The sequence below is a fragment of the Daphnia carinata genome, chromosome 1 (assembly GCF_022539665.2).
Source record: "Daphnia carinata strain CSIRO-1 chromosome 1, CSIRO_AGI_Dcar_HiC_V3, whole genome shotgun sequence".
Lineage (NCBI taxonomy): Eukaryota > Metazoa > Arthropoda > Branchiopoda > Diplostraca > Daphniidae > Daphnia > Daphnia carinata.
Genome location: NC_081331.1, coordinates 10,297,612 through 10,528,042, shown reverse-complemented (window position 1 = coordinate 10,528,042; position 230,431 = coordinate 10,297,612). Strand labels below are relative to the sequence as shown.

At 41.1% G+C, this 230,431-nt stretch overlaps 28 protein-coding genes, 6 long non-coding RNA genes and 2 other non-coding genes across 53 annotated transcripts; 15 read left to right on the top strand and 21 right to left on the bottom strand.

Moving 5' to 3' along the window:
* Positions 1-6,416: 6,416 nt before the first annotated feature.
* On the bottom strand, positions 6,417-13,371 carry LOC130692756 (uncharacterized). Its single transcript, XM_057515843.2, has 8 exons — positions 13,023-13,371; positions 12,205-12,336; positions 12,038-12,108; positions 9,426-9,487; positions 9,215-9,288; positions 8,995-9,131; positions 8,333-8,732; positions 6,417-7,454 (listed from the first exon to the last, which is right to left on the bottom strand). Exons 1-8 carry the CDS (start codon positions 13,096-13,098, stop codon positions 7,363-7,365), a joined length of 1,044 nt encoding a protein of 347 aa, XP_057371826.1. The 5' UTR covers positions 13,099-13,371; the 3' UTR covers positions 6,417-7,362.
* Positions 13,372-15,019: 1,648 nt separating this feature from the next.
* On the bottom strand, positions 15,020-16,429 carry LOC130693073 (nuclear envelope phosphatase-regulatory subunit 1-like). The gene is made up of 4 exons (XM_057516209.2): positions 16,307-16,429; positions 16,141-16,212; positions 15,944-16,078; positions 15,020-15,883 (listed from the first exon to the last, which is right to left on the bottom strand). Exons 1-4 carry the CDS (start codon positions 16,332-16,334, stop codon positions 15,741-15,743), a joined length of 378 nt encoding a protein of 125 aa, XP_057372192.1. The 5' UTR covers positions 16,335-16,429; the 3' UTR covers positions 15,020-15,740.
* A 107-nt stretch (positions 16,430-16,536) lies between these two features.
* LOC130692459 (uncharacterized) lies at positions 16,537-19,374 on the bottom strand. The gene is made up of 3 exons (XM_057515577.2): positions 17,652-19,374; positions 17,202-17,579; positions 16,537-17,140 (listed from the first exon to the last, which is right to left on the bottom strand). Exons 1-3 carry the CDS (start codon positions 19,118-19,120, stop codon positions 16,627-16,629), a joined length of 2,361 nt encoding a protein of 786 aa, XP_057371560.1. The 5' UTR covers positions 19,121-19,374; the 3' UTR covers positions 16,537-16,626.
* Positions 19,375-20,436: 1,062 nt separating this feature from the next.
* Positions 20,437-36,626, bottom strand: LOC130693153 (chromodomain-helicase-DNA-binding protein 7-like). The gene is given in 19 exon segments (XM_057516280.2): positions 20,437-25,613; positions 25,687-26,056; positions 26,128-26,514; positions 26,713-26,800; positions 27,000-27,241; positions 27,303-27,783; positions 27,855-28,106; positions 28,178-28,466; positions 28,526-29,878; positions 29,939-30,672; positions 30,734-31,146; positions 31,223-31,830; positions 31,902-32,169; positions 32,239-34,084; positions 34,167-34,809; positions 34,886-35,033; positions 35,035-35,171; positions 35,442-35,742; positions 36,421-36,626. Coding segments are annotated over 18 exon segments (13,638 nt in total). The 5' UTR covers positions 35,644-35,742; positions 36,421-36,626.
* Positions 26,587-26,666, bottom strand: LOC130696945 (small nucleolar RNA U6-53/MBII-28). The gene has a single exon (XR_009002760.1). It is a non-coding gene; the product is annotated as a small nucleolar RNA U6-53/MBII-28 (small nucleolar RNA).
* A 261-nt stretch (positions 36,627-36,887) lies between the features above and the next one.
* On the bottom strand, positions 36,888-39,072 carry LOC130692642 (la protein homolog). Of its 2 annotated transcripts, none has more exons than XM_057515776.2 (7): positions 38,921-39,072; positions 38,556-38,846; positions 38,132-38,491; positions 37,926-38,068; positions 37,809-37,872; positions 37,520-37,753; positions 36,888-37,451 (listed from the first exon to the last, which is right to left on the bottom strand). In XM_057515776.2, the coding sequence occupies exons 2-7, from the start codon at positions 38,793-38,795 to the stop codon at positions 37,158-37,160; spliced, it is 1,335 nt and encodes a 444-aa protein (XP_057371759.1). In that variant the 5' UTR covers positions 38,796-38,846; positions 38,921-39,072; the 3' UTR covers positions 36,888-37,157. The 2 variants fall into 2 exon arrangements, with proteins under 2 accessions (XP_057371759.1, XP_057371769.1); XM_057515786.2 differs by having other exon boundaries at positions 37,520-37,744; positions 38,921-39,065.
* A 720-nt stretch (positions 39,073-39,792) lies between these two features.
* LOC130692628 (alkylglycerol monooxygenase-like) lies at positions 39,793-42,879 on the top strand. Its single transcript, XM_057515762.2, has 12 exons — positions 39,793-39,932; positions 40,002-40,046; positions 40,169-40,293; positions 40,362-40,513; positions 40,614-40,642; positions 40,710-40,784; positions 40,854-41,016; positions 41,077-41,228; positions 41,292-41,426; positions 41,487-41,600; positions 41,671-42,442; positions 42,499-42,879. Exons 1-11 carry the CDS (start codon positions 39,846-39,848, stop codon positions 41,956-41,958), a joined length of 1,365 nt encoding a protein of 454 aa, XP_057371745.1. The 5' UTR covers positions 39,793-39,845; the 3' UTR covers positions 41,959-42,442; positions 42,499-42,879.
* Positions 42,880-43,220: 341 nt separating this feature from the next.
* Positions 43,221-43,896, bottom strand: LOC130693134 (ATPase inhibitor mai-2, mitochondrial-like). The gene is made up of 3 exons (XM_057516260.2): positions 43,727-43,896; positions 43,535-43,640; positions 43,221-43,466 (listed from the first exon to the last, which is right to left on the bottom strand). The coding sequence occupies exons 1-3, from the start codon at positions 43,783-43,785 to the stop codon at positions 43,326-43,328; spliced, it is 306 nt and encodes a 101-aa protein (XP_057372243.1). The 5' UTR covers positions 43,786-43,896; the 3' UTR covers positions 43,221-43,325.
* Positions 43,897-44,097: 201 nt separating this feature from the next.
* LOC130692855 (26S proteasome non-ATPase regulatory subunit 14) lies at positions 44,098-45,538 on the top strand. Its single transcript, XM_057515939.2, has 6 exons — positions 44,098-44,323; positions 44,389-44,538; positions 44,596-44,812; positions 44,868-44,980; positions 45,051-45,251; positions 45,317-45,538. The coding sequence occupies exons 1-6, from the start codon at positions 44,231-44,233 to the stop codon at positions 45,476-45,478; spliced, it is 936 nt and encodes a 311-aa protein (XP_057371922.1). The 5' UTR covers positions 44,098-44,230; the 3' UTR covers positions 45,479-45,538.
* A 1,759-nt stretch (positions 45,539-47,297) lies between these two features.
* Positions 47,298-50,643, top strand: LOC130692548 (uncharacterized). 2 transcript variants are annotated; one of them, XM_057515690.1, is made up of 4 exons: positions 47,298-47,887; positions 48,516-49,169; positions 49,881-50,166; positions 50,232-50,643. In XM_057515690.1, the coding sequence occupies exons 1-4, from the start codon at positions 47,298-47,300 to the stop codon at positions 50,295-50,297; spliced, it is 1,596 nt and encodes a 531-aa protein (XP_057371673.1). In that variant the 3' UTR covers positions 50,298-50,643. The 2 variants fall into 2 exon arrangements, with proteins under 2 accessions (XP_057371673.1, XP_057371681.1); XM_057515698.2 differs by lacking the exons at positions 49,881-50,166; positions 50,232-50,643 and adding an exon at positions 49,270-49,871.
* A 2,524-nt stretch (positions 50,644-53,167) lies between these two features.
* LOC130692452 (zygotic DNA replication licensing factor mcm3-like) lies at positions 53,168-57,211 on the bottom strand. The gene is made up of 12 exons (XM_057515565.2): positions 57,020-57,211; positions 56,820-56,932; positions 56,552-56,760; positions 56,349-56,479; positions 56,028-56,127; positions 55,810-55,948; positions 55,412-55,749; positions 55,133-55,314; positions 54,573-54,698; positions 54,174-54,497; positions 53,798-54,106; positions 53,168-53,738 (listed from the first exon to the last, which is right to left on the bottom strand). The coding sequence occupies exons 1-12, from the start codon at positions 57,089-57,091 to the stop codon at positions 53,274-53,276; spliced, it is 2,508 nt and encodes an 835-aa protein (XP_057371548.1). The 5' UTR covers positions 57,092-57,211; the 3' UTR covers positions 53,168-53,273.
* A 1,492-nt stretch (positions 57,212-58,703) lies between these two features.
* LOC130693225 (protein argonaute-2-like) lies at positions 58,704-65,927 on the bottom strand. The gene is made up of 15 exons (XM_057516357.2): positions 65,639-65,927; positions 63,810-64,230; positions 63,508-63,734; positions 63,098-63,442; positions 62,820-63,016; positions 62,525-62,748; positions 62,213-62,460; positions 62,021-62,149; positions 61,773-61,939; positions 61,510-61,694; positions 61,336-61,429; positions 61,015-61,251; positions 60,733-60,932; positions 60,620-60,661; positions 58,704-60,553 (listed from the first exon to the last, which is right to left on the bottom strand). The coding sequence occupies exons 1-15, from the start codon at positions 65,697-65,699 to the stop codon at positions 60,445-60,447; spliced, it is 2,886 nt and encodes a 961-aa protein (XP_057372340.1). The 5' UTR covers positions 65,700-65,927; the 3' UTR covers positions 58,704-60,444.
* On the top strand, positions 64,736-67,780 carry LOC130693004 (uncharacterized). The gene is made up of 4 exons (XM_057516112.2): positions 64,736-65,110; positions 65,172-65,551; positions 67,261-67,414; positions 67,482-67,780. Exons 2-4 carry the CDS (start codon positions 65,437-65,439, stop codon positions 67,723-67,725), a joined length of 513 nt encoding a protein of 170 aa, XP_057372095.1. The 5' UTR covers positions 64,736-65,110; positions 65,172-65,436; the 3' UTR covers positions 67,726-67,780.
* Positions 67,781-69,567: 1,787 nt separating this feature from the next.
* Positions 69,568-71,655, top strand: LOC130692685 (abhydrolase domain-containing protein 2-like). Its single transcript, XM_057515802.2, is given in 9 exon segments — positions 69,568-69,708; positions 69,772-69,944; positions 70,013-70,188; positions 70,257-70,432; positions 70,434-70,612; positions 70,678-70,872; positions 70,949-71,103; positions 71,182-71,275; positions 71,339-71,655. Coding segments are annotated over 9 exon segments (1,263 nt in total). The 5' UTR covers positions 69,568-69,660; the 3' UTR covers positions 71,406-71,655.
* An 814-nt stretch (positions 71,656-72,469) lies between these two features.
* Positions 72,470-73,575, top strand: LOC130692941 (probable thiopurine S-methyltransferase). Its single transcript, XM_057516038.2, has 5 exons — positions 72,470-72,729; positions 72,817-72,940; positions 73,012-73,139; positions 73,212-73,342; positions 73,400-73,575. The coding sequence occupies exons 1-5, from the start codon at positions 72,557-72,559 to the stop codon at positions 73,540-73,542; spliced, it is 699 nt and encodes a 232-aa protein (XP_057372021.1). The 5' UTR covers positions 72,470-72,556; the 3' UTR covers positions 73,543-73,575.
* Positions 73,576-76,543: 2,968 nt separating this feature from the next.
* LOC130692402 (plectin-like) lies at positions 76,544-80,607 on the bottom strand. Of its 3 annotated transcripts, none has more exons than XM_057515503.2 (6): positions 80,399-80,607; positions 79,987-80,085; positions 77,111-79,916; positions 76,989-77,047; positions 76,803-76,920; positions 76,544-76,740 (listed from the first exon to the last, which is right to left on the bottom strand). In XM_057515503.2, the coding sequence occupies exons 1-6, from the start codon at positions 80,431-80,433 to the stop codon at positions 76,663-76,665; spliced, it is 3,195 nt and encodes a 1,064-aa protein (XP_057371486.1). In that variant the 5' UTR covers positions 80,434-80,607; the 3' UTR covers positions 76,544-76,662. The 3 variants fall into 3 exon arrangements, with proteins under 3 accessions (XP_057371486.1, XP_059351797.1, XP_059351798.1); XM_059495814.1 differs by having other exon boundaries at positions 77,117-79,916; XM_059495815.1 differs by lacking the exon at positions 79,987-80,085.
* A 96-nt stretch (positions 80,608-80,703) lies between these two features.
* On the bottom strand, positions 80,704-83,487 carry LOC130693114 (tumor protein D54-like). The gene is made up of 3 exons (XM_057516237.2): positions 83,376-83,487; positions 82,083-82,245; positions 80,704-82,023 (listed from the first exon to the last, which is right to left on the bottom strand). The coding sequence occupies exons 1-3, from the start codon at positions 83,393-83,395 to the stop codon at positions 81,850-81,852; spliced, it is 357 nt and encodes a 118-aa protein (XP_057372220.1). The 5' UTR covers positions 83,396-83,487; the 3' UTR covers positions 80,704-81,849.
* Positions 83,488-83,938: 451 nt separating this feature from the next.
* LOC130692633 (C-type lectin domain family 4 member F-like) lies at positions 83,939-134,487 on the bottom strand. Its single transcript, XM_057515767.2, has 10 exons — positions 133,947-134,487; positions 133,738-133,874; positions 133,454-133,588; positions 133,255-133,354; positions 133,131-133,190; positions 132,973-133,052; positions 132,800-132,908; positions 132,554-132,692; positions 84,360-84,430; positions 83,939-84,001 (listed from the first exon to the last, which is right to left on the bottom strand). The coding sequence occupies exons 1-9, from the start codon at positions 134,485-134,487 to the stop codon at positions 84,382-84,384; spliced, it is 1,350 nt and encodes a 449-aa protein (XP_057371750.1). The 3' UTR covers positions 83,939-84,001; positions 84,360-84,381.
* On the bottom strand, positions 85,372-88,667 carry LOC130692470 (F-box/WD repeat-containing protein 5-like). Its single transcript, XM_057515589.2, has 14 exons — positions 88,411-88,667; positions 88,219-88,339; positions 87,995-88,152; positions 87,750-87,923; positions 87,360-87,683; positions 87,188-87,299; positions 87,048-87,126; positions 86,747-86,955; positions 86,556-86,685; positions 86,376-86,489; positions 86,183-86,303; positions 86,012-86,103; positions 85,838-85,942; positions 85,372-85,770 (listed from the first exon to the last, which is right to left on the bottom strand). The coding sequence occupies exons 1-14, from the start codon at positions 88,486-88,488 to the stop codon at positions 85,626-85,628; spliced, it is 1,962 nt and encodes a 653-aa protein (XP_057371572.1). The 5' UTR covers positions 88,489-88,667; the 3' UTR covers positions 85,372-85,625.
* On the bottom strand, positions 88,917-88,988 carry Trnam-cau (transfer RNA methionine (anticodon CAU)). Its single transcript has one exon. It is a non-coding gene; the product is annotated as a tRNA-Met (tRNA).
* LOC130693308 (uncharacterized) lies at positions 89,427-90,167 on the top strand. Its single transcript, XR_009001656.1, has 3 exons — positions 89,427-89,651; positions 89,747-89,810; positions 90,106-90,167. It is a non-coding gene; the product is annotated as an uncharacterized LOC130693308 (long non-coding RNA).
* Positions 95,016-100,126, top strand: LOC130692491 (transcription factor GATA-4-like). 3 transcript variants are annotated; one of them, XM_059495837.1, is made up of 8 exons: positions 95,016-95,358; positions 95,429-95,550; positions 95,613-95,894; positions 95,960-96,100; positions 98,195-98,367; positions 98,537-98,701; positions 98,770-99,121; positions 99,531-100,126. In XM_059495837.1, the coding sequence occupies exons 1-8, from the start codon at positions 95,162-95,164 to the stop codon at positions 99,980-99,982; spliced, it is 1,884 nt and encodes a 627-aa protein (XP_059351820.1). In that variant the 5' UTR covers positions 95,016-95,161; the 3' UTR covers positions 99,983-100,126. The 3 variants fall into 3 exon arrangements, with proteins under 3 accessions (XP_059351820.1, XP_059351812.1, XP_057371589.1); XM_059495829.1 differs by having other exon boundaries at positions 95,018-95,358; positions 95,426-95,550; positions 98,198-98,367; positions 99,531-100,124; XM_057515606.2 differs by having other exon boundaries at positions 95,020-95,358; positions 95,426-95,550; positions 99,531-100,123.
* On the top strand, positions 102,034-115,951 carry LOC130692409 (box A-binding factor-like). 4 transcript variants are annotated; one of them, XM_059495822.1, is made up of 11 exons: positions 102,034-102,424; positions 102,977-103,745; positions 104,180-104,426; positions 104,653-105,214; positions 105,273-105,529; positions 106,459-106,712; positions 106,787-106,921; positions 113,236-113,335; positions 113,445-113,621; positions 113,766-114,042; positions 115,072-115,951. In XM_059495822.1, the coding sequence occupies exons 2-11, from the start codon at positions 102,978-102,980 to the stop codon at positions 115,196-115,198; spliced, it is 2,904 nt and encodes a 967-aa protein (XP_059351805.1). In that variant the 5' UTR covers positions 102,034-102,424; position 102,977; the 3' UTR covers positions 115,199-115,951. The 4 variants fall into 4 exon arrangements, with proteins under 4 accessions (XP_059351805.1, XP_057371516.1, XP_057371509.1 ...); XM_057515533.2 differs by having other exon boundaries at positions 102,035-102,424; positions 105,273-105,556; positions 113,445-113,603; XM_057515526.2 differs by having other exon boundaries at positions 102,035-102,424; positions 105,273-105,556; positions 113,445-113,603; positions 113,763-114,042.
* LOC130692507 (transcription factor GATA-4-like) lies at positions 121,013-128,679 on the top strand. Its single transcript, XM_057515621.2, has 5 exons — positions 121,013-121,785; positions 122,012-122,188; positions 126,776-126,948; positions 127,428-127,866; positions 127,965-128,679. Exons 1-5 carry the CDS (start codon positions 121,062-121,064, stop codon positions 128,315-128,317), a joined length of 1,866 nt encoding a protein of 621 aa, XP_057371604.1. The 5' UTR covers positions 121,013-121,061; the 3' UTR covers positions 128,318-128,679.
* On the top strand, positions 129,883-131,371 carry LOC130692932 (estradiol 17-beta-dehydrogenase 8-like). The gene is made up of 7 exons (XM_057516026.1): positions 129,883-130,017; positions 130,156-130,278; positions 130,340-130,380; positions 130,462-130,617; positions 130,720-130,901; positions 130,973-131,100; positions 131,169-131,371. The coding sequence occupies exons 1-7, from the start codon at positions 129,969-129,971 to the stop codon at positions 131,258-131,260; spliced, it is 771 nt and encodes a 256-aa protein (XP_057372009.1). The 5' UTR covers positions 129,883-129,968; the 3' UTR covers positions 131,261-131,371.
* Positions 132,929-134,551, top strand: LOC130693288 (uncharacterized). Of its 2 annotated transcripts, XR_009421334.1 has the most exons (6): positions 132,930-133,364; positions 133,463-133,535; positions 133,774-133,890; positions 133,955-134,177; positions 134,239-134,333; positions 134,412-134,551. It is a non-coding gene; the product is annotated as an uncharacterized LOC130693288 (long non-coding RNA). The 2 variants fall into 2 exon arrangements; XR_009001652.2 differs by having other exon boundaries at positions 132,929-133,364; positions 133,463-133,890.
* Positions 134,552-136,683: 2,132 nt separating this feature from the next.
* Positions 136,684-137,144, top strand: LOC130693399 (uncharacterized). Its single transcript, XR_009001683.2, has 3 exons — positions 136,684-136,763; positions 136,835-136,982; positions 137,047-137,144. It is a non-coding gene; the product is annotated as an uncharacterized LOC130693399 (long non-coding RNA).
* Positions 137,145-139,949: 2,805 nt separating this feature from the next.
* Positions 139,950-141,670, bottom strand: LOC130693314 (uncharacterized). 2 transcript variants are annotated; one of them, XR_009001660.2, is made up of 8 exons: positions 141,574-141,670; positions 141,449-141,520; positions 141,251-141,390; positions 140,998-141,180; positions 140,844-140,935; positions 140,529-140,711; positions 140,371-140,457; positions 139,950-140,302 (listed from the first exon to the last, which is right to left on the bottom strand). It is a non-coding gene; the product is annotated as an uncharacterized LOC130693314 (long non-coding RNA). The 2 variants fall into 2 exon arrangements; XR_009001657.2 differs by having other exon boundaries at positions 139,950-140,457.
* A 339-nt stretch (positions 141,671-142,009) lies between these two features.
* Positions 142,010-143,338, top strand: LOC130692873 (ubiquinol-cytochrome-c reductase complex assembly factor 1-like). The gene is made up of 6 exons (XM_057515961.2): positions 142,010-142,103; positions 142,166-142,407; positions 142,479-142,551; positions 142,620-142,786; positions 142,849-143,120; positions 143,229-143,338. Coding segments are annotated over exons 1-6 (840 nt in total). The 5' UTR covers positions 142,010-142,018; the 3' UTR covers positions 143,230-143,338.
* On the bottom strand, positions 142,636-144,844 carry LOC130692735 (adenosine deaminase-like). Of its 2 annotated transcripts, XM_059494923.1 has the most exons (8): positions 144,728-144,844; positions 144,608-144,669; positions 144,403-144,528; positions 143,932-144,329; positions 143,753-143,865; positions 143,400-143,699; positions 143,229-143,338; positions 142,636-143,120 (listed from the first exon to the last, which is right to left on the bottom strand). In XM_059494923.1, exons 1-7 carry the CDS (start codon positions 144,743-144,745, stop codon positions 143,240-143,242), a joined length of 1,116 nt encoding a protein of 371 aa, XP_059350906.1. In that variant the 5' UTR covers positions 144,746-144,844; the 3' UTR covers positions 142,636-143,120; positions 143,229-143,239. The 2 variants fall into 2 exon arrangements, with proteins under 2 accessions (XP_059350906.1, XP_057371806.1); XM_057515823.2 differs by lacking the exon at positions 142,636-143,120 and having other exon boundaries at positions 143,144-143,338.
* Positions 144,845-145,461: 617 nt separating this feature from the next.
* On the top strand, positions 145,462-146,315 carry LOC130692979 (receptor-binding cancer antigen expressed on SiSo cells-like). The gene is made up of 2 exons (XM_057516075.2): positions 145,462-145,857; positions 145,917-146,315. Exons 1-2 carry the CDS (start codon positions 145,558-145,560, stop codon positions 146,184-146,186), a joined length of 570 nt encoding a protein of 189 aa, XP_057372058.1. The 5' UTR covers positions 145,462-145,557; the 3' UTR covers positions 146,187-146,315.
* On the bottom strand, positions 146,255-148,992 carry LOC130693242 (probable chitinase 2). The gene is made up of 9 exons (XM_057516369.2): positions 148,690-148,992; positions 148,252-148,455; positions 148,021-148,180; positions 147,863-147,962; positions 147,643-147,802; positions 147,448-147,521; positions 147,040-147,225; positions 146,824-146,958; positions 146,255-146,748 (listed from the first exon to the last, which is right to left on the bottom strand). Exons 1-9 carry the CDS (start codon positions 148,757-148,759, stop codon positions 146,368-146,370), a joined length of 1,470 nt encoding a protein of 489 aa, XP_057372352.1. The 5' UTR covers positions 148,760-148,992; the 3' UTR covers positions 146,255-146,367.
* Positions 148,993-151,248: 2,256 nt separating this feature from the next.
* On the bottom strand, positions 151,249-203,224 carry LOC130692319 (tensin-3-like). Of its 2 annotated transcripts, XM_057515406.2 has the most exons (25): positions 202,903-203,224; positions 199,945-200,180; positions 185,471-185,582; positions 185,192-185,229; positions 176,804-176,932; positions 172,716-172,763; positions 172,313-172,522; positions 171,936-172,108; positions 170,564-170,722; positions 170,169-170,301; positions 169,796-170,045; positions 168,303-168,416; positions 168,071-168,175; positions 164,469-165,202; positions 162,654-163,501; positions 156,196-156,553; positions 155,319-155,627; positions 154,090-154,608; positions 153,641-153,852; positions 153,189-153,293; positions 152,593-152,774; positions 152,298-152,519; positions 151,878-152,217; positions 151,705-151,806; positions 151,249-151,628 (listed from the first exon to the last, which is right to left on the bottom strand). In XM_057515406.2, exons 2-25 carry the CDS (start codon positions 200,032-200,034, stop codon positions 151,463-151,465), a joined length of 5,658 nt encoding a protein of 1,885 aa, XP_057371389.1. In that variant the 5' UTR covers positions 200,035-200,180; positions 202,903-203,224; the 3' UTR covers positions 151,249-151,462. The 2 variants fall into 2 exon arrangements, with proteins under 2 accessions (XP_057371389.1, XP_057371398.1); XM_057515415.2 differs by lacking the exons at positions 185,192-185,229; positions 185,471-185,582; positions 199,945-200,180; positions 202,903-203,224 and adding an exon at positions 177,863-178,006.
* Positions 203,225-203,736: 512 nt separating this feature from the next.
* On the bottom strand, positions 203,737-208,058 carry LOC130693296 (uncharacterized). The gene is made up of 6 exons (XR_009001654.2): positions 207,861-208,058; positions 206,548-207,208; positions 206,129-206,413; positions 205,932-206,067; positions 204,501-204,716; positions 203,737-204,143 (listed from the first exon to the last, which is right to left on the bottom strand). It is a non-coding gene; the product is annotated as an uncharacterized LOC130693296 (long non-coding RNA).
* A 1,105-nt stretch (positions 208,059-209,163) lies between these two features.
* Positions 209,164-221,744, bottom strand: LOC132088561 (uncharacterized). Its single transcript, XR_009422046.1, has 2 exons — positions 221,711-221,744; positions 209,164-210,061 (listed from the first exon to the last, which is right to left on the bottom strand). It is a non-coding gene; the product is annotated as an uncharacterized LOC132088561 (long non-coding RNA).
* Positions 210,945-220,836, bottom strand: LOC130693197 (protein abrupt-like). Of its 5 annotated transcripts, none has more exons than XM_059497478.1 (8): positions 220,549-220,836; positions 217,321-217,534; positions 216,288-216,980; positions 215,157-215,354; positions 213,473-214,526; positions 213,150-213,386; positions 212,902-213,032; positions 210,945-212,815 (listed from the first exon to the last, which is right to left on the bottom strand). In XM_059497478.1, the coding sequence occupies exons 3-8, from the start codon at positions 216,978-216,980 to the stop codon at positions 212,183-212,185; spliced, it is 2,946 nt and encodes a 981-aa protein (XP_059353461.1). In that variant the 5' UTR covers positions 217,321-217,534; positions 220,549-220,836; the 3' UTR covers positions 210,945-212,182. The 5 variants fall into 5 exon arrangements, with proteins under 5 accessions (XP_059353461.1, XP_057372305.1, XP_059353459.1 ...); XM_057516322.2 differs by lacking the exon at positions 220,549-220,836 and adding an exon at positions 218,906-219,061; XM_059497476.1 differs by lacking the exon at positions 220,549-220,836 and adding an exon at positions 217,851-218,119.
* Positions 221,745-230,431: the final 8,687 nt, after the last annotated feature.

Below are 230,431 nucleotides of genomic sequence, written 5' to 3'. Positions count from 1 at the left end.
GCTGAATGCATTAAAAGCTGACAGCCGTTATGTGCAATTCAATTGAGTAAAGTGCCTCTATATAGATATATAAATGATGGGAGGATACACAAAGCTGATGTATTTCAATCAATCAAACATTTTTCGTGTTTTTATGGAACGCATAATTTATCACGGGTTTGCGAGCTCACGATTTTCCTTCACCAACGTCATTTCTGTGATATACACTCGTGAACGCATGTATTTTATCTTGTTGTCGTACGTCTATAGGCCTCTATGCATAATCCCTCGCTGTCCTGAATACATCAACTGGCCACAGTCCTTTCCAATACGACTATATTTACAGAACGCGTCTAAGCCGTACTTAGAAACCCGCATTTTCGAATGACGTAAATCTCGGTTTTGTAAATTTTAGGAATCCCACAGATGTGTACGTAAAAAAACGTAAATCGTAATTTCTACAAATGTTTATTCAACCCACTTCTATAGGCTATTTATTAGGAATGTCGCTGACGAGCAGAATGTTTATGCAACACGTAAAACAAAAAATTGTGCGTTCCATGTTGATTTTCTTCAGTCTGGGAGAGACACAGAAGAAAAACGAAACGTAGACTACATAAGGATGGTCTTTGAGGAAGGCCGAATAGAGCAAACGCGAATTGTCGGCGACGAAAGCCTCTTAAAGCTCACTCTCGCTGTGTCGATGCAAGAAGAAAAGAAGAAAACTGGTAGCACAAGGAGAGAACAGGATGCTGAGAGGAAAAAAAGGGATATAGATACAGATAGATATTATTAATATCTTATATAATGACAAACAGCTGCCTAGAGGCCACGTAACAATAGACTCGGGATGAAAGAAGAGGGCGATTGTTGATCTATCTGCGCTACAGACAACCTTAAGGGAAACAAGGATACGATGCACAGAAAGTGCATCCTATAGTATAGTGCACTTGCCAGTTGAAAATATTTACTTTTTCTGCTTGTTTTCTTTCCCCTTACAGCCACATTTCAAATGCTGTACGTATATCCGTTGTTTTATTTTTGGGTTCTGGTTTCCCATGTGCCGCCGGGCCACCCAGCTCAAATTGCACTCAATTATTGAAACGTTAACTCTTTGGATTTTCACTGCAATTTTGGTTGCTAGCTATTTTGTGTATCGGTAATCGCGTTTTTTGTCTAACAATGAACATTTCCCCTTTTTCCTACGTAGTGTACAACAACGCATTGCGATATCGATCCAATGCGCACGAAAGGGAATGATATAAATACGAAATAGCATCTGAAAATTGGTCCCCACCCCCCACCACGTCTCGCATTTTCATTGCGACATTAAATTTTTAAAGGCAATTTTTTTTAGGGCGATAGTCATGACAACATCATCTGGCAACACATAAACGGCAGCAAAAAATAGACTGAAAAAGTACGGACTAGTTTCTCATTCTTCAATTTTTAAAGAGCTACATGGCACAGTGTTGACATTGATTCTATACGTGCATTTACCCAATGAGATTTCTTTTCTTTTGTGCCTTCACATGTAAAAGAAACAACGTCTAAACGCAGACAGAAAACTACAGCAATGTCCATACACGCAGTGTAGACTAAATAATAATAATAAAAGACTTTTTATTCTCCCACTGAGGTCAAATGACCATCGTGGGACGAACAAAACGAAAGACTCTTTTTGATTTCTTCTTCCATTCAATTCGTTTTTTTATTTATACCAAGAGGATAAAAACTCTCCTTCGTCAAGGAGATCGGAGCAAGTTTCTACTTCTTTCCCCCTGCTATATTGATAGTGACGAGAGTCATCGAAAAAAAAAGGAAAGCTCCCAATGAAAAAGAAGTGGGACTAGCGTCCAAATAAACTTTTCACATCATCTAATGGCTTCCCCTTGCAATCGACCATAGACTCCAGTTACTCTTTTAGAACATTTGCTTTCTCTTTCGTTTCTGGACTTTTTCCTATTTACCCACCCATCAAATTACAAACTAAAGAATAAAAATTGTATCACAGTTTCCAACCTTTCTGCAAAATAAAAAGGGCTAGAAAAAGGGCACATGCACATGTTTGATGAGTCCCTAGGAGGCCAATCAACGCTAGCACAATCTGCGCGTTCAGTACTTTGTTACATAAAAATGAGGTGAGCAAAAGAAAGCATTGAAACATACAAAAAAAAAAGAGTCTGATTAAGAAAGAAAGAAATACGAAACAATCTGTTCATCAAGTTCATTACGAGAACGATGGATAGACGTGCAATCGCGCGCTCCTTTCAGTCCCTCAACGCATCTACATTTTCCGTTTGTGAGAACTTGGCACGTTGATATCACAAGGAAATGATGGAGGAAAAAAAATATATAGCATTATTTTACGCTACCCTCAAGAAAACGCCAAGTCAAGGAAGACATAGATGTACCACACGAGCGGGAAAGTGCTCGAGTATAAAACGGTGGACATATAGGGGTTACATCCGTGCGGATCTATGTAAGGGATACATCGCTGTCGATGACATCTGTAATACTCACACGGTTTCAAGTGCAAATTGAATGTTTGGCAATACGTTGAGAACGACACAAAATAGCGAAGTGGTGTATATCCCAGACAAAAAAGAGTTTGTTTGGACTGCACCGATATAGAAAAGAGGCAAAGATTTTCTGGCTTGGTTGACAAGAAAACAAAACAAAAATCAATGAAAAAAAAAAAAAAAAAGAAGCGGAAAAAACTCTTCCGTCCAGCACTGCTGCAATCCAGGGATTTTTACAAAGGGCTTCTTTCTCTTTTTTTTTTTTTTCTACGGAGCGTTACGTACAATACACCCGGTCCGAATTTTTTTTTTTTCCTCTTGGCATGCCAACACGATCTCCCGAGAGTCGGAAGTCTTGACAAGTGAGTGTAGCTGTATAGTTGAAAAGATGAGTGTTAAGCAGAAAGAGAAAAATGGGATACAAGCTGTCGCCAAAACGCATTTGTACGTCATCAACGAGACTATACAATTGCTTTCCTGGCAATCTAATAAAAAGCCTGAATTTTTTTTTTCCATCCATTTCAAAACTCTATAGAGAGTTAAACAGAAAAGAAATCAAAACAACTAAGTTAAGTTGGAAAAATCAAGAAACGCAGCACACATCGAGCGTTAAAAAGAATAGCAAGGAAACATTCGTGACTAGTCCTAACTGCAGGCACTTTGTAGGGTGTGCACGTTCCGTGCCGACGAGGACCGTATTATAGGGTCGGGATTACGTTGCTAAACGGGCCTCAAACTTTAAGCGAGACGATGCTGACTGCCTGAATTGGGTCAATTAATGGCGCAGACGAAGGGGAGCAAAATCAGATTGTGATATATAGCAACAAGTTTTTTGGTGGCTACCTACGCGCACAGCTCTAATAGCTATTTGCTTTACAAGTTTAAGGCTGTTGCAACATGCACCACTTTTCCCTTTAACGATATAATCTTTCGTGCTTTACATCGCATCGACCAGTGCTTCATATAAACCTGCAACTAACTCATGTTTACAACAAGAAAATATACACAACGAAACAGCCAGTGTACGTAGGCTTTGAAATAAAGTTTTCATGGCTACAAAAAAGTCATTGCCATTTTCACTGCCTTAATGGAAGACGCCGTAATGCTCGTCCTGGTACAGTCACGGATCAAGAGATGGAAAAGAAACTGTCGTTTCCTCTAAATCATATAAGACATGGAACACAACTTAATGCAATATCCAATGCTAAAGTTTCTGGTGGTTACAACTGGCTCCCCTCGTTTCAGAGTTTCCATCACCGTTACGAGTTCATCATAAGACTCATCTAACTTTTTTTTTTGGGAGGGGCGTATCTTATATCATTTACCTCCGTATTGATTTTAAAAACATGGCTCTGCAATTCTACATGTTTGTTTGTTTTGTTTTGCTGGGCAGTTGTTTAATGTTAGAGATATCGAAACAAAAAAAAAAAAAAGACTTACCTTTTCTCCTTAAGACGTGGGCAGATTTCTTTACACAGATGTCACTTTCAGAAGAACAGTTTAAATAACGTTCCTGGAAATACAAAAAACTGGTTTCGTTCACGTCGATGAAAAAACTTGTGGGATGTTGTGTAGGATGTTGCTGCGACTGTGAGACTAGCGACACTGAACGTCTAATAAAAACTGAGCAAGTGTTGCAACGTAGAAAAATGAGGAAGGGTATGAAAAGCTATATCGTACCCTACCTGCTTCTTTTTTATATTCGAACCTTTTTATCATTAGGTTACCATACCCCTAGAACAAAGACATTTGAAGGTCAGAATTTTTTCGAAAAAAAAAAAAAAAAGATCTGGACAATTCGACGGATATTCTTCCGCACTAATGATACAGTAAACGGGCTAGGAAAGGTTTGTTAGCGTTTTCGAACGTCAACGCCAAGAGAGAGACGTAAATAAAACGCGTTACGTATTCCATATTCAAGTGTAGAGACGTACCGCATCAAAAGCGGATGCCAGTCCAACCGAAAAAATAAACAACAAAGAATAAATAAATAAAATGACTTGAGTACCACAGCAATAAGCTTTTCGCGGTCTGAAACATCTGATTTTTTTTTTTAAAGAAAAAAAAAAAATAGGCGCGCATTTTTGAAGAGGCACAGAGAAAAACCAACAGCTTCCCTTTCCACTTCGCATCCCGTCGCCTTCCGCGCGCGTCGTCTTGCGCGGATGAGCAACTACGATGGGGCCTATATACATCAGTATATTTATATTCTACGTCGACTTAATGCACATACGTGTGATTAAGTGAACCCTTCCCTTTTTTTTTTTCGACATGGAAAATAGCTTTATGGATTTTTCTTTTCCCTCCTATTGCTGTTTTCCGCTGCTCGTGAATTGCTCTCCAACTGTCGTTGGAATAACGACACGCTTCGAAACTGCGGTAGCAGCTGGAGGAAATCAGCAAATGCGCGACGATGGCCTCAGGTGAAGAAATAAAACGGGAGAAATAAGTAGATTTCTTTTTTTTTTAACAAACATACTTTATGTTTCTCTGATGAATGATTGTGGCGTTTTTCGTTCCATACGTAACATGTGAAGAATAAAAAATGAGGGGGGGGGACTGTTTGACTTTGGCGCAAACTTTTAGAGCAGCAAAGGAAGGAGAAAATCGCGGTCGAATGAAATATGGCATTCGATTGGGCGACAGCTCTTGGAATATACTGTACGAGACATCAACTTTACTCGCACTTCTTCGAGAGCTCTTTTGGTCCTCTATTGTCATCGTAGTTTCTACTTTGCGAAAGAAAAAACAGATGAAAAATTCAGCTTTTTTTTTTTTTACTCAGCGGATCATCTATTCAACAGAATCGATTTTTGTCCCCTCATCCGCCATTGAATCGTGAAATCATTCCGGTTTGCAAACCGTCATCTCCGTCCATCCTTTCTACACAAGGCGGGGGTTCACAGGAAACGCCACTAAAGCTCGACTGGACAATCAAATTTGACAATTCTCATTTTAATGCAGTTTGAGAAGATTCAATTTGACTACTCGGTTCGATGTTAAATCGATACAACTTTTACCACGTCCTATTCCCCCATCTCATTTTTACAAAAAAATCCCTAGCTATAAAATTAAAAAGAAAAATTATATTATCCAAGAAAAAGTACAAAATGAATTATCGATATTCATTGTTTTTTAGAGCCTCTTCTATGCAAAAGAGCCATGATATCATATCTACCAAAGAGGATATAGGTATACGTGTAAACTACACTAGATATATAGGGATCTATAACGACAAGACAGCCAAAAAGAATTTACGATCTGGTTGGGATATCATTTTATCACTATTATTAGAAGAATGGATGTTTTTTTTTTCTTTCTATCCTATCTCCCTCTGTGCAATGTAAGTAACTACCATATTAGATGGCCCCAGCGCCGAAACAATGGCGGCCATGACAGGTCATTGTCGCAGCGCGTTGTTCGCTCTTTTTCGTGAGAACAATAGATAGATTCAATTTTTTTTTTTTGCTCCGCTTACAGCAAACGATATCGTATGCCGGAAGAAGACGAAACAGGGTAAAAAAAAAAAAAAAAAAAAAAAAAGAAAAGAATTCTACATTCCTTTCTCTTTTATAGATCTGTTGTTCCTCTCATTTCAATAGCCCGTTCAAAGTCGTTCGTCTTTGTGTGAGAGATAGTTTAGAAAAAAAAAAAAAAAAAAAAAAAAAAAGACTGGTGGTAAAACGTTCTTGTCACGGTGTTAAGACCCTACTGGAAAACAAATGACGATCCCCCCCCCCCTCCCCCCAAAAAAATCGCATTTTTTTTTTCTTTCACGTCTATAAAGGGCCACTAGCAATATACTAGCCTGTCTTGTATAATCAAAACAACGGGAGGCTAAGCGAACGAACAAGCGGCATAAACAGAAAGGAAACAAGAAGACGGATGGAAAAACGGAGATAAATGTAGCCACGCCTAGAGCGCAACGCTTGCGTGTATTATTACAAACTCTCTCAATTTCACAGTAGCAGCAAAGAGCCATCAGCCCAAAGTCCCCCCCCCCCCCGCCCCCGTTATCTTGCGAGACTGGCCGTACAATATTAATGGTGGTACACAGCCGATTACAAATGACATACATTACAATTATATATAATATATATGAGTTTTTGTGTTGAGCCCAAACGTTCAACCGTTTTTAATGATTTGGATTTGATCGTCATCATTGCAAGTACTTTGTTGTGAATGTATAGACAAAGAGGCAAATACAGAGCGTTTACAGGGAGAGCGGGTATTATTATGCAGCAATCGGGAATTTTTCTCGCATTAGAAAAACATTGATACAGTAGTTCAACGAAATGACAATTGGATTGGTGAAGAACGGCAGGGAGATACGTATTTTTTTTTTTAAAGGTAAGAGAGCGAATGTAAAAATTTCGATTCTTTAATTGAACTATCGAATAAGCCATCGTCCTGAAAAGCTAACTGGGGGTACTCGATAAATCGGGGCAAAAAAAAAAGATACTTTAGATATTATGTAGGTGTATGTATATCTTTGGCGACGGAGGTAAAAAAAAAAAAAAAAAAAAAAAAAAAGTTAATGCAAATTTTGCATTAAAGGAAAAAAAAATTTACGAATAATAGAAACACGTGACCCGAACAAGCACTAAAACAAACTAAAATAAAAGATTGAAAACGAGTATCGATGGGATCACCATGGCTCCGTTCCAACATAAGTGAAATACATACAAACATTTTTTTTTTTTATCTCAACCCCCTCCTTTTTTTTTTTTTTTTTTTTTTTTTTTTTTGCTTTTCGTGTACGGCAGGCTGACTCATTCAGCCCGAAAAAAAATCAAGGAAAAAAAAAACGAAAAAAAAAAAAATATTATGGGCGAAGATGCCAGTCGAGGACGACGTCGCGTCAACTGAGTAGAGCGGCACTCAAGCCGACAACAAAGAGCCATAATTCCACGAGGAGCAGGATGGGCCGGGCGGCGCTGGAACCTCCTTGGCCTGCGAGTAAACCGACGTACACAAATATTCGCAATTGATATTAGACACATATATAAATACATACACATCTCCCTTCGATCGAAAAAGAAAAAAAAAATCATCATCATCATCATTGTATAAAATATGAGCTACGTGTGCGTCATATCCGGAGACTATTCGATCGCTGCCACACGGAAAAGAAATGGAAGGAAATGAGGCAACGTCTATGTATCAAGCCCACATCGTTCGGTACAACTACATTGCCATCCGCGCAATTGCAAACACGCACAACAATAGCGCCAATCTCAAAAGGCGTCGAGAAAGTGGGGAACCGCGCAAAAAATAAAAATAAATAAACAAATCAGCAGCTGTATAATATTCACGAAAATAACAGCAAATGAAAAAGGAGCTTCCATTACACTTGAAGAAGTGTAGCTGCGCGTTTGATTTTTCTTATTCAGCTAAAACCCTGAAATGTGTACAGCCCCCGCAATTGTGGAAAAAAAAGAAAAAAACCTACGGCACGGTCGGATAGATCTCACGTTTTTTTTTTCTTTCCTATTCAATCAAGCTACGCACTACCGTCTTTTCCGCGTAACGTCTATACATCAGCAACGGCAGATTTCATTTGACGACGGTACGAATCAGATTACTCGTCAGTTCGGCCTTCTAGACGGCAATGGCAGCATCATCGATCAAACAGTTTGAAATCCTTTCTATATACACCCGATTCCCTTCTTACATTTGGAAAATGATCCGCCGAGTAGGTGGAGCCATCGCAGTAGGAAAAAAATGGACAAGAAAAAAGAAATGTCTGCCTTCGATTTTCTTGACTCAGTTTCGCAAAAAAAAAACAAAAAAAAAACGAGAAACAACTTTGTTATTTGAAATGATCCTACCTTTGCTGGCCGCTGAGAATGAGTAGGAATCGCGGCTGTGCTGAGACGAGGCCATAGAGGCGGAGACTTGATGTTGCTGGCCGGAGGAGTTCACCGGTGACATGCTGGAAGATGAAGAGGTTGATGACACCCGTGAGCGTTGCACCTGCTGTTGGAGTTGAACGGTCAACGCTGACGTTGTTGTGACATTGGTCGATGCAACTCGCTGGTAGACCGTTTCGTTGAGAACGATGGCCCGACAGGCCACGTTCAGAAATTTTCTTTCCAGCTGCCTGGCCGATGGCCAGATGCTCAATTCAGATTCGGCCGACCACAATTCCAGCCCGCTTCCGTTAGTACTCTTCTTGTCCGCCAACAGGGTAGACTCCATGACGTAGCGCGATTCTACTTTGTTGACCGTCTGAAATACATTTCCATACAGATTCGAGATAAAAGCACATTTAACCATAACTCGTTTTTTTTTTAAATTGTTTGACTTTGATTTTTTTTTTGTTTTCTGCTTTGCGGTAAAGCGCATCAATTTGCTTAACGAGCTCATTAACTACATCGTTGGGTTTTACTAGCCAACTTATGTTTGTCGTCATCGCAACTGAAAGACTGAACGAGTTGAGACCCATCAAATAAAAAAAACTACCAAAACAATCGAAATTTAAGTGGCGTACCTCTTGACTATCAACGAACCAAGAAAGAATCGGTTTAGGTCTCGATTTGCGAAATGAACAGGTGAAACGCAGTTGGTTGCCCGGCTTCAAATCGTTGGTAGGATGGCCCACCATTAGCGGTCCATCGCTGTAGATATCTGAAAACATTGGCAACGATAGACGTTTGAACAGATAAATAAATAATCAAATCAAATATGCTGATCTGAAAATTTCTTTTTACCGTAGACAGTGAGATTGTCTTCGCGGTAGTCGGTATTGAAATGAGGCCCCTCGGTCGATACTTCGCACTTGTATCTACGTCATCCATTTTTCAATTGAATTAGCATACATTTTCGTTTGCCGACTTGTGAGCAGTTGGAATATTCAACCAATTTCAAATGTAAAGTGAATCTACCGGCCGTGCGAATCGCACCGCACAGTTAGGACATTACCTGCCTTCAGCTTCGCGGGTCACGGCTTTTAAGTGAACTTTTCCTATTTCCTGCTCGTCGTACTGCTCCCGTGCAAATTAAAAAGGAAAAAATAAATGCAAATAAGTAAATAAATAAGAATTATGGCACTTCAACTAGGGAAATTCGTACACGTAAAACACGGGCGAGACAAAAACGAGAAATGGTGCAGAAGAATCGATCGTGATCACAGCAGATGATGCCGCCCATTGATGTTATGGGACGCGACATCTGCGAGATCCGCCCATCAGATTACCATAGACGACAAGTGCAACCACAACAAAAACACCCGAGAGCAAACGAAAAAAACAAAAAAAAAAGGGGGGAACCGAATGAGACAGCACCACTCGGCAACAAATGCAAGACTTGGTGGTGTGCGTTATTAAACGAGAAAAACAAAAAGTGAAATAAATAGCACCGCACTTATTGCAAGACTGTGCCACAAGACAGTCTGCTATTTCGCGAAAGAATAAACATTAAATGTCATCGATACGCGCATCCAAACATTAAACATCCCCCCTTTTTTGTGTGTGTTATTCAATGACTACCTAGCAGCCATAAGGACGCACAGCGGTACCTATGGAATCCAATTTTTACGGATGTTAGATCCTCTCAAATCGTAAACACATAGAAAAATATTAACAATGTCAGAAAGTCGAGAACGACAAAGAAAAAAACAGAGTAGACCTCATACGGTATATATATATATATATATACAAATAGATAACCGATGCGTAAAAACGTAGACGTCATGTTTGTCTAAAGTAAAAGCTGCTGGCGGTACACTATTGTAGAGAGCGAGACTATCTGGATCCTTAGACATACATGTACATTTCGATGAAACGAGTGCGTCTGCAGTGCTGCCCTTTTTTTTCGTACGGCGTTTTAAGGTAAGTACACATTGTGGATGTTTATAGGATTTCGAGGGGCTGCTAAACTTGGTTGTAACTATTGAACGAAAAAAAAAAAAGGAAAGGCAAAAAAATAGGCCGTCAGCCTGCCATCATCGATATGCGCCGTCGCCAATCACTTGAATATAACCTGTCTGACGTTATCTACCAGCCACCAGCAAGCTACGATTTTTACAGGAAAAAAAAATTGGAGAGAAAACAAACAACAAGAACAACATATAAAGAAAAAACCAATCTGATCGTTTCGAATGTCCTCAATCGAATTGAACGATTGAAGAAAACTACTCCAAGACAACAATTTACAACAGTTTGATCATTGTTTTCCGAGTGGGAGGTAAAGTGTAGAGGATGCAGGATAGAAAAATGATTATTATAACATACGCGCATTTGCGTATTGAATAGCACATTTGAATGATTCGCATTCGAATTCAAGTTTGCCTGCAAAAATGGAACGAAGAGAGAAGTTGGATAATGAACCTCACTTCTCTCTCTAACTAGACGAAATCTCTAGTCGTCGTAGTGAAGGAAAATGTAACTTAGTTCAAGTCAAAGTGAAATGCAATCGCCCGTGTAGACTTCAAGACCATTATTTGGCATACGTTTAGCGTAGAGCGTAGCGAGAAAAGCAGAGCAATCGGGGCAAAACGTCTTTCCATCCAAACAAAAGAAAATCAATTCAAAAATTGGGATGTAAACCTTTTGGTTTAAAAATAATTGGCAGTAGCATTTCTTTCAAAAAACAAAATCATTTCCAATTGTTTATCTATAATCTGCATTTTTTTTTTTTCCTTTTTGTTCGTTCCCGGAAGACACCCGAAAATGTAAATTGCGCAACTGCGTAGCCTCGCATGTCGTTATTACCCCCGTGTGACGTCACATCAGTGTTAAGGTTTCCTGCCATAAGACCAACTTAATGAAGCTGGACTAATTGTGCCAGCCTAAAGTAAGTAGACGTAGGGCCATTTCTGTAAAGGGCGCCCGCACTTTCGACGGATGAAGGGAAACGAAAGTTTGCATTGATGAATAATGGGCGAGAAACGTCACAGCGTTCAACTCTCTAGACACATACCCCCTTCCCCTCGCCCCTTGCACTTATTTGCCCCTTCCGTACACGTAAATAAGCCAACCGTGACAGAACATCTACCTATTTTTCGTATTTGCAATCCCTCTTCTCCCGAAGGTATGCAAATCAGCAACTGCTCCATGAGGCTACTTATACAAGCTGGTCTGAAACGCATAACGGTCCGCACTTAATCGCTGCTACGCAGAGCAAGTATATAAATAGACTCGCAAACGATGTAGCAGATACGCCAAGTATGTGTGTATGTTCGGGGACTTGCTAAAGTAATAGGTACTCGACTATTTACTATGGCTGACTACATACTAGACACACACACAGACACGCCCTGTCCCCCCCCTTCCCCTTTCCCTTTTGCTATAGTCAGCAGGCCGACGTATTAGGAACTCTACTCTCGGATGTAATTAAACATGCTTTACAAAAGAAGATCAGTCAATAAGGAAACTTTAGAGATGGCCGCAACTCTGTGCAAACACACAACCGACAAGACGTGCAGGGAACTCTGATTGCGCTCATTTTCAAACAGCGCAAAGCAACAAAATCCACGACAAGATGGCGAGAGTTTTATAACGTCTAGTGGAAAAATAAAAAAAAGATTCACTCACGTGTACGCTGAAATTCGACCAAGGGAATACTCTGAACTGTGGCGTTTCCTTAGGCACGTAACCGAAAAATTCTACGAAAAAAAAAAAAAATTCAATTCAATACATTTTTGTTGTTGAAATATGTATGCTTCGCATGTGTTATTATTATAATCTATTTGTGTACGTACCGTGAGATCCCTTGTACCATTTGACTGAATATAAGGAATCGCCGTCCAGGTCGTAGAGGCAACGGAGCACGGCGTCAGATCCCCGTTGTACGTGACTAGGTACAATCATCTGCGTGATGACCAGAGCGTCACCTGCGTTCAACAGCCACACCATGTTTTAGCACGCGAGTAGGCACAGCAATGCAATAAAAAAAATTGAAAATAAAAGAAAGCATAACCCAAAAAAATATATAAAAAATTTTTTAAAAAAGGAAAGCCTTTGGTCATTGCTTATTCGATAAAACTTACATATCGATCTGATATAAACCAATTATTTTTTTTTCAGTTCATTGCTGAACTTCTTGGTCACGGATAAATTGAACAGAGCATTTCAATAAATCATTCTCAGGGGCCAGGGTACTATAACTAGACATAATAGCGACAGGTCTATCCACTCGACATCGAAATGGTTAGAATTGATTAAAAGGAAAAATTTTGAAAAAAAGAAAATGCTGTACAAAAGGCTTGTATAAAAAGCAACTGAATAAGGTAAAAGGATTCAAAACTTTTTTTCTCCCCAATCAGGATATACCATTTCTTTGGATAAAAGTTAGCGATCGATGGATTCTTTGATTTTTACTTTGTAGTGACTTATTAAAATTTCCAAAGGGTTATCGAAGAAAAGGATGACAGTTGCGAGAAAATGAAATCCCCAAAAATTTGAAGCTTGAATGATTGAAAAATATCTCCCCGAAAAAAAAAAGGTGGGGTGAAAAGAGACAGAACATTTCCCCCTTCTAAAAAGTTATAGACATGGGTGATTGAAATGTTGAACTTACATTTGTAGCTGGCGTAGAGAATGACGGAAGAGACTGCGATGAAGACGGACGAAGGACACGAGATTTTCCTCTTCATTTTTATTTTCTATGCGTGTTTAAACTTTGATACTTCCTTCACTTGTGCACAATATGAGCTTCTTTTTTTTTTCTCTTTTGCGCGTGTCGCTCTCCACTTCGTTTCCTCCCCTTCACACCAAGCGGTGCCGTGTGCGTGATGTCGGTCGATCAATTCGCGCCGCGGCCTTTATACGATTCCCTCCCTCCGAAGCTCAGCATCCCGCGCCTTCGGCAGCGTTTTTTTTCTTTTTTCACGGAAGAGAAATCACTCTCTCTCTCTCTCTCTCTCTCTCTCTCTCTCAACGCACACTCACACAGATACACAAGGGCAAGAAATCAGTACGGCTATTGTATCCAAACAGGAGAAGCAGCACCACTAGAACGTCGCCTGAACACGGGCTAAATAGAAGAAGGAAAAAAAAAAAAAAAAAAAGATGGAGAAGAAAAGAAGAGAAATCAAACGAAAGTTGATGTGTGTGCATTGTCGTCGCCCGTCGTGTGTACGGCCGGCGTCTTGCGATTGAGTGCCCTCCGTCTCCCTTTTCTCTCCAAATAGTTTTCTGAAGAGCTCGGCGCCAGTTGAAGTGGGTTGGCGACAAGCGCTCTAGTCACATATAACAAACACGCCCAATAACGAACCGAAGCTAACACACTTCTCATCATCCGAGTAGGGATGATGGTGCAAACTCTGGAAGTTTTCTTTTTCTTGTTTCTATCATCTTGGCGGAAAAAAAAGGGGATAAAAAAAAAGAAATACAAGACAACAAACAAACAAAGCAAGTAGCGGGGGGGATAATATTAACAACGTTGCCACTCATGGTATGGAATGTTGCACAAGTGGATTCGATGATGGAAACGTCGGAGAGACCGGATCCATTCCACGGATGTAATTGGAGGGGTTACTGATTTTACAAACAGAACAACAAAAACAGAAATTGATGAAAATGATATTGGGTACGTTGCTGTAACAGCAAAAGTATAAAAGAAAGGAAACATTAACGATAGGGAAAACACAATAACCTGCATGCAAACAAGTAATCGCTCCTTGCACGCGTCTTACATACCTTTCCCGGCACATTAGTTTTCAGTCTTTTTTTTTTTTTTTTTTTTACGAAATATTCATTGGAACATTGAATTGGATCCCCGAGTCCCGCCCGCTTCGAAGTAATTACATCTGTGGAGTCGCCAATTCGTAAAAGAACCAGAAGCAAAGTCAAACTAACTTTTTTGTGTGTCTTTGAAAAATGGGGGGGAAAAAGGACGTCATTCGCACAACAATGTAATAAGGCCTAAAATGAGGAAAACTCCTTTTTTTCTCCCTGTGGCCCAAACACAAAACAAACTTTTCCCACAGCGAATACAATCAATTCACTTCTCTCCCGAAAACCCGTGCACACACACACATACAGATTTTAAAAGAAAAGGGTGCGGGACCAAAGACACATACAAAAAAAAGTGCACGACATGAAAGGAGCTAAGGGGCGAAAAAAAAAAAAATAAACAAAAATGAAGAAGAAAAGAAAACATAATAATTTTTTTTTTCCCGTATAAGTTGAGCAGTCGAGTTTTTCAAGCAAGTAAACCAATACAACTAGCAAACAGAAAAAGGATTTCCATCCAGTTCTCTTTTTTTTCCCTCCTCTTCTTATCTTTATTTTTGTCGTTTTCGCTTGTTATTGTGGAGGACATAGAAGGACATGTTTCCATCAGCGGAAGCGATCAACGGAAACAATACCCAATAGGAACCGCTCGCAAGCTACCACGCTAGCTCTTTATCTCTACAGCTCGTTGGGCACACAAAGAAAGGGCAGTCGAGGGAGTAAAGGAACACTTGAGCTCGAGTCTCTTTCTTTCTGCCTCACACATTTATTTCCAGTTCTTCAGTTGATCGATTCAAATTGCATTTGCGTCCTTGTTTTTTTTTCTTTAAAAAAAAGGAAGAGGAAAGACCCATGTCGCGCCTTTCCTGTTTCTTACGCGATACTACGTTATTTCCATCCCGACGGCACGACAAGGAATAAAAAGAAAGCTTGTTGATTAGATTGAACACGCGATCCGCTCGCAGACGAATATGACATACTCATCCCCTGCATTAAACTTGCATGAGTAAACTTTTCCTTTTGGAGGCTGATGAAACATGTCTTTTTTTTTTACAACGATCAATGCCAACCGAACGCCCAATAGAATTCGATTAAAGTGTGTAAACGATTTTTTTTTTGTCTTTTTTTTTTGATGATGCAGGATAAGCGCGGTTTAGCATCCAAAGTGGATGTATCATTAATAACAGGTTTTTGTTACCTTACATTTGATAGTTTGGGTGAATGACGAAAATGAGTCCAAAAATGTCGCTCACGAAGACAAGCTATATAACTCCTTTCGGCGAAGCTTTCACATGCCACACTACGAGAACGTTTCCAGCGGAACTGAAAAACTCATGGAAAGCAACGAGAGATACCCTTACCATTCTGTTGCGTGTGCATGGTGGGCAGCTAGTGTTGGGAACGCGGAAAGACGCATGCGTGAAGGCTCTCATCCAAAAGCTGGAAATAAAACATGGTCTAGCAGTTGCAACTTGTGAAGTAATAGCTGGTGAGGGATGTTTTCTATTCTCTCCCAATTTACAAAATAAGGAACAATTAGTCATGTACGATGATAATCACATCATGATGAAGGTCTCGGCTTTAGGATCAGCTTGCCTGTGTCATCACAAGACATGTTGAAATCAGTCAATACTTGTCTGGCCCTTGAGGCTACTATTGAAGGGGCAACTACTCGTTTGTGGATCCCAGTCACAAATAAGAACACTTCGAAGATTCACGTGTTAAAATGTGTTCCACTTTAATCCTAAATTATGTAACACTTACCTAGCAGTAGTGAGGCAATGGTGAAGAAGAGGTGATTGTACAGGGAATACAGGAAAGAAACTTGCATAGTTTCAGGATCCACAAGCCACTGCCAGGCTCCAACAGCTGTGCAGATAGAAATAAATGCCAACAAAACTACAAAGATAGAAACAGTGAGGCTTACATTTTTAAGTGATTAAAACTAAATAAAATTATACCTCTCCATCTTATTGTGGAAGGTTGTATGGATTGTATTACTTCGGTGAGACGCCTTTCAAAGGCTTTCAAATCTAGTGCATCAAAGAAGTTATAACTATCATTTATGGGCTTTAATTAGAGACCATGCTATGCAGCAGAATGAGACAAATTTTTACTCTAATTCACCTTCGCACGCCGTCTGTTCTAAACTCATTTTCAATTTTAAATAACAAAATTCACTATATATTATTGCACTTTAGTTGAGACGGGAAAGACAAGAAGTTTTATCCACTGAAAGAGAAGCAAGGTGAGAAGCAGACGACTTTTCAATTTTTCAACAAGGCAATTCCGCGCAACCCATAATAGAATCGATTGCTGTTTCCATATATTTCCTTCCAAGGTGACATTCAAATAAATTTTCTTTGTTGTAATTAAACAAATTTATTGCTCTTAAAAAAAAATCAGGGATTTAGCCGAAAATGACATCGATTATTTACACAGTGCCGTCAACATGCGCCCGATTCAATCAGTTGAGGTGAGCTCGCCACGGGTGCATCTGCGACAATAGTTGCATCTGACAAAATTTGAGGAAGTGGACTTTGCGACAATACAGGAGTTGTGACCTTTGGTGGAGGTGACCCAGGTGGAGGGGGAGGGGGTGGTAGGAGATCAAAAACTGGATCAAAATCGTTTTCAACAATCTTCTCCTTTTTGGCCTTTTTCATCTTCTTCTTGGGTAATGTCTCAGCAAGAGGTGTCACCTGAACGACAGGTGGTGGTGGAGACCGTATATGTTCGTCCTCATCTTCGGACGAAGTTCCATAACCAGGGCGAACGCTGTCTGCAAATATGACAGTTTTTTTCTGGTTGCCGCTTTCTTCATCCAACAGGCTAATGCGAGGCATTACCAATATTCCCTTTCCAGGTTCCTTGAGCTCCACCGGTGGTGGTTTTGGACGCTTTCCTCTTTTCACCACTTTATTCTTTTCCTCCTTGGCTTCAAGGGAAGGCGAATCACCACTATCAGACAGATGGTGAAAATAAAGCAAAGTCTGATACAGTTGTATGATACGATTGTTACCCAGACTGAAGAATGTTGGATGTTTCAAACAGCAACAGTTTTTCCTCCAATGCCTCGAGCACAGTTTCATCTGCAACTTCTAGATTACTAGCCACAGCTTCTAGATTTTTGAGCTCCTTATCCCAGTCCTTTTTCACTTCCCCATCAGGCTTTGCAAGGTCCTCTGTTTGGGTACCAGGATTTTTTTCTTCATTATTCTCCGTCCGAACTTCTTCTGGTGTTGTATTTTCTTTCTTCGGAGGAATGATTCGTACCAATGGCTGATAGAGTACGCTCTGGAGGTGTGGGGGAATGTAGGGTGCAGCGGGAAGCGCTCTGTTACGACAATGCAAAATCCAGGGTCCGAGAGGAGCAGCCTTTGGTCCAAAGCCTCTTGCCCTAAATAGGAATCAAACCATTGGTGAAACTCCGATGAAAATAATCAAACGCGAGTTTAAATAGAAATTTTACCGTTTAACTGGACTGGTTGACATGCCATACGAATCGAAGGTCCATGAGAAATGTTCGACAGCTGATTCAGGGGATGGCATAATTGTTGTTATTGGCACCTCAGAATCAACTTTGATCCCCAATTCGAGTTCCAATCGTTCGTCCAAAGAAATTCTTTTCGCGTCTAATGTCATTAGGTCTGTTGTTTCCATTGCGGCCATATCACTGCATTCTTTGTTTTTTCCCCAATCTTCCATGTTAGCGTGGATATTTGAGGTACGTGGATCTCTTCTTTGAGAGGGTGAAGTACCTCTTCCCTCGTCTCGGGAGGACTGATAACGTGATGATCGCCACTCTTCATCCCAGTCGGGACTAGGTGCGCAGCGTTTTCTGTCTCCATTGTCGTTATTCTCTATCCACGAGCTTTTATTTTCAAGGTGTCGATCGAATTGCATTGGTGATTGACTGGGCTCGAGCTTTACCGCATGTCCGACTTGTAGCGTGTCCTTATGATCTTCCAGGCTTGGGTTAGGGGAACTGGATTGTTTAACTTGAATTTCTTTTCCCTCATGAATTGTTTCTTTTTTGTCATGATTCCGGCTGAAGAAAGCAGAAGATTCGTCTGACATATCCTTCGTTTCATAACCAAAAACAGTCCGCTTTTCACAGGAGTTTTCCAGGCTTGGCATGAAATCAGAATATTCTTTTTGAAAGTCTTTAGTTTCGAGCTTTAGCGGATCCAAAGCAACCTCTTTTTTCACATTCGTTTGTGAGGAAACGAGACTTGTTAGGAAGTCATCATCTTCAAAGAAAGGCAATTCAACTTTGTTGATTTTTACTTTTGAAATAAGCTTCGTGTTTAATAGGTGAGCTGGTGGTTTTGGGAGGAAATCCATGTTGTAATCTCCGTGGTCTCGAAAGTCTGACTCCTCTTCCGAATCAGTTTCCCATTGAGTAGCAAAAGAAACAGGTGGATTTTCAGAATCTTCTGTAACCTTGCCCACAAAAAGTTCCTTGCTTGCATACCACTTCCTGTATCTTCCCAAAAATTCTCGGTTTTGACAGGATGCTGAGTTGCTGTTCATAATAACATGCATAGTCCTCTTAGAGTCTTCATCAGCAGCATCAAAAATTTCTTTTCTAGACTGGTATACTCCTTTAACAAAGTGAGGGTTCTCACAGTACGAAATTTGTGGTTCTGTTTTGGTATACCGTATTATGTGAGAAGGAAAACTGATTTCTTCTCCATCATCTCGTTCAACAATATAGGTATACTTAAGATTTCCATGATGATTTGACGGTTTCTGCATGTAATTGTCAGGATTTAAGTTTTTACTTATTTTGTCCCGTTCAATGAATGCAGGCAATGTCTTCTGTGGTTGTTCTGGTTTCAAAATGGGTTTTGAAGGGGAAGAGCCTTCATTTTCTTCAAAATTTTCTCGCTTCCTCCTTAAATTAAGATTTAGGGGAATTATCATATCCATTTCCATTCTTTAAATATGAAGAGGTATTTGAACGAAGTTTTAGGCGGTAAAGATCGACGCAGGAAACACTGATGTTTGAACAGTAGCTTACACACCGGAGGTGAACGTTTAGCGGTTAGGTTTAAATGTTTTAATTTTGGTTTTAATTCACCATTCTAACAACTCGTACATTATCAAAATAAACAACAGCCTATCTGACCACGCAAACAAAAAACCGTGAGGATTTAGGAGCCAAAAAAAAGGAAATTTGACAGAGGAACCACGGCAAAAGACATCTATGAGAGAATATTAAAAGCTCGTGTTGGCTATTTCAAGGGATTGGATAAGTTGGAAATCAATAATAATAAATGCCCTTCCCGACTACCTGCACAATCGAGGATCCTGAGTTTCGGAAGGCGATCGACCAATTTGTAGGACGTAGGAACGAATTTGCAAGAAAATAGACCGTACATTGCCTACTTTTATAGTGTTTTTTATGGTATCTCTATACTTCTGCACACTTTAGCCGTGCGTCGTATTATACTGGTGGTTTAATTGTGCAATTGAATGTCCTGCCTAATCCCAAACAAAATAAATAACTCATTCGAATAACAACTGCAAAATACGCCAGGTATCTAAATTAAAACATAAAAGACGTTTGCTTTAAATTACGTTTACTTAATCCTTTTGTTCTCGCGGCACACACAGACACGTAAAGACACAAGTTCAAGTAAATTAGTAGACCGACAGCCGGCGAATGAATCAGGAAATAAATCGCCAGTATGAAAAGCGATTTATTTGTCAAATATCAAGTCATGGGGAAAAAATCACGAGCAACTGAATGTAAGGGAATACGGGACAGGGATACAGAGAGACAGATGGGAGGGGTTGGAGTTGGACAGTGTTCATTTTTCACGTTATCGTAAAAATTGGGATTCTACAACGGGAAAAAAGATAAAGAAGAGGTAATGTTCAGATGGAAGGTCAAGACGAGAAAAATAAATCTAGGGGAGGATTTTATTTATTATTCGGCCAGATGATACCAGAGAAAAAATATTTACAAAAAACCTTCAGACAATTCACGACAAGGTATTCTTTTTGAAATGATATAAATACGTCTAAGAAAATCAGAAAAAAGGGATAGTGTGGCCGAGTTTTTTTTTTTCAGTTTTTTTTTCCCTTTAGTTGTCGCCATTTTACGGTCGCTCGGATCAGCTAAATGAATGAGATTAACTGGTGTCCACACATACACAAAAAAAAACAGAGAATCAGATTAAGCAGCAGCACGATGTGTAGCACAATTTCCATCAGATATTTTTTTTCTATTTTTATTTTTAAAAAGGTTATTCATCCAGTTTGAGCTTATTGGGACTCTTCTTATGCCCTTTACTGTCATCATCGGCAGCGTGACGGCTCCTCCGCTCGCGCTCCACCGGCTCGCCTCCTCCTCCTCCACCGCGAGTCCTAGCCGGTGTCAAGTCCAATCCGTGAGAGCTCCGTTCCGATTTGGAGCTCCTTTCCTTGGAGGTACCTTCATGGCGATCACTGCGATCACTACGATCACGTTCAGTACGCTCGGCTCGCTCACGACGGGAAGAAGACGAATTCCGGTGGGCGTCAGACGAAGTGCCACCTCCTCCCGAGGCAGAGGCCGTTGTTTTTGTAGAAGTCGAACCGGGTTCATTAGCCATGGTCGTTGTTAGACCGTTCATGAAACCCTGGGCACCAAGATTAGAAAAAGCTGTTGATAACGGTATGCCTGCTGGCAAAGAGAACGGATTTAGACCACCCAATCCCAGATGGCCGTAAAGCATACTGGGGTTAGGGAAAAGGAAAGGAAGTGAGGCTGCAGCTGCTGCTGCGGCATTCGCATTGGCATTGGCGCTGGCACTGGACGACGACGTAGCCGGTTTTTTGCCTTTTTCTTCACGTCGCGATGTCGAAGATGATTTCGTCGTTGTATTGGTGGTTGACGCGCTGGGTGCGCTGCTACTCGGCATGTCGGGCATGAACCCAGCCAGGTTGGAAAACAGGTGTTGCATGCTGCCCATGTTCCCCATGGCACCCATGTTACCCAATGCGCCAAAGCTGCCAAGTCCTCCTAGAGACCCCAGGCCAGGAAATCCCCCGAACATATTAAGGGCGTTTTTGGGATCCAAACCGGCCAGCGGATTGTTCTTCGGATCGAGTGAGGCGCCAAAGAGGGCGGCCGTCTTCGGGTCTAAGGCACCAAACATCTTCGGATCAAAAGCAGCCAACAGAGGATTCTTCGGGTCTGCTCCCAGGTGGTGGAGAGATGAAAGGAAATTGGGATTGAGGCCGGCGAAATTGGCCAAATTCAGTCCCGATGTCGAAGCGGAGGCACCAGACGATGTGCTGGGCATGGCCGAGGTCGTTGCACCGCCACCACTGTTGTTACCAGTTCCTCCTCTTCCGCTGGAACCCGTGCCAGCCGTTGGATTTAGGTTACTCACGCGACTCGTGCCCCGCTTTCTATCATTGGCGCTGGGAGTAGAATTAGACGTCGGTGTGGATGCAAGGTTGACAACAGGTGCGTTTGCGGCCAACGGGATGGACGGCGACCCGGTGACGCGGCGCTGTAGATCTCCAGGCAAGTTGCCCTTCTCTTTGACGAGGTCTGACCATTTGGGATCCACGTCAAACATTGGATTAGCAAGCAACCATTGGGCCAGATTGCGCAAGTGAGGCGCTTTGTTACCCGTGATCTTTTTGCCAGTGAGTCGGTTGATGACGCTCACGTTCTCGTCTCCGCTCAAGCGGTTCCAGTCAAGCAGAGCCGGGTCGATTCGCGGCTTCCGGCGTCTCTTAGAGTCCAGAAGGTCGGCGTCGGGGCTGGCAGGCCGTTCGGGTGTAATGCCTTGTTGGTCGGCTAACCACTTGGACACCTTGAGTTCGTGCGGTGGCGTGTGGCTGTAGGCGTCGAGTTTCTGCAGCAAAAAGTCGGGCAATTTGTTGATGCCGGTTGTTGAAGCCAAGTCACTCACTGCGGTGGCGACGGCACTACTGGAATTATTTCTCAGCGGCTCTATGGAGATCCTAGGAGCTTCGGTACCACTGGTTCGTCCGGGGGTCGACGGACTGGCAGAAACACCCGGCAGGCGGCTCAGGCCAGCAAGCAAAGCTTCAGCCTGATTTTTGCCTATTTTGTCTTCTTTGTCCTTCTCCTTGCTGCACGGCATGATGGTAATGCCGGATGAACGAGGGAAACTTAAACCTAAAGGATCAGCCGATGTCGATGGTTTTGCAGTGCGTGGCGAAGCAAACAGAGCTCCAATGCCACCTTGTCCTTTAGCAGCCGACAAACCTTTGACAATGTCATCCAATTTGCGCCGCTTCTGGTTCTTTTCGCCACCGGGTGGAGGCATCATTTCATCGGATTTGCGTTTGCGATCCTCTCGTTCTTCTCGTTCGCCATTAACTTCCGATGCTCGCGATTTACTTAAACCACCAGAAAGATCCATCGGCGCGGAAGAGTTTTCAGATCCTTTCACCGTAACGGACACTGAAATGGATGGTGGCAAACCCAAAGCAGCCATAGAATTGGCAATCACTTGAGCTGCCGCTGCATTGTTCTGTGCTTGGGCAGCTTGCATTACTTGAGCTTGGGCCTGTGCGGCTTGGGCCAGCATCAGTTCAAGAGTATGGGCAGAAAGAGCTTGCGCCTGCGCCTGGGCTTGGGCCTGTGCCTGAACCTGGGCTTGGGACTGAGCCGATCTGGAAGAAGAGGATGATCCGTGTTGATGAGCAGGTGGTGGTAGATTGGAGCGTTGCTTAGAACGAAGAGAGACAGACGTTTCGGAAGGTGTACTCCGGTCGTCATCCCGTTCATCCATCAGCATAGGCTTGCCAGTTAATTGTTGAGTCAAACTTCGCTGCATCGAATGATTCAAACTGAGAAGTGCACGCAGTTTTGCACGTTCTTGTTCCACATCCATATTAACGTTTCTTTGGCCACGACCTCTACCACGACCTCGACCACGTCCGCGTCCTCCTCTTCGAGATGATGGTAACATACCCAGGCCATAATCACCGGATCTATCAAGACCGGAATTCATCATCATGATGTCTGAAGCGTCTGATAGAGACATGGCCGATACAGATGGCGCTGGTGTCGGCGGATCGCGAACAGCAACGGTAGCTACCACTGGAGGTGGTGGAGGCGTAGCGGCCTGGTCTGGCGTTAGGCTCTCCATTTCGACGACACCGTTCGCGAACACGCTAAAATCACGACCCACAGGCCATTCATTTTTCTCGACAGCGTGAACGATGTGTTGTAATCTGGCTTCGACGGCTCGGTCCTTTGGCCAGCGGATTGGATTTTGGTACGTTTGCGCCAATATTTGCAAAACTGCCGGGTCTCCGTTAGCCAGCAATTCAGGATCAAGAAGCAAACCCTGGCGCGCCATGGCTTCATCCATCTGTGCCAAACTAGCAAGCGGAGGTGGAACAAATTCCTTTTCCTTGGCTTTTCCCTTAGCCTCCCTCTCTCGAACATTTCTCTTTTCAATTTTTACTTCGATGATTTCGGCGTCAGGGCTAGGTGCACGTTCTTCCTCCTTTTTGACAGGATTCAATTTTGTGATTTTCTCTTGTACTTCTTTCGGCATTTCTTCAATTATTTCTTCGACTTTCATCCTGCTTTCTGATTCACTGACAGTAGGTTCACTTGTGTCGACATCATCCTTAGCTTTCTTGTCCTTGGATTTGGATTCATTTTCCTTGGCTTCTGCCTTCTTTTCTTGGATTTTGGATTCCTCTTCTGAATCTGATGGTTTTTCGGGACTTTTCGGATTCTTGTCTTCATCGTTACCATGAATTTTCTCATTAGAGTCAGCAGACTCTTTTGGTTGGCTGTTCGATTTTTCTGTTTCATCCGCTGGAATTTTTTCTTCAGCTTTACTGATATCCATTTCCTCCGTTTCTTCTACATCAGGAGATTCTTTCTCTTTGTTACCATCGTTCACTGTAGCCGCGGAAGGCTTTTCCTTTACCACTTCCTTCGTCCCCTCCGATGCAGTATCAGTTACATCCTTTGCAGGTATATCGACTTCCATTGCTTCTTCTGATTTTTCATCAGCAGGATTTACGGAAATCTCATTGTCAGTTTTGTCGTCTTTCTTTTTAGGAGAATGGTTGGCTTTTTCACTAGAATCTTTCTCGATTTCATTAACATCTTCGTCCATTTTTTCAGCGGAATCTTCCGAAGGTGGTTCTCCAGATTTCGATGCATTCTTTTCGTCTGTTTTTACCACGAGTGCGTCGGAATCTCCTCCCGAAGTCAATTCGTCTTCATTGGTCTTTGCCGCATTGGAGTGGTCTTCCTTTTCTTTTTTGGGACCTTCATCGTCAATCTTGAATTCCTCGTTGTCCGTGATTTTCTGCTTTTCACTCGGGGTGTCAGATGCCTCTACAGCAGCTTCACTCTCTTTGATATCAGGCAATTTAACTTCACCGTCTTCCTCTCGTTGTTTAGAAAGGTCCGTGGTCGCCTCTGATTTAGCTTCTTTCGAGTCCTTTTCAGTATTTTCTTCTGTTTCCGCGGCTGACTTTGAATCTCTTTCTTTTTCAGTCTTTTCTTCTTCCTTTTCTTCAAGCCGTTCACTTTTGACCTTAGTAGGAGACGCCTCATTTTTTAATTTCTTGCGAGGGATGTCATCTTCGTTTTTAATCTTTTTGGATCGCAGGGATTCGTCGTCGTCTTTGATCTTTGCTGGTGACAGTTCTACTATTTCGTCATTTTCAGGCAAATTTTCCACCCGATCGCGTTCTTTCTTCTCAAGAGGATAGATCAACGGCTCTCCGGCGTAATGGCGACGCAAAATTTCACGGTAACCGAGCTCGGGGTCGTGGACGTAGTAAAAATCTGTTCTGCCAAGCCCATGCCGAGATGCGCCCATCAACAGGTCGCGATCGTGTTTGCCGCAGATCCACCAATCGGGCAAGTCGAGCGACGGCTGGCACAGCTTCAGCCTTTCATCCAGGTCGCGGTGGGTAAGGACTTCTTCGCGGATCTTGCAGAGAAGTTCCAAACGTTCCAGGCAGCGTCTAGCCCGCTCTTCGCTGATTGGCTCGACTGTGGCTTGAGCAACCTCCTCTTCTTCCGACAATTTCCGACCGCAAGCCTTCTTGCACATGGCACAGAAAGCCCTTAAGTATTCCGTCAGCGTTTCGTCGTACTTGCGTTCCAGACGCGAGATGGCTCGGAATTTCGTCCAGTCGTAGCGGCCCAGCTTCTTGTTGTATTCGACGCCAAAGTTGGAAATGGTGCGGAAAAAATCACCCTCTTCGCGCCGGGTCCAGCGTCTTTGTTGCAGTTCGATCTTTTGCTTCTCTCGTTCCCGAACGATCGTTTCGATCTTTTCGCGCCTCTCCAAACGCTTGGCCTTTTGAGCCATTTTCATTTCCTCCTTCTTGAAATTGCGCTGGTAGGAGGTGATCAGGCGACGGAGTCGAGTGTTTAACTCGGACGCCGGAGGGAACTGGAATTTGTCACCAGGAGCTACAGGTAAAAAAAAAAATAAATAATTATGGTCCAAAATTTAAAGGCACTTCTCACTCCTATCAAAACTTACCGGATGTAGCCGGCATGATTGCAGCAACCTTTGACGTATTGTTTGCCGCTGCTCCTTGTGTTTTCGTTGTAGTTGTACTGCTGCTATCATCATCAATGTCTTCGTCATCATCAGGTGCTTTGTCAAGTTCATCACCATTAGCCTCGAGAGAAGCCATTTCTGACAATAGTTCTTGCTTGTCCGGTGGTCCACAACGAACTAAAAAGCAAAGAGTTGGATCCAGTCGCATTACCGCATAGCGTTCGTAGCCGTGTTTGTAGGTTCCGACCAGTAGCGACACATCAGCTTGAGAATCCCACCACGGGGTGGGAGGCTGATCGCAGAAAGGTGGTTGAATCGGCAATGCTGTAGATGCGACGCCAGCATTTACCTAGTCCAAATCGAATAAATTATTTTTTAAATCAACGAATTGTTTACAAAGTAAGTAAAAAAAAAACTTACCTGAGCTTCCGAGTCACGAATAATCTCTTGCTTAATGTAGTAAAGCATCCGTATACGCAAGAGAACTTTATTGGCGTGTCTTGTTACATGGCGGCGGTATCCAGCGTCAAGATTTTGCTCAGGGTCGTATTTTTCGTCGCGCGTCCATTCTGCACCTTCAACCAAAGGTGCATTGGGAGCTGAAGTCGGAGTGGCTGCAGCAGCTGATCCTTTACTAGCTCTTTTCGATTCTTTCTTGTTTTTGCGACCTCCACGTTGGATAGGCGCCGCCAGTCCGCTGTGGTTACGATCAACGCGAGTCTCGCCGCTATCCGTAGGCGCAATCAAATCCCAAATGAAGCTTTTCATTTTCTCGTCACCCCGGAAATTCAAGAGGCAGTAGACCATCTAAGAATAAAAATAACTTGTTTTAATCCCTGTCGGCTAAATAACAGCATTGCTGTTAAATGATAATTTTATATCCATCAGTCTAGTGAAATTCTCAACTCACAGGGCGCCTAAAGCGCCCTCTGTATTAGCATGGCAACTCATCACATGGATAATTATATTACTATACTTTTTAACCGAATCAATATGGGGACTCACCATCATACGAGCGCAGTCTTCAACATCAGACTCACGCCAGCCTTTACGGAACTGCCCATGGGCCATAATTTCACGCCATCTGCCCCATCTGAATATCCAAAATGAAGGATTAATACTAGTGAACATGTACGGAAAAAATTACATTCATTAAGACTATTTAAAAATCAGAAAGTGTTATATCAATCATAGAGTTCCTAAAGAAATCTCCGAATTAGCATGAAAGTCATCAGCAAAATCAAGGTTACACTCTTTAGCATCGAGAAAGCAAAAATCGATAAAAAACGTACCCAAAGGTCATGAGACCCTTCTCCACTTTGAAGCATTCGGTCTTGGTCCAAGCACCATATTCGACTTCACCATCTTCTGGTGCAAAGTCTTCATCGTAATTGCCACGTCGTGACCTACGGAGCGATCGCCGGCTGCGATCTTTCCGTCCAGCGACTTTAGAACGCGTCGAGGGCGCTCCGGGCTCTTCGTCGCTATTACTGGTCGTTTCCAAATCGCTAACTCCCTCCAAGACAGCTTCATCCTGTAACAACGAAAACCATTGTAAAGCAATGTAATTATATTCTTTTTTTTTTCTTCCATACCTGGCCGTAGCGTTTAATCTGAGTGCGTCTCCGGGGCTCACTCAGCACCAAAAGTTCCTCCTGGCCATTGGTCAATATAGATTCAGTGTCGATTTCGGCACGCTTAGCCCATTTCTTCCAGAAATCAGGATCGTCAATGTCGATATCGGTTCGATCTGAGGCGGAAGCGAAGGTGGCTTTGGAAAACTGAGAGCCCTTTTCGCTTTCCAAGGTGATGATTTGTGTACGACGCTGAAGAATTTGATCGATGTCTTCTTCACAAAATTTATCGCCAGCGTTGTCATCCTCCATCAAAGCACCGTAAGCTCCCTTTTTCAAGAGGTCTTCGATTTCTTTTTTGGACAATGGTTGTTTGCCACTTCCACCATAATCTTTGCCTCCCTGAGACGTATTCATGCTCTGCAAAACGGCCTTGTCCAGACCGAGCTTGAGCGACGCTTTGTCGAACATTTCGCGTTCGTAAGTATTTCTCGTGAGAAGTCTAAAAATAATTACAACGGTAAGTGATGCCAAATCCCTTAAACAAATAATAAAATTTTCTTCTAATATTACCTGTAAATTTTGACCATTTTCTGTTGGCCAATACGATGGCAACGAGCTTGAGCTTGGAGATCGTTTTGCGGATTCCAATCACTGTCATAAATAATGACCGTGTCGGCAGCCGTCAAGTTGATACCCAAGCCACCAGCTTTGGTGCAAAGCAGGAAGACGAAACGATCCGAATCAGGCTTGCAGAAACGATCGATAGCAGCCTGACGCATGTTGCCGCGAATCCGTCCGTCGAGACGTTCGTACGGGTATTTCCTATAAAAAGAAAATAACAAGTTTGCATCATGGTTGTTTAAAAAGAATAAAAGTGGGTTACTGCGGAATACCTGTAGATCAAATAGTCCTCCAAAATGTCGAGACAGCGGACCATTTGCGAGAAAATGAGTACGCGATGTCCGTTCGACTTCAGTTTAGGAAGCAACTTGTCAACAAGCACCAGTTTACCCGACGACTGAATCAAGGCTTTGTGATGAAGGTCGGGATCGGAAGTGTGCGATACTTTCATTTCGTACTGAATTTGCTCTTCGGCTCCGTTCAATAAGTAAGGGTGGATACAACACTTACGCAGTTCCATCATCGTGTTCATTAAGTTGGGAACGTTAGCGTTTGTCGTACCTAGATCGTTACTAGAGTTAGCGAGAAACGAACAAATATTTCTTGTAAGCTTTCTGTACCTTTGGTCAAGAAGGAGAAATTGGGCTCCAAGATTCCTCTGTAATACTACTTTTGCATGTTCGTCAATTCGACTTCGACGATCGTTTCCTCTTTGGGAGCGAGCGACTTCTCGACATCCTCTTTGAGACGACGGAGCATCATTGGCTTGAGCAATGCCTGAAGCTTTTGCACTTGATCATCTGATTTGAGGTCACCGAAATCTCGGATAAAATCTTCGCTGCTCTGGAACTGAGCGGGCTCGAGGAAGTTCAGCAGAGAATACAACTCGCTGATGTTGTTTTGTAGCGGAGTACCGGAAAGAAGGACGCGGTGCTCCAGTTGGAGGAGTCGCAAGCCCTCGAGGAGCTTGCAGTTCTTGTTCTTGAGACGATGGGCCTCGTCGATAACGCACAAGCGCCACGGGACTTCGCGCAGCTCCATGCAATCCGAAATAATCATTTCGAACGTGGTGATCAGCACATTAAACTTGTAAATGTCCTTGATTTGATTCCCTTTACTGTCTTTGAAGAAGAACTCGTACTCCTGCAACATGGTACGGCTGGGATTCGAACCGTGATAGACAATGATATTCAAATTCGTCCATGTTTCAAATTCACGTTGCCAGTTAGGAATGGTAGATAGCGGGGCGATGACCAGAAATGGACCGCGAATACCAAGTCGATGGACCGATTCTACGAAAGCCAGTGACTGAATAGTTTTACCTAATCCCATTTCGTCAGCTAAGATACAGTTGCGGCCATTGAACCAGGAGAATGACAACCAGTTTAAGCCCTCTAACTGGTATTCGCGTAAAGTGTTGCCGTTAAGATAGACAGGAGATTCATCTAGCTTCTTCCATTCGCTAGGGCGCGGTTTCTTTCTTCCCTTGCCAAACAAATCTTTTTCTTTGCCTGGATACTTGTTTATGATTTCGTAATGTTTAATTTTTGCAGGATCAACATCTTCTTCCAGCTCCCACGTTGAGTCTTCGTATGGAAGAGATTTCCATTTGACCAAATAATTACGAGTAACCTTATTGGTAGCGGCGTCTGTGTGCTCAGCTTTGTCGAGTACTCTGTCAACTTCTATATAGTCTGGATTGAAAAGGTCTTCCTCAAGAAATTCAAACATATTGGCCGATTGAGCTTTCTTTTGATGGAATCGCTTGAGTTTTTGGGGAATACGTTTGTCTCCACGCACCAGTTCTTCTTCGGTCCTCCATTCGCAATGAAGGTATGAAAAATTCTTGTATTTCACGTAATACTCCTCCACTTCGATGGTTCGAGCTGGTTTTTTGTTTTTCTTGGGCTTCGTCTCTTCTTTAACAGGTTCCACTTTTGTGCCACACGAGGTTTCAAGTTCCGAATTGTTAACTGAAAAATAGAATAATAAGTTAATCAATAAAATTGACAACAAGCAATATGCGCAATTACCTTTAGTTTCTTCTTTAATGGCTTCGTTTGATTCGACACTTTCTTTTGTCGCTGCAGAATCATTTTCCAGCTGGTGTTTTTCTTCAACCTCTTTACCTTGAACTTCTGTGTTTTGATCCTCTTCCATAGGTGTCTCCTTTTCTTCTCCTTGGAATTCTTGATTTTCAGCACCCTTTTCGTTATTGACCTTTTCTTCTTTAACAGCCATTTCCGTTTCTTCCGCAGCACATTTGTCTTCGATTTCCTCATTTGTTTTATCTTTATCATTCGCATCACCTACGTCACCACTTATTCCCACTTTAGCAGCGCCTTCTTCTTTCATGTTTTCGCTTTCCTTATGCTCCTTGTCATTTTCTTCAACATTTACTTTATCTTCTTCTACTTCTTTTTTTGTTTCACCGTCATCTTCATCCTCTTCATCATCAGATGATACAATTTCTCTTGTCCCTTTGCGTACTGCTAAAATATGTTGAACAACCATGGTGTTCTCATCAGTAGTGTTGACGTAAACAAAATTTGGCTTAATTCCACTTTCTGATTGATCCACTTCCACCGGCACTTCCACTTCTGCGGGTACAGTGACAGCCGTGTCAACAGCAGCAGCTGCTGATGGCGAACAAGAATTCTCGGTAGCAGTGGTAGCTGCCAGTGCTGCTGCTGCAGCGGCAGCTTCTTGTTCTTCGTCAGACAGGCTTCTTAATTCGGCCAGATCAAGGTCGTCGATATACTTCTTCCTGCAAGCGAGAAGCGCATGAATGAAATCTGAAAATGTCAGTGTCATTATTAAATTTTTACCTGTTAGTATTACGGCCGGATCTTCTTTTGAGAGTCGAATTTTCATCATCAGGCAATGGCGATGGAGGCGGAGTAACTTCTAGGTCGCTGTTCTTGTCTTCATCATCACACAATGGACGCTTTTTCTTTTTCGAAAAGCTAATAGAAGTTTTAGAGGGCTTCTTCTTCGTAGGTGATGCAGATTTCACTTTCGGCTTTTTCTTTTTCGCCGAACTCATTATCGGCGCAGCATCGCTTAACGCCGCTGCAGAATCATCGGCACTAGCCGATTCAACGGCTAGAGGTAAATCACCAACTGCAACACTTGTATCGAAAGTACTGGTATCTGCTCCACTGTCCAGTTCTGTGCAGGTTTCTCCTTTCTTTGATTTCTTTTTGGAAATTCGTATCCGCTTAGGTTTTGGAGGTTTAACCTATAAAAGAAAAGAGTAAGGTAACAGTTTAATATTTGCTCAACTGGCAACACGGTTAAATGAATTATAAAGGTACCTCGTCATTTGTGTCGGCTCCAGCAGAAGACAAGGCTTCACCATCAATCCAGGAATCGGCTTCCTTCTTGGCTTTGGATTTGCCGGCTTTTGCAGCAGATTTCGGCTTTTTCGTGCGTGGCCTTTTGCCAGTTGGCGTTTCTGTTGCAATTTCAGTATCCTCTTGATTTTGTTCAACTTCAGGAATTTCTTTAATGGATTCCGCTGGTTTCACTTCTATTGCCTCAGCTTCAGCGATTTCAGGCTCAACCATAGGCGGTGGAATCGGCTCTGGAACAGTAGCCGACGCGGCTGCGGCCATCAGGGTCTCCTCAAGATCCATGCACGACTCTTCAATTCCCATTGCTTCCATGACAGGGGGAATCTCATCTTGAGTTACAGACTCCTCTTCTTCCGATGCCACCGCGGGGGCCTCTACTTCATTCGAAGGTGCACTAACAGGAGATGTAAGTGCAGGCGATTGCTGGTACATCTGCGCTGGTGGCGCCAAAGGTAAGGGTGAAGTAGGCATAAGCGGCGACGACACAGCTGCTTGCTCGCCTGGAGAATCTGGGTTCATGCTGACACTCAAGATCGTGCTTTCTATGCTGTCCATAATTCCGCCATCAGCTAAATAGTTATTCCAACATTTATTTTTTTAAAATTGTTTTTAAGAAAATTTGATAAAAAAAATTTCCAACCTGACGACGGTGCGCTGGGACCAGCAGCTTTGCTTTTGGGTGTTTTTGGAGTTTTTGGAGTTTTGGGCGGCTTTGGTTCCTTCTCTTTGGCTGCCTTCTTTTTAGGTTCTCTTTTCTTCTTGCCTTTCCCACTAGCTCCTGGTTCATCATCCATACCAGTTGGGAAGTCATAAACTTGTGAATTGGGTGGGCCCATGTGTGGTGGCCCCATAACCATTCCTGCGCCTGCTCCAGAGGGAGTACCCATCGGATAGTTTTGTCCCTGAGCCTAAAACGTAAGCCAAGGAAAAATTATGCCTCAAAAATTCCAGATAAACCACATCATGATAAGATGTACCTGAGGCATGTAAGGAGTTGACGCCGGTCCTCCCATGAAGGGCTGGGGTACAGGCATTCCTCCGCCCCAGCCTTGTCGCTGAAGCGTTGACATGCGTTCATGTAGCTCTGCAATTTGCTGTTGAGTCTGCGGATTAGACGGCAATGTATACAGGTGCTGCAACTGCTGCTGCAAATGCTGCATCTCGCCCTGAGGATTCATTCTCGGACCTGGATAACCAGCTACACCATGTCCAGCAGACTGGGTCTCGTGGAACTGCTGACCCGAATGTTGTTGGACCTGGGATTGATGTTGCTGGTGCTGTTGGTGCTGAGGTGCCATGTATCCCATGGCGGTCGACGAATTGAAATTGCTAGTTCCTGGTAATCCAGCTTCTCGCTGATGCATGGAACCCATCGCAATAGACCCAGCTCCCTGATGGGGTGGAATTGAATGTAGTTGCGAAGATTGTTGCTGTTGAGCAGGCATTCCTGTATGCTGATGAGAGCCATTCGACTGTTGCTGCATACTTGGTGCAACCTGGTGGTTCTGCTGATTACTAGAAGGTGGCTGTCCAGCGTGATGCTGCTGCGGCTGAGGAGGCACTGGTGTTGGTGGCTGAGGTTGTGGACCTGCCACACCGACTGCCGACTGTGTTCCAGCCATTCCCAACCCCGGCAAATGATGGCTTGGTGCAGCATGTTGCTGTTGCTGTTGCTGATGGTGAGGTTGCAACTGGGATCCCGAATGTTGAGGTATCGTGGATTGATTGGGTATAATTCCACCTGGATGGTGCGGTACCATGCCTGGTTGCGGTGTTACTTGTTGTTGGCTCTGCTGTCCTTGGTGATGCTGTGATCCGGGAAAACGTTGCACCATCGCAGACTGAGATGTTTGCGATGCTGGCAATCCAGGGTGCTGCTGAAGTCCAGGATGCTGCTGTATTCCGGGGTGCTGCTGAATACCTGGATGCGACTGGATTCCAGCATGCTGTTGAATTCCCGGATGCTGTTGGATACTCGAATGTGGCTGAAGTCCTGGATGTTGCTGGAAACCTGGATGTTGTTGTCCGTGGCTTGAAACTTGAGGTGCGGGAACATTTGAAGATCCATGTGGTTGATGTTGATCCATCGAATCGTGCATTGACTGCTCGTGCTTTTCAATCAAATTTTTGGCAGATCTGGACACGTCGTTTGCTGGCGATTCTGGAAAATGATTCTTTTCAGAAGTAGCCGTTCCTGGTTGGGCCACAGGGCTTGGTGGTGGTAGCAGACGAGGGGAAGGAGGAACTAGACCGGATACGTTACTTGGCGGCCTAGGGGGCTGCGCAGGAGACGGTGCCAAAGGAGTGCGAGGAGGAGCAGGCGAACCTGGCATAGCATTTCTATTCGGACTAGCTCCAGCGTTGTTCATTTGCGTTGATGAATTACCAACCATTGGCTTGGGTGGAGAGCTTGCCATGTTACTTCCTGTGGGACCGACCATTTGTTCAAGCTGCTGAAGACTTGATGGTCCTGCCGAATGCATATGTGGAATTTGTTGTTGTTGTTGCTGCTGCTGTTGCTGCTGCTGCTGTTGTTGATGCTGGTGCTGTTGTTGCAGATGAGGTTGGTGCAGCTGATGTTGAGACGTTGAATGTTGTTGATGTGGTTGCTGCTGAGCATGATGGCCGAGACCAGAATGCTGCGCCTGGTTCATATAAGGTGTCGACATAGAGACAGTCGGTTGTGCGGTTGGACCAGCTGGGTGTCCTAATGGAGGTAGAGGCGAACTTACAGCTCCGGGCATAGGTGAAGTATGCGGAGGCCGTGGAGACGCTTGCGGTCGCGGAGACATTTGCGGTGACATCTGGGGAGGGAATGGAGCCCTGTTTGACAAAACGAAGGGAAATTGAAAAAGAAAGTTAATGTCAATACAATTAAGACACTGCCATTTCAGACGTAACATACCTGTAATGCGGCGTACTATGCAGCTGAGAAGGAGCAGTCTGCTGCTGCTGTTGTTGTTGTTGCTGTTGATAAACGGAGGGCACTTCCTGCTGCGGCTGTTGAGTCGTGTGCGGCTGTGCAGTCGATTCAGGCATAAAATGTTGTGCAGTCATTGGGTACGGAGCTTGCATCGAATAAGGATAAGGTTTAGGCCCGCCCTGTGGCTGCTGTGGTTGAGGCTGCTGTTGTTGATGAAGCTGCTGTTGTTGATGTTGTTGGTGGGTTGATGCCATTGCGTTTTCTGCAGCATAGGCAGATCGGATAGGAGGAGCAGAACCATAGGCTCCGCTCATCGCTACTGGAGCGCCCTGTGCATGCGGGTACTGAGGGTGCATTGAGGCTGCCGATGCCGTACCATAGTTTGGGGGAATGTTTTTGGCGGCTGCAGTAGCAGATGCTGCTGTCGAGGGCCCATTGATACCGGCCCCATAAGATTGTTGGTGCTGAGACGTTTGTTGTTGTTGACCACTGAGACGCATAGGTGCTTGATGAGGATAGTGAGGCTGGGCATGCTGCTGTTGTTGGGCGTGCTGCGGATGGAGGGGACGGTAGCTGCCGTGACCCATGGCTGAATACTGGGCGGGAGGATTCATGGAAGGATAGCCTGGAGGGAAATAGCGCAAATAAAAGAAAATTATGCAAACTGACAAAGTATATTGTGAACAATCTAATATTCTTACCCTGCCATCCCGACATGCTTGCCGCGTTCTGATGCATCGCACTAGAATACTGCTCGGCGCCATGCTGCATCGGATACATTCGGCTGTCGCCTACGTGAGGCTGGCCACTGTACATGGAATAGGTCGACTGTTGGCCGGCCATTCGAGGGACCTACGGCTTGCTGAGCATATGAAGAGTAGCCCAGTTGGGTAGGACCCGCTGTTCCTGGACCGGGACCTGGTCCTGCGTATGGCAATGGACCTTGGGGCACCTGGCCATATTGTAAAGTTGAACCAGAGCCATAACCTAAAAATTACAGAATTAGTAGTTACATTTCTATGACAGACGACGAAAATAAAGACAAGACATAAAACAATGTCATGCAAACCAAGGAACACCACACCAGAACTCATCTTGAAGAACATAAAATTTTAAAAAATATTCGAAGCTGTTTAAAACAAGGTCTCCTAACAACAAGCAGACTTTTGAGACAAATGTCATTCACGACCAGAATAAAGTGTCACAAACAACACGTAGACAAAATGAACAACAAGATGAGTTAACGGTGGAGCACACCTGAAGGAGGTGGATAACTCCCATAATATGAATGCCCTCCTGTAGCCCGAACTCCATGTGACTGACCTTGGCCTTGGTTATTTGATGTGGGGTATTGGGACTGTTCCGCTCCTGGTCCAGTCCCTCCCAGCTCAGCCAATCCATCAAGCATACTGCTACCTAACGAAGGTAGGTCGTCACTAAATAAGTCGTAGCCCTCCATGGCTCTGCTCTGCTCTACTCTTCAACTCCAATCCATGATACAGAGTTACACTTGCACTTGCGCAAATAAATAATTCTTACAGCATAAATAACAGTTAACCTGTGAAATAAATATAAAGTTAGTTGACAAGTAGTTCTCGTCAAGATAGAAATTGGAATACACTAGAAGCTATATAACCTAGTTAATTAGCTAGTCTATGCCATAAATTGACACAATGCCATAAGCAGTTCTCATCAAGTGACATTGCAGGGGAAAAGCCATACGCTTATGCTAATCAGAATGAGACACATAAGAGCTACAACCTTTCCCTTGCTTTGCCCTTGCACGCTTCTTCGCACTAACCGTCTCGATGCATATTCGGTTAACGTTTATTGTCATGAAAAAGCTAGAATTTTCGTAAGTGAGGTAGATGCTAAAAAAGGTTTAAGGGGAAAAGCTACCAAGAATGGCGTACAGAATGTTCAGTGAGTCAAATTTGTCAGATACGAGTAATGAACGGCAACTGAAAAATCTGAAGGAGGGCTGATGAAGAAAAGAGAGCAGACTTCAACCTAGCAGCATTTGCTTCTAGTGCGGGTCAAACCCGGTTTTACAAGTGCGGCCATTCGTCCTGTCTACTACACACCACAAAAATTAAGGCATATGTACAAGACATGTTCCCATTATAGTACACATCTATAAGAAAAAACCCACGCGGGCCTTTTCCCAATTCACTGGCTCTTTTTTCCCCAAAAGATTCGTCTTGAACCAAGAGGCCGAATCAATGCAAAACAATACCTGATAGTTTCATATCATTCCTTCTAACGTTTTTCAAGTCCAATGTATAATCTTCCAGTTAATTCACAGGCACAAGAATGGACACAAAACACTAAAAAATGTTAACACTCGCAAATTTCTGCTTCTTAAAACTTTTTTGGACCAAAATGCGAGGAAGCAAAATTTTTCTGGCTTTCCCTTCCCCTTTTTTCCCTTGTCACCGCTTGGGCTACTAGAAGCTGTCTTGCTATTGGATGGCGGATCCGGCCAATCCTCGAGAATCTTCTTTAGTTCTCTTCTTACGACTCCCGCGCCATCTTATCGGCAATGACCGCCAACTTTCTTAATGGGTAAGTACCCGTATGTAAGACAAACACATTGTAAAATGTCAAAAATTCCATTCGTAATTTTTCTTCTTCGTCAACTTAAATATAATATTTATGATTCATTTATCCAATTGTCAAAGTAACTTCAAAAGTTTCAAAAAATTTTCTGTTAAGATTATATTGTTTGCTTTCAAGCATCATATGAAGCATTTGTATTTTCTCGTTTTTCATTCTCATTCACACGATGTAGTCAACAAAAAAATCAAAATCAGTCAAGATATCTTGAGAAATGATTGCCGTAGAAAGAATTTAATGAAAAAGGGATGACTCTTGATAAGAAAAAAAAATCAAAACAAATTCAAGTAAAAAACAAAAAAAAAGGATAACATTGGGATCGGAATAGTTCCATGAAATTAGATATTGAGGTATCACTCAGTCGTCGCGACTCCTTTTTGATGATCCCTCTCCATGAGCTCCGCTTAGTGAACCTTCTCGTTTTCGGTCCTTACCCTTATAGCCTCCTCCACGACCACCTCTTCCACCACGACCACGGCCACGTCCCCGTCCACCTCGTCCGCGGAAACCACCTCGACCCATGTTCGCTCGATTATTTACATTGTCTTCTGCTTTTTTCAAATAGGTCTCTTCTTCTTCACCTTCCAAAACGCTCACTTCTACAGATGCGTCGTTGATAGAAATCTTCTTGTTTTCTAGTTTGTCCAAAACCTTTGGATGTCAATGAAAATCTTACATTCTTGAACCATTAACGTACGATCCTAAACTGTTTTGCGTACCATCTTTCCGTCGTTTTCCCCACGAAGTCGTACAAAGGCAGTGTTGTCAGGAGTGATTTCTACGTGAGCAATGTCAGCTGGATAAGTACTAAAGCCTTGCTTAATTGCATCGCGGTCGATACCGGATGGGAGGTTAACTAGTTTTAAAACTGTGCCACGAGACAAAACAATTTTCTCTTTTTCCTCTGTGACCTTTTCATCAGGTTTAGTGGCACTCCCATTTTCCTGTGTGATCTTTAAATTTAGACTCATTATTTCTAACATTCATTTATGATGAATAGAAACATACTTTTTTCTCCTTCCGTTTTCGTCGGTCCTCGTATTCCTGCTCCTTTTCTTTTTCCCATTCAACACTGAGGACATAAATATAAATATGGGGTAACTAGACTTCTAAAATGTTTCATACCTCCATTGCCGTTGAAGAGTGTAATCATTATACTTAACAGACTCAAGTGACATAAACTTTGAAGCTTCTTCTTTTGTAGCAAAAGTAGCAGTGACAGATCCTTTGAACTTTGTAGATTCATCCTTTGTCTTGAAGTAACGCATCTGGGAACATTAAAAAACACATTTTAAATTTTCGCAAAGAAGGTAAAACTAAAGAATACAAACTTTGATATTCAAAACTGTTGGGAAGCTTTTGAAAAAGTCCAGAAGCTTATCAATTGACATTCCTTCCTTAGGGAAACCTTTACAATAGATTGTGCGGGCCTTAACTTGAGCCAGATAGTCTGCTGTTTCTTCGGGAATAGGTTTGTTCTTTGACCTGCGGATCTTAGATGCAGATTCATCAACTTCCATTAAACCAGAATCAGATTTCTTCAAAGCACTAAAGATAACTTTAGGGCTCATTGTCAGCTGGGACAGACGGGCAAATTTAAGCATGGTCGCAATCGGGATCCAGCCATCATTAACTCCAATTTGTTCTTTCAGGAACTTATCCCTTGGAAGATTGAAGTCTCCAAAATAGTACTAAAAATAAAGTACATTAAGAATATTATTCTAATTCTCAGAAAAAGAATAGAGTTTCTGTTACTTCAACTTGGCGAATAATTTTATTATCTAGCTCAGTAGTTTCAGCTGTGCTGGTAATCATATCCCCATTTGTCGCATCACCTTCAGTTTTTACATTAATTGGTTTATCTGAGATGTCCTCTGCCCTCTCTTCGTTTGGTTCGGTCTTCACATTAATTTCTTGAGAATCAAGTTTGGTATTCTCCTCCTTTGGTTCGGTTTTGATAACTACTTCCGAACTTTCCTGTTTTACTGTAGCCATTTCACAACCTTTTAATGCGGGATTTTCTTCAGTAGAGAGGAATTTTGCAAGCTGTAAAAACAGTTTGTATTATATAGCTTCTTAATAGTAAAAAGGTTCACACTAGGGAATAATTTCGTACTTACCCTAACAACCACGTGTGTCCGTATAGAGTGCGGGTCAAAAAAGAACGAGAGAGGAAAGAAACCGGCACCAAACTGTACTTGTACTTCGTGCAACTTCGTGCTCTCAAAAGATGGCTCTTTCCGCTCCAAGCGAGCAATCCAAGAACTTTTCGAAAGGAAAATGATCGATATTTTAGTAAACAAACAAAATCAAATCAAAGCTGAAACTAAAAAAAAAAAAAAAAACGACGACAACAACAACAAAAACAAGTTGAACGGCAAAATATTTATATTTTTCGTATTAAAATGATTGCTTGAGGAATAAGACAAACAATAATCCGTTGAAAATAGGAAAACGATTGCACTTACATGAAAGCTCACGAAGCGCTAAGATAACAATAAAACTCGGTGAATACTGGGTAGTGATCTTGAACCGTAATTATTTTGACAGCTAATTGAAAATTTACTATTAGATGTTTTTTTTGCCTTAGGCCTCCCTTTTGCCACTGTCATGTGGCACATCAATCCGACAATCCAAATTCGAATTACGATAACCACGTTCGTCGAGAGTTACGAAAAGTTGCACTTTCTTTTGGGGTTACTCTTGAATTTCAAATGGGATTGTTAGAACAGAATCTAATGCAAGAATTATGAGCAAATGTAACACGAAACAAAAAGCTGCGGTCCCCACGACAAACGAGCGGATCCTGACTACTACTACGGAATGTTTTTTTTTCGATCGTACCTAGAAAAAGATGGCTTCAAAACGTAAATAATGGCCAATGTACTCGGCAACCAGACTGACACTGGGATTGAACTTTGAGTTCTATGTCGTATCTCTCAAATTGCTGATAAAAAAACAAGCGCTAGTATCTTAACACTTGTTTGATCGTATTGGTATTAAAACGAGATTTTTAGAAGGGCTAGATTTATTCTGTCAAACGCCATGACGGTAGATATAGTGTCTATGGACACTATTACGTCTGGAATCGAAGGCTTAGGCCACCTTTTCTATGTAGTTAATCCTTTTAAGGTGAGCACGGTTGACTGTAGGAAATTTAAACCAAAATTGTTGACTATAATTCTTTTTTCTCACATGTAGACAAGTTTTCGTACGACGGATGAGGTTCCTCATTATGTCAGTCGGGCAAGTCTCTTATTCAAATACTTCTTTTTTTTTCTTGCAGAACGAAATGGAAAAAACAAAAGGAAAATCTTGCTAAAATACAAAAAATATTTTAAATTAATAATTTACACGTGATCTTTTAGGCTTCTTCGTGGTTTATTGTGTTAATCATTATCGAACGAATTCTTCTGCGCAAAAAAGGCAAGGCACCTCCTATCAATGACTGCATCACTTCTATGGCATGCGGATTGTTTATGGAGATAAATCAGTGAAATATATTACGAAATTAGAACAAATTAAGTTATATAATAAAATTTATGATTTTTATACCAATAGCATCGCTTTTCGTGGTGCAGAAACAGCTGCGTATGTTTACATCTATGAGAATTACCGCCTTTATGAGCTTCCTTGGGATTCTTTATGGACCTGGCTTGCTTGTGCAGTAGGAATGGATTTGGGTTATTACTGGGCTCATCGTGCAACTCACGGTATAAAACTATGAAGGGTATTCAAATTATTTTGATAGATGAGTCCAATCGTTTTTGTTCAATAATATGATTACTTTTTAAAATTATATGGTGAGAATAGAGGTGAACTTATTCTGGTCACAGCATCAGGTGCCTGAACTTCTTGAAAATATTAATGCAAAATCCTCGTAATGTTTAATAAATGACAATCTCTCAGGTCCACCACAGCTCGGAGGAATACAATCTGACGACCGCGCTTAGACAAGGTGTTTGGCAGGGATTTACTACCATGGTAGGCCTAGGATAGGCACAAAGATTAAATTATTTAAAGTCAATTCTTACTGTCTTCTTTCGATTCCAGTTTTACTACCTGCCAATGGCATTCTTCATCCCCCCGAGTCAATTTTTCGTTCACTCCCAATTCAATCTTCTATTTCAATTTTGGATTCACACAGAGGTTATTGATAACCTTGGTCCGCTCGAATGGGTTTTAAATACTCCATCCCACCATCGGGTGCATCACGGTAATTTAAAAGTGCTGTAACGGTAAGTCATTGGATTATTTTGGTTTTTTTCCTATTCAGGATCCACTCGTTATTGCGTGGATAAAAATTACGCTGGTGTGCTCATAATCTGGGATCGCATGTTTGGGACATTTGAGGCCGAGCGAAGAGATGAACCTTTAGTTTATGGACTGATTGAGCAAGTGGACTCTTTCAATCCATTTTATCTAGAGGTAACAAATTATATCTTATTCTTTTTTTTCTGTCACACAGAAACCTAATTACCTATATGTTAGTTCTTTTACCTTCGTAAAGTCTTTGAAAAGATGCAATCTATGTCAACAGTAACCGACAAGTTTAAAGCCATCTTTTACGGTCCCGGATGGGTTCCCGGGTCTCCTAAGCTCGGCCATTACGACCAGCTTCCTGAAGTATTCTAAACGCAGTAAAAAATGAATTGAAAACGAATTTAACATTTGCACATTTTCTAGACGATTATAAGGGAGAAATTTTCTCACCCGCTTACCCCGCACGACCAAATCTACGCGGCAATTCATTTTCTGTTGTTGAGTGAGGGTTATCGTGCGATGGCAACTCATTATGAAGTAGGCTAAACAAGATTTAAGGCATGGTATTCGAAAGATGGTTTTAAAAAAAAATCATACCTTGTCTCAGGAATTTGACGGATGGCTATTGTACGGATGCTGCGCCTATGTTATTGTCTCGTTAATCAGCATTGGACTGCTCTTCAATCGAAATTCTTGGTTTCCGTGGATTGAAATGATTCGCTGTTTGGTTTTCCTTGCCTACCAGCTGCATTTTGAGCTATTCCTAACGGAAACCATTGGGATGAATTTAATCATGAACGGCATTAGGCTTTTTTACCTATATTCTGCACTGCAATGCAAAATTGAGTGCGTTCGCCAATTTAGAGACAACATGCAAAAAGACAAAATTAAATAAGCTCCCAAACACTGTCCTTGCAACTAAAAATATAGCGAAGAAATACATTATATCGAAGCAGCGTTAACGTGTAGGATTAATCCTATTTTTGATCTTTGATCCCGAGAGCAACTGTTCATGTACCAATTATGACTGTGGCGATTCTGAAACAAAAACCGGATTAGAAGTTGTTTTACCAGTTTACAAAATTGGTCGAAACAAACCTGTTCTAGTTCATTACCTGGTGAATACGTAAGGGAGGATCCTGAGTTTTACCATTCGAAAGTTTTGTCATAACCAGTTTTCCACAAAATCCCGCTATAATATTGATGTATTAGATCGACTTCTTTTCTAGCTCTTGCTATGACAACAATGTAATTCTCTTCTTTACGAGGTTGATGTATCCTGCTTACAAACGTTGTCACAGCGAATACACAGCCATAAGATGGGCATAATTTCAGCTGGCGTTGAGCAATATTTTGCTTCACTTAGTTACTTTTTCAAGGTTAGATACTATTTCCGGCAAGATTAATTCCTTTAAATTAGCGTTACCTTTCCTAGGAGTTCGATGGCTTGTTCTTCTGCGCTGCCGGTGCCTACATCGTCCTCCTTTTAGTCAGCGCTAGACTTCGTTACAACCAAAGCTCCTGGTTCCCATGGATCGAAATGATTCGCTGCTTGACGTTTCTTGGCTATCAACTTCATTTTAGAACATTTAGCAAGGAATCAGGTGGCGTCAGCCTTTTCATGAATAGCTTTCGACTACTTCACTTATATTCCGCTGTTAAATGCCAACTAAATTGTGTGGGCCAGTTAAGAAAATGTACGCAGAAAGGAAAAGTTAAGTAATACCTCTGGAAATGTATTGGCCGCGATGCTGTAGCAACGCTCAACACAAAAGCGACCATGAAGTATTTGGAAATAAACCCTCTTTAACGATAAGTTTAAATTTTCGTCCTTTGAAAGGTTCAAGTTTGGTACACTACTTGAAAGCCATTCAAGACTTTGCTTAAACAGAACACTTATTCAGGCAATTGATTTTTAACTGTTGATCATATTTGATTACGAGCAATAACTTTTCTGAGCTCCTTTAAATGAAAAAATACAATGTTGAGGATTTCTTGTGAATAACTTTAGACTGTGGTACTAGAATTGTTAAAATTATAATTTAAAGATAAGATTTGTTTTCTTATAGTTTAATTTCTGCATGTTTTTCTTTTAAAATACTTTTTGAATCTACAAATTACAATGTTCACTTGAAGGTAAACAACAAACTGTGTAACTTCACTGTAAACTAGATTGTATTTTGTGATATACATGAAAGGCTACCCAACTTCAAAATCTTTCTGCATTGAAGACATTGACTTACGTCTATCATGTGCATTGGCTTACGCTTTCTTTTTTTGTTCCAACTCTGCAATCCTCTGTTGGTGGGTAGTAATGGCATCCTGGTGTTCCTTTACACGGTTCTGATGAAACAAGATCTCTTCATCAAGATGATCTTTAAGTTTTTTCAGTTGTTCTGCTTGCTGTTATACATTTATCATAAACACACATTACCAGATAATCTGATGCAATAGGACTAACTGAAACCCACCATTTTACGGAAGTAACGCTCCTCATCAGCTGCTTCTTTTTTACCGAATGTCCCTCCTGCCTCTCTAATAGCACCAGCTCCACCATCTTGGCTGTAAGCTAAACGACTAAGAACATGAAAACAGGACAACGAAATTGTTTATTTTTGAACTTCGGCAAAGATAAAACTATGTATTAGGAAATACGAACGTACCTCATAATTGGGATATTACGAGAAAATCTCAGAGCAAAAACAGATTTAGTCAACGCCATTTTGTGTTGTAACTAGTACACTTGAGATTTTAGTTAACTAGTTAAGCTTATTTGTTTCAACGTCAAATAAACGGCAGGGACGTCGCTTTGCTTTAAATCCTTTGACGTTGAATTTTTGGATCTTGTCCAACGTCGCAATCTCTGTGTAACTTACCTTTTTCAAAATAATACATGAATAATATTAATGATTCCAAAGCTTTTTGCAATATTAGTATATTTTTGCACGACAAAATTGTGTTTTACTTTTATAGAATCTTGCAATTTTAAAGTGGTAAGAGAGTTAATTGCGGCAACGTAGCACTGTAAAGTTAGTGGAAATCTAAATTGTGCGGAGCGTGAATTGGCTCTTTGACGGGAAGATTGTTTTTTACCGGTCATTATAACCAACGAGCAATTTCATTTGTTCTTATATCAACACATTATTGGAACTTAAGTCTGATAGAATATGGATCGTCTTTTACGGCTCGGTGGCCCAATGTCTGGCCTAGGACAATCTGCTCCGCCAACTGATGCACCGGTGGTTGATACAGCCGAGCAGGTAATAACAGCTAGCGACATATCTAATAGGCCCTTGTTTATTTTATTTAATGTAATTTTTTGCAGGTTTATATTTCTTCCCTGGCTTTGCTGAAAATGCTTAAACATGGCCGAGCTGGTGTCCCTATGGAAGTTATGGGCCTTATGCTTGGAGAATTTGTTGACGATTATACAGTCAGGGTGATTGATGTTTTCGCCATGCCCCAATCAGGAACGGTACAACAATAGTGATTGTTTTTGTGTTTACTTTTTTAAATATGTTTTGTTCCATAGGGTGTTAGTGTGGAAGCTGTAGATCCAGTCTTTCAGGCTAAAATGTTGGATATGCTCAGGCAAACTGGTCGACCTGAAATGGTAGTTGGATGGTACCATTCCCATCCTGGATTTGGTTGTTGGTTATCTGGAGTAGATATCAACACACAACAGAGCTTTGAGGCCTTGTCTGAGCGAGCAGTGGCTGTTGTTGTTGATCCAATTCAGAGTGTAAAAGGTATTCTGTAATCAACAGGAAAGAGCAAGAGTAGAAATTCATGTTTTGTTCCCAGGCAAGGTTGTGATTGATGCATTCAGGCTGATCAATCCCAACATGATGGTACTAGGTCAAGAACCTCGTCAAACAACATCAAATCTTGGACATTTACAGAAACCATCAATTCAAGTGTGTTGGTTGTATTGCACGAAACATTTCGTAAAAGAAATCTTTGAAAATTTTTTGTTTATTTCTTCAGGCCTTGATTCACGGACTAAACCGTCACTACTATTCGATCAGCATTAACTACAGAAAGAATGAACTTGAACAAAAAATGTTGTGGAATTTGCACAAAAAATCCTGGACTGAGGGATTGTCGCTAGCCGAGTACGAACAGCACTGCAAAATGAACGAACAGAGTGTCCGCAGCATGCTCGAGCTAGCGAAAACCTATAATAAAGTAAATATCAGAACATACTATACCTGATTGGCAATTTGATTCTTACAGTAACTTTGTTTCACAAGGCGTTGGAAGAAGAAGAAAAGATGACACCTGAGCAACTTGCAGTCAAGAACGTTGGCCGTCAAGACCCGAAGCGCCATCTAGAAGAGGAAGTTGATGTGTTAATGACATCTAATATTGTCCAGTGTTTGGGAGCTATGTTGTCTACGGTGGCCTTCCGATAATCACTGATACACTCTTCTCATACACACACGGATCCAATGAATACAAAATTCTCAAAAATTGTGAAATTGTAGACTCATTGTTTGTGGCTGTCAACGTCGTTGCATTTGGGCCGTGAAGAAAATTGTCGCAGACTTTTTTTTAGGATGTCTTTAACGAATGTCCGTTTCCATAGCATCCAGAAGCTTCTTCTGTCCATTTTTTTTTTCTTGTGGATGTCTGGCCTATGAAAAAGCAATTAAATAAAATTAAACCATTAAATATACCATTCACAGTGAAAAACATAGATGACTAGGAATAGTTCTATTTTACCCTGTTCGCAATACAGAACCCACAAGAGCTATGAGATAGTCGAGGAGCGATCCGTTTGGGTGCGTGCGCAGGCTATAACAATGTTGCTATAAGAAATATACATACAATGCAGTTAGATCGGTAGAGATGTCTTACCTGGATCGATGATAAGGAAAATCAACGAAAATTTTGGAAAAATAACGAAAAAAACAAAAGTGGAAAACCGAACGCAACTAGTGGCCCAATCTTTCTGTTTACTGGTCATTAAAGCGCCGTCGCTGCGATACATCCAAGTCCCGCATTCTTCATCCCCTTTTCTTGTTATAGGCACTTGCTAGTCTAGTACGTGAATTCAGTTTGGGATCGGACGTCATTCAGAGGAGAGCTAGGCGTCGCACGCCTCGCGACGCCCCATCGTCAGCTTGCGATGATCATCACGTAGTGCATCCGTTTGCTCCAGCGTAACCTTCCGACCAGAAACTATTGACTGCAGACTTTGTTATTATCTGTGCATCCATTGATTAAGACTGTGGTACTGGACTTGTATCATCATTCCAAAAACTTTGGAACGTGCACACAGGTAAAACAGTAGGCATAGAAACGGGATATAAACAAAAGAATCAGCCATCGATTTTCGATGTCCTGTCTAGCCGATTCGCCTAAGTGGACAACACGTGGACAGTGTACATTTGAATCTCTTAGCATTAGGATTGACACAACTGTCAAGTGCAAAAGAAAAGAAACAAACAAAAGGAAAAGCGAAGGACAACGCATGTTTCAGTTGTTGGCAAGGCAACGATGGAAGCATTTATGTGTGTCGCACAGCATGATCTAAACTGGGACAGAGCGTTGGGAAAGACACAGTACAGTGCTAGAATAGGGGGTTATCCAAAAAAAGAAAGAAACTCGTGAGAAGTTGCCCTAACATCTGTCGAGGAAGAAAAACGCCATCCATCACGACTTGAAGTCTTTAGAGCAGAACGGGAATAAGAGTTTTCCTTCCCGGGGTTATATTTATAGCAACATAAAGACCACACTGGATGGTTGTTTGCTTCCGTGACCTTATTTTTTGTTTTAACAATCTTCTATTTCATGTTTGACATCCAATTGCAAAAGCCTATATAAAATGCAGCTATCAACATCGAAATGTCTAAACGGTTTTCCGCCAGATAGCTTCAAGTCAGGGCCATTCAAAATTGCATTACCCACTTTAGAGCTCAAGAATAGTAGCGGCTCAACGCGTTCGTTTGCTTATTGGTTGCACTGTAAAATCAATGAAGATGCATGAGGAAAGTTATGTGAGCGGATCATGCTATCTAAAACTCGTCCGTAATGGCTATATATATATATATATATAATCAAAATGCATGGCATTATACCACTGACGAGCTTTTCATTTTCCTTAGAACTATTGGCCGCCCAAATCCTCACAACGGAGAAAACTTTCTACTTTCAACTATAATGCCATCAACGTCATAGAATCTAACGATGGAACCAAGGTTAATGTGAAAGAAACGCTAGGCTGTTTTCATGGCAGACACTCGCTTACCGGATGTGGTTCCGGTCAAAGGACTGGCTACAGGAAAGGAAGAAGTGCTAGACAACGTTACGAACGAGCAAAGCTGTGAAAGTGATTCGTTAGCTGATCGATCTACAATGCCCGATTGGCACATCACCGTTCTTAATCAGGATACTTCATCAGACAATCCTATAGTGCAAATATGGTCTAGTAACGATTCAAATCAGTCGGATACTTCTCTAGTAAAACTGGCGCCGGAAGAAATTTGCTCCCGGCTGGGGCAGATTGAACAACTCACAAGTCGAAGCGCTAGCCAACTCTCGGATTCCGGCATCGATTCTCAGCTGGCGAGTCCCACCGTGATAGACAACAAGTTGCACGAACAATCCTTCGTATTGGACCTGTCGGCGAATCACTTAACTGTGCCAAGCCGGATGAAACTAGGAAGTCTGCGCAGCAGTCTGGAGAAGCATCAGCCAAACTTGAAAGAAGATAAACCCTCCATCGTTGAAAATAGCGTGCACGGCACTGGAGAGCAAAAAAGCGATCAGTCACAAGTTAATTCTACATCAACGTCATCCAAATTCCTACCTCAGAAAAGGTCAGACTAAATTCTAGACGTATCCATGTTTCTAGAAAAAGCTTTTAACTACAGTATGTAAGGGCGGACTTTCATTTATGCCATTAAAAACAGCATGGCGTGCATCGTGCTGAGGGTTAGTTCCAGCCAAAAATCAATATTTTCCTTATGAATGCGTGATGAGGGCGACTAGAAACGCCGACGGTAACGCTGATGGCTGATACGTGTTAGACGTAGATTAGAGAGAGCAATAGTGCCATGCACAATAATAATAATGACAATGCGAAGTGGCTTAATGTTTGATTTGTATGGAAATGCGTTCCTTACCCCGCTTTCAAATTATAGCAGCTAATTGTTGGGTAGCTTTCATCCTTTCGGCTGCATCATTGTTAAACTGCAAGATGGATTCCCAGTGAATTCCAAGGATGGCTGAGCGGCTTTGTTTCGTGAACTGCTTGTTTTCTTCTCTGTGCTAGACGTATATTTTCTAAAAATAAAAAAGGCGCTCATCCGCACTACTTTTTACGTTCCAAAGGAAATGTAAAAAGTCAAGGCAACCACGAGGGGACCATCAATTTTCCATTTGACCCCAATTTGCTGTGTGGTTTCACGATAACAAAAAGAATCTTTATGTGATTATTTACTACAGGCACCACCGAAATTTTTTGCCTGTGGATTACAGCTTGGATGGTTGGCCACGATCAGAACATTTCCAAAAGATTCGATCGTTGCCTAGTGAGTGTGAACAACAGATGGAGGTGGAAGAGACTAACAATTCGGCGGCCAGCTGGTCCGATTCAACTGGAACTCTGATTACAACGGTCGGTCGTAAACAAAAAACATCTTCACCCAAGATCTGCGTTCAAAAGGATGTCTATCAGCAGCCCAACATTGATCGGGGTTTCGACGAACACTCGTCCATGATCAGCGAACACAGCTGCAGTTACGATTCGCAAGAATCATCACATTTTCTAGCCGATCACGAACTTGGATATTCACATTCACGCAATCCCAGTTTCGGCTCGGTTCGTAGTGAGTCCTGCATAGAGAACGTCGATTCACGATCGGACGGCTCAGCCAACAAACCTTCTTCACATCTTCATTCGGGAATGTTGTCCAGAAGCTCATCTCGATCGACTTTTCTTTCCGTTCCATCTAAAGTTCCTAATAGCCTCTGGCTGTCTTCAACTTCCGATCATCTGCACCAACCCGATAATAACAAGGTCATGGAACGCCAACTGTCAGCTAATTCACATTTGGGATCCACGTCGTCGCTGATGGCATCACACTTCAGCCTATCAAAGTATGCAATCACATAATTAGTATTGTTTTTTTTTTGTTACTGCTTGAGGGGATTTCAAAACCCCGATACATAACACGTCATTGATCATTCACGTCTGCAGGGAAGTATTTTCCTGGGTGCAAGACGGAAATCCGGCTCTTGTTTTTATCAAATAGCTGCAGAAAGCGCCGTCACGTCAATTATGAAAAACGTCTATGACAGGCGTGAATGCCACGCCTAAACGTCAGATGACACTGTTTCGGCGTAAAAGAGAAATCCTCCAGGACTAAAACAAGATTGCATACTCTAGTCATCCGATCCCATTGTAAAGCATCGTCTTGACCTACATACAGGAATAATTGGTGTACATGGATTGTATAGGCTGGAAATGGAAGGATGGGTTTCTTTGGCTTTGATCTTACCACGACGCTTTTGTAAATGCGTATTCTGTTGTACAAGTAGCAATGTGGAGTAGTTTCACGTTATCCAATTACGATCCAATTTCCATGCGCCCTCTAGCGATTTGCTCAGTATACAAGGCAGATATCCCTTAATTTGGAATCCTTGACTTATAAATGAACATTTACGCAGAAGACCAAAGAAAAGAAATAGCGAACATTCCCTTTATGTCTACGAGCCTTTCTGCGAATTCCAGAGCTTCCATTTATGTGAATAGTATACCTTCATATGTGCAGAATGTAAAATAATTGATCATTATTTCGGAACAACCAGTCCATACCTGAGGCTGTGCCTGAACGAAGGCGGAATCAACGACGCGCTGCTGTTGAGCCTTGCTGGAGACGAAATGAACCACCCTGCCGTACTGGACATGTTCGGTGATCCTTATTGCGACGCAGCATCCGCCGTTCAGTTATCGCTTACCCAACGGCTCGCTTTTCCTCAGCTGGTAGAGAATGATCTGGAAGCCGATAAGCAAAATCATCGGTATCAACAACGAAACGAGCTCCCGAGAGAGGAGAGTAGCCTCAATTTCTTCGCCAAAATCATCACCTTCCTGGTTAGAAATAATATATTTTAAAAAGAATAAAGGAATTGATGCTAACAGAACATACTTCGTGACAGGTTCTTGTGTTCGTTATCGTCCTCGTAGTAGGTGTTCTCGTCAAAATATCGCACACACCTCGATAGCCGATGGAATCTCATCTTTTTTTAACTGTTAAAAAATTTAATTAAAACGTTGTAAGTGCAACGGCTGACGTGTATAATTGAGTTATTTTAATTTTTGTATACTCAAAACTGTTTGCGTAGGATATACGTTTCTAAATATGAATTTTTCCCCAACGTTGTTTTGCCGCGTGGGGGGGAACTGCTGTTTCCAGTCAACGTGACGTCAATTCACTTCTTCGGCTTTCACGGGTTTAATTCAATTTTGCCGAGCGACGGGAGCCAGTGCGTTCATTCGCTGCTGATAAACGGCGTCGTAAGAACGATTTATGCACCGTTCTTGTACTTAAAATACAGTTGATTTCTTGATTCTCTCTTTAATTATGCGATGCTATCCACCGCGAATCATTTCGTCTTGGACTATTCGATGGCCAAGGCCATGTTATTGCACGAGAAACTGGAACAGGACACGCAAACGCGTGACTTTTGCACGAAACATCTGACTTGTTTCCCTTGGTCTCGTATAACAGATCGATACAGCGGCTACATGGGTGACTGCACTCAGGGACTTAGCGAGAGACGATAGGAAACAGCTGCCGCAAAATCCTAATCCCGAAAAAAACGCAAGGGCGTGACTTTACTTTTGAATAGTAAGACAACCCATAAAGATATTTTCTATAAATGCATACAAGAAGGTTACCTTTAGTGAAAGACTGCTGGTCTATACTTATGGGGAAGTAAGAATTGTGTACCTTCGTAACTTTAAAAAAGTTATCGCCATCTTTATTTCACTGGTAAAATTTACTGATGAGCCAAAATAACTGGAGATTTAAGTTAAAGAAGGGACAACCTGCAGGACGTAAATGTAGATAATTAGTAAAGTACAAGTTCAAAATACCTTCTAATAAAATTATCTTACATATTGCACACGACGAGAATAATTTCCATAATAATACGACAACTAGCTAATATTTTTATCTTAAGGAAATGCTTTTTAAAATTACCTTTGACGGCTGCCTTGAAAAGTTCGTCGGCTGGCCATTGTTGTTCCCAAGAAACCAAGTGATCGACGTTGTCCATCCGGTTGCAAGAATTCAAGGAAATGGAGCCATTGCTTTTCCAGTTAATGGATATCAAATTTGTTTGCTGCCACAAACAGCAGCTGGGCTGTGACTTGGCTAAGTGGTGTAGACGGTTGACCTGAGTACATGGAGGATCTCTTCGAGTATCTTAAGGCGAAATGTCTGGGATACTAATCTTTCCCGCCTTCGCATACTGCATCAAGAAAGCAAATGTGGTACTTCTGGCTGCTAATATAGTAGCGTGACTGTCCGAATACTGATCACCTCAAAGCAAACTTGAACATCATAGTTTTCTATTCGTAAATTCATTTAAGTTAAAGCATTTTCTTCACTGTCGGTCGAATCCTACAACCTTACTGCGTCACTGTCACTCAGGCCGTTAGCTGGAAAGGAAAAATCCATCAAACTAGAGCCTTATCTGACATATTATCTCGTCATCTAACACCGACACTTTTGTTTTACGTCGTGCAGCTTGAAATTAATCTCCGTTGACATTGACAGAAACACCGTAAACCAAGTCACAATGTTGGAAATCACTATCTACATCTCTCTTCCCTGGTTTGTTTCCACCAGTTTTTGTCCATACCATCAGACGAATTTCCATTAAAATCACATTTCAGAGCCCTTTAAAGGCACAGTTGGATAGCATTTACGTCGTCAACCTAATGGCGACCTAAGTAATACCAAGGTGAAACAAATTGGAGTGCCTTTATACCAGTTTTTCTGGCCACAGCTTTCCAGGTGATGTGCGTTAGCTTCTCAGTCGTTTGACGATACAGCACACTACATTTTAGCTCGACAATAACTAGTTTTGTGTTAAGACCTAACTGAGCAATACGTCGTATTAAACTGTGGAAATTGATGGGGACTCGCTTGTCGCACCGGCACTTCAACAGGTCAGCTCAGGTTAAATGGGAACCAAGCAGACGACAACACAAGTTTTCTTCCATGCTTTTCCTTTGTTTCAATTCTTTATTTCTTTTAGTTTTGTTTTTAACATCATAAGCTGTACGTAAAAAATATTTATCAATTTAAAGGCAGTATTTGTACTATGCATTAGATATAGATAGAAAAAGTTACAACTTAAGTTAACCGATAGTTAAGTTAATCGAGCTCGAGTTATGTTTCCATTTCAGCGGTTCAGAATTATCTCAGAATTATCACAATCATAAAATATTTTCACCTTTCCATGAAGTTCAATAAGTTATATTGGTCGTCATTACACTGATGCTTGATGCCATATCGTAACAACCTGCAGCTGATGACTCTGGTGTAGTCTGCGTCATAGATATATGTGGACACGCCAATAAGCTGCTGAACTGTAAACGTGGATTACCTTGGGGAAAACAAAGTATTAACCTGGTAAAATCGAATAGCATCCGGAATTTAGTATTGGCTCATACGTTTTATAGCCAGTGTTTTGATGGAGATCTTTGCGAGATCAGAGAACAAGGGAAATAGAGAAGGCCACCAGAGACGCCACGGCCTAGTTTTGGTTCTATTACCATTGCTCGGAGCACGAGGGACCAAATTATTTGGACAGCTCCAGTGACCATGGTGAAATGAAAATTCCTAGAAAATCGAATTACTGGATTGGTGCACCATTGCTGTGCTTAAAAACGTGTTGGCTGAAAAAGCTTGCTATCTTTACAAGTTCCAAATCAAATAAGTGAATAGTGTTCTCTTTCATGAATTTAAATAATTTCTTTGAAGTTTGTAAAAGTTGCCCAAATCATTTTACCAAAATCAACGTTTAAATTTGTGCTGTCGTTTAAAACCCATCTAATACTAGATCTAGTAAACTACTTTTCTTTGCATTTTCAATTTTATTATTGAAGTTGGACCGAGAGAAAAGTAGTGCATACGGGAAGACGTTAAGAATTACGCCGATACAAAGTTCTTAAAAAAATAATACGAATTAGATAAGGAAAATGATGTCGTCGGCTACCATGATCTGATTAGCATCCGTCATTCGTTCGAAGGCTGCTCGAATTTCATGGGATTGGAACGGCTGACCTGCATGTTGTTCAACCAGGTAGTCGCGGAAACGACTTGAAGGCAGTGACTGGGCACGTGATTCACGGAATAGTTGAGTCAATGACTTCTTGAACAAATTGAAACGCTCATCCGTAATGGAGGCGGGTGTATCGTCTTCATCGATAGTGTCCATTGGGACGGAGTCTGTACCTAAACTAGACATTTGAGAAGTAGTCAAATCTTGCGTTCCCCTTTTCGGACGTTTGGTCGTAGAGCCACTAGCTGTGGTCGGCTGGCTAGTGGTGGTATCAAATTCGTAAGGATCATCTGGAGTGGTTCGAGTTCGCTTTCTTTTTTGAGAATCGGCTGCAGATGTCATCGTTTCATTGGCACTATCTTCTGCTTCCTGAAATCGGCAATTTCTTGTCAGAAAGAACTAAGATCAGATGGCCGTTAAAGTTTTACCTCTTCGTCCTCGGTATCGCCTTCATCTTCTCCTTCGCCGTCGTCATTCTTCTTCTTCTTTCGCTGTTTCTCTAGCACTCGCTTAAAGTATGCGAATTGGACGAGTTCAATTGCCGAATGCGCGTCATCAGCGTCAATGACTTTAGATAGACGTGCACGGGCGTGGGCCGTCGAAAGACGGATCAGCGTTTCGAGGGCACGAGCAGTTACCGGCTGGGTGCGCGCTACGTCGGGGTTTTCAACTTCGTGAGAACGGAGTCGCGAATATTCTTCGGCAATGGCGTCAGCTGCTTCTTGCGACAATGTCGGCTGGACTCATGAAAAGAAATGGCATGGGAACTCGGCCAAATGTTGGTACTTGAAATAATGAACTAACCTTTAGTGCTCGCGCGACGTGGATGTACTTCTTCATAAACTGCATACTAACGATTTTGTCCGTTTTGGAACGACTAGAGCCGTGCAAAAGGGCATCATATTTCTCATAAAGCGGCGTCTCTTGGACGGTGGCTTCGTTTTCATCCGGATTGTTGGTCGAGAGCATGTCCAAGTTCATGGCAAGCGGGAGCGGATCTCCATCTTGCTCGTGAGAAGCTCGGTAACGATGCATCCGAACTACGTGGTCGGCAATACGACGGTCTTGTTCGACATCAACCAGATCCAGTACGATAAACAGCAAATCGAAACGAGACAAGAGCGAATCCTGGATAAACCAATCCACAAATTAGATTTGGTTAGTTAGATTTCCATTAGCTGTAAGAAAAATTGTAATAAGTACCTGCAATCCAATATTTTCCATCGGTGTCTTGTACTGATCATAGCGGCCGTAAACTGGGTTGGCAGCAGCAAGAACAGAACAACGAGCATTTAAACGAGCATGGATGCCAGCTTTGGCGATGGTAACCTAATAAAAAAGACAATTTATAATGATGGTTGGTGATAAAACGAACGGGGTCAAACATAAAATAAAGACAGGAGAGCCAGTCGATGGACAAACGAACTATTTTGTATGGTTAACAACCACCTACTTATATCGATTTCTATAAATGTTTTAGCACAAAAGAAAAACAAATTTAAGGTGTTAGGCATTTTCGGCATTTGGTATAGAAAAGTTAATGGAAATAAACTAATAAGATCGCAGTGCAAAATTCGTCCGACATACAGGAATTATTTGTTTGCTGGAGGAACTTACGAGACACACGTCAAATTGCTGGGAAACAAATAGTAAATACTAAAGTTACGCTGTGATGATCATTAAACGCATAAAATATCTAGGCAACTACAGACAAAAATGATGTCAAGGTCAGACGAGTCATGTCGTAATCGTAAAATATTTACCGATCCTTGTTCCATGACTTCGTGGATGGCTGTACGATCGATGTCAGACATTTTGTCGAACTCGTCGATGCAAACAACGCCGCGATCAGCTAAAACCATGGCTCCGGCTTCCAATCGTCGCTCACCCGACTCGGGATCTGTGGTAACGGCTGCCGTTAAACCAACGCCAGACGAACCTCGGCCTTGAAAAAAATAATGATACTTTGTAATTAACCAACTGCATACCAGTAGAATCAATATAATGGGACCATTGGAAAGCAGCCAGTTGTAAGATGATACCTGTTGTGGCGACGGCTCTGGGCGCCGTAAAGAGGACGTAGCGAAGAAGTTGTGATTTGGCTACACTAGGATCGCCAATTAGTAGAATGTTGATATCACCACGGAGGCGTGTACCGTTTGGCAAGACCTTCTCAAGACCACCAAGCAGCATGCAAAGAAGAGCTCGTTTAATGTACTCGTGTCCGTGGATCGATGGCGCCAATGATTTCGCCAAGAGTTGGAAGACGTCGACAGATTTCATGCGAGAAAACTTTTTACATTTGCGAACATCATCACTAGTGATCAAGATTGATGCTTCTTTGCTCAAAGGTACAATGTTGCAGGCCAGTAGAATTGTCCTTAAAAGAAAAAGGCGAAACTTAAAACCAATCCTGCAGGAAAAAAAATATATATGTTACTTGAAAGCTCCAGAAGTGTATCCTCCTTGTTTTCCTGGTAACGATCTAAAGGTACCGATAACCTGGATACGATCGCCAGGTTTGCACCGATCAACCAAGTCATTATCACAAATAATGTCTACAGCTCGAGGTAGTTGCCCTTTGTGCGAAAGTCGTAAAGAAGTGTTAGCGTGTAACATGAACAGTGGCAACAAATAATAAAATAAAAACTGTTATACCAGCAGGCGCTTTTTCTGGCATTTCCTGGATCGTCAGAGTTTGATGATCTCTGTACGACGATAGACCGTACTCTGTTTCCAGTAAGTTACCATCTTCATCCTAAATATTAAAAAAGAAAGGTTGTATTTAGTTTCTTTATGGCTATTCTTTTTTATTATATCACTTCGTATTTTTCGTATTATATTAATTATAGAACAACGATACTTAACCGACAACCAAAAATTTACTTTGCAACATTTGATATACATCTTCTATAGCCCTGACTTTCACCGACATTCTTCCAGAAAAAACTTCTATATATCAAAAAGCAATATGAATACCTTTGTTGGGTAAACAGCGCTTGATGGAAAAGCATCGAAACTTGTCAGATCGGTGTAACGTCGTTCGATAGTTTTCTTTGTTGCTGGGCAATAGTGCACACTGCGGACGATTTTCGGTCGAACCAGAGAACCTAATTTTGAAAGAAGTGTTTAATCATACATTTTTATGAAACACACAAAAGGGAGCCAGGACGGGTTCATACATTTAGTGACAATGCCTTCTACACAGACTAAATTTCCAATAAAACGAGAGGTGAGAGTTCTTGGGGTGACATGTTTAGCTCCAAAGCTTCCTTCAAAGCCAATAAAGAATTCTTCATGCTCTTTGATATAGCTGGAATCAATGCCTCCAACAAACTCTCTAAGAGCTCTTTGGAATGCCAATTGCTCCTCAAAAGCATTGGTGAGCAGCCTAGAATAAAAAATGTTACATAATAATCTTTTCCCTTTTGAGTGCAATATTTTTCTTACCTATTAGCTCTCACAGCATTTACACGACGGAGATCATTGATGTTAACTATTAATCTAGTTTGTTTGTTGCTCACCATATCCTTCACTAGCTGTGTGTAAATTCCATCACGGTTCTGTGAGAGATAATTATGTTAAAATAGCAAAAAGTCGAAGAGAGAAAGAAATTCTTTAGAGGTGTTTTTAAGACCAATAGATCTTACATAGTCATCAAGGAATTCAGCGTATTCACGCTGGGTGTCTCGAATCCGCTGGTCAACGTCTCCTGCCGCCATCGTAGAAAATTAGTAGCAAGAGGCACTTAAGAAGGGATAAAATAACTAAATCAAAAGAAAATTTCTTAAAATCTGAACGTGAAAATGTTCGCCAATGTGGGCAACTGCGAGCAAGCAGACAACAGCTACACAATGAAACTGAAACATCAAATCCCGCCAAAATAGTATACTGGACTAACGCCATCTGCTAGTGGCAGCATTAAATGACGTGCCTAAACTGGTACTTATTGGCGCGCTATTTAAAAACCCTTTTCACGCTTTAGTTTGACGGAAAGGAGCTGACAATTACGTTTGGGAGTAAACAGGCTAATACGCCCAAGTGTATTATAGACGATACAGTTTTCCCCCTTGCGATGAAACAAATGGGTAAATTATGCAAGGTTGGGACGTGGACGCATGATTTTTACGACAGATAGATGGATAGGGAGAAAAAGTAGAGCTATTTTCTGAGGACTACATGATAACATTATTCTCACTGATGATTGACCCCAACATTGACAGCGCAAATGATTCCATTTTCTGTGGTTATGTCTATAAAAGCGGAGAAGTCTTCCATTATCTTTCTATTTGTTTAGATCCAATTCCAGGCGCAACAAATATTCTGTGTTTTCAACTGAGATTGATCCGAAGAGCTGGGAAAACAAGAACGAGAGACGATCGTTCCTTACCCGAAAAAAAGATATGCCCAAAAAGAGATGTGTTCGTTAAATGTTATTCATCGAAATCAAACTATTACGTCTATATTTTTTTCTATATTTTTTCTTAACTGCAAGCTAAGAGGAGGCAAAGGATAAGATGATGGAAGTAAAAGCTGACTGGAACTTTCAGAACGGGACGTGAATGGGATCACTAAACTTTGTTTTTGTTTCTTGTTGTTTTTTTCTTTTCTTTTTGGATTCCTATCTGACTTGGAATGTCGGTGCACGAAAACAGAAACACCAGGAAAGCAATCCGGATTCTACCCAGTATTAATAGCTCACATTATTTAGAAACTTTTGAACGGATTCAGTTGAGAAAATTTGGGCAGAAGAGCTTGTCTTTGTTTTAAGGGTTTTGAACACTTAGTTTCTTTCCCCTCTTTGAATCCCACATTTTTTGTTTTTAAACAAAGGGAAAAAAAAATATCCCGTACTGAAATGAAATCAAAAGACCTACCGGAAACTGATAATAAGGAGGAACAACATAGAAAAACAGAGATGGGCAAAAAAAAAAAAAAAAAAAAAAAAAAAAAAAAAAAAATTTTTGTAGAAGGAAAAAGGGTCACCATGCGCAACATAAAACAGAAAAAACATGAAAAATACACTCACGCACATACATACATGTTGGAGGTAAATGGCGAGGAGGGAATATGATGCAGTAGAGGTAAAATTAAACCCAAAATCATATTTTTTTTTTCAAAAGCCGAATTGTCGGAGGGATCGGGAACGTGAGCGGAGGAAAGATTTTCTTTTTTTAGGAGAGGGGGACAAGGACGGGTAGAGATAATTAGAGAAAAAAAACTATTGTCGTCGAAAGAAATGGATCAGATATGTCAATGGTATTCTGACTCGTCTAAAATTGAATTCCTTCAGGTTTCACTAATTAGCAAATAGTAGCCGAGAGAACAATTCGGCACGTTTTTCTTTTGTTTATAAAGCAGCTACAGGTACACGAGGAACATAACTCAGTGACAAAGAGCGGCAGGCGACAAAGGAGAGAAACCAAAGCCAAACTATAGTGTGTGTGAGAGACAGAAGGAACAAGATAGACGCAGAGAAAGGGAAGAAAAGAAAGAATTGATATTTCTCACGTTTGCAGAGAAACGATATGGCTATTAAACGCTCGCAGGAATTCCTCCCTACCCTCCAAAATAGAAAAAAAAAATGTAAGAACAACGCACACAACTAAATGCTACAAAACGCTTTTCCACGATCCAGTCAAACAAAAACCAAGACATGTTATGAAAAGATATTCTTTAAAAAAAAAAAAGGAAGAGAAGGTCAAACTTTGATTGGGGTCGAGGAGTAGTATTACACTGCCAACTAACTTCTTCGGGCTGACGCGAAACGCCGAATAGGTGGGTGAATATTTTTTTTTTGTCCTCGAAATATTGTTTTGAAAAATTTGCGTCAACTCACGTTCTAAGAGCTGCCCTAATGTGGTGGGACCGCTCGCACTCCACAACACATACGCCATTCACACTTGCAATCACGCATTTTTTTTTTTATTATTATTTTTTTTTTTTTAGGAAAGTAGTCGATGTCGGTGTGAGAAGAACTATTATTGGGGAATAACGATATTTTTGTCATGGCAAAATGGCTTTCTTTGCAGATTGTAAATGCGCGTACTATTCTTTCTCTCCCTACTTTCCGTTTTGCTCGCTTTATCTTTTACATTTTGAATGGAGGATGAAAGACGTTTGTAGCGCGGAAGAGGGGATCGGCGATTTTTTTCCCACCAAATTTGATTAGAAGTGCATCAAAGAACAAACGTATGCGGAGGGTTCTCTATCCAAGATAATTTTTTAAGGATTAGGTTTGAATTTACGTGCACCAGTTCAAATACAGATGTCATTTCAGTTCCCGAGAAACGAAACAGATGCTTTAACACCAAGAGGTGGAAGGACAGCTTGGAGCGTTCTTAAAAAGAAAGTGATTGATAAACAAACAGATCGGTAACGAAGAAAATGTCAATTAAATTTTGTCTTGTCTCTTAAGTAGCTACGATAGGTCAGGATTAAGGAAATGCTAATTGATTACGATTCTATGTTTGCTTGGTCCGTACTACATCCACACGCTGGGAGGGAAATGCAATTGTCCATTCGAAAGCTACTAAACGAAGTCCGTTTTCGCTTGATGCCCTAATCCTTTCTCACACGTCTTTTCTTTTTTTTGTTTTTCGTTTTCTTCGTTTTTGCGACCATCAACACGAATGTGCTCGCATCGATGGATTTTCTTTGAAGGATTTTAGGTGTTCCGAAAATCCAGACGGCAAATAGATAGTTTTGAAGAGCAAAGTTTAGATTAAAAACCCCACCGAAATGCTTCGACTTTTGCTATAAGGGTGAAAAATACATGAAAGACTTGACGGCCGTGGACATTTTGTTTTGTGACGGGGATGGCTCTGTTAATGGGATGTGAAATGCTCCTCCTTGCACGCAAGATTCAGGGATGTGGTGGCGGTGGCGATGACATGAAAATAGGTGTCAGATATTGTGCTCACAAGCTGACCTTCCAAAATAGCTAGAGAAAACAGCGTCAAGTCACGTGGAAATATTACAAACCATTTCTGCTCCATTCTCATCCGATCCAATTTACACGCGATGACCAAACGGCAACTTACTGGGAAGGAGGGTGAATTTGATGATAGTGCTTTTAAGCAAAGTACATGACTTTCTTGGTATCGGCGTGAACAGTGATAGCGCGAGCCATGGCGCCAGGCGTGCGGTCCTCGCTGCTTCCGCTTTGATGCGAACCTTCTCCACTATTGGATGGAAATCGAATTAGAATCAACACGTTTTGGAAACCAACGATTAGAAGAATTATTTACCTGGTGTAACTCTTAATGCAATCCTGTAGTGATCCTTCCCCACTGTAAACGGGAATAAAAGTTAATCGAGATTAATACGTTCACTGTTTGCCGACCACACTTGACAAAATTACCTGTCGTGTTCCTTCTCCACTAAGTGGTATCTAGCGCGGAAAGCCACAAGGTGGGCGTAATAAGCCGGCGCCGGAATGGAGACGGAACGAGTACAGCGGACGTAAGTGTGGCACAGTTGGTAAGTCAAACACTGCAGTTCGTCAGCGTCGAAGTGATTGTCGTCCCACAGAACGTGGTAGTGGCTCGGACGGCTAGTGCCCTATAAGAAATTAAAATAAAGCATTGATCTATGTTATAATCAAACAATATAGTTGTGAATGAGATTGGAATCCTCGATTTACCTGAATGCCTTGATGCGAGCACAAGTAAAAGTCGAACTCGGTGGGATGTGTGATGCCCGCATCGACGGTGGTACCGGCGGGAATGTTTCCAGACTTGCCCGACTGCTCTTTCTTGTCGGCGCAGAAAAGTCTTGTGTGATGGCGCTTTTGAACAACGATAAAGGTGATACCCGGTTTGTAGTCCGGTTCCAATTTGATGCATGCCTCGCGGATGGCGGTTAACTCGTGTTGCAAAACCTGGGAATTAAATTGTTAATTTTTTAAATTTTGCGACTTGCAAACTCGACTGGTCAAATACTTCTAATTAGCAGAACAACTTACGGTGCTAAACTGGCCTTCACTGGCGCCATCGCGGTACATAATAATTCGGTTTGGCTTGAAACGTGTTGTTTTGTAGAACAGAATCAGAAGTTCTCTGCAATAATTAGAAACAAAAATTTGTTAGCCATTCACATTACTTCATGGAACGTATGATGAAGGAAAAGCTTTTCTTACCGAACCATAGCACTGAGTTCTTGAATGACTTCTTGGCGGTGCTGCTGGACGCGAACGGTTGCGGCGTAGCGCGAAGGATGAGCGTCCATCGAGCCGACAACAGCTGCGATCGAGGGTTTCTTGTTGTCACCAGCCGGCGGATGAGTTATATCGGCTCCGAGGAAAATAACTGGTTCATTGAACACCTATGAATAAACAGGAGAAAAAATCACACATTAGAAACCAAGAACATCCGACATCAAGCACGTATTGTGATTTATTACCTTCGGACGAATAGTAGGAACGAGGATACTGTTGACACCGCCAAGTTTAACATTGATCTTCAGACATAAATTGGACAGAGTTTGAGGCGACGTTTTGTTGACATTTTTTGCTTGGACACACTGTGTGGCCATTCCCAGGACTGTGTCTCCCACACGTTTGACTTCGGCTGTTGATCAATGAAAATTAAAGAATGCGTTTTATTATTTCAAGCCAAAGAACTGAAACAGATTGATGGAACTGATCGTACCATAGACGGGAGTTTTGCCGGGTAGAACAACACACACCAGTTGGAGACCTTGGAAGGTTGACTTGAGGTAGCGGAACATGGGCTCCACTTGATCGGGACCGGTGGCATACTTGCAGAAGCACGGTTGACCTAAAAATTCAAATTTGATCACCAATGGACACTAGACAAAGGAAACATTTTTGTTGTTCTTACCAATAATGGGCATGCCGGCGTCATTGCTTATCTTTTGCAATTGCTGGGTGAAATTTCTCAGCGCGTCTTCACGCACTGTTCTTTGAGGGGCGAAACAGGCGATGGCCCAGACACGAATCTCGACACCGGTGAAGAATTGCTTGCCACGCATATCCCAGACACCTTGATTGGGCAGTGCCTGTTGCTTGGTTCTTCCCCCATATTGTAGTTTGGGTGGGGGAAGCACGCGACCACGCACTTCCATCATGCTAACGAAGAGATAATGACGCGATGAGAACCCCGACACGAATGAACATGGTAAAAATCATTTACCTATTGGATATGGTCAGGCCAAATTCTTGGACGTAGGGATCGTTATTAAAGTCAGCCTTTCGTATTAGGTTATTGATTTCACGCTCGCGGTCGGGGGCCGATCGGGCAGTAGCTTTGATCATAGTCGATGTTTGCATGTCCGTTAGTTTCTTTATGCACCGCTGCCCAGCAACAATGTTGCAAACTTCCAATGGCAAGTAAGTATGTTTGTGCTCTTGTCCAACCTAATAAAAATATCAGGAAAATCGAGCTGATGCATTTAACCGCAACAAGTTACACTAAAAGTTAGACAAACCTGCAGGCAGGGCAGATGCGGGTAGCGCAGTTTCATTTTGTACTTGTCCAAGAAATATTTAGCCACTGTGCATTCGACAGTCTGGCCATTTTCCAACTGCAGTGGGAAGGACTGCATTTGAGCCGGACGACGTGTGACGTTGCATACACGGTATTTTCGTCTCATTGTTCCACAATGAGTGATTTCGATTTTCAAGCCTGTGATGATTTAAAAACAGTGGTTTAATAAAAAGGTACCTACCAAACTAGTTTTAGGCGACAACCCACCAGCGAACCCACCTTTGATCTCTTTGGTGAATTTTACTCGCTGAGAATCCGTCAATGGTTTCCTCTGCTCGTTAACATCGCGAATGTCTAAGACCTCGCACATAAATTCAATCACTGGTTGTGACTTGTAAAAAGCCGTAGCCGAAACGTCAATATTTAGCATCATCTTCCATTGTGAAGGGCGGACAGACTGGTGGAAACCGAACCAGACTTCGCGACCGCCACCCAGAGGATGGTAGTAGCCATCAGGTGATGAGAAGAAACTCCGGCCAACCGGAGTGTAAGTCATAGAAGGTAAATGGCGCATAACCACGTCGAGAGCCAAAATGGCATCCATTGGAATCGTACGAATGCGACCTACAGGGAAATCACATAACATTGTAATTATTCATACGCAAAGAACGAGCACGTAGTTGACATGCCTTCCAAGGCTTCCTCGAGGGCATAGAGGGACACTTTGGCCAGCCATTTAATAGCAACATGGAACACACGATCTTTTCCTTCGCCAGGCAGCGTAACGTCCAACTCGACTCGTTCATTGCCAATTGGCAGAGGATCTCGAGTATACAAGTTGCTGCGACCATCAAAGACGGGTTTCAGTGCTCCAAAAATTTTGCTGTAGGCGTGCACCATAGTCTCAATAATCTCCCTGTAAATCACGAATTCATTACTAACAATGTTACTTTACAGTGAACAACACTAACACCCCCTGGCTAATTCTCACCGATTGACTTTTCTCGGGCACTTGTCTGGTTGAATGCTGATATCATAGTGGTGAATGTAGCCTCTTGGCATCGATATTTGAAAATGGTTGGCTCGAAGCATGATGGGTCTACCCTCACGACCAAGATTGGGACGACGGGGACAAACAAACATAGGAAGTTCTGGTGCCGCAGCTTGCGGCGTGGCCGAAGCCATTGGTGGTGGTTGCTGTGTTGGAGGCATCATAGGTGGGACCGGGGCCATAGGGGCCATGGGAGTCATTAAAGCAGTACCTCCTCCACTTCCACTACCGCCACTCACTCCACTCAAACTTGTCCCACAATTACTGCTGGTGCTGCTGCTACTGCTGTTGCTTCCACTTCCAATACCTCCACTGGATACAAGTGACTGGGCTCCAACACCTGAAGGGCCAAGTGCTCCTGCTGCAAAGGGAAAAGAAATTTTTAGAATATGTATATGGCAACAAACACTCAAATATATAATAACATAAAACGGTATCAACTTTTAAGCTCATTGTCCTCTACTACTAACTCCATGGTTATATTTCACTCAATGATGCAACTCACAAAAACTGAGAGATATGAAGCTTTCTGTCACAATTGCCAAGATTATGATCCGACTTACTAGTAGATTACGTTCAACGATCGTTTCCAACCCCCCAGTAAACGTTTTTAATCTCAAGTAAACTAAACGTATGGAAGTGGACTGAAGCATATTATCGACGCTCACACGCCCTTGCCATTCCCTGTGTTAGTCATCCAGCACTGTCGTATACGGAAGGAATGCAAAATCAAGGTTAAAAAACATTTTAATGAAACCTTAGCGAACAACAACAAACGATTCTTCAGATAATAATTGTATGAAAATTTTAATCACTGTGCCTGTAGGGCGGTCGTCTAAATCATATTCGGAATCGAGGGCAACTTACGCTGGCCAACAGGGTACATAATACGTCCACACGATTCCACATCGACAAGTTTGGCGCCGTTTAAAAAAAATTAACGTTTGACAAGAGCGAAAATCACCAAGGAACAACAACTTCTTGTATAGATGGATAGAATAATAAGTTATTGAAGCAAAACACCAAAGAAACGAGGCACACAACGACGCACGGAAGTTGTGGCTCAAAACCCCACAAAGGCCCGTCCGTTTCCCTTCCTTCCTTTTTTTTAACCAAGATGGCGGCGCGACCAGACGCAGGGAAAAATCCCTCAGCAGTAGAAAAACAAAGCGGCAACAAGCAAAGCAACGTCGTTTTTAAAGAATAAGAATTTTTATCTCTTTAAAATTACTTGTTTGCAGGTGACAACTGATCAAAATTAATCAACTAAAAATGTTTCAAAACTTAAAATTTACTCAGCAGATTCGACGCATAGTTTTAGCTTCGTGGTAGAAGCTTCAATGACAGAAGGAGAGTGGGAAAATGCCAAAAATCCAGGACACCTTTCTCAACAACAAACCAATCGAGTTTCTTTATGAAGCAAATTTTTCTATACAAGTTCCTAGAAAATTCAGTCGATTGCTAACAGCCTAGAGCGCGTCGTGCTACTGTTGTCAGTGCCCGAGTACACTAAAACCATTGAATTCTCCCGATTGAACAAGACATCACAAGTTTCACAACATACGGCATGTACGGAGCAATGGAGAATCTTGTTTTAGTCCATGTCATCTCTTGGACAGTTTTGCTCACCCAGTTGCTATTCACTACTTCACTGGCAACCACCACACTTCAAAGCTTGGCAGGTAAACAAACCAAAAGACTTGGCAGACTAAGAAAAGTTTTGGCGAAAGGGTAGAATAAAAGACATATAAGTAAAAGCCAAAACTTACTGCCATTGACATATTTATCCATAAGAATGTGAGTGTTGTTGAGAGTACAAGCGACCCCCATTTTGCTTAACTCTAAGACGCACCACTCGACTACCCTTGTAAAATGTGTTGTGTGCGAGATATCCCCCGCCGACTAATGCGCAGTTGCGCCCTGCCGTATACCAAAAAATCGCACGCACGACGACCGGGAAAAAAAACTGCGCGATAGACACCCACTGCTTGGTTCGAGATATCAGTCCCACAATCTCTTATGGCACAAAACAAACACACACACACACACTAGAAAGAAAGATTTCTTTCTCTTCTTTTCTATTTGTTTTTTTTTTCTACTAATGAGAGGAACGCCTGAGCTACGACCACGCACTGTCGAGTCAGCCTAGAGACAATTCTTCTTCTTTTACCACTTGTCTGTCGGACAAAAATGGAGGAGGGGGACTTTTTGACCCTTCGGATTTTTTTTTATTATTATTAATATTTCGCCCTCTTTCTTTTTTACATTGGGGGGGTGGAGTACTCCAACTTTAACCCTGTTCTTCCACCCCCAATTTAGTTACACGCCTGCAGCCAATGGAGAAACAATCCTCCTCCCCATTAGAGAAGTATTTTTTTTTTCCATTTATTTTTAAGCCATTCCCTTGAGTTAAAAAGTACCTTATCAGATTCTTGGCATCCCATTTAATGTCATTTGACATTGAGGTTGTCGTAGTGTGGTCGTAATGAAACCCTTGGAGGTTGGATGACGTTATTGCATTTCTAGTGAACGCTGGTTGCCTGGTTGGTACTTTGACGTTAGTCGTGTTGTCATTTTTCTTTGGCTGTACAACCAAAAAGCAACACATGGTTTGTGGTTTGCAAGATGAGCCCGTTGTTGCAATGTGGCTGATTACTTTCGCCACCTAGTGCCTGGTTATTTATTGTTTTCCAAATCACCAATAGATGGCGAGACCGCTTTGCGTTTTTCCTATTCTATCGATTTTGCTTTTTCAATTATCGAAGACATCGAACAATCGTAGCGAACCGATCTACATTTCTAGGAAATTGCTCTTCTGCAACCAGATACCTCTATCGTGGTGCCCAAAAATATTGACTGAAAAGACAAATTAGGAGTTCATCGCTGATTACCAAGAAAGCTAATGAGATAGATCGATGCGTGGCAAGTATCATAGTTAAAGAGGTAACAAGATACATTCAAACGCAGTTCTCTCGAGGGATTTACTTACCCGAAAGTTACAGTTGGCGATAACAGCACGAAATTGAATCAATGAAAGCGGGGCTTTCAGCCAAGAATCAACAAAAAATGAACCTTATCTTAGCTCTTTAGTACGCATGACGTAAAGGCAGCTTCCTCCTGTTTTTTTAGAAGTTCGTCTATTCAGATGAAGACTTCTTGGCATAGGTAAGAACCGACGTTCTGGAGCTTATCATTTATACACCAAATACGAGAAGATGACAGCCAAGATTTAGGGATCATCTGTTGTATACATACAGCTGACCAAAATGGGAGGCAAAAAAGCAGAATGAGAGAAGTCGTCTAGTACACACGGCAAGAGCTGGGTCAATATCTGGTCGAGCTAAATGAAAAATAATCGCGCCAATTTTTATTTCTCATCTATTATTTACAGACGGTCCAATGCGATGTTACGCTTGCACGTCCACCTCAGAGAGCAGTCCATGTGAAACGGATCCAGCGACTCTACCTCATGGAATATTAGATACTTGCGCGCGGGATGCGTGCACGATTGTAAGAGTGGAAGAATGGCCGTCTCAACGTGTCAAGTACGTAATCGATATCATTGTTGAAGTAACAAGAATTTTATCTGTACTTTCAATAAAAAAAACGAAGGAGCTTCTATCGAGGATGCGACGGGAGGACTAAAGTCTTTGAGCGGAACAACTGCCAGATCGAAAAGGATGAACGGACTTGCTTTACGGCGTGCGTGGGTGACTTGTGTAACCTCGGTGACGGTCTCGTAGCCGACAACATTGTTCATTCAGCATCGATTCCAGCTGGATCTGGCTGGGCATTTATCGCAACAACTGCTGCTGCCGTCGTCACATTCTCAACTATCTTATTATCTGCTCTCTAAGTTGGCAAAGGACGTCGTACTACTGACAAATCAATACAGCCAACTTTGTTCCCGGTTCCTGATAAATGATTGCGGCGTCAGATCCTCTTGGTAAAATAGGTGCTGATAATGCGTTCCATTGAGGCCGGTTGAGGTGCCTCAGTGACTACGGCTATCAGAGATGAGAAACGAAGTAAATACTATCAATATCTATTGAAAATAAAAGTTGGGATGAACGAAATATTAATGGAAACATTTCTACCTAGTTTTCTTAAGTTTGTCAGATAAACTTGGTTTGATAAAAGTACTCGTGGATGGTGTTACGACTTTTAAACGATAACATAGAAGACTTTCGTCTCCTAAGTCGATATTCGCTAACTAGGTTCACGATATCGAGCAGTGCTATTGAACTTGTGGCAGCATGGACTTCTATCTATGATTCTGCAATCAACTTCCTTTTAGACACATTACAATGGCAACAAACAAACCGCTGTACCCAGATGGTGGCTGCTCTTAAATGAAAAAAAAAGAAATGGTTATAAACCTAAGCTAGTCAAGTGCTGGCTGGTCACTGGGAAAATAAACAACGAAAACGAGATTCGACTAGTGGGAAGGAGTGTGTATAGACTACGGAGCCATGTTTATACGGTAACAGTACTCCAATCACCTGAGTTGTTTGGAATGCATTATGTTTTGCTTGTGTTCCATGGAAACAAGAGTTCATACAAATGAATCATTAACTCCTGCTAATTCTGGTCAAAATGAATAGCAAACCAATACTGGAAGCACAATAAAAAAAAAGGAGGAAGCAGCCGATATATCGAACACTGGTATAAGGGAAACGAGCCACAACTACATACATATTCAGCAATATCCCCGTTGCCGGGTGTGTGTGTGTCTGTGTGTGTGAAGAAGGCCTTCGTCAGCTCGCAGTGTCGATGACCTTTACCGAAGAGTCCAAATGAGACGAAGCCCTTTGGATCTCCGTTATGGAATCTAAGGGTACTTGTTCACATACACTCCTTTTTCATCAGTCTACGACTTGCTTGGATAGTTCTGCACAAATTCATCTTCTGAAATGATCGCCATATGGTACAAACTGATAGCACATGTTCGAAAACGTTTTGCTTGAGAAGATATTTAGATTTATTGGGAACATATCTTATTAGTAGTTTTAAATGGTTAAATATTAGATGAACTGTTGCTCGTGTGTCAGACGCACCCAGTATTGTGAGTTTCAAGAGTCTGAAGAACGAAACCTTGAACTCGTCAAGCGAACAACCAAGCAAGCATGCTTGCGGCTAGGTGCATGCTGGTTTGCATGGCCTTTTTCTTTCTAAGGCACTTCCGCATCTCCACACCTTATTAGAGAGCTTTGAAGGACGTTACGTTGTCATCTCGGAGATTCAGTTCAAGAAACTTGTTTAAATTTAAAAAAATCGGAATTGGTCCTAATAAGTTGATATGTCATTTGTATGATTCTTGGAGGTTAATCGCACGTAAGATACATATACAAGAATTGACCTTTCTGGGTGTGATGATGTCACAAATGCCAGGCAAAGATCTGTCAACCCATATTGAATCATTAAGACTGTCAAAGTAAACATTAATAGAACCCTAAGCAACTGCCAGCCTGAAACCTCCCTACAGAATCGAAGACTTCGCCTTGTCGTAATTTTCCTTCCGTAACGTTCGGTTTATTTTTGTATTTATTTACCGGTGCTAGTTCACCGCAGGAAATTATTACTTCAACATTTTTTTAATCCAACGGTACCATTTTTTAGCACAGCAGCGTAGGTTTGGCCAAAAGTTTTTCCCGCTAGATGACGATAGCGCTGCTTCTGTTATCAAGGTTATAGTCGGCGGCTCGGGTGGGTTTGTTGTTAGGAGACGTTAAAAATCGTGAACACATAGTCGTGTTGGGAGTTGCTCTTGGTCTTCTTGGGAAGGCGGTGAATGAGGGGAGTAACGAGAGGAATACGTTTTCAACAACGTTTAGCTACAGTAAGGTATGAAAACGATATCAGCATGGACTGCAAGAATTTTTTACGAAGTTTATCTTTTCAGGAAAATTTTATCATCGTCATGAGTCCGTTCATCGTGGCTTTTATCGCGTTTATTTTGTTATTCATTTTCCGAATCCTAAATATTGCGAGCCAGCCAAGAAAACCTGAGATTCTGTGCAAAGATGAGAAATTTGCTGCTTTGCTGAAGGAAGCTGCACCAGAACTAGAGCAAGCGTAAGTTTCCCTAGTTGAAGCGTTGTGCATTTAATTTCCCCGAAACTGACAAAAATGTCTTCATTTAGATATATACCAACACGTATATGGGGTTTTAGTGGCCACATTCAAACTGTCATGCACAGTTTGATTGGAAGAATGAAATGTCCTTGGCCAATTGGGGAGAGGGTGTCCCTTCTCTTGGATGATGGAGCTACATTAACCTATGATGTTTACCAGCCCCTATCTGTCCATTCATCTGGAGGTAGTTGGAGTCTTAGTACAAATTATGTTATTATTCACCACTTTAATATAATTTCATTTTTCAAACAGAGGATGTTACTTTAGTATTATGTCCTGGCATTTGCAACTCAAGTGAGTCAATTTATATACGCACATTTGTACACCATGCACAGAGGAAAGGCTACAGATGTGTAGCTATCAATCACATCGGAGCAATGAAAACCATCAAATTGACTTCCCATCGTATTTTCAGTTATGGTTGTACCAAAGGATTTCCATGAAATGGTTATCAACTTGCAGGAGAACTACGCACACACAAGGATGGTTCTAGTAGGTTTTAGTATGGGTGCCAACATTGTTACAAAGTATATGGGCGAGAAACGACCAGATATGCCAAAAAATATCATGGGGGGAATCTCAGTTTGTCAGGGTTACGACGCGCTCGGGTATGGAGATAACGCAACTTTTTTTTTTCATCCTATCATTCTTGACTTTGACTTTTGTCCCACAGTGCCATGCAGCATATGTTGCTATGGTCCAACTTCCGAAGATTTTACTTGTACATCATGACCGAAAATATGAAGCGTGTTCTAATGGCCCATCAGCAAATTGTTTTGACCGAAGACGTAAAAGCTCGTTATCAGCTTTGCGAACGAAGCATTTTGTCAGCTGCAACACTACCGGAGTTCGACGATGCTTATACTCGGTACAATGTTGAAAATTCAAAAGTCAATCAGTGATAGAAATGTAATTTAACATAAGATCTGTTATTTGTTTAACAGCCGTGTAGCTGGATACGAATCAATTAACGAGCTCTACGAACAAACTAGCTGTTGTCTGTACCTGGAAAATATAACAATTCCTCTCGTATTTATCAACGCACAAGATGACCCTATTATACCCGAACCTTTGCTTACGTGGCCTAAGCAATATGCCGGTTAGTAAAAAAATCGAAAAATTCGCACCGCAAAATTGTAAGGTAAATTTTAATCTTTGCTCTTATTTTTCTATTTAGAAAGCCGCGATAGGTCCGCCTTCATTTTGACGACGCATGGAGGCCATTTGGGTTTTTATGAAGGTGGATTGCTCAAACCCAGTCCTGTTACCTGGTTAGTTCATAAACCCGTTCCCGTTTTCTCGTTAAAGTTTGCTCATTAATTATTGCTTTTCAGGTTGGATCGCACAGCTGTCGGAATAGCCGACGCAATCCTACGTGATACGCACAGCAAGTCGCTCTAAATACGAAATATATAATTATTATTATCAATAATGGCAACAATACTATCTGAAAGCAATCCTCTAATGAAAAGATTTGTTAAGGGAATCCACGTTGTTACTTTATGTAATACATTTGCATGTATTGTAATAGGAGAATGTAACGCTGTTCTCGAACAGTTATAATGAAAAGTGCCGTGCGTATGTCTTAATATAAAGGCTTTTTGCGGTATATTGTTCAATATTTGGTTCGAGCAAATCGTCGGTCGATGAAGACCTGGATTTATTTTTTGAAACTAAAACATGAGAATTTACATTATCGGAAACCAACTTCGATATCACCGCACAACACTTGCTTATCGCTGTAGGGGACCAAAAAGGGAACAGTCGGAGTACCAAAGGTATGAATGTTTTGAAATGTTGACTGTTATAGATTAGTTGCCCTACATGACGTCGCCTTAAACCCAACAATTTCGACTCCACTCTCGCCGTGCATTTTTTGTAAAGCTTGGTAAATCAATAGTTGGCAAAATAAAAATTAAAAAAAATATAGAATTAAAAACATTCGAACTGTGCAAAGAGATAATGTTAAGAAAATGACATAGTCAAACAGAAAACTGTAAGTGACAGCATTTTCGGAGAAAAACAAACCGTTCCAAAACTCAAACAACCCTTTCCTCCTCTTCACATTAAAAAAAATATTCCAATCGGTCTAGTTCAATCATAGGGTACAAAATATGACTTAAAATGCACATGCAGAGCTGCTCAAAGTGAAGAACAGGTTTGGCGTTTGAGAATAAAAGAGCTTAAAGCTAAACACAAGATGGTAGCCTTAACAAAACATTGCTTGAAAACAGGCAAAAAGAGGTAGTCTATGCTAAAAAATGTCATCTGTAGCTAGGGATTTTTAAGTAAGAATCCCTCCCTGGCGCAAAAGCTGTTTCTATAATTGCAAAGAAAATATGATCGTCGATGATCATATTTTAACACGAGCACGATCGTGCTCCTATACTCGTACTTTATGAATTAACGTTGAATGGCAGCGTGAGTAAATTTCAAGAATGTGACAAACGGGAGCATGACTCGTGAGATAGTCGTCGGCTTCTGCTATTTTAGAATCAGACGTGGTTCGTTGAAAACGAATTTACAAGCCATTTACGATTACTATTCGAAAGATGGAGGAGCGTGTCGAGTATTGGTCCAAGAGATGGCAAGCAGAGGATTCACCTTGGCATAAATCTGACGTAAATAGATTTCTTGTGAGTTTTTTTTATCGCGTTCAACAAATTAAAGAGGGAAAATTGCGGATATTTGTCCCTTTGTGTGGCAAAAGCCATGATTTAAAATGGCAAGTAAACTTTTGCTTCCTCTATCTTCAGCCTGTAATATTTGCTTAATTCATTTTTACGTTTTGCAAACCTATTTTCTGTTCTAGGATCTATGATCAAGGACATGAAGTGGTCGGATTAGATGGAGTAGAGAAACCAATTTTGGAGTTCTTTCAAGAACAGGGAATAACCTACACAAAAGGGAGTGAGGGAGCCCTGCAATTCTACATTGTAAGTAAGCTGTAAGTAATCACTTACCATTACAAGGCTGGAGCTTGATGTGTTCTAAATCTTGTATGTAGAGTGATGATGGACGTCTAAAAATCTATCATTCAGATTTATTTGCTTTGGACACATCTGTCTGTGGCAAGTTTGATGGAATCTGGGATCGTGGATCTCTGGTTGCACTTTTACCTGAAGACAGAGTTCGGTTTGTAACTTTGTGCAGTTTTTCTTGGAATTTTGATTTTCACAGCAATGTTCTATTTTGTTTAACACAAAGTTATGCAAAGTTATTGAAGAGCCTGTTGAACGAAAATTTCGCCTATTTGCTTGACACCATGCAATATGATCAATCACAATATCCAGGGCCTCCTCTCAGTGTGTCTGTAGAAGAAGTAACTAAACTGTTTGGTAAGTTAAGCAGTATATTTCAGCAGTCTAATATGAAAATCATTGTTTCTTTTGTAGAGGACAGGTGTGACGTGGAAACGCTATTAACCGTTGACACAAACGCTGACCCTACATCGGCTACTTCGTACAAAATTCGCTTTAACCTAGACGAATGCTATGAGATAATTTTGTTGCTCAAACCTAAAGCTACTTCGTTGTAAACGAGTTGCTGAAACCAAAGAGCTATTTTTTGTAAACGAGTTTTTGTATGTGAAAATTTAGTTGTCCAATATACAATTGGAAGAAGCAGTATTAAAAAATGTGTACTTATTGTCCATTAGCTGCCAATTTCAAGAAACAGTACAGAAGGCTTATCATACATTTGCTGGTAAGTTTTTCAAAATATAAACTTTCATTATTGAATGTTCTTTACCAGATGTATTTACAAATCACTTACCAGTTATTCATTATACATTCAGAAAATGTAGTTCATTAAACAGTTTACCAAGTTACCAACTTTACTTTCTTTTACTTTGCAACTTATAAAATATTGCAAATCAAGTTTCAGACATGTAATCAGTTGTATTTTCCAATATTGATAGTACATTACAATATTTACAAAGGCATCAATGACAAAGAAGCATGAAGCTTGATAGTTCTGGATGAATTCTACCCGGTGATGTATCTTTAAATCAACAAAACCACGGTTGAATTCACCGATAAATACCAAGGAACTGTTAAGAAACTACACTTGCAATAAAAAAAAAACGTAGAAGAGTACTCGATGAAGATGAAATTGAATACAGCAACCGGACGAGTGTGGGTTCTAGTCATACGAATAAATTAAAAATATAACTAAAACCGAACTCGCCGACTGACGCACGCTCAAGCTGTCCACTTCCATGTGCATCCAAATGGGCCAATTTTGGAGCGATGCTTCTCTGATGTTGCTTTGTCGAAGGAAGCCCGTAGAATAAAGTTCGGGAACCACTCGACTACCCTACACAGACTACACACACCCCCCTCCAAAAGGGGTCAAAAGAGGGTAAAACGGCCGGAACAAGTTCACGAGCTCAGGCAAGTTAGAGAGCTCGCACAGGATTGGCCCAAACGTCCACACGTGTACGACCCCATTCCAGGTCAACGACAGTTAACGGGACTCGGAAGAAACGGAGGGAGGTCATAAAAAGAAAGTTTAATGCATACCAAAAGAAATAAGGTCAAACCATACTCGACGGTTGGATATTTTTTCAGCGACATCTGGAAGAAATTCAAATTCAAACTAAACTGAAGGAATGTAAGATCCATTCACCAAGGGCGAACGTACCCAGTGACTAACAATTATATGAATCAAACTGAGTCAGGTTCTCCCCTGTTGCCTGTCTCGAATCCACACATTTTATAAACATTTTCCATATTTCTAAATAATTAAAAATCCACGACGCACCAGCGGCTGAATCCCGTGGTGCTATGCAACCGAAAATTCAAGCTGTAAGTCTAGCACATCAACCACTAGACTCAGCACTGGGGGGCTGTGTGTAGGACAATAGAAATAAATTAAAGAGACGAACGAGCATCGGTATCTAGTAACTACGACTGTGATAGAAATAGACAATTGAATCGATTAATGAGACCGACAATTCAATCAACCACAAGCGGTAGTTCCTAAATCCCGTTACTCTATGTTGAAGATGAGATGTGTAATATAAATGTCGCTGAACACAACTCCACTAGTTGCCTTGCTGATCTAGCTTTATGAACTTAAAAACCTCATACAGCTAGACCACCAAAGAAACAAGCAAATATGAATAAAACATACCGTTTCAAATTTCGAAAGAAAATCACCGGAGTAAGGAGAGTCGACGTCGTGGACGAGTGTCAGATCTAGTCACGAACTCTTAACTTGAGGAACGTTTCCAACGCGACTAACGATCCTCACTCATCGACGAAATCCACCATAGCTGTAAACTAAGAAACGGGAGAAAAATGAGCTCACAATTGACAGTTCGAATGCAAGAATTGAATTGACTTGATGAGTGCAGCGACGAGCTTCTTTATGGGGAGCTTCTCCACACCTTCTCTCAGCCTCCCTTACCCTTGTTCTCTCCCTCAACGCCGCCGGTGGGGGACTAGGATTTTGTCTCGAGGTCGAGCGAGGTTAAAATTTCTCATCCCACACCTTAATGGTGTCTACCTTTTCGACTGCAACTTCCATTCCTCAATCTCCAATCAACCTTGATCAACCAATTGAAACAAGCAATTTAGTCGGGCAGAGACTGCGCAGTCGAAAATGTTGGGGAACAGAGACGACATCTTGGTTTTGTCTCCCTAGCAGAAAACAAAATGGAGGAAAACAAAAGACGATCAAAGTTCTGCGCTTATAAAACCTACCCAAAGCCTCAAGGGAGGACGGTGATTTTTATTTTTGGAATTTGACGATGCGAATTTTCACTCCCACTTGACTTTTAAGTACGTCTACCGTTTTAAAGAAAAGATGGCAATGACCTCTCATGACCTTCTAAATTATTTTCCCCATTGCTGCAGGCCAATGGCCTCCAATCAATTTAGGTACTTCGAAATTTAAATCTAGTCATGCGGTCTAGATTTCAACATTACGTTCCAACAGAAAAAATTGTAAACTTCAAACCCAGCCTAACTTGACTTGCTTCGTCAGGCGACGTCACTCAAACGTTTCGACATGGAGGGTAAGTGCAAAAAGGCCAATTGAAAAACCAAACCCCCGAAAATGATAATGATGATTGTAACTGTTGCGATAAGATTCAGTAATCATATAAGTTTTAAAATATATATACTTACAGTAGGGTGAAAACGAAAACGTGACGCCTTCTTTCATTCAGGCCGGATAAATTAATTGCAAAACTTAGTGAAGTGGTTGAAACATGTGACAAAAGAAAGACAGTAGGATACAAAATCAGCCATTCATTTTGATTTTGTAAATAAGCAATCAGCATTCTATTCTCTTTACATGGCGCGACGCGCGTTGCGCCGAGGTCACACGGCTGTCAAGGGTAAAATGGCCACTCAAAGGACAGGGTGGTGATGCCTTTGTTCGAATCTTACCCTACCCTCAACAATCGGAGGAATTTCCGGTAAAAAAGCACGTTCGAAATGGCTCCACGCCATCTAACGTTGATCGAAGCAGTTTGGCAATAAAATTCAAACCAAGACAAAAATTCTATTTCAAACAAGACAATCGTGTATTTTTTTTATTAATTTTTTTCCTTTTCACTTAAGATGACATATCTGTTTTTAAAATATGAACTACACACTAAATGGAGTTTTGTTCGGGAAACTGATCATCGATTTATCGAAGAGAGAATTTATATGGCCACTCGATCCTCTATTTGTGTGGGATCTGATAAAGCATCTTCGTCCGGCTGGAAATTATCTATGTTCTCCTATTGTACATAAAAAAAAAATTTTAAACGCGTCAATTAACTGAATACCCAATATATGTTACATGAGATCCCAAGTATGCGCTCAGACGCTTTGTTAACTTGGAGAAGGTAGACGACTGTGTTTCATCACTAGACGGAATGTCTTCCTTTGACCGGCTGGCTTTAGGTTGTTGTTCCAATCTGTACACAAAAACATGGTAAGAAAATGTTTATAAACATAAAACAAAATTCGATGATAAACGTCTTACGTTGCATCAGCGACAGGTAGAATATTGAGTCCTCCACTTTGTTTTCTAGGTTCGTTTTCCTGAATCCAAACCAAACCAATTAATGGCGATCACCTACATGTTGAATCTAAATTAAGATTTACCGTTACAGAACCTTCTTCGTGATGAGGTTTCTCGATGTGAAGTTTCTCCATGATGGTGTGCCTCAAATCGTGTATGGCATCACCTAACTTGTGAACAACTCCAGCACTCGTCTCTTTAGCTTGGCCCATCTTTTCTTGAGTCTTTTCTCCCATTTGAGCCGATCTGTCTTTGATAGCTTCGCCAGTTTGGTCGTACTTTTCTGAAGCTTTGTCTCGAGCCTGTTGAGCAGTTTCCTCTGCTGACTCTTTTGTGCCAGTTAACCATTCTTTTGCTTTCTCATAGACAGGATCAACGTAAGCTTTGCCTTGTTCAGCTGCTCCCGATATCTTATCCTTCGCTTGCTGACCAGTGCTGGACACCGATTCTTGTGCTCGTCGTGCAGCATCTGCAGCTGAATCACGAGCCTGTTGGGCCGTTTCTTTTGCTTGTTCTCCACTTCCAGAAACCCAATGTTTAGCTCGTTCCAAAAGCGATTCCGCATTTTCCTTTCCACGTTGTGCAGCATCTTGACTTTGTTCCTTCACCTGGTGGGCTGTATCGCCAACAGTTCCAGCTGCCTCTTGTGCTTTTTCTTTTGCCTGTTCTCCGCTTCCAACAACCCAATCCTTGGCCCGTTTCAAGAAAGAACCAACTTCCTCTGCACCTCTGCTTCCTGTCTCCTCTGTTGCTCCCTTCAAGTTCCAGACCGTGTCCATAGCCATCTGATTAGCTTGTTGAGCCTTTCTCATGGCTTCTGTACCAGCATCAGAAGCCCCTTCTTTCGTTCGTTGGTATAGAGTTTCAATATGTTCTTTACCTGGAGCTACCACCTTCTGCACTCCTTCTTGCATTTTTCGGCTTGCTCGCTCACCAGCGTCTTGAACTTGTTCGGCTGTATCCGATGCTTTTTCTCCAGCTTGATGAGCAGTGTCTTTGATTTGCTCCCCAGTTCCAGAGATCCATTCTTTAGCTCTTTGCAAAATCGATCCCGCCTGTTCTGTTCCTCTGTTGCCAATGTCTTCGGCTGTTTCTCTCGTTTGACGAACTGCCCCCGACGCTGAATCTCTTGCTTGTTGGGCCGTATCAGAAATGGATTCGCCGGCCTCATGTGCTTTCTCTTTCGCCTGTTCACCACTTCCTGATAACCATTCTTTGGCTTTATCAACCAAAGATCCTGTTTGCTCCTGTGCTCCTCTTGCGAGCTCTTCGGCCTGTTCTTTAGTGTCCCGGGCAGTTCCACTGGCGGTATCTTTTGCTTGCTGGGCCATATCTTGAGCCTGATGTCCCGTTCCTGTTACCCATTCCTTGGCCCGTTGGAACACGGATCCAGCTTGCTCAGCTCCTTGTTCTCCAACATTTTGAGCTCCTTCTTTTCCTCGATGTGCAGCATCCGAAATTGATTCTTTAGCTTGCTGGGCCGTATCAGACATGGATTCTCCAGTATCTTGAGCTTGGCTTTTAACCTCATCGCTCGTTCCAGATAGCCAATCTTTTGCCCTCTCCACAAAGGATCCTGATTGCTCCTCGGCTTGTTTGGCCGCCTCTTCTGCTTTCTCTCTAGCTTGCTGGGCACTCTCTGACGCCGTATCTTTAGCTTGTTGTGCCATATCTTGAGCCTGCTGGCTTGTACCCGTTACCCATTCCTTGGCTCGTTGCAAGATAGATCCAGCTTGCTCTTTTCCTTGGCCAGCAGCTTCTTCTGCTTGTTGTTTAGCTCGCTGGGCCTGTTCTTGAGCTTGATCGCCCGTTTGATAAACTAAATTCTTTGCACGATCGTAGGCTGATTCAACAGCCTCGCCGGCCCTATTTCCAGCATCTTGAAATCCTTCTTTAACTTGTCTGGCCGCTCGAGAGGCAGCCTCTTGAGCCTGATGAGCAGTGTCTAGCGTGGCTTCCTTTGCGCGCTGGGCAGCATCCATAGTAGCATCTCTTCCTTGTTCGAAAGTGGAAGGCTCTTTCATTTGTTCCACCTTTTCAGCTCCTTCGTGAGCGCTGCCTGCCACCCATTCTTTAGCCCGCTGGAAGAATGATCCGCCTTCTTGTTGTCCTTGTTGTGCAGCTTCTTCCGCTTGTTGTTTGACTTGCTGTGCTTGTTCCTGCGCCTGGTCAGCATTTTGCGAAACTAAATTCTTTGCCCGTTCATAAGCTGACCCCAAGGTATCGCTGGCTTGGCTACCCACGTTCTGAATTCCTTCTTGAACACGATGAGCCGCTCCGGACGCAGCATCTCGAGCTTGTTGGGCAGATTCGATCGTTGCATCTCTTGCGCGTTGTGCGGTATCCATGGTAGCCTCTCTAGCGCGTTGGGCGGCATCCATGGTAGCCTCTCTGGCGCGTTGGGCGGCATCCATCGTTGCATCTTTAGCGCGTTGGGCAGAATCAACCGTGGCATCTTTAGCTTGCTGTAAAGTCGACTTATCAGGTTGTTGTGGCATTTGCTGTTGGACTTGTTCGGCCGTTTCATGCGTCGTTCCAGTTATCCAATCTTTAGCTCGATGTAATAAAGATTCTGGCTTTTCAGCTATTTCTTCGGGTTGTTCGCCAGCGCCAACGGCTCTCTTGATCCGTTCCGCTGTATCGGATGCTGATTCTTTAACTTGGCCGTAAAGCGATTCTTGTGGAGGTTTAATTTCGTGTTTCTCCTCTGGCATACGGTCACTGATGCTACTCTTGACTGTGGCCGCTGTTTCTTTTAAGGCTCTTTCTACCCGTTCAACCATTTCGGCTGCCGATTCTTTCGCTTTTTCCAGGAACGAGCCAGATGGAGGTGATGGACTGTGAATGTCGGTGGCGAATGATCTTTCCTTTGCTTCTTGTTCTTGTGACCTTTTAATTGAAAAAAAAATGTAAATGATTAAACTGATTTGCCTAAACGTCGTTAATCGTTCCCACTTACTTCTCGTCGGCGGTTAGAGGCGGTTCAATCGCGGCAGCCGCCAGGAGACACAAACAAAGGACTAGCGCAACATCGATACGACGTCGCCTTTTAATTCGACTAAAAGAATTAAAAAAAATGAAAATTGAATCGCCATTGGGCTAACTATTTTACATGCGTTTAATTCCTGGACGGCAGCCATGATTACGAACCGCTTTGATTTACATTTTAACATCGATTTTTTTAACACACATTGAGTAAAATGGGAACGTGCCAATTTCACGCGCACTGAACAAAGCACCGGATAAAACAAGGCATTGATATCATATCGATCAGTCTACTTTAGCGTATGAAAAAAAGAAAATAACATCTATGCACAAAAGATAGGGAAAAAAAAAAAAAGATTGAAAAGGGCCAAACGAAAAAAACTTACACCAAGATATCGATGAGATCCACTACGTCAGCCATGGTCCTGATATTGCGCGTTCTTCTTTCTCGCTTAGATGAGTTTCCTTTGACGTTCTTGTCTGTTCACTTGTCGATAGATCGCTGAAAGACTGAGAATAAAGCGTGTAACGTTCGAGAGGCCTTATATATACCCTTCGACAATCATCGACGTTGGTAGATCGATGTTCACTGTGAGACATGCATTTCAAAATAAAAAAAAAAAAAGGAAAAAGGAGAGGAAAAAACCAAAAATAAAACGTTGCTTCCGACGACATTGAGATTTCCGTGGAATCATTAAGCTAAACGTTGTATTTCCAGTGAGAGAAAAACGAGCAATGATTTTTTTTTGTTGTTGTAGAGGAAGAAAAAGATCGAATAGATAAACCTGCCGACAGAAAGAATTTCGACATAACGAAACGATGGAAAAACACTTATTAGATCAGATGACAATTTCTTTTTTAGGACTCCGCGCTTCCCAAAGCTAAACAATAATAGAAAATTGCAAAAAAAAAAAAAAAAAAAAAAAAAAAAAAAAAAAAAATGTTAAGAAATAAGTTTTAATAACAAATCGAACCACTGGAGAGCTGGGAAATTTCATTGAGATGGATACGAAGAGTTTCATTTCAATCAAGAAATATTGATGCCCATATTTTCTGCGAAGACTTTAACAGAGAGGGAGAGAAAAAAAAATTTAACATGGAAAAACCAATGAATAATCGAGGGGTGCCATCGAAGGGATTCGTCAGGGGAGGCAAAGATGGCGGGTGGTTGCGTGATTAAACAATGTGAATGATGGAAAGAGGTTAAGTGGGTAGGGAGAAAAGAAATAAACGAGTGCAAATCAACAAAGTCGTGTTCGGCCATCACAGTTTCTTCTCTCTCGTTCTTTCAATCACCAGTTTTCACGGTGAACGACGTGTGCAAGAGAGGTGACAGATATAGGATTGAACACTAACACACTCGTTAAAAAAAAAAATCGAGAGGAAATCAAGGGGAGGTAACACACCTGGACATCCCTAAATTCACATTCACCACTTAGGCGTAACTAGCTTATTACTTTTCGTTTTTCTTTAGCTTCCCTTATGCTGCTACTAATGAAGTTGGCAGTTACTTCACTTGGTTTTTCTGATGTAGAAAGAAACTGTCTTATTAGATCCCTCTAAAGTTATCCCAACGGTTGCGGATACATTAAAAAGAATAGCTCCTTTTTTTTTACCTCGAAAAAATAATAAACGCACGCAAAGAATAATAATAATGAAATAAGGAAAAGTGAGAAAGAAATTGATTACGGTAAAGACTTTAATGAAGTTGGGAATTGACAAACTGTTTTTGTTTTTGCTCTTTTTTCAACTAAAAGAGATCAAACATAATCAGTTTCTCGATCGAGGATGAATATCCCATTTGTGTTCTTCTTTCTTTTTTTTTTGTTTTTTTAGTTTAGGCCACTGGCTTTTCCGATTGGGTTGGTGTAGTGGTCGGAGTAGCAGTCGACGATGAGCCCGAGACAGCCAAACCGCTAGAGAGATTGGCAGCTTCTCTCTGCGCCTCGGCTTCCTTGAGAGCTTCATCGAGCTCGTGAGACGAGCTGGAACGTGACGTGACCACCTTAGACTAATAGACGGAGAACAGTAACGAATTTTGTTTCTTTTGTTAATTTTTTATCAAATTACCTTGACATTAGTGTAGACTGAGCCGACTCTTTCTTCCATGGAACGGAAAGTGTCGGAGTTCTTAACTGCTCCTATTTTGGCGGATAGTCCTCCAGTGATACCACCAAGGAAAGTTGTCGTTTTTTCGGCTGTCGTCTTCAGCGCAGTTTCCGTTTTTTGGTACCTAAAGAATTTTAATTTTTAGTTCATGACAAAACCTTTCGTCGTTTCACACATACACACACAACATAATAATAATAGCAAAAGAGAAAATCAAATCGACGGGGCTTTAGTTGCCCAGTTGTTTGTGCATAGACGCATAAAACCCCAAGACTCAAGCTGGACTCGGTTGAGTAGATCGATCGCAATCAGCCCGGTGTATGAGCCAGAAAAGGAGAAAAAAAAAGAGTATATGAATAACAGCAACAACAACCACAATAAGAAAGGAGGAAAAGATCTAAGTTAATAAAAAGTGCAGCTATTTTTTTTTTTTGTTGTTCTATCCAAGATCGGTCAATACACAACGTACAGGATCTGGTAGACGAACAAAAAAAAAATGGAAATAAAAAAAATAATAATGAAAAAAGAGAAAACGTAAAGAATAAATGGCAAAGGATATGAGAGACGGAGAGAGCTGAGAAACTGTATTAACGTTTCTTTCTGAGCGAGAGTGAACGGGCGCAGATAGGGGGAGGGGTTTGCGAGGACGGACGGAAATCAATACGAATAGTCAAGCACGTCGAGTCGATACTTTTCAAGGAGGAGGAAGTAGGAGAAAGAGGAGGGCGGGGTGCACGAACGACGAGCTTTGCAACTCTGGGAAAGACTCGAGCGTATAGGGGTAGGATGACGTGGAGGCGGAAGAGGGAGGGGGGCACAAATCCCCCCTCTCCTACCACCACTCTTCTGCCTCCTCTTCTTTCCGTTTCTCTTGTGCCCAGATTGCCCTTTACCCCTATAAGCCTTTCGACAGTCTGGATATCAAAGAATGGGCATTTTAAATGGCCTAGACAGATTCAGACATTTATGTTTTTGATAACCTCTTTGTTGGAACAACTGCTTTCTTGATGATTTTCTGTTTTGCTAAACGCGCTACAAAGATTCAATACAAATGTTGTCAGCAAACGTCTGTGTGATTTTAAAAATCCGGCTTTAGAGCGCCACCAGGAAAGAATATCGCTTTTGAGTAATAAGGCACCTTTCAATCCAATTATACCCCAAATAAGAGAACAAGTTGCCCCTACACTAATCGGTCTACTAAAAGTACTTGACGAAGAGAGGGGGCGGTTGGAGAGAGAAAAGACACCAACTTACATTTCACGAGCGGCGTCCATGATTGCGATCAATACAACAAGTAACAAATAAATTCGATGACACTTGATAAGATATGTATGCGGATAAAAGGGTCGGAATGGAAGTGCTTTCAACTTTTTCCTCTCCTACCAATCCAAGTCGAACAAGACGACTTGAAACCAGCGACACTTCGACACGGAGAGAGAGAGGCAAACTCGCACCGATGGCAGGGAGACGAGCTCCTTTTTGCTCCTTCCCGTTTTCCCTCTTTTTGGCCTTTTTCTTTCCTTAACGAATGGATTCCGATGAAAAGACGCCCAGCGACGACGCCGATCGATGGACACGCGCAAGGCTATTTTACCGCACCGCTCGCGCAACCACTCACGCTCTCTCTCCCCAGCTGGCAATTAAAAGCCCGCCTTCCTTGTGGTTTACTTCTACACATAACTACACACAGAACTAGGGTACCGTATCGAGCCAGCTGTTTGGTTCTCAACATTTTCTTGAAAAAAAAAAGAGACTTAATTCGACTAAATTCGTATGCAAGTGAAAATAAAGACCCACTAAGCAAGAAGCGACATACTTACAAGGGAGCACTAGAAATCGCCTTGGAAACCTCCTCCACCTTTTCCTCAATTGTTTGGAAGCTGACAAAAACCAAAAAACAAGCAGTCAAAACAACTACTGATACTTAAGGAATGCAAAACCAAGTACGAAAATATAAGCTACATTTAAACAACAGCTTAAAGTTCTTTACTGGTTCATTGTTAATACTTTTAAAACTTGACAATATAACCTTTAAGACATGAGAACTGGTTGATAAATAAGTTGTCTTCAATTCTTAATTTTGTTATTGCTTACGTTTAACCTTATGCTGTTGTTCTACAATTAAAACAAATAACAAACTTGAACGGCCAGTGCAATAACTACACAGTAATATTTATACATAAAAGAAGAAAAATAAATTCTTAAAACCCTGATGGGTGTTGGGTTCTTTGTACTTACGTGGAAGTCTCCTTGACATTTCTCAATCCCTGCGAAATGTCATTGGAAAATTCTCCCCAGGCAGTGATACCAAGTTTCCGTTTGAGTTCTGAAGATTTCCTGAGTTTTGAAGTCAAGACCTGGCGCATGGTTTGAATTTCATACTCCACCTGAAACGTAGTTTCTTTATAACCATAGGCAATTCGGTAAAGTAACAGAAAAATAGTACCTCAGCCAATTCTTTTCTCCATTCTTCCTTTTTCATTTCTTGTTCTTCGATGGATAAATTCATGAACGATTGCGACATGGGAAATTCTCCCATACCATCAGACACGTCAGGTGTTTTGGGTTCATCTTGAAATTTATTTGAATTCGACGCTGTAGCAATTTGGAAAATGATAGATTAATATACAGATAATGTGTAGAAGTAAAAACTACTAAGAGCTATTTTACCAGAAGTGTTCATGTTGCGGAGGTAAATTTCTTCGACTTTCGTGTAGCGATTTCAAGGTAAAACCGGAAAAGCAGAAGCACTTTATGACGAAAACAGCATATGTGACGTGTCGTCTTTCCCCACAGAGGGCGCAAAAAACTTTTGTACTTGCACCGGCTTCCTTGTGCGTGTTTGCCGCTTATCCTAAATTTCAATATTGTTAGCTGCAAAGCAAAAAGTTATTACTTATTCATTCCACATTCCGCAGAAAATGGAAGCTGAATGTGCTTTTTTTTTTTTTTTAGAATTTGTAAAGCTAAATTATGCTGATTACTAAGTTTTTCGCATGAACAAAGAACATTTGTTCGAAAATAGGACAGAAACTGCGTAGACAACTATGGCAGATGCGAATCCTAATGTCTGTACCCGTTTCATTTATGAGTCAGCTTGTCATTTCTTTGTTTCGCTAGTCACCTATTCCTCTAGTCATCCAAAATAGGGTGCGGTTCTACTTGGGTGAAATCATTCTGCTATCAGCATATACCTATTGGGTGTGGTAGTGCTTATAATAAGACCATTTTTGTCGAGACCAGCGAATAAGACAGTAAAAAATAAATATTATTATTATGTTGCTCCATCCTTTGTTTTACTTTCTCTTGAGCTGACTCAAAACGAACACACACTATGCCAAAGGGATCACACATAAACAGCAACAAAAAAGTGTCATTTTGCCAATAAATGCCTCAATTACAGGCAACGCAGAAATCATATCTGAGCAATCGAGAACGAATAGTTCTTTCCATCGAATTTTCATTGCCGTGTCGTTGAGTATATTTGAATTTTTAAAATGCATTCTAACTCAAGCGTGAAGACCTTTGGCGAAATTCCATACCAACGGGCAAGTTCACCAAAGGCAGGTTAAGTTGGCGGGCTCGATGACGGGAACGCCAAATCTTTAGGGTGTAGTCATCAGAAGCAGTGATCAAAATTTCGGGATCTCTACTCGAATCATAAGCAAAATAATCTTGGCATTAAATCTGAAATTCATTTCTAAATCGATACAAACCTAGGGTTAAATGAAACGGCATTTACGACATCCTGATGCGGAAATTTGGCCAAAACGACGCCGTAATGCCGATCCCATATATACGCATATTTGTCCTCCGCACCGCTTACCATGTAAACAAAAAATAATTAGATTAGAAGTAATCAGGAAATAAGAAACTTTTCTTTTGTCAACCTTGCTACATAATTATTGCTGACGTCCAAAAAAATGAAGAAACATTCATCATTAGGTGTGAAAGACCGATGGGCCCGTAATAATGATCCGACCTATGAGGAAGAAATGTGAAACCGTACTAGTTCCCGTTGCCCCATCATTTGCTTGTCTAAGTGCCATTGGTTTTATTACCTGTTTTAATGTGACTAGATCAATTACATGTATGTCGATCTCTTGTGCGATGGGCGGGGGTTGGAGAGGATTCTCTATAGTGCATCCTTGAGGCCATGGCCGGACGTTGACGTATAAATATCTGAGAAGGATATCAACAAATACAGAAATTTTGCTATGATCGGGACGAAATTTGCGAATCCCGTAATCATACCTGTGGTCAGGAGATAAAGACATTCCAATGATATGGCCATTTAAATCAATGACGTGGTCAATTGGATCAAACCGATCGGTGACAGCATCATAATCTTGCCAAACGGGTTCGCGTCTAGTTTAGGGTGAAAAACGTATTTGAACTATTCAAATTTTTCAAATACGACTGAAACCGAATTACGGAGGGATTCCTAGAGCTAAGGACTCTTCCAATGCTTGCCGTTCTTGCCTCTGAATAGCCACTCGTTCGGCCAAACTCGGGCCGACATCGATCCGATTGCAAAATGTAAACGGAGATATTCGTTTTAAACCTGAAAGGGAAACAAACAAATGGATTACTGAAGGACAGAAGCCGGGAGATTACAATAAGACCTATTTGATGTGGGGTATAAGTCCGCGAACCCATGGTGAAAATCAAGAATTTTTCACGAGGATCCAGTACGTCGTCTGAATCATCGTCGGTAGCTTCTGACTCTGCGCGTTGGGAACGAGCTTCGGCACCGGAGCAGGCTAATGGGGAATTTGATCTGGTTGATTCCTCCTCGTCATCGCTTTTAGATTCCTCCTTTGTTTCATGATCCCTGTTTCGCATTTTGGAAGTATTACACAGTAAAGTTGAAACGACGAATTGATTTGCTTCATTTCATGTAAATTTGTTTGGTTATGTTTCTACCTGGTGGCAGCAACATTCGGAGTATCTCGTCGCCAAGACTGAAAATCGCCTGAGTTGGTTGGCCATAAGGTTCCTTCAGCTATACCACACGCAACAGAGAGTTGATTTATGATAACTGGAAACGTAAAACGTCGTCGTACTTGGATTATGGAAAAAGACATCTTCCTCTTTACGTGAACTGTTGTCTGTAGTCTTGGTTTCAGCTGTTGGAAGATCGGGATGCGAAATGGGATTTCCCGTCTCATGACAACTCTGTTAAGCAAAAAATTTAGTTATGCCAAATCGTATAACAAGCCATTCAAGAAGGAATACTTTATCTGAGGAGCAATCGTCAGACGTATTCGATGGTGTCGGGGAAGAAGATGTCGGCTGTCGTTGAGGTAAAGAACGACAGTTTGCCACCGTAATTGAGCGGATAGACGAAGCACTTCTATTATAAAACTTGAACATTCGGTTCATAATGGAAGTGAATTCAGAGTCTGATTCTTGCGACGCTCGATTCAACCACACAACTGACGTGCTTACGAGATGGGCAAGCCAGCGCAAATCACCGGACAATAGGTAATTATCATTGTACCATGTACCAAAAAAATCATATGGCTTGTTTGACATCCGGCATTGAATCACAAAGTCTTCCTGTGGGGATAACAGCAGAAAATGTTAAAGCATATTACCTATGTTTATTATTCGTAATAAATTTACTTCGAGATTAAAAACTGCGATCTCTCCTGTATTGGAGTGATTTCCGAAGTGAACTCCCGAAACCAAGAGTAATGTATCTGATTCATTAAATTGACTAAACTGAGTATTTTTCCAGCTGTACACTTTCATATCGTAATAGTGCTTGATTCTTGCTGGATAACCAGCATCCCAAAGCTAAAAAAAAAAAGTTTTGCATAGTTTTAGAATCCCACGAAATGCATACAAATGATGATTTAAGTTTTTACCATCACATAACCATCTTTAGAGCAGGTGGCAAAATACTTCCCATTGTGCGAAAAACTGACATGAAGCACTTGATGGGTATGGCCCTTCAAAACTTCTGTTTCTAATATTGGTGTATGTTGCCATAGTCTTGAGTATTCGTTAAACCATGATGTTTGGCCTAAATCAAATACAGCACATTGCTAAGGAATGAAGAAGTTTGAAGAGAATATTTATTAGTAGATACCAGGAGCTATTCCAATTGTTGGATTTACATTCCAGTCTCTTTTCAAGAGAGATTTCCATAATAGTTCATCCCTTGATACTCTGTACCAGGTTTGAGACACACTTGAGAGATTCAGAATGTCCTTGAAATTTAGAAAAGAAGTATTGGTCAAACTGATTGTAATTAATATGGAAGATAAGACAAATTTAATGCCTCTGCTTTGAGGTATCGAAAAATCTGCATTAAAACATGATCAGGCAGGTGACATGTCGGAGAATTTTTCGAGTTCATCTTAGTTTAAAATTAGGTTTTCTGCAGTCATTAACACAGACGTAATAAGCGCCTAGTTACGTCCCATTTATTCCAGAAACACATATTAATCCAAGTGAAAAGCTCTCCTTTTCGATAAACTGAGATGGCGAATCTTTTACAGTTTAACGGTACAGGTCTACGGAAGATTACTATAAAAACAGAACGAAAACAAACAAAACCTTTTAATGTGTGTACTAAGGGTTCATGAAGCTGCCAATAGGTGCAAGTTATGTCGCTTTCTTCTGAAACAATCGTAAAATGCAAAAAATTTCTTTAAAAGCATTTATTTTAGGTCAATCTATGGTTGACTTTGCAAAAATTGTCAGTCATATCAAGCAAATGTTCGCCAGGATGTAGGTTAACTGATACATTGCCAAATAATCAATGGCAAAAAAATAAAATAATCTTAGCAGAGCGTGGTTTCGATCCACGGACCTCTGGGTTATGGGCCCAGCACGCTTCCGCTGCGCCACTCTGCTTTGCTGTTATTCGTTAAACTACTACGGTAGTTATACGGGTTTTTTGCCAATATACGTTCGAAATTCTCTTCCACCGCTCTTGTCGCCAACACATAGTAAGTGATATTTTGCCGCCTTGGTTTGATGAGAATAGTTTTATTTGCCTCTAAGCCTCTTAAACAAAATAATTTTCTCGCCGACGTGTGTACGTTGCCTCAACCAAGAGGTCAAGTCACTAGCTAGCAATGGTCAGTTCATAGGTCACGGCTCCGACTGTGACTGAATATCGGGCGACGTCGAGTCTAAACTCTGTTTTCTGACTTATGATTTTTAAAAGACGCATGACGATGAACACCACAAAAATTTTTAGGAAATAAGTTCGGTAATTGTAGACGCTCAAACCAGTGTATTCTAAGCTGGACGCAAAAACTCTCCTTCAACCTTGAATGATCTAGCTACATATGTAGGAGGACGTTTTACCACATATTAGTGTTGATCCAGTTGTGAGTCTCCTGTGACACGGCTTGTGCTTTCTGATTGTTTTACTTTTACTTTTTGGGTGTATTCGTGTATGTACAGACGAATAATGCTGGCCGGAAGACGGAGGAGGCGGAATCGGCTCTATAAGCACACTTATACATCCTAGACAGAAAAAAAAGAGAGGAATAGCACCATCGTTATCTTGTATGTGAACTTTTTTCGAGGAAGAACAAAAAAGATAACGATGGACGGTCGTCGCCAGACTTTTTATCTCAACTATATTTTCTTTTCTTCGCTAGTCAGGTAAAGTTCAGTTCACTTGGTCGCAATGAACTTGACAATGGGACGTCTTCGTTGTTATTGGTATATTTCATAATAGCATTTTCACAGTAAAAAGATATTGTTACAGAAATACATAGTATTATGACTCAAGGTTGAACCAAGGCTATGATGAATGTTTTTAATTCAAAAACTAAGCTTCTCTGTCTGCTGTTTTGAGTCATCAGCGAGAGGGGAGGCGGTCCGTTTTCAATGTTTTGACACATATTTAAGAGAAAAAGGGAAAACAAAGGAAAGGCACACAGCCAACAACCCTGACGCGAGTTGAAAAAAAGAGAGGAAGGAACATTTTTTTTTTCTTCTTCTTCTTTGCTATCAGCAATACACAGACGGACCAATTTTTATGTTCTTCATACTTCTTCGGGGCGGTTGGAAGAGGCGGAGGCCGCAGGAAGGCTGTGTAGAGAGAGCCGGACCTAATCGCTAAGCAAACTCGCACATGGTGCTGCGTCTTCTCTTCCCCTCAAAAAGAAAAATTAAATAGCAAGAAAATTCGAATAAGTAAAAAAAAAAATAAATGTATACTAAAGATACGCTGCTGCACCAGTATATATAAAAAATAAAGAGAAAAACGAGGGGGTTGTAAATCATCGAGCCTCTGGTACCCAAGCTTCCAACATCACATACAAGAGATGAGGGTAAAAGAAGAAAAAAAAAGGGTCATGTCTCACTCCTTTTTCTTTCTGTGGAGGGTCATGAAAAAGAAACGAAATAGAAGAGGTCATCATTGACTTTTTCGCGCATTGACACCATCAACCAGGGGTATATATATATATTCGACTTTTTTTTCTTCTTCTTTTATGTGTATAGGTCTACAGAATTTGATTTATGTATAGTATATAGACTTGCAAAAAGAAATTAAATAGAGCTCGTGCGCTCGGCATCTTTTGTTGTTATTGGATACTTCAGGTGTGATGACACACCTGTTCTACGCGCGTTAAATGTTTGCCCTATTATACTGACCCTTTCTTTAGTCTTCTATTCTTTTATGTGCTGGGTATTGGTTTCCCTAAAAAGCCGCCCTCAACTCAATTGTCCGCGGCAGCAACACACCCACAACATGGGAGGTCGTTGATGATCATCGCACGCGTTCGGACTGACAGCACCCGGTGCACGCACATGGACACATCATCATCATCCACCTGCGAGACAAATCATTGGCCATTCTTCCATTTTTTCACTGGTCTCGTTGGGTATTCCCTTGTTGGTTGTCCAGCATGTGCAAAAGAAAAATCAATGTATAAACTTGTTGTATGGGCCATTGTTTCGTGGACATTCCAGCTGTGCAAAAGGACACACACATAAATGTTGACGACGCATTTGGTAGGGAAAAGGAAGAACGGGCGTTGACGCAGGGTCTGATGTCATGCCCGCAAACACTTGTTTTCGCTCTCGTTTGTTTTTTAGCAAATGAGTAGAAAGCCTTTATTTTTAAATGTCACTGACAAAAAGAGTTTTCCGTTTGCTGCTTTACGATTCTCTTCGTGCGTCATTGAGTGTGTCATCAGTTCCGGCTTTGAGGCATCTTCTATTACCTAACGACGAATTAAACAAAAAATTAGATCATGTCTACTTTGATTAGGAAACGCAAAACGATCGTTCAATTGCGTCAGTAATTAGTTTGAATGTTATCCTCTATTCCGTGAATGATACCAGTTGGATGTGTAAAACGGCATGGATGCAGGAAGTCTACGTTCCAGAGTTGCACGTAGCCAATGACTTTTGGTGGTGCAATCCGATCTCTCTTTTACAGTGTTTGGCGAAAGAAAAAAAAATTTATGCATAACATGGAAGTGCTCAACATCGACGAAATTTCTCCGAAAAATATTTGGAAAAGTTAAATAAATAAAAATAAATTCAGCGCATTAATTTTTATATTTTTTTCGACTAAAGTATTGGGTTACTTTCAACTCGTGACCTTTAAACAAGACGATGTCTCACGAATTCTCGTCTATACTATTCGGAATAAATTTGAATATTCTGCATCAACAAGCAATCCTTGATGTTTGAACAAAAAAAAAATCGAATATTCATCCGTGCTACCACAAATTTACATTTGTGCTGAACCACTTCATTTTAAATTTCATCAATTCGTGCTGGATGATGTGGGACATGTGTAAATTCGATGCACTGCGCGTCACTATAAGAAACACGGTCTTTTGCAGAAACAGTGAATATTGTGCGGGATTGATTTTCAGCATGACCCTTTGACATCGTACAGCTTCTTTTTTGTCTACAGATGTGAAAGGGAGTTGCGTGTTCTAGCGCAGTGAACACATGCATAAAGAATTAACGCGTACTTCGTTAGTGTTATTTATACTTCATTATGGGCCGCTTCGGGTTTTGAAAATGAAAAAATAAAGATGATGAACATTGAAGCTTATTGTATTCGATTTTTTATTTTTTTGAAGCCTCAACTACTACAGGATATTCACTGGTTGTGGGAGGAGGGAAGGAAGGGGGAGTCCCTTAGCAAAGCAAATGGTTCAACGAGATAAAAACTGGGAGGCTAGCACACACACAGACGAAAGAAAAGCAAAAAGAGAAAATTTTTCAAAATAAGAAAAACATCTAGTAAAAAGAAAATGAGAGCTGGACCGAGTCTCTTTCCCCTGTGTGTCGCCCATATATACACAAGCAGCCAGCGCAAAATCAAGCAAACACGCACAGCGTCCGGCCCGTCTGAAAAGGGGGGCGGGTTCGCTTGAAAACACAGTTTTTATTTTATTTTTTAGACTAGCAGCATCCATAGGAAATGTTTCAAAAGACAAAACACACATCGTTTTAATGCTTGTTATTGAGTAACTATAAACAATGTGGTACAAAATAGTGACACACGTAATCTCTTTAACTATAGAAAAGTATTAGAGCAATCGCTATTCCTTTAATCACTGACAGCCCCATCGGGATTATTACAATGCGCAACATTGTTATATAAAAATGGAGGGGGAAATCCTTTCGATCGGTCAGTTCAAATGACCCGCATTATTTTTAAGCTTAAACACCTCGGCCTTCGCACCGTCGAATCAAGAAGGTTGTAGAACAATGACATAATTGTATCTTGCTAATAAAAGATTAAAGCATACGATGTCAAGCTGGACGTTACGGCCTACATTCGTGATGCGGAAGGCGCAAAGGAAAAAAAGGTACTAGGTCAAGTTGAAGAAGAACAAACAGGTACGCCCACCACCACGGTGTGTGTAGGATGCTGCTTTCACTCTCTTCCCGTTCGGGAACATCCGGACGGGTCTTCTTGACTTTTCTCGGATATCCGCCCTGCACCACCCCCTCTTTCTTCGCTCATTTAGCTAACACAGCTCCTTTTCTATATGTACTAAAACCGTGACGATGAACAGCGCGTGCCGTATATATTCTGTTTCAAAAAAAAAATAATTGTTCAAATAGAAGACTTGGATGGCCGGTGTTGACTCACTCTCTCTCGTAATAGGAAAGGACGAGAACAAAAAAAAAAAAGAAAATTAAATAAAAGAGAAGAAAGTGTATAACTTGCTGAAAAGCTCAAGTGCCTATAGTAAATATATGCACAGTTGTTCAGTTGTGCGCGTGTTGAACTTGACTGATTAACCCGATCAAACTGCGCATTTTTAATGCAAAAAGACCATGAGAATCGAAAGATTCTCTTTTAAATCATAAAGCAGAGAAGAGTTGATCATTTAAATCTTTTTTTCTTTTCTTTTTAATTTTTGTTATCAGCGTAAGATAACAATCTGACCAATCGGCGACGAGGACTGCCACTTATTATACCCCCCGAACCCTCGCCAGCATCCGTCGTTGGTTTCTTTTATGTCTCTGTGAGTGCTTCAATGAATTCCGCCACTGTTCAAATATTTGCATGTACGCTGCGATGATGAGGACCCTATTCTCGTAAGTGTGTAAAAAAGATAATCGTTATCTCGACCAATTTTCATTTTTTTTTTTTTCCTTTTTTTCTTCCTCCCGTCATTAGGGAATTTTTTTTTTATGTTTCTCGCTTCTTGGGACGATACAAAATGTGCTACTGGATTTTCCCTTCTATTCTCAACCTTCTAGCATTTTTAGATCATCAAGATATTGGAATTCTCGGCGGGAAGAAAAGCCATCGTCATTGGATTTCTTCTCAGCCAGTCTTACAGCATCTTCAGTTATGTTTTTAATGTCCTTTAGTTTTTTTAGGTATGGGGTCATCGTTGTTTCATTACGGGCGGATTGATGTCTTACGCAATCGTAATATCAGTTCGTGTAGTTGACCACCGTATCCTAAAAATGCAACTGCCTTTTTCATTTGTCTTCCAGACTGGGACAATGGCCGCTCGTTGACTGGCACAAACTTAAGACATTAAAAAGAAAAAAAGGGAGAAACAAAAACGCCCCATTACAGGACGACATTGTTTTGACACATGGCCATTTCTTTTATTTTTTTGTGTGTATCATAAACGTATGTGTATATATATTTTTTTGTGGGGGAACATCTCCATCCTCTTGGTGCAGTTGAAGAAACCGCCCAGAGATAAGACGTTTAGAGTTCGACAAACTAATTTACACACAAGCGAAGAAGTGCATAAATCTGAGTTTAATTTCCCTTAACTTGTGAGAAGTGATAATTTTAAATGTAATAAAATTTTAATAATACCAAAAAATGTTATTTTTAGGAGGAGGAAACGGATTAAACTTCATTGCGGACGACGTTTACACGCCGAGAATACCTTGTGTAATAACAGCGTCGAATTGCGGTAAAGTGGTCGTAAGGGTAAAACGAAACACAAAAGGAAATGAAATAAAAATCTGTACGAATACTGAATGCCTATTTAACAAAAAAAAAAAAATGTTCCCTGTGCGTTCAGCGGCTGCGTATGTGGTGAACCCTAACTTCACGGATGGGATTTTTGCGGTGATAGCGGCGGGAAACTGATCCAACCGAATTCACTTTCCTCCAAAAAAAAAAAAAAGTCGAAGGAAATCTTTTTAGAAATAAACATGAAATTAAGGGAGAAGAAAATAACACGAAAAAAGGAGGGGACTGTGTGGAACGAGCATTGCTGGATGTCAGTGGTGCTCAGCCGTGGATGAGCCGAAGCCACGCCTTCAGCCCCTCCTGTGCCCTCCGAATCGGCCGAGGAGGGAGGGCCACAGCAGCAAAATGGGCGATGGGATCCATGTTCGATGTATCATGGCGCATGCCGACAATCCAGTTCTTCACTCTGTCGCCTGTCTCTCAAGTCGACGCATGTGCACATCTTGATTCCTGTTAGATAACATTTTTTTTTTCTAAAAAAATAAAAACGGTGGTGAAATTCACAAGTTAACAATCGCTTCATCATCCAATTTCATTTTGTCCTTCATCTTCTTGTAATCGTCTGACCAAGTTTTAAAAAAAAATGTTTGGAGGTTTACCAACTCCGACTGAAACCGAAGCTCCAGATACTGTCTTGACGGCCGGTCCGGTCAGTTCTTCGGCCAGTGTTGACTACCATCATCATCATCACGATCATCCAGATTGTGACGGAAGTCCTGGTAGTCAGGACGATCACAACGGTCATCTGACAACATCGCAATCTGCGCACATTACGCTCAGGTGAGTCTGCCACTTTGACAATATCAATTTTAATAAATCCAATCTGATTGTGATGTGCAATCAACAGCAGCAGCAGTTACTACAGCAACAGTTCAGGATCAACAGGTGGTAGTCTCAATAATTCAGGGCCTGTCGGCTCACCTGTGCTCTACTACGACGGACCATCAAACAATCATCACTGGATGGCTCAGGGTACGTCCGGTGTTTTCGATTTCATCGTTGATTGTTCGATATTTTAAAAAATGATTAAACAGGTTCGATGGATCATCACCAGAATCAACAGCAGTCAAACTATGGCGGAGTTATGAGTCGTTACAATAGCGTGGTCAGCTCTGTGCCATCGACGCCGACGTCGCCTCGAAACAGCACGACAGCAGGAAGTGGTTCAGCAACTGCTACTACTCGCCTTCCGCCTTACGCCGCAACGTACGGTGACTACGGAGCTGCGGCGGCGGCCGCAGCGGCCGCAGCTGCTGCTGCAGCCGCCGCTGCCGGATGGCCTAACGTTCCCTCTTCTCCTCCATTCGATTCAAGCAGTAAGTTCAACTAAACAATAAAATTTCTAAATAAATATTTAAATATTTTTTTTTTTATTTTAAAGATCTCGGTGGAAGTTCGACCAGCGCATGGACCGGCAATGGAAATCGGGGCGGACCGGGTAACAACAACCGTCACCATCTTTCGCATCAATACGGAGGCAGTCCAGCGTCGATGATGCTCAGCTCTTATTGCACCATGAATAGTAAGTCACACCTTTTTATTAACAACTTATCACTGTTTAATGATTGCAAATTCATCGACCCACATGTTTCTATTCTTTTTCGTGGGCGGGATGGACAAAAAGGGATGGCATGTATTAAAAAAAAAAGAAATGGTCTTGTTTGATGGAACAAAAAAAGGAAAAAACCTTATTGTGTACAGTTTGTATATCGGCGCGGTATCCCCGAGGTATTGTCAACACGCCGCGTTAGAAAAAAAAAGGCCAAACAAGTTTTGTGTGTAGTGGAGAGCAAGGGGGGGGGGGCGGCCAAGACGCGAGCAAGGCAAAGCGTAAAAAATATATATTAAAAGAGAAAGAAGTTTAGAAGGGGGGGGGGGGGTCCCAACAGTTGACTCAGCGCACCTGTGCCAATCTTATAGTATCCCAGTCTGTAGCATTACATGCCCAGAGCCTATCTCTAGCAGGTCATTCGAGGTCAGAAAAAGGACAAGAAAAATAGACGGCCAGTCAACGGAGTTTTTGGACATCGATGTGTTCGGCCTCTTTTGAGATCGAGTCAACAGTATCACTAGGCTGTTCTCCCCCCTCTTCTGTTCAGCTGGAACACAAACCACGACCTCAAACACGCTGTAGATCCATGTTTGCTGATCAATTTCGCAGAAACAAACTTTCCCCGTCCAGGCCAGCAGAGGGGTCCCCCCTCTTGTCGTCCTTCTCGTCGCTGACTCGTTATTTTTTCCGCGAAACACCCAAATCCAATAGACTCAGCTTCTTTTTTTAATATTTCATCTCGCAAGCGAAATTCATGTCCAGCATCCATTTTGTATTTTATTTTAAAAGGGCAGGGCTCTCCGCGTGTGTTGCTACCGTATTTGCTGACACCCAGTCGAGAAATTGACGTCGACTTGGGGCGTGATAGAGGTCAGCGTTCATTTTTTTTTTTTTTGCGCGTCCAGAAAAAAACAAAATTAGAAAAATTTAAAAAAAGATAAGGTTTACAAAATTAAGCGATGCCGCGGAGCGCCCATTCTATAGGAGTTACCATGTGAACTGTTCGACATCATATATTCTTTTTCAAATGACATTTCCCCCAAGCTAATTTAGTTCTGCTTTGGCTTGTTTGTATTGGGAAAAAAGGGAAATAATAACGAAACACTCTGAAAAAAAAAAGATTCATGTTAGAAAATAAGAAGCGCGCAATCCCGGGGCTTTACATCCATAGCTGTCGGTGCAGGGGGCTTCGAATTACCACACAGTTGGAGAAAAAGGTCACGCAAAGCGCATCGCTTAGGTTATCAGCATCACAGAAAAAAAAAGCGCTGTGTGATTTAATGATCTAACGCTTCTCCTACTTAAATGATGTCTTCCATTTTTCTAAAGTTTAAAAAAAATCGAATGGCAAGAAAAAATGTAAATTCGAGATCCCGCTCCATTTTGTCAACTCAAAGAAACAAGAACCCCTCGTCATATCCTACAGTTTTTTTTTTAACTAGTTAAAAGATGACATGTAAAATGTTCATTTTTGATTTAACTTGGCCAAAAAACAAATATTCATTTTAAAGAAGAGCGTAGTTTCGGTCTACGGACCTTTGGGTTATGGGCCCAGCACGCTTCCGCTGCGCCTAAAGGGAATTCCGTGCATGTTTTAAGATATAAAGATTTAAAACAAAAATTAAATTTATGTAAGAATAACGAGGTGTAACATCGACTTGCCAAGTGTAGAGATTCTTATTTCTTCTTAGCTGTATGTAACAATTTGTAATTTGGGAGGAAAAGTCGTAAATTGTCTTGTTCTTACCGATGCACACACGCAGCAGCCGGGCGCGAGTTACAAATGTGTGAGCCGTCCACAAAAAAAAAGGGGGAGGAGACTTGGATACTAGCAGCAGGTTCAAGTGTTAACTTCTTTGCTCATATTACCGCACACTCGTGTGTAAAGAAGAGTTCCTCTTGGTCCATTTACCACTTTCTTTTGGGGAGGTTAAATCTCGATTTTCAGCGTTAGAATGTTAGTTAACATGAGAAATAACGAACCCCCCTTTTTCCTCTTTAACTTTAATCCCCCCCCCCAAATGTAATACTAATATTTAATTTCTTTTCATCTTCTTTTACCAGCAGACGAAGACTACGAGCAGGTGGACGGCCGAGAATGCGTCAACTGCGGATCAATTTCGACGCCGTTGTGGCGTCGCGACGGCACCGGTCATTACTTGTGCAACGCTTGCGGACTGTACCACAAGATGAACAACGGAACTCAGCGTCCTCTCATCAAGCAAACGCGCCGCTTGGTAATTATTTAATAACTCGTAATAATCGTAATTGCACTCAATAAGAACTTCAACCTTGTTTTATCTGATTGTTGCATTAGCAGCAAAACAAAAGCTTATCTTTACAGCTAATTCGACGCATAACGATAAATTTCTTCACCTTTTTTTTTGTGTGTTATTCCCATTGCAGTCGACTACGCGACGTCTGGGTTTGCGGTGCGCCAATTGTGCGACGACGACAACGTCTCTGTGGCGCCGTAACAATCAGGGAGAAACCGTTTGCAATGCTTGCGGTCTCTATTTCAAATTGCACGGAGTCAACCGGCCTTTGGCCATGAAGAAGGACAACATCCAGGTAGAAATAATTGCAAAATTCATTAGAGGTCAATGAATTAAAATAATATATTTTTTTAAAACTTACAGACCCGCAAACGCAAGCGAAAGGGAGACACCACACCTGTCAGCAAAGTTGCATTGGGTGCCGTTCCGACATCTTCAGGCAGTTCGGCTGGCCATTCCGGACATCACAATCATTTGAATCAGCATCACCATATGAATCACAATCAATCGCAGCAACAGCAATCGTTACCTAGTCTTTCGAATCATTTGAATCCGGGCTCTCCGAACTCGTTCGGAGCTCCGATTTCCATGATGATGGGCAATGGCAACAGCAAGTTAGTTTACCAGCATCATCATCATCACCAGGACCCTGTCAACAGCATGAGTCCCATTCACCACAGCGACTTGATCAAAACCGAACATTCAGTTCTAAATGGTAAATAGGAAGTGAATCATTTTTTTTTTAATTTCATATGTTGGTGGTAGACGCGTGTGTTGTAACGATGACCTCTGCAATGGTCCTTTGGCAATCCTCCAATTTCGCCGGGTTTGTTTGTTCGGAGTTCGGATTCAATCCTAGCGGGATTTGCTTGATGGTGATTGGCGGATCCATTTCGTAGAAATTGATAAGCCCGAGTGGTCTCAAATTGCATCTCTATTTTTTTTTTGGGTCCAAATGTTTTCATTACAAGTCCCTCCTCTAAAGAATTTTCAATTGGTTGGGAAATAGCTAACGTTTATTTTCAAAACTACCGGGTTCCAAATATTCACATTTCATTTTCACAGTTTTTTTTTTTTAATTCGATGTTTATTAAATCAAATCTTTTTTTTGTGGTTTATGATAGATGGCGATTGCTTGTCGCCGGAGAACACGTCGCCGTACGTTAGCGGCAATGCCAGTCCGGTAGAATCACACCACCATCATCAACAGCAATTACATCAACAGTGTTACGATCTACCACCGATGGCGGCCATGAATATGACTGTCCAGCAACATCAGCAGCCCGGTTGCAGTAGCAGCGGTGGAGCTGGACATTACAGCAGTAATAATTCGCCCGTTTCATCATCGTATCCGGGCTCGGTCAGTCCCAACAACAACATCATCTCATCTCAAAATGGTGGCGTCGCCGGTGCAAATGGCGGTTTGAATAATAATGATTTCGGAGCTTTTTCCTCCTATTATTCAACGGCCAATAGCCAACAACAACATTATTATGGCAATGTGATCCAACAGCAACAACAACATTCGCCAGAAGATTGCTCCGGAGATCAACCACAGTCGCTTATGTCCAGCTAAATGAATATCTTTTTAAAATCTATCGACTTTTATTAGGATTCCAAATGACTCGTATAAGTATCGACATTTTTGATTTTATGCTCCTGGGGTGTTTTTAGATTCATTTTTTTTTTTAATAATCCCTTTTTTTTTAATCAACCGTACAAACAAAATGTAGTTGAGTGACTACGATTTTTTTGGTGAGTGCTTTCTAGTTCGTTCATTTTTGTTTTCTTTTTGCTCCAGCGCAGTGCGATTTTTAGTTGACCATTCATTGCTTATTATTATTTAGCATTACTTAGTTATAGTTTTTGTTTTTTCGTGAATCACTGGGCATCTCAGGTCGTTCTTTTATTTTTCAAAATTGAAAAATATTTTCGACAAATAGAGACGTTTTGTATACAGCCGAGACCAAAGAAAGAGAGACGTTGACATTATTGCATGTCATTATGATTCCCCCTTCCCCCTTTTTTTAATTTCCGGCCACCCCACCTCTCAATACGATGCTCCTCCTTTTTTTATATTGATTATTTTGTTCCTTTTTAATTCTTTTCTCAGTTGAAATTCTCCTTAAAATTTTTGATGATAGTAATCTCATATTCTACAAGTGCACTTGTAATCTCTTCAATGTCTCCGTTTGTGTCTTTTTTTGCGGCGTCTGGTGTGTGTGACAGTTTTCCTGACGTGAGTGTAAGTTTACTTAATTCTTGTTGTTGAGACTCGTGTTGTTCTTCCCATTCCTGATTGCAATCACCTGGAAGTAAAAACACAATTCGCGGTCTATGTCATACGTGAAAGCGTGGCCTGTATAACTCTCCCGTCTTAACGAACGATTATTTGAATATACCACAGTTTGTATCTGAAAAAAACGTTTTTGCTATTTAACATTGTTTATGGCGTATAGGAACTGCGTGAATGAGGATACGCTTTTACGTGTTAAAAATAAAAAAAATGGGAACAGCCGGAGGTAGTTCCGGAAGACGCTAGAAACCTTTGTTAGTTAAGCCTAAATATATGGAGCCGAGGAGGAAACTGTTTTTCCTACATGTCAAGCTTAAATCGGATATTGACTTGACCTGAATTCCTTTTTCTTTCTTCTCTCCTGTATGACTTCATTTGTTTTAAAACGTACAGAGCGTCTCTCTACACTTGACAGATCTAGTCCATTTTTATAAGGACGAGCATTAGTTTTTAGCAGGGAATGCTGGGTTGCCAGTTTCTCAAGTTGTCCCGTTTTCATTTTTCTAACTGGATTATTACGCAAATGGAAGGTTGGGGATTGGTCTTATCTTTACAACGTATACCTTGGCATGAAAACAAAATGACGTCGGGAGTTAAACTTATATCGGATAGCCGTTAGAAAAAAAATAGTCCGGATGTCGAGCGGATATCTGCGCGTTCAGGGTCGCTCATATGTAACGGGAATTATACCATATCTTTTGCCTAAACTAATTGTTTAATTTTACTAGATTTCATTCTTGAATGTGTCAGAAATTCGATCAAATGCTTTCGCAATCTGCCTTGCAAACCTCCCCTGATGGGATTTTTTTTTGATGATTTAAATAACCTATTAAACTGTTTAATGTATATGCCCTGTCTGCGCATAGGTCCCCCTCCCCTCATCATCTTTGACGATCCGTCTACACACATCGCGCGATACATGCGCTGCTGATAAGAACGCTTGCGCGCTCTGACTGCGTTGCGTCCGTTTTTTTTTGTCTTATCTTGCAACCAGTTACAAATACAGTCTGTCTACATATTTACCTGCCGGCCCTGTTGGTGATAGCGTCGTCACGGACAAGACAATTGATAAGAAAAAAAGTGAAGAGTGAAAACAGAAAGACTTGCAACAAAGAACGAAAAAAAAAATAAATAAATAAAGAAAATTGTTTCGAATATTTTCAATGCGGAATATTTCCCTCTTTAATTCCGATTTGTCCCTCATTAACTTCTTAAACAATTAAAAGTGCCATCGACTGATGACGTCATTGACTGAAACCGGCATGAGCACGGCCCTGCCTCTTAGTGCTACGACGTCCTGGGGCAGACGGACAATGCCACAGGAGGAAGAGAGTCGAGAGAAGGGGGGAGAGTCAGGGAACATAGTCCGACAGGGCGGCTGCTCCATTTCGCGGTGGACGCGCCGAACGAACAGGTCGGTCCAAGTGCCTTGCCCTACGTGGTATAAGACACCGGCCCCAGTGCATTACACAAGGAGCGTGTGAGAGTGAAAGACCTAACTGCGTGAGGGTTTTTTTTCGAAGCGGAGAAAGAAAAGACAACCACATAAAAAAGGCTGGCCAAATTGCCTTTCGTTCAAGCGGCTGCAGTTGGTAGCCGACTTTGCTCACCTGTAGCAGCACAACTCGATCCCGGTGCATATGTGTAATTCGTCTTTCGGTGAACACGAAGCTCGCACGTCATCAACGACAACTTCATACACAACGAGAGAACTCAGAAAAGGTAGGACTAGACAAGTTGATTGTCGTGGCCCTAGCTCAAGTCCTTCCGTTTTGTGTGACCAGCAGTGGTATATGTAGAGCGAGCAACAATCTCAACGGCAAACTATATCGTAGATGATGTTATCCAGTTATCCCCTCACACCTCTGTCGACTCTTGTCTCCCCCACCATTATCCGGTATATTTCATATATCAGTTCAAACTGCTGTTAAGACTATCACCAACGCCATCATTGGTGTCGCCATTGAAAAGTACAGTAAGTTAAGATAGAGTATCATCACGACCGGGAGTCAACATCGGGACTGCCATCAGCTTATTTATTGCGTGTGCCACTCCTCCCTATCCCACCCTGCTCATATAGGACGATACCGCCAGGCAAATTCACTTATTATGGGCCTAATATCATTTTGCTTGTCTAATCAGTGATTAGGATTCCAGTAGAACACACTGTATCGTTTATCTCGTTTCTTTTTAATTGTTCGTCGAATGGAGCGTGTTGTTGTTGCAAGTGCCTGATTAATTTCATATTCATAACACCTTGAAAAATTTAAACAGAATGGAAAACAAAGAGAACGATGAAAAGGCGCAGTCAGCGGAAGATGTCCCTGAACTGGAGAGCAACAAAGAATCATCACCAACTGACGAGAAACCCCCAATTTCAGAGAAACACGACGATCCGGCTATTCCGCCATTAATACCGGTTGCTCCCGCGGACTCGGTCGAACCTGATTCTACCGCAACGGAGAATCCCGTCAATTTGAAAATCGAATCCGGTGACACTCCTCAAGTGATCGAAGAACAGCAGCAACCAACTGCCGATCACGAACCGGAGGCTAGTGGATCATCTGAGGCGATCCAGCCATCAGATCCGGAGCAACGTCAAAGATCTTCGCCCCCTCCATTGACTCAACACGTTCGCACCATCACGTTGACATCGGACTATCGCCAACATCAACAAGACAACGCCCTGGAAACGACGGTGAATGAAGAGCATCAGATGGGCGTGTCCGAATCCGGGAACCCGGGTAACGCTTCGCTCTACGTCGAAGAGAGTGTCGTCGAAGGGAATCATCAGGAGGCGTCGGAAGGATCTTACTATCAGCAGCATCACTATACGGAAGAGAACGGAGCTGGCCAATCAGTTCGTTACAGAGAAATGGCAGACGGTCCTCACGACAAGCAAAGCGGTGAGCCAGTGCAGCACACCGAGCTGCTGGACGCCGCTGCGACCGCCGCAGGTGTCCCGACCGATTATCTCATGATGGAAGGCGAAGAAGACGACCGTACGTCGGCCTATTTAGGAAGCCGGTTGGCTACCTTTCAGGTAAATAAAACGTTTTCAGTTTTATATGTACAACTCTAACGTTAGATTAGGCAGGTAAAGTGAATCAGTAGGACGGAAATGTTTTTCAGTTATCGCGAATCTCTTTTAGTGGGTTACATGTTCACGTAAGAAAAAGGTGAGAGGGACTTTTCAATCTAAAAAAAATTTGAACTTTGTGACGGTATACGAAATTTGGAAGATAAAAATGTCGTTGTTGGGATTAGGATTTCGATAAGAAAATCGAAAAACATATGAAAATAAGGGACATTACGTGTACACAATTGTTTTGTTTTTCGTACTATCTTGACACCACGGCTTTGACTTTTGAAACGTTTTAAAATGCGTCTTAGCATTTTTGTTTTGATTGACAAGTGCTTGAACTTTTGTTTGTTATGTCTTACTCTATTTTTTTGTTTGTTTTCGGGTTTTATTAGATGACATTGGCTCGGCAGGTAGATCTGGAAGAAACAGGCAATGGGGGAGGGCCCTCAGCTCATCATTCTCGCGATGACCAAGGACATCCATCATCCGCGACGCCCGATCTCCAGCAACAACAACAGCAACATTCAGGCGGTGGTCACGATCAGCAAGTGTATAGCACTTTATTGACCCCGCGCTACATCATGCGAGCGGACCTGTACAATCATAAAGGGGAATTGGATGACTCATCTTACGAGTCGGGTACCTTTTAGAATTTTTTTTTTCCATAGGACTATGTCTAACTGTTGGACTTTAGTTTTTGTCCTTTTCCACTGTTGTTGCGTAAACCAGTCAAATTTCTTTCCTTCGTAAAGTTCACTTTTCTACCGCTAGATGACGAACAACACCGACTAAACTTTTAATTGCTATGTTTTCTTCTTTTTACCTGAGTTCCATTTTCGAACTAATGTGTTTTTGTGGACTATAGGCGCAACTCAGGAAGTGATGGTTACCGACGGCACACTGGACAATTTCGGCAACAATATCATCCATGTACACTCTAGCTCTCTTCAGCCGCTGCAGACGCTACAGTCGTTTTCGTTTTCGTCGCTCTCATCGTCTGGTAGGCATTCGCCATCGTCAGTGGCTGCTGCAGCAGCCGCAGCCGCTGCTTACAACGCTTCCGATACCTACCAGTACCAGCAAATAGGCAACACAAAGTTGCAGCAACAACAACAAGAGGCCACACATCATCACTACGGCACGCTGCATCACAGCAGCGGTGGAACACCGTCCGGATCATCTTCTGGTCGTCAGCTCGACCCCAGTCTCTACAGCAAAATCGAAGTGATTCCATCGTACAAGACAAACTTGCACGGCGCCACCGCTCAGGTGTACAGCCACAACATTCCATCGTCGTCGCCTAACAATGTCGGCGTTTACGATCACACGGCCACCCTGTACAGCGCCACCAATCCGGCGCAAGGGACGATCATCAACTATAATTCGCCGGATTCTTCCGCCGGCATCGTCATCGGATCTACCAACCAGTAAAATGATTGAATTCCCTTTCGAATCATCGATGACATATTTTGATTGCATTGACAGCAAAATGGATGGCATCAGTATCCAAATGCCGTGGACCACGTCCAGTTCGCCGATGGATTACGGCTACGGATCGTACAGTATGGGAGCCAGTGGATCGCTGCTTGACATATCGCCGACGGAATTGAAATCCATATCTGTCGGTGGCTACTCGGCTAACTATTCGACAACGAGTGGCCAATTTACGTCCGTCAGTCCGGCACCAGGTGGCGCTACTTGGTACAGCCCTCAAGAAGGCAGCTTCCACATCTTGCAAACGGGTGAGATCCTGCGCAAAATCGATCCAGGTCTGTTTAATCCTTCCATTTTTGTTTTAAAGTGAACTTTTCTGCGTGTGACACTATCGATATCTCCAACTCCGTTATTAGGCCTCTGCGTTTCATTCAATTTGCGAAACGATTTGCTATTTTTAGCATTTTATTTTTATGGCCACGAAATTGGCTAATCTTCTGAGCTTTGAAGACTTATCGATGATTTCGTCAGTTACTTACAATGGGAAAAAAACCACAGAAACTAAGAAACACACACAAGAGGACAGCGCTGTTGTTTTCGCCGTTTTCGTCTCTTTCTTTTTTTCTTCCTATTTTTTTTTTTTTTTTTTTTTTGTGTTCTTTTCAGAGAAAAATGTTACGAGTCGTAGTACACGCCAGTGATTTATAGCCCCTACTATACGGGAAAACACACGCAGAAAACCACTTGGGTACAAAGAAAAAAAAAAAAAAAAAAAAGGAAGAAACAAAAAAAGTAAGAGACGAAACGGCGAAAGAAGATTCGGCGGTGCTCTTCGGTCGTGTTTTCTTTATTATTATTATTTCCCTTCTTTTGGGATCATCCTTTCGACTTCTTCTCGTTGGTCGTTGACGATTTGCATGTGGGAGAGTGTTTTGTTGTTGTTGCCGCCGCCGCCGCCGCCTCACAGAGAGAGAAAAAGGGATGATGTTGTCCAGAGTGATTTAGATGCAGGCCGTAATGGACGCTATATAGAATACATCTATAACTCTTCTTCGTTTTTTTTTTTTTCTATCTTAGGTTTTAAATTCTCGATTCAAACATGCGGAAAGCCCTTTTTTTTTTAGAAAACCCCCAAAAAAATATTTTTTTAACAAAAATGCTGGAACTTAAGACGAAAACGAAAAAAAAAAATAAGCGCGACTTGTTATTGAAGAGATTTGTTGGTGTTTTTAAACAGACGATCAGGCGTCGCTAGAAGGAAGAGAATGCAATAATTGCGGAGTGATTGCTACGCCTCTTTGGCGCCGCGACAACACCAACCAATATCTGTGCAATGCTTGCGGTTTGTACAAGGTGAACAACGGCGTCCATCGCCCGCCCGCTCGTCAGACGTCTTCCGGCGGGAACAGCAATGGTGGCAACGGAATCGGCGGACATCAGCCGCATACGCCCAAACGATCGTCTAGCGCCAGTGGAGGCCACAGTTCTACGGTATTATCCAAGTTTTTATTAGTGTTGAAATTAAATTTTGATTGAATACTTATCGTGAACGAAAAATGTGGCAGTCAAATGGCAACGGCAACCGTCGAAGCGGCCTGATTTGCTCCAACTGCAACACGACGGTGACGACATTGTGGCGTCGCAACACGGCAGGCGAACCTGTCTGCAACGCGTGTGGACTTTACTACAAACTGCATTCGGTATGTTCATTATTTTTTCCCCAATCGAGTTCATATTTTTCAATGAAACGACGTAGAAAGCTAGAGAAAAGAGCCACAGGCCTATGCCGGCCTACACGTATTGGTTAAGAAGGAGAAGAGAATTACGGCTTGAAATACGTCACGTTTTCCTGGAAACACTTTACCGATACAACTAGGTGTGTCCCATCGTTGTGATGCTGTGTGTTCGAAGTGTCTCGGCAGGCAGAGTTCGACTTAAAAAGATTCTTGAAGCAGAGAATCCTCATCACCCAATCATTAGTCACTTTTTCTGTCGATTGTTTTGACGATAACACGCGACCATTTTAGGTATATGCGATGCTCAGGTCGTCACCAAAAGGGCTGCAATAGAAAAAGAAAATTTAAAAAAATATATATCTTTGAAAACACGACCGTAGATGAAAACGATGAAGAGATTGTCATCACACAGTCGTCTCGGTCGTCTGCGTTATGGGCCACCTAATAATGGACTTGTTGCTCTGCTTTAGGGATGATGTTGGCCCAGAGTTTTTCATCCCATGGCACGAGCCTTCATTCAAAAAGCGATGTTGTTTTGTTGATTTTTATGGAGCATGGCGGCTGGATTGCGTGCTAGTTTATTAGGTGGCTATTTGGTTGCGTGACTTCTTTCTCAGCCAAGAGAAAATTAAACAAACAAAAAAACGGGAAATCTTATAACAGGCGGGGTTCGTCTAGGGGCTCCTCCCGAGAACTACATGAAAAGAAACAAAACACATTTGATGACACCCCAAACCGAAAATGTTAAAAGACAGACTCTTTCAAGAACGGAAAAACATTGCGACCATCAACGACCAATCGATCGATCATGATTAAAACTCGGGAAAAGCTAACGTCTAAAAGGTTCGTCACGAGTCAAGATGCAAAAACAATCACTTGTGAGCCATGAATGGCTATAATTAGCTTTTGATTAGAAAGGACACTGTTTTCGCATTCAGTCAGAGTTTTGATTTTGAGTTTGCACGTGAGCTTTATTTTACCTTGCAATTCTTTTTGGAGTTTCAATTTCAATATGAACAATCTCCCGAGTGCTCCTTATGGCGACACGAAATCAAGCAGTCAACCTCCAACCCACTTGAGATTGGATGGTCTAAACGACTTGCAGCGTTGAAGAATGATCAAGCAACATTGCTGTTCTCGTTCATATGATTTCCATGCAACATCGCCATTATCAACTCAAGTTGTCAATTAACTAAACGATGACAATCAATTTTCATTAATTTTCACCTTCAGTCAAAACTATCGATAGGCCTGTGCGAAAATCAACAGAAATTTAAAAAATTCTCAATCGAAAAAAAAAAAAAGAATCAGATAACAATCTCGCAACGCCGATTTCGAAAATCTGAAAGAGGAGGCCATTTTTCGTTTTGAGCCTCGCAAACGTGTGCAGATGTGAGTGTTGTGTGGACCTACTTTTTTCTTACAAATCCTCAAAGTTTTGAGAGATAATGTGTTTAACTGGACGAAATGGAGTTGACCCCCCTGTGCCGGCCTGGTTTCTTTCCTAGAAATGTCTGTGCGAGTTCTACGTAAGTTTTCAGATTATTTTTTTTTTTGTTCTGCCAGTTTTTTTATCCCACTTTGTTTTCCTCCAATTTGGATTGAAATTCCTTAAAAGGCACTGTGAAATTCTTTCTATCCTAACATGACCAACATGTTAGCTTTTGTGAACATGAAAAAATAGCCTATGGTACTTAGATTTAGCAGGGCGCCATTTTTTCTCGTGTCTGCCGGTCAATCAAGAAGCCATGCTTCCTTTTTTTTCCCTCTCTCTTTCTCGAAATGTTGGCTGAGTGACTATTGCGCTGAACGAATTTTATAATTATTCTAATGAGCCAAACTAGTCTTGTAGTGTGTATCAATTACATGTTACTGGGAAAACTTGAAAATTCGTCCTCCGAATCCCTTTTGACCATGAAAATGCGTTTTTTTTCCCCTTTTTCATGCTCGTTTTTTTTTTCTTCCCTTTGCCAACCCCATCGACAATAATTGCAAGTGAAGGGGTTGGGTGAAAGAAAAAGAATTATCGTAAAGAAGTTGGTGTACAAGCAAAAATTGCGTGGGGAATTATGGACGCACCAAAATGGCGCGCAAAAGCCGACCATCAATTTTTTTTTGTTGTCTCATTTTCTTTTATTTTTTTTTTTTCTTTAAATTTTTTTTTTTCTCTTTTTTCTTTCTGTCCTAATGGAGGTGTGCATGTCTGTGTCTGTCGATGAAGACGACCCCATAGAAAACGAAGGAAACTCATTTTGTTCGACACAGCCGCAAAAGAATCCCAACAACTATTTCTTCTCCCCAAATATACATATAAAGGCAAGAAAAAGACGAGAAAGAAAAAAAAAGACGAGCATAGGGCCTAGTCTGGGCCGCACGAAAAACAGACCCTAAAAAAAAAAGTATAGGCGACATCTTTCCGCGCTCTGCCCATCAGCCAACTCGTCGTCGACTCAATCTATTATAATAGGTTAAGCGCGTATCGCTGCCAACCATCAAAACAAGGACAAATACCTTCCAAACCCTCTCTACATCAATCAATCAACAGCAGTTCTGATTGTTTCCTTTTTTTTTTTTTTTTTTTTTTTTTTTGTTCTTCAGAGCTCTTTTCTGAAATTTAAACATTTTATTTTGCCCGTTTTTTTCATTTAATTTTTTTGCCGATAACTAAGAGATCAATTTGACTCAATCAAACGTAAGAGGAGGTCTTTGGTATTGAACGCGATTCAATTGGCGATTGTGGGCGAATATCTCGATTGGGATAGAATAAAGGCAATAAATATGTTTTTTTTTTTTTTTTCGTTTCTTATATCTTAATGATTATGGGTGGGAAGCGAAAATGGCGTCCACGAGGTAGAATAATAGTAAAATGATTCACTGTCTTAGATACACACAGATAGGCAAAACAAAAAGCAGATAGTTGGTGATGTCCATTATACGGATTATATACGGTGGCAGTGGCAGCCATAAATCCAGTTGGCTACTTTTTATTCGTCCACTATACCCTCGTATCTGTTGTAGCGACTTTATACCGTTTGGCTGTTGTGTTTTTTTTTTTTTTTTTTTTTTTTTCGGTACGTTTCGGTCTGGAACGAGACGCGCCGCCGCCGCCGCCACTTTCCTTTCTTTTCCTATTGTGTATACATTGGCCGCATTGGCTGATTGTATTTCCTCTATAATGATCAATAAATTCGCCCGGTGACGTGGCGGGAGAGCGATAGAGACGCGTAGAGAGAGAGAGAGGACAAAATCAGCAGAATTTTTTTGTGTGTTAAAGAAGAAAAAAAAAAAAAAAAAAAAAAAAGAAATGCGAACGCAATAGGGAGGTCGTCGTCGTCCGTCGTCACCGGCTCATGGAAAAGATGAGGACGCGGGCGATCCTGGAAGGGCGGCGGCGGGGGCGGCCAAGCAAAGTGGCTTTCCGTGTCCGGATACCGGATCGAATAATAAGAGAGACAGCATCAGCATAGGGGGTCAGAAAGTATACAGTCCGGTAAGGCAGCATCTCACTACTGCGCTCGCTACATTTGTATTTCATTTTGTTCCTTTCTTTTTCTTTTTTGTTTTCGTTCGTCTGTGTTTTAATGTCTTACGTGTTTTGTGTGTTTTAGTCAATTAATGCATTTGAGATGAAGAACTGGCAGTGCCACATGTTCACGTAAGCTGATTGGTTTTTCAGCCGTTTGATGCGTTTGTTTTTTCCTCGTGATAAATGAGGCGAATCAACCGGTTACTCGCTATATTTCAACACTTTTTTTTTTTTTTTTTAATCGAATCTCATTTTCAACAGTTTTTTTCTGTTTCAATTTTTGGCGAGTATGTGGGCGAGACGTGAAATGGAAAGAGACTCTCAGTCTCTTGTACATCAAAAAGAAAAACCAGTTTCTTTGTATTTTTTTTTTCCCGATCGAAAAATTGAACCAATTTAGCAGATCATTATAGACATCTTTCCGTCTTGAAAGAGTACATGTAAAGTGTCTCTTTTTGTTCCGTTTTTTTTTTTTTTTTTTTTTTTTTTTTTTTTTAGTACTTACAATGTGGAACTTTCTTTTTGGACGTCATCAAAGTGATTCAACTCAGTGATGAGTTCGCTATTCGATTTTAAGGACCGTAATAGAGGGGAAAAAAAATAGTTTAATAGCAAGTGTATATTAGAAACTGTCTGGTTCGTTAAGGAGCTCGTTAACGAGCTCCTTTTGGTCGCCTGATTGCATTCGCTGTCTGAAATGGATGAATGATAGCTGCTCTTTTCTATTTCAGTGTAGCAAACGAGCAGAAATTTCAATCAAATCAAATGTCGATGACCTCAAACTATTGCAAAAATAACTGCAACGCGAGTGATCTTGGAACCGTTTTACTACCGTAATGAGGCATTTTCCTCGTGAGCCAAATGTCCCATTACTCTGAATGGTTTTACTTCTTGAATTCGCCTTTTGTCCGATGTTGTGCTCAATGACACGGCCAAAAAAAAAAAATTGCTCCTCTCGATACCATCGCTCGATATGGAGCCACACATTGTGCGATAATATTCTGCCCTTATATCGCAAACACAAGTGCATTGACATGGCAGAGAAAATAACCCGTACGTACAATTTTAGTTGAAGTAGCTCTGCCATTTTTAGTAAATCTGTAACAATGTCGATAAGTTCAGACATTTACAGGATTAATAACATACGGAGAACAAGGGTGTCTTTTACTGAAAGCTCTTCATCAATTCGCCAGTGAAGGATTAGATATTTGCTTGTGTGTAAGCCAAACCGTTAGCCAGTGTTGATTGTCATTGTAACACACACGGGGGTTTTAACGAAGAAACAGCGTTACACCTGTTTGTCGGTTTTGCAGCTGATAGTCGCGACTATTTTTTTGCTAAATAGACGTTTATTTCTTATCATTTCTGTCTATACGTGGAATCAGATTCGCAAGTGAATTTTCGCATTCAAAGCGAAATCTTTTTAATTGGGAAACTGAAAATGTTTTGCGGGCGTATAATTGGATCCAATGCTTCAAAACGAGGTGATTCGCCTTCTGGTTTTTCCCTTTAATTTGGTTTCGTGGTTTTTCTCCGTTTTTTTTTTTTCGTGTTTTTTTTTTTTTTTTTTTTGTTGTGTGTGACTGCGGGACTTGTTGACTTGCCGTGAGCAGAGGATTGCACTGGCGCCAGTGTATGTCCACTTGCTGTGGCGCTGCTTCAAGCAACCGAAAGGCAAAAGCTCCTGCGCCCCGAATCAAAAAAAGAATGCGTGTCCCCGGTGGTGTATAATGGAATAAATGGCTCGTTATAAAGCGCTGGTGCATGTACATATGTAAAAGGAATTCGAAGAAAAATGAGGGGAGGGAAAATAGCGCAGCGGGTCAGAGCTAGCAGCATGTGTATCGTCGGGCGGACGGTGCTGGCGTCGCCGGTCTGGGGCCCCCTTTTCTTTCTCTCTCTTTTTCTTTCTCTCGTGTGTGTGTGTGTGTGTGTGTGTGTTTGTGTGTGTCTTGTGTAGGGTACAACAGCAGCAGAAGAAAAAAAAAAAAAAAAAAAAGCATAGGCAACGTACAGGGTCCATTGCCGGTCCATCCACTTAGGAGCGAGCGAACAAGAGAGAGAGAGAGAGAGAGAGAGAGAGAGAGACCGGGAGATTAATGGCGGCCATTAGGGCTCGTATCAAAATGGTCGGTCCGAGACAGTTAGTATAGACTCGGGAGTGATGGTGCCGTGGGTATGCGCGTCTACGCAACAACAAACGAGGGAGAAGAGATGGAAAGAAAAACAACAACAACACAGAAAAAAAAAAAAAAAAAGGCAGCGCGCGCTGTTGTATATCGGCATTGCTTCGGCTGTCCTCGCGCTTCCTGTATATTTACGTATACGACGCCAAAATGGCCGACCCGACGAGCCTCGTCGTGAGACGACACCGACTAGACTATGGATTGGTAGACCCCCATGTTTTTATTTTTTTTTTTTTTTCTCTTCATACAAAAAAAAAAAAAAAACCCGACTAAAGACAAAAGTTTTTCTGTCTGTTATTTCTTTCAGACACCATCATATCCACCAGGTTTGTGTTTTGACATGGGCAGGTCAACGTCATCATTAGACAATTTATTATTATTTTTTTTTCTTCAGTTTGGGGGCGGGAAGGGAAGGAATGTCTAGGAAACGAGAGAAGAAGAATTGATAGGAGGGTATTTTTAAAAAGGTTTTAATATCGATCAAAGAAACAACTAAATTTCAAAAACGCTTTCCCGTACAGAGACATTTTTGATGACTGAATTGATTTGTTGAAATGCGTTGACAGACGAACCGACCGCCAGCCATGAAGAAGGAAGGCATCCAGACCCGTAAGCGAAAGCCAAAGGCCGGAACTAGCCAACCCACGGAGAAGACGCCCAACAAAAGTATATATTTGAAAAATCGAATTTATTCACAAAAACTCTTTCTAATTATTTTGAATCAAAACTTAAAAAAAAAAAAAAAAAAAAAAAAAATGATCCTTACTTTCAAAAGGGTCTAAAAGCAATCACACGTCCGGTGGGCAGTTGATTCACCAATCCGGATCGACGTCGCAGTTGCACCTCCAGCATCACCCGCAACTCCACCAACACTACGAAGAGATGAAGCACGAACTGGGTGAAACGGACGATCACGAACTCGCCACCATATCCAGTAATCACCTATATGAGAGTATAAATTCAACCAAATATCATTTAAACCAAACAACTCAAAAATGCAATAGCTATATATATATCTTTAGAGATGGAGCTATATGCTTTGCCATTACATTTTTCGTTCATTTAATATTTTTCCAATTTCTCATACGCATAGCAGACCAGCTTTTGAGTGGTACTAGCGCAGTGATTCATTACACTCCAACAGTCATCACATCTTCTTCGCTGACCGTCGCCAATGGCGGAGCCCTAGTCCTGATGACCCCGTCGTCCGGGTTGATATCGACGGCCGGCAACGATGAAGACGTCGGTGAGGCCGACCAACAGCATCATCATCAAGTCGATGGCCAGGAAGACGAGGCCTCGACCGCCAACAACGCCGATCAGTCGCCCATCCAATTGCCTTCGACTACCTTCCTCAACACTCACATTAGCAAGTCAGTTGTGTTTTTTTTTTGTTTTTTTTTTTCTAAGGGGAAGTTTGTATATACCTTGACCAGGGCACTAAACACGTTCTCGTCCGTATTAGCTGTGCATATTAGAACAATCCTTTTAGTATTATCGGGGACTTTGCTCTGCTTCTATTCTATGATGTGACGTCATCCACGTCACTTTAGCAGTCCGGATAATTAGGGTGTGCGTTGATGCGATATGCAGTCCACTTTCTTGTCCGCGTTGGATGTAGAATCTATTTTTTTGTGCTTGTCGTTGATTGACTGTATCGAAGATACTTTTAGGTGAAAGAGAGAGAGAGAAGGAAATCGATAGTCTTCTGTTTCGATTGCTATACAAATTGGAGAAATTGAAGAATCTGATGGTCAGTTAATGGCTTTTTAGCAGCTTTTTTTTTTCTGCCTCCCTGCATGGTGGAGTTGATTAGAAACGAAACAAATACTGTCATATATCTTTTCCGATGATGATGACATCTATCCTCTATATTCACTAAAAGCATCTGAGATTCAAACAGTGTTTCTTTTTTTTTTTTTCCGGTCGCCAACAACTATAATCGACACGTAAGTGGTCGATAATCAGCACACCTACAGCTGCAGTCAGCCAGTTATAGAGTTAGCCTACCATTTGCACACGGATAGAATGTCAGTAACTCTTTTTATACAAAAAACTGTCAGATTATAAATTTAGTCGATATCTTTATTACAGCTCCGTAGTAGCCAAAAAGAAGGGGGAAAAAAAGTTTTCTTAGTCGTAAAACAAAAATAAACAAAAAAAAACAGACAACGAGTATACGAGTTTCTACTCAATATTGTAATCATTATACTATGTAGGCTAAATGCAATTTAAGTTTCAATTTTCGAGGGATAGCATAAGAGTACTGACTAGTCTGCCTATAGGGTTACGATGTAGAAAGTTTAGGCTAGAAAATAAAATGCAATGTACCAACTGTAGTTTTTAAGGTAGCTTTCGTTTTCTTTACAAATTCAATTTGATTTTTCAATTGTTCGTTTCAGTTTGCCTCCATTGGAGCCAGTATTGATGATGCATGGATCGACTTTGGTGACTCGCGGAGGATCACCAAATGGCACTGAGGTTTCATCCAACATCGTCATCCGCCAATTTGATCGCCATATTGACTGATCTGCTTACAAACATCTCCAAGATACAAACATAAGTATACTAATAATAACAGCGAACACACAAAAAAAAACCTAGACAAAAGCAACACAACACTGATTTCAAAATTGCACCTTAGGGATTATATTAGCAATACCCAAAACATAGACCCAAAAAAAAAATTATAATGACAGTCATTGTGATTCTCCTCGTGAAAGCAATTGCATTGGTTACCATATATACGAGTTAGTATTCAAAGCTGATTTGATTACGAAGTATATATATATGCATTTTCTACGAATTATATTTTGCACGGAATTAATTACGGACAAAGTATTTCCGTTGCTTTGTGTTTCGTATCCACAGTTTCTCTATTTCGAGTTTGTTTCTGATATGTTTATATTTAGATTATACGAATGACTATTAAGGTGTAATAACGTTCATGGCTGACGGTCTATATCTGGAGATTTTATTGGTATGGAATTGCTTCAGCCTTGCAACAGCATCTATACCGGGGTTGTATTTTATTTTTAGTTTTCTTTTTATTCCTACTTCGTAATTAATGTTACCTCCACAGCATTTTTAGATCGCCTTATTTAGCCTTCACCGGTTCGTGTTTTTACAGTTGCATGATTTCACTGTTCTTCTTCTGCATGTTGTTCTGTTTCTTCTTTGATTTCACATTACTTAATTCCCTTGGCTGATCATTAGAGCCTTATAACACCGTTTACTGCTCGTGTGTAGGAAAAATGCAAGCAATATACCAAAGAAGAATTATTTTCCTTTTATTTGTTTTTCTTCCTCCTTGCCGGAAAGAGGGAAACAAATCAAAAGGTAGATAATGTTAATTGATGCTTGCTCATTAACCTGTGGTATAGAACCTCAAAGTCGGTCGAGAGCCGGCGCCATTTACTCGATTGATGGATATGGTTGCGGTATGTACGGCACGAGATTCAAAAAGGAACCGAAGACAAAAGAAACAATTGGGGAGGGTTCCACCCTCTCCAAGAAGAAGAAGAAAGGAAAAAAAACAAACAAAACAATCACTGGTAAAGCAGTTCTTATAGTCGCATGGCAGTTTGCTGAGAGAAAATGAATGATGTGTCCATCTACTATTTGGTTTTATGTAGTGATTGGTGCAGCCGTATCCAATAGGATACAAGCGGAGGAGGAGCTTGAATGCCCCGCCTAGCAGAAGAAACAACCGGGACGAAACCAGCACCAGCCCCGAGACCGATTTTGGTTCAGTGAGTCCCTCGGCGGCATCTCAAAAAGTGTGGCTTCTTGTGTTCGCTCTCGTCTTCTAAGTTGGCCGTTACGTCTCGTCCGCTGGTCCTTTTCACTCTCAATCTGCCGGACGTCTGTTTTTTTTTTTCCTTTGATCGGCAGCCGCTGAAATTACCCGACTGCATCCTCCATTCATCCATTTCCGGTAAGAAAAACTTGAAATAATTTTTTTTTATCGTGAAAAAAAAAAAAAAAAAAAGACTCGTCAGGAATTTACCTTATACGTGATTCACTCTTTGTCGCACAGCATGTATGTATGTAAGTCTAGCATGCTCATGCTGATTGCGGCTCTCACGTTTTGTGATAGCGAAACAAGTTTCCATCCATTAGGATTGAATGTTGTCGTCTTGACTATCCCTCCTCTCTATCCCGCCGGCTCATACAAAAGTTTTGATTTTTAATTCAGAAAAATTTCCTGCAGCTTAAAAAAAAAAAAAACGATTCATGTCGGCATGTGTGTGTGTGTGTGTGTGTGTGTGTGTGTATGCTGGTAGTTCATTCCGCCCGGAAGAGTGGCTGATAAAAACGGAGCGGTGCCCGTCATTAGCAATCGACCGCGCAATCAATGTATTACATACGCACGCAAATAATTGTTCTCTTCGCCGATGGCAGTTTGTGAATTAGACGTATGCGAGCTTTAATCTCTTCTCATGATTAAGATACCGGCGGTCAAGCTTTTCTTTTTCGGTTTTGCTTTTAATAGTTTAGGATTACATAGTTAACCGTTGTGCTAAATCTGCTTTGGCATGAAACACCGCCGCCCAACTCAATTTGCATTGTTTGGACTTTCCAGAAAACGGAAGGGCTCCCCGTTGACTTTGTTTTTCTTCAGATGATTGATCAGTTTGAAACGTATAAAGACAGGTTCGCCTTATTTATAATTTGGCTTCGTCAAGAAAGCCGCGTAGTCGCTGTTTATATCCTCGTAGATGAGAACAGGGAGGGGGGGGGGGAGGAGGATGATGAAGATGAGATTCCATCATCATTCAACTGTATATGGGGACGAATGGGGAGGGGTTGATGAGATGTTTATCAGGAAGATCTCTCGCCGCGACACGGAGCAACGGCATCTCAGCACTGACACTGCCGTTGCTTGACTTTTTTTTTTTTTCGGGGTGGGGAGGGGGGATGATGGGCATGGCACGTGCCGCGCGGGCCACCACGGAATGAAACCGTTTCCTCACGACCACGCCTCTTTCTGTCGCTCTCTAATCTTGACTCTTCTTTTCTCCTTTCTGCTTCTGCACTCGCTCTCTCTCTCTCTCTCTCTCTCGACTATTTTTCCGCTCGAAGAATTTTTTGAATTTTTCTATTTCTCGCTGGCAATCTTTTTCGTTTTGCAGCCTATACACAAGAAGACGCTCTTGTATACGGGGGAGCGTAGAATGCCAGCCGAGGAAAACTGTCCGGCCCCGCTACCGCTGTAAAAAAAAAAAAAACGTTGGATGTGTATATATATATATATTAGGGTCGATGGCAAGACTAATTGGACTGATTATATCAAAGTCGAAAAAGAAAAGGACGCGCAAGGCAAAGTTCAAAAAAGTTGGGAGGGCTACGAGGCGACGAAGAAGGGTGTTGGACATTGATGGCCATCTGGTGGCGACAACTCATCCGTCTTCTTCTTCTTTACTCCTAGTTTTTTTTTTTTTTTTTCCTCCCCAAAAAGTCAATCAGTGACAAGTTGAGTCAAAGTCAATCAGCCCACAAAATTCAATTTGGTTGCGGTGAAGAGAGGGGAAAAGAGAGAGAAAAAAAAAAAAAAAAAAGAAAACCCCTTCACTTTCGTTGACTTGCACCGGCCTGATTATCTAGTTGGTGGCGCATCACAGGATTAAAAGCTCTTTTCCTTGTATAGAACTCCAGCCCAATACAACCTTCGAAACCGGTAGTGTAAAAAAAAAAAAAAAAAAAAAAATAACACGGACGAAAGAAAAAAAAAATGGAGGGACAGAAAAACAAACAAAAACGAATAGAAATGTCATTCAGTCAGTGTATTAAAAAGACATTTTTTTCTTGTTTGAAGTTTTGTTCCTTGTCTCGCCTGGTGGATCAGGTGAGACTTTTCAACACCTCGTCGTCTGCCCGTGTCGGCCTGTTATTTTCAATCGTTACGCTGGCTTGATTTCGGGGGTCGCAGGCAAACATCTCATTGTCCTTTTGCCGAGAGAGACTTTGCCTATCGTCTTATGTTTTTCTTAATATTTTTGTTATCGGCCCTGGCCGCTCGCTGTGCTGGCAGAGGATCTGTACGTTTCGGTGCGAAGCAGCAGCAGCAGCAATAGAGTTTTTCGAGGCACACAGCAAGTCAGCGAAAGAGCGCAAACTAAAGAAACTCGTGCTACCATCAGATAGGATGATGATCAGTGTCAGGGCTAATGAGCTCGCGGGATAAGATTAGATCGCGCGTACAGAGAGACTCGCTGGCCTTTTTCTTTTTCTATATTGCGGCTGCCAACCTATAAATAGTGGATGTTTTTCCTGGCTGTTTTTCTGGCCGTTCTTCTTGCATAACGTTACATCCCCCTCCGCACTGCCTTCAAAAAAGCGCATCACATTTCGGAAGTATAAAAATATGACGGATATGTTATTAGATATATATATGTATATTCTTTCGCGATGATGATGACTGGAATGTCGACGACGAGCGCGGGGTCCCGGTAGCGCAGAAGGTATTGGACGAAGAGATAAGGGGGCGAAATATTTTTTGTAAGAAAACATTCCGGCCCGAATAACACATCACACAAACAAAACAGGGGACCGACGCAAACGCCTAGATGAGGGGCCTATATGCAGGGTTGAAAAGACACTTCTACCACACTGACAGTCTCTTCCTTTTTTTTTTTTTTTTTTTTCTGAATATCTTTTGTATATTTATACATGGATATAATGTTGAGAAAAAAGAGAGAGATGTCACTTGTCTAGGGACGATGATGAGTCGCGTACGCTTCCAATCCGCCCATTTTTTTTTTTTTTTTTTTTTTTTTTTTGGTTCCCCTCGCCGCTTGTCCTTACGTTCTTGTTTGGTTACTCGCTACCGCGTCACTGGTGCTGGCCTTCGAAAAATATGCCGGTCTGGAAATAATTAGAAATATTTTTTTTCAATGATGAAAATATGTTTTCGAATGCGCATACACAAAGAAAAAAAAAAAAAAAGAAAAAAAAATATGGGAAATAACAAACAGTTTACGCTGTCACTATTTCTGAGATATTCTAAACCGTAAGGGCGGCCATTATTGTCCAATAAATTGAGCGTTCTTCGGGAGCCGTGTTAAATTTTAACGGCCGTCTCGTCGTAATTCATCGCGCCATTGAATTTGAGAGTCACTCTTTAGTTCTGGCGGTGACGGTCTGCACGTCACATGTGCGCGCTCGGACCATTTCGCTCCGTTAAAGTCGGCCTACACACACAAATAGCCGTACAGATGCGGCGTGACCGAGTACCTCCGTCGGTGCGGTTAATGATGCTTTCGGGGGCGACAACAAGTTGACCCCGGGAAACAACCACGCCAGGCAACTAACTCTTTTCGATATGTTACCCTTTTTTTTTTTTATTTTGCACCCTGTTTTTCGCGCTTTTTCCGGCCTAAACAACTGGACCAATTGCTCTCCTCTTTCAAAGCAGTGCCCCCATCTGCTCTTGGCTATAGTGTTACATTCTCGTAGTTTGTAGGCCCCTCGCAAATTCCACAATCCGCCGGAGTGTCTCTTTCCGAAGCATAGGGCATCACTTCCGCTGATTTATGAACATCCTCGAGACACTAGTGTTTGTATCTTAGTAGCACATTGTTGCAAAAACAGGATTTTTTTTTTTTTTTTTTTTTTTTTTAGCGATTTGAAAAATGTAACACCCATTGTAACACTCTTATACGCATTGACGTGGCTATCGCGTATGGTTTGAGCGTGTTAACCCTAGACCGAGTTCTTTCGCGTGTGTTGTGAATCGCCGAAGGCTTTGACACTCGCGATTTGCATAAATGTACGCACAGCTAAGCGATGGAAGGAAAGGCTTTAATAGGGGCGATTTATAGTCGATTTAATTACGTAACAAGAAAACGATTGGATGAACTCGTTCTGTCGACTGACGTCAAAAGATAATGGGCTCATAACACTGCGCTATTATGCGACAACAGATTAGGCTATTTTGGGGGCCACTACTGGCCAAGCATGGAGAAGAGGGAGTTTGTCAAGCCAAAAAGGCCGCATCTTATCCCAATCGCCTGCTGTGGAATGGCGACACACGATATGATGTGATAACTTTGTCACGGCCATTTGCGAACTTTGCTGTCGTGTTTTTTTTACAAACTTTTTAATCAATATTATCGATTCGGTCTTTGTCTCGATATTTTTTTTGGGGGGGGGCGATAAAATTATCTGAGTTTCACGCAATTTGATTAAGCGGCCTTTTTCTAACTCGCACCTTACGTTCATTCAAAATTCCAATTTTTGTATCGCGTCATCACGTTTATGTCGATAGATAAGCCTGCATCTAGGCCTTAAAACTAACGTTGAAATTTTCTCTATTTCATTACATTTGTTTTGATTAGATCGTGAAAAAAAAAAAAAAATTGGATCAAACCGGGCATAGAGATCTGCAATAATGTTTCATCATCACCATCAAAATCTTCCGTCTCACCATCACGGCGGAAGCAGTGGCAGCTCCGGCAATGGCGGAGGTGGAGGAGGCGGTGGAGGAAATGTGAGTCCGTCCGCAGCCGATCAGCAACATCACAATTATTTGGCCTACATGAGTGGCCGGGCGGCGGCGGCCGCTGCAGCCGTTGCCGTCGCAGCCGCCGGATCGAGCGGAGGCCTGGCAAATTCTGGCTCGTCCGGCTCATCAGCTGGAGCTTCTTCCAGTATGTTGACAGCGGCTGCCTCTGGATCTAGTGGCAGCAGTAGCACCGGTAGCCCTTCCGGCGGAGGTGTTCATCTGAACGGACACAATTCGGGTGGATGGGTATCATCTGATCATATTGGCAGTCCAGGAGGTTCCATGTTTCATCCGTCAGCTTCGGCCTACAATCCATCCGTCATGCCCGGAAGATTGGCTTTCTCGTCTTCCGGTTCGACGTCTGCCGCCATCACCAGCTCGTCCTCTTCCGGCGGCATTTGTTCCTCTTCATCGCCGTCCAACGCCGGAATGATTAGTTCGCGTGATTATAACAATAGCAGTGCAGGCGCTGGTGGAGCAACTGGAAGTTCGTCCTCAACGTCGACTGCCGTCGCAGTTTCAGCCGCATCTTCCATCCATTCGGCCGCCTACTCCACCATGTCGATGGCTCTTCCGGCGGCCGCAGCCGCCGCTCTAAGTTCCACTGCAGGTATAAATTTGACAGCTCATAGGCTAAGCGAATGATAGGCCTGCAAAAATGTGCATTGTATTCTAGATGTTATTATTCACATTAGGATTACGTAGTTTGTTTTTAGAAAAAAAAAAAAAAGAATATGACAAGTATAAATAGTTAACTGCTAGTTCTTGTCTTACTCATCTGAATTGCTTAAGAAAACTGGATTTTTTTGTGGTTTAAAAAAAAAAAAAATTGACAGCTTCGAGTGGTTTTGGCGCCTATTCCGCCTACCATCACCATCACCACGCAGCAGCAGCGGCTGCCGCCGCCGCAGCCGCCGCCGCCGCCAACCTGTCGCCCTGGACTCGAGGAGCCTATCACCATCCGCACGACGGGTCGTTTCACCATCAGAGCTTCCAACATCACTCCTCATACGGTAAGAAACAAACGCACTAGCAATCACTGTCACTTGTTTGTATTATTTAGTATTTAGCACTCTAATGCGCACTTTAGAAAACCCTCTATCGAATAATAGTTGTGTATAGTCGTTAAAAACGAAATGCTGCGGATCAGGCAACTGCGTAACAAAGTGGGACAGCTTGAAATCCATTTTCGTCCATAAATGGCTGTAAAAGAGAGATTCTCGGGTTTGGCGGCCCCCCCCCCCTTCCCATAGTCTCGTGACTGGTCGGTGTTAATTGTTATCTTATGGGCCGTTACGGATGTATAATGGAGACAGTGGGAAGACACAAAGGAGACGCAAAGCTTGATATTATAATAGCCGGCCAGTTTATAGTATTTTCTTTGCAAGAGACAAACGATAGCCAATGCCGCCGAGATGATGCCGCTTGCGCGTATATAGCCCAAAGGGGGGAATCTGGGGATAATTTGAATACTCCAATAAAAAAAAAAATACATAAAAATTGAAAAAAAAATATATATATATATATATATATTTATATATTATTTTTTTCTGATTTGGCGCCACGTCTGTGTCTGTAATACCAGTTTTTTTTTCTTCTCTGCGTGCAACATATGATGACGATAATTCATTCTGAATTTTGATGATGATGGCGGATATACTGCGCCGTGTATTTCTCAAGCGGTGAAAGGTGCGGACTTGACAAAGCGCAGGAACCGGTCTCCTTTTTTTTTTCTTTTTTTCCATTGAGTCATTTTTTGATGGAGACACAGAAAATGTGTACACAATTCCAGAAAAATTCGCCATGTCGGTAAAGTGGACACGTCGAGTTTGACCATGTCCGACAGGACCAGCTCCGTATATGTCAAGCCAAACTCGGATAAACTGGGCGCAGAAAATTTTTTGTTCAAAAAAGAGACTGATGGGAAGCTGAGAATAAAATAAAACAAAAACAGCAAAGAAAAAAAAAAAAAAGAGAAAGAGAAGAAAATGATCCCGTGGTAATATATTATTATGGCAACAAACCAGCAAGGAGGGGGTGGGAGGGAAAAGGAAGGAAGGATATAATCGACGACGGCGCGGTTGAGAGATGCTATTATATCCGAGATAGCCATCGCCTACTTAGCTGACGAACAGCGAAACAATCTTATCGCCTCAAAGTGATCGTCCCGCCGCGACGACCGACCTGAACCGACCGCGCGACAAAGAAGACAAAACCCAAAAACTTTAAAATCAAGAAAAATCCTTTTTTTTTTTCTTTTTCTCGTTGGGTCGTGTGGGTTTTTTTTCTCTTTTTGTGTGTGTCACCCTCTTCAAAAAAAAAAAAAAAAAAAAAAAAAAAACAAAAAGGCGGTCAAACCGGAACCATTATACCATCTATTAAAAAAAGTTTAGAAGACAGCTCTAACCATCCCCCCTCCCCCTCCCGACTTACCAAAAAAAGAAGAGAAAGAAGAAAAATAGAATACCTGGAACATCAAATGCCGTTATGAAGTTCCGTTTTTAAGTGAGGCCGATTATCGCGTTTGAAAAAAAAAAAAAACTAATCTCATTAGTCATCGGGTACGAATAAGAAATTAGCCGGATCCCATCTATAAAAAAAAAAAATCGACAGCCAATCAGAACTAAAACGCAAACTTCATTTCGTTTTTATTTAAATAAAAAAAAAAAAAAAAAAAGAGTTTCATCACTTGGTAAATTTCTTATTGTATCGTCTGCGCGTTATTGCGACGAGGAGCGGCATAGGGCACTTGAGAGCGCCAGTCTATTTTGTTATGACATAACCTAACCTATATACGTACACCGAACCTCGTGCATTCTTCTTGCAAGTTCAATGGAAGCAGATGCGAGGTCGGAAACTGGGAAAAAAGCTAAATTTCCAAATAATGAAAAAAGAGGGTATAGAGTAAACACACGCAAAGTTCTTCTTTTTTTGTCTGTTGTTGTTGTTCCTCCTCTTAGGAAAAAGAAAAAAAAAAAAAAAAAAAAAAAAAAAGAGAAATTATAAGAAAGAACGGAGAATAAAGAGCACCTCTCCACTTTTGCCCATGTGAAAGCTGGCAGCCAGTTCAGGGGCCCCGGCACTTGACCGTGATGAAGCGGGACCGGTCTACGGCTGGCGACGCCGCCGCCACCACCACCGCCGCCGCCGCCAAATGTCTGGTGTGTGTTGCACTAGTCAGGAGTGTATAGCAGTGCATACAAGAAGAAGAAGAAGAAGAAGAAAACCTCTTTTTTTTTTTCTTTCCCCTTTGCCATCTCGTTTTCACTCTTCTGCTCCATCTCCCAGCATATATATTATGCAAGACAAATTCCTCTTCTCTGTCTCTCTCTCTCTCTCTCTCTCATGTTGTAGCGGTCGCGTTGGGGGGAAAAGTGCTGTTCGCTGCTGTTCTTGCGCTCTATTTGGCTCTTTAAAAAGCTGGAAAACGCCAAAGCTGTTGAGCTTCTTGAAACAGGCCAAAAAAGAAAGAAAGAAAGAAAAAAAAAAGACTTATTATAAGAAGAAAAAAAAAAAAAACGAAGCGCTTGATGGCCAGATCACGCAATATAAAGCAGCAGCAGCCATATTCTGGTTCTCTGTTTCATGTCTCTTTCCACGCTGTTATAGTTTTTTTTTGTTTTTTTTTTTTTGTTTGTTTTTTTTTACGTCTTCGTATTGAACACTTTGGAAACGCTTATTTCTTGCATCCACTGCAAGATCGATTGATGGGGCTATTTGGAATCAAATATTTCTATTAGCAGTTGATGGGTGTCGTTGGCTCATTGATTAGCTAATCGGAGAATTTTTTTTATCCTGCCATCAACATGTTTCGTTGGGTTACGCACGTCGGGACCTGTTACTCTTTAGCACGTTAGGCCCTCGAATGGTGGAAAGAAAAAACGAGTTGTGTTGAGACGTAATGCGTAAGCATACCAACATGTCTAATAAGAAAAGCCCATTTTCAAACTTGCAACGCTTTAGCAAGCGGGATCCTGGCACATTAGCGTATACTGTGGGAAAATTCTGGTGGACGATAATCGTCCTGGACGGTTGACAATCATCTAGCAATTAACCTTTTTTTTTTTTTTTTTTTTATGTATGTGTGTGGGTGATTGACTTTCCATTTATTTCTAGAGGTCTGACTGCCGTGCAATCATTCCCACTCTGAGTGTGTATCTCTCTCCGTGTGTGTGTGTAGCCTATAAGAGAAATCAATCAATGAGAGAGGGGTCGATTTGTCAGCTGATGGGAGCGAGAGACGAAAAGCAAACAAAATGGGAAAAGCAAAAAAGGAGACTGAAAACCCACAAAAAAAAAAAACAACAAACAAAAGGAATTAAAAAAAAAAAAAAAAAAAAACATAAGAAAAACAACTATGCTGTGAGAGCTTTATATACGGGAGACAATGTTGTCGATGAAAGCATTGGAGCCAGTGCGACTAGAAAGACAAAAAAACTCCATGGCAGAACATATAGACGAAAAGAGAGAAAGAGGTTCAGCAGCTTGTTGTTTTTCTTCTATTCTTTTTCGTTATGTTTTTTCTTTTTTTTTCTTTCTTTCTTTTTTTTTTTTTTGTGCGTCCTCTTGTCTCTTGCTGTCCTTCTCTATGGCTGATGGATGGAGGGCTGTCCGGCAGCGGATGGTTATCTCTCGTTTCCACCTGAGTGTGTGTGTGTGTTGGTGGTGTAGCACAAAACGCACACAGACAAAAGTCCTCCGTCGCCACACGTTTCACCTTATAGGCTGATACTCACCTTCTGTCCTCTTCTTTCTTTTTTCTTATTTTATTCTGCTTTTAATTTCAGTATCTTTCGATTGTTTTTCCGTTTCTTTTAAAAAACAATTTCCAATCGCCATGAAGGAAGAAAAGGGGAGAAAAAGAAACCGACTGTTTTTCGGCGTGATTATGCCAACCGATTCCCCAATATGCTAGGGGTTTTTATGACTGCGTCTATAGTATGTAGTAGTAGCAGTATAAGTGGTAGCATCTAATCTCATCTATAAGATATTTAAAGCCGTACGATTGAAATGAAATGGCTTATTTGATTGCGTGTTTTCTGCTTCGCGCCGGCATAGCCAAGGTAACCAGCCGAACAGTGGTCCTCTTTTCCACTAAAGTAATACTTAACGAGACTTAAACGATGGCGTTTTTTGTTTTTTTTTTCATTTTCTTTTTCCCCGAAAGAGGGGGGAGGTTTGTAGACTACTAGGCCTACAAGTATCCAGACTTTTGCTTACCGTCTTTTTTTTTTTTGGTATAGAAATAAATGACATTCTTCCTCCCCCCTCCGCTCTTCTATAGCCCTCATTACGTCTTTGCCAAAGTATGATGGGCTCGTTTCCGCCCATGACCTCATAGATGAACGGAATGAAAAAAAACAAGTTCGCTTCTTCCTCCCCCTTCCAAAAAAAAAAAAAAAAAAAAAAGAAGTTGCATTTAACTGGCTAGCCGTAGATCACCAATCACGTGACGGGCGTATAAGTAGAACAGAGCCAAATAAGTTACGCATTTTCGTAACGTAAATTTCTTACTTAGGCCAGGCGAGAGACGTGAGTTTCGTGAATTTGTTTATATTGCTAAAATATTTATTGTTTTTTTTTTGTTTGTTTTTTTACAGTGGAAGATGCTTCGAGTTATTTGGAAGGCAGAGAATGCGTCAACTGCGGCTCCATTTCAACGCCTCTTTGGCGTCGCGACGGCACTGGCCATTATTTGTGCAATGCTTGTGGTCTTTACCACAAGATGAACAACGGAATCAATCGCCCTCTGCTGAAGCCTCCTCGCCGACTGGTGAGTTTCGTCTTTTTTTTTTGTTTGTTTGTTTTGTTTTCCAATATACTCTAAACCTATAATACGTACACGATTTTTGCATTTACGTGAAAATCTGTCATGCGGGCACGGCTAGAGGGCTCTTTTCAGTCTTAAAAGGCTTTTTTATTTTTATTACGCCATCACAGCGTTTAATAAGTTCGCGGGGGGGGGGGATTCAAGGACTTCACTTATAATTTCAGAGCAACGTTCCATGGCATCATAGCCAATATCCATTCGTTATTTGCAACCACAGGGAACGCGATGACCATTTCAGTTTTTCTTTAATTATTCAATGGGTGGATTTCTTCAGGACGAGATAACGTCATGTCAATCTTAAATATTTCGACAAACGTTATTTCGAGGATTGCGTGCGTCTTACACTTGAAACGATAACGAGGCTAAACTGGTTGTCTTGTTTTGTTTTTTCCCTTCCGTCCCTTCCGTCATAACTTTTGCAGAGTGCGACCAGACGATTGGGTCTCTGCTGCACGAATTGTGGTACCACCACTACGACTTTATGGCGCCGAAATGCGGAGGGAGAGCCGGTTTGCAATGCTTGTGGATTGTATCATAAACTGCACGGCGTTAACCGGCCGCTAGCCATGCGGAAAGATGGTATTCAGACGCGCAAGCGCAAACCCAAGAGCAACTCGGCGGCGGCGGCAGCGGCGGCGGCTGTAGCGGCAGCGGCGGCAGCCAATCACACAAATTCGGTAGCTGCAGGAGCGGCTTCAATGGACCATCAGCACTCCAGTAGCATTGGCGTTGGCATCGGTTCACATCATCACCACCATCCCCATCAGCACAACGGTTCCTCGTCGTCTTCAAATCATCTGATCGGCGGCATCAAAATCGACCGGATGCAATCGGACTTGCATTCGAAATCAACAGAGCGAGGTACAATTCAGAGAATTTTATTTTTGTATTTTGTGTCTTTTAATGGCTTGTTCGGCTAATGTATTCAACCCCTTTTTTGGTGTGCCGTGTCAATGCAGATTTACTGTCCTCTTCGATGAACCATTCTGATGCCGGCCAACAGCAGCAACAACAACAGCAGGTCCGGCTTCATCACAGTCACGGACCTATGAGTCACCATCAACATCATCAGCACCACTATTTTGGGGCGGCAAAGAGCTTGAATTTCCCGTCTGTCCACCATCCGCATCAGCCAGCGGGAGCGGGACTGACTGTCCAGCATCCGCATCACGCGTTTGTTTCGTCGCCGCATCACCAGACTTACATCAAGCAAGAAGCTAGCACCAATCATCTCAATGCTTTTTATGACAACTTTGTCAGCATGACGGGCGGTTCGGGTCCACATCAAACGCTGACAACCAAATTGGCTTAATCAATGTGCAATGAAGCCTCTAATAACAAGCTGGCGAAGATATCAAGAACGTTGCCGGTTCTGGTGAATAGTTTTCGGTTTTTTCCTTTCATTTTGTTCTCGTGTTAGTGCATTTAAATAATAATAGTAACAACAACAGAAAATGATTTTGTTTTACCTTTTAGAAAAATTTATTCAAAATTGATTAGTCTCTAGCGATGAAATTGTGACTACTGGGGGAAACGGGAAGGCGTTTTGTTTATAGTAACTGGTTGCGTCACGTCGTGTTCTTGTATTTCAAATTTTTGTACGGTTATTACATTATCTTTATGGCGACCGGCAAACTTTGAAAATCATTCAAACGTACAGTTTACATATATAGAGAACAATTTGTTTGGTTGTTTAAAAAAAAAAATTTTATTGAATACTGTGACTTCTTGGGTGCTGTTGAAACATGGCGACGAAAACAAAGTGCTACTATCATTGTTCTCATATTCGATGTTATCAATAAATCTGCCAAAAATCTAATGACATCTTTTGTTTTGTTTTTTTCCGCAAAACAGTTTCTGCGATTTTTGTGAAAATAGTTTGAGTTTTAAAAAGCTAAGGGATGGAACCCGTGTTGTTGTAGTTAGCAATATCCGTTTAAAGAAAAAAAAAAGGCTAATTTATTAGCATGTGAGTTATGTGGATTCAATTGGCTTAGGACGAGAACGACCAATCCTTTTTTGAAAGTTTAAGCTTTGGCTTTTTCCCGGTTCTATGTTCTCTCCCAAAAACATGGCTTGCCTTTCTGTGGGGTTGTTCAAGTTTGGCAGTGGCAAACATAAGTGGCGTCGAGAAATCGCGGGTTGAAGGTTGTTTGAAATTCCTGCAACACAGTTACAATGATTCATGTAGCTCGTGGTGAGTACCTGGTTCATTGATGTTTCGTTATTCTCGATACGCAATACAACTGCGTTTCTATCAATGCCAAGCGCATCCTTCCATCAGTTTACACGAAATCATTGGCTTCGTCACGGCTGGCAACACAAGTGCCAGCACGTCAACGACAGTGTACAAAAAGCAGCGAAGCAACTTGTTTTCGACAGCACTTCCCGCGGATGCTAAAAGCAGTACTTTCTTGTACTTAGTGAATAATGTTATGCGGTGTTGCTGGACGTAATCTTACTGATAGGCGAACAAAATCATACTGAGAAGATGTGCGCTATGTAGGTGGTGTTCTTCTACGAACAACTGTCGAAAACAACACTAGATCAGAGTTTTCAAAAAATCGTTATTGATGAAAAACAATTCGTTTTCCATAAAGCTTTTCGCAAAGCTAATGGATGCTTCTTTTTTTTATTTTATATGGTGCGGTATTATGTCATTGTCTGTAAGCATACGCAAGAAAGGTAAAGTTCTTAGATTTTTGCAAGGCTTCTCAGCATTGCGTCTTCGGTCAAATGGCAAAAGATATCAGTTCATGCAATGTTCGCGGCAGTGGACTTTAACAAGAAAAAGTAATAATAATAAAAAATTTATTGTTTTAATCTTTAGCCAGCAGGTGGCGTTGGCCTCCGAAAACAAATGTTTCCCCCCTGAACACTTACCCTACGGCTTTCCAGGTTCGGCAAAGTGCAACTAATTTTATCTCCTTGTTATTTGTGTTAGTATATCTTAATCTATCATCATGGCCTCTCCAATTGGATTGCTGTCAGGCAGGCTTGCCCTTGTTACTGGTAATAATCTGATAATTCGCATTACTGATCTAGCATATTCAATTTCAACCTTTGGCCCACTTTTCTGAAAAGCCTATCATACCTATCACATACATTTGTAGAAATCAATTGATTTGCCATTTTGTGTCTCGTGTGTAGGTGGTGGAAGTGGTATTGGAAGAGCTGTATGCCATGTTTTAGCCAGAGAAGGAGCCAGAGTGGTTGTTACAGACCTAAACTCAATAGCTGCGGAGGAAACCAAGAAGCATCTTGATGATATAGGTAATTCTGCACTATTTATTTGTGTTTCTTTTAATTTTTTTTTACAGTTATGATCTTCCAGGAGGTAGATATGAACACTTGGCCCTACCTGTGGATGTCTCGGTAGCATTTCTACTAAGATATTCTTTCCCCGTTTTAATACTAATGGCTTCTTATTGCACTGAATTTTCATCTTTTGAGTAGGTAGGCAGATCAGTCCAGTCACTTATTGTAGATATCAGAGGAAAGTTCAATGCTGCACCTTCCATAGTTGTTAATTCAGCTGGAATCACAAGGGATAACTTCTTACTTAAAATGGATGAAAACAGCTGGAATGCTGTGATGAATGTCAACCTTAAGGTATGGTATTGGTTTATCTGGTTACTACACTGAAACTTACAGCAAATTATAAAACAGGCTTTAGATATACATCTACCATTTATTGTGTACCTTTCATCGTAGGGTACATTTCTGGTCACACAAGCTGCATCAGCTGCCATGTTAGATGATAAACTTCCAAAAAGCAGTATCATCAACATTGCCTCGATTATTGGCAAAACAGGAAATGTCGGCCAGTGCAACTATGCTGCTAGCAAAGCAGGGGTTGAAGCTTTTACGAGATCTGTATCCAAAGAATTGGCAAAGTTAGTAGATTGCTATGAATGTTATGTAAAATATTTCGAAATCATATCACTCTTTTTTCTCCCATTACCAGGTACAACATAAGATGTAACGCCGTTTTACCTGGTTTCATTGAAACGCCAATGGTACAATCTGTCCCTGATAAAGTCAAAGAAAAGTTTAAAGCTTTGATTCCGTTCGGACGTATGGGCCTACCTGAAGGTTATATAATAAAAAAAAGAAAGTAAGTATTCCTTGGATGAATCAAGACGTTATTCTTCTTTTTTCAGAGGTAGCAGAAGTGGTACTTTTCTTGGCTTCGGATAGAAGTAGCTACGTGACCGGTAATTGCATCGAAGTATCTGGAGGATTAGCAACATAAGGAAAGAAGCTTACCCTGGCCCTCAGTTTTGATTTACAGAAATTCTAGTTTTATTGTTACTGCCTCAGATACAACTAAGGAGTACATAGTCGATTGTTCTATGCTCCATAATTTTCAAATCTTTTCCGTTTGTTCAAACTGTGGTAGGATCCTTGCAACATCGACTGCTCAACGCCAGTTCCTTCGTTTATGTAGGAACTCGGAAATGGCCCAAACCCAATGGTGATTACATTTTTGTTCAATCAGAAATTGAACTACCTATTAGATTTGCACCAGGACGACGACAGTTCGCTAACCAAACTTTCAAATCCTCTTGTGAAACAAGATGTCCTGGTTATTAAATATCGCAGGTTAAGAGCTCACCAGGTGTACGTCCTCTAAAGTAGGTCGTTTTCTTACAATTTTAAAGAAATGTTCCAAAACAGGTAATAGGGTTTATTTGTTCACAATATCTTTTTATGTTGATAGTTTTAGATCGCGTCTTAGTAAAGATTTCCCCCGATAAATACTAGGTCAAGGCAAGAAAGGCGATGCAAGGCTAACATTCAAGTTGCACTTCTATTTGCAGTTGGTCTGCTTCCCTTCCTGTCCGCTGAATGCTTGCACGGTGTTTTAATGACGTTTTGTTTAAAGGCAGCCAAGCTCTAACTATTCAAGAAGATGCACGGATGCCAAGCTTTCTTGTAATTCCTGCATTTGTGTTAAAAGGTTATTGGTAGAATCCTAGTGGTATTTATTAAGCAACGCAAACTAACCTACTCATTTTAAAAAACTCGTAAAACCTATTATTGCAGATTGATTAACGTGGATAGCATTAGGAACTCAAGATCCATTCCCCAAGTTTTGAGATAAAGGCCAAACAGATCGTGGACAACCGTCCCAATAGTTCCAGCGTAAGGTATTAGCGAAGAATTCCATCAAGAATGAGCGACGGCAATATTTGCGATCAGGTTGCTGTCAAAACCCTATCGTTTTGCTTGGGGTGTCTTTCACGTTTATCGCAACTATGGCGCACTCCAAAAAGCAGAAGCAACGACAGGCTGTCGCTTCATATTCAAAGAGTATTTATTTCATTTTAAACAAATTTTGATTGAGCATATTTAGCCAGTAATTGCCACCTTCCACAATAACCCGAAAACAAAGCAGAATACGCAAAATAACAACATTGTTAAGCGATGTTAAACTAAGTGTTCCAGCACATTTGAATGGATCTACCATTCGCAAATGAAATACTGAGATAAATTGCACATCCAGTCTCCCCATTTGAAATCATCTCGGCTGTGCAGGTATAGACAGTTTTCTTTTTTCCCACCATCTGGCTGGTTGTTCCTCCAGTTTGTGACGGTCACATTTTCTAGCGTCGAAGTCCAAACCCATTGACCTTCAATAGCTTCATCGCTTCCTGATGTCCAGTAAAAATCTTTTGGCAACCCTATGAAGAAGGCCAAATTTAAGTACTATTCTTTTCCAAAAAGAATTTTTTGTTTCACAATGGTAAGAGATCAGCCGCAACAGATTGCTCTTTTTTTCTTCTTTTACCTGAATTTTTAATGTAGTTATTAATGAAATCAGTTTCGTTCTGCGTTTCAAGGCTCAACAAGTACATGTCATTTTTTCGACAAAATTCTTGCGCGGATGTCCAATTTTTCTGCGAAAATTTAAAAGAAAACACTTCAAAACAGATAAGTACGAAGTGAACCAAGAGATATTACTTGTAACTTGGAAAAACAGTAGCAAGAATTGCCAACTTCGGCGCAAGGGACCCGTTCATCTAAGTGTTCTGGGCAGTATTCTAAATTTTTAAGTCGAATCAAAAGTTGTAACCCAGCTGGCAGGAGAAACAGGCCGGATTTTTAATGAATCTATGTACCTACGTCTTCCGTGTTATTGCGCTCGGCTAAAGCAGTCTTGGAAACTGCAAGTTCCGACACTAAAAATCAACCAACAGGTATTATGAAAATAAGGAAAAGTTGCATAATTTTACGAATCCCTACCGCGGCTTGAAAGCAATTCAAAATTCTCGCTTGTTGCCTTAGCGGTCTCTTGCATTAACGCGATTGCCGCAGTGAGATTTTCATATTCTTTAGAAAACGTCTACGAATATGTGAGTATGAGATAAAAATTCAAATTTTCATCATTATTTCCCTGCGTCTTATATCTACTGTATGTAAATGACAATTGTACTTCTCTTACCTTGCTTAGCTTTTCAAGGTTCTCAAGCCGCAAAAGAACTTGGTGGACATCTGGATTACCTGCCCCGGTATCAGCGCTTGAGGTCGTATTGCTATTTGTCTCATCCTTCTTTATCGCGTTTGTACAGTCGACTCGCTTGTGTTGTTCATGTTGCCCAAAGCAAAGTGAATAATTATGACAATTAACAAGGAAAAGTAAAAACATTAACATCACATTAAGAAATTAAAATTGGGAGGTCGTAGTTTGCTACTACTCATTTCTGTGGCCTATCGTATAGGCATTACCTGTAAATTCGTAAAACTGTCTTCAACCGTTTTAAGTTTTTCAAACAGATAATTCAACGGAATTAGCTGACTTCGCAACCAGCGTTTCTCGTCCTCGTAATCCCGTAAGAAAGATCTTTGGTCAAATTGTTGAGAATCTGTTATCAATCACAAGTCATCAATTGTTTTTAACATGCTGTGAAAATGTGAATATTCTAAATTCTATTCACCATTGCAGGTGCACGAATTTAAGGAAACATTTTTGTTGACAGTTATTGTTGTGACATTTTCACACTTGAAAGCTTCTATTTCGAAATGTGTAGCTCGATTGGTATCTGTTTCGTTTTTTAAACTAACGCTTTTATCCCCGTCTACTGACGTCATTGCGTTGTCTTTCAACTCAGATCCGGACGTTGAGTTTTCACGAGACAAGGCAACTTCCATAGTTGCATTGAGTTTAGGTATTTGAACATTTTGTGAACTGTTGCTGTCTGCCTTGATTTTTAAATCATCTCCGAAAAGCTCAAGAAAACTTTCAACGTTCTTTATGAAATTTTTGCGGTCTTCCTGCACCTGAGAAGTCGTCTTTAGTCGTTTCCATGCAGTGGATATTAGAGGTAAATCATTCCAATGCTTTAACATGACAAACATATCACTGTGCTCTTGAATCCACACCAATAATTTTTCTTTTTCAGTTGCCGATGTAGTGCAGGAAAGTAAACTAAAAATGAATAGTGCGACGGATGTCCATCTACGTAATTCACTACCCATGGTAAAACTGGTCGCCTAGGCAATGCAAGGCAATATTGTTATCCCGGAAAAGGACGATAATATGCGCCCGTCGATTTAAAACCCAGACGCACTGCAACTGACTTTGCTCCAAGCAAGTACAACGCACAACTGGCTACGGAATGGGGGATGGAATTCATGCAACAGGTCGTTCAACCTCTTCTCTCCATTATTTTTTTTTTTTTTTAACAATCGGTAAAAAAAGGGTAAAGGAAACGAGTGAGTGCCAGCGGCTAACGGTGTGTTGTTTGATATCTTGAACAGAGCGGACCGTTAGAATTTAATAATTTATATGTAGGAATGTGTTAATTTTAGAGGGATGCAGAGGTGATCCATGCCTTCGAGGGTGAGCTGTCCATTGCGTTTTTTAATTGAACTTTGTTTTGCGTGACCTGAAAAGAGGAGTATTTCTTTTCGTCAAATCAAACCCCATATTTTACGTTATGATAACCTACCTTTCTTATTGAATAGAACAAGTCCCTAAACTTCCAGATCGCATAACTAGCTTGAAAGTTCGACTAAGATGACAAATTTTAATCTTTTAACTTCTCTGCTTTTAGAAGGGAGATATCTAAAGGTCTAAAATAGGAAGCTCATAGTCGCTTCTGTTCATCAACCTAGCGGTATAGGTTTCATTATTGTCTTTCAATTCTCAATCGAAATCATGCATAGCTTGCTATATTCTTATTTTAGCGGAAATTTACTTAAGCTCGACTATAGCCCAGCTTTTTGTACAAAAACCTCTGATTTAAGATTAATACAATTTTTTATATTTGTTCAAGTAACAGCTATACTCAAAAGGAAACCCTGGTTTCAGGAAAGGCATTTATTTTCTCGTCAATACAGTTGTGCTTAAAATATATCAAATATTGTGCTGTACCACGATTGCGCTGGACACAGTGCTAGCGCGTCAACTTACGTTACCGATATTTCCTAATTGTAACTTTTGCTTAACATGCATGATTTCGATTTAGAATTGAATGTTAATCACCGAAATCCAGTTATTTGCCAATAGACCTTATAGTTTTTAAATAAGTATTAATGAAATAAACGTAAAAAACAAAATTAAAGTTACGGGTCTTAATCACATTTTTTATTCTATTTGGAAAACGGCTGGTTTCAGGAGGAAACCAATCAAGGAATCGAAATCAGCGCTAAATGTTGATTATTCTCTGTGATTTTAGGCGAGTTCCAAGAGATGTCACTTTTGGCTGATTTTGACAAAAGTAGTAAGGCTATAGCCTTTGCACTTTTTCATTTTTGGCTAAATTTTAAATTTCTTTTAAAATACATGATTTTGATTCAGAATTGAACGCTTATCACGGTAATCAAATTTTTTTCCAATGGGCCTTATGGTTCTTTAATTAAAAGCAAAAAACGAAAAAAAAGTCGGGCTTATTTATTTAGCCGGGCTTAAAATTTTTATTCAAAAAACAAACAGAAAATTTTTTTAAACCCTACGAAATAAGCCCGGCTAAGTATATAAGAAAAGTCGGGCTTATTTTGTCGGGCTTAAAAATTTTTTCTGCAAAAACTATCACTCATCGGAATTGGTTGAATTTCACAGCATATACTCAAAACTGAATACTGGTTCCGGGAAAATTGCTATGTTTTCCATTAAGTTAATCGTTTTAAAATACACCGAATATTTAACGCAATAAATACTTGCCAGTGCGCTACAGCGCTAGCGCGATGCAGCAGAAATATTCGCTGAGTGTATGTTGGAAACTAACTATAAATCTGGCCGCTAGATGGCGATAGCAGTAGAACAGAAAAAAGATCAATATATATATGGCAATCCATTTTACCCCCCCCCCCCCCCAAAAAAAAAAAAAATATCGGCCTTTTTTTCTGTTTCCCTGCTATCGCCATCTAATGGTCATATTTCTAGTTAATTCTCTACATATACTGACCGAAAAAATTTTAACCTCGACTAAATGAGTCCGACTAAATAAGCCCGACTTTTCTCGGTCGGGCTTAAAAAAATTTTCTGCAAAAACTGACACTCATTGGAACTGGTTGAATATTATGGCAATCCGTTTTACCCCAAAAAAAAAAAATTTTGGCCTTTTTTTTCTATTTTACAGCTATGGCTATCTAGCGGCCAGATTCCTATTTAATTTTCTCATTCATTCCTTCAGACATGGATTGGATATGGTTACTTGAACACTGGATTTGCAAATGCAGTACAGCTGACTTATGTTTCACATGGTCAGTTGGAGATTTCCCAGGCAAAATTTGTAGTAACTCAGCATTTGGTACCATCTTTACTATAATTTTATACAGTATCCTGCATGTCTCATTAATTAAGATTAAAATCCTTTTATAGATTGTCACATCAGTGAGCAAGGTTCAGTTTAGGGATTGAGAGCCCTCAGGGACTATAACACCTAGCCCATATTCAAATTGTAGCACTTGATTGCTGCCACTGATTCTTCAAAATGCCTATCTTGTATGGAATGCTTGACAGCCGAATGGTACTCCGACGTCACATAAATATCAATTGTTTACTTTATTTACATTTATTAAAATTTTTTGAAGAAATGATTTAAACAAATGCCAAAGGTGAGACATGCTGGAAAAGCTTGATATGAATGTGTAGACATAGTTTTGGAATTCAGAGGTGCAGCCGGCTGTTGGGTAAAACTTCATTTAAATTTTGTTTCAATTCAGTATGTTTTAGTTACTATTTGTGTGATTACGCAAAGGATTGTGCCATACAGGCAATGTGGATATTCTGCCATGTACATGATAAACCGAGGACTCTTCGTCAACATGAAAGATGTTACTCCCTGGTAATGCTTTTCTGCTGAGTTTGTTTAGTTTTCTAATTTTAATCGTCAATGTTGTATTAGTAAACTACTGTTGGCAGAAAAGCTGATACATTGGGAAAACGGTTATGGCAAGTGCAATGAATAAATCACCATAGGTCAGTTGTCTTGCCTTCACAATTGCAACGAAGATGAATCGTGGAGTCAAAAACATTAAAAGGTGGTACTATTTTAAATTTTTTAATTGTCTTAATTGGTGTATAGCTAAGTGCTGATACATGTGTAGAACATGCTGGAATTCATGTCACGCTGGAGAGGACTAAAAAAACGAGCTTTATCCACGAAGCAGCTCATTAATCATGTCCCAAACGTTGCCAGCAATCTTTCAATGGCTAACAAGCATTTAATAGTTTTGAAAATCGCGGTTTGCACTCCCTAAGGCGACATTCCTTCCTTTGAGTAAAATCCTGCTAAAAATGGTACAACACAATCCAAATTTTAACATTTTTAGCATAGTAAAAAAATAATTTTTCTAGAAAACATCCTTCCAGATTTTTTGGTTGAAGCTAAAGTCACCTCACCTGTCAATAGATTTGAGTGGAACCATTTCTATTCTGAATTGTCGCCTACGAAATTCTTTTTCCATAAAATCAGGTGATATGATGTTATAATGGAAATTGTTGTCAAGACTGCCGAGACCAGGTACATTGTTTACCTTAACGTTTAGTGATCAAAACAACCAACTTTGTAACCTATCTGCTTTTTATGGTGCATGGAACGTCAAACCGGAAAGCCATGGAAGATCTCTGTGTCCAACACGAAGGGTTCTTCCAAACTTTCGTATTCAACTTTTGGCTATGGTGATCATTTGCAACTGCATAGCCTTTTAGAAGCTCCTGCCAGGAATCTACAGGAATATGGCAGATGATGAATTTATGTACCATGTAAGCGATATCAATAAGAACGTCTCATGCTTATCTATGTTTTATTTTCTTAATTTAGATTAATAGCAATAGTGAACCTGCGAAGGTTTCTGGTTGGGATGTGATGACGAAAAGTTACAATAATTTGAAGTACGGAATTGAATTTCCCTCCATCAGTTGCCTGTGTATTTCCGCGTATTACGGTATTAATTATTTAAAAATTGAAGTGCATATCTGGGCTCCCTTCTTTTCTGAAGCCCCGTTTCCCCTTGACTCGTAATAAGCCCGTAGGGGGTCATGCCCCTACTGTACGGTATATATAAAAACAACATATACCGAGGTTTGGAGGGCTCTGGCCGGAAAGGGGACGTGGGGTGCCGCTTAGTCCGATGATGTGTTCACGGAGGGCGATGTGGCTACCCACAAATCCGAACTAAAGGTTAATCGCTCCTGTAAAAATGTTCCAAATCTTCAGCTCTTCTTCCGGCTTCTCTTAGCCAATCACCGGGTAATCTCCCCGGTGGGTCAACAAGGCAGTGTCTCCCCCTGCCTGGGTTGACGGCAACTTTTGAAAGGGCTATTGTGCCTTTTTAAAGTTGCAAAAATAATTGTAATGTGCAGAGAATTGTCAATAAAATTTTTTTATAAAATATTTTTTGCAAAATTTCATTATCTGTGTTCACACATTACATTTATCAACTTTTTTTTTTTGTTTTGCTTTATTTTTTTTTGTCACCTTTGATGGTAAGCATTGTTTCCATTGGTTTATCGTTTATCTGTAAGTATTCAATTATTATTTATTACACTCTTTGAATTCTTCAACCTAGATTCAAGGAACAACGTGTAACATCTGGATATTTTTTGAGGTAATTTGGTATTTTGTTTTACTCGTATGGGAACCGATCCCCAGACATTCAGCGTGCAACGCCGATGCTCTAACATTGAGCCACGAGATATATATCGAAATATTTTATTATCGCATATCATATGTTATCGTCTAGGATGTTTATGCAATCTTTCACAATTATATGTTTATCTTTCTATTGTTTTGGTAAGGTTCATAGCTGTGTGGTAGAGCCTTTAGCTGTGATACCTGTTACCCTGGGTTCAAATCTCAGTAGATGTGTTAAAATGAAGTAGAATATTGTACAAGAGTATATTGCAGAATTGCATTTCAGTTTTATTCTAAGTGAAATGCAAGTCCACAAGTGACTAGAAAAAAGCCAACTCGTCATCACATGATTCATGGCTCACTGGTAGAGCATCGGCGCGGTATGCCGAACATCCAGGGTTCGATCCCTGGATAATAATTGAATGCTTACAGATAAACGATAAACCAATGGAAACAATGCTTACCATCAAAGGTGACAAAAACAAATAAAGCAAAACAAAAAAAAAAGTTGATAAATGTAATGTGTGAACACAGATAATGAAATTTTGCAAAAAATATTTTATAAAAAAATTTTATTGACAATTCTCTGCACATTACAATTATTTTTGCAACTTTAAAAAGGCACAATAGCCCTTTCAAAAGTTGCCGTCAACCCAGGCAGGGGGAGACACTGCCTTGTTGACCCACCGGGGAGATTACCCGGTGATTGGCTAAGAGAAGCCGGAAGAAGAGCTGAAGATTTGGAACATTTTTACAGGAGCGATTAACCTTTAGTTCGGATTTGTGGGTAGCCACATCGCCCTCCGTGAACACATCATCGGACTAAGCGGCACCCCACGTCCCCTTTCCGGCCAGAGCCCTCCAAACCTCGGTATATGTTGTTTTTATATATACCGTACAGTAGGGGCATGACCCCCTACGGGCTTATTACGAGTCAAGGGGAAACGGGGCTTCAGAAAAGAAGGGAGCCCAGATATGCACTTCAATTTTTTTAATATCAAATACCGTCTGGGGAATCCGAATTAAGTATAGAAATGTCATGTCATCCATCCAATCAATACAATTTATTCAGTGTCTTGCCCCAACCAAGAATTTTTTCAGATCCAATGTTACTATTAACCTATATTGAGAAAAGAAAAACAACACCGTTAAACATATCAACTGTTGATCACGTAACTTACATGACTCATAGATTCAACTTCTGGTGGAAGCTTGGGGAAGGACATACAAATTGCAGATTAACATCATTGTATAAGGCTCTTGAATGATAAACTAGCACCTGTACAATGTTGCATTGTTGATAGTTGTGTTCCCAGTACATGAAAATCCTTTCCTATTGGCTAAAATTTTTTTTGGTAGATTAGACCTGGTTGGCAAAAAGGAGGAGAAATTCTTCGTCATAAATTCAAAATTATTTGAAGAAAAATCCTTTCATACCTAATGAGTCCATGTATGATGTTCATCTCTGCAATGGCAGCAAAATTAAAACATCTTTAGGGCCATTTAAGTACCCAGTTTCCCCAACACTCTGAACGTAAAGGACAAGTTGTTCTTTAGACAGAGAAGCAGAATTATTTGAGGTTTCTAGCTGTGACAGAACTATAAAGGATTGCTGTTGTACTGGATTTATTAACACAAGATGGTACTTCTCTGGATTATTTCATGTTTGGCTGAAACTAGGATTAATCTTTTGAATTGTTAATAAAATAAACACATTAGACAATGTGCATACTCTATTACTTTACCTCATACCTTAATGGTAATGCACTCTGTGTTTTTTCATCTGTAGGCTGACTCTTCCATCCTGTAACACTTCCAGACTTGATTTGATCCCCCATTAAATTCTGTGAATGCAAAATAATAGCATTAAAAATACTTTTTCAATAGACATAAAACCGAAAAGTACCTAATCCATGTTTCATGTTGAACTTGTGCCATATCTTGGTTTCCGTACCACACCCATTTTCGGCCCAAATACGGTCCCACAATTGTTCACTTCCTTCACTGCATGGGCTTATTACTAACGATCTTTTTGTGCAGCACTAACAGAATTTAAATTTAACACACTGTCAGGTGGTAGACTGAATAACTAAACAATAAATAATTGTTTGTTAAAATTCTATACTTATTTTGAATTCTTATTTGAAAAGTTTAGGTACCTGACTGTGTTCGCCTAATGCCAATTCATCCTCATGCTCAGTTAGGTTTGAGTTTGGAAAAACCTCCTTCACTGTTTGGAAACTGTTCTGTTCCAATTTGTTCTTTTCCCCTAGCTGAGCTTGTAGACTCAAACTTTGAGCTACAAAACACAAATGAATAAAAGCAAATAAATAGAATCATTATGTATTAGGCCTTACCATCCTTAGCTTTGCTGTTATCTAATATTTTGTGCTGTTGCAATAATTGAGCCTGCAGGTCCATAATTTGATCTAATAAACAATAATTAATAATTCAAAACAAATATAATAATGTTTATACTTACCATCCTTTTGTTGTATTATCTTATCCATTTTTCAATTGTTCCTCCAGCCACGCGTTATTCTCCATCCACGCTACTGAACTAACTGCGAATGGCATCCAATGGACTGAAATTGCCTACGCCAGTAATAATGAGTCTGAGCGGTAGATGGCTACGTGTCGGAAAAAAGAAAAAAGTGCGATTTTTTTTTTTTTTCCTCCATTTTTTTTTTTTTTTTTTTTTATGTAAAACGGATTGCCATAAAAACGGATTGCCATAATAGACGGGAGTAAAATAAAAAAAAAACCAATATTTTTTTTTTTTTTTGGTTAAGTGGATTGCCATAGATATATATATATTTTTTTTTGGGTGGGGGGGGGGGGGTTAAAACGGATTGCCATATTCCACTATGTTTTCCACGATTTATAGGTTCACAGTACGCAAGTATACAAAATACCAGTACTGGCTTATGCATCTCTGCAAGTTACGGAAGAAATGTCTGCTAGATTTACCAAAAATACATTGTGTTAGTTGTGTTATTAGTATTCAGCAAAGTATAAGAGCAACCATAGAATTGATACGAGAGATTAAAATCTATCATTTATAAACCAATTAGAAATCCAGGACCAGAATAACTTGATTACCATGCAACGTGCTTGCTCATTTTTGCTCTTCCGAAGAGTACCTTTCCCTTTTCATTATCGAATGGGATCTTTTCAGCCGTTGTTACGTCATGAAGGAATATGTGTCCCAAATTCACATTTACACGTACCTTGCTGTCGATATGCTGCTGATTCAGATAAAGGAATTCTACAACGGTTTAAAATATATGTGGGACTTGGCAAATTGTCAAAAAGTGTAAGACGAACAAATACAGTTTTTTTTTTTATTTCTTCTTCTTACACTCTTAGGTCTCTCTGATTTTATAGATATCAAGGTCTGTTGGTTATAAGCTGTATGAGTCGCTGGAAGAGCATGTCAATCACAATGTTTTCTTTAAATGTGAGTAGAGAATTGAATACTTTTAAAAATGCTTGGAAGCTGAACAACTATTCTATTAACATTTGCAGACTTGAAAATGGAAGATACTTTCCATTCCTGGTTTATAGTGAGAGGCCTACATGTATGGATGTTAATGGTTCGACTGATGAATGAAGGAGACAATGGAAGACTTGTGCGAAATGCTCTTGTAGAAGCCATGTGGGAGGATGTTGAATTCAAAAGCAAACAGATTGGAGTAAGACATTCTATAGATTTTGGTTGAGATACTCCATTCAAATGTTTTGTGTTGTTTTAAAGGAGACGGCTGCAAGTGTGCGAAGAAAACAGGTTCAAGTTCTGGTTGATGAATTTCAGGCAAGCTTGTTTGCTTATGATGAAGGCCTCTTAAGTAGTGATCAAGTATTAGCCGGTGCAATTTGGCGAAATTTAATGCTCCAGCAAGATTTCGATCCGCGCCATCTGGACATCTTAGTCGATTACGTAAGAGAAAATATCGCTATCCTGGACAGAACCAAATATGATGACATATATCACAATGGTAAAGTCAACTGGACAAAAATTCGTCTTTAGTAAAAAAAAAAAATAATAATAATTGTTCACATTTCGCCAACGCTGTATTATTGCACTAAATTATATATGGCTGCATTTTAAAATCTGAATTTGCATTGCCACTCTAGAATATAATTTTTTAATTTTGGTTTTTCAAACCATATGCACTGTAAAGTTTTTCCAAAATGGATTGCTTTATAGATGGCTCTGCAAATGAATTTTTCATTGCATTGATATTCTGTAAATAGAAAATGACTCTTTACTACAATGGTTGGTGATCAAATTTTTCGACAACTGACCGTTTCTTGTAATTGGGTTACGGTTAATCCCCATTTTGCACACAATGTGTACTCATCACTTAAATTGGTATTTGTCACTGTAGGGTCATCAGTGCTTATGGAAAAAGAAGCTCCATCTTGCGCAAAGCGCATTAAGGGATGCGTTTTTGTTCCACATATTGACACACTCCCTGTCAATATACTGGAGGTTGGGCAGCATTCGAAATGAACGCCGTTATTAAGGCAATGGTTGTAGATTGAATCGTCTTCCAAAACGCGATAACCATGACCGATTCTTTCAGCTTTCAGCACAGTTAAAGCCTAAAGCTACTATTGAACATAATCGTTAGGTGCTAGTTTTAGACGGCCATTACCTTCCAGACCATTTGGGCTGGTCCCGCTTCTCCTGCATGAACCGTTCGGCGTACACCAAGCTCAGCTGCTTTTTCAAATACAGCAATATCTTCTGCGTCCAGCATTCGCAGCTCTATGGGGGAAAAAGTATGAACATAGTTAGCACAACATGCTATTCGTCAGTAAGGTATAAATTCACCAGATTCTTCCCCGGCGATTGGTTGTTCACCGGCTTCATCGCCAGCGATATCGATTCCTACAACACCTTTATCGTTGAATTGGATACAAAGATCGAGAATCTCCTTGGACCACTCAGGTTTCCCACGAATACAGCACAGGATTGTTCTGGCTATGGTTCCAAACTGTCTTTCACCCTTATGGAAACCTTTATTAACAGCTTCTACCACTTCTTTGGCAGAAATATGTTTGCAATTTTTATTGTGGTTTCCAGCATTTTCGCTTAGAAAATTTGCTTCTGTAAAGGTATCTGGCATCAGAAGGAATGGGCAGTATCTGGCCTCTACATAGATGACTCCCTGCTCAGCTGCACTTTCACAAAATTCATAACTCATTCTTTCAATGGCTTCCAAGTCTCCTCTTTAAATAGAACTTTGTTGAAATATGATTATAATTTCTGAGCATATTTTCTAAGAATCAAACATAATCTTACATGACTGCTGGCAGAAAAATACCAAATCCTCGAAGAAAAGTCATTAAACTATCCGGTTCTTTCACAATTACGGATTCAACGAATGCTTCATAAGAACCATTTCCCGGCAAAGGTAAACTCTTTTTCCTAGTGTTTAATTTGAAAAGTCAACCATTGTTACTTTAAATATTATATACATGCATGTTTGGTATTATTGTTTCCATACTTCAGTAATTCAAATGCAGTTGTGTGCTTTAGAGCACCATCCAAATGGACATGTAATTCAACCTAATAAAATAACTATTGTGTGAACACTGTAAAAAAATACACATAGTCAATTTACAACCTTGGGTGTGACAAGCATTTTTAACCTTCGCGTCCTCCTACGATCGTACACGTGAAATGAGATTTTACATACCAACAGTAATCACTGTTACTGGCAAGAGGCAGTATTGCTACATGTGATATTTGTCTATGGCAATCCGTTTTACCACCCCCTTCCCCCCAAAAAACTTGTGTTTTTTCTCTGTTTTACTGCTATCGCCATCTAACGGTTAAATTTAATACCAAATACCGGTTCAAATTTCCGAAAAAATTTTCAAGCCCGACTGATAAATAAGCCCGATTTTCTGCTATATCGCGCTAGCGCTGTAGCGTTCTGGCACGCTAGCATTGCATCAAATATTCGGTGTGTTTTAAAAACGATCAATTTAATGGAAAAAATAAGAAATTTCCCGGAATAAGTATTCTATTTTGAGTATATCTTATGATGTTCAACCAATTCCGATGAGTGTTAGTTTTTACCGAAAAAAATTTTAAGCTCGAATAAATAAGCCCAAGCGCCAGAACGCTACAGCGCTAGCGTGATGTACCAGAAATATTCGTTGAGTATATGTAGAACATTAACTAGAAATTTGATCGGTAGATATTTGTCAGATAACGAACACATCCGATATGTTTCTGCAGCAACAACAGATGGTTTTTCACTGAGCAAAACGGGTGGTTGCAAGCTAGATGTTGAAAAACATTGCCACTAGGCGTAAAGACTGCAGACGACAGCAGCACCGCTTACAAGTTCAGCTGTCAAAATAATTCCGCTGTACTCATCATATTATAAATAGTTTGCTACTACCGACCAGAAAAAATATTTACAGCATTTAACTTTGATATAACACTATGCCCGTTTCGTACGTCATAAACCGTATCAAAGGGTTGATCTTGATCATCCTTAATATGTTCAAACGTGTGATGTGCATTTTTAATAAGCGTAGACGTAAACCAAGTGGCGATGTCATCATGGAAAGTGTTATTACCGAATGTAGTTCAGATAGAAGTCGGGATAAAATGATCCCATGGAATACGTGGGATGAAAATAAACCGGCTACTGTTGAAGACCATATAGAACAGTACAGAAAGTCACTTACCAAGTTACGTTCTGCAAGTGAAGAAATTGCTCATGAACCAGATTTCTTCAATGTGAGTTTATATTAATTCCATAATTCAAACACATTTTTAAAAAGATTTTCTCATTACAGGACATGACACCTGAAATTAAAACGTCAAATAGCCTAAAACTTAATTTCCGTCCTGTAGCTAGTCTGCAACAGCAGCAAAAAGTGACATTTGACATTCAAGAAAACTTTGACAGCCTGCTGTTATCTCCCCCAGGACTTGGTGATATTCTTGATGAAGATGAAGATCCAAATTCAACTGGTTGGGATGCAGATTCTGAAGATATGAATGCAGTGCTGAAACAGCAAAAGATGGAAGAAAGAAGAAAAAGATCACTTAGATCAGGTGAATAGTTCCCTGCTTTAACAAAATTTTTGAATTTCATGTCACACAATGGTTTTGATTAAGTGTTAACAATATGTAATGTTGTTCTTGTGGTGTTTTCACCATTTTGTATTATCATTAAAAGATTGTATTAAAAGACGTCATACGATAAATTTTGATAGGGAATTATGCATTCCCGTTAACATTCATTCAATGTAAAATAGAAAATGTGAAGATCACAGGTGTTAGTACACAAAGAAGAAGATTGAGGGAAAATCCTTTGATGCCAGTTTGTCCTGATTTGTTATGGCCATGCTTAATGACATTATCAGAATCTTCACTGGAAGTGTCGTCAGTTTTTTGTCCTGGTTTGTTTTCGTGGCCATTGTTCGGGTCACTATTCGAATCCTTCGATTTTGGTGTGACTGGAGCTTGGCCGGGCTTCATGCTATCAATGGAAGCAGCCTTAAGTTCGGAATTAATGGCCCTCAATAGAGGATATCGAACATTCGAGCATTCGGGCATGAAATCGTCGTTATCAATGGCCCAAACCATTAGGCCACCAAGTCCTTGATCAAATGCGTAACGGGCCTGGTTGTACAACATTATTATATTAACTTTTTTTTTTACGCACACAGAATTTTCTACGTAATATTGAATCCATACCTTGATGGCGACACTTCGCTGGTTGTCAAAGGAAACCCATTTTTCACCGTTGTACATGTAAGGCACTTGAGCAACGTCGTCCCACTGTTCAACCCATTCATTTCCCTCTTTTTTCATGCCAAGCTCTTTACAGATCTATTTTTAGATGGTAACAATAATTAAACTAATTAAAACTGGAACAAGATTTCATCAAAAGATATTATGTCAACGACAAACCTCATTGTATCCAAGAAATCCATCTTCTCGGGTGTATGGGCCCTGAAAACCCGTTCCGTTCGATGCAGAACCGATGTCTCGCAAATTTTTGTCGACAAGGGTAAAGGTTCTTCCATAGAAAGGAATGCCGATCACCAATTTTTCCGGTGATGCGCCAAGTTTCTTTAGATAAGTTATGGTATCCTCCTACATAATTGGTAAAGTTTGTTACTTCTTTGGCTCAAGCATTCTCCACTTTGCACATGCGTGATTTCTTGCAACTAGTTAAGCGCCACGTTCACGTTGGGAATTTGAGACATAAACTGATAAGTCGCACGCAACGTGACGAAAGTCACTAACCAAGTACACGACATCAAAAGTGAAAAGAAAAAAGCTTGATCTACGTACGCTCGTCTACTTTTTACTTACAACGCTGAGTCGAAGTTCTAGGTCGATCGTGCTGCTGTTGACTGGCAACCTGAGCGGAGCATTATGTCCAATTTCTATTGTATAATGAGGGAGAATTTTAAAAATATATAGATATAATAAGCAACGAAATAAAAAACTATTAATTAATTGCTCCAACAGGAGCAAGATTGATAGAAATAAAAATTATTTTTTTATGGAAATCCCAAGATCCGTGATAATCGTAGGCCATAATGTGTATGTAGTGAAGATGCTGCGTAATTGCAGGGACATCGTAGGCACGATTGATGGTCTGAGGAGCTGCGCCAACAGCAGCTGTCAAAATCAGTCCGGTTTTATCGAATTCAGTTCGGAGTTCCTAGAAGACACGTTTTTTATTTACGTGCTATCGTGTTTCATGCCTATTGATGATATGTACTTTAAGAAGTAGGGCAAAATTTTCCCGATCGACATGGCGAGATCCCACGCGGCTGCCAGGATACTCCCAATCCATGTCCAGGCCATCAAAACCATGCTTCCTAACAAAACCACATAAATATAATGAAGGTATGAGATAGAAAAATGTGTCACGTTTACTTTATGAAAGCTAAGACACTGTTTATGAAAAGTTTGCGATTTTCAGGAGTAGATGCCATGTCAGAGTATTTGCCAGATCCTTCATTCCAGCCTCCAATTGCAATAGTCACTTTAAGCTTAGGCTGCTTCTCCTTGAAAGCCAAGACTTTCTTGTACTGGGCTACAGATTAAATAAGAATAATAAAAATAAGAGCCAGCTGTGATCAAAATCAGAAACATCAATTGGAATACCTCTACCACCTCCTTCCTCAGTGTCGAGAAAACTGTCCAAACTCTTAATGGAATAAGTGACATTGTCTAACCCAGCAAATGCATAGATGATGTGTGTACATAACATAGGGTCGATATTTTCAACAGTAAAAGCACCATTGTTTGGCCTGTAGGCAGACCATCCTGCTACGTAGCAGGCAACAACCTTGTTGTGGGAGTTGACATCTGAAAGGGTCAAAAAGCACAACAAAGTTAGCTATTTTTCACACAAGATCATTTGATAGATAAATGTATTTAATAGATTAAGAAAGAGAGAGAAAGCATTGAGTAGCAGCTAACACGACCTTACAGCCATTTTTGGAACTGGGAGTTGGCCTAAGGGAACTTGTTTGAATTCACCTTGACCAGTATTAAAATGAGAGAGCTGCAAATGTGTTACACAGACAGAGGCTGGCTTACCTGCATCAAGGTCTAAACCGGTGGCGTACGAACAGGCGAGAATAAGACACAGAGATAAACTTTTTAACATTTTGGTTGTTTTAGCTAGTAGAATCCTTAAGTGTCAGTTTCGTGTAATCAAAGCAATATAAGTCCCTGCCCAAGCCAAAAACGAAATTCGCCACACTCCAGAAGACAACTTGACTCGCTTGTTGCAACAGCTCGGAATGAATTCAATTCTCGGTGAAGCAGTAAATAACAAGGAATGCGAAGCTGAAGTGAAGGGACGAGGGAGTGAAGCGTAGGACAACACAGAACTGTGCGCTGTTCAGCAGCTGAGGTGTTTTTTTCTTTTGAAAATGCCCGGCGGCGAAGAGGTTATCGCCCATTGGTTACAACGAGAAAGGGGCGTAGTATTAGACTTTTCGGAACTAGTGCGCGTGAGTGCACGTGTGTAGCAATCACCAGACATTCTGCAAACACCAAGATTTTGCCGAAACATAAAGCTTACCAAATGTCCACATAGCTATAAAGTGATTAGTCATCCTAGAGTGTAGAATGAACGTTCCAAAGTCGACGACAACAAATGACTCAGGCATCACTGGAAATAACGGAATTTTGTTGAACGTCCCCGTCCAGTCATTTATGAATCAGATTTCTCAGATTCCATCGCATTTCAACAACATTGGCACTGTCTAAAAAAACGATTTTTTGTTTTGCAACTGAACCGCATCAAATGAAGTGTGGTTTCACCTGGAGAAAACCAGAAGGAACTTGGATAAGGACATGTTATGTTTCTTCGGGATGGTCGGTTTCTCTTTAAAGGAAGAAATTCTAGGTTTAGTTTTAGAGTCAGAGTCTTCGGGGCAATAAGTTGAAATGGTTCCACCCCCTACGGCCCTTAAACACCCCTACTGAAATCTCATATGCTGGGGTGCAATGCACCCTGGGCCCAACGTGTCTCATTTCCCGCGTTATCGATTGTGAGAAAAATGGCTTGGAATTTCTGGGTTACTAGGATTTGGAAAGTTTTTTTTTTCCATCTTCAGAAGGTCGTTTCTGTTCATCTAGACCCACCCTCACTCCTCTAAAAATATATATATATAAATAATTGAGTCAAACAAGAAGTGGGTGTATACCATTACTAGTGTTAACTAAGCAAACGATCGTATCGATGGGCTAACTAGCGGAAGTGTCAATTAGACTAGAAATAAAGATGGCCGATGGTGAACCAATCAATTTCTGAAGAGCGCTTCCTGCCCATATGTACCTACCACATAGTATTATCTAGAACTTGTTTCCCGGGGGCAAACAATAAGTCGTTTAAGGTTAAAGAAGGCCGATATATCGAAGATACTATATTGGCCTTGGATATGTCAGATCAACCAAACAAGTCTTGGATGTTCCAAATCAAGGCAACTGGTCATTTGCCTTGAAATTCCTAAATCCAGCTGCGTGTATTTGGTGCACAATGTGCCACTCAGAGAGAGCTCTGTAAAACTGGGTTTCGTGATATGTTTCACCAGATGGTTTTTTTACGAATTGTCATTCGATCCAGCGCTAACCAGATTTTTCAGTTTAGCAAATTGTTTTCCACAAGTAAAGCAACGCCATCTAGCAATCAGCGTTGGCACTATTTAATTTAAAAAAAAAGGCATACAACCGTTTTCGGGAAGAGAATGGAAGCTGTGTATTTTTTTGTTCAGCTACTGTAATGCAAATGAAGACCAACAAATTCAACCGACAATTCCACACACACGCGCGTAAATATATCCAATACCGTAAACTGTTTTTTTTTAATATTAGGAACACTCGGTTATGTATTACGCTGAATGTTGTTTTTATATGCATATGTATAAGTCAAGTCATTATGTATAATTCTACAGGCTTATGTCACCAATCCAATGTAAAAAAAAAAAAAAATAAAATAAAAAAAATAGGCGTCAAAGTAACGTAAAAAAAGTGGCAAAGTACTGTGCATGTGCGCTAGACGAAGACGAGCAAGTAAATTGTTAATCAAGCTCTTCATGCTAGGGACTTTGTTCTTGCTACTTAGCCAAAGTGGACAGTGAAGAGAAGTCTAATGGAGTACCATGCCATTACAATGTCTCTCTCTCTTTCTTTCTCTCTCTAATTGTGGACATTAAAGGCTGGGTTTCGCAGCATTGGCATTAAAATGGCACATATAAATGGGAATCCATTCAATATTTTTTCTTCTTCCTACTTTCATATTTTTTTTTTCTTTCAATAAATTGTGTGAAACTGTATCATAAACAAATTCATGTAAATACATGAAAAAAAAATCTGTAAATGTTTTGCATACCCACCCAAAAAAGTAAGGTAAAAATAAAAATAAAGACGACAGCAATCCATAACAGTTAGAGGGGGTTGAAAAATATTTACAGTTAAAAGAAAAAGATCTGTCTGTTAAATGGTATGTGTACAAGTGTCAATGGTCTACGAAAGAAACAACAATGAGTAAAAAATGAATTAGGCATGCAGAAAATGTTTCGTGACGTATTAGTGGTGAGAGTGGCCAAGGGAAACAACTGCAAATTGTACAAACAGGTACAGCCGCACTTTCTTTTGTTTTTTTCTTTTTTGTTTCAGGAGAAAAACATTGCCAACCAAGTTACTTTCGTGACTGTGTGCCTGTGTGTTTTTAGTATATGTTCAGGGCGGGATGTGCTTCCCTCCCCGTTTTGGATGAAAAACGAAATAGTTAAATAAACCACTATAAAAACAAAAGAAGCCAAACTAGAGCTCAACAAGTTATACACCAACCAACAGCAATTTAGACGTTATTTTTGCTCGGGCTAGACGATGAAGAGGTCATCATGACTTTAGTAACGAAGTTGACGATAGCCGTGGCGGGTTGTTCGGCTTCAAGTTCAGCAAAAATGTGGCACTGGTTATCGGTCTTGCTGGCTTGCTTACGAGCAATAAATCCGAAGCATCGACTAAATAAAATATAACAATAATAATTAATAAAATTCTATTTAAAATTCAAGATTTAATTTCATTATTAGCATTTACTTTGAACTAATAGGCAGGCCTGTTTCTTCGCTGCGCTGGTTCCAGCGTCGATCCTCCGGATCCAGACCACAATAAGAAACTGTCAACACAGGGTAGTGTCGTCTAATACAAAAAATAGAAAAACTTTAATGTTATCAGATACGATATAATCAACGTATAAGCATGCAAATTACCTGAAAAAGAGTTTCCTCTCGTTATCAGTGAGGGTAATTCCCTGCGATGAGACTTTGAAATGGACAATGGTTGGCACTGGTAGCGGTTTCGTTTCCAGCAAGTGGGTCATCGTGCGCTGGATGGCTTGGGGTCCAGTCAGCGATTCCGTATCCATGGTAAACAAATAAAGCAGACTACAAGCGGCTCCTTGAGTGAGCAATTGAGTCGTCGGATTGGAAAGCGATTGCACCGCCGTCGAACTACCATCTTTGAAAATCAAATCACTATCTGGTAGAACTAGCTTGATGGGCAAAGCTAATGGTGTCACAGAGTGTTGGTAGATAAGAGCCGATAGGGATCCTGATCAAAACAGATTCGACAATGAAAGAAATTCAATTCATTTTTATCGTAATCAAACTGGCTTCAACAATAATACTAACCAAAAACAGGTTCATTACTACAGCCCTTAATTCGGACACCCTTCGAGGTCGGTTCGATAAGGAAATGGCGAACAAGCTCACTGGATGGGTCTGCCATATTCTTTCCAGCCACGTGCGGAGGTGGAGTGGCCACCTTGAGGGCCAAACCGAAAGCACCCGGGAAGGAGTTGGAATCGCGGACGATGAACGTTCCAGGAGATTGATCCTTCAGCATGTTGATGGCTGGAAAAGAAAGTAGGATATACAATTAAGGCTGTCCTAATTACGGTGTAACAAAATGAAATCTTTGCATTACCATCTTCACGAGCGATGTTGGGCTTGTACCAATATCTCGAATTATCCTTGACGAAATTGACGTGAACGGAGCTGACTTCTTGGGGCTCGCTCAATCCGCTGACGGATTGGACGGAAGAACGTCGCGAATGTGACTGACCCAAATACGCCGATGATGGAGAAGGAGAAGGCGATCTCTCCTTGCTATTTTTTTAAAATAACAATAATGATATTGCCATTAATATCAAAGCACCGTCATAATCATTATCGTCATTAAAACAACTATCGTGAAGAGCGTTGTATCGTCAGAGGTGAAAAGATGGTTATTATAAAGCGATCACTTTGGTAATAGGAAAAGCTGGCGTGACCCATCCAGAGAAAACAAAAACAAAACTATAAATGCATTAAATACACCAAGCAAAAATTTAAGAAAATGGGACCGCTCATCCGAGAGGTGAAAGCAGTCATCATAACCAAACTAATACACCATGCATTTAAAAAATAATAATAATTAAGAAAATGAAAAATAAGAACAGCAGCAAAATAGTTAAAAGGAAAGCTAATCAACGAGATTGGGAATAAGTATGGTTGTCCGTTAGGACTTCGGCCGCTAGTTACCTCGACACCGAGGAGTTTGAGGGCCATTTGCGAAGGATTTTAGCAGAGGGCGGAGTGGGCGAATAAGGCTGGATATTAACCTGCTGCAAACCGGCTGGATAGCGTCTATATAGGCACACAAGCGCGCACACACGCGCACACACACACACACACATACACAAGTTATAGATCGTGAAAACATTCAAACTTCTATGAGAACCACCCGAAACCTGAAATCATTTTTGCTTGGTTCTCGTAATAAAACAAAAATTCCTTTCCATGTTGGAACGGGATTGCGTATTCCCTACTACACCAAAGCCCGTCCGCAACAGTAATAAAACATTTCAAACATGACACCATCACCACGTGAAAGCCAAAAAAAATAAAATAAAAAAAATTTCTATGTGACCCAATCGGGTGATGGAATTTGGGTCAAGCGAAACTAATTGAAATTGAAAATGTTTTTAGCTTACCGTTGGGTAGTTGGACTCTTGGGTGGTAGGCCGGCTCCCGAATGGGACGAGGTCGGAGTGACGGGCGAGTCGATCGACTGGCGGCCATAGCCTTGATGGTGAACGTTGAGGTAGGGTGTTCGTGGGACGACAGGGAAGGCCGGAGTCGTTGGACGGTTTCCCGACATATCTAGGTCGCCGCTCAGCGACGAGTTCCAGGACATGACACTATCCTAAGATATCATTAAAAAAAAAATAAAGAAAACAATACAAAGCATGACATTGATGTCGAGCTTGTTTAGACATCATGTTATCATTGACATTCGATTCTTTTCATCTTACCAACTGTGAAATAAATAGAAACGCATCAATAACTTGTTTAAGTGGCTACGAATTGCTACTGAAGGTCAAAGTTGCATAAGGCTAGCTATAATTAAAAAACTACGACTACCAGTTCGATTCGAACTTACTGATGATTTGGGGAATTTGTTATTAGTGTTTGTGCTGATGTTGGCCATTCCCGTCACCGGGACAAAGTTAGCACGAGCAGGCAGACTACTACTGAATGAGTGATGCCGATTATTAAGAGGTGATTTGCCCTGATCGGCCACATGCTGAGGTGATCGCTGTTGTGTGCTGCTGTTATTGTTGTTGCTGCCATGGATCAGGTGTTTGAGGTTAGGGGTCAGGTTAGGCTCGCGTATGAGTGCAGCTGGATCGGGCAAGTTAGTGTTGAGCGAGTGGATCAACCAGTCCAAGTTGCCCAGCCGATTGACCGGTTGCTGTACCGCTTGGGCCGACGATGGCGTCGGTGACGTCGTGGCGTGATCTGTCACGGTGGACAGTAAACCCGTTCGGCTGGACGACACTGGTTCTGACGACGTTCCAGTCATGGAAGCTGAGTCTGTTGGGGAGGTCGAGCCGTGATGGTGGTATCCAATCAAACCATAAGGTGAGGCAGCGGTCACTAGCAGGTCATTGGGATTCAGCTGTTGGGTTGAATAAGCGCAAAAAAAAAAAAGACACACAAAATTGGGTGGGGTGAGTGCAAGCCATTAGTTTTGTATGCAAGGCGGCGCGCGGTTAACAGTCGAATTATTGTAAAAGCATTAAATAATAATTTTTAAAAAATCAATTTTCCAGTTTGATTGTTTTTTTTTCCTCTGAAGGGAGGGGTGGAGATTCAAATTGATGAGATGAAATAGGAGGCGAAGCAATCAATGGTGGCTTTTGTCGGCAAGAAGGGGCATCAACAATGAACAATGGGATGCATCCGTGAATAGGTTTAAACTTAGTAGCCCTTTTCTGTATGTAATGAATATTTTAATGGCCTTGATTTCAAACGATGCGTCGTATTCAAATTTGAAAGAGAAAATCACTTGAACATTTTTCAAAAATACTGAATGTCAATAAATATTCTGTCGGTAGCAGGAATGAGGAAGGTCAAACACCGGTGATCACTCCACTGCTAAAAGTGAAAGATGGACACAGTCCAAACAGGTGCACGCGAATGACGTCAGATGCTGAGTGATGGCCTTTGCTTGTCAGTCAAGACACACAACACTCGATTTGGGAAAAGTCTGAAGAACATAAGGACCTGATGGGGGTGTGGTCGAGGATTCGACTCGTTCGTGCGCGTGTAATATATACGGGCGAAACGTGAAAAATAAAGGGGGAAAAAAAATAAACACCTACATACCTGGCCTCCATTGCTAGTGTTGAGCGTCTTCATATGCTGCTCGTGAGCTCTCTTGACGGCCACGAAAGGCCGTTCTCGGTCATGGCTCATATCTGATTTTTGACGCGTTAGAGTCACCCTTTGCTGCTGCTGCTGCTGCTGCTGCTGTTGTTGTTGTTGCTGTTGTTGTTGGATCCTGTCGCCGCCGCCGCCGATGTACCGCCCGCTGCGCTCCAACGATGAGGAACGGTGCGTGAGGAGCGGAGAAGCCGGGTTGGACGACGATGACAGTGTCTTATTAACGCCACTCCCGGTCTGGCCCGCTTTCGACTGCTCGTTCATTAAAAATTGAAAAAAAAAATAAATAAAAATAATAAGAATGGAAAGATATTTTAAAGGCACTAGTTCGAAAAAAGAGAGGCAACAAAAGGAATCCAATCAGCCATCGTTACAACATTATATAGCGCCAGGAGGATCATCATGAATACGTAAATCGTTTTCATCCATTATTCATTCAATGGATAAAAACAAGAATGGATAAAAAAAAAAAATTCATATGATCTTATAAAAAAAAATGTGTAATAAAAACATTTTTTCTAATAGTGGCCTCGGTTCCCGATGAACTCGTAACGTTTACGAAAGCCTCTTATTCAATCTTAATTGCCAAGCCAATCTGACGTCACATTGTGAAAGGAGTTGTGTCTCTTTCGTGGTGAAGGTAAATCGTTTTGAATTTATGTTTGTAAAGAAAAACGAGCGTAGCTCTGGGCCGGTAAAGAAATTGAAAACGACGACGGAAATTGGATCGAATATGGAAATGAATCAAGAAGTTTTTCTTTACATTTTTGAATCACGACGTTGGCGAATCACAAGCGAAAAAATGAGAAACGTGACTCACCTGCTGATATTGGCCGTAGGTGCCGGCCGTGTTGATGTGCAAGGGCGTGGCGTAGAGACTGCGGATGTCGGGCGAGCCTTCGCGCGACGTGTTGACCATATCCAGCTCGGAGAATAAAGTAACATCGCTCAAGTAACCGGCATCATCGACCGGTCTTTGGCCGCCAATTGTCGATGTCGTTGACTGTTGGTGTTGCAACAGCTGACCTCTGAATTGGCGGCTAGACTGCAGCTCGGACATGAGCCGCACTTCTTGCGGATTGCGCTCAGCTCGTCGCATCGAATCCTTGCGTTCGCGTAGCTTCTGCTGCTGACGCTGGAGCCAAGATAAACCGGCCATTTCGTTAGACGTCGACATCCTGAAAACGTAAAAAAAAAAATGGAACAATAGAAAAATAGCCATAAAAATGACGATCACAAGATTATGTTGTTGTCATTCTATGTACAGCTGGGTAGAAAGTTGGACTCGATAAGACCATGTGGGACGTTTAGGGCGTTGACCGACCTAAGCTGCATGAATCGAACGTTTCACACATGGCCAGCGTGTGCTACGCCCCAGAGACGACACACATCTACTTGTTCTTTTCTCGTTGTTCAATCGCCAACAGGTGACCAAAATATTGACGTTAAGAATAATACAACAGGGCGGGGGCTACGTGATTGTTGCTGTGCTGAATACCATAATTGGTCACAAGCGCAACGCATTCGATCGTTTGTGTGCGTTTCCTCATTCCACCGCGATCGCAAAAACAAACTCTGCAACAAAAGGCGTGGTTGCCTCTTTTGTTGTTGTTGTTGTTGTTTTTTTCCCGACCCATCCCGACAAGTGACGGACGCGCCAAATGGGATGGAGCAGAAGAAATCCATCATGTGACGTCATCACAGCAAACACAGCGATCGAAATCTGCAATGATGACTATACCCATCGCCATGGATGGCAAACATCGTTTGTGTTTTGGCGTTGCCTTTTGTTCCAAAGTTGGACAGCAACGTTTTCTTTCTCTTTTTCTTTTTTCTATTTGAAAACGCGAGTCGATTTTGCAGTGGGTTTCAAACAAAAAGAAAAACCCGAGTAGTTGAAGAGCTCGTTTCTATTGCGGTACGTATCGTTAAAAGAGCCAAAGAGACTTGCTTATTCTTTTTGCCTCCTAATGAGGTGTTAGTCTCCATCGAAAAGTAATTAAAAACAAGCCAAATGGAAGAACAAATCAAACAACAACACAAAAGCAGCTAAAGCAATGGATAAAAAAAGCTCGTTTTTTTTTCTATGGAGTCGACGAGACTCTTGATGAGTGTCGGTTTTGGTTTCTCAAGGAGAAAGGCGGACCGAAGAGTCAAAACGTACGCAAAAGAAAAGGGGAGAAGAAAACGACGTGTCTGATGACTCAGTCCGCGCTCTAAAATTAACACTAACAGCATCTTTGCTCCTCGCCTTCGTCGTTCCGTCTACTTCCATTATAAACATCGTCAGGGATAGAAGGGATAAGGTACAAGCAGAGATAGAAGAGGTCCGGGATGTTTGGTGAGTGTGTTTGTTCCTCTCTTTCTCTGTCGTGATAAATCACGACCGAAAAAAAAAAGAAGGCGAGAAAGAGAGTCGCCCTTTTAGGTTTCCACTTGAAATGTGAAGGCAAGGGCTGGACATTGAGAGAAAAAGAGGTAAAAAAAAAGAAAGAGAGACGGCCCTAACTGCGCCTCTTTGAAGTCTCTGTAATGTTACGTGTATGTGTGAGAAAAAGCACGCAGAGTGCTTCGCACGCGGGAGTGAAGAGAGAAAAATGGACGGGAAATTAGAGATCACGTACGAGACGATTGCCGGCCTGCATACATTGGCTTCCTGTTTGTCGATTTATAGAGTTTATTGTAATTTTTTTAAAAGTATCTTTTTAGGGAGCTTCACAATCAACTTCATTTTATCTAATCATTGTCTACGGAATGTTTTTCTTTACCCTCTAGACTTCCTCTGACTGTGACGCCACCCTATTTATCCAAGGCGTTTTTCCCATAGTCGCTCGATACAAAATCAATACGTTTAAAATTTACCAAGTTACTTACAGTCGGTTCTTTTCGTCGTACGCAGTTATAACACACTTTAAAAAAAAAATTTTCATGTTTTTACTAAATATTTCTTTTTTTGTGCGTGTTTGCATGGGCGCGCCAGTGTGGCGGATCGCTGTCCAGCGTTGAGAGAAGAAATAGGCTTATATTTATCTATACATTTTTCTTTTTATTTGCCTTTAAACTACCTTCGGTAACTTATGGACCATTTGAATATCATGCTAAGTCATGAGCGGGTATTTTTTTTTACACACTGGTCACCTACATTTTCAGCCAGGATATCTGCCTTTAAGAACTCCATATATCTCTAATATTTTGAAAACTAAATCGAACACTTAAACGGGCCATAAATTCCACGTCACAAACTCTTTTTCTTCCTTTCGTGCATGGAGGGGAACAGACACAACTAGCAACCAAATTGAAACCCAAATTTTATGAGTTTCCCCCCTTTGCCATGAGCGCGTCTGCACTCGTCCTTGATACGAACCCTTTACACGAATTCTCACAGCGCATTACACGTCTAGCAGTGTCCGGCCCATTGGCCCGTAAGTCCATATAGTACCAAAAAGATTTTAAATTGGTTTCATTTTGTCTTTCCCAACATCGTCCGAAGGAGAATAAACTAGCGGGGGTTGTTGTTATCTATTTTGGCTTGTTATAACTTCAACGAGCGCGCCGCTGCATAGAGACGCACGCATTTCGGAGAGCATCGCATTCAATCCTTCCATCCAATTACATCGACCCCTAGCCCTTTCCGTCGTTAAACTTAATGAAGCGCACTACACTAACGCGTTTACGTATTGAACGGGATGTTCTAAGGGTTCGGTCAACGAGCGTAAGGCGGGGGAAATCAACTGCGCTAGTTCTTTTCAATTTTCAAGTGCATGCCGCGGATCAATTTATTGGGCGGTCCAATGTACGGGCATTTTTGTTTTTCGTCTTTTCTTGGCTCACAACAGCTCAGAAATAAACACACACACACACAAAATAATGCTTGCGGATAAGACAGCCGGATCTTAAAGCTCGCGTGCGTTTAATCTCAAGCGTTCGATTGAGCTTCTCTTGAAAAGTTAAGAAAAATTTTAAAAATGAAATAAACACGTGAAAGAAGAAATCAACTAAAAAAGGGCGGCCTCTTGAATTTTCTTCGTTTTGGATTTCGTCAGTCCCGGACATTTACTACGAGCCCGGGCATCACGAATCCATTCCAGTGGCTATCGCTGTTTTTATATGGAAGTCGATTGTAAAAGAAAAAAAGCAAAAAAACAAATCCCTTTTGGTCGGTAACTGCTAGTTTCCTTCATATCTTTCCTCAAAATTTCCACTGCATAAAATGTGTTTTTTTTTTCTCTCTTTGTATTGTATTAACGGTTCGCTGTTGATGGTGGTCACTGACACTAAAAAAAAGCCCCAACGTTTGCTGAATTCGTGGGTGGGTTCAAATGTGTGTTTCTTTTCCCGCGTGCGCTACATTATCCAATACGTAATGACCATCATGTGCTTTTTTATCTGCATAGCTCCGGGTTTGTCTTTCTCTCTCTTTTCGCATGACCTTCTTGTGTGAATACGCTGGAAGTCTTTGGAACAAGTCAGACAACGACCAAAGAGAGAAGCAAACAGAGAAGAAAAAAAAAAAAAAGAGTAGTTTTACCTTGTATGGACAAAAAATCTGAGGCGAGCTATGGCCCATTCACGCGTGCGAAAATGTACCGCTAGGCACAAGCGAGGGACCAAAAGAGTTAAAAAAATCTCCACTCGAATTCAATTATGTCCTTGTTTTCTTTTTTCTAAAGAAGAAGAAGAGAAAGAGAAACATTTTTTGCCTTCGTCTTCTTGTGCTCTTTTCTCTTTTGTCTAGCCGATCATTATGCATTCCCACCATTTATCTTTATTCTCCTTCTTCTCTTCGTCCAACTCCCCAATTCCCATCTTTTGTCTGCTAAATTGAACGATATGAGCGCTCAGGCTGGACAACGGTCGGACAATGTGAGACCAACAGATCGTTTGTGATGCGACGAAGCGAATGGACGCATCGGCGAAGCATTCCGGATTAACTAAACGACTCATTTGAACGATTTCGTTCACATGTGGTGCACAAAACCCAACCGGCCGGGGGGGGGGGGACTGTGTCCGCCCTGAAAATGTTCTAGAGAGAAAAGAGCTGTGAGACTGCAACCAAGTGCCTTTTTTTTCCCCTTTCCGACCTTGAGGACCCAGCGTCTATTATGTCACGAACCTGAACGCAGAAGGAACTCTCAAAAGCGCGTGAACTAGAGAGAGAGAGACTAGGTGGAGATATGTAGAAAGACAAGAAAGAACATGGGAGGATAAGGATTTTTTTTTTTGTTTAAAGAAAAACAAAATTTTTCGATAAAAAAAATTAGAATTATTCGGGCTGCGGCTTGTGCTGCGCCGTAACTTGAAAGGTGACCTCATTCCAAAGCACAGTCATCGTCGCACACCTTTCAGCCATAAGGGATTGAGGTATGAGACATACTTGACTTTGTGATGCTGATTATTTGTCTTTTTCTTATTTTTGCCCTTTATGTACTTTAAATCTCGTCGTTCCAACCGATTGGTTGCCAAGAAAAAAAAAGGGAAAAGTCGGTATTGTTCTTTTTTTTTTCGGAATCTTATCTCGATCAGGAAGATTCCGGCCCGTCTGAAATCCAAAATGCCGAAACGTCTTTTTATTTTATTTTTGCTATTTGGGCCCTGCAGCCAAATTCCTCTTATGGGATCGCATTATTTTTCTTGATAAAAATAGTAATAAAAAAAATTCTCCTTCAATGAAATCCAACAAGATAGTTATACTACAAGAAGGACCTTCGATAACTGTAATAGCTCTATTGAGGTCCGTCTGTCCCATTTGGCCCTGTATTTGCTTCGACTATGATTCCGTTTAAATAAATAGGAACGATTCAAATTTTTTTTCTTTCACGATGAACTGCGTTGGCCAAATCTATTGAACGATGATGTTCCTGTTTGATTGCGTAAGAGAGCGGGCAAGATTTAAGGCCTCCGCATTACGCCACCATGTTTTCCGGTACGGTCTACTGTTGAAGCTATTAAAGATAAATTTCTACTAAAGGCTGAAACGAAGCCAAAAATACGGGAAACCTAACGGCCTCAATGTTATTTATCCCAAGGACGCGGGGTGTTTTTAAGCCTATCCCTTTTTTTTTTTGCTTCCAACGAGACGGGCAAGTTTTAAAAAATAAAATGTTCCTGAAGGCAGAAAATGAGTTTTCAGATGATTCAGACGGTGTGTGATGTTTGCCAAATTTGGGCTTGCCAAAAAAAAAAAGGGGGACCCCTTCACTCGTTCCAAACTATCGTTCGCTTTTTTCTTCAAAGACTTGCAGAGTGTGAGAGACGAGAAAGCCCCAACGCAGTGAGAGAAAAAGATTAGAAACTGCCTTTGCTGGGCAGCGTTAGCCCAGCAGCCCATACTTGAACGGTCTATTTTTATCGAGCGATAGAGCGACGATGCAAAGAACCGCATGATTTCTTCTCGCTTCCTCTCTCCTGGAACAGCAAAATACTAGCGAAAACACGAGCAAAAAAAAAAAAAGGGGGAGCCCTCGAATGAAAAAGAATAAAACATCAAACACACGTCCTATCCTTCAGTTAAACAACAAAAACACGCGCTTTGTAGAATCAAGCGAGCTGGAACGGAACGCCCATTGCCGGATGTGCGTGCCCGCGCGTATATACACATACTGTACGGTGTAGTTTATACACAGTGGCCCTGGCGGATGACACACACACACACACACAACTGGATAAACATTAATTAGCAGAGTCTTTCAACAAACAACAACCGGAATTCTCCTCCGCTTGTCCTTGCAGCATCCTCCGTCCGTCTTCTCCCTTTCTATCCTCCTCCCCCCCCTTTTTTCGCCCGTTTCGCCATCTAAGTTATAGCTATATAGGTGCTGATGGACTAAAATATATTTCCTCCTTTTTTCTTTTTCAAAACGGTTGCCCCGTTGCATCTAGTCCAAAAAATTTTTTACCCCACTTTCCAAAACACAAAGTTGTGTGTTTGTTTTTTAGTGTGTGGCGTATATAAATATTTTTCGATTTTTTTTTTTTTTTCTTTTTTGCTTGAAGCTGACGGATCTATTTTCAGATCGGGGGCAAAGGATCGAGGGCTCCGTATTTCCATCACGCGCGAAAAAGGCAACACAAAAGACGGAACTTAAATTGAACTTTTTCAAAGAATGAATGAGGGGAGACTTTTTGGCAAGTCGATCCATTTCCGTCGTAATGACTAATCTCTTTCTGACTCGACTTTTCGTGACGACTCACTGGGTGGCCCAAACACGTCTTCAATCAGCACGACGGAAATCTTTCATTTTTAGAAAAAAAAAAAATCAATAAAATGTTTGCACATACCGAGAAGAGTCTGGCGATGTGCTGATATCTTGGATCGTTTCCTCCAGGGAGATGTGATGCTGCAACTGCGGCGTTGGCGTCTTATTGCTCATCGTTTCGCTGGTCGAGGCGGATCGATTTCGAGAAGTGTCCAGTCGAGGACTGGAAGTGGCCACTGGTAGGATATTCGAATTGCTGGTGGAAGTCGCGTTGATTTCGGACGATGTCGGCGACGAAGTGCCGGCTCCCCCTCCGTTTGAAAGCAGCACACTTCCGCTCAGTTTACGGATGGGACGCGGACTGACCGGATCGGCGATGGACGGAACCGGGATCCTCGGGGACGAGCGGACAGGACTGATGTTGACAGGCTCCGATCCGTTAGAAAACTTGCGAACGAGTGAAGGACTTTCAAGGCGTTTGCTCGCCTGTTGGCCGTTCATCGTGTTGCTGCTGGACTCCTTCCAGTTGCGTCCATTGATGGAGGCGCTAGCCACCGGCGTGCTCGTCACCATCGTCGATTCCGTCCCATTACCAACACTTCCGGCGCCTCCGTTCTCCTGATGATGTTGTCCGTTGGCCATGCCCACCATGCCGTACGTGAACGGTTTGCTGTCCTCACGCGCGTGGTACGGAATATCTTTGGGTCTGACCGATGGCTGTTGCTGCTGCAGCGGAGACGTCGCATTTTGCGGAGCCGGAGCGCAAGGCATTTTCACCGCTTCCGTGTTGCTTTGCGGAGTCGGATAAGCCCGCCGAACAGTATCGCTCTCGTAAACGTATGCTGAATTGGATTTCCGGGCAGCTGGATGCGATGGCGAGGACACAGAACGATCGGTCGTATCCCGACTGGGCGTCAGATCAAATTTCACCTACGTTGGTTTAAAAAAAAAAAATGAATAGATTAATTATGCAAAATACAGAAAAAGATTATGCATATTATCGAGAGCCTAACATATTCGACGTGGTCCTTAAACACAAAAGGATTAGAATTAACGAGAGCGTGACTTGAAAATAAAAAATTTTAAATTCGTATTTTCCCCCTTTTTGTTTAAATATTATTAAATTTTTGTTTGGCTTCTTTCGTCTTCCTCCTTTCCTTTGTTTTTCTTAAAAAAAAAGGCTTGGGAGGGTTGAGATTTCAGTGAGAAAGGATCGTTGGAAAAAGGGGTCCGAAGCTAAATTTAAAACGCGGCAATGGCGGCGGAAAAAGGCAAAAAAAAAAAAAAAAAAAAAAAAAAAAGAGACGCTTGGCGCAGGATCCAGGACGTGGGGCAGTCCATCACAACAACAAACCAAACGCCGCCGTCGCCGTGTAAGCGGCGACGGCCGAAAAGGCGATCACGCCGTGTGGCATCACGCGACGTTCGCTCTTCATTCTTTTGTTTTGTTTTGAGTTTGTTGAGCTATTTCATTCATTCGGTCGAATCAATGTCAAATTTTATTCAACCTGTCATCTGACACGGACTTTCGAAAATGAATTGTGAACCGTTGAATCATCCCAGTGCAATTTCTTTTTTTTTTTTTTAAAAGGGAGTTGAGACAGGGAGAGTCCAAGGACGTGAAACAGGGTGATATTAAATACTTGAGACACGGATCATTTCGACATTAACTACTACGCAATATGTAATGGATTTTTGTTTCGAAAGAATGTCTGTTTGATTAGAACGAGACCGGATTGACCTACAAAAAAAAAATGTGATACAAAACGATGGTAATGAGAGCAGCCGTGTACATTTGCGTAACGGCCCTGTTCCAGATCAGGCTAGTTTTGCTACCCACCTCATAATCAGTGACGACATAAGCACTTGAGCGAAACGATCTTTGAACTGTGATTACCTGAATGCTGTCGACGTCAATGTCGTCTGCTCGCTGATGGTAATGATGCCTGTGCTCGGGTCGGATGTCGGGGATGTTTTGAACGTTCATCAGCATGCCACTCAACAGTTGGTCCAACTCGGCAGTGGCCGTCAGCGATGGAGGCGGAGCCGCTGATGCCATCGTGACGTCACGGCCGTCGCGGTGGATCTCCGCCCGCGTTTCCACGATGCTCGGCATCCTCTGCAACGCCTGCGGTAAGGGCGACAACTGTTGTTGTTGTTGCACTGGACTTGGAGTCTGCGGCGGCGGATCTAAAAAGACCCCCCCAGCTCCTGAAGATTCGGCCGATCGGCCGGAATGAGGTGGCGAAGCGGACGTGCTACCGCTGCCGCCCAGCTCTCGGTTATGAGTGCTGCTACCTCCGCCGCTGCGCACTACGCCGGCCGAAGAGATGCCCGAATCGGTCGACGCCACATGCGGACTATTGAGGAACTGGGCCGGATGATTCAGGTGGTTCAGATGATGATGCAAGTGATGGTAATCGGCCGTCGTACCACCCGACGTTAAAGACGAAGATGACGGATCGCTGAATCGGCTGGCACTCCTGTGATCGCCTCCTCCGCTGGCCGTCGTCGCCGTCACCACTAAAGGCGGAGGACTGTTGGCCGTTGTTTTCGGACTGCTGTTCTGTTTCAACACTTTGGCGTAAAGCGAGCCATCCAACGGGCCGTACGTGTGCGCTAAACGATGATCTACGCGGATGGAGCGATTCCACCGGAAAAGAACAATTGAAAAACAACAAAATTTTAAAGGACACTTTTGTTGTTAATTTCGTACTCAATTGCGATAAAAGAGCGTCACACGGGATAGCACGAGTATGATGACCCAGTTCGGTTGGCGAAAAATTTCAGATTCAACAGTGTTCATGTACAGTAAAGTAAGCAGAGAGTATCAAGTGGAACTCATGGAAAAGCGTGAACGGGAAAAAAAAAAATAATAATAATACGAGAGCTCAAAGAAGATAGAACCGCACCGGCGGGCAGCTGGTGGAGCACTGCTACAAGCGGAGGATGAGTTTTTTTCTTCACGACTTTTTATTTTGAATTTTCCTTTTCAATATTCTCGTAAGGACGCTGGAGGAGGAGATAGAGGAGAAGGACGGACGACGGCCGAAGGAGAGTGGAGGGCAAAAAGAAAAAAAAAGAAAAACTTGAAATTCAACCTTTCAGAAAAGGGTTCTCTCTTTCAGGTACAAAAAAAAATAATAATAAGAGAGACACACAGAGCGGGCGAATAAGGTGGAGAGAAAAAGAGGAGAAACAGCTGGAGAAATGAGGGCGGGCGCTCGCTGGCCCCTTCTTAAGACGGAAATAGCCCACCCTGGTCGAACCGTGTGTATATGTGTTACGTGTGTGTGTGTGTTTGCGATCGCTATCACAGCTAAACACACTCACCTTTCGGACGTTTGTTTCCATCTGGTGGCCGAACGAGCCATCACTCCCGATAGGAAATGCTCTTGCATTGCAACAGCGTTCAAAGATTTCGTGATGGATATCACAGCCATCTATTGCCGAGCTGTTTAACAACATTTCCCGTTTACCTCAAAACGAATGTTCTCGACACATTGACACACATTTTTCAAAAATAACAATCGAAAAAAAAAAAAAAAAAAAAATAGCAGTCGCTATGTGTATGCAGTCTAGTCGTCTTCCTCTTTGACTTTTCATTTTGTAAGCACAGCAAAACATTTGAGTGATAAATGTCTTTTTTTTTTTCAAAAGATATAGTCCGTACTTTAAAAATGTTTTTTTTTTTTTTTTTAAGTATTTTTTTTTTACTGATTTAAAAAAGCAAACATCAGTTGGAACGAGGTAGAAGACGAAGTATTCATCGATAGCTATCGTGACTTTTGTTCGATTCTTCTTCTTCTTTTATGGACGGGGGTTTACTTTTCTCGAAGAAGAAGGTGGGTGGTCGGTTTATTACGCCACCACAACCAAAAAGGGTCCCCCTCTTTGCCCACCCCGTTTGCTGCAACACGTCTCTTCTCTGCGTGCTGTTGCTTCCCAAAAAAACCGGTTGTAGGTATTTAATATTAAATGCCAATACATTTGTTTCCCTCTTCTTCTTGTCCAGCCTGTATAACGACATGTCCGAACGTAAACCGATTTGAAAAGGATGACACAGTGAAAATATAATAAAAATGAAAAAAAAAAAAAAAAAAAAAAAAAAATTCTCTCCAGGTGGGCTCCTTGATTTCTTAAGACTCCTTTTTGATTTTTGAAAAAGTGGTTTTTTTTTTCTGGAACACGTAAAGAGAATTTTTTTTTGTTTGTTTTCCTCCCTTGTTTTTCAGCATTTAATAATTTGAGATTTTCTCTTTTTTCTCTGTGTGTGCGTTTAGGTTTTGGGTTGTTATGATTATATTCTCGTTCACGAGAAGAGGAAAACGCTCTTTCTAGTAGAAAGAGGCGAGTGCGACGAACTTTGTTGGGAAATCCTTATTTGGGTCCAGCAGCCCAGTCAGACCGTGAAGCATTTTGAGCATGTATAGGAAAAGATGAAGAGAGAACATTACGAGAGAGAAAAAGGATATGAGAAAAAAGAACCGGAATAAAGAAGAGAACTATCCGAAATTGGACATGGCCTTCTATGGCCAACGCATGGCTTGCTATCACACGCACAAACAAACACACACACACACGCATGTATACACAGGAGTTACACACAGGGGTTTTGAATTTCACTAGAAAGACAAAAATGACCTTTGCTTTCCCTCCTCTGTGAGTTTGATGGTCAACTATATACCACCTCCACGGCCCGCTTGCCCGAGCATCCAATCAACAGTGTCCCTACAGTTGGTGGGCCCCACTCATTTACCCGCTTGCCTCGGCCAGCGCGCGCGCGCGCGCCATAACCACGGACGGAATGCTAATCGTCTTTTTTCTTATTACTATAAAAAACGAATAGAATTGCCCATCTTGTTATCTCCAGGGCAGACTCGTAACTCAAGGAGAAAAAAAAAAAGTGAAGAATCATCTACCATTCGTTCCAGGAAAAACGTTGAATTTTTAAGTCTGAAGAAGTACGTAAGAGCGACATCGTAAATCTGCCTCTTTAAAAGGGCGTCCTTTTTTTTTTTTTCTTTAAAAGCTTTTCTTGTTCTGCCCTTATTCACTTTGTTCTTTTTTTTCTGTTCGAGTGCAGTCGACTGTCCAGTTCAGTTTGGAACGCAACCAGTAACCACCAAATGGCTGGACGGGTAGAGAGAGAGAGAGGGATGAGGAAAAAAAGAAATCAAATGAAACAAATGATGATGATGAACTCAAAGAAAGCCCAAATGGGTAAAAAAATGGGCGTCCCCCCGAGAGGTCTACTTCGTCAGCAACAAATCAATGCCAAACACCTGGAACGCGTCTGCCTCTCCGATATCCATCAACATCTTCGTATTTGCTCTGATTCTTCTGTATGCAAATGAATCAGCAGAGAAACGAGTCTTTTGTTCTTCGCACTGGGCGACAGTTGATTCCCTTTTTTGAAATTTCCCCAAACTCACAAGCACTTTTTCCCCATAGAAAAAAAAAAAAAAAATAAAATAAAAAGGGCGTTTTTTCACTCACTTTGTGTCAATCCAGCAGGTGAAGAAGCGTCACGATGATGGTCATCAGGACAGCTAGCAGAATCAGTCACAGTGTCGTAACTATCCCAACGAACGACCGGATCGCCTGTAGATCCATTTGTTGACATTTTTAATCGTTCGAAAAAAACAACAAAAGAACAACATTTAGAAAAATAAAAATAAATAATGGACACGAAGGTGAAGAAATGATATAAAATGTTTGTTTTCCATACCTGTCGACGACTCGACCGTGTAGCGGGTGTGCGTTTCATTGACGCCCATCAGGCGGGACTCGGGGCTTGTAGAGAAGTGGAGCCGCACGGAGCCGTCCAGAGGGAAACGCAAATCTAATGTTTAAAAAAAAAAAAAAATATCAACATGAAATTTAATAGTGTTGCATTATTCGATGGAACGAGCTCTGAAAAAAATAAATAAAATAAAATGTAAAGAAATAAAAACAGAGACTGTATATGTCATAAACAGGTGGAGACCAGCCAGCAGCAGGTGCAGTGGGACTGTATTTACTTTTTGTAAAGCCGTCGGGGAAAGGCCAAAGAAAACGACAAAGAACCCGTTAGATAATTGCTAGGCCGACGAGAGAGAGTCTAGCGGACTGCTGTGGCGTCCGAAGAGATTTCGTGAGCGTGCGAACGACCGTCCCGCCGTGAAAATGGAGACGCTGTAATTACACCCATACTTCTCCTCCCCTCTATGGGCTCGTTACAACGCCCATAAAAAGTTTCAGAAATAACAGCCGAGAGACAGAGAGAGAGAGAGAGAGAGAGAGAGAGAAAAAATAAAATAGCCGCTTGCAACTGCTGTCCAACACTAAACGATAAACGGCACATCATCGCGGATCAATGACCATCTCGGAAACGGGAAACAAACGAACAGCGGGACAGACTTTCCCCAATTCCAAAATTCATTTTCCGTGACTACAGAATTTCTTGAAAAACAAATGTCACCGAAATCAATTGGCATCCGTTTCATCGATACGCGTAGTTTCACCAATGAAAGTCGGTTTGCGAGGGTAACAGTTTTCTCCGACGTTCCAGATGGAAAGCGATAAGATTTAAAAGTCCCGATAATTTTGTGTTTCTTAAAAAAAAAAAAAAAAAAAAAAAAAAAAGGAGGGAGCAGCTTTTCAAGAGTTACCTGGACAGATAGACTATGCTGACTGAAAATTTTAAAAAATAAAGAAAACAAAACGAATAATGTGATGCTACGGTTCTGGATTCGAAGATGGGCCAGGGGGGTTCCATAACAAGGAAACAAGAAAAATGAATAAAGAAATCCCAACAGCGACAGGATTTAACCCTACAATTATACTGATAACATAATCAGCCGGCGGACGTGATAAACCAAAGAATTTAATTTATGTAAACGCATCAGGGCAGATGAAGAAACGCGTGGAAACAAACGAGATGATTGGACTAAAGGAGAAAAGTATGTTCGACAATCATAGTCCTTTCGGACTCATCGATCATCGAAAGGAACCAAACATCTCGAACCCCCTTTTTCTTTGCCATGCTTTTGCTTTGATTCCCCTTCCTGAGGTATTTCTATGTTCATCTCCTTTCATTTATCTTACTCGTGTTTGCTGTCAGCTATGTTGACGATCAGCCACGATAACGATCAGACGGCAGAAGGGATGCAAACAACGGTCAACATAAGGAAAGATATGTGCAGGAAAAAAGAAGAAGAATGAATTGATATTGAAATGCACCTTGACAGGCATCGTCCAGATCTTGACGCTGGAAGACTAGCGTGTGCTGCGTGACGGCACAGGTGTGGAACTGGAGGCTGAAGATGGTTTCGCGGCCATCTACCGGCTGCCGGTGACGGTGGTAGCACTTGACCAGGATGTCGCCTCGCAGGGCCAGTCCGCGCTCTCCCAGCGACATTGTAAAGTGGCGGGCGCTGTCGTGCAGGTTGTAGATGGACGACGTGTGCACCGGAACGCTCCCCTGGTACACCTGTTTTTTTTTTTAAGCCAATGATAAATGTCGACAACAGTCGTAAAGTTACTTCTATATGGAAATGGATCGTTGCGAAAAAAAAAAAAAAAAAAAAAAAAAAAAAAAAAAAAAAGTGCGTACTTTGAAAAAGGCGCGGCAGCCGCCGTTGGACTGGAAGGCCGGAATGCCGACGACGGTGACGTGATCCAGGAAGAGTGGACTCGAATTGACCTGAATGGCACCCGACAGCAGTCCGGCAAAGTATTCCACATACCTTTGCAACGGGAAAAATTGGCAATCGCCGCGAAAGAAAAACGGTTCAAAATAAAATTTATGAAAAAATAAGCGAGGCAAGCAATCTAAAAACATGCAAATTTGCATCAAGCATAAATAGGAAAGGTTGCCGTGGGGGGCAATGATTTCACGGATTGTATTTTTTTTTTTTGTCCCCCCCCCCCCCACATTTTCGTGTTACAGCAGCCATCATGGGTGTGTTAGTAAAAAAAAAAAAAAAATAAAACTATAGAGCAGCGAACCTTTTGTCGGACGGGGTGCGCAGGCCTCCGACGCGCTCGTTCAGGAACCGCTTCATGGAGAAGCGGTCCAACGATTGCTGGTCCTGTTGATTGGGCGGGCAGAGTCCGGTGTACTCGCAGTAGGCCGCTACCACCACGCCTACTCGCTGCAAACCGCACCTATAATAAATCATCCATGTTACATCGGTTTTGAAAAAAGAATACATCGACAATTGACGCCACTTTTGCGCATCCACTTGCGCTGAAGAATCAATAGAAAGGAAGAAGCGTGAAAACAAAAAAAAAAAAAACTACTCCCACCAGGGACGGCCAGCTGCACAACACGCTACCGACATTTTTTTTTTGTGTTTTTTTTTTTTGTAACCCATTAAACCTTAGATCCCTTCTACGTGTAAAATATGTTATTGTTTTCTAGTTACATCGCCCAATGTGGGAAATATATTACGTTAAGTCGTAACCAATTCAAACTCTCGCACACACACGGGGCCCCTCTCACGAAACATTCGAAACCCATTAATTGAGGCACGATGTATATAGTCACTCATTAACAAAAAGGCAGTCCTCATTTCCAAGTCTGAAAAAAACAACAAGAGATGGCTGCACTTAAAGAGAGAAAGGGAGGGTTATCCTATTTAAAAGGAAATAAATCTCGAACCGATTGAATGTTTTTTTTTTTTTTTTTTGTTTTAAACCTTAGGGGTGGATTGGTAAAAAAAAAAAAAAAAAAAAAAGGAAAATCAACTGATGAATTCATGACTTTCTCAAAGGCATTTGTAACGACCGAACTACACAGCACCGCGCGCCAAGTTGAACGATTTATCGTTCGGCTACTATTACGGGAAAGAAAAGAAAATGGAGAAGAAAAACTGAAGAAGAGGAGAACAATTCCGTGAGAGGCTATTTGTAATATGAATGCACTACTATGTGGCGATCGGCCAAAATGTGTCCGTGCACGAGGCAGAACTGCTGGACTCACGAACGAATGATGAACGAATCGACTTCAACGTATGGACCCAACGAAAATATTCAAACTGTGGGGACGGGGAGGTTCTTTTGTTTGTTTTCTTCTTCTCTTTTTAGTCAGCCCTATTTTGGATGCTATATGAGCAAGCATATAACAGACTTAAAGATTATGTATGTAGGAATAATAAACTCTAGACTTGGTTTATGATTGTTGTAAAAGAATATGTTCCAGTTTCTTGCCGCGCCGAGCCAAAAAGACTCACAATAGGCAACGGCGATAAGAAATGACCACTTCAAATCAAAATAGGCAAAAGGAACATATCCAACATTTCAAGGAAATATTCAAATTCTTCTTGGACTCGAGGAAAACAAAAGAAATGTTAATAGGGCGACAGATCGTGTTACATACTTGGAATGGAGAACGGCGACGTGTTGAGGGTCGGCCTGGAGCCAAGAGTCGAGGGCCCGACAGACGGAGCAGAGCCTTTCTAGCGGCGGAGCCAATTGGTCCGGCCAACCGACGTCCAGCACACGAGGATTCCACAGTCCGATCTCCTTCCTGGGCAGCGACAGGTTGAACACCTGCATCAAATATGACTTTGTTTTTTTAATTCATTCTCGCACGAGCCCCAAGAAAAAACAGTGAACGATGACGACGGGATCTTGTTCATTCGTCATCAATGACGTCATCGTCTGCCTTTCAAAGCAGTTCATTTATTTGCTATTGTTATGGAATGTTTCAAGGGCAATTTTTTTTTTTTTTTTGTCCAGTTGAAAAATAGATACCATGTAATTGTCGCCGTGTTTTGTTTGCAACATGCTGGCCGCCTGGTGGAGAGCTTCTCGGTACGTGGTCGTGTCCATCTCGGGCGGGAAGCTCAGCGCAAGGATTCGTTCCGTGACGAAACTCAAATCCATGGCGGATGATGAAGATGACGGCCCTCTATCTGTACAGCCCGACAAAGAGTCCATCCGACGAGATGGCGAGATGGTAGCCTATTCGTGTGTTCCATGCGATCATACAGAAAAGAAACACAAAAAATGTTCAATGAGGTCAAGGAAAAGCTTACTCTCCTTTTGTTGTTGTTGTTGTTGTTCTTTGTTTCATCATTTTATATTGTTGCGGCTAGCAACGTGCGAAAGATTAGAAGGGAGATTAGAAGGTGACACAGCCTTATTCGAAACATACCTGTCTACCGCCGGATGATGGACGACTCATCAACGGTTCGCTGCCATTCTGCAATAGAAAAACATCACTTTTACTATCAATGTTCATGACGCCAACGATCTCAGTGGGAAATGGGCTACAGCAATTGAAACAAACAACAACAGCAAAAAATGTTTAATGACGCACTACACGGTTTGCGTTTTTCAATAACGTTCGCTCACGACCCACGTTCACTACTGGTATACTATTCTACCACAAGTTGCTTTCTAGTCAATAAAAGTATTGAACAGAGGACCAAAGGCAGAAAAAAACGGAGCACCACATGCTGTATACATTGTGTTATCATTGGACTTTGGCGGTTGGGAATTGCCTAACTTGATGGGAGGGCAACGAAAAGGGAGTGATGTGGGAGGATTGAGATAGGTGCTGCTGGGCAACCTGAAATACCCGAGGCGGTAGAGGTAAGCCACTAGCGTTGAACTTGGACCTTCGACGGCCAACGTCGTGCAAATGCTCGGCTGCGCGGCCCACGGATTGCGCCATCAGATAGAGAGCCTGTCCTGCCGGCTGATCTAGACACAGATCAGTGGAGGGATGACGTACAGAGCGCATGAGCTGGATGAGCCGAATGTGTTCCAAAAAAGGCAAGTCAATAGAGGCTTCCATAATCATCATGAATTCGCTTGGATTGATCTTCATAATGACGTCTTCTTTAAAAAAAAAAACAAAAAAACGCAACGCGCAATAACGACACGTAGGCGCAATAATGCGAACCGACCACGCGTTCTTTTCACCAACGATGATTATGTCCGGACGTCACGCTAAAAACGCATTGCGAACGCCCTATCCCCCATACAACAGCAAAAAATTTTTTCTAAATAACACAATTTCTTTCCTCCCAATTTTTTTTTTTTGTTTTCAACTTTGGCGCCCAATTCGAAGGTAATTCAAAATTCCGCAGGCATTTTTTTTCTCTTTCGTCTGCAACTCCCTTTTCTAATCAAACAAGAACATTTCGGGGGCCAGCTAATTGTAGCGTGGATAATCCCATCACCATTCACCGATGCGATGCGCACACACACACACACACACACACACACACACACACACACGTACAAATCAAGAGTAAACAATGGATTCAATGGAGCGAACAAATCGGACGTCACGGGTCAATCGGCATCGGCAAACATTTTCAATTGTTTCCAATTTAAAAAAAAAAAAAATAATATTTTTGTTATGTTTGGCTTTTCAGTTGGACGACCACACCAACACCAACAATATATTGAACTATAACAATAAATAAAAACTCGGGTGCGATATAGGAATAAAAAAGAAAAAAAGGAGAGAGGGAAAAGAGCCGTGAACGGATCGGCGTTGAAGCGTCAACTGAGCGTGAGGCCAGGCTTCTCCCTCGGCTTTTATGACGTTAAATTCTCTTCTGTTTTGTTGCCATTTTTTTTTTCTTTTTTTCTTTTTTTGCCCCAACCACAACTACGAATTGTTTTGTTGTGCGTGCGTGCCCGTTACCTTCCCTTTCTCTCTTACTCCTCCTCTTTCGTCGTCTTCCTTTCCCTCCTCTAGCCCTTCACGTTTTATGCATATGTAGGTAACCTACGTGGCAATCGACCATCACCTTCTGTACTGTTGCGTCAGATGGTGCGTACCGTGCAATTGTGTACAACAAGCAAAAAATAAAAAAGAGAGAGAGATGGTTGGCAGGCCATGTTTTTTTTTACAAGTAGCGACAATATCATGTGGGACGGCCCGGAAGCGAGTCATTCGCGGACTGACTCCGTGTTTTCTTTTTTTTTTTTTTTTTTTTTTGCCTTTGTCATGATTGTTTGTTGTTGTTGTTGTTGTATCTCCATATGCGAGGAGTCACAACAGCTGACGGACACTGTAGATGGAGTATTCGTCAACTTGTATTAACAAGCCATCATCTTTGATGAAACATCTTTCTCGTCAAAAAAATGTAAATCAACAAATAACATGTGATTTAAGAGCATTTTTATTTCCATCCTTTGCCCTTTTCTAGGGAAAATTCCCTCCCCTCCCAGCGCACAGACTGCGCTTGTGCCCGCTAATGAGCTGCTGCCTCATATTCTTAATCTCCTTCTACATCCAAAATGCTCATCGAGTGCCGAAGAAGCGTGGGAATCGGGACTGATCTTTCCCGCCATTGTCTCTGACCTTTTTCCTTTCTCGGTTCGGAGCAAAGAGGTGCTGCAGCCAACCCAGTCAAAGCCGAATAAAAGTTAATTGGCCTCGTTGACAAGGTTGTAAGGATCCGGTAATGCAACAAAAAACACACACACACACAAGGGTCTATTTTCTACTGTACACACACATCATCTCTCTTACTTTCAAATTGTCACGATATGAAACTATTTGATTTTTCCCGCGTTCATGCTGCCATCTAACCTGTTGTCTGAAACAACGCACAACCCCACCACCTATTCCCGGACATACCACACAAGTTTCTCACCAAAAAAAAAAAAAAAAAAAAAAGGGACGGCTGCGAAGAAATAAAAAGAATTACGAGAGGGGCATCTGGTTGCCATTGCTTGATGGTTTATCTGCTTGCAGTACACGATGCTTCTCGTGTTTACATACGCATCTAGAGGGAACGATGGTGGAGCGGATGATGAGATTTCCAGATAGACAAGCCAAGCGAGAGAAAGATCGAGGGAAAAATAAAAGAATTTCTCGTCTAAAAATGGAAAATTGTAAGACGAAGGAACAAAAAAAAAAAAGGAAGACGCCATTCGAAAAAAAAATGTGGTGTGAAAGAAGGGGGGAAAAATCGGACGTGCGCGCACTCACAAAAACATGGTAGAACTTCCGGATGTTGTGTACAACACAAACGCGCATTTAAAAAAAAAACAAAAAAAAAACCTCTACTGTGCGTTATGTACTCTAGAATGCCCTATATATGCGTACTTTCACATGACTGCAGTTTATGCTTCCCACCCCTATGTTTTGTGCCCAAGTTCCGTCTCGGGAAAGAGCCGAAAGAAAGGCACACACAAACAAATGATTGACAGAAGGCATTAACTGTTTCGAGCTGTAAGGATTTCTTTGATCTATTATTTCCATAGCTTCTGTATTTTTACTTATTGATGAGTATATGGTGATGGTATATAACGGCACTTAAAAATAAAAAAAAAAAATAAAATAAAAAAGGAGGGAAAACAAACGGAAGACAGATTCGGTCATTCGGTAATAAATTGACGATGCGGAACGTGCCCTTTTCGTTCAAAAAAAAAAAAAAAAAGGGAAAGAATTCCGCCCCATTCCGTGCAGTAACGTGTTTGCCTCTTTTGTTTTGTTTTTAGTAATGTATATACAGGCCGTACACTACGATTCATGTTTGTCATCCGATCCGCTTCATCATAATAGGAAACCGAGCGGAGCGCAACGGCGCGATAAAGGACAAGTGCCAATGGATTTATTGTTATCCTTAAACACCGCCTACCCATAGAAAGTTAGCGTTCTGAACCATATGAAACACGAGCTAAAAAAAGCAAAAAAAAAAAAAACAAAAACAAAAAACAAAAACAAAACAAACAAGACAATACGTGGAATGTCTGTGTCTATGTGAATAGTATTTTTTTTTTGTTTTTTTTTTTTTTTTTACAAGATATATAACGAATTTGCGGTAACGAGCGGTTGCCACTAAAGTCTATTGGCATCGCGAAGAAAAACCGAAAGACAAGACCAAAATAACCATCACTTCGGTCTTCATTTTTTTTTTTTTTTTTTTCAGTGGCGTGATTCACAGCCGTAATCATAAACAATGAGAATTGACACCAACTTTTTGTTTCCCTCCTCTCTAAATAAAAATTGTTTATGGCCTATACATTTGCCCTGAATGATATATAGGCGAAAAATAAATTCAAAATGAATCGTTACACGAAATGCGATTGTTCCAAAAAAAAAAAAAAAAAAGAAAAAAAAAAGAAAAACGAATGACTGGGATTTAAATAAAATCGGATGTGCCTAACATTCGCCGAGAGGACGGACACACACACGAAAAGGTTTGGGTTATATGCAATGACGGAAACAAGGGTTGCTAACCTTCAACTACGTTTTCTATGCTAAACTCTTACCAAACTCTTGAGACTGACGGCAGTCGGTAAATCATCGCACTGTTGACATTGCTTCTGGATGAACCGATCGTGCTGGAATATAAGCCGGGCGGGATCTTGAAACGTACGCTTACACGAGTGACTCAGGTTCTTCACGAACGAAATGGCACACGCACGCAAAGTTCACGGCAAAAGATATCCCCCGAAAGCAAGAAACATCCCATGGAATGAGAAAAAAAAAATAAAATAAAATAAAAGAGAAAAGTTTTGCAAATAACCAAAATGATCAAAGTGCCAAAAGAATGAAATACCCAAAAATGGGCACAAAAAAAAAATAAAATAAAATAAAATTGGCGGAAAATCAGCTGGAACGAAGTGGCAAGCTTTCCATTCTCGTCCGAGAGGAGAATAGAACTGAGACAAAAAAAAACTCGAATGATGTACAGAAAAAAAAAAAAGGGAAATGATGGACGAAAGAAAGGCAATCGATCTGACGAACAGCAGCAACTACTGTATATGTAAAGAAAAAGAAAAAAAAGTATCTCTGGGAGATGCGGCGCCGTCGTCGGGGATCAAGGACGTTGCGGCTATCAAGACTAGACGAAAGGGCATGCCCAATTTGTTGGTGTTACTATAGTGCGAGACAAGTTAGCTCCGAAGCGAGCCAGATCGATAAAAAAGACGGACAAGAATAGCTGGACATCCCAGGACACAGAGAGAGAGAGAGAGAGAGAGACGCGTATAAATGCGCCGAAGAAACATCTTCCAGTGAGGAACATTTAAAGCGAAAAAAAAAAAAAGACTCTTGGAATTTCTTTGGAAGAAAAAGAAAAATGCGAATAAGTTGGAGAGAAATAAAAATAAATATGCGCCGGCGGGGCCGGAACGGATCGATAGAAGCGATCGCGCTGTTCGAGCCAAATAAAGAACGAGAAGGAAGAATAAGAAAAAAAAAAAAAATATGGAATAATCAAGACATCACCATAGAGATAGGATTGCAAAAAGAAGAAGAATTTTGTTGAAGTTGTTCCAGCCGAATATTTTGAAAAGATAAAAAAAAAAAAAAAATAGGGAACTAACCTCGGCGCTGACTGTCACCCTTTCATGGCCGGATTGGAATAAAGAGCGCCATTTTGATTTAAGGTGAGACATCACTTTTTTTCTTTTTTTTTTTAAAGATTTTCAAAAGTCAAGAAAGAAAAAAAGAGAAGCCCGAAGTCTGAAAGACGCGCAATAGAATACAAATAAGGAAAAGATAAAAAAAAAAAAAAAAAAAAAGAGGCAGGTGAAAATGACAGGGGATTTGCTCTTTTCTTCAAAGCCTCTCTCGACTCGCTTGAGAATGAATGATCGTTTCTCGCTTGACAATCTTGACAAAAATTTCCTAAACAGCAGGGAACTTATTTATTATTTTTTTTTTTCTATCCAGGACCACCTCCAAATGTTCACGAATAAAAACCGAAACACTTTTTTTTGTGGTCCGCAAAAAAACAAAAAACAAAACAAAAAATGGACAAAAACTGCACTGTCCGCGTGCGGCCGCAAAGGGACCCTTTGCGCCACAGACTAGTGAATTGTTGTTGCCCGGTGCGGTTTTTTTCCACCAACACATTTAGATAGCACTGGTCGTCATCGTGACTGCGTCAGTGTGCAACACAACAGGAACGATGACAACAACAAAACGCACTTTACACACACACACACGGCCATTTGTATCGTAGCACGCGAGAAGCGTCCGAGGGGTCTTCACTTGAAAGCTGCCAGAGCCAAAAAGAGCTAACTACGTCTCTAACACACACACACACACACACGAGCTGAAAAAGACGCCCCCCCTCCCTCTCTTCTGTTTACGTACACGGATTCAAACATCAACCAGTTCCAGCGCTAGCCGGCTGATGGCGGCAGGCAAACATTCCCGTTTTTTTTTTCTTTATTTATCTGGTAGCCCTTTTTTTAAAATTTGGATATGGACAGGGAAGCGCACGAGAAAAAAAAAAAAATCCGTTCAATGAGCTCTGCTCGAGACTGGTGTTTACCGAGGCACCGCAGATTTTTCACGATGATTCATCCCGCTACGATGCAGGTGGGAGTGTTTACCGTTAAGATTTGGCGGTAGAAAATAAAGAAAATATTCGGAAAAAAAAAAAAAAAAAAAAAAAGGAGCGCGGAATGGGAAAAATTTTTGCTTGGTGACATACGTGAATTTAGATTAAGGCACTCGATGCTGTTTGTAATTTGATTCACATTTTTTTTTTTTTTTTATAGGGAGAACTGTGAAAGTGGAGAGACGTAGAACTTAGGCGGGGGCCACATCCTTTTTGGCCTTATGAGGAGCGCTGCACTTGGAGCCAAATGCCCAACCCACATGTACGAAGGCGCTTATCAACTCGGAAAGATCTTTATTATTATTGCAACCGTCATTTATACTTTCTGTATGTCTCCGTTGACGCTGGAGCAGACGAAGAAAAAAAAAAAATGGGCCAAAAAAATTGAGGAGGCAAAATAGAAAAAAAAAAAAAAAAATAAATAACGTAATGTGAAATTTATGCGATTCGACCTCCACAATGTTCCATGCTGTCTATGTAGAGGTAGGCATCTGTTGTACACTTGTATATTGTACATACAAATATCTCTCTTTCTCTCCCCGAAAAAGGGAAACGGGGCAATTCAGAAACAACCCGAAAGATGGAGCGTGTTTCGGTTGACCTCATTCCCAACAAGCGCATTTCTTTTTTACAAGACGAAAAAAAATCTGTACGTACGATGCCGAATAAGAGAAATAAAAAAAAAAAAAAAAAAAAATGTATTACGAGTGAACAATTTCAGATAGTAACCGGTGCTTTACTGGCAACAGCGCAAATTTCTTTCGAATTTGACGCCCTTAAAAATTTCCTCTTTTTTTTTTTTTCTTCCCCTGACTGATTTTTTTTAAGGAAAAAAAAAATGATAAATAAATATATATATATTTTTTTTTAAAGCCGGCGTCGCATATAATCACTTTACCTATTCATTCAACCGTGTGTGTGTGTTATTTTTTAACGATTCTTTTAAGAGTGTTGAGCGGGGAAGTTCAAAGTTCTTTTTCAGATGGCATATTCTTTTAAGGGCGGCATGTATGCAAGAAAGAAAAAAAAAAAAAAAAAAAAAAAAAGAATTTCATAAGAAAATGAAAATAAACGTTAAAGTCTGACTGACTGGTGGGAATGACGATTGAATCGTGACGATTTTTTAATGAGACGCAAGCGTGGGCGTCAACGTACACGATAACTGCTGGCGTCTGTACCACTTCGCCGCCAATTCTCCGCTATTTGCTTAATGACAAAAGGAAATTTCACCATGTTTTTTGGTAATCTCGTCCTTAATATTACTATATCACCGTTCAATTTCTCCATTCTTTTTTTTTTTGTTTATCCTATCCGCAACGTTGCCGTTCTTTAGACAAAAAAAAATGTGCACGTTGGCATTTCATTCATGACCGTGATTTACAAACGACGTACTATATATAATGTCAAAAAAAAAACGCGTAACGCTAGTACGGGCAATAACACACCTGTCGCCGAAAGGTATAACATTACATTTTTGTTTAAATCATTTTCCCTGACCATTCCTGTTCCCTATAAATTTCAAATTTTTTTCTTAACCCCCCCCCCCCTCTACGGTACTTGGAAAACAAAAACTAGAGGCGTTCCACGCCAGCAAATTTGGAGCTAATTGAAAAAAATAGAGGGACTTGTACTGTTGCACCTATTGGCTGTTGGACATGCTCAATTTTTCAAAGTAAAAAAAAAAAAAAAAAAAACGAAAAACAACAAGCAGATGAGAGAAAATGACAGAGAGGAGACTCGACAAGAGGAGTAATCGCGAAAAGAAGCGGGACGGTGCCGGGAATTTTCGGTCGGTTGCTCAAGTGCGCAATAATTGCCCAATCCAAGGATGTATACGCAAGATGAATGAGATGAAATTTCTCTTTCTCTCTCTCTCTCTCTCTCTCTCTCTCTCTCTTGTCGCTAGCGCTCATCCTCAAACGCTTGCCAGCCAGCACAGCAGCCCCCAACACCGCAGCCACGAAGGTGATGCGCTCAAGTTGAACAACAAGAGGAACGACGGTAACCATTTATTTTCGTCGACCACGACGGCTATAGACTTAATTCCTCCGTCTAGCTCAAAAAGTCAGCGCAGTGAAAAGAAAGAAGAAGAAAGAAAAAAAAAAAAAAAAACCGTTTTCTTCTTTCCTTTCCGGTTTGTTCATCATCGCTCTTCTTCAAGTGTTTCGTGAGTTCGTTTTTTTTTTTTTTTTTTTTTTTTTGCGTCCTCCTTTCGAGCGCTACTTGTAAATAAAACGGTGCGCGCTCCTCGGCTTTAGCGTTTTTTTTTTGTTTTTTTTTTTTAAGTCATCATTGAAAGTGCAATCACGAGTTACGCATTTTTACGAGTCAAACGCAGTCGTTTTAATTTCCTCATTTTTTTTTTTTTTCTTTTCTTTCTTTCTTCAATTGCTTTCCTCGTACGGGACGCGAGGCCCACATTTTTCTTCTCGACACACACACACACACACGAGGAAAACAACCGACAAACTGATGGACCGCGGAGTTTCTCTTATTCGTTTTATTTTAATTACAACAATTGCGGAAGAAGAAGAAAGAAAGAAAAAAAAATCTCTTTTTCTTTTCTTCGAATAGCCATCGATGCAAAAAGCTGTCGTGATTGCGATTCGTAACGCGGTTTACCGCTTCGAATTGGCGTTCACGTCAAGGAAATTTTCAGGGTTTTTGACGGCGTCACCTCCCCCGCCCCTCCACTCTACCCCTTTATAAAGAACAACTGGGAATTTCCCTTCCCAAAAACAAAAAAACGTCCCGTATTATATAGGATTGGATTTACCTCATCGGATCGCTGCTGCTTCTTATACAGGCAGGTGGAACATTGTAGGAAACGCGTCCAGTGAGTCGGCGCCGGGGCCATGATCGCGCATATCACGACGCTTATTTACCACCAATTTTTTTTTTCGGATTTTTTTTTTTTTTTTTTTCGTTCCAAAAAAAAAACAACAGCGCAATCAACGGGAAAAGAAAAACTAGCCAATCACGCGCACACAGAGGCTGAAAAACGTCACGGATACACGCACTCCGTGATAGCGCAAACGATGGTATGTGCGTATATGTGAGCCAAGAAGAAAACAAAAAAGAGTAACTGGAGAATATCTCTTTTTGGCTATTTTGTTTGTTTTTTTTTTTTTTTTTTTTTTCCTTGGCTGTTTGTGTGTTTAAATGTAATCAATCAATTAGAGCCGTCATGCAACCGAATCCCGAGTTTATGGAAGAAAATCACGGAGGGCAACAAAACTGGAGAGAAGAGTTGCGCCAACGTGATGATGATATAAGCGCCATTTCCCGTTGAAATCAATTGACGGAAGACGGCAAATCAGATCCTTTGACGTCATCTTGTCACTTCGCACAATCACTCCCTCTTATATATATATGTAGTGGGATCGGGTTACGCGAGAAAAGAAACAAAACAAAACAAAAATTCCGGTCATAAATCACGATAGGCGGCGATGTGTGGGGCCACACACAGAGATTAAACACACACACACAGAGCGAGAACGCGCGCACACACTAAACAAAAAATGTCAAAAGCTTAAAAAAAAAAAAAAAAGATGAAACGAATCGCCTCTCATGTAGCGCACTTTGTCCGGCTTTGGTTTCCTTTCTCCATAAATCCCGGGGAACGAAACTATGGAGACTACATCATCCACAAACTCACATAAAGGGCCATCGAAGAGAACGACTCACTATGCTCCTCCGTTATCAATCGATCGTAGAGAACGAATGAAAAAAAAAATATATACATATATATATATATATATACGAGGCTGTTATGTTGGCCTAACCGCAATCAACTCGATCCCACGTAACCCATATCCACTAGAGTTGAAACAAATAAAGAAACGAAGAAAAAAGGGTAAATATTTAAAAGAAACGAACTGCACTGATACACCTCCGCGCTCGGCTATCGACGGGAGCTGACTGGTCCGCTGCCTTTACAACTTCTTCGTCCCTTTTTTTTTTTTTGCCTTCCTTCTCTGTTGTGTTGTTATTCTCTTCTTCTTCTTCTTCTTCTTCTTCCTCCCCTCTTTATCTCTCCCTTTCATATTCCCGCAGCGGTGCGGCATATAACGTCTCTACCTACAGTATAAACTCTCCAGCTGAAGAAGAAGAAAGTCTTCCGCCTCAAGGATATTACCGCGCTCCGGCTATAGCTCCACCTACCCTCTCCGACATCCATAGGTGTACATTTTTTTTTTTTCCTTCTTCTTCTTTCCCTTCCGCAATTCCTTCCAGTTGGAGGGGGAAGCTGTGTTGAAAGCAATAAGGCGATGAATAAATGGCTACACGGGTACTAGACATGACATTGCAATGCGATGCTGGTTGCTGTTCCCACCCCCCCCAACTTCAACTAGCCTCTTTGTGATGAGAGAGTATCGTGGTCTCTAATCAGCATCTCGTAGCACGTCCAAAGAGGACACAAAAGAATGAGAGAGGATAGAAAAAAAAAAGCTTTTCGAGTTTTGATTCGATCCCACGCATTAGTGGAGCGAATCGGAGAGGATTTCACGCTTTCACGGAACAAGTTAAGACAGCAGCAAAAACAAGGGCACGAGTCAATATCTTTTAGGGGGTTGATTGGAAGACGCTTCCACCGCCAACGGACGACAGACATATCATTAAGTGAATGTAGTGAAAGAAGAGAAAGAAAAAAAAAACATAAACGAGGATGGCCCACTGTAGGATTAAGCTTTTTGAATGAAGCTGATAGATGATGGAAGATGATTGGATCTAATTAGATCAATCTCTTGCTGTTTCTCTATCTGTCTCGCTTTATCTTTCGTTTTTTTTTCTCTCTCTCTCTCTCTCTCTTTCTTCGTTCATATCGTGTAACACGCGAGATTAAGGAACGTTTTTAATCGGATAGAGAAAGCGCGCCGTCGTATGGATGCGAGGTTATTTAAATTGCTTGCCCTCGAGGGCGGAAGCGGCAACAATCCGATTACGCGCAAAGAACGTTCATTGCTGTCTCTGCTGATCAAACGGGAATTACATCAAATTCAAATTGAGCCTCATCACGCCGTTGATGATGATTGCAACTCTTGCTCTACCGACAATATAGAAACTATACAAGTATTTTAACTGTTGTTAAATCCTTAGGCGGATTAAAACCAAAGAAAATCGTTTGACTTTCGAAAAAATAATAAAGCAAAAAAAAAAACAAAAAAAACAAAACAACTACCGTGTTTAGGTGATTGAGAAGACCGTACTACATTTTTTTTGTGTGTGTGTTCTGTTTCGTGGTGTGTTGTTAGCATCTGCGATGCAAGGGAGCGACCGGCGATTTCAAAAGATTCTTATCTAACGTATTCAAAATGACGCTATCATCCCCGTTTGGTATGAAAATCCCATTTTCGACCTCGTTTTCGTTTAAACAGCCGGCCAGTTAGATTTTTTTTTTTTTTTTAAGATACAAAAATGTAAAATGGGATGTTCTTATTTCTTTTTTTTTTTTTATCCCAGGATTCCAATAAGAGATTTGTCAATAACGATAACACCGACCTCCATATTATCTGATTGGGGGCAATCGTATCCAATCCATCGTTTGTCATTGAACGAACAGAGGGGAGAGTGAAATCCTTCGCATTTGAACGCATAAAAAAGATTTAAAAAAAAAATGTAGAACTAAATCAAACAAAACATAAAAAGAATTTTCGGGTTCGGCCCGACTGAGAAACAAAAAAAAAATGCGCGCCAGGAATGTTTACAACGTGCGTCAATAAATGTGAGTCAAAGATAGTGAATTGAGGGTTATTTTGTGTTTATCACTCACCTTGAGCGAGGGGTTGCCATGACGACAAGCGCGCCACACCTGGAAGACAACACGAACGCACGTCAATAATGTAGGGGGGAGGAAGGGTAACGTTCGTTCGTCCGTTGAATGTGGTTGAAGATAACGGTCGTTTCGGGGTAGACAGTTCCATGGAGGGACAAAAATGTAAGGAAAAAAAAAACAAAAAAAGATGGACAAAAATGGAAATTAGTTTTGTGGTTTGTAAGTTTCTAAAAAAAAAAAATTCAAGAACGGAGAAAACAAAAAAAAAAAATGGAAGTCGCAGTCTATGAATCATGCACGGACGAACCATCTATCAATAAGACAAGGCGGTGTTGAATACAGGTCCTCAGGTAAACCACAGGTGGGCATCAAGACTTTCAAACAGATGACTGACTTGTTTCCATTTTCTGTTTGTGTGCTCTTGTGTTTTGAATTTCTTTTAGCTCATTCCAAAAAATAAAATTGGAAAGAATACAAAAAAAAAAAAAAAAAAAAAAAAAAAAAGAATGTCAAACGTTTTGTGTTTACCTTGGGTTCGCACGTCCTATGGCAGGTGTATTTGCATACTGAAAAAGAGAAGAAAAACGAAAATAAAAATTCAGTATTATTATCAGTAGGCAAAGCGGGAACGGGAATCGGGGTGTGTGTATCGACAACTATGTGTGTGGGTCCAAAATGATTATGTACGTGTATATGGTATGGTGTCTTTCTTACACGTATCCAACATTAGGGCGTCTGGTGAACAAGAGGAAAAAGGGCGAAACAGGTAGGTGTTGATGAGTGGTTGGTTTTTATATAGACACTCACCTCGGCAGGAGCTACCGATGTTCTTGACGGGCTGGTGGCACAGGTTGCACGGTCTCGACCGACGGAACTGCTTCTGCTTGAAGGCGTGACCCAGCAGCTCGGCATCAGGTGGCTGTGAATTGATAAAAAAAAAAAAAAAAAAAAAGAAATGACTAATTTTAGCTGAGATTTTGGAACGTCAAACAATGACAAATTAACTACAACAATTCAGTCTCTTTTTATATCGTTTTTCTTGAAGAGGTGCGCTATTTTTAGAGATTCGACGTACTTCAAGGCGCATGTTTCCGGATATTCCGGTTTGAAGAGCGACAGGTGTTAAGTGATAAAAAAAAAATGGTGCTGTGTCTGTGCGTGCGTTGAGCTCACGCACGCGATGCGTGCGATCTTATCAATAAATCGATTCAACAGCAGAGAAAAAAAAAAAAAAAAAAAAGCAAACAAAAATGTATCGAAGATGGAACAAGGAAAAGGTGGGCCCGTTTTTTGGTGTCTCAACATACGGATGTTTGATCAACCCCAAATAGGACTTGATCAGGAATGTCCGTCTTTCCGATTTGTTAATTATTTTTGATATTCCTTATATAAGCGAAGAAAAAAGAAAGGTGTCCAGCTTGAAATCTAAATAGCTGCCCATCGGCACCGCCAGGTGACCGTCTTGGTGCTAAACATGTGAGATTAAAATTTTAAAAAGAAATGGAAGAACTTGGGGGCTCTAGAGGAATTAGCTTCTCGAGTGGCCCGTCCTCTACGGCCAGTCGTTTCTGTTCGAAGGAAAAAGAGATTTCCCTTTCGCCTTACAATTTATGTATCGCATACTTTTCTCTCCGTCTCAATCTAAATACAAATTGCTTTTGGTCTCCCTTCGCCTCTTTTTCGTCCCCCTTTTTTTTTTTTTTTTAAATTTTCTTAACTCTCCAATTTCTTTTTTGTTTCGTCTTACGAAAACAAAAAAAAAACAAAAAAATGTTACAACCCGCTACAGTAATGTAGTGCCGCTGGACATAATCGATTAAAGCTTTCCCGCTGATTCAAACCTCCAACCAACACGCGGCCACAGCCGGCCTTCTGCTCCATCTTCATTTGAATAGATATGTATTCAAATTTTATTATTATTATTTCTTTTTTGTTTTGTTTTTTTAGATAAAAGAAAAAAAGAAAAAAAAAAGGGCCCAACGGGGTCGATTGCTGTTGCCCCGGATGCCGCAACAGCAATCTTCGGCAACACCGCAGCGCGACAGACGGATGGCTTTGAAATCGTTTGCTGCATAATCGAGCTAATATGCTTGCTGGGCCTAAACAGACATATCGGGTGTATACCGTTAGTTTGTATAAACAACCCTTTTCCGATCGACGAAAAAAAAAAAAAAAAAAAAAAAACGAAAACAATCAAAAAATTTCGATGACGGAAGAGTCCGCTGGAGTTTGATGGAATATCCGAAAGATACACGATCAACAAAAAAAAAAAGGGAGAATATTATAATTAATATATTTTTTGACGATGATTATTTTTCTTTGGGAGGGGGTGCAGTGTTTTTGTTTTTTTTTTGTTTTTTCCAGAGGAGTTTATTGAGAGGCAAAAGAAATAAGATAGCGGCACGCGTGTCGTTTACATCTGGAGGATGTTGGGAATGCAGTAAAAAAAAAAAAAAAAAAAAAAGAAAGAGCTAAACAACCCCTTTATTTTTTTCAAAATCTTACTTGGTTATAATCAGCTGGTGTCTTTCAAGCGTCTCTATATAAGTTTAATCGGGTAGGAAAAAAAAAATGAGAAAAAAAAAAAAAATAAAGCTGAAAAAAGGCGGGAGATAAAAGGCACGCTAGATATGTTTCGAATGTAATTCCGTTTTACAGCTTCGGTCCATTCATAATTCCTAATCTTTATGAATTGAGGGCCGTCTTGTTCTTTTTTTTTTTTTTTTTTTTTCTTTTTTGTTGTCTCAAATTGAAACTCGTTCGAGATTATACGACTGAAAATAAATCTCCTGCCCTTAGGGGGAAAAAACATTCTTACGTAAATATATTCTCTTTTTTTATTGTTATTAGATTACACGGGTTATTACCTTCGTAAAATTGATTGTTTTTCGCTTTAGTCCAACAGCCAATGCCATCTAGCCACTGACTCTGCAACGTAGTGTCAGAAACCTCGGCGCCGACCAACAAACAAACACGGACTTTTAGCGTAAAGTAAAAACAACAATAGCGTGTTTACAAAAATAAAACGGAAATGGATGTCCCGTCTGCGACAAATGGCGGCGACTTCGCAATCACGATCGTCTACCTTTTTTCCCTTTTAGATTTTAAAACTCTTACAAACGAACCGCCAACAACAACTATCGGATATTTCCAACAAACTGGCCGATTCTATATTGCCTAGGATCGGCGCAGACGGGAGGTCCAACTGATAATATAAACCCGGAACTTCAAGCCAGTCAATACAGGTGTGCTATGTTTGACCAACGACACTGGGAGAACCAAAAAATAATGTACATATAGAAAAAAAAAAAGCCTTTCGCAGCTCAATTGAATATATAGTATCTGCTTGCATAGGCAATGACACTGCGTGAATCTTCCATGACCCACCCTTGAATAGTAAAGAATAATTTATTGCATAGAAACCAACGTTCATTTCTCCCCCTTTTTTTTTTCCTGCTTTAGTGAATGCATTTCTTTGACTGATCGTGACATCTGTGATTGACAAGGAAATATAGATAGTGAAAACGAATCAGTTTCTCGGGGTGATGTATGACTGTTTTAATCAAGAGGAGCTGATGGACAGTAAAGAGAGAGGAAATAGCTAACGAGAGTGCCACACCGGAAACGACGGGAATTACCCCCCGTGTGCCTTTTTTTTTTTCTGCTACTGCTGAGTGAACATTCCGGTCGGATTTTTTTTTTTTCCGACGGAACGTCGAGAGAAAAAGAAGGATGGAACCTACATCCGCACTGGTTGGAATACGTAGCCGACAGAGGGGAGAAGAAGAGGGGGCACGCGCCCGTATATCCCGTACTGGCCCTTCGTTTCATTTATTCTGTACGGCTGTGTGACAGCTGACAATCGGCACACGTGCTCTCCTCCACCTTCCATTTTGGCTCTTTTTTTTTTTTTGACAGTTCAGTTGCTTTGCCTACAAACCCTGCGGCCTGTCGGCTGCGGAGAGGCTACCGATTGTCGGCCGTACAAGTAAATAGTAGTTGGGCTAGAGCTTCTTCTTTTGACGTCTTTCTAATTCTTCTTGTCGGAAAAGAAAATCTCCCCCCCTTCTCTCTTTTAAGGAGCAAAGAAGAGGAACGAAGGGGGGAGGAGGACGGACCGTCTCATCAGGGTGTAGGGACTGCTATTTCTCCTTCAACCCTGCCGCCTTATAAGTCGGCCTGGAAAAATAAAACACGCTCCCCCCCCCCCCCCCATCTCTTTATTTTTCGGTTTGGTTTGACTGGATGTATTACGGTACTCGGACCTTGTTTAGGTCTTCTTTTTGCTCCTTTTTCTCGCGCTCTTTGGGTCCTTAACGAGCACATGTGTCAACTGTCAACAACAACTGCCGAGGGGATGTCCGACAAACGGCACCTTCTTCGTAGTCGCACTACTCAAAAGACATCACCGCAAACACGTACCCACACACACTAAATGAAAAGGCCAACATTTCTCCCAGCTCTTTTTTTTTTTTTTGAAGCTGCCCACTTTCTCACTCGACAGTCGACTGCGTGCGACACACACACACAGAAAAATCAATTGCTTGTTACCCTCCACCCACTTGCCTTTTTTTTTTTGCCGCCTCTTTGAGCTTTAAAAGAAATACCAAACAAGATGATATGCGTGTTGGAAAAAGGAATTTTCTTGTTTCATCTCATTACGAAGTCATGAAATGAAGTGAGGGAATTTGAAATGACAGAGGGGCGAAAAAAAAAGAGATAGGGAAAACAAGACGAATGGCGGTAAAGGTGGACGTGACCTAACACACAATAGAGATTTAGCGAAAGCCTGCAATAATAAATCAAGTGTCTGCTCGTTTTCATCGCGATGGGGTGGCCAACATTACAAAGGACGGAATAACAAAAAAAAAAAAAAAAAAGAAAGAGCCAGCTGACAAGGAACAACAAAAGAACAAAAATAGAACAAGATAAAGCCGAGACCCGGAATAATTGACTTTCTATAGCGAAAAAAAAAAAAAAGAAAGAACGAGATGGATCGCATTGCGGATTAACCCGTGGCCGTATTTTATTATTCAATCGAAAAACAGTTTGCGCGTGTCAAAAAGCGTATACGTCACAAAGGCTAAACAATAAACGACCTCGTTTTTATTCTTACTATTTGTTATGCGATCGAGCGATATATGCGATGAGGCTGGTGACAGTTGGGCCCCCCCCCCCCCCGATATAACGAAGAGATGTGACGGCATTAAATTTTCAAACAATTTCGTATATACACAGTATTATGTAAATAGTGTGTGCCTTTTGAATGAAAAACGTATTTTTATTCAATTCCAAAGCCAGTTGGAGATTGGGCGGGGGGGGGGGGGGAATGTATAGTGGACGCGAATACGCGAGGGGGAGACCTGACTATATACAGATTTGCTCTCTCGTTTTTTTATTACCTGGCGGTGAATATATAACTAGAAATTGTTTAGCTCAAAAAAAAAAAAAATCCTCTAAACAACAGAGGACGCCGCCGACCCGTCGCATATTGGCCTTCCCTAAGAGCTTATCCCCCCCCCCCACCCACCCCAATTTTTGTGTCTCTTACCAAGCTGGGCCCACAGTTTCCGATGTTTTCTAGAAAGATTTTGACCAAAACTGAGAAAAAGATGGAGGGGGTGAAAGAGGATGGCTTTCACCGCCCGCGTTTGTTTGCGCTCATTAACGACTGGCGGACACATTCGACGCGGTTGATTGTGGCCATTGAAAAATATATATATATTTTTTTTCGCGCTCTTTCATTTCTATACCACCCAAAGAGTCCCATATTCTTTATTTTTTAACGTTACATGTCACACAACACCTCCATCCGCACACACAAAAAAGGCAAAATAGATTTTTAATATTTGAAAGAAAAAAATGTCCGATAGAAACAATCTATTGCGAGCCGCCTGTCTGGTAGCTTCTTACATTTATAGCGCCAGCATAAAATAATAGAGCCATAAAAAAAATGTTTTGTTCGCTAAAAAAAAAAAAAAAAAGGGAAAAGAAAAATACAGCTATGGCAGTCTACCGACAGGTAACAGATAGCCGGACTCGTGACTGCCATACGAAATGTATTTTCTTTTTTTCTTTACCAGGCCGAGGTGTCATCGGAATGTCCGAAAGAAAAAAAAAAGAAGAGGATGTTTCGATTTAAAATGCCACAATATGGGGATTATTACATTTTCAAGATTGAATTGATGTTCGTTTCGAAATTCCTTTCTAAGAAAAAAGAAATACATTTTCAAGCGACACACACGTGTAGATAGACGTAGGTATAGACAAGAATCCCGCTGCGTGTGAGGAAGCGGACGCGCGTGCGGCCAAAACACGCAAATCACCGATTGACACGCGTTCTTTCCTTGATTGACTCTCGTCTATCTTCCCTCTTTTTTTTTTTCCTCCGGTATTGTTCAACCAATTTCTGTTTTAGTTAACACTCGACAAACAGTGACAGCTAAAAAAAAGACAATGAAAAATGAAAAAACCCTGTAACCTGCCCACATATCGCGTAAGAAAAAGGGGGAAATAAAAAAAACCAGCAGATAAAATATAACAAAAGCGAATTTAAACAAAAAAAAAAAAAAAAAAAAAAAAGACAATCGTCTCGAAATAGCAGCAGAGATAGAGAGCGAAAAAAAAAAGGAACCGGTTGGCCAAATGAAACCGAATTCGGTAAGCGTAACTAGAAACTCACTGCGCGTATCGGCAGCTCACGCATTTCAATGGCACAAGTTGGAGGCAGAAAAGACATTGAAACGACTTGTTAGCTTTGACAATCTCTTCTTACGGGTACGTTCCACATTTTGTGTTGAAAGAAAAAAAAAGAAATGTCAGAAGCCAGAAACTTCAACGAGTTTATATAGACGAAGTTATATCCTGTTGTCTAAGAACCGAAATGGAATCATGGACATTTATGCCATAAATCATGTCGTTTTTATTTTAATCCGCAAAAGACCAGTTTCTTTTGCGGGAAGGGCTGTCGACCTTGGGTTCGATCTTTAATTGAACGCCGCAAATATTTTGCAGCGTATGTAGCCGAAGGAACTTGTTGCGTCAGCAGGAAACTGACAGTCCCAAGAAAAAGAAAAGTCAAACGTAAAATTGAATTTAAAATGGTATTGTCATTTAAAAATAGAAGGCGGAATGAGACATTCAACATCCTTTATATGAAAGAGCACAAAGCACGATTTAATGGCAATCTCGAATATCATCAAGCGGCAAAATGTGCGCGCATTTCAGACGACCCGCAAATCCTGTCGGGAGGAAGATCAGCGTTTCCAAGAATGAAACAATCCAAATCATTTAGAAAAAAAAAACATTTTAAATAAAACTTTTAAAAGGATCGTGACCATTTTTTTTTTAATGCGTAGCACGCGAGAGAAATGCATTCAACTGTCTTTTTCAGATCCCCCTCTCTACTTGAGCATCATTCATTTAAAAAACATTCAATAGAAAGGGATCTATTTAAACACAGATAGAAATCGGCATTTCATCTGTAAAACGACGACAACTCGGAGGGCAGACAAATTAATCGTTCGTATCCGGTCAGCTGTACACGATAATGAAAAGAATAATAATAAAAAAAAAACCTAAACTCGAAAAAAAAAAGGTCGAACAGATGCGAGGAAACGAGCAGGAGGGGGAGAATGGAAAGGAAGCAGCTAGCAAACAACAATAATGGGAAATTCGTATAATTGGTTCGGGTTCGGTCGTGGGGCACGGGCGCAGTTACAATTGACTGGAAAATGTTGTACGACTTCATTGCCAATGAAAAGGGTCTTCTTTTAAGGGCGAGAGAGAGACAAACTATAATTTCTTTTTTCAAACAAGAAAAATTCTGACGGAAACACACGAGGAGAAATGATGACAGTTTATTGGTTGGTCAGCACATTCGAATGACCACCAAATGCGATACTGATCAAACGGCCTGGGAACTGATAACGAGCAGGGGAAAAAAAAAAGAATGTCAGGAATCATCATTAATTCTCAGTTCTCATAGAAGTAGAGAGAGAGAGAGAGAGAGGGAAGGCACGAAAAAAGAAGGCCGATAACGATCCCCTTCTTCGCTTGGTCGTGTGTTGACCGAACAATCGGTGCGAGAGGGAACTGAGCGGTGACGGTGAAACATTCCACGATGACCAACCAATCGTCAAGTTAGTTACACAAGGCAAACTTTGTTAGACGTTATCCTTGTAGCGTGCAGCGTTACGTTAAAACCTTGTGAAAGAGAGCGCGAGTCAAAAGAGGGGTGAACGGCAAAGAATGTTTGAAACCGAACAAAAATAAAAACCGAGCGCCAAATTTCAAAAAAAAAAAAAAAAAAGGAAAAAGGGGAAGTTTGACATCTTTGAAATTGAGTTCTCTTCTTTTGTCTCCCTATTCTTCTCTTTCTTTATCGCTTCGCCGTGGACGTATTGACACCAGCCCTTAGTGAAAATAGAACCTGGACGTCACACGTATACAACATCTGCCGGCCGCTAGCAGTTTTTTCGAAAAGAAAACCTGGGCTGAATGGACTCAAAAGAAAGGTATAATAGGAAGGCCTGGCAAGGTTAGGTTAGGTTTTTTTTTAAATAAAAAAAAAAGGCGACTTTGTTATAATAGCCTAAAAAAAACCAACCACTGGGTCTTTTATTATCGTATCCTTTCTCTCGAGGAAAAGAAAAAGCGATGGGTTTTAAAAAGAAGCGTGGCACGAGATTATAGACTGAACTAACACCGGTCGAACCAAAAATGACTTCTACAACGTTTTCATCCGCGTCTAGAGAACAAAACAAAACAAAAATCTGTCCGACCGGAACAGGCCAAGTCGTGCGAGTAAAGAGGACCACACCAAACAAAACGGGGTATATGATCAATCGATATCGAAAAAATAAATCATGTATAAATAAAAATACTGCTGCCATGATGTATGACTGCAGCAACAGCTTAAACAAAACAAACAAGATGGAGATTAAAGATGGAGATTTTCTTTCTCTAGAGAGGGAATCATTATTCATTCCCTCACGATTCTATCGGAGAATGACGAAGTGCGAATCATCTCTCACAGCGCTACAGGTTTTTTTTTTCCCAGTCGATGGTTATCTTTTTGAAAAAAAAAAAATATATTTAAAAGGCGCGGCTTCGAGGGTCTAATAAAATCAGTAAAGTTAGCAGTGGCATTCGAGTTGCATTCTTGTGAAAACAAAAAAAAATACAGCGAATACACGAAAAAACAAAGAAAGTATTTTTCGTTTAGTCCTGTCTGTGTTGATGGTTATCGGCAGGAAAGTCACAAAAAAATTGGAAGAAGGTCAGCCTGGAATAGATCGACTTAAAAAAAGAGAGACACACACACACACAGAAAACACATGAATGTCGACAAAAAGAAATGCTAGCCAAAAAAAAAAAAAAAAAAAAAAATAAGATGGATGGCAACCAGAGCATTTCGGGGGACATGGAACATTTTGTTTCTGTGTGTTGTCTCTATTATATAAGAAACGTACGACATCGTAAAAAAAAAAATGTAGCGAACGAGGGGGAGGACAAGGAATCTTCTATTTTTTTTATTAGACTATATAAATGGAATAAGCAGACAGAGGTAAAAATAAAAAATAAAAGAATACCCGCTCTTTTAGAAGTGAGGGGAGCCTATTTTTTATTTTCATCTTTTTTTTAATGCAAGACACTTAACTCTTACGATAGTGAAGGAGTAGAGGGAGAGAACATGAATGCTGTACGTCTTGAGAGGATTCTACACTCGACAAGGGGTCGACTAATGGCGATCCCATTATTACATCTGATTCGAGTGGCTGGGCCTTATCTCTGAGAAGAGAAGAAAAAAATCTAAATCCAATCATTTCATCAGTTTTTTTTTTCCTCCCGATGTAATACTGAATTTAGCCACTAGAGGCAACACACATCAAGAAGGGGTCCTCACATATTTAAAAAAAAAAAAGAAAAAAAAAGAGGGGCTATTTAGAAAAATGCAGGTCATTTTGAGGGCGTGGGTAGGCTAACGTCGCGGCGGCCTCTTCCTCTTTTTTTTCCCTTCCCGTAGGTATACACACGTAAATAGGAAAAACGAGAGGAGGAGAAGTGAAGAGACGACACTTCTCTTTTCCGACACAGTCATTCTTCTTCTTCTGACCCATCCACTTTTTTTATTTTCATTTCTGATGGGCTCTTTGGACTCTATTTTTTTTTCCCGAACCTCTTCAACCAGTTCATTTGAATAAATCCCGCGCGACATGGGCTACTATCTTCTCGTTTCCGAGGGAAATCGTACGAGGGGCGTGTGCTTTGTAAATAGAAGAAAAAGATTTATGGGTCTGTCGATCAATCAAAAACTTAAAAAAAAAAAAAAAAATGTTTCTTTTTTCCAACTCCAGGCCATTTATAAAATAGTAGAACCACTTGGTGGCATCAGGGCATGTCGAACGAACGCGCGGGAGTTGAATGAATCAACAAAGAAAAAAAAAAAAAAAAAAAAAAGAAATTCCGGTGCCATCGATTCCAGACAGACAACGCCGAGCTCTTTGACTGCTGTCTGTTCAAATAAAAACGACCAGCAATAAGAAGAAACAGTGTGTGTGTGTGTGTGTGTGAGAAAACATAGTCGTGCGAGTTTCTTCCTATTTAAAGAGAGAAGAGAAAGAAAAAAAAAAAAAAAATATCACCGTGAGCTTCCCACCCTCCCCTTTCAGAAAGGTGCGAAAGGTGTCATTCATCACCCGTTGATCGCAGTCGTCTCTATTTTTAGTCTCCTCTTTTTTTGGTTTGGAACACAATAACACACTCAAAGGCTCTTCTTTTTTTTCCCGGAGCAACACTATACGTCGTATCTTTCAAACACAGTATCCGTTCATAAATATATATATATATACATTTGGATGAACGTCTGTGTGTGTGTGTGTGCCTACGTCTAACAGTATGTACCGAAACTTTCGTCTTTTTCGTTCACATATTTGTTCAAGAAAAAAAAAAAAAAAAAGATATAGATGGCGGGGCAAAAGAAGGAGCGTCTCCGTATCGTTTTACGGCAATGTCAACATTACACTTTTAAAGTTTCTACCGCCAAGGACCTTTTTTTTTTCTTCTTTCGAGTCCAGGGAAAGTGGGGAAGAAGAAAAAAAAAAAAATTGCACACACGCAACATAAAAAAAAAATGTTGTAATATTATTAAAAATAAATTTGGATGTAATTTCAAAAGTGAACCGCAAACGAGTACACAAGAAGGGAAAAAGGTCAAATGAAGATAGCGCAGACGGATGTTTCTTCATCACGTAATAAAACCGTTATGGCAACAAGCGGACCAGATCCCCACCGAAAGAAAAAACTACCGAGATGATGAGGCTCGCTATCTCTTTCGTCTTAATTGCCAATTCTTAACGATGCAGGGCGTTCATTTGGCCTCACATATAAAGCGCATCGTGTTGATTCACGCCGCGATTTTGCTTCAACATCACGACCCGACATACTTTCAACGCTCTCAAAACATCATTATTATCGCTACATTCGAGCGTCCGAGATTTCAGAAAAATAGCAAATGAAACAACAACAAGGCGAACCTTGATTTGTTGTAATGAAACAAATAAAGAAAAGGAAATTTTTTCAGAAAAAGTCCGCGTGTGGAAATAAAAAGGTAACCCGACGTCACCACAATCGTGAAACGAACGACGGCGATAGTACAAGGTGGTCCCGCTGTGTTTGCAATGGCTTGATAACCAATAAAAAAAGAAAAAAGGGGCCACTGGCCGTGAATAACAGGGTAGATATATACGATTCACGCCCGATGGGCATTACACTTTCACGCACGACTATCATTCGTGATCAGTTGTCGTCATCGATGCGACTCTAATCGATTAGCTATGCGATAAAAACCGATCAATGAACTTTGCTCCCTGGACGTCCAACGTTCGTGGGTAAACAGTTTTCATTCTACCCATTTAAATGGCTGTTGAGATAAATTCGAAGAAAAATAAAGAAAAAACCCAAATGAGAAAAGGAAAAACAAAAACAAAAAATGTATCGCAGAACGTGCCATTCTCTTGGTTTTCTGCTGAAAAAAAAACAGCAACAACCACGGGAAATGTGTTTTCCCAGTTCGATGGGTTCACACGAGCACACTGTTTGGGTCCACCCGTCTTTAAATAGAAAACCGCAATTCTGACAACTCGAGGCTCTATTCCCATTCTCTTTTTTTTCTCCCTACTTAACGTCAATTGTGTTTCATTAAAATCTGTCGCGTTCGCAATTTTTTACAACCCATTCTTTTGCCAAAATTTAACAAAAAAAAAAAAAAAGTGGGAAAATAAAGAATTAGTTTACTGAACCCATCCATTTTCATTTGCCCGCTCACGCAATTCCTCCTGTCAGATTCCTCAGCAAAAAAAAAAAAAAAAAAATAGAAAAATCAAGTTGGAAAAAAGCACAGCATTGAGGAAGAGTCAAATAGACAGCAATAACGAGAGGCAAGGTCATCAAAAAATCAAGACGCAATTTCTTGTCCCGACATCACTTGAATTCAATGACGCGTCCATCAAACCACTTCAGATCGTTGACGGGCAAGCTTCTTGAAAACATTCGGCCGCGTTCTCCTCTCTCCCCGGGATCACAATCTTTTGTGGATTGGGCCCTCGATTGGTGGCGTCTGGCCAACATCAAATGGATAACCCGTCAATCTGTCACATTTCAAGCCCCCCATCTCTATACCAAAGCTAAACAAGGCCAGTGTAACAAGGAAAAAAATTTTGAGAGGTGGAAGAAGATGAGCTCATCGATAGACCCTGTTTTTTATTTTTCGATGTCCATCAATAACAATCGATTATTTTCTTATGTTAGGTCCGTGACCACGTAAAAAAATGCCTTTTTTTCTCTCAAGCTCACAAACAGACATTTTCTCGTTTTCATGGGGAGGCAGGAGGGAGATGCTGGATTGTAAGAGTCACGCAAGTCTTCTCTCCGAGTAACCCGATATCCAGCAACAGAGTACTGTGGTTTTTATTTCCCTTCCAAAACAAAAAAAAAAGGCTAATTCCTTTTTTTTTTTTTTCAAAATGAAATTTGTTTAAAACGAAACAAAACAAAGTCAAAGTGAGAGTAACTCTAGATGACTTTTAATAACCCTTTAGTTATACAAATGTATAAACAGATGGAGGGGCAGTAACGTAGACCGAATAACATTATCAACTCGACATCCCCATCGATGCATCAAATGTTATTGTTTATCACCGTGAATTTATAGCTGAGCGCATCGTTCGTTTGTTTTTTGTTATAATTACATTCCCCCTCCGTTTGGATTCACAATGAAATGCGGGTGCGTGTGAAGCAACGGGCCATAGCGGACGCACGATTACCTGTCAAGAGGATCTCTCTCGATTTATTGAACTTTTGTTTCCTCCATGTTTTTTGTTTTGTTTTCCCCCCTCTGCTCTCCCACCCGTATTTAATCTTTTAACGATTGTTTGTTATGAAGGCAAAAGAGAGAAATAACAAATCGACACGGCCTTGCGTGATTTCACGAGAAGAAAAAGAAGGTCATACCCACACACGCCGAGAGCTCAGAGGTTATAGCCATTGGCATCGGTCGGGAGGCGCCCTGCTTTCCCGAAGAAATCATTCTCCCTACCGTTCAGCCCACCTCACTACCCAACAAAACCCATCAATTAGATAGACCTTTTTCTTTTACATCATCAAGAGGGGGAAAAAAAATAATCATTTCTCTATAGCTAGAGAGATTACGTTTTACATGTAACTAACTCACGAATATAAAAAAAAAATCGAGTTATTTTTTTTTTTACGTTCTCGATCACCGGTTGATTGCGTTCCTTTATTGCCTTGTCACTGCTTGTTTTTACTGAACGCGTGTCGAAAAGGTGTTTTCCCATATTACATAGTGGTATCGGTAACGCGTTTGTACCTCTGTGTTTTAAATCGAATCGTGTTCTGTTCTCTCTTCACTTTTACCTCTGTCCCACATCCATAACATCATGCCTTAAACAGTGGCCACCATATCGGGTCAATGACAATGTATAATAAAAACAACAACAAACGCAAAAAAAAAAAAAAAAAAAAAAAACAAGAAGAAAACGAGTTCTTTTTTAGCGCTAATACGTATCCAGCAATCAATGCCGAATTGACGAGACATTTACGGTGTTTAGTTCGAAATCCTCGGTTTTTATGTTGACGTGCCTCTTTTACCGTGTAAATGACGCCTAATGACACGAAAACCTTTGGAATCATCTCACTGACTTTTTTTTTGTTTGTTGCGTTATTATTGTTATTTTTCTCCCTCCCAAATCTGGCACCGCTTTCTCTTCCTTTGACGGAGACTGATGATTTCCTGCGAGCTGCCAGGGTCCTCTCTGGCGCAGTATAGCACGTCGCACGCCCAACGTCATCACCGACGTGACGGTAGCGGAAAAAAGAAAATGGCATTTCAACGAGTTTTTTGGCATGCACTGATTATCGCGAGCAGGTTAATGTTGCCAACAAATTACCGCGCGTCTGCATACGAAACGTAAATTTAAAAAAAAAAAATCCTCGGCACAAAAAAAGAAAAAGAGATAAGCATTCTTCTTTTTGAGTTATTTTCTTTTTTTTTTTTTTTGCCTCGAGTCCTTGGAAGACTAGCATTTTCAACCTCATCATCATCTTTGCTACTACCGCCGTCATTTCGAGAATTACACAGAAAAAAAGAGTAAGACGTGAAAGAGACTTGCATAGGTACTCCTCTATGTCCTATACATAGATCCCGCACTTCAATATAAAAAGGAGAGCTCCGCATACGTTTCACCTCATCATCGCCGCTCTGCATCGTCATATCCCGCGCGCACGCTTTGCGTCACGACGCGTTGTTTCGCTAAAAGTACAGCTTCATTGTATCAAATGAAATACTGCGTACTGTTATAGCGAGGAAAAAAAAAAAACAACAACCATGGGATGACCTTGTGGTGGCTCAATTCACGCTCGACCCTGACGATCACGCACGCTCACGTGAGAGTCCCGTCCTCATACCTTTATATTTCGGGAAAAAAAAACATTGCCGACTGCATACTTGCACACAACTATGAAAGAGCGTGATTGCGTCGAAGGAATCCCAGGCAAAGAGTTGCGCAGGGGATAATAAAAAAAAATAATCGCAGTACAAAAAAAAAAAAAAAAAAAAATAAGAAAACCTTCCATCATTTCCTGGTTTTTCATTTGTGTTTGTTGCACGCGCAAATCGGTTGGCTATGAACGCGGCAAACTGCGCACCTTGAGAATAGCCCAACACCTTTCGTACGGTTATTATTATTACGATCGTCACTTACCTTGAGAAGGAGATGAACAGGCGAACTGATTTTCGGCCGACGTCCCGGGTCGCTGCAAAAGCACCACGCCAATTTCCAGCAGCTAGGCATTTTGTTGTTGTTGTTGTTATCCCTTTAAAAATTGTAGGCTGACCTCTTCTCTCCGGGAGTTTAAGATCGGAGTTATAAAAAAAAAGGGAAATAACGGGGCCCCCAGCGCACCACGTTATCGTCTCAACAGCTTCAACAAAAACCTGCTGGGGATAGAAATCAAAGAATCAGGTCGATCCATCACAATCAACGTCGTTGTCGTAGAAGAAGAATACATCGTCCCAAAACATGAACGTATATATATGCCCATTCGAGAAAGAGAGAGAGAAGAAAAATCCCGAGCAAAAGTCCATACGGAAGAGAAGCAGCAAGAGCAAATGATTCAGTAGGAAAAACGAAAGAAAAAAAAAAAGATATGAATAGCTATAGGGGGAGAAAAAATCATCAGTATTGAATGTGAAAGAGATGCATGTCTTTGGGGTGGAAGAAGGCATTTTTATGGTTTGGGACCCGCAGCATGGGGTGGTTCGTGTGTGGGTTGTTATACAGCTACGTCTTCTCGGGGGTGAGGGTGTCGGTCGAGAATGTTGTCTATTCCTCTTCCTCTTTAAATTTTTCCCTTCTACATGTATACATGAATACGTACACCTTCTTTCTCCCTTTTTTTTTGGTTGATTTATATTCCATCATTAATTTTCTTGCGGCCGAGAAGCAGCAAAAGCATCGACGTTTCCTCTTCGCCCCTTGTGGCGGCTTCGAAAAAACAACCCACAACCCATCAGGCCTACCATTTCTTCTTTTCCCCCTCTATTTCGAGAAAAAAAAACTAGCACAAGACATTTTCTTTTTTGGCGACCCATAGAAGCAACGGGTTTCAGCAACGTGGGGAATACAAAATGAAAAAAAAAAAGATGCGATCACGATATTATATTCCAATCGTCTCTTACCAGGTATAATCGATCAGACGGGCAAACTATTCAAGCGCATTCCCGCATTTAAAGGCCTCTTTTTTTTTTTTAAATCCCACCTGATGTGTTAGCTCGCACACCTGGTTGTGTACAGTATTTATTACACACACACAACAACACTTGGCTATAAAAAGAGCTGGTGCCATATGATACATGGGTTTCTCGTATCAGAGACAAGGAAAGAAAATAGGTCTAAACGGGATTTTTTCTTTAAGGTGTATCTAGTTATCGTATTAGCGTTCCACAGGGGTTCTACTGGAATGTCACGTCGTGCTCGATTTCCTCTCGCATTTGACTACAATTTCCAAAATGTGTGTTTTGGTTGTCCAGAGTTTCCATTTCAACGGGAGAGTTTGAAAGAAAAATATATATATGTGGAAGAAGGGACGTGTGTGCAAGTCAAACATCCGGGAATGTTGGAAAATGCCAGTTCTTTCTAAAAAAAAAAGTTAAGATCTTCGTGTCGTTGTCGATAGTAAAACGCAATAAACAAAATGAACTCTTAAATAAACTGAGAATGAAGTAATTAGAACCCTATTTTGGGTGAAGCAAAATAGCCCCCCCCCCCTTCCCGATAATGTTTCGCAATAAAACAACATTTCCGAAGACGTGGTGACGTTAAACAAAACACTTTGCAGCGCCTTTTTTAAAATATCTTTTGACAACGGCCCATTTCAAGAAGAAGAAAAAAAAAAAGAAACATGTAGTGACTTAAGTAGCTTAGTGTCGTCCGGCAGTCAGTCAAGTTTCTTTTTTTTATGGCAGTACATGAAATGTTGGCCGAGTTTAAAATAAAAATTTATTTTCTTCTTTCCCACAACAACAACAAAAAAAAAAATAGGGAGAAAATCCCGAGTCGTAAATTTCGTCCCATTTAACAAGAAAAATTGACGAGTCTAACATTTGCAACGCAGGACAAAGGAAGGACTTAGAGAAAGAGGTGAAACTTGTTTCCTTTTCGTAGGGCAGGGAATGTGGAAACCCAGGGTTATTATTCTGCGGACTTTCGGAATGTTGTGCGCCGATTTCAGGGAGGGGAGGGCAAAAAAAAATTTTTTCGGGGGGATGGTGAGGGGGGGGGGAGATAAACTTGAAAAAAAAAATGTTGATTGATTCATCCGCTTTACTTTATCCAGTCGGCATCCAGAGGTATTCCGAAAAAAAGGATGACTTTAACCGTAAGCAGCTGATGTCTTTTGAACCTTGGGTCGTGTCAAGTCAAAAGAATCAAAGGATTTCGGTACCCCCCCCACCCCTTCTACTATTTTTTTTTTGCAAAAAGAAAAAGGAAGTTGAATACGTGCAAAGAAGAAAAAAAAAATGGTTCGTCGACAGGGAGAGGTGATGCATTTAGGAAATCCGGGATTTTGAGTTCTCTTTTTTTTTCCGGAAACGACCATAACAAATGCCACATAATTAGCCCATTAGCAAAACAACAACCCCCCCCCCCCCACCTCCATCAGCTGACGTGTTTAATGAAGCATTTCACCATCACTACCGTGTCACCTGATGAGATTTTTTTGGCACACCGACAATGCAAGGCGGGTTCGTTATTATTCAAACGTGAGGATTACAGTGCACAACACTTTGTCGAGGGAAATGCAGACATCAAACCTCCCCCTCCCCCCCCCAAAAAAAAAAAATGAGTGTTAAGTAGAGGATGAAGGCGGATGGGTGGATCGTGCATCCGCTTTCAAAAACAGACTGAAAGCTTTCGCAATGTGGGAATCCTTTAGGACAGAAGCTCAGTCTGGATCGCACACGCGTTGTAGCCAACATGTGGCCACACAGAGAGCGAGCCACCGACATATGCAAAAGACCCTTCACGATAACCCGTAAATCAAACATAAAAAAAAAAAAAAGAAATGATAAAAGCAAACCGAGAACATGAGAAAGAGTTGAATTTCACGAGATTGAAGGAAAGAGAAATGAGATTCGTTGTTTCAAAACAGCTTATTACCCATGGAGAAGTTTTGGCGCGTGTGTTTCCCACCCTTTTTAGCGTGGTCGTTGGGACACTTATTGGCAATTTCTTCTCTCGCCGACACTGGACACACGCTGTGAGCACATTGAATAGTTCCTCTCTTTCTTTTTTTCTCCTTTTTAATGATAATTTAATAGCAACTATTTATTCGCTAGAGTAAATCCGGTGGTTGGATTGGCGTGACGAAAATGCAACTGATTGAATTTACAGTCTACTGTGTGGTGGCCAAATTGTGTGTGAGTTCGTGGTAAAGTCAGCAAGAAACAAAATGTACACACACACACAAAAAAAAATAAGTACACACTCACACACGTACACTGGGAAAGACAAACGCAAAAACACTTGGACACGAAACGGTTTTCTTCTTTTTTTTTTTTGGTCGGGAAATAGACGGAAACACGTGCACCGATGCAGAGCGCCAGAACAACACTGGCCCAGGCTGGGCGACCATCTAGCGGGCTTTTTTCGGCCCCCGCCCCGCTCACCCAAAGTGTATGAACCCCCCTAAGCTGAAATCGTGCCTCGGGGCGCCCTCTTCTTTTCTCGAGGGCTTGCTTATTCTTCCTCGGGCCATGGGTGTATATCACCACTACCACTAGTCAGCTGACCACAAACCAGCTAGCCAATGAGCCACAACAACAGTATATTGCACTCATCCGCGAAAGGCATACATTGGGGTACTTGTAACTTTTTGATATAGTCCAGACTTTCCCCTCGTATACGTAATCATCATTCGTAATTTCATAGACAAAAGAACGAATTTTTTTTTAGTTTTTAGAAAATTAAGTCGAGGCTGTTTGTCTATTTTCTTTTTTGCGGCTTGTTAAGCAATACATTATTTAAATTAAGAGCTTAATGGGCATCTTCTTTATGAAGAGTTGTGCTGAGTTTATAATGATGGCCTTTCAGAACGGGGTGCCTTCAATCATGGCGGCGTCAACATCTCACACACTTTTGAAGGTACCGCTTTGACTCGATGATGAGGAAAGCGTTCATTGTTGAATTTCTATACGAGATGTTTCGAAACTGCTCTCAATTTCTTCTTTTTTTTTCGTATATATGTTTTTTCTTATTCTTGGCTGTCGTACGTTCGTTGTCTTTTCTCGGCTGCTAGCCAAGTGATGGATGAATGTAGGCATTTATCAACACGGACGAGCAACGCTGTAATCTTTTTCACAGTCGTGACGTGTGGTGGATTTTTCAAACCTCCGCCAGAACTAAACAAAAAAAAAAAAAAGGGAAATGAAATCAAAGAAATTTCTTAGTCTTGTTTTGTTTGGGTGTCTTTTTGTGTTGCCTTTCCTTCTTCAAAAAGCGAACTAACGCAGAGCTCATCACTTTTTTCTCTGTTGAATCTACAACCTAAATCAACAGCTAACTGTGCGGTACTGACGTTGCGGCTTTATCTAATCGGTAGGAAAAAAAAGGACTCGCTGAGTCCCTATATCGATTACGAAGAAAATGGGATTTTTTTTTAAACTTAAAAAAGGACGTGCTCTGCATTCCACTAAAAGTCAAAAATAAACCCCCCACCCCGGAAACGTAGAAACAAACGAAGATATTAAAAATTTTACCATTTCAGTCGACCGTTTAGAATCATTCAAATGTCGCCCTAATCCTTCATTTTTTGTCCTGTACATGTTACACGGCAGTAACATAGTTCTTTTTAGTGTCCTCTGTTGCGAAGGGTAGAAAGAAATGAAAACGATATTCCCATCATGGAACAAAAAAAAAATGTGTAGCGCGTTTTATTCTTTAGAAAGACCGAAGAGGTTCCAGGTGGTCACCGCCTACATGAAATAAAAAAAAAAAAGAAACTTGAATGAGAATTGACAATAGGCCACGATTGAATTCAAAATCATACAACAATAAACATAGGGGCTGGAGCGCTCATATAGTGCTGCCGTGTTGCTGTTGCCCGCCGTATTGTGTTACCCCTCTCAAGCGCCATTTCTTCTTAACTTTCTTGTGTGTCCTGTGTGTTGTTCCTTTTTTTTTTTTATAGACATCATGTCCGGGGTCTATCTAAGTACACAGACGATATTTTTGTATCGCCTTTAAAGAAAAAAATCCCCTTTTCAAAGGGAAACGAAAATTCTAGATTGATTCTGATCGCTGGACCATTTTTTGTGTGACAAACTATGCGGCTCCTGCGATTGATTGTTATCGATTTTCTCTTGTTACATCTCCTTTATATTCCCTAACGTTCGCAACAAAAGCAAAATGGGACGACAGCCAAGTACGTGGCCCGCGAATTCCAACGCAATTTTTCAGCCATCACGCTGGAACAAACAGAAAGAGACGAAATATTTGAACTCAGTCCCCGCATGTTTATAAGAGAATTCTTTTTTTTTTTTGAAATATTCAGCAGGATATGCGCGATGAATAATTTTGCTACATAATTCATGGAACGCGTCGAAAACACTAGCCAAAAAAAAGGAAATGATCGTTCCGTGTTTTTCTGTGCTTAACGATAACCCGTCGATGTTACAGCATGCGGGATCGTATAGCATATCGACACCGACGAGTTCTACCACCCGTTCAGAAAACGTCCGTTTTAAAATGGTTGTCACGTTGACAAAAGAAAGCAACTATCCAAAAGTTACAAGTTGGAAAATCCTCCTCCCAGAAAATCACATAGTCACCCATAGTTCTCTCGAAGAATGTTGTTTTGAGAATAAATTTCAAGAGAGAGAGAGAGAGAGAAAGACCTTTAGGGACCGCGTCATTTGAATACATTTCCTAGACGGAGTTTGGAACTTTCACGGCACGGGAGATCTTGTGCCGTACAGCCCTAAACTTCTATATGCGTATTGAACATCACTTAAGAGATGATCATCCATCAGTTAGAGATTTCTTCAGCGATCAGTTGTGATGTATCCCTTCACGAAAATGGGGAACGAGGGGGTGAATTATGAACGCGCATATAGTCTGTGTGTAGGTCTGAATACGTGGGGTGCACATACGGTCGGTATATGCGCACTTTAACTTAATATTTATTATACTCAGCGCGGCTGCTGCGCTCCTTCCTTTGATGGGGGTGTAAAAGAGCCGGTCGGGGGTGAACGTACATGAACGATGAGCGGATAGATCGACGGGTCGGACATCTTCATGCATCATGCGAGAAGATTCTCGGCAAGTCTAGGGAAAAAGAAGAGAATCATAAGTACTTAAACATGCTGTTGCGTTTGCTGTCCATTACATCCAGAGCACATAGGGTCGAAGAGTCGTGTATACAACAAGAAGAAAAAAAAAGATGATGATGATAATTCTTTCTCCTTTTTTTCATTTCCTTAACCCTCCAAAGATTGAAGGAGAAAAGATTTTTTCCCGCGATACGTTTCGAAAAAAACTCGTATGGTAATCAGTACCGCTGGTTGATAATCGAACGCAGAACGGCCGCCTATATAATCTTGAAGGGGGTTCCATTCACGTCCGTTCAATCTTTTCTAAGCTCCGCCGCGGGCCTTGCTTACACGTTTTCTTCCTGAAAAACAAAAATATATTATATAAATATAAAAGACTGACAAAAAAAAAAGCCAAGGAACGAGGAAATGAAAATAAAGTTTTCGGACTTAAAAAGCAAAGAAGAAAAAAAAAAAAAAAAAATTATGTCTATACGCAAGTATCCCACGGTGGTCTTCTTGTTGTCTTCCTCTTCTTTCTTGACTTGGAAATAGAAACCGTATTAAAGTCACTTTCTCACCGAGCGGACACGAACGACAGAGTTCTCCCCTCAATGCTTCAAGGTGTTCCAAGACGTCAACGGGGTCTTATATAAATTTATGCTATCAATGATTCAGTGGATTATTCGGAGACAGTCCGGCATAGTCCATCCGTTAAACTAAGGAAGAAATGGGGAGGAACGCGAAGTTTTATCTCCGCGCTAGATTGAGTGTATAGTATTTCGAATTTCCCGCCTCACTAGATGGACAGACTGGAGACACAGAAAAGAAAAAAAAAAAGGGAGGGTAAGTTTGAAACGAGATACACGTGGCGTTCATCGTTCGACAGAGAGGAAAAGATTAACCGAATAACATCAGCGCCGACAAGAAACGTCTTGAAGAGACGTCGAGCCCCCCTCTTCATTCCGCCCTTAGTCTCTTCCTTTCTCGGGGTGCAATATGACACGCTTCTCTGTACACATCACGTTCACTACGTCTTCCATACGAGGATGAAGAAAGAAAAAAAAAAAGCTCCGTCCTCTTTTAAAGTTTTGGCTTATTTTGTTTTCGTTTCTTCAAGTCTCCAACCACTATAAGCTTCTGTCTTCACCCTTCTTCTGTGTTATTGGGAGAAAATGTTGGATATATTATTATCTCTTAAAAGAGGCAAAATAGAAGGAGGGATATGGAAATGCATGGGCCAAATGTGCAAGAGGACAACAACAAACAAAACAAAAGGGAAATACCGGTATTTCGTCGATACTCGTCAATCAGCCGGGGGTTTTAGAGCTGAGAGAACCACTACCATCCGCATTGCCGGTGCTAAATTAAGGGCGTTTTTTCTGTTTGTTTTCTTTCGTTCCGACCTTGTCAAAAGGTTTTTCTTCTCTGTTGATGATTGAAATCATTCATTTGTCCGATAAGAAGTCAACGCGGAGCTACTGACTATAGTACCTTTCCGTTTTCTCATAACAGTTTCAGAGAATTTCTTTGTTTTGAACGAAAACGCCATCTGTCGAGAATACTACAAACTTTCATACACCATGTTGGATATTGTTTACAATAACCCAACAATCCATGATGAATCGTAATTCATGTAACATTTTAGATCCAATGGTTTTTTTTTAATTTCTTAAAAACCAAATGAACAACAGAATTCGTAGATGACATGGCATTTGGTTCGTAATATTTTGACTAGTCACGAACTCAATTATTATTCTTTTTTGTTTCTCAAAGTTAGTGGGGGGTCTTTACTCTTTAGTTCCTTACCTCGTAATTAAAAAAAGAAAAGTGCCGTTACAAAGTGGAGTTCGATCCAGATCAGTTGTGCACACTGATCAAACCTTCTGAATGGAGTCGGATTTACACGAACCCGAGTAAATTTTGCTAATTCTATTCAGGTGCACAGCTTCCTAGGTGACCTTTCGCGTCTGACCGATTCCTCCATTTGAAATACACACCCACCGGCACATGGGCAATGGAGGAACTGATGAATTTGTGGGAAAACAGTGTTGCACACGCCATCTGTTAGTAAAAAAAAGCAACATTTTATTTTTCACCTAGCGGTAAATATAAATACTACTACCGAAATACGACGAAAAGGACAAACTTGAATCTCTTACCACGTAAAGAAAAAAAAAAGAGTACATAGGTATTTACTTTATTTTCATGTCTACGTAAGAAAATGTGAATCAATACAAACAACAACATCAACGCATCGTCACATGACTTCTGTTTTCGTAATTTGGCTACAGTTATTTGCCCCGGTTCCATTTCGACGTGTCTTTGTGAGATATCCGCTATAGAATACAATAAAGTTAATAATATGTGTGGTTTTTACGTCACTTTGTGTCAGGTGAATTTGAGAAAAGAATTCTTAAATGTAATATAAATTCAACTGAATGTCATTCACGTCATATATCCCAACAGGTTTTTCAAAGACAATCAGGGACAGCAAAACATGTGATTGACGACATAGGCATGGAATAAACAAGTTTCCAAAAGACTAAACAAACAAACAAAATCACGTTATGACGCACCATTCAAGCACTCGTTAGCAATCCGAATTCTGAGTTATGAGAAATATTGCGCGTGTGAATTGCCGTTTGTGTAACGGAGGGAATTGGGATCGTGGGATCGCCGTAACGGGAGATTTACGAATTCTCCGAACGCAGCGGCTCAGAGATTGCATTGGGGCTATTGGGTACCTGAGGAGTGTATCAATGGAAATGTGACCTGAGTTGTGTATGCTAGGTTATTGGGTATGCTATCCGCTTTACATCCCGTGTCGACGTAAAGCGGATGAATCGGTTGAACTGCAAGCGGATCATTGCAGTCACAGTTCTAAAATGGGATCGTGATCTATGGCGCACGAAGCTCAATGTCACAGTTCAGTCATATGTTCAGCTGACCACAAGTTAAAAACACACAATATGACCTAAAAGATATAATTACCGTTAATTAAAACAAAAAGTTTGCTTTTAAATATTTACCTTCGGGGATGGGGTTGGTGGGGGGGGGGGGGGTTGATTGGACGATGGTAAAAATTGCAAAATTAAAATGCCAAAAAAAATCAATTTGATATTATTTCTATTTCAGTTTCACGATTGAGAAAATCAAAATAAAGAAAAACCATAAAGAAATTGAAAATAAACAAAATGGTATAAAGATTGGAGAAGTCTATTGCTGACAATACACGCCGCCATTTTGTAGGCTAACGCTTCTTTTTTTTCTTTTTGCTCGTTTTGGCACCTCGATGCTATCCATCAGGGATGATGATGATGTGGATGATGAACGAAATTCATTTTTTGAACCGAATTACAAAATGCGAACAATACTTGAACACAAACAACAAATGAAATTCGAATAAGTGTTGCGGGGAGAGAAAAAGAAAAGGTAACAAAGGCAGGGAACAAAAATCAAAAACGCAAACATAAAAAGAAGACACGGACGAACGGGAGAAAGAAAAAAAAAATCGTTGTGTGAAACCCAATAAACATACACTGCAGTCAGATAACTGGCGAATGAAGAGATGAAGAACATCAGGAAAAAGAAACCAAAATTGGGATACGCTGTGCAACAAAACTGCTAATTAATTCGAGACAAGATGAGAGAAGAAGAAAAAAAAAAAGAAGAAGGAAAGATTGAGGAAAAAAAAAAAAAAAACCAAAAAGAAAACAAGAATCCTGAAACTATGAACCCAATTTTGGGCTTTTGAGGTAGTAAAAAAACGAGCCCTCGGCGGTAATTAAACATTAAACACAACAAAAAGAGAGGGGAGGGGAAACCACACCAACAACAAACAACAACAAATAAACCGAATTCGATAACAAACGAAGCATCTGAACGAACGCATTTTTTGTTTTGTTTTTCCTATTCTTTTTTGTTTTGCTTTTTCCTGTCGTGTAATTAACGAGCGATGGTAAGCGGATTATTTGAATCAGCATTTGTTTCTCTAGCGTGTAAATGTGCTGTCTATGTGTGTATGTGTGTTTTCTTTTTTTTTCTTTTTTTTCAAGGACTGAAATAAAACCATAAAAAATAAGGGATTTGCCCTTTACACGGTTTGACTACAACGGTCAGGTGCAGATCTCTCATAAAGAATTCATCAAGGTGAATGTGTTGGCACGATAGCGTTTCGAGAAAAATGAAAGAGAGATGAGGGAGGCAGGAGCTGTGGGATATATATAGATATAAAAATGTTTTGGTGGGTAAGCGAGGAGGGTGAATGGGAGACGAAAGAAGAAAAAAAAAAAAGGGGGTCACCGAACAGCATTTAATTTAAACACACACGCACACACTTAACCATTTTTCATGTGAGATAATGAGATGAAGAGAAGGAAAGAAAAACGAAAAAAAACATAAAATAAAATAAAGTAAAAATTATAAAAGACAGCAAGAACATGGCGATCAAAAATACAAACACTGGGCTTTATAATAGTGTTATGAAACGTTACAACGAACGTCGACAAGAACAGGAGTCAAACAAAAATCGAATGAAAACACACACGCATCCGTATTGCTTTTTTTTTTTTTGCAAGGTAATCTTTTCGACACGTTTCAATGAGAGACTCGTACTCAAATTGGAGAGACGCAATTTCTTTTAGACAATACACACACACACACATACGCACAGAAAAAGACAAAATACACACTAAGAAACGCTTCATCATTATTTTCTTTTCAAATTTCTTGAAGTGTCACTTCCCCATATATGTTTCTCTCTGTTTTCCAAAGATCGACCTCACATTAATCAAGAGAGCTTTTTTTCTTCTTCTTCAAAATACCAATAATGCCATAACAGTTTTTTGAACTGCGCGCCATTTGTTTACATCGTCGGCTTTTGCTTGTTGGTTTTCTTTTTTTTTTTTTTTTTTTTTTGTCTTGCAAGTAGTTGAATGTTTAACAATTTTTTTTTTTCGGGGCGGATTGAGAAGAGCAATGTGTGTGTGTTGCTACGGGAATTAAGCGCAGGCGGATATGTGATTTAAAGAAAAAAAAAAAAAGAAGAAATGGGTCAAGTAGTTTCGTAATGGATGTCTGTTTGTGTTGTGAAGAGAAACGATCACATTTTCGGCGTGGAAAGTTACATAAGGCCATTCGCTCACGTATATCTGTTCTTCTGTCGATTATGTATCGCTATATAAAACCTCGATCTCAATCAGATCGCGGAGTGTTGCGTTATAATATAATTACTTTTCCCCTCCCTTTTCTTTAAATTTCCCGATCGTTATTTGGCACAGGGCGCATGTTTCGGGACAAACAAGACAATAGTGGCATGAAAACAAATCTCCCGCACAATTGTCTCTTTTAAGCTCGTCGTCAACGTTTCTGTACATTTACATTATTATAATTATTATGATTAACTAATAGCAACCCCAATGAACAAGAAGTTCTGCGCCAAAACTCCCCCCTCTTTTTGAATCATCAAGAATTAAACGAAAACAAATGTTGAATGTAACCGATAACAATTCACCGGGTTCACATCAAACACGTTGGGCGGGGGGCTAAAATCCCATTGCATTTACTCTGCTGCATATTCGCACCGTTTGCCGTTTGATCAACACAAAATATTATTAAACATATTCGAAATATATTCCCGCACATTAAAACAAAAGAGTTTTTAAAAATAAAAATCGCGCTGAAGAGAAGACGAAAAAAAAAAAAAAAATGGACAACAAAAGAGAAAATGCTGGCTTTTATGACGGGAAGAAAGAAATTGAACTGGATAGTTTTTCCTGTCGTCAAAACGGGCTATTTAAAAAAGAAAAAATTCTTCTTGAAAGATTTCAGTTTTGTTCTGTGCAATTGATTTCAGTTATTATGATTCTTCGAGGTAAGGTTCGGAACTAGTGAATAATTAAGGAGGGATTGAAGTGTTGGTGAAGGGACAAAATCTGTTGTCTGCTGCTGATACTGAGGTATTTCGCTTGGAAGGTTAGTTGAAGTGTCAAAAAATAAAAACGATTTTTGAAATCAAACAAAATTAAAAAACTGTTCTCCTATTTTTGTGCATGTCTGCGTGTGATAATCTGCGTGTCGGGAGTTGTGAGGGAAGTTAGGCGGATGAGTCAAGTGGCACGAGATCTTCTTCAATCGTCGGCCGTTGTTTTGGGACTGCGCTTGACACAGGCATCGAGCATGTTGGCAGCCGATTCCGGCCGGCTCAAATCTCCGTGATTGCCTTCGGAAGAATGAGAGTGATTGTTATTGTTGGGTGCGCCGGAAGTGTTATTTTGGGCAGCGGCAGCCGCTGCGGCTACTGCGGCCATGTTGGACGAGTGCTCGGCGATGAGCTGTAGGTAGGTGTCGAGCAAAGCGCTTCCAGTTGATCCGCCACCATTGCCACCTCCGCCGGATGCGTTGTGATTACTTCCAGGCGAATTGGCCTGCTGCTGCTGCTGTTGTTGCTGTTGCTGTTGCTGTTGTTGAATGGCAGCCTGCATATTCGTCTCCAGCCAGTGTTTACCCATTTTGGTGGACAATCCCAAACGGTTGACTAATCCAGCGGCAGAGCCGTAAGGAGAAATGGTGGCCATGCCTCCGCTCGATCCGCCCGATCTATCGCTCTTCTCACGGTGATGGTGATGGTGGTGATGATGGTGATCGCGGCCACCATCGCCGCGAAGTCTTTGCTGGGCCAAACTCAAGTCCTCGGGGTCCTGTTCCAGTGGAATCAACTGCAGCGGATTGTTGCGATGAGACTGCAGTCCACCGATTGTCACCTGTCATTCAAGTTAAAGGAATAAAAACGTTTTTGATTAAAGCAATTCGCTATTTTGAAAATGAAAACAAGTGCACACAATTTTACCTGAGGAGGGATTGTGCCGGGAGGTAAAGAGCCGGAATGGGGGCTCTTGAAATCGAGCCGGAGATCGGCTGTCCGGCCACGTGGGTTGCCACTGGTGGGTGAGGCGCGAGCCGCAAGTTCCGCTGGTGAAACTATAAAACATTCAGCCCAATAGTTAAAAAAAGAAATGAGGTAAGTAACGACCGTTACAGGACTTTGTCCATGAATATTTGTTTGTTTTTTTTTTTCTTTTTTTGGCTTACACTTACCTTTGACGCCGGCCTTGGCCAGTAAGCAGGAAGCCAATACAGGATCGAATGGTGCGGGCATTGGGACGACGGGCAGGTCTTTTGTGCTGATGCCGCGATGCTGACGCGACATGTGCGAATGCAGCGAATTGCGCGACTTGGCCACCGTTCCGCACAAGACGCAACGGTAGCCCGGGCAGACCGTGTGCTTGTCTTCCAGATGCGTCCGCAGCGTGTGGGCCGATCGGTAGATTTTGCCTGTTCACAACATTTATTTCAGACATTTTAAAAAACAATGTATCATTTTTTTTTTTTTAACGAGAAATGTGGTGGACGGAACGTACCGCATTGAGGACACGGACGCGGGTCAGTTGCTCTGATTCTCATCAGATCGAGAGAGCGTCGCGTAGCCTGCGCTAGGTCGTTGTTGTTATTGTTGTTGTGGCTATCGTGCTGGTGTCGGCCGTGATGTCCGCCCCCTCCGCCGCCACTGGGTCCGTTCCCACCTGGAATGGATCCAGGTGGGAAGAGAGAATGCAAACTCTGCAGATTGAGCAGCGGATGGTGATGAGCAGCGTATCCGGAAGGCGGCACCATCATCTCCGACGCGTGGTGATGCAACGAAGAAGATCGATGGTGGTGATGCGGATGATCTCCCATCCCCATGCCGGATGATGGATAAACATTGTCTTCCGTGTTGGATAAGTCACCGACGTCCGTCCGATCGCGATCGGAAGCATCCGTGTCGTTGTCGCTATCGCTGGCATCGTCGTCCTCTCCGTGATGTTCCCGCGCTCCGCCGCCGCCTCCGTGACCGGATCTCGAGCTCGTCTCCGATTGGTTGCCGCTCCTTCTGGCGGCCAGGAGGTGAGCCATCAAGCTCTGCGACGACCGTCCTTCGAGCGCCTGACTCAGCAGCGACTCGCGGTGGACGTCGAGCAGCAGCTGCTGTTGCTGTTGCTGTTGTTGTTGTTGTTGTTGCTGTTCGTCCATCGTGGCTTTCGCGTGGAGCCGGTGGTGGCGGCGTCCTTCGTCCTCCTCCATTTCGTCGTCCAACTCGTTTAAATGCTCCTCCTCCTCATCATCGTCGTCTTCGTCGTCGTTAGTCCTTCGTCTGCGGCCATTTTCCGTCACCACAACTAGACCAGCAGATGCAGAAGCTGCAACTGTCCGTCCTGCGCTTTCTTCTGATTTGGATGTGACCAACGTCGCAGTAACGGCCGCTACCGTGGCAGAGGCAGGACCCAATAAATTCGGCCCGCCCGTTCCGGCCAAAATGGGAGACGTTGATCGCGATCTGACCCGTTTCCTCGGCGGGTTCGTCACTAATCCGACCAGCGGGCGGCGCTCCGTTGACGACTCCCGAGACGACGGCGTCTCGTTCGAATAATCCGACACCTGGCGATTGACGAAAAAAGAGGGGACCGAGGGAGAAGGGAGGGGATAAAGACGAGGAGAGAAAGGGAGGAATAAAAAATAAAAAAAAATAAAGTAAACAACCAAACACCATCGACACCGTTATAAATGGTTTGTTTTCGTTTCTTTACGACTTTCTCTTCGTCTGTTTAGAAAAAAAAAAAAATCCAAATCTTTCAACAGATTTAATGGGCAACAAAAAATAATTGAAAAAAAAAAAAAAAAAAAAAAATGCTGGAAATTTCCATTGAGCGTGAAAAAAAACCCCTGACGTGGCTCGAGTGAACGTCCAATAAAAAAGAGAGTAGACACTGGTACGAGCCGCATCGAAAGACTTTTCGATATATATATTCAGTTTTATCTAGTTTTATATATATATATTTCCCAAGTCTTTCCAAACGACTTGACAACGACGTAAAGGTTTTTAGATGTGGGTCATCCGCGGTCGACGTGCGCTACACAAATGACGAAATCGCACCATAATTCACCACGTCGACCATCAGGTGACAAACATTATCAAAAGCTGACGGGGTTATAACCATTACCTCCCAACAAATTGTAAGTAAAAAAAAAAAAAAAAAAAATAATAATAATAATAATTCCAAAACTTACTCGTTTCGTGTTGGGGTAATGTTTGGATGGGACGTCAGCCAGTCCCTTGACCTGCAGCATCCGGGCCGTGTGAAGAACCGACGGCAATTGTTCGTTGGAGACGCTGACCTCGCCATTGTACATGAAACGCAGCAAGGCTTCCATGTCACGATACTTGACATCGCGCAGGATGACGATCGGATGCTGGCACGGATTCGCCTACGCCAAAGAATTGATCAGTTCATTCGGAAAACATGTTATACATCAGGCCTCCCCTCGTCTTTGCAAAACCCCTAGTTTTTTTTTTTTTATTTGTATTCTTGGCAAAGGAACAGAAAATGAAGAAAAAAAAAACGAGAGCAATTCAAACAATAATACGTCATTCCTATGCGTCGCCATCAAAAGTAAGGAAAAAAAAAAAAAAAAAAAAAGGAAGCTGTAAAAAAAAATTGATCAGGGAAAACTGTTTGAATGGAGGTTTGCCGCGTTTTTCGAAAGAGATTAGACAGAGCGGCCGATACTAAAAAGTCCAAGGGGAAGATCAAACTGCCAGCAAAATAGGCTTTTCAGGGTGGAGCAGTGGTTACGGCTGCACAACTGTGAAACGATAGATTTTTTGTTTTCTTCTTCTTCTTCGTGTTTTCTCGCGAGCTTCTGAGCTGAGAGATAACTGATGTCACACGGCAGCGTTACGGGCACGACGGAAGCCCTCCTCGTCCCAGAAATAGCACAACCGAGGATCCTTCTTAGCATCCCATTTATGCCTCTCTTTTTTTTTTTTTTTTTTTTTGTTCCCCTCTCATTTTCTTCCATTTCGTGCGTGTCTGTGTCGTCGGGATGGACGTAAAAGGAGAAAACCAACTCTACTATTGGTTCCTTACTTACATCCAGGAACATTTTTTCTATATTTTTTTTTTTTTTTTTCCTCCCTCTCTTTTCTTTCTTTTCTTAATCGGATAATTCCACCGGAGCCAAACGCCGGAAATCGCTAAAACTTTTTGTGTAATAATCGATTGTATGTTGGGGAAGTTTCAAAGACAAGTTGACGCAATTTTTTTTTTTCCTTCTTCTTCTTCTTTGATCGTGCAGACAAAAGAACGTCGGAAAGAATATTGAAAAAAAAAAAAAAAAAATAAGTAAAAGATAACTTACCTTGAGAAGGTGTCTGAAATAAGGGCTGCAAGCGGAGAGCACCATCTTGTGAGCGGTAAAAGATTTACCGTCGCAGGCCAGCGTCACGTCGACGAAATCCTCGACATCGCGCAGATGGCGGAACGAGGAGAGGATCGACGATTGGAAATCGTGCCACCGCAAACTGTACAACTGCTGCTGCTGTTGTTGTTGTTGTTGTTGTGGCAGTTGTTGTGGCAGTTGGTGGTGCTGAGGATGGAGCGGCTTCTGATTTTCTATTTGCTGTTGCGGCTCGCGACGCGAATCGATTATCGCATCGTCTTCGACGTCCGCGTCTCCATCTCTTTCGTCGTCGTCATCATCTTCTTCGTCCGCTTCTTCGTCCTCGTCATTTTCCTCGTCTCCTTCGTCTTCGCTGTTGTCGCGACGATTGGTCCGCGACGGACGCCTGCCCGTCGCGTTCGACAGCCGATGCTGAGCCGTCCGCTGTTGGCGATGCCGGCGCCGTTGGGCCGCCGTGTCCGCCGCTACTCTCCGCCGTTTGCTGACCGAATGCTGTTGGTGTTGCTGCGCGTTGGCCAGCAGATTGGCCGGCACGCGTTCATCGGGCGATCCGCTTCCGCTAGGTGAAGGATGTTCTCTAATGCACGATTCTTCCACGACGCCCGTCGGCATCGACATTGGAGACGATAACAGTGCCATAGCTCCGACCATCTGCTTTAACAACCATCAGCTGTTATTAATTATTGACCCACAAACATAAGAAAAAAAAAAAAGAGAAAAGTGCTCTGATAGGTTTAAAAAATAATAATAATGAAATCTGCTGGACATGTGTTTCATTTAATTATACAAGGAATTTCAATCGATTCTTTGAATAACGAAAACAAAAAAAAAAACAAAAAAAACTCGATATGATGCGAAAACGAAATCGTACGTTCCAAATTAAGAAGACAACGTGTTTAAAAAAATAAATAAATAAATAAAGCCCAAAACAAAAATTAAAAAAAGGGGGGCAGACAAAGAAAAACAAAAAGGTTGTCGGGACAACACTCACCACGAACACCTAGTCATTCAAATTGCGTCTCTGCTTCCAAAAGGGTTCGATTTTTTTTTTTTGTTGTTGTTGTTGTTTCCTCGAGACTTCGGTTTTATAAAATTTGTGTTCAGAGTTTTTTTGTTTTTTTTTTTTTTGTTTTATTTTGCAGCTGGGTCCGTCTTCTCAATCGTTGTTGATGTCCGATTGGGAAATCCAATCAAGAAATCCAATCCTGATGATGGCAGATGCGCACACAAGGAAGGCAACATGGGCAATAAGAGAGAAATGAAAAAGAGCGTTAAATTCCAGTTTCTTTTATATAAATATATATGTATTTTTTTTTATTTTATTTTTGGTCACGCCGTTGGCACAAACACAAAATCATCAAACTGCGTCTATGTGTCTGCGCGTTGCATGGAATTTCAGCATTACGCGACAGGCAACAAACGGTGTCTCGCAACCGCGAACGAATATGACGAAAAAAAACAAACAAAACAAAACAAAAAAGAGAGGAATAATTCGCGAACGGCATCACGAGTCTTACGCACGACGGAAAATTCCAGCCAGTTCCGGTTGATCCGGGATATGTTGCGCTTGAAAAACGAGAAACTTTTCTCTCTTCTCTTCTCTCCTTTTTTTTTTTGTTTTTTTTTGTTTTTTCGTCTTCTAACTGCGCGTCTATTTGTCGACGTTGACGCAATTCGAAACGGATAATAATGCGCGATAGCCTCGGCACATGAGTTACGAGCGAGAAGAGCCTGTCTAACGGACAAATGTCTATTCGATTTTCATTCTCCTTTTTTAAAACACAAAATAATATTTCAAACTTCCTTTCGTGGAAAGACAACGTAACGAAATCAAATCCTTGGCCAATAACAACAGCCTTGATGCCCAATCCAACCGAATGAGACATAAGGATGAGGATTTAAAAAAAAAAAAGAATGGGGCGAAAGCTTTTATCGCGATGTTTGAGGCAAAACTATTGCGCGGGTGTTAGGGGTCGGCCCGTCAGTTGAGACGAGAAATCGACGACACAGAACAAACACTAGACGTTGTCGGGAATAAGTAGACGAACAGTATAAGAGCAAGGGAAAAAAAAAAAAAAAAAAAAGGAAGGAAGATGAGTAGGGGAGGGTTATCATAAGGAAAAAAAACAAAAAAAAAAGCTTAATTGGTTCGATTGTTTTATGTATGTACACCCATCTCTTCTTTTCGTTGGCAAAAGCGTCTTTTATGTATACACACACTCACTGCTTTTCTCTTTTTGCGCGTTTTCCTCTTCCCCGTTGCGTTCGTATACAACAATGAAAGACGCGCACACACACACAAAAAAAAGCGGAGAAGAAAACAAAAAAAAAAAAAAAAAGAGTCAAAGAAGACGGCCAATCGATGATTTGGGGATCTTTCAGATTGTTCCTCCCTCATCACTTGCCTCGCCTTTTATAGATACCCCGGTCACAAACAAAAGCAGGGGGAAAAAGATGTAACGCACGCAAACACAACAAACACAATGCGCACGTAGAGAGTCTAGAACAGAAGAAGATGTCGAAAAGGTTTTTCTTTTTTACAAGAGAAATAAAAAAAAAGACGTACACACACACACACACACACCACATGAAAGAGAAAATAGATATCGAGAGCGGAGCACACTAGCAAAATAATGGGCCTTCAAACTCACCCACCGCAATTGTGAGTCGAGTCAACTACTACACGACAACGGATGCTTGTGTGTAACTTACACACTATAGCCAAGGAAAAGAAAAAAGAAAAAAAAAAGTGAGTCGAGTGGACCCCATACGCTACTGGATCAGGTTCTAACAGTTTTCGCCCTTGTCTAGAAAGGGCCCGTACACACGCATTTCAAAGCGTAATACAAAAAAAAAATAAAATAAAATAAATAAATAATTATAAATTCTTAACCTCCAAATGCGGGTGTGTATCTCTAACAAGAAGAGAAAAACAGAACGCTCGGTAGCTTGACCTGGAATGCCACGTGCCCAACCCGTCCGTCCTCTCCATAAACAAAAATTCACTTGCTCTCGATTATTTCTCCTTAAAAAGAAGGGAAAAAAAAAAAAAAAAAAAATTGGTGTTGCAAGTTGCGTAGCGCGCGGGTTACGTTATTGGTTAAGACTCGGGAGTTCTTTTTTTTTTTTTTTTTTTTGCGTCGTCAAAAACGACCTCGTCTAGTCTTGTGTGACGGTGTGAGTGACTTGACGGACGAAAAAGGAAACAAACGACGGAGCGACGACAACTGCAATATTCTAGCAGTGCCAGCTGAAGCGCTAGGAGAACGCAAACATCGGGAGCACAAACACGCAACGACACGGGGGCAGCGGCGGGAATAAAATCAAAAAAAAAAAAAAAAAATTGAAGAGAAAAGAAACAGACCGGTTATTTGAGGGGTCCCGGGTCGGGTCTAAGTGTACACCGCGGGAATGTTTCGCAACTGGCGAGATCTATTCATTTTTTTTTTTTTTTATTTTAAAATTCTTGACCAACGCGCGAAAGAAAATCATTGGCACTTCAATTTTTTTTTTTTAAGTAATCGCTGGCGGCCATTACACCCAAAAAAAAAACTCACCTGCGAAATATTTGTGAATACGTGTGGGTTTTTTTTTTTTAAGGAAAAAGAGTAAACTAAACGAAATGTTGAAATCAAAAATCAGGAGGTCATGTCCGGGAAAAGGTTTTTTAAATTGAAAAAAAAAAAAAAAAAAAAAAAAAAAAAAGTGTTGAAAACGAGACACGAATTCGAACGAAATCATAAAGATTACACATACCGGTATCCACCCGAATCTTTTAAAGTCTATCCTTTATCTGTTACAAATTGACATTTGAAGGACTCTTTTCTTTTTACACAAACTGATTTGAAAGAGTAAGAGATACAATCTACTGCTGATTCGCTAAATACTTAAAGACATGCAAAAATGGCTCATCCTCGATGGGGCCAATCGTTGACAAATATTTCTAGATATTTTTACTCCAAGTAAAATGTAGACTTTTAGGGCTTTTAGCGACGACACTATACCGGATCGGGCCGGTGTCAACCTGAGTGTTACACCGCCCACCAAGAGCCTAACCTTTCGTCATCCTAACAGCCACTTCCCACGTATGAAACATCCTCCATTCATCAAGGTAGAGCACCCTCCCGCCCCCCCCCCGTACCCCGACGTTTAAGAACAAAACAAAATAAATGTAGCAAATTTCATAGGTGTAACAGCTAAATCAAATAAACACACTCACATAATTACGATGTTGATTTTTTTTTTTTTGTGTGTGTGTTCTAAATTAGATGAATCGGTAAACGATCTCCTTGGTGGTAGTGCGCGGGGATGAAAACGAAACTGTTTATCAATTGTCGATATTCAAGTCAAAACACACGATACCCATTTTTTTTTTTTCTACCCCGAAAAATTCACTTTAGACGCACGAGAGACATTCACTGTTTGACTTTATATTTTCTTCGTGACTCGGTAGCACAACTCACACCACAGCTGCAAAGGACGGAAGAACAACCCCTTCCCCTCGGAAAAGACACGTGAAATGTAATTTTGTTCTTTTATTTTTTTTTCTTTCTGCAAAACAAAATCAAATGTTTGTGTGTGTTTTGTTTTTTTTTCAACACTCACGCACAGACACACACAGAAAGAAGAAAAAAAAAAAAAACAACGACGCACATACAACACTTGTACTCCACATACGGGCCGATCAAAAAAAAAAAGAAAACGGACGGATGAAAAATCAAAAATACGGCCGTGAAAAAAAAAAAAAAAAAACAACCAACGGGATCCGGCGGAGTAGCCAACACACACAACGCGACGGCACCGGAGAGCGGTCGGAGACTGGTGTGGGCCTAGCGACAAGTCTGGGCCTAAGTATATACAATACAGCACTCTCTTTTCTCTACTATTCTACTACACACTCCTGCCCACCAGAACCACCCTCTCTCTCACTTCTCCCAACTGTGTGTGTGTGTGTGTGTGTGTGTGTATATATATATGCAGCATGTATGGAAGAGATTTTTTATTTTATTTTTTTTTTTTTTTCTTCCCGTTTTGCTTGATGGAAAAAGAAACGAAAGAAGAAAGGGAGAATAAAAAGAGAGAGAAAGAGAGAGAAAGAAGAAAAAAAAAAAAAAAAAGGAGGCTGGGCTGTTTTTGAAAAAAAAAAAGATGTGGGGTAGGTGGGTGGAGGCGGTTGGAGAAGTTGATGGGCGGAGAGTTTAGTGCGTACCGCGGCCGTACCGAGTTATGTGGCACAGCTCCTTTTTGCTATACGTAGACGGACCGATCGAGTAAAGTGTACACACAAGGGGGCACCACTACTAGGCAAAAGCACACACACACACACACACACACACACCATACAACCATCCCATTACGCGTCCACAAACACATTTGCAGACAAGGTTATGTGTGTGTGTGTGTGTGTGTGTGTGTCTGGCAAGTTATTCTCTTAATAAGCCAGCGGGCCGGTCTTGGAGAGAGAGAGAGAGAGAGAGAGAGAGAGAGCTAAACAGCGGGATCGTCGACAAATGGCAATGGGGCGTCTTTGATTTCTCTCTCATTCTTTCTTTTTTCTTCTTTCTGCTGTTTTATGATTTCATTTAGCAGCCGAGCCATTGAGTAGAGAGAGAGAGAGAGACACGCAAAATCAGGAAAGCGCATTGTCGTGCCCGTTTTCTTTCTGGCGAAAGAGTCGATTGAAAAACGGGCCGCGGTCATTTGATTTTTGATGAGCCGGCCCCGAGATGGTCCAAACGAGAAAAAAAAAAAAAAAAAAAAAAAAAGTGCGAGCGTGTGCGCACCCATTTTCTTTTAGTTTGTTATATAAGAGCTACATACGCAAAAGGCAGGGAAAGAGAAAAAAAAAAAAAAAAAAGAAAGAAATAATGCTAGAACTTTGATTGCTGCGCTTTGCTGGGCTCTCTCCCTTCCTTGGCCGCGTAATTACCATCAGATTGGCCCGTGTGTGCTTACTTTAGCTCTTTTTTTCTTCTTCTTTTTTTCCCTTTCCCCCCTGTATGAAAAAAAAAAAAAAAAAAAACAGCCCGTGAATTGGGGAGGGAGTTCGATCGTCCGGAAGGTTTTCTTTCGTTTCTCTTATAAGAAAACGCGGCCCAGGGATTTTTAATTAGCAAGCGAGAAAAAGACTGGCAATAGGCAAGCTGCCTTTAGTACACACACACACACACACACACACACACACACACACAAGAAAAGAAGGGGTGCGTGTAATCCGAGCCCCATTTGATAGCCAATAGTTCCAGATCGTTCATCAGCTACTACATTGTCTTTTTTTTTTTTTTTCTCTTCCTTCTTTTTCTCGTTCTTCTTCTTCTTCTTGCCGAAATCATCTAAACACTCAAAGTGGATATATCGCCAGCCAACCCAAATCACACACACACGCAATTCTTTTGCCTCCTTCATCCGCCCGAACCTTCAATACAGCTGTGGTATTACCAACCGGGGTGGGGGGGGGGGGGTTGCTGTCATTTAATCACGCTGTATATATTTATGCTATTTAGCATAAGACAAGTTGGACGTCTCAATCAAAGGAGGTGAAATATAAAAACCAAATTATTTTCATTTGTTTTCTCTTGTTGTGTTGAGAGAACAAAACGAAAAGGGCCCGAATTGTTATGACATTTAGTTTCAGTAATCACGATTTGTTTTTATCAATGGATTTCCGGGCGTTAAAACAAGAAAGAAAAATAAAAATACATATGATTATCAATTTTTTAGGTCCAAGTACACAGGGAATATCACTCCCCCCTCCGGTCCGACCGATTACTGGGGTGGGGCCATGTTCTTTTAATAAAGAAGGGAAAAAAAAAAGAAAAAAAAATTCTGTTGTTTAACACACTCTGGCTACTGAGTAAAAAAAAAAAAAAAAAAAAAAAAAAAAAGATGAAATGATGAACAGGATGTTTTTGCTTTCGGTAGCTCTATAGTCTTTTCGACTGGAAGCGGGAGATTCAAATCTCTGCGAAGAAAAAGGAAAAAGAAAAATGGACGTCATTCGGCCCTCGTCCGTTCAAATGGTGAACGAACGGAAGACTTTTCGTTCAATCAAATTCGTGCGTGGTGCGCCACACATCGTAAGACATGCACCGATTCTATTTCTGTTGTTGTGTGGTACTTGAAACAGATCAGACTCGATTCTTTCTCTCTCTCTCTCTCCCCCTCCCCCTCTTGTATTGACATGAGCAAACAGCCAGACAAATACAAGATACCCCCACCCCGCTGTCCCGAAAAAAATCCAATATACTCGCATACAATACGTACAACTTAACTGTACCTATCGACTTGTTTAACAATGACCCAAACAAGCCCCCTTCCCCTCTTTTTTTTTTTTTTTTTTTTAAAGTCAAGGAAAAAGAAAAAAGTGGAATGAGACGGGATTTGCACGTACAGAGTTTCTTGAACCCCCCCCCCCTCCCCTTCTATTGAACTTGTACGATCGGCAATTGTTTGCATCGCGGCATCTTTAACTCCTTTCCGAATTTTTTTTTTTTTTTTTTTTTTTTTTTTGTGGACCGACAAGGTTATATAAGTTCCTAGCCATTTTTTTTTTCTTTCTTATATGCAATAAGAGACAAAAAAAAAAAAGGGAGGGGGGAGGAAGATAAGTTTATGGCGGTCTCTTTTTGCGCTAAAGGAATGACCTTTTTTTTTTTTTTTTTTTTTCGCAGCCTACCCCTTTCGTTGGAGGAGGGGGGGGGGGCAGTTTGAGAATTATATGACGACACTACTGTAATAACATGAATGTTCATGCACAATGTTGCTTTTGCCTTTTCTTTTTCTTCTCTTGACCGCCCTTTTTTTTTTGTTGTTAAACGCACCGAGCGAATGCGTGTGTAAGTGTGCACACACGCACATCACTAAAGCGCTAAAAAAAAAAAAAAAAAAAAAGAAGAAGGCATTTAAAAATAAGAAGAAGACGAAGAAGAAGAAAAAAAAAAAAAAAAACTTGTTTTCTTGGCTCTCGCTCTGAGCCGACACTTTTACAGCTTTTGGCGTTGCATTTTCATGGGCGTCTGGACCGAATAAATCGACCTCTATATCCTGTAGCTCTTTTTTTTTTTTTTTTTTTTTTTTTTTCCAGTGGTGTGTTGTTCAGCCTGGCACTGGTGAGCCGCCGGGGCCAGTTCTCTCTCTCTCTCTCTCTCTCCTACCCAACTATATTTTCTTTCTTGCGCAATAGTATAACAACGTTTAGAAAAAAGAAAACACAAGTGTCGCGTCAAAGCGGTGTACAGCCAAAACATACGCATCTATAAATGTTTGTGTATATAAATATATATATATACAGTGTGTGAGTGTCTTATCCCTCCCCCGTCCCACATACTATTTCCTTAACCCTCTCTTTTTCACGGCTGGATGCGTAGAGTGAGAGACAATATCTGTGTAGTTACCCACTTTTAAATGTTTTTTTTTTGTTTTGTTTTGTTTTTTTTTAAACCAGGAACTTGTCTGGTTTTTAAAACTTTTGTCGTGTAAAAATACAAAGATTAATCTCAGACATCGATCAACTTGGCAAAATGTTTGGCAAAAAAAAAAAAGGGACTTCGTGACTTGGTGTCATTGCAATCAATTTCACATTTAAGTTTTGAAAAGTTACCCCCTCCCTCCCCCCGTTTTTTGTGTACGTGTGTGTCGAAAACCTTTTTAGTAGGTACGTAGCTGCTCGTTCTAGCACCAATAGCAAAAATCGAATTAAAAAAAAAAATAATTATGGGTCTGATGAAACTATTCGTGACTGCACCTGATGACCGAACGAGAAAAAAAAAATCAAATCAAATAAAAGGAGATACATTAAAACACTTGATAATGAGCCAAGGAATGTTTCGAAAAGTGTGTTTGTATGTAACGAAAAAAAAAAAAAAAAATATCCGGACGACATGAGCGCACCCAGATGAGACAGCGAGACACACAATGACATGCAAATAAGAAAAAGAAGAAGAAGAAAAAAAAATCTATTTGGGATGTTTACCTTTCCTTGTTTCTTCGTCCTTATCTTTACGAGTTGCCTTGCTTTTAGCGGACCAATCGCCAGGGGTAGGACAGGTGCGATTCAAGAGGGACAGTCTCTCTCTCTCCAATAAAAAAAAACACACAAACAGTCAACGTGAACTGGGGGGTGTCACAGCGCGCGACCAACAGCACAAACAAAACAAGTTCCCAACTTTTTTTTTTTTGGTGCCCTCCGCCTCGGGTTTTTTTTTTTTTTTTGTTTTCTGGTTCAAAAGGTCAACAGCCCCGCCCGACAAATAACGCACACACGCACTTTTTTTTTGTTTTTTTTTTGTTCAACAAGAGACTGACTGGGATACGGCAAACACAACGACGCGGAAATGCGCCCACCGTAAAACGTGGGATTTCTTTTTTTTTTTTGCGGCCTTTTTTTTTTTCGATATTTTTTGCGCAAAAAAAAGACACACACACACACACACACAAAAGCGCGTTGATATAACAGTTGTTCCTTCTTTTTTTTTTTTTTTGAGGGGGGGGATGAATAGTGACAAGATCACAGGTCCCTATCAGTTGGATCCTCACACAAGTCCCAGGACTCTTTTTAGCGTCTCCACAAAAGTCTTTTCTTTCTTTTATGTTTCAATCAAAAAAAAAAAAAAAAAAAAAAAAAAAAAAGGGGGGAAAATCTGAACATTAAATAGAATTTTTTTTTTTATGTCGTTGATGACGACAGGGCAGGAAACAGGAACTGAGAAGAAAAAAAGAAAAACAAGTGACAGATCTGTAAGAGAGAGACACGATTCAAAAGTTTGAAAAACAAAACAAAAAGGGGTGCGAAGTGAGAGGGCGTCGCCGGGCGAGTGCCGGGACAAAAACGACGTCGCACCCTGATATAGAGACCACATACTGCTCCACTACGACCGTAATAGTAGTAACCTATACGTATGTCTCTCTCCCTTGTATATATAAATATACGTGGAAGAAAGAGAGAAAGAAAAGAAGAAGAAGAAAAAAAAAAAAAAAAAAAAAGAGTGTGCGTGTATATAAGAGGAGGGAGGAGGAGAGTGAAAGAGACAGACCTCAAACGGTAGCAACCTCCACTTGCAACTGCACGCCGCCACCCGTCGACGTTTCCTCCTCCTTTCAGTTCGAAAAAAAAAAGAAGAGGGGAATTATCAAAGATGCTGAAAGAGGAGGACGTCGACACATGCCAGTTTGAGTGGAGAAGAAGAAAAAAAAAAAGAAAAGAAAATGACTTGCGTAGATCGGTCCTCCGCCTACCACCTTCTTGGGGTGGCCGGAGTTCAATGCAAACATTTCTGCACAGCATAACGTTCGTTTGTAATTTTTTTTTTCCATTTCGCATTTCCATTGTGAGGGATGGCGAATTTTGTGTTTGAAATGTACCGTCCCATTACGAATAAAACGATGGATCTTGTATACAAAATTAAAATGCCATTAATCAGTTCCCAATCTAAGATACACACGTAAGATATACACGAGTTGGATATTAGCGCATATTATTATTATTTTTTTTTTTTTTTTTCGAGCTCATTGCCCTTTCGATGTTCCCCCATTACTATGTTACCTCTTGGTTGTCGATGAAACGCGATGACGTAGCCTCTTTTTTTCTTTCTTTTCTTTCTTTCTTTCTTCTTCTCCCGTAGCTTCTTATTAATTTCCGTTGAAATATTCATATCGACAGAGGCGCGCATACGGCTCACGGGCAACATGATAGAAAAATCCTAAGCAAGGGAGGGGGGGGGGGCGACATTTTTTTTTTTTTCCCTCAATCTTCTGCATTTTTTTTTTTTTTTATTTCATCGTTGAAAAGAAGAAGAAGAAGAAGAAAAAAATGGAAGGGGGGGGGGGGGGGAGAAGCAGCAGGGGGAAATTAAAAAGAAATAGTGAGGCGGAAAGGAGGCCTTGAGTAATTAAGGATTTCAATTAGCTTACCCATCCCCGATAGAAGGAAGAGCCTACACAGGCAACATATATGTGCGAAGCACACAGGAGAGCATCAAGCAATCCGTTTTTTTTTTTTTTTTTATGTGTATCTTCAAACATCAGCTACGGTACGGTACACCGCAGCGCCGATCTCAATCCGATCAGGTCCCCAAGCGCAATCACATTTTTTTTTTTTTTCTTTGGCCCCTACCCCTCTCCCATCCCCTAGCCTTAAATCAAATAGAAACTGTGTCGAGGAATAAATCCCGAATAAAAAATAAATGAATCTCTCTCTCTCGTTTCAAAAAAAAAAAAAAAAAAAAAAATTGTGGAAATATCAAATGGAAAAATGAAAAAAAAAAAAAGACGTATGTATTATATAAAGTTGAAAACCTCTTAAGGATTATACATACGCATCGCAGTTGACGTGTTTTATTATTATTATTTTTTTTTTAAGTAGCGATATTGTCGTGTTTTTACCTGTCTACCTACGGGGGATTTTACCGCAGGTACGCGTCATACTTATGTGCAGCATGTTTTGGTGAAGACGGGATATAATTGAACTTTAAATTCGTAATGAATTTTGCGGAGGATCACGGCCGTCGGCCTGTAGTCATCAGCATTACTTCTGACTGGTCGCATGGAGTGGGGAGCCCTTTAACAAAAACAAAAATGAAAAATACATTTTCTTTTTTTCAAGTCACGTGTTATACTTAAAATATCTATTTTAAGTCACAGTGCGTAGATTAATTAATTTATGCAAAGCGATACCAACAGCGGGAGAGGGGGGGTGTCAAACATGGCGCACTGAATAGAAGTACCTGTTTTGTTTGTTAAGGCTTCGTTCACACCAATATCTTTGTTCACCTTTCCCTTTTCACCTGTTTTTTATTTTCCATCTGACCAGTTTCCTACTGGATTTCGTCAAGGCTGACCAAAATTGTGCTGTCCCGTCGCACGTGTCCTTCGTTCTGGTTGAGCCAACCTTTCTGAAAAATGAATCCGAAACGCCGTGGCAGACGAAATACCGGGAAAAAGAGAAACGAAAATCTTTCGCGAAAGTTGAAACTCTCTCTCGCTCTGCTTATAGACATTGCCCGATTCCGGTTGTGGGACACGCACACACACACACACACACACACACACACACACCCACTCAACTTGTTGTGGTCTGTCTCCAAAGGCAACAGCTTCACGCACAACAAAAATGAGAAGCGTAAATAGCAGTGAATCATTAGCTCGATTGACCGTGAATGATCGCATTAAAGAGGGTAGGACCGAGGATCATAGTCATCGGCGAGTTGGAAGCCAAGAACGATGGTGGCACGTGATGGCGTCTGGTGTTTTGTATAGGGAAGACGGTATTTCACAGACGCCCCATTTAGTGTGGCAAAAGCTGATTAACGTTGGCCAACACTTGTTCTTTGAATCAAGAGTTTCCCAACTCAAAAAAAAAAAAAAAAAATGAGATGGAGTTGTTGTTGGATGAAGTCAACCGATAAACGCTTCGCATTTTCAACTGGAAGCGTTTGACTGTGTCTTTTACATTTTTTTAAATTGACGAGCAAGTTCCAATCGACGAATAAAATAATCGAGTGTTTTTTATTTATTTTTTTTTTTTTCGACAGCTAATGTGCGTAGGAAAAAAGAATTTGAGAAGAAAATAAGAAAGAATAAGAGAGTGTAAGTGAAGGGTTTCGAAAGAGTGTGAACACAAGAGTTGACTTCATCACCCCACGTAGTCCGCCTACAATTTTTTTCTTCTTCAATTTTAATAAATACCGAAAATCAATAGATTTGCAGTGCAACATTTCTCCTCTCATTTTGTCAGTGTGTTCACTGCCTTCTTCATTTTTTTTTTTTTTTTTTCTTTTTCTTTTTTTTTTTTTTTTTTTTTTTTCACTACACCCATTTATACCGAGCGCACTCCACCCGCCCATCTCTTTGGAATGAGTGGGTCGGGGGTGCGGCAGGGAGACTCATTAACACGGCCGGGAAAAAAAATGAAACGAAAAAAAATAAAAAAAATAAAATAAAAAATAAGAGACGATTTTTTACTAAGTCGATCAATAATCAAGCAAAGGCCTGCGCGTTTTTAAAACAAGTTTTTTTTTTTTCAAGAAAAAAAAAAAAATTGAAAAGAAGCATTGGATATAAGTGCACGCTCCCGCCGCCCCGCATTTTGCGCTCTGCTGTCATGTAATAAAACGCATGAAAAAGATCCAGGAGGAGGCACAAAAAAAAAAAAAAAAAAAAAAAATTGTAAGAGGAGGGGGGGGGGGGACGATAAATGGGTGGGGTACTCTTCTGTATGTGGTGTAACGATACACAAGAAGACAAAAAAAAAAAAAAAAAGGAGGGGGAAGGATAAAGAAAGAAGTCTTTATTCCCTCCTCCGGAAGAAGAGGTTTTATATGTGCTGGGTCAGCTGATAGAGTCAGGCCTATACATATACCCACTTTTGTGTGTCTGTGTGTGTGTGTGTGTGTGTTCAAAGTACACATACGTGTGCTCGTCTTTTGTCTCTCTGTACTTCTCTCTTTTCATAATAAAAAAAAAAAAAAGAAAAAAATGGCCGATGTCGCGCTTGCGCTGCGCTCTTTGCACCGCCAGCGGAAAAGAAAACGTGTCCAGCAACGGACAAGAGGAGCTCTGCGCACACACCGCAGAGAAAGATAAGAAGATCAATACTTTTGCCGTCTATCGGGATTGAGAGAGAACGATGGAGGGGGTTCAAAAAACAGAAGAGGCTTCATTGAAATTTCTCCCCGTATTTTAGCGTTTCTTTAGCCCTATGTACTACCACATACACCAACCGAACTGGGCTTTTCACGACGGGCCGTGCCCGGGCGTCGCGCAAGAGCTACACCATATAGACACACACACACACACAGATAGACACAAGGGTCTATCGTATCCCCCCTCCCCAGCCCGTCTTTGCCTTACCACGGTGCGTTCAAGTATCTTTTTACACGAATGTAAAGCGAGTCGCTTGGCAAAAGTTGTGCCGAGTTTCACCCGCTGTTATCTTTTCTCTGCAAATTTCGCTCCTTCAATTTGTTTGGGTTCCAGTGTATTTTGGCCCACAAGTTAAACGGTTGTTGTTCGGGTCTTGTTTCGTTACAAAAAAACAAAACAAAAGACAAACAGAACGCTGTGTATCATCAGGTGGGAAATCGGTTTGGTGGCGTGCAAAGGCGAAA

What these genes read in the sequence shown, in the direction of transcription:
- LOC130692452 (XM_057515565.2), bottom strand. Translation starts at nt 57,091, where the DNA reads ATGGCGGCAGGAGACGTTGACCAGCGGATTCGAGACACCCAGCGTGAA. An exon ending in AATGCTGTGAGAGCTAATAG is followed by an intron (nt 56,761 to 56,819) that starts GTAAGAAAAATA and finishes TTTTTATTCTAG; the next exon opens with GCTGCTCACCAATGCTTTTG. An exon ending in AGAAGGCATTGTCACTAAAT is followed by an intron (nt 56,480 to 56,551) that starts GTATGAACCCGT and finishes TTTCAAAATTAG; the next exon opens with GTTCTCTGGTTCGACCGAAA.
- LOC130693242 (XM_057516369.2), bottom strand. Translation starts at nt 148,759, where the DNA reads ATGTTAAAAAGTTTATCTCTGTGTCTTATTCTCGCCTGTTCGTACGCC. An exon ending in CGGTTTAGACCTTGATGCAG is followed by an intron (nt 148,456 to 148,689) that starts GTAAGCCAGCCT and finishes TGACCCTTTCAG; the next exon opens with ATGTCAACTCCCACAACAAG. An exon ending in GATTTCTTGGATACAATGAG is followed by an intron (nt 146,959 to 147,039) that starts GTTTGTCGTTGA and finishes ATCTAAAAATAG; the next exon opens with ATCTGTAAAGAGCTTGGCAT.
- LOC130692548 (XM_057515690.1), top strand. Translation starts at nt 47,298, where the DNA reads ATGGCAGACACTCGCTTACCGGATGTGGTTCCGGTCAAAGGACTGGCT. An exon ending in AAATTCCTACCTCAGAAAAG is followed by an intron (nt 47,888 to 48,515) that starts GTCAGACTAAAT and finishes TATTTACTACAG; the next exon opens with GCACCACCGAAATTTTTTGC. An exon ending in TCACACTTCAGCCTATCAAA is followed by an intron (nt 49,170 to 49,880) that starts GTATGCAATCAC and finishes CGGAACAACCAG; the next exon opens with TCCATACCTGAGGCTGTGCC.
- LOC130692633 (XM_057515767.2), bottom strand. Translation starts at nt 134,487, where the DNA reads ATGGGTAGTGAATTACGTAGATGGACATCCGTCGCACTATTCATTTTT. An exon ending in ACCTTGAAAAGCTAAGCAAG is followed by an intron (nt 133,355 to 133,453) that starts GTAAGAGAAGTA and finishes ACATATTCGTAG; the next exon opens with ACGTTTTCTAAAGAATATGA. An exon ending in GGTGGGAAAAAAGAAAACTG is followed by an intron (nt 84,431 to 132,553) that starts TCTATACCTGCA and finishes AAACGGAAACTT; the next exon opens with GGTATCACTGCCTGGGGAGA.
- LOC130692756 (XM_057515843.2), bottom strand. Translation starts at nt 13,098, where the DNA reads ATGAAGAGGAAAATCTCGTGTCCTTCGTCCGTCTTCATCGCAGTCTCT. An exon ending in TCTCTACGCCAGCTACAAAT is followed by an intron (nt 12,337 to 13,022) that starts GTAAGTTCAACA and finishes TGTTGAACGCAG; the next exon opens with GTGACGCTCTGGTCATCACG. An exon ending in ATGGTACAAGGGATCTCACG is followed by an intron (nt 12,109 to 12,204) that starts GTACGTACACAA and finishes TTTTTTTCGTAG; the next exon opens with AATTTTTCGGTTACGTGCCT.
- LOC130692470 (XM_057515589.2), bottom strand. Translation starts at nt 88,488, where the DNA reads ATGAACTCGAAAAATTCTCCGACATGTCACCTGCCTGATCATGTTTTA. An exon ending in CCGAATGTTGCTGCCACCAG is followed by an intron (nt 86,956 to 87,047) that starts GTAGAAACATAA and finishes AATGCGAAACAG; the next exon opens with GGATCATGAAACAAAGGAGG. An exon ending in TTATACCCCACATCAAATAG is followed by an intron (nt 86,686 to 86,746) that starts GTCTTATTGTAA and finishes TTTCCCTTTCAG; the next exon opens with GTTTAAAACGAATATCTCCG.
- LOC130692735 (XM_059494923.1), bottom strand. An exon ending in ACTGCATTTGAATTACTGAA is followed by an intron (nt 144,529 to 144,607) that starts GTATGGAAACAA and finishes ATTAAACACTAG; the next exon opens with GAAAAAGAGTTTACCTTTGC. An exon ending in ATTTTTCTGCCAGCAGTCAT is followed by an intron (nt 144,330 to 144,402) that starts GTAAGATTATGT and finishes TTCTATTTAAAG; the next exon opens with AGGAGACTTGGAAGCCATTG.
- LOC130693004 (XM_057516112.2), top strand. Translation starts at nt 65,437, where the DNA reads ATGTACGGAGCAATGGAGAATCTTGTTTTAGTCCATGTCATCTCTTGG. An exon ending in CACACTTCAAAGCTTGGCAG is followed by an intron (nt 65,552 to 67,260) that starts GTAAACAAACCA and finishes TATTATTTACAG; the next exon opens with ACGGTCCAATGCGATGTTAC. An exon ending in TGGCCGTCTCAACGTGTCAA is followed by an intron (nt 67,415 to 67,481) that starts GTACGTAATCGA and finishes AAAAAAACGAAG; the next exon opens with GAGCTTCTATCGAGGATGCG.
- LOC130692491 (XM_057515606.2), top strand. Translation starts at nt 95,162, where the DNA reads ATGTTTGGAGGTTTACCAACTCCGACTGAAACCGAAGCTCCAGATACT. An exon ending in CTCTTATTGCACCATGAATA is followed by an intron (nt 96,101 to 98,194) that starts GTAAGTCACACC and finishes TTCTTTTACCAG; the next exon opens with CAGACGAAGACTACGAGCAG. An exon ending in TGAAGAAGGACAACATCCAG is followed by an intron (nt 98,702 to 98,769) that starts GTAGAAATAATT and finishes TAAAACTTACAG; the next exon opens with ACCCGCAAACGCAAGCGAAA.
- LOC130692855 (XM_057515939.2), top strand. Translation starts at nt 44,231, where the DNA reads ATGGATCGTCTTTTACGGCTCGGTGGCCCAATGTCTGGCCTAGGACAA. An exon ending in TGGTTGATACAGCCGAGCAG is followed by an intron (nt 44,324 to 44,388) that starts GTAATAACAGCT and finishes AATTTTTTGCAG; the next exon opens with GTTTATATTTCTTCCCTGGC. An exon ending in TAGCGAAAACCTATAATAAA is followed by an intron (nt 45,252 to 45,316) that starts GTAAATATCAGA and finishes TTGTTTCACAAG; the next exon opens with GCGTTGGAAGAAGAAGAAAA.
- LOC130692873 (XM_057515961.2), top strand. Translation starts at nt 142,019, where the DNA reads ATGCATCTCTGCAAGTTACGGAAGAAATGTCTGCTAGATTTACCAAAA. An exon ending in TGTTATTAGTATTCAGCAAA is followed by an intron (nt 142,104 to 142,165) that starts GTATAAGAGCAA and finishes TAAACCAATTAG; the next exon opens with AAATCCAGGACCAGAATAAC. An exon ending in TCACAATGTTTTCTTTAAAT is followed by an intron (nt 142,552 to 142,619) that starts GTGAGTAGAGAA and finishes TAACATTTGCAG; the next exon opens with ACTTGAAAATGGAAGATACT.
- LOC130692319 (XM_057515406.2), bottom strand. Translation starts at nt 200,034, where the DNA reads ATGCCTAGCTGCTGGAAATTGGCGTGGTGCTTTTGCAGCGACCCGGGA. An exon ending in ACATCGCCAGACTCTTCTCG is followed by an intron (nt 156,554 to 162,653) that starts GTATGTGCAAAC and finishes TTACGTTTTCAG; the next exon opens with GATGTCGACGTCTAACGAAA. An exon ending in CCTACGGCCAATATCAGCAG is followed by an intron (nt 155,628 to 156,195) that starts GTGAGTCACGTT and finishes ATGAACGAGCAG; the next exon opens with TCGAAAGCGGGCCAGACCGG.
- LOC130693073 (XM_057516209.2), bottom strand. Translation starts at nt 16,334, where the DNA reads ATGAGTTTAGAACAGACGGCGTGCGAAG. An exon ending in TTCCACAATAAGATGGAGAG is followed by an intron (nt 16,079 to 16,140) that starts GTATAATTTTAT and finishes CTATCTTTGTAG; the next exon opens with TTTTGTTGGCATTTATTTCT. An exon ending in CATTGCCTCACTACTGCTAG is followed by an intron (nt 15,884 to 15,943) that starts GTAAGTGTTACA and finishes GAATCTTCGAAG; the next exon opens with TGTTCTTATTTGTGACTGGG.
- LOC130692628 (XM_057515762.2), top strand. Translation starts at nt 39,846, where the DNA reads ATGACGGTAGATATAGTGTCTATGGACACTATTACGTCTGGAATCGAA. An exon ending in TTGTTTATGGAGATAAATCA is followed by an intron (nt 40,294 to 40,361) that starts GTGAAATATATT and finishes TTATACCAATAG; the next exon opens with CATCGCTTTTCGTGGTGCAG. An exon ending in TCAATCCATTTTATCTAGAG is followed by an intron (nt 41,229 to 41,291) that starts GTAACAAATTAT and finishes CCTATATGTTAG; the next exon opens with TTCTTTTACCTTCGTAAAGT.
- LOC130693197 (XM_059497478.1), bottom strand. Translation starts at nt 216,980, where the DNA reads ATGGTCGGAGCTATGGCACTGTTATCGTCTCCAATGTCGATGCCGACG. An exon ending in ATTACCCCAACACGAAACGA is followed by an intron (nt 214,527 to 215,156) that starts GTAAGTTTTGGA and finishes GTCAATCGCCAG; the next exon opens with GTGTCGGATTATTCGAACGA. An exon ending in GCGTCCGTGTCCTCAATGCG is followed by an intron (nt 213,387 to 213,472) that starts GTACGTTCCGTC and finishes TGTTGTGAACAG; the next exon opens with GCAAAATCTACCGATCGGCC.
- LOC130692932 (XM_057516026.1), top strand. Translation starts at nt 129,969, where the DNA reads ATGGCCTCTCCAATTGGATTGCTGTCAGGCAGGCTTGCCCTTGTTACT. An exon ending in CAGGCTTGCCCTTGTTACTG is followed by an intron (nt 130,018 to 130,155) that starts GTAATAATCTGA and finishes TCTCGTGTGTAG; the next exon opens with GTGGTGGAAGTGGTATTGGA. An exon ending in TGATGAATGTCAACCTTAAG is followed by an intron (nt 130,618 to 130,719) that starts GTATGGTATTGG and finishes CTTTCATCGTAG; the next exon opens with GGTACATTTCTGGTCACACA.
- LOC130693225 (XM_057516357.2), bottom strand. Translation starts at nt 65,699, where the DNA reads ATGGGGGTCGCTTGTACTCTCAACAACACTCACATTCTTATGGATAAA. An exon ending in GGATAAATATGTCAATGGCA is followed by an intron (nt 64,231 to 65,638) that starts GTAAGTTTTGGC and finishes TTCCCTTTGCAG; the next exon opens with CAGGAGCACTTGGCCCTTCA. An exon ending in GTGGAGAAGGAACACGACAG is followed by an intron (nt 60,662 to 60,732) that starts GTAATTTTGTCA and finishes TCCCGTTTACAG; the next exon opens with TGGGGAAGGATCACTACAGG.
- LOC130692459 (XM_057515577.2), bottom strand. Translation starts at nt 19,120, where the DNA reads ATGGAAATGGATATGATAATTCCCCTAAATCTTAATTTAAGGAGGAAG. An exon ending in TCAACCAGTCCAGTTAAACG is followed by an intron (nt 17,580 to 17,651) that starts GTAAAATTTCTA and finishes ATTCCTATTTAG; the next exon opens with GGCAAGAGGCTTTGGACCAA. An exon ending in TCCAACATTCTTCAGTCTGG is followed by an intron (nt 17,141 to 17,201) that starts GTAACAATCGTA and finishes TCTGTCTGATAG; the next exon opens with TGGTGATTCGCCTTCCCTTG.
- LOC130692409 (XM_057515517.2), top strand. Translation starts at nt 102,978, where the DNA reads ATGGAAAACAAAGAGAACGATGAAAAGGCGCAGTCAGCGGAAGATGTC. An exon ending in GTGGAGGCCACAGTTCTACG is followed by an intron (nt 106,713 to 106,786) that starts GTATTATCCAAG and finishes AAAATGTGGCAG; the next exon opens with TCAAATGGCAACGGCAACCG. An exon ending in GGAGAAGACGCCCAACAAAA is followed by an intron (nt 113,336 to 113,444) that starts GTATATATTTGA and finishes TACTTTCAAAAG; the next exon opens with GGTCTAAAAGCAATCACACG.
- LOC130693114 (XM_057516237.2), bottom strand. Translation starts at nt 83,395, where the DNA reads ATGGACGCCGCTCGTGAAAT. An exon ending in ATGGACGCCGCTCGTGAAAT is followed by an intron (nt 82,246 to 83,375) that starts GTAAGTTGGTGT and finishes AAAATTCTTTAG; the next exon opens with GTACCAAAAAACGGAAACTG. An exon ending in CAGTCTACACTAATGTCAAG is followed by an intron (nt 82,024 to 82,082) that starts GTAATTTGATAA and finishes TCCGTCTATTAG; the next exon opens with TCTAAGGTGGTCACGTCACG.
- LOC130692941 (XM_057516038.2), top strand. Translation starts at nt 72,557, where the DNA reads ATGGAGGAGCGTGTCGAGTATTGGTCCAAGAGATGGCAAGCAGAGGAT. An exon ending in AAAAGCCATGATTTAAAATG is followed by an intron (nt 72,730 to 72,816) that starts GCAAGTAAACTT and finishes TTTCTGTTCTAG; the next exon opens with GATCTATGATCAAGGACATG. An exon ending in GAGCCCTGCAATTCTACATT is followed by an intron (nt 72,941 to 73,011) that starts GTAAGTAAGCTG and finishes TCTTGTATGTAG; the next exon opens with AGTGATGATGGACGTCTAAA.
- LOC130693134 (XM_057516260.2), bottom strand. Translation starts at nt 43,785, where the DNA reads ATGGCGTTGACTAAATCTGTTTTTGCTCTGAGATTTTCTCGTAATATC. An exon ending in CGTAATATCCCAATTATGAG is followed by an intron (nt 43,641 to 43,726) that starts GTACGTTCGTAT and finishes TCATGTTCTTAG; the next exon opens with TCGTTTAGCTTACAGCCAAG. An exon ending in AGCGTTACTTCCGTAAAATG is followed by an intron (nt 43,467 to 43,534) that starts GTGGGTTTCAGT and finishes AATGTATAACAG; the next exon opens with CAAGCAGAACAACTGAAAAA.
- LOC130692402 (XM_057515503.2), bottom strand. Translation starts at nt 80,433, where the DNA reads ATGGCTGACGTAGTGGATCTCATCGATATCTTGGT. An exon ending in GATCTCATCGATATCTTGGT is followed by an intron (nt 80,086 to 80,398) that starts GTAAGTTTTTTT and finishes TAATTCTTTTAG; the next exon opens with TCGAATTAAAAGGCGACGTC. An exon ending in GCGCATACTTGGGATCTCAT is followed by an intron (nt 76,741 to 76,802) that starts GTAACATATATT and finishes TATGTACAATAG; the next exon opens with GAGAACATAGATAATTTCCA.
- LOC130692979 (XM_057516075.2), top strand. Translation starts at nt 145,558, where the DNA reads ATGCCCGTTTCGTACGTCATAAACCGTATCAAAGGGTTGATCTTGATC. An exon ending in ATGAACCAGATTTCTTCAAT is followed by an intron (nt 145,858 to 145,916) that starts GTGAGTTTATAT and finishes TTCTCATTACAG; the next exon opens with GACATGACACCTGAAATTAA.
- LOC130692642 (XM_057515776.2), bottom strand. Translation starts at nt 38,795, where the DNA reads ATGGCTACAGTAAAACAGGAAAGTTCGGAAGTAGTTATCAAAACCGAA. An exon ending in CAACAGTTTTGAATATCAAA is followed by an intron (nt 38,069 to 38,131) that starts GTTTGTATTCTT and finishes TAATGTTCCCAG; the next exon opens with ATGCGTTACTTCAAGACAAA. An exon ending in GAAAACGGAAGGAGAAAAAA is followed by an intron (nt 37,754 to 37,808) that starts GTATGTTTCTAT and finishes CTAAATTTAAAG; the next exon opens with ATCACACAGGAAAATGGGAG.
- LOC130692507 (XM_057515621.2), top strand. Translation starts at nt 121,062, where the DNA reads ATGTTTCATCATCACCATCAAAATCTTCCGTCTCACCATCACGGCGGA. An exon ending in CGCTCTAAGTTCCACTGCAG is followed by an intron (nt 121,786 to 122,011) that starts GTATAAATTTGA and finishes AAAAATTGACAG; the next exon opens with CTTCGAGTGGTTTTGGCGCC. An exon ending in CCAACATCACTCCTCATACG is followed by an intron (nt 122,189 to 126,775) that starts GTAAGAAACAAA and finishes GTTTTTTTACAG; the next exon opens with TGGAAGATGCTTCGAGTTAT.